Here is a 288,358-nt window from a genome sequence, read left to right as displayed (position 1 = left end):
AGTATTTGGGGGCTGTGTTTGGGTGGTGAAGTGATATTTCCAGTTGAGGTACCGGGTGAAAGAGAGGAGATCTTTAACCAGGGCAGTGTGGTTGAATTTAGGTGTGGGGCTAAAGGTTAAGCCTTTTGATAGAACAGATGTCTCTTGAGGAGAGAGGGATCTGGATGAGAGGTTTAGAACTGAATTGGAGTTGGTGATATGTGGCATTTGACTGTGGTTATAGTTGAGATTTGATCTGTGTGGGGTATGTGCTGGGATGGGGAGATTGAGTAGGGTGGCTAGGCTAGGTTTGTTGGCTATGAGGGGGGTTTGTTGACGGTTCTGTTGTGGTTGGTGTTTGTGAGGGATAGGGAGAGGGACCCCACTTCTTAGGTGTTGCACTAGCACTGTGGATAGTTTTTTCAGGTGATGTGTGGGACTCAAGTTCGCGGTTGGCTTCTAGGATGATGTTCCTGAGTGTGTTCTCCAAGCAAGGGTTTGAGAGGTGGAGGACTTTGAAGAGAGATAGGAGCTGTTGGGAGTGGTGGTTACGTGAAGTAGTGTAGAGATTCAGGACAAGTTGGGTAAGGGCTAAGGATTGAAGGTTCTGGAAGTCCAGGAGAGATTGGTGGAAGGAGGAATTGCACCCAGAGATGGGAACTTTTAAGGTAAGTCCTTTAGGGGTAATTCCAAAGGTTAAGCAGGAACGGAGGAACAGTATGTGGGATTGCAGTTTGGCTACGGTAAATGCATGTTTCCGGAATGAATGTAAATAATGTGGTATAGGATTAGGGTACATAGTGGGTAACTGGTGGGTAGGGAAATTAAATAACTAAAGTTAGAATAGTAATCATAAGAAGGAATAAAACACGGAAGGAAGGGCAAGAAAGAAAGAAATTGTGTTGGTAACGTTAAATACCAAAGAAAGATCACCAAATAAGAAAAATACAGAAAAAGTTGATCAGACCAAGCAAGTATGTCCAGATCAGGGCAAAAAGAACACACGCTGCTCAAAAACAGAGATAGCGAGTAGCGAAAAAAAGATCGCGCGTGACGCAAAAAAGATCGCGCGTGCCGCAAAAAAGATCGTGCGTGCGCAAAAAGGTTCGCGCGTGCCGCAAAAAGGTTCGCGGGTGGCGCAGAAATGTTCCAAAAAATGTTTCCTGTGGCAGAGAAAGATAGGCAATGGCACAAAAATATCACCAGCAACACGAAATCGACGGAATTGGATGATACTGATAGGTGTGGAAGAGATTGTTGGCAGTGATTGTTGGCTGGAAAACAGCGAATAACGAACGTTAAAACTATGGAATGTTAAATAAATAAATCAATAAATAGAAAAAGAGAAGTGGACTATAAACCGAACAAGACAATAGGAGGCAAATGAAACTAGCACAGTTGGTGACGAAGAAGAGAAAGTGTTTAGATGACAGATGTAAGTGATAGCTAACAAAAGGGACAAAACAATGAAGAATGTGGACCATATAGGTGATCTAACTAATTAATGGAAAATCTCATATAAAGATGTGAAACAATTACTAACAAAGAGATAGAGTGGCTGTCCAGTACTTACCTCAGCTCAGTACAGCCGATAGAAACACAAAAAACAACCGAAAATTTAAGTTCCTAGCTTTCGGAATAAATGTTCCTTCGTCAGGAAGGAGAGAGGGGAAAGAAAGGGAAGAAGGGAAAGTGGATTTAGTTACTCACAACCCAGGTTATGAAGCAACAGGGAAAGGAAAACAGGGAAGGTAGCAAGGATGGAGGCATGGTTGTCAGAGGGAAGCCAAAGATATTCTACTGCAGGTACTGTGCCAGCTTCAAACCAAAGAGGATGCATACAGAAGTAAAGAGGTGTATAGTATAAAGATGTAGGATGGAAAGATGCATGCATGGCTAAAGAGGAAAGGGAAAGAGGAGAAGACTGAAAAGTAAATGGGAGTGAGGTTGTTTAACGTAGGTTCAGTCCAGGGGGATGGCGGGATGAAAGGATGTGCTGGAGTGCAAGTTCCCATCTCCGCAGTTCAGAGGGACTGGTGTTGGGTGGGAGAAGCCAAATGGCACATACAGTGTAGCAGGTTCCTAGGTCCCTAGAATTATGCTGGAGGGCATGCTCCGCTACTGGGTATAGGACATCTCCTAGGCGGACAGTTCGTCTGTGTCCGTTCATGCGCTCAGCCAGTTTAGTTGTTGTCATACCAATGTAAAAGGCTGTGCAGTGCAGGCATGTCAGCTGATAAATGACATGTGTAGTCTCACACGTGGCCCTGCCTTGAATTATGTATGTTTTCCTAGTAGCGGGGCTGGAGTAGGTGGTTGTGGGGGGATGCATGGGGCAGGTTTTGCAGTGGGGTCGGTTACAGGGGTAGGAACCGCTGGGTAGAGAAGATAGTCTGGGAATATTGCAGGGTTTAACAAGGATGTTGCGGAGGTTAGGGGGACGACGAAAGGCAACTCTGGGTGGTGTGGGGAGAATTTTGTCAAGGGATGATCTCATTTCAGGGGTTGACTTGAGAAAGTCATATCCCTGGCGGAGTTATTTATTGATGTATTCGAGGCCAGGATAATATTGGGTGACAAGGGGGATGCTTCTGTGTGGTCTGAGGGTAGAAATATTGTTGTTGGACGGGGAGGAATGTATTGCTCGGGAGATCTGTTTGTGGACAAGGTCTGCAGGATAGTTGCGGGAGAGGAAAGCACTAGTGTAATTGTTGAGGGATTCGTCACTGGAGCAGATACGTTTGCCACGAATACCTAGGCTGTAGGGAAGGGAGCGTTTGATGTGGAATGGATGGCAGCTATCAAAGTGAAGGTACTGTTGTTTGTTGGTGGGTTTGATATGGACAGAGGTGTGGATGTGAGCTTCAACAAGATGAAGGTCAACATCCAGGAACGTGGCTTTGGTTTTGGAGAAGGACCAGGTGAAATTCAGATTCGAAAAGGAGTTGAGCTTATGGAGGAAATTAAGGAGTGTTTCTTCACCATGAGTCCAGACCACAAAGATGTCATCTATAAACCTATACCAGGCCAGGGGAAGCAGCTGTTGGGTCTTCAGGAAAGCCTCCTCCATGCGGCCCATGAAGAGGTTGGCATAGGATGGAGCCATCTTGGTTCCCATGGCAGTTCCCCTGATTTGTTTGTAGGTCTGGCCTTCAAAAGTGAAGTAATTATGGGTGAGGATGAAGTTGGTAAGTGTGATAAGGAACGAGGTTTTTGGAAGATCTTCGGGTGGGCGTTGGGAGAGGTAGTGCTCAAGGGCAGAGAGACCATGGGTGTGTGGGATGTTTGTGTAAAGGGATGTAGCATCTATGGTGACAAGAAAGGTTGCAGGTGGGATTGGAGTGGGAATGGATTTGAGGCGTTCTAGGAAGTGGTTTGTGTCCTTGATGTAGGATGGGAGTCTGTAGGTGATAGGTTGGAGGTGTTGGGCTACCAGAGCTGAGATACGTTCTGTTGGGGCTTTGAAGCCTGCTACAATGGGACGGCCAGGATGGTTCTCTTTGTGGATTTTGGGTAATAGGTAGAAGGTAGGGATACGTGGCTCAGGTGGAGTGAGTAAGTCTATGGAAGCCATTGTGAGGCCTTGTTAGGGACCTTGGATTTTTAGGATTTTCTTGCAGCTCAGTCTGAATGGAGGGAATGGGATCCTGGGTAACAGCTTTGTAGGTTGAGGTGTCGGAGAGTTGACGCACTCCTTCTGCCACATACTCCACACGGTCAAGTACCACAGTTGTGGAGCCTTTATCCGCCGGAAGGATTACAATAGAGCGGTCTGTTTTCAGCTGCTTAATGGCACGGGATTCAGCTGGGGTGATGTTGGGGGTTGTCGGGATGTTCTTCAAGAAGGACTGGGAGGCAACACTGGATGTGAGGAATTCCTAAAATGTCTGCAAGGGATGGTTTTGGGGGACGGGAGGAGGATCCCTTTGAGAAGGTGGTCGGAACTGTTCTAAACAAGGTTCAACACTGGGTCTAGTATTTGGGGGCTGTGTTTGGGTGGTGAAGTGATATTTCCAGTTGAGGTTCCGGGTGAAAGAGAGGAGATCTTTAACCAGGGCAGTGTGGTTGAATTTAGGTGTGGGGCTAAAGGTTAAGCCTTTTGATAGAACAGATGTCTCTTGAGGAGAGAGGGATCTGGATGAGAGGTTTAGAACTGAATTGGAGTTGGTGATATGTGGCATTTGACTGTGGTTATAGTTGAGATTTGATCTGTGTGGGGTATGTGCTGGGATGGGGAGATTGAGTAGGGTGGCTAGGCTAGGTTTGTTGGCTATGAGGGGGGTTTGTTGACGGTTCTGTTGTGGTTGGTGTTTGTGAGGGATAGGGAGAGGGACCCCACTTCTTAGGTGTTGCACTAGCACTGTGGATAGTTTTTTCAGGTGATGTGTGGGACTCAAGTTCGCGGTTGGCTTCTAGGATGATGTTCCTGAGTGTGTTCTCCAAGCAAGGGTTTGAGAGGTGGAGGACTTTGAAGAGAGATAGGAGCTGTTGGGAGTGGTGGTTACGTGAAGTAGTGTAGAGATTCAGGACAAGTTGGGTAAGGGCTAAGGATTGAAGGTTCTGGAAGTCCAGGAGAGATTGGTGGAAGGAGGAATTGCACCCAGAGATGGGAACTTTTAAGGTAAGTCCTTTAGGGGTAATTCCAAAGGTTAAGCAGGAACGGAGGAACAGTATGTGGGATTGCAGTTTGGCTACGGTAAATGCATGTTTCCGGAATGAATGTAAATAATGTGGTATAGGATTAGGGTACATAGTGGGTAACTGGTGGGTAGGGAAATTAAATAACTAAAGTTAGAATAGTAATCATAAGAAGGAATAAAACACGGAAGGAAGGGCAAGAAAGAAAGAAATTGTGTTGGTAACGTTAAATACCAAAGAAAGATCACCAAATAAGAAAAATACAGAAAAAGTTGATCAGACCAAGCAAGTATGTCCAGATCAGGGCAAAAAGAACACACGCTGCTCAAAAACAGAGATAGCGAGTAGCGAAAAAAAGATCGCGCGTGACGCAAAAAAGATCGCGCGTGCCGCAAAAAAGATCGTGCGTGCGCAAAAAGGTTCGCGCGTGCCGCAAAAAGGTTCGCGGGTGGCGCAGAAATGTTCCAAAAAATGTTTCCTGTGGCAGAGAAAGATAGGCAATGGCACAAAAATATCACCAGCAACACGAAATCGACGGAATTGGATGATACTGATAGGTGTGGAAGAGATTGTTGGCAGTGATTGTTGGCTGGAAAACAGCGAATAACGAACGTTAAAACTATGGAATGTTAAATAAATAAATCAATAAATAGAAAAAGAGAAGTGGACTATAAACCGAACAAGACAATAGGAGGCAAATGAAACTAGCACAGTTGGTGACGAAGAAGAGAAAGTGTTTAGATGACAGATGTAAGTGATAGCTAACAAAAGGGACAAAACAATGAAGAATGTGGACCATATAGGTGATCTAACTAATTAATGGAAAATCTCATATAAAGATGTGAAACAATTACTAACAAAGAGATAGAGTGGCTGTCCAGTACTTACCTCAGCTCAGTACAGCCGATAGAAACACAAAAAACAACCGAAAATTTAAGTTCCTAGCTTTCGGAATAAATATTCCTTCGTCAGGAAGGAGAGAGGGGAAAGAAAGGGAAGAAGGGAAAGTGGATTTAGTTACTCACAACCCAGGTTATGAAGCAACAGGGAAAGGAAAACAGGGAAGGTAGCAAGGATGGAGGCATGGTTGTCAGAGGGAAGCCAAAGATATTCTACTGCAGGTACTGTGCCAGCTTCAAACCAAAGAGGATGCATACAGAAGTAAAGAGGTGTATAGTATAAAGATGTAGGATGGAAAGATGCATGCATGGCTAAAGAGGAAAGGGAAAGAGGAGAAGACTGAAAAGTAAATGGGAGTGAGGTTGTTTAACGTAGGTTCAGTCCAGGGGGATGGCGGGATGAAAGGATGTGCTGGAGTGCAAGTTCCCATCTCCGCAGTTCAGAGGGACTGGTGTTGGGTGGGAGAAGCCAAATGGCACATACAGTGTAGCAGGTTCCTAGGTCCCTAGAATTATGCTGGAGGGCATGCTCCGCTACTGGGTATAGGACATCTCCTAGGCGGACAGTTCGTCTGTGTCCGTTCATGCGCTCAGCCAGTTTAGTTGTTGTCATACCAATGTAAAAGGCTGTGCAGTGCAGGCATGTCAGCTGATAAATGACATGTGTAGTCTCACACGTGGCCCTGCCTTGAATTATGTATGTTTTCCTAGTAGCGGGGCTGGAGTAGGTGGTTGTGGGGGGATGCATGGGGCAGGTTTTGCAGTGGGGTCGGTTACAGGGGTAGGAACCGCTGGGTAGAGAAGATAGTCTGGGAATATTGCAGGGTTTAACAAGGATGTTGCGGAGGTTAGGGGGACGACGAAAGGCAACTCTGGGTGGTGTGGGGAGAATTTTGTCAAGGGATGATCTCATTTCAGGGGTTGACTTGAGAAAGTCATATCCCTGGCGGAGTTATTTATTGATGTATTCGAGGCCAGGATAATATTGGGTGACAAGGGGGATGCTTCTGTGTGGTCTGAGGGTAGAAATATTGTTGTTGGACGGGGAGGAATGTATTGCTCGGGAGATCTGTTTGTGGACAAGGTCTGCAGGATAGTTGCGGGAGAGGAAAGCACTAGTGTAATTGTTGAGGGATTCGTCACTGGAGCAGATACGTTTGCCACGAATACCTAGGCTGTAGGGAAGGGAGCGTTTGATGTGGAATGGATGGCAGCTATCAAAGTGAAGGTACTGTTGTTTGTTGGTGGGTTTGATATGGACAGAGGTGTGGATGTGAGCTTCAACAAGATGAAGGTCAACATCCAGGAACGTGGCTTTGGTTTTGGAGAAGGACCAGGTGAAATTCAGATTCGAAAAGGAGTTGAGCTTATGGAGGAAATTAAGGAGTGTTTCTTCACCATGAGTCCAGACCACAAAGATGTCATCTATAAACCTATACCAGGCCAGGGGAAGCAGCTGTTGGGTCTTCAGGAAAGCCTCCTCCATGCGGCCCATGAAGAGGTTGGCATAGGATGGAGCCATCTTGGTTCCCATGGCAGTTCCCCTGATTTGTTTGTAGGTCTGGCCTTCAAAAGTGAAGTAATTATGGGTGAGGATGAAGTTGGTAAGTGTGATAAGGAACGAGGTTTTTGGAAGATCTTCGGGTGGGCGTTGGGAGAGGTAGTGCTCAAGGGCAGAGAGACCATGGGTGTGTGGGATGTTTGTGTAAAGGGATGTAGCATCTATGGTGACAAGAAAGGTTGCAGGTGGGATTGGAGTGGGAATGGATTTGAGGCGTTCTAGGAAGTGGTTTGTGTCCTTGATGTAGGATGGGAGTCTGTAGGTGATAGGTTGGAGGTGTTGGGCTACCAGAGCTGAGATACGTTCTGTTGGGGCTTTGAAGCCTGCTACAATGGGACGGCCAGGATGGTTCTCTTTGTGGATTTTGGGTAATAGGTAGAAGGTAGGGATACGTGGCTCAGGTGGAGTGAGTAAGTCTATGGAAGCCATTGTGAGGCCTTGTTAGGGACCTTGGATTTTTAGGATTTTCTTGCAGCTCAGTCTGAATGGAGGGAATGGGATCCTGGGTAACAGCTTTGTAGGTTGAGGTGTCGGAGAGTTGACGCACTCCTTCTGCCACATACTCCACACGGTCAAGTACCACAGTTGTGGAGCCTTTATCCGCCGGAAGGATTACAATAGAGCGGTCTGTTTTCAGCTGCTTAATGGCACGGGATTCAGCTGGGGTGATGTTGGGGGTTGTCGGGATGTTCTTCAAGAAGGACTGGGAGGCAACACTGGATGTGAGGAATTCCTGAAATGTCTGCAAGGGATGGTTTTGGGGGAGGGGAGGAGGATCCCTTTGAGAAGGCGGTCGGAACTGTTGTGAGTAACTAAATCCACTTTCCCTTCTTCCTTTTCTTTCCCCTCTCTCCTCCCTGACGAAGGAACATTTATTCCTAAAGCTAGGATCTTAAATTTTCGGAAGTATCAGTTTAATAAGTCATGGCTGCAAAATATTAACACAAATTCTTTACAGACAAATGAAAAAAAAAAAAATCTAATAGAAGCTGACCTCAGGGAAGGTCAGTTTGAATTTGGTAGAAATGTTGGAACACATGATGCAATACTGACCATATGAATTATCTCAGAAGATAGATTATGTAAAGGCCCACCTACATTTCTAGCATTTGTAGGCCTACAGACATCTTTTGGCAATGTCAACTGGAATACACTCTTTCAAATTCTGAAGGTGGCAGGGGTAAAATACAGAGAGCAAAAGGCTATTTACAATTTGTACAGAAACCAGATGGCAGTTAGAAGAGTTGAGGGGCATGCAAGGAAAGCAGTGATTGGGAAGGGAGTGAGACATGGTTGTAGCCTGCCATGGAGGAGAAATAAAAATTTTGAGGTTCATTGATGACATTGTAATTCTGTCAGAGACAAGAAAGGACCTGGAAGAGCAATTGAATGGAATGGACAGTGTCTTGAAAGAAGGACATGAGATGAACATCAGCAAAAGCAAAACGAGAGTAATGGAATGTAGTTGATGTTAAGAGAATTTTCCGTTAGTTCTTGGTAGAACAACATTATAATAATTGAAAAGTACCAGTTTCCTTTTGTTCTACAATATTACTTTTATTGTTAACTGGTTTTTGGCTTACAAGTCCATCTTCAGCAATTTAGTGAGTATTGTCTCCAAAGAAGTTACAATGTTTGCAAACAATATTGGAAGAGAAGTAACACGTCTAGACTGAAGTTCAATGGTTCAAATGGCTCTGAGCACTATGGGACGCAACTGCTGTGGTCATCAGTCCCCTAGAACTTAGAACTACTTAAACCTAACTAACCTAAGGACATCACACACATCCATGCCCGAGGCAGGATTCGAACCTGCGACTGTAGCAGTCGCACGGTTCCGGACTGCGCGCCTAGAACCGCGAGACCACCGCGGCCGGCTAGACTGAAGTAGAAACATACAGTCACTAACATCTTTGACAGTGTCAGGAAGTCGTTTCTGAAAGTATTTATATGGAGTGTAGCCAAGTATGGAAGTTAAAAATGGATGATAAGTAGTTTGGACAAGAAGACAATAATAGCTTTCGAACAACAGAATGCTGAAGATTAGATGGGTAGATCACATAACTAATGAGGAGGTATTGAATAGAATTGAGGAGATGAGAAATTTGTGGCACAACTTGACTAGAAGAAGGGATCGATTGGTAGGACATGTTCTGAGGCATCAAGGGAACTCCAATTTAGTATTGGAGAGCAGCATGGAGGGTAAAAATCGTGGAGGGAGACCAACAGATGAATACACTAAGCAGATTCAGAAGGATGTAGGTTGCAGTAAGTACGTGGAGGTGAAGAAACTTGCATAGGATAGAGTAGCATGGAGAGCTGCATCAAACCAGTCCCTGGACTGAAGACCACAGCAACAACATTAAAAATTTTGTAGAAATGCTCATTGTAGGTAGAAAGACAAGAGGACTGCAGGTAAGCAAAGCAAAGTGGTAAAATTTCAAGTACTTATAAATTTTAGTATGGAAGACAAAACCTTTGAGCGAGGATGCTTAGTGATCCCTGGCCTGGGAGGAAATATAATTCTCAGTATGGATTGGGAAGTGAAAGTTGGGGCTTGTTTTGGATGGAATTTTGAAGAATCCTTTATTTAGGAACCTAAAAGTACTTCTTATGTGAGAACTAATTTCTGTATTCAAAACTGTGGGAATAGTCGAAACTATTTGCAAAACACTGTGAGCCAACATGAATACCAGGTGTTGGATGATGATATAAATTTTGATGAGACTGCAGATCAGGTTTTTAAGAGTGTAGTAGATTCTAAATGACAAACAAAAGGAACAAATTAAGAATTTGTTATTGGAGTTTAGAAATATGGTCAGTGAGACACCAGGGAAAGTAAAAGGCTATCAGTGCATGGTATAATTTAAAGATCAATTTTTGTTTCTCAAGTCAATAATATAATCTTTTCTGAAAGGAAGGTTGTTGAGAAAGAAATTCAGAAAATGGAAAAGTGTGGGGTAATTGAGAGAAGGAGGAGTGCTTACAATAATCCTTTGCATAGTGGTAAGTAAGAGAAATGATGGAGACAGAATTGTTTTGGTCTCTAGACATCTTAATAAATTTCTTATTAGAGAGAATGTTTGCCCTGAGAACATGGCTGAGCTGTTACACAAATTTGATTATGTAAAATACTTGAGTAGTTTGGACTTGACCTCTGGATTTCACCAGATCCCACTTCAAATTAGTCCTAGAAAGTATACAACATATTTAAATGGAGGTACGTGTTTTAAGTACTGTGTGGTGCCATTTGGACTAAATTCATAAGTGCTCTGGATTCTATCTTGGGAAGTGAAGTGAGTGCAAAATTAATTGTATATATTGATGACATTTTGGTCACTGAAAAGCATTGCGAACAACTTTTGGACCTTTTAAGATATGTATTTTGAAAATTGGAATCAGGAGGTATGAATTTGAAAATAGGTAGCTGTAAATTTGATGTGGAAGAGTAAACTTTTTAGAACATGTTATAAGTGAGAAAGAAATTGCACATGATAAAGAGAAATTTGTTGCTATTGCTAAAAAAAAGCTTAAAATCAGTTTTTGGTTTAACTGGATTTTATAGAAACTTTTGTGGCGGCAAACGTTGAGTGCATCATCTCAGTGATAGGAAACACAATATGAACACCAATTTCAGTGATATAAATCAAGATATGGATACCAAAATTGATAATTTGCCACACAATCTGAACATTGTCACACAAGACCTAAATATAATGAAATACGAACAAAAACATGTATTCAAATATTTGCAAGAGATGGACTCTCATAAATTCGATGTCTTAGCTCAAAATTTTTGTACTGAAATCGATAAAAAATTCAATGATATGAAAAATAGTAAAGCATGAAATACTTTCTGAAGTTAAAAGTAACATTACGGGGTTAACACAAAAGGTAGATTCTCTCAACAAACTTTGTGGTCCAATAGAGTGACAGATAAAGAAAATCATAGATGCAAACACAAATATTGAAGCCACACAAAACCAGTTGTGTTTGATAGTAAGATAGGTAACCACTGTTGTTAACAAACTAAATAAAGATGATGAATATGTACCTGTAGCTGTAGAAGAGCTTACTTTAAGGGTAGCAACATTAGAAGTTGACTCAGTATGTGCTAAGAAGGAGAGAGAGAGAGCATTAATGAAAATCTAAGTGATATCATTAGTCAAAGTGAAGCAGGTAGGAGAGTATCATTGCAGAGAAGTTAGTAACAGATTGTAACTTATACACTGATGTAGTAGAAAAAGCTATTCAGAAGAAAGAAAGTGAATTAGTGAACAGGGTAAATATTAACCTACAAGCTATGGAAAATAGGATCACAATGACTGGCAGAAAATCTGTTAAACCTTGACTGCAGCTTAGAGCTGGACAATACATGCAATCCCATCATCTCCACGATTTGCTCAAATCAAAGTCAACAGAGTGCATCGACAGCCATGGCAAACAGCAACACAGAGAGCATCTGAGTTCCGCTATTCCAACAGTGAGGGTGCTGCCAGTGTGCAGTGTGGTTCATCTATCAAGTTTTCAACGCATGCGCACATTAGTTACAGTACACTATATATTGCGGAATGGAGGACATTTTCACCAGTCTGCTATGGCTCATCTGAAGATGACTGGCAGGTGCCCAATTGAAATATTGTGCAAAGTATTGAACAACGACTGGCTGCAAGCCCAAAATTTGTTTGAACAGTCAATTCACTGGGAAAATTTTAAAGTTCACATATTTAACATTGATACACAGTTAATTTTAGATACAGGTTCAACTACTAATGTCAAATACATTTTTCTGTGAATTGAAGTAGAGGCAAATTTCCAAGATTTCCTGTCCAGAATTGTAAGGTGCAAACTGCTGCAGGCAGTAAGTCAAAATTGGTTGTATATCAGGCACTTATTCCATTAAAAATTGAACATTTACAATGAAGTGCAATTTTGTTATAACTGACAAATTTATATTTAATTGTCTTATTGGCAAGGACACATTTAGAACATACAAAACACAGATTGACATAGGTAGTGGAAAATGCACCTTTTTACGTAAAGGATGGGAGAAGCAAACACTGAGGTTAGTTATGAAATGGTAGAGCAGAAACTAAGTGAGGCACAGATACTAAATGATATGCAATGACAAGAACTTTCTAACTTGTTACTTAAGTATGAAAATGTTTTCAGTAAGGAGCCAGGAGTGACCAAAAACTATGAATATCAATTTGAAGTCCATCCACAGGAAACATTTTGTGTAATGTCATATCCTATTCCATGAGCAAAACGAGAAGGAGTAAGGGAAGAGATCAGTCATACGATTAAATGGGAAATTATACAACCTTCATTCTCACCCTATTGTAGTCCTATATTTCCAGTAAGTAAACCAAACAGGTCTGTAAGATTGCTTCTCGATGTGGCAGGTATCAATAAGATTTTAGTACCAGTAAGCATAAGACCAGACAACTTGGACAAACAGCTTCTAAAGTTTTACATTACAAAATATTTCAGTATACTCAATCTCAGGGAGTCCTACTGGCAAATAAAGGTCCACAAAGAAAGTAAAACATATATAGCATTTGTTTGTAGTGGCAAAAGTTAAGAATTCCATGTTCAAGCTACTGTACTGTAGTGCAGGCATGTCTATATCTGTACTGGACGAGGTTTTAGGACCAGAATTGGTTAGCTAAGTCACTGTTTATGTAGATGACATGCTAATATACACACCCACTTGCTTGGAACATGTCAGGTTGTTTGAACAGGCACTTCAACAATTTACAGATTACGGAACAACAGCACATTTAAAAATTTGTAGTTTTGGTAGGGAGCAGGTCAAATTTTTAACGATGAGTTGTGTCAGAACAATGTGTAGTATCTGATCCAAAAAATCTTGATGCCATACACAGTTGTCCAGCTCCAAGGAACAAAAACACCTAAAAGCTTTTTTAGCACTAGCATCCTTTTTTCATAAATTCATACCACAGCAATGAATGAACAGTGCTCCATTACTCAGCTTGTTACAAAAAATAGACCTCGGTTATGGGATGATAAATGTCAAGAGGACTTTAATAAAATTAAGCAGGCATTAGTCAACGCAAACATTCTCAGCCACCCTGACATAGGATTTTTGTCTATGCACAGATGCCTCATCTCTGGGGCTGGGGATATGTTTCTTCCAGATGAAGGTAAAGAAGTACCCAAGGACATCAGTTCTGCTAGTCACACATTGTCAGAGGCAGAAAGATCTAACTCTGTGTCTGAACTGGAAAGTTTACCTGTAATATGGGCATTTAAAAAGTGTGCATATCTTCCATGGGGTAAGAATACAAAAGTTTACTGTGACCATCAGTCACTGTCATTTCTTTTAACATGTAAACTATTGCACCATAGATTAGCTAGGTCATGTTTATACTTTCAAAAATTCAATTTTGAGATCATTTATATTAGAGAAAGTGAGATTCATTGTTTTGGTTACCACAAGGTTTAGAGGAATTTGGTGAATCAACAGAGCAAGATGCCGAAATCATAATGTTATTAATGCAAGGTACAACACAACAGTTTGATTACCATAAGTTTTGTAAGCAAATAAAAATTATAAAACAACAAGATCGCAGATGGAGTAAAGTCATGCAAAATCTTAAGCAAGATGAAAGTGGAATGGTAAGTACATGGTATGAGGAGTACCGGGGCGTTTAGTTCCATAGTAAACATGAAACATTTGATCGATGGTTTTTTGTGTATTCCTGAAGATTATATTGATGAATTTATAAGACACACACATGAAGTATGGGGACATTACGGAGTAGGCAAATGTACAGAAAAAATTGCAACACTTTGTTATTTTCCAAATATGAGAAGGTGAGTCCTACAGATATTAATAAAAGTGTGCAATATGCTAAAAATCATAACAGTCCAATGTGTCAAAATATACTGAGCTACGGCCAATAGTCACAAAAAAAACCTCTAGATATAGTATCCCTGTGCATAGCTGGTCCTTATCCAAAAAGTAAAGGAGGACTAAGATACATAGTAGCACTATATGATATTTTCTTGAAACATGTCAAAATGTACGCCATTAAAAATGTGACATCCATAAAGATCAGAAAAAGAATTGAGAGATAATATTTGAGGAGAGTAGGTAAACCAAAGGTACTACTAATTGATAATGATTCATATTTCATTGGGGAAAAGTGGAAACAATTTATAACCCCACAGGGAATAAAACATGTATTAGTAAGCTTTTTTCACACAGAAGCAAGCCCAATAGAATGAGTCTTTACAAAACTTAACCAGTTTATTAGGACATACACACATCACAAACACACCTGATGGGTAGAATACATAACTCCTTTCATGCAAGTTGTCAATAACCTTCCACATTCTTCAACAGGTTTCATACTTAATGAATTGACATTCCAGAGAAAACAATTGAATTAGTGGGAGTCAGCCATATCGAAGGTATCCACTTCAGAAATGACACTACAAGACAAGGTGAACCAGGCCATAGTTACACTAGAACATGAGGTTGAGTATAGAAAGAAAATTTACAATAAGAAATTGACATGTGTTACACTATTTTTTAAGGAAAACATGTCCTGTTATGGATGCACCCTAAATCAACAAAATTTGGCAAACTGGATAGCAACTGGCAGTTACTCTATTCGGGACCATGTGTAATTTCCAAAATAACATACCCTGGGACATACAGCTTAATCTATGAGAAAACATGGAGAGACAAGTGTCTCCACCCACACAAAGATATAAAAGCTTTTATAGAATGATGAGGCTATGTAGCATTTTTTATTTCTCTCAGAGGACAATTGTACATAGTGTACATAACTCTAAGTGTAATTTTTCTTCTAGAGTGTGTTTTAAGGTAAAGTAATGTGTATGGGCATAAGTATTCTTTTGATTTGTACATGTAAGCATACATCTACAGCAATGAGAAGTAATACACCAGCATTAACCTGTGCACATGCATGACAGACCAGCAAAAGGTGCAACCAAATATGAATGTGATGTATTGAAGTACCTAACTTAAATACAAAGTAAATGGAGGTACTAAGCAATTGCATCTACTGTCTAAGAATTAAGGAACCTATTGATATATTGTTAAAGTGCCAAAATTGGCAAGGAAGGGAAAACAGTAGGCACTCGTTGATGTGAAGAAGTCAAAACATGTTTTAATAGCATGGTTATTTAATGCATTAAGAAAGAATGGCAGGCCTAGAGAAGTCACGGAAACTGAATGTGCAACTGCCCAAGACGGCAGGAGAGGAGAGTGTCTGATTGAGTCAGAAGCTGCCAGCAGAAGAGAGTTGATGGTGTGTCCACCCCCAGTGATTGGTCACGGTTCCACCTCCAAATGACCACCTCTAACCCCACCTATTAGACAGACAAGTTGTAGATGCGCAGTTCAGTAGCGCTACCTCATCAGCAACATGTGAGTTTAACTGCTGATGGTTCACCACAAGAGTTTTAAAGTGGTTCTGTCCCATTTTGTGCAACATCACTTATATGCTGCAACTATCTGACAGGCATAAGGCACTGATGAACATCAAGTGAAAAATAAAATCAAATGTTTATAGTATTAAATCCATTCAGTAACAGCCCCAACTGTACACCCTTCTCCCCCCCCCCCCCCCCCCCGCCTTTCAGGAGTGAAGCATTGGGGCAGTGAGGGGAGGGGAGGAATGGGGGGAGAGGGGGAGGGAGGCAAAAATTGACAGTTACTATGGGGCTCCTGCAAAGGATGGCCTTACATAATTTTGATGATACATTTTTTATTTTTTTTAAATTTGCATTGACAGAATGACAATAATTTGGTAATGAGGTCTTGTGTGACAAAATTTGGATGATGGTGGATGGTGTGGCAGTGGTGTGAGGCACTGCAAATGGCAGCACAATCAGCTGTTGATGCTGGCAGTGGTGTAGGTCGCTGGCTGCGGGGGGCAGTGGCATGCTGAGGCATACTCCTACTTCCACGGGAGTGTATGAGTGGGGGGTTCCAGAAGGGGTGATGCACAGATCACATGGGGAGAAGAGGATTAGCATTTTTGCATCACTCCACATGCACGCAGTGATTCGCTTTGTTGCTTGTATCTAAGGTAGGGCCATGCCTTTACATTTTGGAGGTATTTTATTTATTTACTATTTCTTTTCTATCGACACGGCTCTCAGACCATGGCTGTTTTCTACTGGGCTACTACAGTATGGGGCAACAAGGAACATTCCTGCTCCTATTACAAAACTTAAGCATGATATTCCACAGGAGGTTGAAGTTCAGGAACAGCAGGAAGGGGTGACCAAAGATGCACAAAAAGTCCTTTTCTAAAGGCTGCCCATAGCAATAAACCGAATAGGATAATTACTAAGGGGGTATGTACAGAACGTGGAATAACTATAGGACTGAGACACTGGTGGTGGTCCCAATCTGTGATACGCACAGTGGCACACTCTAGTGTAATCTGCCCTGTCTCTTTGTTTAACAGGTCAGTTAAAGATCAGACCAGCTGTGAATGTCAGTGATTGAGAAGAGAAGGGCAATTACCAGGTAATGGTAGTACCATCGATTGCTCTGTCAAATACCACAGGAGAGGGGGGAGCCACAAGTCAATAACCTGATCAGCTGGGCGTTCTTCAGGCAGTAACCACACTGTGTAAGGCACAAGGCCCTGGAGGAGGGTGGTACAAAGTAATGGTTGAGGTTGGAATGAACAGACGAGTGACTCAGAGCAGTTGTAGTAACCCAGTGCAATGCATGGGCGTGGGAGAAACTGTGCTCTATGTCCATAGCGGCAATTTCATCTCATGGGGGTTAACTACTACAAAATTCCCAAAATCCATGAAGTAACAGGGTGAGCTACAATAAAAAGGTGGGCGCAAACTACTTAGACATCGTGCAATAAAAACTTTTATTCATTAGCGTGGAAGTCTCTTGCAAACTATATTTCCAACAAGATAATGCATTACTGCATCTGGGTAATGATGTCACATCATGGGTGCTAATCATAAATAATCTAGTGCTTATTTGAGTGGTTGCTCCAATCTTATTATGTCATGCATGTATTTTTTTGAATAAACAAACGGGTGTCTCTCACTTCTTAAACAAGTGGCGGAGCACTTTATCCAAATGGTAGCAGTGCTGATTTCTGTGCCCGCTCATAACATGTTCACTTCACCACTAAATTACTTCATAAAAAGTAGGATGAACAATAACAAAACTTGTGTTCATCTGGGTGAACTTTTAAATGTGCAAAACACACATGGGATGTGAACTACAATTCTACACTTACTTGGGTGAAACTTCTTTGGTTTTATCCTACCACAAAATCTATTTTGCTTACTGCTCTAAGTGAGAGGGTAGTGCACTTTTTCTCAACCTCAGGAGTGTATTCAACTCTTCTCTATTGAGTATCTTAGATAACTCAGGTGCTTCCTTTCTTCTAAACATACCAGTCCAGCTTTGGGCACAAACATGGTGCATAATAAGATTCAGGAATCACTAACTCACCAAATTGTGTATCACGACTGAAGGGGAATCTTACATAATGAGAGTGTTGCTATAGTGCAGCATATCTAGAATCCAGGCTTGTGGTAGGCCTCTACATACTGGGGTTGTAACTATAAAATGCAAGTACAAATTGTACAAAACAAATGGCATACATTATAAAAGTACACTCATGTAGGGTATAGCAAGGGCTTTGCTGCACAGCAAAAATGATTGCGAAATGTGTAAATAACACAAAATCATAAGAGGAGAAAAATACAAGTTATTGGGTAACAATTATTAAACAGTTAACAACTGGCAATCCACAGTGGGTCGTACATCACTCAACACCACTAATCATACAAAATGTGCATGATACTGAGCCTTCTGGTATATCTCTGGGTGGAGAAGAAGAGGTTAGGCGCCATTTACTGGTGGAGTGTACTTGTTTTAGTGTTCTGGTGGTGTATCATGTTTCAGTGACGAGACGAACATACCTGTAATTATTTTTTTTTATTGTCAGCTGTGGTCGAGGCTCCAAGTCTGGTTCTCTTGGGTCATGTACTCTCTCATAATACCTGTAAAGCTATCAAGAGTATCAAGGGGACAATTCAATTGTCAATTTTCATAAATCTTCTGTTTGAGGTGTGGGGTATAGTGAATAGGTGCATAATAATTAATTTGTGGTATTAATACTTGAATTTGTCTCTTTGGGCATTCTCTCATTGGTGGAGATGCAGGTATGGTAAGAGTTTTTAGGGTGCCACCAAAACTGGGTGGTAAAACAATTTATCAAACTCAGTACATGGTGTAGTAGATAGCATTATGAAACTGGTAAGAGACATAGGCAGACATGCTGTGAAGGAAGCAGGTTTCAGGTTAGCACTGAGATAGCGGGACAGCTGTGCAAAGCTTGTAGCACTGAGATAGCAGTGGGGCAGCACATGCAGCACACCAAGCGTGTCCTGAGTGAGCGAATCCTTGGAGCATTTGAATCAGCTGTCTGTAAAAATGTACTTCAGGTAAATTAATAATATTAGAGTGGGATTGGTGACTGTTGCAATAGTATTCTAAATTTTTTCCCAACAATATGATATATATGGGTTTGTTGGATAAAATTACTACAACTCAAGTATAAAGAATTTCTTTGTCTTTCTTTTTTTTATCTTCTTTGGTACAAAAATGAATAGGCTGTGATGGGCATCTAATGGTAAAAGCATTTAAAAATTTCTTAAGATCTGTCAGACTAGACAGAAGGTGGTATGGTGGTATTGTGCTTAGGAGAAGACTCAGAAATGCAGAGTACCACCAAACTAAATGGCGGTGCATGGGAAGACATCCCATAATGGCACACTTTATTATTGCGATGCTTTTCCGCTTTGCGTTCCATCAGCTGGAGGTCACTTGCTTCCACACTCCCCTCAGAGTTATAGTCTGATCAGCAGGCAGGTTAAGGGTTTAGGCATGCAAGTAAATTTATGGGTGGGTTTTCAAGTTGTTGAAGTTACCTGGGTATGAGATTAAAGGGTGGAAGAAATCACATTTGAAATAGGTATTACATAAGAAGATGGTACCACTCTGTATTAACTTTCTATTCATTGGCTGATAGTGAAGATACACTCCTGGAAATGGAAAAAAGAACACTTTGACACCGGTGTGTCAGACCCACCATACTTGCTCCAGACACTGCGAGAGGGCTGTACAAGCAATGATCACACACACGGCACAGCGGACACACCAGGAACCGCGGTGTTGGCCGTCGAATGGCGCTAGCTGTGCAGCATTTGTGCACCGCTGCCGTCAGTGTCAGCCAGTTTGCCATGGCATACGGAGCTCCATCACAGTCTTTAACACTGGTAGCATGCCGCGACAGCGTGGACGTGAACCGTATGTGCAGGAGGCCGGGTGGACGAACCGCCGAATTGCTCAACACGTGGGGCATGAGGTCTCCACAGTACATCGATGTTGTCGCCAGTGGTCGGCGGAAGGTGCACGTGCCTGTCGACCTGGGACAGGACTGCAGCGACGCACGGATGCATGCCAAGACCGTAGGATCCTACGCAGTGCCGTAGGGGACCGCACCGCCACTTCCCAGCAAATTAGGGACACTGTGGCTCCTGGGGTATCGGCGAGGACCATTCGCAACCATCTCCATGAAGCTGGGCTACGGTCCCGCACACCATTAGGCCGTCTTCCGCTCACGCCCCAACATGGTGCAGCCCGCCTCCAATGGTGTCGCGACAGGCGTGAATGGAGGGACGAATGGAGACGTGTAGTCTTCAGCGATGAGAGTCGCTTCTGCCTTGGTGCCAATGATGGTCGTATGCGTGTTTGGCGCCGTACAGGTGAGTGCCACAATCAGGACTGCCAACACCCGGCATCATGGTGTGGGGAGCGATCTCCTACACTGGCCGTACACCTCTGGTGATCGTCGAGGGGACACTGAATAGTCCACGGTACATCCAAACCGTCATCGAACCCATCGTTCTACCATTCCTAGACCGGCAAGGGAACTTGCTGTTCCAACAGGACAATGCATGTCCGCATGTATCCCATGCCACCCAACGTGCTCTAGAAGGTGTAAGTCAACTACCCTGGCCAGCAAGATCTCTGGATCTGTCCCCCATTGAGCATGTTTGGGACTGGATGAAGCGTCGTCTCACGCGATCTGCACGTCCAGCACGAACGCTGGTCCAACTGAGGCACCAGGTGGAAATGGCATGGCAAGCCGTTCCACAGGACTACATCCAGCATCTCTACGATCGTCTCCATGGGAGAATAGCAGTCTGCTTTGCTGCGAAATGTGGATAGACACTGTACTAGTGCCGACATTGTGCATGCTCTGTTGCCTGTGTCTATGTGCCTGTGGTTCTGTCAGTGTGATCATGTGATGTATCTAACCCCAGGAATGTGTCAATAAAGTTTCCCCTTGCTGGGACAATGAATTCAGGGTGTTCTTATTTCAATTTACAGGAGTGTAGTACTTTCTAATCTGTGTAAGGCTCCTTTAACAGTGGCAGGCAGGTGCAAGGTCGGTGCATGGAGAGTGGAGGGGGAGAGTGGGATGGGGGAATCAGGCAGCAACAGAAGGGGTGGATAGTGGGCTGATGCAGGGGAGGGAGGTAGCAGTAGCGTCTGGTGTTTGAAGTGACTCCGCCCCTCATATTATGGCCGCTGCACGTGCGATTCCTTTTTGACAGGTCCACCTGATTCTGACAGGTGGAGTGCATGTGTACCTCCAAGTGACTAAACTTATCTTCTGAGTTAACCTGAATAAGAATGTGTATCCAAGAGGGACAGTAGAGGAAGTTTAGAGTATCCCTGCTGTGAGTGCAGGCCATGCGGCCGTGGTACAGGAATAATCATTAAGTCACCTAACATTTTGTTTGGTATCAAGACTACATGTTATGTATCTCTGGCAAATCTCTCAGTTAGTACAGTGTGTCAGATGTTAAAGTGTCATTAATTATCACTCTGGGTGTTTAAAAGGGAAAGTAACTTAATGAATTGTGGTGCCATTTCAGGGAGAAAGTCTTTGGAAAGAAAAGGTAGAGACTTAATGCAATCATTACTTCATACAATATCCTAATACTGATCCATAGCTTCTCCACATGATACTCTTACTTAGAATTAAATGTACTGGTATTGAAAATAGTGCTGTTTTCTGACCACTAGACATGTCATAACAAATAACATAATAAAATAATAAAAATACTGGTTAAAACTAGGGATTACTTAGGCTAGGCCAGCATTGCAGAACAGGCTGGATGGGTAAAGCTCTGATAAACTCTTTCAGAGAGGGAGGCTAGGGCGACATCTTCATTTGCAAAGGGGAGTAATAATTTGTTGCTTCTGCCTTGTTACCTTTTTTTTTTTTTTTTTTTTGTTCCTATGACTGGGAATCTCCTAAGTAAGAAGAAGTACCTGGATGTTTAGTCCCTGGATCTAAGGGCATATGGGTGTTTGGATCACAGAGCACATCTGGGATGAGCTGAGGGAGGGGGAATTGGGAAATTTTCCTTTTCCACCACTTCACGTGCGGGGAGGGGGGTGGCGTGGGGAGGGGTGGGGGAGCAGAATCTGCTGGAGATCCGGCACTTGTATCAGGGGGTAGTGGGAGAGGTATAGATCCTGAATAGAGTTTTAGTCTATCAAAATGGACAACCACCTTATGGCCAGGCAGTTGTAATTTTGCATTAACATAGGGAAGTCAGCCAAATGATTGAATATGGTCTGTCAGAGAGAGGGGTGAGTTTCTTCACTCTTCCTTTCTTTATAGTAGGTTTCTTTAGCAAAACCAAACCACCAGGTTTTCGGGGGGGGGGGGGGGGGGGGGGGGGGAGGATAGCATTTTTATTACTTCTTCCCACCTATTTCCTGGTTGCTTAGTGGTTGTTTTCTTGCGCCTTCTTCCAAATGGCCTTGAAGTGGTGAGCTAGCCCCTTAAGATCTATGTGATTGATTCCTGGAGGTAATTTATCGATCTAAAAGGGAGATTCCATAGAGTGTAGAGCAGCCAAACACCATCTCATAAGGGGTATGTTCAGTGGCTTTGTGGAAGTGGTTGTTGTAAGCACTTACCATGTACAGAATGTACCTTTGCCAGTCACAGTGGGCTGAGTTGAGTTAATAGGAAAGCATTTGTTATATAGTGCGGTGGATACGCTCAGTACCACCATTTGCCTGGGGTGAAAAGGGGTGGTGCTCCATCTTCTTATTCTCGGCAATTTGCAAACTTGGACAAATAAGATGGACATAAAATTGTTTCCTTGATTTGTTATAATGGCTTCAGGGCTTCCAAAAGGAAGGACAAGATGATCCACAAAAGCTCATGCTACTGTTTCACCTGACATGTCAGCAATGGGTACCAAAATAAGGTATCAAGAAATGTAATAGATAAAGAATAATATAACAGTACAGCCTCCCCCAAGGTTCATATGAAATATCTGATACCACATTTCTTTATATGCATCCAGATAGTTATCAGATAATTTAGTGCTTCCTAAGACCTTGTATGTGTGTCTTTATATATATCATTCTGTCGAATTTGCTAAAACACTTGATATTCATTGTGAAAGCATATAGAATATTCTTGAAGGACGTGTGTTATTGTCATTAATACAATTATGTACATATGATAAATTAAACGTCTAATCAAGACTTTGAAGTAATAAACATTCAGTAACAGATAATAAGAGACTGTGGAAATGTTGGCAAAAATAAATAATGCCTCTAATTACCATAATTGCAGTTGAGTAGCGAATAAACACAGAAAACCACATTATCTTGAGAAACAGCTTAATAGTTATTACCAGGTTATGTATATTTATGCCCTCCTATCTAATTAATATTCTTTGTAATTAGATTTCTAATTAACTCTTCAATTGTTTACATTGCACAACTTCCTGATTTCCAGTATTTGAGGCCTTGTTTGTAAACTATATATATGTAATCAGATAAAGCAGGAGTTCTGTACTACCACTGAATGTTAGTAATCAAATCCAAACTTTAATTAATTACATAACTAAAATAATACAACAGACTTATTGTAATTAAAGTTCAGATTGAGTTTCTTATAGAAAAAGAGAGAAATTAAAGTAAAAGATGTGTCATTCTATATTGTATTTGATACCTTATTCAGCTGTAACATTAGTTTCTTTATGTTTTTTAAATTTTAATTGTAACATAGGAATTGTACAAAATTAATAATTGGCTACTTCAATATTTATTGTTAAAATTCTATATAAAGTGATGCAGTGATGCTGTGAGAGGTCAGTTTGGAAGTTATTTTTGGAAGTCAAAGAGATGAGTTAAGTCTGTGTGTTTTTTTTACATGATGAGTGTGCAGCCTGGTTGTCAATTAATATAAATAAATGTTTTGAAGCATGAAAATTTCGTATTCATTCATCAATGGACCAGGCAGAAGGAACTTAAGTTAAGTAACATTCAACATGAATCATTGTAAATGGTGGAGTTGAGCTGGGACTAGAACTATGTTTAACAAGTGTCTGTTTCAGATGAACATAAGATGAATGCCAAGAAAAATTTGTTTGGAAAAACTTATGTTACGGGCACATGGAACGAATAGATGTTGCCACATGGAAGGAGTTGGTGTGTATAAAATGGACCACATTCTCAGAAATCACCATCAACCATCAGGTGAGTAAAAGTTCTTTTTGTAGTTAAATAGTTTTGTGACAGTGACAAACAGTTTTGTGGGAAGTTTTGGTAATTTGTAATTTACTGTGGCTGATAATGACAAGGTAAAAATGAGTGAGGAAAAACTTGTAGGCAGTGAACCAATGGAAAACACTTTGGACCTAAGATCAAGTGTCAGTGAACTATCATCCAGCAGCAATCCAAGTGTAGATCGAAGTTTTGGGGTGGAGAGAGTTCCAGTCAATATATCGCCACAAGTACTCCAATTACACAGGGAAAAGGAGGCAGAAATAATGTGTTAATGTTATTAATGCAGCATATGAAAGGAGCAAAGGACCAGATGGGTGAGATTAGGCAAGATATTGGTCAACAAGGTCTACAGTTAGGTCAGCAATTAAGTGAAAAAAATGGCGGAATGAATTAATACTGTTACTGAAAATACTAATCAGATAAGAGAAATCCAAGAGGGTTTGGCAGGCATAAGAATTACTGTTGAGACAGAGCAGGGTGAACTCATTACTCATGTAGCAGCAGCAGAACAATGGGTTGATGTATTAGAAACTAATTTCCCACAGGAGTTATCCAAAAACGAGGAGAAATTCGAGAAACTACAGAAACATGTAGAAGTAGAAAATTCTAAACTTAAAGTAGAGGTTGTTCAGACAAGGAGAATCATATTTGAAAAGTAGAAACTTACAAAACGAACTCTGAATTAAAACTTACAGATATTACCAATTGAATAAGAAATGTAGAATTGAAGTGTGATGAAAAAATACATTTGTGTAAAAATAATGTTGTAGATTTAAGTACAAAATTTGTAGAATTACTAGTAGGTGTAGCCCAAAGAAATTTTGTTAGCAATATTAATTGTGTATGCGGTAGCATTCCTTTAAACTACTTCCCAGAAGAGGGTAATTGCATCCTGTTAATTTTTTACATCATTGTCAAGATAATTTTAGTAATGATATGACAGACAATGTTAAAATTAGATTTGTTAAGCATTCTTTGAATGGAAAGCAATTTCACTGGACAATCAGAATGTTAATTCTACCATGTCATATGATGAATTTGAAAGAAAGTTCTTAAATAAGTTTGGTCAGAATTTGAGTATGCTAGGATTATAAGTGAGTTCTTGGATGGTCAAATGTATAGCAAAGATGATGGTAGCTTGAAGTGTTTTTGTGAAAACCAATTGAGGAAATTAATACACTAAGGCAATCCTTTTGACAAACTAATACAAAGAGATGCCTTAAAAAGGAGATTACCAAAAAGTGTACATTGGGAGTTGATTTATGGAGCAGACAGTTCTTGAGGTATGTAAATAAGTTGGATAGAGCCTTTGAAAGAAAGGAGTGGTTAAGTAATGGTAGATTTGGCAATCAACCATCGAGGGGCAGGAGGGGGGAAGGGGAGGGGGGGAAGGGGAGGGGGGGGGGGGAGTGGAATCACAGCAGGAATCAAGAATCAAGGTAGCAGTGACAATGAATGGAAAAAGATGACATTATACAGGGAGAGACCTTGGGAGAAAAATAGCATACAATTAGATAACCGCCGGCCGCCGTGGTCTCACGGTTAAGGCGCTCAGTCCAGAACCGCGTGACTGCTACGGTCACAGGTTCAAATCCTGCCTTGGGCATGGATGTGTGTGATGACCTTAGGTTAATTAGATTTACGTAGTTCTAAGTTCTAGGGGACTGATAACCATAGATGTTAAGTCCCATAGTGCTCAGAGCCATTTGAACCAATTAGATAACCACCAATCAAGACCAGGCAATTTACACCAATTTACACTGATGGATGCCTCATTGGGAGCATGTCAGTCTAGGGCAAGAAATAAGTACTGAAATCAGGCTAAACACTACCAGCCTAGAGACACCGAAAATAATTACATAAGACAGAGTAATCGAAGATATTGGAGTGGAAACAACAGAATTAATGTAAGAAGAGCACATCAGATTAGCAAATTACAGTTTGACAGTAAATTCTGGAAAAGTATGAATGAAAGTGTTGAAGACAGAAGTAATAGCATCTGTAAGAATATTGAAGAGGTTCCGTTAGAGGAGTTAACTATCTCAGATCTATATAATCAGTGTGGTGAAGATGCTTGCAAAGAAAATGTTGTTTTTAATAGTGATCTTTATGAGTTTGGATTAAGTAAATTATTGGGAGAATGTGGCGATACCTGTAAGACACCGCTAGCACACGCCTCTCGCGGTGTGCGTTTAACCCCATTTAAATGACGCGCCAAGCGCGCGCCCAGCAGCTGTACGATTAATTAAATAATCGGCGTGCTAATCACAGTTGAAATCTCTGGTCCAGAGGGATGTGAAGAGGCTGTGGTCCAGAGAGAGAGTAGAGTCAGTCGAGTCTTGTTCAGTCTTAAGAGTCAGTCGAGCTAGAAAGTGTCTTGTGAAACGATCATTCTGTGGATAATATTAGTGTGATGATTTCTTTTATATGTGTTGTGTTGTCTTCTTCGATGAGTAAAAAAAAAAAAAAAAAAAAAAAAATATAGGTAAAATAAATTTTTGTGATGTCCATCAATAAGTTCATTCCAGTAAAAATAGAACCACTTCCCTTCACCTTTATTCACCCTTTTTTCTTTCTTTCCTTTCAACAAAAATAAAAAAAAAACAAAAAATTACCACCACCCTTTTTTTTTTTTTTTTAATTCCGGACATCACACTGGTGACCGTGACAGGACGCCAATCTTCGGATTTTACTGGAATGAACTTAACAAGGGCAAATTAAAGTAAAATCATATGTGTAGTAATATTTATTGTCTTGTACATTGGCTAAAAAACTGTAATTTTCTCTTTCATGCCCAATATGAAAACGAGAGCTAACGTTGTTTCAAGATTAACAAGATTTCTGCAAGCTTCAACGCAGCGCGGTGAGTAGTGCAAAAGCATTTGTTCTGCTATGCCATTGTCCAGCGTGCGCCTCCCGCCTATGCTAACTTTTATTCCCATTTCCCATGCCTTTCCCTAAACAAGAATCATACCCTTGGTCAATGGAATTTCTATTATTGTAACATTGAAATTCAACAGTAAGATATGCAGAAGTCATTGTTATGAGTCAATCCTGTTTGTTACGTCATATCACCACTTTCAGATTAGCTACGCGAATACGGTTACAACCACAATAATAATTCAGACATTTTTGGAAATTCTATCAAGTAATAGTTATTACCGTCTAACTATTTAAATTTTATTTATCTTTTGTACTTTGCAAGCCATCGCCATTCTGGGTGTACTATTTGTATATTTCACGTTTGTTAATTATTGGCAAAAATGGAACAACAGCAACAGCAAACTGATAACGGTGATGCTACTGTATCATCAGCATCCCCTTTCCTAGGCTTTTCCAGCCCAGAATCTATGGAATTTACTGCAGGTGTATCACATCAAATAATACTAAGTAACGAAAGTAATTCATCAGGTGACACACCCACTAATCCTGACCCTATGGAGAACGATAGTAGACGTGTCCAACTAGGGATTTCCCACTCCGATCCTAATTTGCACAACTCTAGTGAAAGGAACAATGATCCAAACATTGATCCGAATCAGTACGGAATTTTAATACAACTTCTTACGCGAAGTATGGATAGCATCCTTAATGAAAGGTTTGATAAACTAGACACTAGATTTGATAAACAGGAGCAGAGTACAAAAGAATTAAACAGCAAAATCGATCAATTGTCTTCTGAGGTAACATCTACTCTGGAAAAACAGGCTAACCAAATCTCAGAACTTAATTCAAAAACGACACAGTTGACCGAAAGTTTCAACGAATTGTCATGTCGTGTAAACACTCACGAAAATTCCTTTGTTAAATATCAAACAGTGACAAATTCCGAAATGCAGTCATGCAAAACCAAGTTGGATCAGGTCACGAACGCTCAGGCTCAGGTCAATGATCTACTTCAGAATTTCGTGCAAAATCAAACCACCTCACAAAATAAAATTTCGATGGATATCGAAGGTATTACTCTACAAGTTAGCGTAGTATGCTTACAACAATTAGAAATGAAAGAAAAAATTTCCCATTTGGAGGAAAAAACTGAATCGCTTTCTTTAGAGTGTAACGCAAACATTGCACAAAAATTAGTGCACAAATGTGGTATTTGCAACAAGCTCATTGAGCAAAGGGTAGAAACCGCTACAAAAGAAATTTTACACCAGGCCATGTCACAGGTGCAAACCGAGACCAACACTTTAAAAAACCAAATTTCTCAGTTATTAACTCCCGATTCTAACGTAGTTACTGTTCCGCCTACAACCCCACTCACAACGAGTTCACCGCCTAATTTCACTGTGCAGTTTGTTCCACAGTCTAACAGCGAATCACTTGCGGGCGAAAAACATCAAACAGAGCCGCTCTCAATGATCGCACAAAACAGTAATTCTCAACCACCCTTGTGCCATGAAGTTTCACCTGGGAATAATAGTTCAGGCCCTATACTGCCTGCCGGTATTGTTGACGGTAACATGATTAAACATGCCTATTTTCCAATGTTCAGTTCCGATGATACCCAAGTAGTGCACCCGATTGTTTTTATTAGTCTTCTGATGGAATGTTTCCGCACAACTGGTCAGATGCGGAAAAGATTTTTTTTTGTAAGTAATCTGTTGTGGGGGCGAGCATCCAGATGGGGAGCTGAAATAAAAAGGCAAAATTTAACTTTCAAGCAATTTGAAGAGGCTTTTCTGCAGGAATTCTGGTCAGAACATGAGCAAAAACAACTTCGACGTGAAGTTCACAATCCCGAACCATACAACCCTCGTAAAGAAACTTTGCGTCAATATTTTGAAAGATACCTGGACAAAACACTTTATTGGTCAAAACCGGCCGATCTTGCCGATGTGGTTAACACCTTAAAAAGTCATTTACCCCTGCATTACCGGACACAATTAATTGGTGTTCCGGAAACTAACATCAAGAAATTTCTAGATTATTTGAATGAAGTAGACCTTGTGTTTAGAGGAGATTCAGGGAACACCCCAAATATTTATAATGCTAATTCCAACTCTCGCCAAAACAATAGCCATAATTTCAATCAAAATAACAACAGCGGTAACATGTGGAATGCAAACCCGCTTCCTCAAAATCAGGGGCAAAAATCACAACAGCCCAACTTCACACAATATTCGCAGCAATCTTGCGATTCCCGATTCCAAAATTCCAACAATTACAACAGTTTTGGTAATGGTCAACTTTACCAAAAAAGTAGTAGTAATGGCAACAGACGCAATGGTAGTTTGAACAACAATCAGTACTCCAGAGGCAACAACAACCGTAACCGAAACAACAACAATCAAAACAGACGTCAGGATGGAAGATACAACCCTGGTTATTTTGAGAGAAATTCGCCATATCAGCAGAATAATTCAAATTGTCAAAATTCTAGGGTCAGTTATCCACCCCCGCAGTGGGGAAACCCGAACTATACACCACACAACTACAATTATATGTTTCCGAATGCACGACACTTTGTACCAACAAACAATGCTAATAATCAGGACTGCGGTAATCAAATTCCACCGAATACCAAACATGTCCATGAACAAAGGATAAATATTATTGAGGTAAGTGATGACCAAAATGCGTCGCCTAATAACGCGGCGGAAAACATGAGCAGACCGGCGTAAGCGCCCAACCCCCGGTCGAGAACGTGAGCACGGGCGCAAATAATCTTGCAAATTGTTTTTAGAGATTCCAAGACGGACACACTATGGAACATGACCTTCTTGCCGAGAATAATAAGTCTAGTAATAACGACAAAGTAAAGGTAACGGTTCAGGCAACTGCTGTTTTATCGTTAGAGAAATCCATTGTAGAAGTGTTATTCGACACTGGAGCGTCAGCAAGCGTGATTTCTAGTTCCCTGTACTTGGATCTAGATAAAGGTCTACACTTCCGACGTTTCCAGTGCAGAACTGCCGAATCATCGATGCCACTGGAAACAAATCAAAAAATGTCAAATTACAAGCTCTTCTAACTTTTGTTGCAATTATTTGGTCTATGCGAAAATTTCAATATTTTCTCTGGGGAAAACATACACGCATCTATACAGACCACCAAGCTTTATCATTTTTACTGTCTTGCAAATTACTTCATTCCCGGCTCACTCGTTGGTGTTTGTCGTTACAAGAATACGATTTCGAAATTATTTACATCTCCGGCGAAACCAATATTGTTGCGGACGCTCTTTCTCGTCTTCCGCACGATGCGAAAAATCTTTCAGATTTGCATGAGCAAACTTCCGACTGTCAGGTCATGTTAATGTATGACGAATCCTACAACCGCTACTATCACCGAATCTGCAGGGATTTTGCACAGTTACAAGATGCCGATCCTAGGTGATCTACAGTAAAAACAAAATTATGTCAGAATTCAAATTCTAATCTTCAAAATTACTACAAGATCAACAATGGTGTACTGTTTCATCGTTCCCATCTCGTGTCAGAGCGTTGGTTGGTACGTTTACCGGAAGCTTATGTTGACGACTTCACTTTGTTCACCCACAAAACCTGGGGACATTATGGCATTAATAAATGTGCCGCCAAGATCCTACGCTTCTGCTATTTTCCTAACATGCGACGTAGAGTCCTGCAGGTCATTCGCAAATGTATCATTTGCCAGAAGGCTAAATATTTGCACAAACATGCATCAATTGAATTGCATCCCATTTTTCCAAAGCAACCGCTTGATTTGATTTCCGTAGACATTGGCGGACCCTATCCACAATCCCGCGGTGGTGCTAAATACATTTTGGCTATATTGGACGTTTTTACTAAGTATGTGAAATTGTACGCCTTGCGCACAGCCACTGTTGCGGCTATCATTCGACGCTTTTCGGCCGACTACCTAGCCCGCGTCGGAAAACCTGTCGCTGTCCTAACGGACAATGCATCGTACTTTACGAGTGCAAAGTAGAAATCATTTCTGCAAGATTCCGATATTAAACATGTTCTTACTTCCCGATTTCACCCACAGGGTAACCCCGTTGAGCGAATTTTTAAAGAATTTAATCAATTTATGCGCATCCATTCTTCTACAAAACATTCCAAATGGATAGAATACCTCGCTCCATTCGAGTACATTGTGAACAATTTGCCACATAGTTCAACCGGATTCTCACCTGCCAAGTTATTGTCAGACGAACCAGAAAAAAACTCATGGTCAAGTCCCCTGCCTAAGTTGTCTTCGAACGATATTTCTTTGCAGGAAAAGGTAAGGCAAGCTGCCATTACCCTGGCACACACTGCGGAGCTCCGGAAGAAAAAATTTGATAAACGGGTCAGACCGACACGTGTGTTCGAAATTGATGATTTGGTATTGCTCACAACCCATCCCAAATCTACGAGGCTAAAACGTTTGCTTAAGAAATGGCAATTAGTTTACTCAGGTCCATACCGGATCGTCGATATTCCTCACTCTGGATGTTATTTATTAGCATACCCTACAACACAGAAAGTTAAAGGACTTTATGCCCACCACCACTTAAAGCAGTATGTAAAGTAAGAGAAAGAGAAAGGATGTGCTAGTTACAGCTAAAATGTTAGTGTTATTTGTTAGTCAATGCAAAGAATCATAACGCATTAAACTATAGCAAATCTACGTTAAACATTACATGCAATCCAAGAACTATTTAATCTACGTTATATTTACTATGCTACGAATAATTTGACTACTAGCCAAGGACAACGAAGTTAGCGACCAAACTTACTCCTTAAACAGGCATTTTCTAGAACAGGAAACTATGTACAAGAAAAAAGATTTTATTATTTTAATAACTGTGATGAATTTGAGAGCCACCAGAATGCTATACTATACGCCAGCATGAGTGAATGATTGTGCTGAAATGAGTGTGAAAGAATGAATGTGAATTTTAGTTTATAAGGTAGTTTTTATGATGATGATGAGGATTTCGTTGTGTGTGAGCCAATGATGCCACCACGTAGTATTATTTGATGATTTGCGATTTATATTGAAGCTGTTCTATGAGAAGAAAGGTGAATATTAATTATATGAAGCTGTATGAATGAAAACGATACGTGTGTATGAATACTGATAGATGTTAATGAGAAATGATTCGCCGTGTAGGCAATAAAAAAGGAGAAAGAAAAACTTATTTGGTATGTGCCCTATTTAAAAAACCGTTATCTCACGCTTGGCATAAAGAGTTTGTGTGCTCTCCATCGTAACAAACGTAAATTTTGTACATAGGTCATTGTGGAGGAAAAATTTTTATCAGCCACAGCGAAATAAATAATCTGCTTACGTAGCGAATAAAAATTGCTGTCGTTATAGAATCTCATTCTTTACACAGGCTAATTGTGTAGTACCATGCATGCAGGCTACCTTCGTAAGATTCGTATTCTACATTTACGAAGGTCGTGTTTAATGGTTACGAACTTATGAACTCACTAACATTAACACTATTTAAAAAAAATGTTTTTATCCGGTGAAGTAATTTTGGTGAAATCTAGCACTCATTACTTGATACTGTGAGGACATGGACATATGTATTTGTGTAAGTGGGATAGTATATAAGTTATGCAATTTTATGTCGTTCTGTCTGGACCAGAGTTAAGAAAATGCGACTCTCATAAAACAATTGCTAGGATACGAAGTCTCCCGCTCTCTGCTCATGTTCTCGACCAGGAAACAAAAACTACACGACTACCGGTACGACGTACAATTCACGATTACAAGAAAACATACTTTAGTGTATGAGATTTTTCTTTCTCTTTCAGCAAAGTGGATAAGTTTTTGAAGATTTGTGTGTGAAGCAGTACGACGCAGCTGTCTTCGTGGACACAGCGATTTTCTTGTCTTTATGGAAACTAAAGCGCATTCATTTTCCTTTACCTACAGGAAATTCATATATTTATTTTACTACGTGATACTCACTAAAGTACACCTCTTATGGAAGGATCCTATAGTCATTTATTAGTACGTTTACTGACCGAATTTTTTTCAGGAATATAAACTACCGTGTCATTAAGCGCGTATTTACCTAAACATGACTGATTCAACGAGTGAATTAAACCATATACGGTACTCACATTGATTCTTGCAAAAATTTTTGACTGATTTACAGGAAGTGATTGACAATGATCATTGAATTTCTTTTTGCTTAAACAGCAATTCGGATCAACTTTAAAGGATGAAACTGAATACAACATGAATTGGCTTAAAGTCAGTGACACTTGCGCAATGGCAAAGTTTATGATGCATACGTTACGCAAACAGATACACTATTCGTCCGTCGCACACATGTGTGAAAACACTACTGTATTGATGAAGATTTTGTAAATATGAATATAACCCAATCCTTCTATCTTGATCCTACTCCCACCTCCTTGCCCACTGCTGGACGATGGATAGTGGGGTAGTGAGGTTTTTGCACTATTCTTTTGTATATTTTGTCCATTCATAATTTGCAGCACTTAGGGTCTCTCGTCGAGTTTTGCAGAATTCTTGATGGCACATGCCATAGATTTCAATATTCTGTAAAGAAGGAGATAGTACTCCGTTAGTGCACATGCACAGCAAGAAATAGATGGCACAACCTGAATTTCGTGTACATAAATATGTCATGTCATGTCTAATTGTAAAATTTTGTAAATGTAAACAACTAGCAATCTCAATATAAATCTGAATTTTGTAAAGTTTCACAGGACACGACTAGCAAAACATGTCTAATTGTAAGTTTTTGAAGATGTAAACAACTAGTATTCTCTATATAAATATGAATTTTGGGAGAGTTTCACAGGTCACGACTAGCAAAGTATTTCAATGGCTATGTAGCAACTTAGCTACGAAGAAGTTCATTTGTATTATGTATATTGAATTTCATGTCTATAGTAGGTAATCATTTTATGTATATGTACATGTCCATTTTTTCTATGTAATTTTAAACTTGCCTATTCAAAACTTAAATGTCCTCTTGTGAAGGCTACACACAAAACAGTCTTACTATGTGCACCTAATATAAAAGGAGAAAAGATGCAAAGTGTAATTTTGCTCAAAAGTGAAGTGTCTGTGAAAATGTATTCTCAGAAGGAACAGGACGTCGAACCTCCCTTCTGAACAGTGTAAAAAAAAAAAAAAACAAATAGTGTTGATAAAGAGAAATCAACCAGTCAAGAGTAAAAATATGATAGAAAAGTGTTTTCCGTACAAAGTGATAAGTTTAATCTCAAATTCTACGATAAAGTGCAGTGATGCGTATCACAGTGATCCCTACCTTGGAAAGTGCTTGGAAGTCTGCGTTGTACGGTCTTCGGATGCGGCTACCAGTACTGTCGCGTCCGTCGTAAGGGGTGGCGCCGCCAGACGTGTCACCGCCTATTATACCTCAACAGCGGACCCGAGCGCGAGGCTGTACGCAGTGCCGCGGTGCGTGGTGGATGGACCACTTTATCAAAATTACTGCACTCGTGCACGCACAGCCACTCTTAAACACCAACAATACTGACATGAACTTTGTTGTCATCGACAACTTAAAACCAAATTGTATGACCTTTTGTGTTCTTTTGTCGTAAGCAGATTCATTACCTATTGTCCTGATGTGCAAACTGTAAAGTAAACAAAGTTGTGGTGCTGTGACTTTTACTGTGCTTCGCACGACGCACCACACTGAACTGAGGCAAAGCATAGTGCTCACTGGTCGACACAATAAGAACTGTGAATGCAGGGTAGCAGCTATTGTTTTAATAACAGGACTGCCAATGGTGCAGGCATCTCTCTAAAAAAAATGAATCATCCATTGATCAATTTCAAAGTGGCTATTTTGTAATGTGCAACAATTTATGTATATTTACTTAAACTTTGTACTTTAGGCTATAATTCTTTATATATGTATGTACTTGTCATATGTTTGAAAATGTTGTATAATGCTGGTGCAAACACTGCACAACCTTGTTCGTCAACTCAAATCTGGTACTGCCGCGAAGTTTGAAAAACTTACGCACCAGTATAGGGGGCCGTGTGGCGATACCTGTAAGACACCGCTAGCCCACGCCTCTCGCGATGTGCGTTTAACGCCATTTAAATGACGCGCCAAGCGCGCGCCCAGAGGCTGTACGATTAATTAAATAATCGGCGTGCTAATCGAGTTGAAATCTCTGGTCCAGAGGGACGTGAAGAGGCTGTGGTCCAGAGAGAGAGTAGAGTCAGTCGAGTCTTGTTCAGTCTTAAGAGTCAGTCGAGCTAGAAAGTGTCTTGTGAAACGATCATTCTGTGGAATATTATTAGCGTGATGATTTCTTTTATATGTGTTGTGTTGTCTTCTTCGATGAGTAAAAAAATATAGGTAAAATAAATTTTTGTGATGTCCATCAATACGTTCATTCCAGTAAAAATAGAACCACTTCCCTTCACCTTTATTCACCCTTTTTTCTTTCTTTCCTTTCAACAAAAAAAAAAAAAAAAAAAAAAAAAAAAAAAAAAAAAAAAACAAGAAATTACCACCACCCCTTTTTTTTTTAATTCCGGACATCACAAGAAGAATCTATCCCTGTTAAGCACTTAAGCGATGATACTTTTACTGGTGTGCTTGTCAACAATTCTGATGATCATTGTAAAGTTATTGTGAAAGTGTCTAGTATTGGAGATGATAGCATGTGTGACAATGTTGATAGTGGAAGTGACAGTAGTAATGATAAATGGGAGGAATAATTACATGGTATGGTGTATAAGGGGGTTAAAGAAGATTTAATTAATGATGAAGATGATGTCAGTAGCATTTGTGAAGAAAATGATAACTACATTTTACCAATGGAAACTGGGAAAGTATCATCAGATAAGGAATATCTGGACAGCCATTATGATTTAGATGCAATGTTATAAACTTTATGGGATACTTACAAATATTACAGTGACAGTGACAGAGTAATAAGGGTCATCAAGATTATTTGTGAAGAATTGGAATCCAACTGGGAAGGTAGAACCAGTCAGCATGCTTAAAGTAAGATCAGTTCTGGGAAAAGTAGACAGTGTGTAAAAGAGGGGCGTGGCATCAAGCAGTCATCTGATGTAACTCTAAGTAAAACACAGACAAGTAAGAGATATTGTGCAGACAAAAATGGTATAAATGATATGGACTTTACAGAAACTGAGTATGATTTTTGGCATTAAGATTAGAAAAGCAGGAAGAAAAAAGTTTTAGGTTGCCTGTACATAGAAAAGATGCAAATTACGAAGGAGTTTGCCTCTTAGACATGGGTAGTCCTGTTTGTGCCATTTCTCAAAAATTTAGAGACCAGATAAGACACAGTGCTGACTTAAAAGAATATCCTGTTGTTGGAATCAAAATTAAGGGAGCAACTGGTAGGCACTGCAAAGTTGTAAACAGCCAAGCCTTAATATCTATCACCATTAATGATGTGCAGTATAACCAAGGACGTTTTTTAGTGCCTGACCTCAATGAAAATATTTAGTTTGGAATGAATTGGATGCAAGGAGTAAGTGCAGATTTCGACAGGTATAACAAAAAGTTACAGTTTACCAACCCAAAGACAGATGTAAAGCATGTGACTGAACTAATCATCCAAAATTGCCTGAAGAACAATTTTCAAATTAGAAAATTGATTTGTGTAAATGAAAAAATCGACATGGTAGATCTTTCTTCAAAATTCATTAACCTATATCTGAGAAAGCAACAATTATGAATATCATTTTGAAAATTAGAAGAGACTGTTTCACAAAGGTAGGGAAACTGAAGAGCCTACTTTCTGACAATGGAGCACAATTTACTTAAACTTTGGAAAACATTTTTTGAAGATGAGGACATAAACCATATTCTGATATCTGCTTATAACCTGTCAAGCAATTTGGCCGAACATTACATGAGAGAAATAGGGAGATTATTTAGAACTTATATCAACAAAAATCATGTAAGTTATATAGAGTATGTAGACATCTTTGAAGGTATACTGAACATCTTACACCATTTGTCTACTCAGTTCTGCCCATATGAAATAATGTATCATATGAAACCACTGAATGTGATCAATGAATTAATTGAATTCCCAGCATGAATCCACATGAAAGGGAAGAATTAGTCAGGAAAGTAATGGAACAACAAGGGAAATTGAGGAAAAACAAACATGAAAAGAAGTTGAACCCTTCAATGATCCAAGGAACACAATTCTACATTAATTTCCACCAGGTTCAGCTGACGGGACGTGTAGCCAATTGGTCTTTACTCAACATCAATAATTTGACTCCGAATATCCCCCATTGCAAAATTGGAGGCGTCACATGAGAGAATGAATGGTTTTTGAAAATTGGGGTAGATCAATAAAGTGAAACTAGTCAGAACATCTCTCACATTCTGCCCAGTAGCTTCACACTCGGGGGTCCATTGAGAGGGTACATCTTTTTTCAACAGGTGGGTAAAGGGTTTGACTTCTGTGGCATAGTCCTTTACAAAATGTCTGTAGTAATTGCTGAGTCCCAGAAAGCTTTGCATTCTTTTACATTTTTAGGGGAAGGGAATGTTCTAACTGCTTCAGTTAGGCAGGGATTTGGCTTTACTCCATGAGCACCAATAATATGCTCTAGATACTGTACTTGACTCTCGACAAAGGTACATTTTTCTATTTTCAAACTTAAATTGCTGCTTCTTAGTCTAAACAAAACACTTCTTAACCTTGTAAATGCTATTCCATGGTTATGGGAAAGACAATGATATCACTAGATAATCTAGGCACATTGTAGGTTTCAGTCCTCATAACGGTAAGTTCGCGAAGCGTTGGAAAGTGGCTGTCATGTTGCACAACCCAAATGGCATTCTCAAAAATTTAAATAGATCAGAGGGAACTACAAATGCTGTTTTAGGCCTGTCCTGTGGTGAAACTGGTATTTGATAGTACCCACAATTCATATCAAGGGTAGTGAAGTACACTCCTGTAAATGGAAAAAAGAACACATTGACACTGGTGTGTCAGACCCACCATACTTGCTCCGGACACTGCGAGAGGGCTGTACAAGCAATGATCACACGCACTGCACAGCGGACACACCAGGAACCGCAGTGTTGGCCGTTGAATGGCGCTAGCTGTGCAGCATTTGTGCACTGCCGCCGTCAGTGTCAGCCAGTTTGCCATGGCATCTGGAGCTCCATCGCAGTCTTTAACACTGGTAGCATGCCGTGACAGCGTGGACGTGAACCGTATGTGCAGTTGACGGACTTTGAGCGAGGGCGTATAGTGGGCATGAGGGAGGCCGGGTCGACGTACAGCTGAATTGCTCAACACGTGGGGCGTGAGGTCTCCACAGTACATCGATGTTGTCGCCAGTGGTCAGTGGAAGGTGCACGTGCCTGTTGACCTGGGACCGGACCGCAGCGGCGCACGGATGCACGCCAAGACTGTAGGATCTTACGCAGTGCCGTAGGGGACCGCACCGCCACTTCCCAGCAAATTAGGGACACTGTTGCTCCTGGGGTATCGGCGAGGACCATTCGCAACCGTCTCCATGAAGCTGGGCTACGGTCCCGCACACCATTAGGCCGTCTTCCGCTCACGCCCCAACATGGTGCAGTCCGCCTCCAATGGTGTCGCGACAGGCGTGAATGGAGGGACGAATGGAGACGTGTAGTCTTCAGCGATGAGAGTCGCTTCTGCCTTGGTGCCAATGATGGTCGTATGTGTGTTTGGCGCCGTGCAGGTGAGTGCCACAATCAGGACTGCATACGACCGAGGCACACAGGGCCAACACCCGGCATCATGGTGTGGGGAGCGATCTCCTACACTGGCCGTACACCTCTGGTGATCGTCGAGGGGACACTGAATAGTCCACGGTACATCCAAACCGTCATCGAACCCATCGTTCTACCATTCCTAGACCGGCAAGGGAACTTGCTGTTCCAACAGGACAATGCACGTCCGCATGTATCCCGTGCCACCCAACGTGCTCTAGAAGGTGTAAGTCAACTACCCTGGCCAGCAAGATCTCCAGATCTGTCCCCCATTGAGCATGTTTGGGACTGGATGAAGCGTCGTCTCACGCGGTCTGCACGTCCAGCACGAACGCTGGTCCAACTGAGGCGCCAGGTGGAAATGGCATGGCAAGCCATTCCACAGGACTACATCCAGCATCTCTACGATCGTCTCCATGGGAGAATAGCAGCCTGCATTGCTGTGAAAGGTGGATAGACACTGTACTAGTGCCGACATAGTGCATGCTCTGTTGCCTGTGTCTATGTGCCTATGGTTCTGTCAGTGTGATCATGTGATGTATCTGACCCCAGGAATGTGTCAATAAAGTTTCCCCTTGCTGGGACAATGAATTCACGGTGTTCTTATTTCAATTTCCAGGAGTGTATTTAGAATTTTCTAACCCGTCCAGTGTTTTGTCGATATGTTGGAAAGGGTAAGTATCAGGACTGTTTACCTTATTTATTGCTCTCATATTGATGCAAAGACAGTAGGTATTCTCTCCATTGACTATGACTGGGGGTGGTGGAGGGTATTACTATTTATTATCTCTGCCTATGGCTGCTGTTGGATAGTTTCCTCCACAACAGGCTGAAGGTGCTGTGGTATTCTATGTGGTATCTGCGCATTGGGCCTTGTGTCTCTGGTTGGAACTTCATTGTGAACAAGATTAGTAGCTGGCAATTAACACCTTTGCTCAAATAACCAGAAGTGTTCCCCCAAGATGGATTATAATTTGTTTTGATCAGCCACTGGTAGATGAGCTGGCTTACCCTTAAATTTGTTCTGAGCACAGGAGCAATATGAAATATGCTGCATTCCAGAAGCTGTTGTTTTTGGTTAGGTTGTACCTTCTCTTGTACAGGATTTTTCCTCAATCTCATGGCCACTAGCTATAAAAGTGCCACTATGAATTTCTACATCTTTCATTCTGAAATTGTCCAAACAAACAGGAACATAAAATTTTTTCCCTGCACTTCTGCTGTCATTTGACCACATTTAACATGTACATGTAATCTGTCAATGACATCGTTTTGATGCAGAAGGTACACGAATATGGCTGTTTTTGACAGTTTGTGGGATTCGCCCCAAGGCAAAGAATGTGTCCCGTGCCACTGCTGATTCTAACAGAGGTTAGAATAATGCCCACGTTTTCAAACCTGTGGTAGCAGCAGAGCAACGTGGGGGCCACTGCAATGGTGGGTTTCCTCACTGAGGTGGACGGTTTGCATTCTGTTATCTACTACACTCTGATAGTGGTGGAGGAAATCAGTCCCCAGGATGTTGTCAAATGTCGCCTTTGTTTTTGAATTATGTCCATGTCAAAAGTGTAGTGGCTGGCTCCAATTTTCAATTTAATGATTATTTCATCGCTCAGAACATTAATGTGGTGACAGGGTGGTTTTAACACTCATCTACCACCATGTTCTACAAATAACACGCTTATTTGTGCACCCCAAATGGGAAAGAAACAAATGTCTTGCAATCTTAACTGGTTTCAGACAGAGTAATGCTTTGTAGTGTGATGTGCACTTGATTTTAAAATTTTTGTGCTAATTATTGTAATGTTATGAGAACTATGTAATGTATCTATTTATGAGGTAATGACTATCAATTTTAATGTGGAACATCTTTTTATACTTAGTTAGATGTAAAAAGAGAGTGTAATAAAGTCGGGTATTTTGTCTAATTTTTTCGTATACTGTGGCAGAGGGAACCAGCTTGAAAGGGAACTGATAACAGAGCATTTCCTTACTAACTGACACTTGGACCTGTTGAAGGTATGGACTACTTGATGAGAAAATGTGTAGAAGCCCATTGTAAAACAGCGAAAGTGCTTGTGAAAAATACTGAACACTGAGCAAGTGAAACTGTTTGTCTAAAAAGTGAACTGCTATGTGTAGTGTAATTTAACTTATTGTAATCTGTGATGATTTATTATCTATCCAAAAACTTTAGCAAAGCCATCCCTTAATTAAATCATAAATAATTAACAGTTTCATCACAAGTATTATTTACATAACTATATCTGTTCATTTTATCATTTAAACAAATAATTCAGCCTAACCCTTGTGGTAGAAGAAACTGTTAAAAAGAACCAATTAGTTTAAAGAGTTAAGTTTTAATTGTAATTTTTGTAAATTAAACATCAAACAAAGTGTAGTTTCAGAGCGTATTATTGTGCTGATATATAAAAGCCCAGTTTTTCTCATGAGATAGTCAGTCCAGCGCCAAGTTTCAGACGTGGAACCCACATTGGTTAGATCAACAACAGTGCATCAACTTAACTGTGAAATAAGTGTTACACCAATAAGCCATGTGTTAAAACAATGACAGTGTCTGTTGAATTTATCTGAAAGACTGAAATGTGTAGTTAGGTTTTTACTGCTTGTAGACGTTCAACAGTAAACTATTGTAACAGTGTGTGTATGTTTGCCTGAGAGCTATTAATGAGGCTTATCGAAAGTTAAACAATAGTTAACTGGCCTCATAACTGTGTATTGTTGGGAGGCAGGAGGGGAGGTTGTGAACAGTGAAAGTAAAGAGCTGTGAAATACAGCTGTGCACCTGTCGGCTACATCATTTGAAGTAGTCAATGTTGAAATACATCTGCCATTTTTCAGCCAGTTTCACAATGCAGTACATCAACACTGAGGACAATCAACAATGAAATAAAGCAGTCAACCATCACATGCTGTGGTCATTGTTATTAAAATAGGTTGTTTCCATTCCCTATAGTAACACAATATTTAGAAAGCAATTGAAAGTTTACCAACATTCTTTTTTTTTAAATTAGCGTCACTGCTATGATACATTGATATTCCAATTTTTTTGGTTATTAGTAGAATTATGGTTATTAGTAGAAAAGTATTAGTAGAAAATAGTAAACAGCTACAACCTGGGACAAACAAATACCAAAAATTCAATTTTCCAGAACTAAAATCAAGTATCAGTTTTAATTGGTCTGTCTTCCCCATCTGCACACTGGACTCACATGCTGGAGGCTGATGGTTCAAATCCCCATCCAGCTATACAGATTCAGCTTTTCCGTTATTTCTCTAAATCAATCCAGATAAATGGCAAGATGGTTCTTTTGAAAAGTGTATGGCCAATTACCATCCCAAAACTTTTTTAATCTGAGTTTGTGCTTCATGTTTAATGAACATGCTGTGAGTGGGACAATAAACTCTAATCTTCCTTCTTTCCTGTCATACTCTGACAAGATCATAGGATCATTTGGGAGGCTATGATGAACACGTGGATGACAATAGCTGTAAGCTAGGCAAATGTTACTCACAGAGTTTCTCCATTCGGAATGGATTACTGGAAGCTAAACTGAGATCTCAAGTTACCATACATAATTTACCAATGCTACCATACAAGAGACAACACACATATACACTATCTCAATTGACTGCCTATGAAACTTCCTGAAGCATAAAAACAAAAATCATCAACCTTTATCAACTCACTACATCACACAATGTTCACTTAACCCATTCATTAGTCACAGTAAGAACATGAAGCAGAAGAGTACAGAAGGAACACACCCATGGAAAATTTTCAATCCTTCAGCTCTATATGGAATAGTACTGCATATGATTCATACAAGACATAACACTCAGGTACAATTAACATTAGAGTGACTGCAACAATTAAGATAAGGATCAGTACTGAACAGGCACAAAATATAAAGTCATTGATAAATAAATCAACTGTTTATCAATTATGCACAAGGAAATGATAGGATGCTCATTATTGATGGTAGAACTGCAAGAGAGGAGTGCTAGTGGACAGAGAAACAAGGAAGGCTTGATGCCTCAATGTAATGGATGAACAGGCACAAAATATAAAGTCATTGATAAATAAATCAACTGTTTACTAATTATGCACAAGGAAATGTTTGGAAGCTCGTTATTAATGGTAGAACCACAAGAGAGGAGTGCCAGTGGACAGAGCAACAAAGGAGGCTTGATGCCTGAGTGTTATGGATGTAAAGAATGGATGTAAAGATGAGATAGCAAGACCATTGCTGCTGGGAGGATTCAGTATAAGCTGCTATCCTTTCAAAGAAAAAGAAAGAAAAGATAGCCTTAGTACCACATCAGATGTTAAGAAATAGGCAAGCTTACTGGTGGCACCTATACAATAACCCTTGGTTGGGGGGGGGGGGGGGGGGGGGGGGAAGGGCATAGGCCTGCAGGTTTGGAGTATTTTTAATATTGCAGAAGATGGAAGATGACTTGTAAGTAGCCATAAAGAGAATGAAAAATACTGGTACAGCCAAATATTAATCGATATATGGGGATATCAATTTGTATCTTGGATATTGTACAACAGACAGAATTGTCAAGAAAGTGTAGCCTTAACAAGTGTGGCAAGAAGTTTGTTGTTCATCATCTAGGAAGATGTCAAGAAACATAGTGGGACAAAATTCCTTAAAACTGCAATGTTCATAGATATATCATAAACAAATATGAATGTCCATAATATGACAATATGAATACAAAGTTGCAGCACAAGATCCCTAACCCTGACATCATCACCAGCAGCATAGGCATAAATATTATTTTCATACTTCTTCAGTGCAACACATACTTCATGTCATGTCTGCAGCATCAGCATATTCATATTCAGTTCGTAACCAAGTAGTCCATAATCAAATCCTTCCGCTTCTCACCCAAAGAATTCTCAGCATTCCCCAATAAACATCCACTTGTTTGTAATCAATCTTCCTGCCAAAATGTGATTGGGAATAATATGTAAAGTTCTCAAAATACATAATACGAAAGTGTAACAATACCAGAGAAGGAAAGTTGATACTCACCATATAGTGAAGATGCTGAGTCGCAATAGGCACAATATAAAGATTCACACACTCATAGCTTTTGCCCATTAAGGCCTTTGTCAGCAGTAACATACATACACACATGCACACACACTCACACAAACACAACTTGCACACACGTCTGCAGTCTCAGAGAGCTGAGACTAACACTATCAGTGTTAAAAATAGTCCCTAAAATTATTGCGCAGCCACTAACTACAAATGTTAACCAGTCACTTAAAGAAGGTTATTTTCCAGACACACTGAAGTATACAGTAGTTAAGCCTCTATTTAAAAAAAGGCACAAAGGAACATGTAGGAAACTATCACCCAGTCTCTTGTCTTCTGTAACTATCAAAAATATTTGAAAAAGTAGTCACCATAATAGCTCAAAATTTCTTAGAAAAATTTAAAATAACCTCAAAAAATCAGTATGAATTTGAGAAAGACAAATTCACAGTATTTTCTATAAATCATTTTGTTGATAAAAATAGTTTATCTCTATACAACTCACTGCATACCACAGGAATTTTTTGTGATCTATCAAAGACATTTGATAGTGAGAATTACTCCTTGCTACTCTGTAAGATGAAAAGTGTGGAATTAATGGCATGGTATTAGAACGATTTAAGTCCTATCTAACCAACCAAAGACAAAGAGTGGTTATATCATCAGAAAGAGGAACTTATACTTCAAAATGGAAAACCATTGCTATCTGTGGTGGCCATGTGGTTCTAGGCTCTGTAGTCCGGATGTCCTTAGTTTAGTTAGGTTTAAGTAGTTCTAAGTTCTAGGGGACTGATGACCTCAGATGTTAAGTCCCATAGTCCTCAGAGACATTTGAACCATTTTTTGGAAAACCATTCCACATGGAGTACACCAAGGTTCTGTCTTAGGTCCCATTCTGTTTCTACATCTACATCTACATTTATACTCCGCAAGCCACTCAACAGTGTGTGGTGGAGGGCACTTTACGTGCCACTGTCATTACCTCCCTTTTCTGTTCCAGTCGCATATGGTTCGCAGTAAGAACGACTGTCTGAAAGCCTCCGTGCGTGTTCGAATCTCTCTAATTTTACATTCGTGATCTCCTCGGGAGGTATAAGTAGGGGGAAGCAATATATTTGATACCTGATGCAGAAACGCACCCTCTCGAAACCTGGCAAGCAAGCTACACGTCAATGCAGAGCGCCTCTCTTGCAGAGTCTGCCTCTTGAGTTTGCTAAACACCTCCGTATCGCTATCACGGTTACCAAATAACCCTGTGACGAAATGCGCTGCTCTTCTTTGGATCTTCTCTATCTCCTCTGTCAATCCGATGTGGTATGTATCCCACACTGATGAGCAATACTCAAGTATAGGGCGAAAGAGTGTTTTGTAAGCCACCTCCTTTGTTGATGGACTACATTTTCTAAGGACTCTCCCAATGGATCTCAACCTGGTACCCACCTTACCAACAATTAATTTTATATGATCATTCCACACGCATACTCTCAGATATTATACAGAAGTAACTGCTACCAGTGTTTGTTCTGCTATCATATAATCATACAATAAATGATCCTTCTTTCTATGTATTCGCAATACATTACATTTGTCTATGTTAACGGTCAGTTGCCACTCCCTGCACCAAGTGCCTAACCGCTGCAGATCTTCCTGCATTTTGCTACAATTTTCTAATGCTGTAACTTCTCTGTATACTACAGCATCATCGACAAAAAGCCGCATGGAACTTCCGACACTATCTACTAGGTCATTTATATATTTGTGAAAAGCAATGGTCCTATAACACTCCCCTGTGGCACGCCAGAGGTTACTTTAACATCTGTAGACGTCTCTCCATTGATAACAACATGCTGTGTTCTGTTTGCTAAAAACTCACAGCCACACAGCTGGTCTGATATTCCGTAGGCTCTTACTTTATTTATCAGGCGACACTGCGGAACTGTATCGAACGCCTTCCGGGAGTCAAGGAAAATAGCATCTACCTGGGAGCCTGTATCTAATATTTACTGGGTCTCATGAGCAAATAAAGTGAGTTGGGTCTCTCACGATAGCTGTTTCAGGAATTCATGTTGATTCCTACAGAGTAGATTCTGGGTTTCCAAAAACGACATGAAACTTGAACAAAAAACATGTTCCAAAATGATCAACATCAGAGATATAGGTCTATAGTTTTGCGCATCTGTTCGACGACCCTTCTTGAAGACTGGGACTACCTGTGCTCTTTTCCAATCATTTGGAACCTTCCATTCCTCTAAAGACTTGCAGTATACGGCTGTCAGAAGGGGGCAAGTTCTTTTGCGTACTCTGTGTAGAATCAAACTGGTATTCCGTCAGGTCCAGTGGACTTTCCTCTGTTGAGTGATTCCAGTTGCTTTTCTATTCCTTGGACACTTATTTCGATGTCAGCCATTTCTTCGTTTGTGTGAGGATTTAGAGAAGGAACTGCAGTGCGGTCTTCCTCTGTGAAACAGCTTTGGAAAAATATGTTTAGTATTTCAGCTTTACGCGTGTCATCCTCTGTTTCAATGCCATCTTCATGTCTGGATATGCTGTTTCGAGCCACTTACTGATTTAACGTAAGACCAGAACTTCCTAGGATTTTCTGTCATGTTGGTACTGTGATGTCCGGAATTAAAAAAAAAAAACAAAAAAAAAGGTGATGGTAATTTTTGTTTTTTGTTTTTGTTATGTTGAAAGGAAAGAAAGAAAAAAGGGTGAATAAAGGTGAAGGGAATTGGTTCTATTTTTACTGGAATGAACGTATTGATGGACATCACAAAAATTTATTTTACCTATATTTTTTTTTACTCATCGAAGAAGACAACACAACACATATAAAAGAAATCATCACGCTAATAATATTCCACAGAATGATCGTTTCACAAGACACTTTCTAGCTCGACTGACTCTTAAGACTGAACAAGACTCGACTGTCTCTACTCTCTCTCTGGACCACAGCCTCTTCACGTCCCTCTGGACCAGAGATTTCAACTCGATTAGCACGCCGATTATTTAATTAATCGTACAGCCGCTGGGCGCGCGCTTGGCGCGTCATTTAAATGGGGTTAAACGCACACCGCGCGAGAGGCGTGGGCTAGCGGTGTCTTACAGGTATCGCCACACGGCCCCCTATACTGGTGCGTAAGTTTTTCAAACTTCGCGGCAGTACCAGATTTGAGTTGACGAACAAGGTTGTGCAGTGTTTGCACCAGCATTATACAACATTTTCAAACATATGACAAGTACATACATATATAAAGAATTATAGCCTAAAGTACAAAGTTTAAGTAAATATACATAAATTGTTGCACATTACAAAATAGCCACTTTGAAATTGATCAATGGATGATTCATTTTTTTTAGAGAGATGCCTGCACCGTTGGCAGTCCTGTTATTAAAACAATAGCTGCTACCCTGTATTCACAAAGTTTAAGTAAATATACATAAATTGTTGCACATTACAAAATAGCCACTTTGAAATTGATCAATGGATGATTCATTTTTTTTAGAGAGATGCCTGCACCATTGGCAGTCCTGTTATTAAAACAATAGCTGCTACCCTGCATTCACAGTTCTTATTGTGTCGACCAGTGAGCACTATGCTTTGCCTCAGTTCAGTGTGGTGCGTCGTGCGAAGCACAGTAAAAGTCACAGCACCACAACTTTGTTTACTTTACAGTTTGCACATCAGGACAATAGGTAATGAATCTGCTTACGACAAAAGAACACAAAAGGTCATACAATTTGGTTTTAAGTTGTCGATGACAACAAAGTTCATGTCAGTATTGTTGGTGTTTAAGAGTGGCTGTGCGTGCACGAGTGCAGTAATTTTGATAAAGTGGTCCATCCACCACGCACCGCGGCACTGCGTACAGCCTCGCGCTCGGGTCCGCTGTTGAGGTATAATAGGCGGTGACACGTCTGGCGGCGCCACCCCTTACGACGGACGCGACAGCACTGGTAGCCGCATCCGAAGACCGTACAACGCAGACTTCCAAGCACTTTCCAAGGTAGGGATCACTGTGATACGCATCACTGCACTTTATCGTAGAATTTGAGATTAAACTTATCACTTTGTACGGAAAACACTTTTCTATCATATTTTTACTCTTGACTGGTTGATTTCTCTTTATCAACACTATTTGATTTTTTTTTTTTTTTTTTTTTACACTGTTCAGAAGGGAGGTTCGACGTCCTGTTCCTTCTGAGAATACATTTTCACAGACACTTCACTTTTGAGCAAAATTACACTTTGCATCTTTTCTCCTTTTATATTAGGTGCACATAGTAAGACTGTTTTGTGTGTAGCCTTCACAAGAGGACATTTAAGTTTTGAATAGGCAAGTTTAAAATTACACAGAAAAAATGGACATGTACATATACATAAAATGATTATCTACTATAGACATGAAATTCAATATACATAATACAAATGAACTTCTTCGTAGCTAAGTTGCTACATAGCCATTGAAATACTTTGCTAGTCGTGACCTGTGAAACTCTCCCAAAATTCATATTTATATAGAGAATACTAGTTGTTTACATCTTCAAAAACTTACAATTAGACATGTTTTGCTAGTCGTGTCCTGTGAAACTTTACAAAATTCAGATTTATATTGAGATTGCTAGTTGTTTACATTTACAAAATTTTACAATTAGACATGACATGACATATTTATGTACACGAAATTCAGGTTGTGCCATCTATTTCTTGCTGTGCATGTGCACTAACGGAGTACTATCTCCTTCTTTACAGAATATTGAAATCTATGGCATGTGCCATCAAGAATTCTGCAAAACTCGACGAGAGACCCTAAGTGCTGCAAATTATGAATGGACAAAATATACAAAAGAATAGTGCAAAAACCTCACTACCCCACTATCCATCGTCCAGCAGTGGGCAAGGAGGTGGGAGTAGGATCAAGATAGAAGGATTGGGTTATATTCATATTTACAAAATCTTCATCAATACAGTAGTGTTTTCACACATGTGTGCGACGGACGAATAGTGTATCTGTTTGCGTAACGTATGCATCATAAACTTTGCCATTGCGCAAGTGTCACTGACTTTAAGCCAATTCATGTTGTATTCAGTTTCATCCTTTAAAGTTGATCCGAATTGCTGTTTAAGCAAAAAGAAATTCAATGATCATTGTCAATCACTTCCTGTAAATCAGTCAAAAATTTTTGCAAGAATCAATGTGAGTACCGTATATGGTTTAATTCACTCGTTGAATCAGTCATGTTTAGGTAAATACGCGCTTAATGACACGGTAGTTTATATTCCTGAAAAAAATTCGGTCAGTAAACGTACTAATAAATGACTATAGGATCCTTCCATAAGAGGTGTACTTTAGTGAGTATCACGTAGTAAAATAAATATATGAATTTCCTGTAGGTAAAGGAAAATGAATGCGCTTTAGTTTCCATAAAGACAAGAAAATCGCTGTGTCCACGAAGACAGCTGCGTCGTACTGCTTCACACACAAATCTTCAAAAACTTATCCACTTTGCTGAAAGAGAAAGAAAAATCTCATACACTAAAGTATGTTTTCTTGTAATCGTGAATTGTACGTCGTACCGGTAGTCGTGTAGTTTTTGTTTCCTGGTCGAGAACATGAGCAGAGAGCGGGAGACTTCGTATCCTAGCAATTGTTTTATGAGAGTCGCATTTTCTTAACTCTGGTCCAGACAGAACGACATAAAATTGCATAACTTATATACTATCCCACTTACACAAATACATATGTCCATGTCCTCACAGTATCAAGTAATGAGTGCTAGATTTCACCAAAATTACTTCACCGGATAAAAACATTTTTTTTAAATAGTGTTAATGTTAGTGAGTTCATAAGTTCGTAACCATTAAACACGACCTTCGTAAATGTAGAATACGAATCTTACGAAGGTAGCCTGCATGCATGGTACTACACAATTAGCCTGTGTAAAGAATGAGATTCTATAACGACAGCAATTTTTATTCGCTACGTAAGCAGATTATTTATTTCGCTGTGGCTGACAAAAATTTTTCCTCCACAATGACCTATGTACAAAATTTACGTTTGTTACGATGGAGAGCACACAAACTCTTTATGCCAAGCGTGAGATAACGGTTTTTTAAATAGGGCACATACCAAATAAGTTTTTCTTTCTCCTTTTTTATTGCCTACACGGCGAATCATTTCTCATTAACATCTATCAGTATTCATACACACGTATCGTTTTCATTCATACAGCTTCATATAATTAATATTCACCTTTCTTCTCATAGAACAGCTTCAATATAAATCGCAAATCATCAAATAATACTACGTGGTGGCATCATTGGCTCACACACAACGAAATCCTCATCATCATCATAAAAACTACCTTATAAACTAAAATTCACATTCATTCTTTCACACTCATTTCAGCACAATCATTCACTCATGCTGGCGTATAGTATAGCATTCTGGTGGCTCTCAAATTCATCACAGTTATTAAAATAATAAAATCTTTTTTCTTGTACATAGTTTCCTGTTCTAGAAAATGCCTGTTTAAGGAGTAAGTTTGGTCGCTAACTTCGTTGTCCTTGGCTAGTAGTCAAATTATTCGTAGCATAGTAAATATAACGTAGATTAAATAGTTCTTGGATTGCATGTAATGTTTAACGTAGATTTGCTATAGTTTAATGCGTTATGATTCTTTGCATTGACTAACAAATAACACTAACATTTTAGCTGTAACTAGCACATCCTTTCTCTTTCTCTTACTTTACATACTGCTTTAAGTGGTGGTGGGCATAAAGTCCTTTAACTTTCTGTGTTGTAGGGTATGCTAATAAATAACATCCAGAGTGAGGAATATCGACGATCCGGTATGGACCTGAGTAAACTAATTGCCATTTCTTAAGCAAACGTTTTAGCCTCGTAGATTTGGGATGGGTTGTGAGCAATACCAAATCATCAATTTCGAACACACGTGTCGGTCTGACCCGTTTATCAAATTTTTTCTTCCGGAGCTGCGCAGTGTGTGCCAGGGTAATGGCAGCTTGCCTTACCTTTTCCTGCAAAGAAATATCGTTCGAAGACAACTTAGGCAGGGGACTTGACCATGAGTTTTTTTCTGGTTCGTCTGACAATAACTCGGCAGGTGAGAATCCGGTTGAACTATGTGGCAAATTGTTCACAATGTACTCGAACGGAGCGAGGTATTCTATCCATTTGGAATGTTTTGTAGAAGAATGGATGCGCATAAATTGATTAAATTCTTTAAAAATTCGCTCAACGGGGTTACCCTGTGGGTGAAATCGGGAAGTAAGAACATGTTTAATATCGGAATCTTGCAGAAATGATTTCCACTTTGCACTCGTAAAGTACGATGCATTGTCCGTTAGGACAGCGACAGGTTTTCCGACGCGGGCTAGGTAGTCGGCCGAAAAGCGTCGAATGATAGCCGCAACAGTGGCTGTGCGCAAGGTGTACAATTTCACATACTTAGTAAAAACGTCCAATATAGCCAAAATGTATTTAGCACCACCGCGGGATTGTGGATAGGGTCCGCCAATGTCTACGGAAATCAAATCAAGCGGTTGTTTTGGAAGAATGGGATGCAATTCAATTGATGCATGTTTGTTCAAATATTTTGCCTTCTGGCAAATGATACATTTGCGAATGACCTGCAGGACTCTACGTCGCATGTTAGGAAAATAGCAGAAGCGTAGGATCTTGGCGTCACATTTATTAATGCCATAATGTCCCCAGGTTTTGTGGGTGAACAAAATGAAGTCGTCAACATAAGCTTCCGGTAAACATACCAAACTACGCTCTGACACGAGATGGGAACGATGAAACAGTACACCATTGTTGATCTTGTAGTAATTTTGAAGATTAGAATTTGAATTCTGACATAATTTTGTTTTTACTGTAGACCACCTAGGATCGGCATCTTGTAACTGTGCAAAATCCCTGCAGATTCGGTGATAGTAGCGGTTGTAGGATTCGTCATGCATTAACATGACCTGAAAGTCGGAAGTTTGCTCATGCAAATCTGAAAGATTTTTCGCATCGTGCGGAAGACGAGAAAGAGCGTCCGCAACAATATTGGTTTCGCCGGAGATGTAACTAATTTCGAAATCGTATTCTTGTAACGACAAACACCAACGAGTGAGCCGGGAATGAAGTAATTTGCAAGACAGTAAAAATGATAAAGCTTGGTGGTCTGTATAGATGCGTGTATGTTTTCCCCAGAGAAAATATTGAAATTTTCGCATAGACCAAATAATTGCAAGGGTCTCGCGTTCCGTAACTGAATACCATCTATCGCATTCAGTTAAGGTGCGACTGGCAAAACTGATAGGTTTTACTATTGTTCGATCATGTTCAACAGACAGTTGAAACAAAAAGGCCCCAAGTCCATAAGATGACGCATCGGTCGATAGGCAGAAGTCTTTTGACATGTCCGGATGACAGAGGAGTGGCGCGTGGATTAATGATTGTTTAATTTTTTCAAAATCGGCTTGACATTCTGTAGTCCATCGCCAAAGGGAATTTTTCTTTAGAAGATTTAGAAGATGTGGGCTGTTAAGAGCTTGCTGTGTCACGAACTTTCTGAAAAATGACGAAAGACCCAAAAATGCTTTAAGTTGTTTTTTGGTTCGGGGTGCAGGAAAGTTGCGAATTGCTTCAGTCTTTTTAGAGTCCGGCCTGATGCCTTCCGGCGTGACGATGTGGCCAAGGAACTTAATCTGTTGTCGGGCGAACCTTGATTTTTCCAAATTGATTGTCACGCCTGCATCGGCGAATTTAATCAAAATTTGTCTTAGAAGATCGACATGTTCTTCCCAGGTGGCAGTCGCCACAACTAAATCATCCACATAGAGAGTGATTTGTGAAAGTAAATCTGGCCCGAGGACGTCGTCAAGCGCCTCGATAAAGATTCCTGCACTTATTCGTAACCCGAATGGCAAAACACGGAATTGGTATGATCGTCCTTCGCACAAAAATGCGGTATATTTACGTGATTCAGGATGTAGAAGAACCTGGTAGTAGGACGATCGTAGGTCGATATTAGTCAGAAATTTGGCGTTGTGAAATTTCAGGAGTTGTTCGTCCAGATTTACAGGGCGAGTATTTACCGGTATAATAATTTTGTTGATTTCGCGTGCATCGAGAACAAGACGCACGCTTCCATCGGGTTTCGAAACTGACAACAAAGGGTTGCAATACGGCGAGTGCGAATTTTCTATGATTTTCCAACGTAGCATTCTGTTAATTTCCTGCATAACCGCTGGTTTTTTAGACCACGGTATATTGTAGTGTGTACGACAAAATGTTAGGTGGGGTTTGACATCCATCTTGTACACATACCCACGTATGATACCAGGTTTATCTTGAAAGACTACTGAAAATTGTTGAAGAAGGTGAAACAGATTCTGTTTTTTCAAATCAGTTAGACGGTAGGCTTCAGCACACTTTTCCCACAGAGTTTTACTATCAGCATTGTAAGAAGAATTGCAATTGTTTGTCATAGAAAAATTAGTGATGGGCACAGATTGTACTTTCAAGTGACGTACGTCCCGATAAGAATTGTTGTTATTAATTATTTTAGATAAAGGTATCAAAATTCTTTGCTTTTCAACCGTCAATTGACAGATACCATTCCCTAAGTCAATCACTGCTCGATACTGATTTAAGAAATCGATGCCGAAAAGACATGGAACTGTTAAATTATCCACAACAAGGAAATGATAACGAACATGCACGTTGGAAACAACAAAAGTTAGAAGAGCTTGTAATTTGACATTTTTTGATTTGTTTCCAGTGGCACCGATGATTCGGCAGTTCTGCACTGGAAACGTCGGAAGTTTAGAACCTTTATCTAGATCCAAGTACAGGGAACTAGAAATCACGCTTGCTGACGCTCCAGTGTCGAATAACACTTCTACAATGGATTTCTCTAACGATAAAACAGCAGTTGCCTGAACCGTTACCTTTACTTTGTCGTTATTACTAGACTTATTATTCTCGGCAAGAAGGTCATGTTCCATAGTGTGTCCGTCTTGGAATCTCAAAAAACAATTTGCAAGATTATTTGCGCCCGTGCTCACGTTCTCGACCGGGGGTTGGGCGCTTACGCCGGTCTGCTCATGTTTTCCGCCGCGTTATTAGGCGACGCATTTTGGTCATCACTTACCTCAATAATATTTATCCTTTGTTCATGGACATGTTTGGTATTCGGTGGAATTTGATTACCGCAGTCCTGATTATTAGCATTGTTTGTTGGTACAAAGTGTCGTGCATTCGGAAACATATAATTGTAGTTGTGTGGTGTATAGTTCGGGTTTCCCCACTGCGGGGGTGGATAACTGACTCTAGAATTTTGACAATTTGAATTATTCTGCTGATATAGCGAATTTCTCTCAAAATAACCAGGGTTGTATCTTCCATCCTGACGTCTGTTTTGATTGTTGTTGTTTCGGTTACGGTTGTTGTTGCCTCTGGAGTACTGATTGTTGTTGAAACTACCATTGCGTCTGTTGCCATTACTATTACTTTTCTGGTAAAGTTGACCATTACCAAAACTGTTGTAATTGTTGGAATTTTGGAATCGGGAATCGCAAGATTGCTGCGAATATTGTGTGAAGTTGGGCTGTTGTGATTTTTGCCCCTGATTTTGAGGAAGCGGGTTTGCATTCCACATGTTACCGCTGTTGTTATTTTGATTGAAATTATGGCTATTGTTTTGGCGAGAGTTGGAATTAGCATTATAAATATTTGGGGTGTTCCCTGAATCTCCTCTAAATTTTGATTTATAAGATGTTCAGCGACCTGTGTAAGGTAGGAATTAAATTGATTTGCAATTTTTGTAGGTGCAGTTATCACATTTAACTTCTCCATTAGGCAGTTAACTGCTGCAGTTTCCATCCTTACAATATTCTGTATGAATTTCATTGGTGGAATTTTTTAATTTGTGTGTCATATGCCAATATTTTTGCTTGTTTGACAACATTTTTGAAGATCTTTTAGAGGTAATAAGTGTCAGACTCTAGTGATGTGACCTATTTGGACAATCTGTGTAGTAATCTTTTTTCTGTTTGAGGATACCAGAATCCCAGATGTGATCCATTTATGTTTTGTTTTTCTTTTGTATATTTTTCCCTGTGTTGGAGGGAAGTATAATTCAAAATAAGAAGAAAAATTAATGATAAAGTTATTATATTCTGAATCTGCGTGTTTGCAGTTATAAATCTCTTTCCAGTTTTCTTTGCTAAAGTGATCGAGAAAGTGATTTATATTTTCATTACTGTATTGTCTATTGGTGGTAGTAAGACAGAGTTTAAACTGCACGTCAGTTTCTGTACTCAGAGAGAGTCTTTGTGCTGTGTGATCCCCAAAGCTTGTGTTTATTGTTTCTATTTATAGTTCATTTCTGCATTTACATATGTCTGATCAATAGTGGTAGATGAAGTCTTTGTGTTTCTACAGTAGATATCATGTTAAATACTTGCAAGAGATTCATTACTTTGGTGCCCTTTGCAAAGTCAATATTAAAATGACCACACAGATTAACTCCTCTGTTTCTTTGTGTTAGCCTGTTAAGTGAAAATTCCAAACTTTTTAGGAAAGTATTTATGTTACCAGTTGGAGCTCTATATAAACAATAATGGCTAGTTTAGTGTCCACTAGCTCAACTCCTGATAGCTCTACATCTTTTTCCTGAAAACTAGTAACTAACACATGGTTACTTCATGAACAAGGCTTCAACAAAAATTCTATTATGGTGTTTTCTGTAGCCTCTCAAATGTTGACAACACTTTCAACACTTCTCCTGTAACACTTGGTACTGACATACTTATGGGGTGTTTTAAATGAGATAACAAAATAGAGAGATGTGATGGGAATATGATCCTAGCATCTTTTAAAAGGAAAAAGTAAGTGCATTAGTTGAATATGAGGTTACTTTAGAATACACACTACAAACAAACTATATAATTATGAGAACATTCAATTTTTCACAATGTAATGTAATTGGATAGATAAAATATCTAGTCCTCAAGTGGCCCAGAATGAGCACATAACTGAACATTACAACTAGGCAAGCTTTTGGAGTCGATGGTTCCTTCTTCAAGAAGAAGATCAGGAAGAAGGGTTGAAAGGGAAGGAAGAGGGCTGAAGGGAAAGGACTAAAGAGGTCTAGAAAAAGGTGTAGATTTCAGAAAAGTAACCAAGAACCACAAGTCAGGCGAGACTTACCAGATGGTATGAGAAGGATATTTGCCTTAAATTAAGACTAATTTTGAACGTGATTCTTGCAATATATATTAATGACATAAACTCAGTCACTTGAAAATGCCATAAAAGGCTGAAACCTGGCTCATAATTAAATAAACAACAATACAATCGAATGACAGTGTCTTTATATAAAATTTATTGTAAGACTAATGCTCAGCAACATCAAAAACTGTTCAATAAAATAAAATTTGTTCATATGTAAATAATTTTTGTGCAGCATTTCAGCTTTAAATAGAAAGAACATTTTCCTAGTGGTGGAGATTATTTTAGAAGTCAAGTAATCCTTTCTTTGAATCAAAAACTGAAAATTAAGGTGTCACAAAACTTCCTGATATTATACCATTACCAATTGCGTACACTAAAAAAATTAAAAACATGTGAACAGATTTTTTTTTTCAAATAGTTTTTAAACATTACATATTCGAAAATAAGCAATGAGTATATACACTGGGCTTTACATTAACTAACAACCTCAATATTATTCTAACATTTCAGCAGCTGTGCTCTAAATGGCCAATGTTTTGTAAGTATCCAGTTGATTCACACACAAATTGCTTTTTTAAATCAAATACTATACAGATCTGAAACTAATTAACTACCTTACTTACTGAGATAGGTCTAATATTTCTCTTCCATTGTATTTTTCATTATCTTGTGACTGAATAAAATGGAGAAATTTGATGCATAAATTTCTCAGAATTGCACCCACACCTTTAGCAAGATAGTGATCTTTTGCCGAAATGCCAACTGCAGATATTTTTCTGACAGCTGATGAAAGTTGTGAAACAACTCTTAAGTTGAATGCTGGAACCTGCAACAAATATTTGCAATATTTAATTAAGTTATGGTCAAGGTTAGGTTTCAGATGCACTTGTGAACATTTTCTGTGTGAAAATGTTAACACGTTTTTCTATTTTGAAAATTCAGAATGGAATAACACCAACATTAGGAAAAGGAAATATTGTTTCTCACTGTACAGAGAAGACACTGAGTCTCAGAGAGAGGCACAATGGGAAGACTGCTACACATTTAAATTCTCACTCAAAGGGCCTTCTTCTGAATTAGTAAAAACACGAACATTTACGCAAGCGCAACTAACAAACACATGACCACTGTCTATGGCTAATGTGGCCAGACTGCAGACAGAAACCATGCCTGATGGGAGCAGCAGTCAGGTGTGGCTGGTGGGACTAAGGAGGAGGCATGGTGCAGGCAGGGGCATTGATAGCAGAGTATGAGTGGGGGGAAATGTAGTTCTGCTTGTGAAAGAGTGCAGGGACGTGATGGGGACAGGGTAGGGCTTCTAGGTGTAGTAGCTCTGCAGTCTCAAATACATAAACCCCATCATTCTCACTGAGACTCTCCCCTCCAGAAACTAGAGCAGCATGCTCAATACCACCTCATAAAACCCTCCAACCTTTCCACCTTCTACCTTATACTCCTAACAAGATAAAAACTATATGGAACATAGTAAAAAGTGTAACAGGAAAAACTAATCAGGAAAACGAGGAAATTATGATAATGTAAATAATGAATTGATTAGAGATACATATAAAATTTCAACAACTTTTCCATTTCAGTAGCAGACACCTTAGGTTTGCATAGTTCCTCAGAATACAGCTCAAAATATTTAAAAAATGCACTTCCACAGAAATTTGAGAAAATTCAACTATATCCTACCTCACTGAAACAGATTTCTAATATTACTAGCTCTCTTAAAAACAAATGTTCCAGTGGTTGTGGTGAAATCAACACTGTCATAACTAAATGTTGCTCCTCAGAACTTTGTGACACACTGAATTACTTATGTAATGATCCCTCCACAGCGGTACTTTTCCAGATAGGCTTAAATGTGCTATTATCAAACCATTACACAAAAAAGGAAACAAATCATAATTGGAAAACTTCCATCCCATTTTATTATTGGCAATATTTACAAAAGTGTTTGAAAGGGTTATATGCAATAAACTTTATAGACAATACAGAAAAATATTCTCATTCACAATAAGTTTGGATTTTGGAAGGGATTGTCAACTGATAAAGCTATGTCCGCTTTTACAGATGATACATAAGAATCAAATCAAATCAAATCAAATCAATAAATCAAAAGTTATTCTGTGATCTGGCTAAAGCTGTTGATTGCATTAAGCATGATATTCTTATACAAAAGTTAAAATATTATGGGATAACAGGAGTAGCAGGTTCATGGTTCTCATCCTATCTTTTTAATAGAAAACATTGTGTATTTGTATCAGGCTTACCACATAAGAATAGTCTTTCAGAATGTGAAACCATCAGACAAGGAGTGCCCCAGGACTCTATTTTAGGTCTCTCGTTGTTACTATTATATATTAATGACCTTCCATATGCAAATTTTGTCTTATTTGCAGATGATACAAGTATTGGTATAAAAAACAGTACCCGTGATCTCACTGAGCAATCAGCTAATGAAATATTTGTAAGTATCAATGTGTGGTTCACAGCAAATGATTGTCACAGAACTTCTGATGGCTGCTACATTTCTAGTTTTGCAAAACGTTGGAACATTACAGTTATGGGCTAACTGTAGGGAACTGATGCAATTTCATGTCATGAAAAAGAGTCAATTGGTGACTAGTGGTCTGGGTTGTTAATTGGAATGCAGCAAAGGGAATGAACAAAGTTTAATTCTAAAGTATATTGAGGCTGAAAGTGAAAATGGAAAATATATGATTCTTCTTTGTGACCAGATATTCAAAGGAAGTAATTTTGTGAAATAAAACTGAGCCAATTTGTGAGCTTTGAGTATTTATTGATAATTGTGGAGTGTTATGTGAATGTTAGTATGTGTGCAGTAATGATTCCTTCTGTGGAATAATGTTGTGTTCTGTCTATTGGGCATGTTGTACTTATTCCTACAATGTGATTGTCAATGATTGTTGTCCTGTTCTTTGCAAAAATTTCTACTATGATTGGTCCTCTGTTTACTCTCACAATGGTTGGTTGGTGGTGTTACATAGGAAATTTTACACAGTTTGACTGAACAGCAAGAATCATTAACCATGGTGTTGCATCACCAATCACCAGGGCTGGACAACCTTTCATAAATATGGCCAACAATATATCAAGTCCTATGTCAACTCACACCTTTTCAGGATCTGTCTTCTTTAATGTTTGAGCAAAAGTGTGAAATTCTTTCAAAATACTACTGTAAGTGCACCTTTGTAATTGCATCATAGGTTGAGTTTTAGCATTGTAGGAATTAACTGCATCAGTCCTATCGAGCATGGGGCTGAACTCCATGGGTTAAGTCATTGTTGTCATCTTGTGTCTGATGTGCGTAAAGAGTCATGTGTTGATCAGATGGTCAGAGATGCAATCATTCATTAGTTCTAGATCGTGAGGTATTATATTGTGCCCTCCGGTGTGAAAATCCATCCCTCTCTGAGCTTCTAGATATTGTATGGTCATTTGAGGTGTCAAGAGCTGCATGTTACCAAAATGAGTCATCATGTATCATGTAAGGTATCATCAATGCAAACCTCTCCTCCACACTGAGCTTCAGATAGTTCGCAGGGGGAAGACATGGATTTAGTGGTTCACACACCATATTGTGTATTAAACCAAAGACCTAGAAATGATGGAGAGGTTTCATCCTGCCATAGCCCTCAGTGGCTCACAACCCCACAACAGGCCATAACAGTCCACACACCCCACCATACCTTACACTGAACCCAGGGTTATTGTGCAGCTTGGCACCCTGTGGAATCATCCCCCACTACCCCCAACAATGTCTCATTCCAGACGATTGTAACCCCAAATATTTGTGTGGTAGAGTAATGATGGTGTAAGTATAAGTGGAGACAGTGTTTGCCCAGAAATTGTCGTTATGGTGTAACTGAGGCAGAATAAAATGAAACAGCCCACATTTACGGAGGTAGATGAAAACCACCTTAAAAATCATACACAAGCTGGCCGGCACACTAGAACTCGACACTAATCTGCTGGTCAAATTCATGGCAGGGACCGGCATGCCTTCATGATCAAAAAGTAATTCATTAGACTGCAGATATTCAGGCGGTCAGGTCCACACATGCTCACAGCATTAAGGTGGCTGGCATTTCTCCCAGCAGCAGCTGCACCAATAGAGTAAACAAGCCAGTTAACAGTAATGTATGTGTTCCATACTCCCATCCTACCCTTATTGTTTCATTAACCATGACTGCCCATACTGCCCAAAATGCTGAGCTACTTGTCATAATTGCAACAAATTGCTTCTGTTTGTAAAGGAAAATTTCAGCACAATGATTCTGATGCAGATATGCATGTAAGTAATATATTGGCTACTTCTGTTGCACCAAACAAGCTTTCCATTGATTATATGGTTTTTTGTAACGTTCTACCATTAAGAGTGGATACAGGAGCTGTGATATCCTTATTACACTCACAAACTTATATGGACTTGGGCTACACTCCACTTCTTCTTGTGTCATGAAAGTTAGTAATTTACAATAAACAGAAAATTCCTATCCACCACCAATTCTCTGACCCAGTAACTACGAGTCAGTAGTCTGGTCACTTATATTTCATGTTGTAGGTAACTCACATATGGAGAATCTTTTTGCACTAGATACTTTGAAGTTGTTTGGTTTTACCATTATAGATGAAGTGAATTTAATGTCTGAACAAGCACTGTATACATAATTACACACATTTTGTTCTGAGTTTTCACCTCTGTTCTCTCCTAGATTGGGCTGTGCCAAAAAATTTCAAGTACACATTACCATGAAACCTTCTGCTCAGCGTCATTTTTCTTCTTGTCCTGTCCAGTTCCAGTGTCACTCAGGGAACAAGTCAAAGATGAATGAGATTGCCTCGTGGAATCTGGCATTGTTTGACCTATCACATCATGTGAATAGTCTACCCACTTAATTATAGTAAGGAAAGCATCAGGCTGCTTACACCTCTGTGGTGATTTTAGAGCTTCTGTGAATGCACAATTTATAGTGGATACATACGCAATACCACAGCTGCACAAACCCTTTGCAAAGTTGTTGCATAGACAATATTTCTCAAAAACTGAGTTGTTGGATGCCTATTTACAACTCCCTTTAGATACAGAGTCACAGCATATGTTAGTTGTCAATAGCCCTTTTGGCCTGTACCAATATCTGTGGTTGCCTTTTGGAGTTGTCAGCACAACCTCTATTTTTCAATGAGTTTTGGAACAACTTACAATGTCTGTATTGGGTAGTGCAAATTATTTGGATGGCACTGTTGTTTCTGGTGCCTCCACTGAGGAACATTTACAAAATCTCTGTACTCTTTCTTCTTGTCCTGCAAGTGCCCAGGTTGGTTAGTAATTTAGAAAAATGTCAATGTTTTCAATCTATTATCAATGTGTTTTTGCTATAGTATCACTTCCATGCCCTATGTAAGTCAGAGAATTTCAGGTTTTTCTTGCAAGAGTCACCTACTACCATAAATTTGTGCCTGGGGCAGCAACGTCATGCAGCTGTTACATGTGTTGCTGCTCAAAGGGACTCAGTTTCATTGGTTGCTGACTTTTGAAACCATGTTTTCTACCCTTAATATCATGCCCAGCTTAGTGATGTACCAACCAGACCTGCACTTCATCCTTGAGACAGATTCTTCACAGTACAGTTTTGGGCAGTATTGGTTCATCGATATCCTGATGGTTTTAAATGGCATGTTGCTTATGCTTAAAAACAGCTGACTCCTGCTCAGGCAAGGTACTTTCAGATAGAAAAAGAGACTTTGGCCACTGTATATGTTGTGAACAATTTCCAAGTCTTTCGCTGTGGTACCAAATTCCACCTGGTCACTGATCACAAACTGCTGGTTTCCTTATTGAGTTCTTCTGTTTCATTACCAGATAAATCAGCACATCACATTCACTGTTGGGCTCTTTCCCTTTCATGTCACTGCTACAAGATTAATTTCTGTCCCACAAATCAACAAAAAAATGCTGATGCTTTGACCCACCTTCCACCCAGTCCAGAACCAAGACCTGATCAGGAGGCATTAATTTGTTTCCACATTGATGTATCCACACAGCAGAGAGCTAATGATTTTCCTGTAACTAGCACATGGATTGCAAAGGCTGTAGCTTTGAATCTCATTTTGTGGAAGGTCATAATATTCACTCAACATGGTTGACTGGATTCACCACCTTCTCATGCATCAGACCCCATCAGTAATTAATACATCTTTCAACACTGATTCTCTGTTGTGGTATCATTGGCAAACAGAGTAAATTTGCTGTTTGTCTCAGAACAGAGAGAAAGATCATTAATAAAGATGAGGAAAAGCAGTGGGCCCAAAACAGAGCCTTGAGGCACACCACACGTTATTGTGCCCCATTCAGACGAGGGAGGTTCTCCAGAAGAGCCATTTAGCATTACAGTCTGCTTCCGATCCTGTAGATATGATTGTAGCCACAAGCCAACAGTACCACCTAAACCATAGTATTCTGCCTTTTTCAAAAGAATTTGGTGATTTACACAGTCAAAGGCTTTCATAAGATCACAAAAAATACCCACTGGAGACACTTTTTTGTTAATGGCTTCCAAAACTTGGTTTCTGAAAGAGAATATTGCCTGTTCAGTACATAGTCCAGCACGAAAACCAAACTGATTTTTGCTTAAGATACTGTGGAAGTTGAGATGGTCTACAATCCTCCTGTGCATGAGTTTTTCTAGAATTTTCAAGAAGGTAGTTAATAGGGATATTGGGCGATAGTTTGTAACAATGCTTTTATCACCTTTTTTAAAGAGAGGAATCACTACAGCCAACTTTATTCTGTCAGGGACAATCCCAACTTGTAGGGATGCATTGTATATGTTGCATAAGATGGGACTAACAAATTTATAACAGTGTTTAAGTATTTTACTAGAAATATTGTCCACACCAGCAGAATTTTTATTTTTTGATGATTTAATTACTTTTATGACTTTGCTTACAGTAACTGGAGGTAAGGATAACTGTGTAATGCTGTTGCTAATAGCTTTCTGTAGGAGGGACAATGATTCTTCCATAGAACCATTACAGCCTGTCTTCTCTGCTGCTCTCAAAAAGTGGTTATTAAATATTTCTGCAACCAACTCAGGTTTCTTTATGATACTGTCCCTTGTTTTAATCTCTACCTGAGACATGTTCCCTGTTGTCCTGCCACTGAGACATGTTCCCTGTTGTCCTGCCAGTTTCCCTCTTTATTACATTCCATATAGTTTTAATTTTATTTTCTGAGCTTTCAATTTCTGATTTTATGCACATACTTTTAGATTTATTTATAACCTTCTTGAGAATGCTACTGTAAAGTTCGTAGTGTTGTTGTTCCTTTGGATCATTACAAGTCCTGAGAGAACTGTATAACATCTTCTTTGGTCTACAAGATGTTACTATCCCGGTAGTGGTCCAAGACTTCTTGGCATTGCCTATATGAGTATTTCCAACTACTTTTTTTGGGAAAGATGGACTCAAATACAGACATGAATTCATTCAAAAATGAATTGTGCTTTTTGTTTACATCTGTTTCCCTATAAACTGGGCTCCAATCCATCTCTTTTAGGCTGTCATTCAATTTTTTAAGGCCCTGTTCATTTATTATCCTAAAAGATTTCCTAGAATGATCAGAACTGTTGCACACACTGATGTAATTGAGCCTAAGCAATCGACCACCACGATCAGAAAGGTCAAGGATTGGATGTACAGTGATCTCATTGCATTTAGACTTGTCCATAAATATATTATCTATCAGACTTTCACTGTTAACAGTAACCCTAGTTGAGAAATCTACTATTGCCATCAGATTATAAGACTCAATTAAATGTACTAAATCAGCTTTACTATTGCTCTCATTTAGGAAATCAACATTTAAGTCACCAGTAATCATGAAGTTCTTGGACTTTGATACAGTATGGATAATAAAGAATCTAAGTGCTTAAGAAATACATTCAAATTCCCTGAGGGAGATCTATACAGTGCTAACACTACAGCTGTGAAGTCATTTACAGTAATCTCAACACCACATACTTCAATTTGTTTCTCTATACAATGGCTCTTTAAATCTAATGCATTGTAAGATATGTTGTTTGTTACATAAATTACCACTCCACCTTTTTCCATGATAGTTCTAGAATAATGTGCTCCATGACAGTAACCACTTAGCTGTAACCTTTCAATATCTTTCACATGATCTTCACTAAAACATAATACATCAGTATCTTTTATTCCTTGTGGTTCCTCTAACAGAACAGTAATGTCATTTACTTTATTACCAAGTCCTCCCACATTTTGGTGAAAAATCGTAATTTCTTTGGGATTAGAGAGAGATATAAACTTTTGCCTAACAAATTATCTGTAGCTTCAGACACAGTACGTTCATTACTAACAATTTCCTGAAACATTTGAGTTTGAAACTGAATCTGACTTGATGGCTGGAGCCATTTAAGTGTGATTGGTTCCAACTTTGGGGTACATTTGTGGACTTCTTCCAATATTTTTGTTTTTAAGGGGGTACCTAATGCTTTTTTTTTCCTGATCTGTTCAGGTGCATACCGTGTCTTGTATATAATTCCCGTCCAAAACTGCTTATATATACAACACAAGTATTGTTAAAATGCTTACACAACTTTGCTAACTTAGAGTTCATTTGTGAGATATCCTCATTTACGCAGGACTGTGGGATTAAGTCATGTCTCTTTGGAATGTTCACAAAAAATACCTTAGACTGACGAAGCACCGATATTTTCTTCCTGAGCGACTGTATGACATCATTCCCTTCATTGCAGGCAATGTTGTTTGAGCCACCTATTAATATCACACACTCGTTTTTTTTTTTTTTTTTTTACTTTTTCAGGATCACACCCCGCTACAACTTCTTGAAGATTAGCACCTGGCTTCACAATTCCACAAACATTGGCATCTATCCTTGGTGGCTGAACCAGCACTTCCTCTATTGCTTCCAACACCATCATCAGGGATTCTGTCACCCATTGCTGAACAACTGGCAGGTGCCCAAGGTTGACATGGAAACAGCCCTGCTGTGGCCATTATTGTAAAATGGTTTGACACAGGAAGGTGGGCACAGAATGTGTCCATGTTCAATGCACTTCAGACTATGCTCCCATTGCAGCATGCCACCTTAGCCAGAGCCCAGTGGGCAAGGAGGGCAGCATGGACGTCTCAAAAATCTGAGATCTCCCAAAGAGAGAAGGAATGCAGTGATGCATGTGTGTATTTTCAAGGAGCACGCTAGGCTTGAGGCTAATCAAGCTATGTTCAGTCTCAGTTCTCTATGTGTGTTGCTACCATTATTTGTGTATGTAATTGGTTCCTGCTGAATGTTACTTAAATACTGTGTTCAAATGGTTAATGCTTCTGTGGAATAAAGTTGTGTCCAGTGTACCAGCTCTGTTGTACTTATACCTAATTATACAAATGTGACAAACAAATTTCTTAAACAACCATGTACAAATACTGATTATCAAGTGAAGAAAGTAAATAATTGATTTATTCACCATGTGAGATAGTAGAAAGCAGCTGACATATATATAGCTAAATGAGCTGACCATAAACTGGCTACAAATAAAAAAGTAAACTGTGCTTAATTTTGAGAGAGTGTTTTCATTTTCAAGAAAATCATTACATTTAGTTCCCTACATGAAGAGGAAGCAGTGAGCTGGTTTTTACAGGCAAATTGTTCAGGAAGGTAGGAAAGGCAGTTACAAGTGAAAGCACAGAATGTGGTTTGCATCATTAGCCTCAAGATAGACTGTAGCTCTCGGGTTTGGAGCCAGGTTGAATACTTAAACTATAGGCTTCATTAATTTTGTCACAAACTTACGTATAAATTTTTTGACCTGTACTGTCAGCCCAATAATGGTAGAGCCCTGCTTATATGTATGGAGTTTACGTGAAGGTTTTTTAGTATAAGGGTACCCATCTGTCCAATGAATGAGTTGTTAGATGTAGCACAAACAAGAGTGTTGTCCAGGTCACTTGCAGTGTGGAAACTCTGCTTCAAGATGCAGCAAAATGAAATGCATCGCATGTTAGATGGTAATTAAATTGCTCTGGAAGGGGACTGCACTCTAGTCAGGAATAAAATTAATTTTTCACAGCAATACTAAGAGCCACTTCACAAGTTGAAATATGGAGAAATGGGGAAGGAAATGCATGTTTGTGTCCTTCTGTTAGTCTGTTAACACTCTAACCACAGATGATTCTCTAATCTTTAAGTACAAAATTATGGGACATTTTTATATGATAATTAGAATAGTTGTACTGACAAAATCATAGGAACAAACAAGAACCCCCAAAACGTAGTTCAGAGTTGACTTTAAATTGACATTTAACATAAATAATCCAGGAAACATGAAATCAAATTCAACATTATAAAATCAGAATAAACTAATTGTTAAATTTTCTGTGTGCTGTATATGTTAAAGCTAGGTTGGATACTCAAGCTTGGGTATATGGTTACAAAACTGCTGCCACAAGAAGGTGTAGGTGAAAGTATGTGAGTGAGAATGGAGAATGTGTAAAACATAACTCCCAAACTTTTGTAAGGGAAAATAGTGACCATAAATGTTCCAGAGTCACAGATCAATATTTGAAAAGAAGATTGTGACTTCTGACATTCAAACAGAGGAGGAATTATGTCCAACACAATAACTGCATTCCCTCTGAAACTGTATAGAAAGAGCTGAGTGCACCCAAACAGTCTGCCTGCAGCTGGAGGAATAACTGTTAGGAGGGACATTGCCCAAAATTTATCAATGACTACAGTTTTGTTTATATGCTTGTGGATTGCTTAATCCATGCACTATATGATCATTCTCCCACCCCCACCAACTGTGATGAGTTAAAACTGGGCTTCCCTGCTAACCTGGCTACTATTTCTCTAAAACACTCCATCACCTGCCTAACACTGCAGCTCCAAATAATGAATACCTAAATGTACTCAATAACCTCCATTGTTGTATTATCATCACAAGCTTTCCATAAGTCCTATTAATTCATGCCATCCATTCTTTGATGCTGTCTTGTGTCCTGCATCTCTCTCTCTCTCTCTCTCTCTCTCTCTCTCTCTCTCTCTCTCTCTCTCTCTCTCTCTCTCTGTTTTTGTCCAATCATATATATTCTGTTTTCTTACTCTTCTTTCTTAAGGACCTGTGTTAAACAGCTCTCACGTGTATGCTTGTGAAGTACTTTTAAGTTACACTTTAAAACCAGTCACTGCCTCTGTGATAGCAGCACATGTTTGCCACCAACCCAATCAGACAGAGCAACTCTGTCCAGATTTACATTATGTAATTAATAAATTGTTCAATGTTATATGATAATACAATTGCTCATCTCCCACATATCATTGCCTTTATCACTTTCCTGGTATACCAAATACAAAATACCAGGCAATATTATCCAATATGCAAGACACACATTTTGGTATTGCTGTGGCCTCCAGTCCAAAGAAAGGTCTGATACAGCTCTTCATGCAGTATGATCTGTTCAAGGGGCTTAATATTGGTGTAACTGTTGCAGTCTGCATATATTTGAATTTGCTTATTGTAGTTGCGAGCGAGGTTCTTTACAAGAAACATCTAGTGTTTGTTTCCCACATTAACATATGTATGTATTGTGTTTGTATGGTACAATAAAAGTGGTCATTCACAGTATAAAATCCACACAAGCGTTTTCATTTATGTAGTGAAATTACTCCTATATAAGTGGTCACACTGTAACTAAGCGGTCTGACACCAGGCAAGTTTCTTTAGATATTTACCGCGACGTCTCGTGTCGACATGTCGTCTGCACAGAACCTCTTCTGCGACATCAACAGCATCATCCAGAATATCAAAAGGAGCTCAATACAATGCAGCAAAACCCTCAGTTTACAGTACCATGGATTCCTACATCTCAAACCGAGTTCATCCACAATGTTACGTTTCCAACAGTGCCACATGTGCCGGCGGGTCCCATGCTGCCGTCACAGGACATTGCCTCACACAAGCAGCCTTCAGGACACGCCGATATCAGACCAAATGTGCTTGTGTTTTCATCACCTGCATTGGTGCCACTTTCTGTTCGCCGATTATCATGGCCCACCCGCATCGCTGTTACAAATTCGAGCCCCACCTTTCATTTCCGAATGACTGGAAATTTGGTTCACTATTATGGAGAACATTTTCGTGCAGCAACAAATAGTCGATGATTTTGAACAGTTCACACAAGTGATATGCAACCTGGACCAATGTGCGTTGTCAGTGATATTGTATATAATTATGCAACCCCCACCACAACAAGCCAACGCCACCACCAAGACAGCTTTAATTTCGCGTTGTACAAAACCTGTGGACCAGCAGATAACACAGCTCCTGTACCATGAGAAACATGGTGACAGGTCATCTTCGGGCTTTTACCGGCATTTACGTGCTATGGTGGACCGTTCCGTGTTCTCAGACACATTACTTGTGCATATATGGCAACACCAGTTACCTCCACAAGTGTGCTTAAGCTTAATTGCTTACAAGGGCCGGCCCTTAAGTGAGTTGCATTAAGTGGCCAATAGAGTGCACTCCCTGCTCAACTTACGTGCCATTGTGGCCGTCGCTGCAACCACCTCGGCCAATGACACCAGCCAAACATGGCTGGAGCCGATTGATGCAGCACCTCCAGCTTGTGCTGCCACGACCGCATGACGAACCTGACACACACACACGCATCGTCACCAGCTGACGAGTCCACTGCACAATGCAAACAATGGCATCGGTTATTGCTGTTTCCACCAGTGTTTTGGTGCGCAAGCTAAGAAGTGTAAGGCACCATGTTTGCACCCAAATGCATCCCACAGCCTGCTTTAGATGCTGCCAACCGTGACAACAAGCAACTGTGCCTAAACTCATGGACGCGTGGAAGGAGAACACCCCCATTTCAGCACGAGCCTACGTTATGCGGATTTTCTCCCACAGCTGTAAGTTATGCAGCTTCACAAAAGACTTTTCATTCCTGATCGCTCTACAGGATGGATGTTCTTGGTTGACACTGGCCCAGATGTCAGCAATCTGCCTGTCAATTTCTTCCCTTCAGACAAACGTGCTGAAGAGACCACTTTGAAAGCAGTCAATGATTCAGTCATCCACACATATGGACAGAAAACACTGGCAGTGGACATTGGGCAACCAGAAAAATGCAACTGGACCTTTGTTATGGCTGATATCGACCAACCTATAATAGGTGCTGATTTCCTGGCAAAACATTGTCTGTGGATATATGCAACTCACAACTCATCCATTCTGCCAATGGATGGGTTATTCCGGGACCTCTCATGCATGCCAAAGGGCAGATAACCTCATTGCACCCACCTGGGAGGATACCATAGCAATGAAGGAATCTGACCTGCAGATGGCTCGAATGACATCAAAACATTTGATGACACAACAACAGGCTCCTGCTGTTTCAACCACAAAGGCAATACCCAAGCCACAACATGTAACAAGAAAGAGCAGGGTGAAGCATGAGACGATGCACCACATCCGTACAACTCCAGGCCCTCCAGTCTCCTTACGTGTCCACAGGCTTGCACCTGATTTTCAACAAGATGCTACAGGAAGGAACTACACAGCCATCCAACAGTTGGTGGTCCTCTCCTATGCACCTCGCCCATAAAAAGAATGTGTCATGGCACCCATGTGGTGATTATCGAGCTTTGAATGCCTGAACTGTTCCAGACCGATACCCTGTCCCACATATATAGGATTTGACCCATTTACTGGTCGAGGCAACCATATTCAGTGCTTTGGATTGCCGTAATGCTTATAATCAGATCCCAATGGCAGATCAGGATATACCGAAGACTGGAGTGACAACACCATTCGGGCTGTTTGAATTTTTGGTGATGCCATTCGGGATGGAAAATGCTGCCCAAACAAGGCAACGGTTCCCAGACACCATGCTAAGAGGGCTGTCATATTGTTTCCCCAATGTAGATGATATTCTGGTGTTTTCGAGGAATGTTTCTGACCATCAGGTGAAAGCAGACTTAGTGCCGATGGAATAACACTTAACAAGGGCAAGTACATGTTTGGGGAACCCGTGGTAACCTTCCATCTACATCTACATCTACATCTACATGACTACTCTGCAATTCACATTTAAGTGCTTGGCAGAGGGTTCATCGAACCACAATCATACTATCTCTCTAGTATTCCACTCCCGAACATCGAGCGGGAAAAACGAACACCTAAACCCTTCTGTTCGAACTCTGATTTCTCTTATTTTATTTTGATGATCATTCCTACCTATGTAGGTTGGGCTCAACAAAATATTTTCGCATTCGGAAGAGAAAGTTGGTGACTGAAATTTTGTAGAAATGTCTCGTCGCGACGAACAACGTCTATGCTGTAATGACTTCCATCCCAACTCGTGTATCATATCTGTCACACTCTCTCCCCTATAACGTGATAATACAAAACGAGCTGCCCTTTTTTGCACCCATTCGATGTCCTCCGTCAATCCCACCTGGTAAGGATCCCACACCGCGCAGCAATATTCTAACAGAGGACGAATGAGTGTAGTGTAAGCTGTCTCTTTAGTGGACTTGTTGCATCTTCTAAGTGTCCTGCCAATGAAACGCAACCTTTGGCTTGCTTCCCGACAATATTATCTATGTGGTCCTTCCAACTGAAGTTGTTCGTAATTTTAACACCCAGGTACTTAGTTGAATTGACAGCCTTGAGAATTGTACTATTTATCGAGTAATCAAATTCCAACGGATTTCTTTTGGAACTCATGTGGATCATCTCACACTTTTCGTTATTTAGCGTCAACTGCCACCTGACACACCATACAGCAATCTTTTCTAAATCGCTTTGTAACTGATACTGGTCTTCGGATGACCTTACTAGACGGTAAATTACAGCATCATCTGCTAACAATCTAAGAGAACTGCTCAGATTGTCACCCAGGTCATTTATATAAATCAGGAACAGCAGAGGTCCCAGGACGCTTCCCTGGGGAACACCTGATATCACTTCAGTTTTACTTGATGATTTGCCATCTATTACTATGAACTGCGACCTTCCTGACAGGAAATCACGAATCCAGTCGCACAACTGAGATGATACCCCATAGCTCCGCAGCTTGATTAGAAGTTGCTTGTGAGGAATGGTGTCAAAAGCTTTCCGGAAATCTAGAAATACGGAATCAACTTGAGATCCCCTGTCGATAGCGGCCATTACTTCGTGCGAATAAAGAGCTAGCTGCGTTGCACAAGAGCGATGTTTTCTGAAGCCATGCTGATTACGTGTCAATAGATTGTTCCCTTCGAGGTGATTCATAATGTTTGAATACAGTATATGCTCCAAAACCCTACTGCAAACCGACGTCAATGATATAGGTCTGTAGTTAAATGGATTACTCCTACTACCCTTCTTGAACACTGGTGCGACCTGCGCAATTTTCCAATCTGTAGGTACAGATCTATCGGTGAGCGAGCGGTTGTATATGAGTGCTAAGTAGGGAGCTATAGTAACAGCGTAATCTGAAAGGAACCTAATCGGTATACAATCTGGACCTGAAGACTTGCCCGTATCAAGCGCTTTGAGTTGCTTCACAACCCCTAAGGTATCTACTTCTAAGAAACTCATGCTAACAGATGTTCATGTTTCAAATTCTGGAATATTCCGTTCGTCTTCCCTGGTGAAGGAATTTTGGAAAACTGCGATCAATAACTCCGCTTTAGCGGCACAGTCGTCGATAACAGTACCATCGGCACTGCGCAGCGAAGGTATTGACTGCGTCTTGCCACTTGTGTACTTTACATACGACCAGAATTTCTTCGGATTTTGTACCAAATTTCGAGAAAATGTTTCGTTGTGGAACCTATTAAAGGCATCTTACATCGAAGTACGTGCCAAATTTCATGCGTCTGTAAATTTTAGCCCATCTTCGAGATTTCGCGTTCTTCTGAACTTTGCATGGTTTTTCCGTTGCCTCTGCAACAGCGTTCGGACATTTTTTGTGTACCACGGGGGATCCGTTCCATCTCTTACCAATTTATGAGGTATGAATATCTCAATTGCTGTTGCTACTATATCTTTGAATTTGAGCCACATCTCATCTACATTCGCATAGTCAGTTCGGAAGGAATGGAAATTATCTATTAGGAAGGTTTCTAGTGACACTTTATCCGCTTTTTTAAATAAAATTATTTTGCGTTTGTTTCTGATGGATTTGGAAGAAATGGTATTGAGCTCAGCTACAACGACCTTGTGATCACTAATCCCTGTATCAGTCATGATGCTTTCTATCAGCTCTGGATTGTTTGTTGCTAAGAGGTCAAGTGTGTTTTCGCAACCATTTACAATTCGCGTGGGTTCGTGGACTAACTGCTCGAAATAATTTTTTGAGAAAGCATTTAGGACAATTTCGGAATACGTTTTCTGCCTACCACCAGTTTTGAACAAGTATTTTTGCCATCATACCGAGGGTAGGTTGAAGTCCCCACCAACTATAACCGTATGAGCGGGGTATTTATTTGTTACAAGACTCAAACTTTCTCTGAACTGTTCCGCAACTGTATCATCGGAGTCTGGGGGTCGGTAGAAGGAGCCAATTATTGACTTAATTCGGCTCCACCCATACCAATTCGCACAGAGTATCTACTTCGACTTCACTACAAGATAAACCGCTACTAACAGACACAAACACTCCACCACCAATTCTGCCTAATCTATCTTTCCTGAACACTGTCTGAGGCTTCGTAAAAATTTCTGCAGAACTTATTTCAGGCTTTAGCCAGCTTTCTGTACCTATAACGATATCAGCTTCTGTGCTTTCTATTAGTGCTGAAGCTCAGGGACTTTTCCAGCACAACTACAACAATTCACAACTATAATTCCGACTGTTCCTTGATCCAAGCACGTCCTGTAATTGCCATGCACCCTTTGACATTGCAGCCCACCCTGTACTTTCCCGAGGCCTTCTAACCTAAAAAACCACCCAGTCCATGCCACACAGCCTCCGCTAGCCGTGTAGCCGCCAGCTGAGTGTAGTGAACTCCTGACCTATTCAGCGGAACCCGAAACCCCACCACCCTATGGCGCAAGTCAAGGAATCTGCAGCCAACAAGGTCGCAAAACCATCTGAGCCTCTGATTAAGACCCTCCACCCGGCTCTGCACCAAAGGTCCGCAGTCGGTTTTGTCAACGATGCTGCAGATGGTGAGCTCTGCCTTCATCTCGTAAGCAAGACCGGCAGCCTTCACCAAATCAGATAGCTGCTGGAATCCAGAGAGAATTCCTCAGATCCAAAGCAACACACGTCATTAGTGCTGACATGTGCCACCACCTGCAGCTGGCTGTACCCTGTGCTCTTCATTGCATCCGGAAGGACCCTTTCCACATCAGGAATGACTCCCCCCAGAATGCACACGGAGTGCACAGTGGATTTCTTCCCCTCCTTAGCCGCCGTATCCCTAAGGGGCCCCATTACGCGCCTAACATTGGAGCTCCCAACTACCAGTAAGCCCACCCTCTGCGATTGCCCGGACCTTGAAGGCTGAAAATGATCCTCTGAAACAGGGCAGGCAGCTGCATCTGGCTCAGCCAGAGACAGTGCCTGAAACCGGTTTGTCAGATGCACCGGGGAGGCTTTCTGATCAGCCTCCGGGGACGCCTTTCGCTGCCTGCCATGCCTTGGGTTATAAAGAGTCAGCTCAGGGCATTTTCCCACTGCCAGAGAAGCTGGAGTTGTTGCAGACCCTATCACAGCCTCAAAACTACAGTGATCTCTGATGATTCCTAGGGATGATATATTTCTATTATTGCCACCTCCCTGGAACAGCAGCAATCCAGATGCCACTGGACAATGCCTTATCCAGACACAACAAAATTGGCAAGCTCCCACTCCCATGGACACCCGAGATGGACTCTGCTTTCAAGGCACTGCAAAACAGCCTTGACAACGCAGTGGGGCTTGCACACCCTGCACCAGGAGCTCAGCTAGCCCTAGCAGTGGATGCAAGCCAAGTTGCAAATGTTGCAGCACTGCACCAGAGAGTGAAGGGTCATTGGCAGCCACTAAGTTTTTTTCATAAAAACTACAGATTAGTAAAACTCATTGGAGTGCATATGTCAGAGAACTCCTCGCAATGTATGAAAGTGTCAGGCATTTCCGCCCTTTCATTGAGGGAAGGCAATTCACCATATACACCGACCATAAACCTCTCATGGCAGCTTTCTACAAAATCAGCGATTCAAGTTTCCTCCGCCAGACCCACCATATAGAGTTTTCGACAGACGTGAGTCACATCCATGGTGCCACCAACATTGTGGCAGATTGTTTCTCATGTATTAATGGGATAAGTCCAATGTTGGATTATTCTGAACTGGCAAGGGCACAGGCTTCAGATGCACAGCTGCAGTCCTTGTTGGTGGACCCATCCACTGGCCTATGTTTACAACCTGTGGACGCCCCCTGTAGCCCATTTAAGGTTAGACCATGCCCATACATCACCCCCCCCAGTTTCGACGAAAGGTATTTGACAGCATTCACAATCTGGCAACCCGAGAACCAATGAGTCAGTGAAGTTAGTGATGGACCATTTTGTGTGGCCTTCAATCAAGAAAGATACATGGGAGTGGGCCCGCAGCTGCTATCAGTGTCAATGTAGCAAAGTGGGACGCCATGTTCACGCTCCAGTAGGACAATTCCCAACTACAACGGCACGTTTTGGGTATGTACACATTGACTTGGATGGACCCCTCTCCCCTTCAGAAGGTTACAAGTACTTGTTTATGACAGTGGATCCTTGCACACAGTGGGCAGAGGCTACACCAATCAGGGACATTTCTGCAGAGACTACTGCACAGACATTCTTAGAAACTTGGGTGGTTTCTTCTGGGTGCCCATTTTTCGTTACCACTGACCAAGGACGCCAGTTCGAGTCGACACTATTCCAACAACTGTCGAAACTCTGCGGCTTCCAACGAAACCAGACAACTAGCTACCACATGGTCAGAAACGGTTTGGTGGAAATGTGGCACTGGAATTCAAAGTGTGCCCTAATGTGCCATGAGGACTCATGGACTCGAGTGTCGCCATTAGTTTTGCTGGGGTTATGAACGACATTAAAAACAGACATCAGTTATTCCTCGGCAGAGTTGGTATATGAAGAAGCACTCTGTGTTCCAGCAGAATTCCTTGCACCAGTTTCTCTCCCTGATGACACACAACTACCCCACCTCTTGCAACAAATGAGGAAGCAGGCAGAGATCCTACGTGCAGCCCTGACGTCTCAGCACGGCACACATCCAGTATTCATACACAAGTCGCTCGATACTTGTTCCCACATCATGCTCCACACAGACCTGGTATGTCATTCATTACAGCTACTGTACACTGGGCCATACAAAGTGCTAGGACAGGACACACACACAATGGATATTCTCCTACAGGGAAAGTCGACCAAGGTTTCCATTGAACGGGTAAAACGCGCTTGGACAATGACAGCACAGACTGCAGTCTCACAGAAAGCTTCAGACACTACTCGCAATGAACCCACACCTTCTGCAGAGCCAGACAGCTTCAACCGACCCGAGCTCCACAACAGGGTACGTAATGCAGCAGCACCCACACCCGCACTATCCGCACCCGGGCAGGCCGAGAGGTGAAGTTTAAGTACCCCACTATACTGGGTGCTATGCACATCGGGGGGGGGGACTGTGTGGGAGTGACAAGTCCATCGTCGACAGGACACTGAAACATTCTCTTTGTGACTGAGGCTCTTTGGAGGAAACAACCTGTGTTCATTTCCCATATTAACATATGTATGTATTGTGCGGTACAATAAAAGTGGTCATTCACAGTATAAAATCCACACAAGTGTTTTCCTTTATGTAGTGAAATTACTCCTACATAGTTAACCCTTGGTCTCCCTTTATTGTTTAATTCCCCCACCTCCGATTTCTCTCCATTACCCAATTTCAAACTTCATTATGTCAGAGACCATATGTCACATGATCTATTGACTGTCAAAGAGTTAAACAAGTGGACAACCCCCCTTAGTTTGTTCCATTCCTTATGAAGTGAACTATGTTTGACATTGATGTTTTTTAAAAAGATAATGAAAAAAGAAGTGTCCTTTGTTATGTTAAAAAAGGAAGCTTAGTTTTGGTGTTTTAATGTGTATGTATGTTAAAATAGAAAAAATTTGCCAATACTGGTGGAGTATTTTTGTGTCATAGGTTTAGAAAATGCTAACTGAAGCTAAACAGTGTTCATGAATTTTCATGCTAAAGGAAATGTGTCGTTTTAACAACAGTAAGACAATTTGTGAATTATACAGAGATGACTGAGAACAGAAAACCATTGAGAAATTAAACTGTGTGAATCATGTAAATGATTCTAATCAATTTTGACATGTGGACTGTAACTGAGCCTTGTGAGATAGAACTGGCGAAGGTGCATCAGTTGCTGATAACAAGGCATCTACGAGTGGTGTTCAAAACAAAAGGTCTAAATCAATACTGTAGGTATAATCAAACTCTTTATTCAATAGTATTCACCAGAGGCCTGTGCAAATGATCCTCTTTCGTGATAAAAAGGATTACCTGTTCCCAAAATTCCTGCAGCTGTTACAGGAGGCATTCCCCCATTGTGTCTTACATTTCACAGCCCAAGCCACAGGATGGCACACATGAGCTGTAGAGCGGATGCTTAGTCTGCTCCCACTTGAACTTGTCCATTACACTTTGGGCTGTTTGCTCTTGTTGGATTTGTGTAGGGTATGGAATGTATAACAGTACACATCACTATTAATGGTTATTCCATGCTCTAGGAATTCAATATGAAAATCAGACCTGGGGCATCAAAAAATATGGTGATTATCACATTCCCTGTTGAGAGCACAATTTTAAATTTTTTAGGAGGAGGTGACACACTTTCTTCCATTTCATGTTGTTCTGCTTTGTCTCTAGCTTGAAGTGGTGGCACCAGCTCTCATCACTAGTGATGATCCACTCTGGGAAGGAAAGGTCTGAGGTCTTCATGACACTGGAACAGGTGTTGCAATGCTAGCCCTATATGCAGTTCCTTAAGTGGTTCACTGAGCTTCTTTGGAGCCCACAGTGTACACACTCTCTGGTAACCCAAACTGTTGTGCACAGTTGTCCACACTTTTTCAACACTGGTCCCAAAAACCACAGTCAACATTTGTATTTTGACATCATTATCACCTCTCTCTCAGTTGTTCAGCTTGTTGATGAGTTCAGTTGTGATTAATTTGTTTGCTTGGCCTGGTCTCAGGTCATCATCTGAACACTTTCTCACTGTCTTATCAGATATATAATCTCCCCTAGTATGCGGCTACAGTTCAGTGTTGAATATTGGCTGCTTTGATCCCGTTTACACTTCACTCTTCCTAACTCATAGACTTTTGTAATTTGAATGCAGTGATGCCCTATCATGTAAAGTAGATTGAACACACAACTGTTTATTTCTCTCCTGTTTCACATGTCTGCATGTGTGCACAACCATGCCAGACAATGTATTAGCATCCCTAGACATCTACTACATTATCCCAAAGATGCACATGTAAATTTCAACCTGTTTGGTTGCTGCAATGTTCCATACCTTTTCATTTAAAGATTCCTTATACATCTGGTCTTTGTAGAGGACTAGCAAAAACTGTACTTTACATCTGTGATGACCAGCAAATCCATACATAAAAAGCAGCTAATCCAAAAAACAGTATGGGAAGACCCTAAAAAATTATACACCACAAAAGATAGCAAATGTCTCACTGTACAAGTGAGATGGAAATTATGTTTGCTAAAAATGGAGAACTATGAATCTACGAGAAATAATTTGGGACTAATAAACAAAATTGTACATGATCAAATGAGCATCAGTGACAAAATTGAAGCTGAAGATCTAGCAAAGTCTATTCTATTTGACTTTCGATAGGAGCAGAATGCAGCAGTTACATATTTGTGCTATTTATCAGGTAATGATTATAAATGTGCTTCAATTAAAAGGTGTCTGCCTGCTGAAGATGTCATATGTCATGAATTTAGTGAAGATAAACATTGTGCAGTCATGAAAGCTACAGTGGAAAAATGCTCCTATTGGACCACAAAAAAGGTGAATATGTACATGGTTAAAAGACTCTGAATGAAAAGCACAGTACCAGCTACCTCAGTCTACCTTACATGGTGTGAAATTCTTATAAAAAATTCTTAAACCTATTTAGGGTGTACTCATCCATCTGCTTTTTATCTGCCGCTGCCACAAGCACTCTCTTCCATCAAGTCCACTGTAATTTGGGTTTTACACCAAGAATGACCAATAAAAACATTGCATTTCAGAAACTTTATTCTATAGCCTTCAAAATTATTATGTGGGAATTTAAGGAGATGGGACATGGATAAACTAAAAGGACCAGAGGTTGTACAGCGTTTCAGGGAGAGCATAAGGGAGCAATTGACAGGAATGGGGAAAATAAATACAGTAGAAGAAGAATGGGTAGCTTTGAGGGATGAAGTAGTGAAGGCAGCAGAGGATCAACTAGGTAAAAAGATGAGGGCTGGTAGAAATCCTTGGGTAACAGAAGAAATATTGAATTTAATTGATGAAAGGAGAAAATATAAAAATGCAGTAAATGAAGCAGGCAAAAGGGAATACAGACGTCTCAAAAATGAGATCGACAGGAAGTGCAAAATGGCTAAGCAGGGATGGCTAGAGGACAAATGTAAGGATGTAGAGGCTTATCTCACTAGGGGTAAGATAGATACTGCCTACAGTAAAATTAAAGAGACCTTTGGAGATAAGAGAACCACTTGTATGAACATCAAGAGCTCAGATGGAAACACAGTTCTAAGCAAAGAAGGGAAAGCAGAAAGGTGGAAGGAGTATATAGAGGGTCTATACAAGGACGATGTACTTGAGGACAATATTATGGAAATGGGAAATGGAAGAGGATGTAGATGAGGATGAAATGGGAGATACGACACTGCATTTAGAGTTTGACATAGCACTGAAAGACCTAAGTCGAAACAAGGCCCCCGGAGTAGACAACATTCAATTGGAACTACTGATGGCCTTGGAACAGCCAGTCCTGACAAAACTCTATCATCTGGTGAGCAAGATGTATGAGACACGCGAAATACCCTCAGACTTCAAGAAGAATATAATAATTCCAATCCCAAAGAAAGCAGGTGTTGACAGATGTGAAAATTACCAAACTATCAGTTTAATAAGTCACAGCTGCAAAATACTAACGCGAACTCTTTACAGATGAAAGGAAAAACTGGTAGAAGCCGACCTCGGGAAGATCAATTTGGATTCTTTAGAAATGTTGAAACACGTGAGGCGATACTGATCCTACGACTTATCTTAGAAGCTAGATTAGGGAAGGGCTAACCTATGTTTCTAGGATTTGTAGACTTAGAGAAAGCTTTTGACAATGTTGACTGGAATACTTTCTTTCAAATTCTGAAGGTGTCATGGGTAAAATACAGGAAGCGAAAGGCTATTTACAATTTCTACAGAAACCAGATGACAGTTATTAGAGTCGAGGGACATGAAACGGAAGCAGTGGTTGGGAAGGGAGTGAGGCAGGGTTGTAGTCTCTTCCCGATGTTATTCAATCTGTATATTGAGCAAGCAGTAAAGGAAACAAAAGAAAAATTTGGAGTAGGTATTAAAATCCATGGAGAAGAAATAAAAACTTTGAGGTTCGCCGATGACATTGTAATTCTGTCAGAGACAGCAAATTACTTTTGAGAGCAGTTGAACAGAATGGATAGTGTCTTGGAAGGAGGATATAAGATGAACATCAACAAAAGCAAAACGAAGATAATGGAATGTAGATGAAGTAAGTTGGGTGATGCTGAGGGCATTAGATTAGGAAATGAGACACTTGAAGTAGCAAAGGAGTTTTGCTATTTGGAGAGCAAAATAACTGATGATGGTCGAAATAGAGAGGATATAAAATGTAGACTGGTAATGGCAAGGAAAGTGTTTCTGAGGAAGATAAATATGTTAATATCGAGTATAGATTTAAGTGTGAGGAAGTCATTTCTGAAAGTATTTGTATGGAGTGTAGCCATGTATGGAAGTGAAACATGGACGATAAATAGTTTAGACAAGAAGAGAATAGAAGCTTTCAAAATGTGGTGCTACAGAAGAATGCTGAAGATTAGATGGGTAGATCACGTAACTAATGAGGAAGTATTGAATAGGATTGGGGAGAAAAGAAGTTTGTGGTACAACTTGACCAGAAGAAGGGCTCGGTTGGTAGGACATGTTCTGAGGCATCAAGGGATCACCAATTTAGTATTGGAGGGCAGCACAGAGGGTAATAATCGTAAAGTGACACCAAGAGATGACTACACTAAGCAGATTCAGAAGGATGTGGGTTGCAGTGGGTACTGGGAGATGAAGAAGCTTGCACAGGATAGAGTAGCATGGAGAGCTGCATCAAACCAGTCTCAGGACTGAAGACCACAACATTAACAACAATTATTATGTTACTCTGACGAAACTCAAAAATACTGGCATGCTTGCAACACTGACAAACATCTCACTTAAGCATTTACATGCTTCTTGCACAACATCTCATAAGACACTGCCAATCAATGCCAACATGGCTACCCCTTTATAGATAAATACGAACAATCCTCGGTATTGTTATAAAGGGTTTTTTAATAAAATTACAATTAAAACTGTTGCCTCAAAATTAATGACATATTTCAATAGTTCCACTGGCTCTAATAGAGCAATTACATGTATCAATGTTCAAGCATTTAACATTTTGGGAGTGTGTAAATACTCAAATATGAAATATTAGCAATACTTTTACTATTTTATAAGATTCAAAAGATGCATGGACTGTAAAATACTCCTACCAATATATAGGCTTCCAAGTCTCCCATTGAAGGTGACAAAATAGGTTTTTTATTTATTATTGTCAAAACACCTAAAGAAATGACTATGATTACATGCCACTTATAACATTTTCGCTAATTACATTTTAATTTTCCAAAAAATTTTGTTTCTTTTAGTTGGTTTTTCATTTAAATACCACAGACTTTAATTTAGATACTGTTTTGACACAAAACCATCTCAGTTTCAAAGAAATGACTTTGACCAATATACTCAATCAATTGTTTCAGATTTCACGTAATTACATTAGTCCTAAATATTCCTACCAATTACAATACATAAATACTTCAATAAAATTATAATTTAGTAACCAGTTTCATTGTAACAATTTATAAGTATAAGCTTGTTTATACTGCTGCCTTTTGTTTACATAAGTGATTACAGGTTGCTTCAAATTGGATCAAAAAATATGTGTTTTAAATGAGTTTCTACAGACTTGTAATAATGGATGTAGAATGTTACTTAACTTACATTACCTCTGCCTGGTCCATTGATGAATGAATGTGAAATTTTCATGCTTCACAAAATTTATTCACATTTATTGACATCCGAAATGCACACTCATCATGGAAGCAAAACATGGGCAGACTTCGCTGATCTCTTTGAATTCCAAAAGTAACATGAAAAACTGATCCATTGCAGCATTGCTGCATTGCTTTATATAGAATTTTCACAACAGCTTCCAAAATAAAGCATTATTAATTATGTACAATTTTTATGTTGGAATTAAAATATACAAAATATAAAGGAACTGATGTTACAGCCGATTAAGGTTTAAAATACAATATTGCTTGACAATCTTTTATAATAATATCTTTAATTTTCCATAAGAAATTCATTTTGAACTTTAATTACAATAATGTCTCTTGTATTATTTTAGATACATAATTAATTATAGTATGGATTTGGTTAGTAACATTTAACGGTAATACAGTGCTCATACTTTATATGATTATATATATAAAATTCACATATATGGCATCAAATTCTGTAAATTGGAAAACCGTGAGATGTAAGCAATTGGAGAGTTAATTAGAAATGTAATTACAAAGAATATTAATTGCAGAGGAAGACATGCTATCATCTCCAATACTAGGCACTTCTACAACATCTTTACTGTGATCATCAGAATTGTTGATAAGTACATCAGTACTTAACTGCATTACAGTGATAGATTCTCCCTCCATTAATTTACTAAAACCAAACTCATGAAGATTACCATCAGAGCCAACATTTTCGTTGCAGACTTATAGTCCACACTGATTATACAGACTTGAGATAGTTTACTACTCTAATAGAACGTCTTCAACATTCTTACAGATGCTATTGCTGCTATCTTCAACACTCATTGATACTTTTCTAGAATTTACTGTAAAACTGTAATTTGCTAATCTGATGTGCTCTTCTCACATTAGGTCTGTGATTTCCACTCCAATATCTTTGATTACTCTGTCTTATGTAATTATTTTTGATGTTTCTTGTCCGGTGGTGTTTAGCCTGATTTTGGTACTTATTCCTTGCCCCAAACTGATGGGCTTCCAATGAAGCATCCATCAGTTTAAATTGCCTGGTCTTTATTGGTGATTATCTATTTGCCTGTTATTTTTCTCCCAGAGTCCCTCCCTGTTGTCATGTCCTCTATTTTCATTCCCATTCCTATAGTTGAACTATCTATTATCACTTCTGTTGTAACCACTATTATTATTCTGATTTTCATTGTCACTCCTACCTTGATTCCTGCTCTGATTCCACCCCCCCTTGATTGTTGATTGCCAAATATGCCATTACTTAACCTCTCCTCTCTCTCAAAGTCTCTATCAAACTTATCTACATACCTCAAGAACTCATCTACGGAGTCATCTGGTTCGTAAATCAACTCCCACTGTACTCTTTTTGGTAATCTCCTTTTTAAGGCATCTATTTGTGTTAGTTCATCAAAGATTTGTCTAAGTTTAATAATCTCCTAGATTGGTTTTCACAAAAACAATTCAAGTTACCATCTCCTTCCTTATAAAGTAGACAATTCAAAAACTCACTCTTAATCCTAGTTTGCTCAGATTCTGACCAAAAGTTATTTAATAACTTTCTTTAAAATTCATCATATGACTGGTACAATTAACATTCTGATTTGCCCATGAGATTGCTTCTCAATCCAAAAATCTCTTAACAAATTTAATTTTAACATTGTCTGTCATGTCATTACTAAAATTATCTTGACAATGCTGTAAACAATCAACACGATGAAATTTACCATCTCCTGGAAAGCATTTCAAAGGTATGCCACCCTATACTCAATTAATATTGCTAACAAAATTTCTTTAGCCTACACCTATTAGTAATTCTACAACTTTCATATGTAAATCTACAACATTATTTTTACACAAATCTGTTTTTTCATACACTTCAATTCTACATTACTTATTCAATTGAAAGTATCTGTAAGTTTTAATTCAGAGTACGTTTTGTAAGTTTCTACATTTTCTTCTACGATTCTCCTTGTCTGAACGACCTCTACTTTAAGTTTAGAATTTTCTACATCTAGATGCTTATCTAGTTTTTTGAATCTCTCCTTGTCTTTTGACAACTCTTGTGTGAAATTAATTTCTAATATTTCTAACCTTCCATCTATTGCTACTACATGATTTTTGATTTAACCCTGCCCTGTCTCAACAGTAATTTTTAGTGCTGCCAAACAATGTGCTGGATTTCCCTTATCTTACTAGTATCCTGCCTAATCTGTCCCATCTGTTCCTTCACTTCTTTCATATGCTGCATTAATAAAATTAACAAATCATCTCCACTTAAACTTCCCTGTGCATTTGGAGTAATCGTGGTGACCGTTTCACTGGTGCCCTCTCCACCAAATCTTCAATTTACACTTTGATTACTATTGGATGATAGTTCACTGATACTTGCTGCTAGGTCCAAAGTGTTTTCTACATATTCACTACTAACTCCTTTATTCTCACTCCTTTTTTAAATAGTCTTTATCAGCCATACTAAATTATAAAATATAAAACTTCCCACACAAATGTTTGTTACTTTCACAAAAACACTAATTAAGAAAATTAAGTGTTACTCGTTTGATAGTTGACACTGCTGTCCAAAAATTTGGTCCTTTTCATCCAAACCAAATTCGTTCTGTCCATCCATAACATAAATTTTTTCTAGACAATTTATGCTTGGCATTCATCTTAAATGCATCTGAAACAGTTGCTTGTTAAACATATTTCCACATTTCAAACAATGATCCCAGCTCAACTCCACCAAATGTAACGATTCATGTTGAATGTTAAACTTTCTTCTGCCTGGTCCATTGATGAATGAATGCCAAATGTTCATGCTTCACAAAATTTATTCACATTAATTGACATTAGACTGCACAGTCATCATGTAAACAAAACACTGACAGACTCCACTGATCTCTTTGACTTCCAAAAGTAACAACAAAAACTGACCCCTTGCAGCATTGCTGCATTGCTTCATACAGAATTTTAAAAACAGCTTCGAAAATAAAGCATTATTAATTTTGTACAATTTTGATGTTACAATTAAAATTTACAAAACATAAAGAAACTGATGTTACAGCCAAATGATGTATAAAGTACAACAATGAATGACAATCTTTTATGTTAATATCTTTAATTTTTCATAAGAAAATCATTCTGAACTTTAATTACAATAATACCTCTAGCATTATTTTAGTTACATAATTAATTACAGTTTAATTTGGTTAGTAACATTTAGTCGTAGTACAGAGCTACTGCTTTATCCAATTACATATATAAAATGCACAAATAAGGCCTCCAATTCTGGAAATTGGAAAATTGTGAGATGCAGGCAATTGGAGAATTAATTGGAAATTTAACTACAAAGAATATTAATTTGTGAGGAAGACAAAAAAATTAATAACAAATGAAAATACATCACTTGGTAATAACTTTTAAGCTGTTTCTGAAGATAGTGAGGACTTCTGTTAATGGATTTTTAGATTACAATTTTGTTAATTAGAAGCATTTATTTTTGATGCTAACATCTCTGCAGTCTCTAGTTATTTGTTGCTAAGGATTTATTACTTCAATTTCTTGATTAGTTACTTAATTTAGTGGTTGTACATAATTTTTATCAATGACAACAACCCACCGATAATTATGAAAACACAAATCTTTTCAGAACATTCCACATGCCTTCACAATGAATATCAAGTTTTTTTTATCAAATAGGACAGAATGATACATATAAAGACATACATACAAGGCCTTAGGAAGCATTGAATTGTTCGTTAACTATCCAGATACACATAAAAAAGACGTGGTATCGGACATTTAATATGAGTCCTGGTGGGTAGCTGTATCATTATAGACTCTTATTGCTCATTAGTGCCTTTAAAAATTTGCCCAACAATTTCAGCATGCAAACATATTCAAGCTCTTTTCAACGTGGAAGTCACTTTTCACTCCGACAGACTCCCTTAACTGTATTATGCTCACTCTCTCACACTGCTATTTTCAGCTTCACCCTTCCAACAGCACTATCACAGCCTACTATCGTCCAGTTCTTATTACTTTTCCATCCATTTCCCACTATTACTGGCTCCATCTCTGTCAGTATAAAAAAATCGGAACGTGTTGCAATGCCAAATTTTTGGGAAAATTTTAAAGGTAGTGGGATGGTAGAATCAGGCAGCTGGCACGCTTTTTTCAGAGTCCTTTAAACACAAGCAAATTTGCCTTTTTTGTGCACTGATAGGAGCATTTTTCTGTTGGCTCCTCCCTTCTTTTCCTTGTTACAGCAGGTCATGTCACTCATATAAATGAACTTTATGGGCCAGTTAAATGTCGACAGTTTACTTATGTGAAACTGAAATAATGCAAAACTAGTTTTATTTCTCAAACTGGATTTTATTTGTACAAAAATTTTGCGTCTATTATACATCACTTTATAAGCTGTATGAACTATGTTCCAATAATAGTTCATGTACTAGCACTAAACTGTAATGCAAGTTTCTCTTAATGTGATCAGAAAGTTTTATCGCTCACAGAATGAACTTTTGCTCACTCTCTGCTCATGTACTTACCCACTCTACAGAATTCTTCCTCTATTAGAAACTTCATTAGGGTTGTAGCAAATGTCTATTCAGTCGTGATGTGTTGTAATTATCATGGTAATTAATACAAGAGCATTTAGGTGGTTTTTTGAAAATCTGAAGGCTGTGTGAAATGCACTGCAATTGTTTTCTGTTCTTTTTGTTATGGAAATGAGCAGTCTCACTGAGCTCCAGTTTCGTGAAACCCCATAATGCTCTCACAACAGTTCTGAATATACACACTGATGGAAATGTCAAAGTATTGAGGTCTTTGAAACAATTTCTACAAGACTCTTTTTGCTTCTTTTTTTTAGAACACTCTGAAGGGCTTTCTTCTGCAGTGTGAGTATTCTTTTCATTCCTGTAATAGTTGTCTTCCATATTGCATCTGTGGTTCAAAAAGTCCATGATAGGTTGGTTGGTTGATTTGGGGGAGGAGACCAAACAGCATGGTTTTCTGCCCCATCAGATTAGGGGTGGATGTAGAAGGAAGTTGGCCATACCCTTTCATAGGACTCATATCAGCATTTGTGTGAAGTGATTTAGGAAAATCACATAAAACCAAAATCAGTATGCTTGGACACAGGTTTCAACTGTCATCCTCATGAATGCAAGTTCAGTGTGCTAACCACTGCACCACCTTGCTCACTGTCACTTCACAAGGTGTCTGTATGAGAATACTGAGCCAGTTGTTTCATTACAAATATCACTGAGATAAGCTTTCAGAAACAGCATTTATCTTCTCTTTCAAATTTAGCTCACTGTCTATTATTATACCTAAAAACTTAGTTGAAGCTGCTTCTTAATGTGTTAATAGTTATATATTGCCTCCTGTTACTCAGGTGCATTGTTGCGCAATCTGCTGCATGTCCATGATAAATTGCGCCAAGCACCTTGGATAAGTCAAACCCCAGATACTACCATCCTATTGTCCAAGGCATATACATTAAATTCTGTTAATGATTCAGTTTTTTGTTTCCATTGATTTCATTTCTGATATGCATGCTGTGCTACAGTTATTACAGTATGCTTTTTGAGGTAAGCAGTTAGTCAGTTTAGCAAGAACATTTGTAATATTTTAGAGAAGCCTCATATTATAGATACTGTTCTGTGGTTGTTGGGATGATCATTCTTTCCCTCTTCGTGCACAGGTACTACTTTAATTAATTGAAGCTGATCCGGAAATACTCCTTTGAATGAGTAGTTGACAATATAGAATAATGATATAATTACTTCTGCTATCACCAGCTTGATCAGGTAGTTTGACACTTCATCATGTCAAGCAGACTCTTCAGATTTTAGTTTCAGGAACATTGAGTTGATTAGCTTGTCTGTCAGTGTGGCCTGGTGATTTCATTGGTTACTATATCCATGTCATAATTTTCACACTGTATTTAAGTAGTTATTGTTCAAGATGTTGACAATTTCTGCTTTACGTCTTATGTTTTTTTACTTACTGCCATACTTTCTGCTTCAGTTGTTTTCTGTATGTATCTTTTATTGCCCCTTTCAGAATTAATTATATACCAGGCTGTTTTCACTTTATTTGTTGCTTTTGAAATAATCTCATTAATTATAATGGCTTTTTCTTGTCCTGCCAACTGTCTATACATTTGCTGGTGCTGTTTGTAAGGTTACAATACTTTTCATGTGTTTTATTACTCTTAAGGTAATCCTTGGATCTGTTATACCTCTATGATTCACTGTTTGTTTTGGAAAATTTTTCTTTTATCTCTTGGTTTTTGGAAAAGCTGTAATAAACTAATGTGTTAAGGTTTCTTGGAAAATACCGTATTTTCCACATGTCCTCTGGGATTGAATTGTATCTGTCCACTGTTCTTTTCTCAATATTACTTTAAATATATTGATGTTTTGTTGGCTTCAAAGCCTAACATCATCTTACATTTTTATCTTCTGTTTGTAAATTAGGATTTTTGTATACTACACACAGCTGTCCAAAAGATCTTGAAGTCCTGTTTGTAGAACCTTTGTTTCAGATCTATTTATATCTACATTAGTGATAATATTATCAATAGCCTGACTCAGTTTTGAACATCACTCTTGTTAGTTCCATTAAAGTGTGCTTATGTTGCATTTTAATAGCAACTCCTCAAAGATTTTCCTTTCTATTCTTCTCTCTTCCCATGTCAATAGTAAAATCACCATGTATTACACAATCTTTCATTAAAAAAATTATTATTATTATTATTATTAATAATAGTATAACAGGAAATTTGTTTTTTAGGAAAGTATTTATTTTGACACTTGGTGGGTGGTACACACAGAATACTCTCAACCCATTGTACACAATAACTGTAATTTCAGAATCCTTTTCCTTCCTTTTGGTTAAATTTTTGTATGTATTATGCATATTACTACAACACTTCTTAGCTATTTTGACAAATATTGCTACTGTTCCATCCTTATGTTCCTATACTGAGAAATAGTTTGCAACAACTTACTCTTTTATGGTGAAAGTTCATATTTGATTGCCTTTCAATCAGTGTTCACTTACATTGTGTCTGAGCATGTTTCATTTGTAAATACTTCTAGTTTCAATTTTTTATTGATCATACATTGTTTACTTCCATGCAGAAGTCTGAGCTTAATCTCTTTATCCTTGATATTAAAATTTTGTCACAGTTCTGAGTTGATCAACACTGAAAGTAACCAATTAAGCCATTGTCACAAATTTTAAAATGCAATGCCTTAAATATAATAGAATAGCAGCCACGATGAATAAGTTTTCTAGAAAGTACTCAGAGAAGAGAGAAGATGCCACAGGAAGTGTAATGGTTTGGGCATTGGTAGGAAATGTTATGAGGGCTAATGAGGTATCATATGAACTCACATGGAGAAGCTGCATGGTGTGACAGTGCATTGTCAGTGAGCATATATGGTCAGACACAAGGACTCACAGTGTGGCGGCTGGAAGTACCAGTGTGGAAGGGGCAGTGAGGCTTACCATGCAATATAAAGGTGAAGGTGGTGCTATCTGAAAGTGAGTTCACTTCAGATAGCTGTCCAGGCAGGATATCTGTGGAAGTCAAACCTGGGGACTGTACTTTTAGTAATTCTGTAAGTCCTTCAAATTGTTCAGTTAGCTATCTCCAAGTTAGCTGACTGGATGTAGCCTCAATAGAACATTAAAGAATATAGTAATATTGTGGTTGCTAGGAGATAATTTACAAATGAGTTCTTGAACTAGCTGTTGTACATTGTGGCATACATAAGAAATATTCTTACAAATAGCCACAGCAATGAAAGGACACCATATGCATTGCGAGTAGGAAGAAAGCATAGAACACATTTAATTTTGGTAGAATGCAAAAGTTTTGTTCACAGACGCAAACAAAGAAATTGTTCTAAATTACCCACAAGGACAGGAAAAAGGCATTATTTTTGGTTACTCTCTACATGACCTTGGATACAGGACCTGGATGCCCAGAACAAGATGATTTGTTAAATCTAGGTTCTGTATATTCAAAATATTCTTGAATGGCATGTGCTCAATTGAAAACAGAGAACAGGCAAAATTTATTGAATATTACAGTGAGTGATTGTCACTGTTTCCAGCTACTGACGATGAAATATGAAGTAAAAGAGAATATTTAAGAGGTGAAGAGGAATTTTATGGTTTCTTATATTAGGAGAAACATTTGGAAGAAATGCCTTTATTAACTGAAAGTGATCAGGAACTTGTGGCTCATTCTGAAACTTCTTCAAAACAATACAGGCAAAGAAACTTTTTGGCAGATTAAAACTGTCTGCCAGACCAAGACTCAAATTTGGGATCATTGCCTTTCATGGGATAGTGCTCTGCCATCTGAGCTACCCAAGCATGACTCAAGCCCCATCCTCACAGCTTTACTTCTGCCAGGCTGTGGCTAAGCAATGTCTCAGCATTCCTTTCTTTCAGGAGTGCTAGTTCTGCAAGGTTTGCAGGAGAACTTCTGTAAAGTTTGGAACGTAGGAGACAAGATACTGGAAGAAGTAAAGCTGTGAGGACAGGGCGTGAGTTGTGCTTGGGTAGCTCAGATGGTAGAGCACTTCCCCGGGAATGGCAAAGGTCCCAAGCTCGAGTCTCGGTCTGGCACACAGTTTTAATCTGGCAGGTAGTCTCACAGTAAGGATATAATAAAAGAATAAATGGGTTTGAGTAAATGTTATCAAAGACACTTCGTACAAAAGGGAATGCTTATAATGATGAGTCACAAACAAACATTGCATGACGAAGTAACAATAATGATCCATTACTGTATCATGAAGCAGTTAATTCTGAAGAGGTAGCTGAATGGAGAACTGCAATGCACGAGAACATTAATTTTTTGAAGAATCATGATACTAGGAAATTGATTGAGCTACCATTCTGTGTAATTCCAGCAAAGAACAGATGGTTATTTAAAAAGAAGTTTGTTTAGTTACAGAGAGCTTTAGTAAAATGGCTGAATTGGAAGGTGTAGACTATGGCTACATCTATGATCATATTTAATTTTTTTTTTAAATCATATGTTGAAAATATTGACATATTGATCAATGTGATATGAAGCCTTCATGTCTCAGTAGCAGATATATGCTACAGATAGAAGATTTCATCTTGAAGGGCCAAGGAAGTTTGGTTTGCAAGCTAAACAATTTGATATGTGAAATGAAACAAAGTGGCAGATACTGGAATGTTTAGGTAAATAACCCATTAGTAAAACTGGGATTTATTAGAAGTAATATAAATCCTCACCACATTGGTAGGAATATTTTCTGACCCACGTATGTTTTGCATTTTATAAAAATAGTAGAAGTATTTTAATATTTCATATTTGAGTATTCAGACAATCCTAAAATGTTAAATGGTTAAAAATTGATATATGAATCTGCTCTATTAGATCCAGTGCAACTGTTGAAATATGTATTTAATTTTAACGCAACTGTTTCAACTGTAATTTTATTAAAAAATGTTTATAACAATACCAAGAACTGTTCAGATTTATATATAAAGTGGCATCTGTTTTGGCACGAGGGAGCAGTGTCTTAGAGGATATTTTGCAAGAAGCATATACACCAGTGTTGTAAGCAAATGGGTGACTACACCCTACAATATTATAAGCTTTGTTAATAATAATTCCACAGCATGATTTTGAAGTTCATTTTCACTATACTGATCAAAGCCAAATGAAAAAAAGAAAAGAAAGAAAAACATTGGTTTTAACATACAGCACATAGCCAGCTCCAACAAACTTTGCACAAAGGCTTCACACAGAACTCTTATGCTCACTAGCTAGTCACATTAAGTAATTCAACAACACTTACATGTGTGGTGTCGATAACGTCACATCAACCATGTAAAGCATGATCTTTGAACTCTAACTTCTCTGATGAGCCACTACGTTAATTTGCCAGTCAGCCTTTGTAGCTTGTACAGTGTGCATGTGTATCATTCTTTGTGCTGAAATATATGTATCTGTAGACAGTTATGGGAACAGTTTGTTCTGTATACAGTTTTCTGTATTCCCATTTCCCGTATTGGTGACCCGAAAGTTTCTATGTCTTTGCGACTTTTGTGCTGGCTGAGTGGAATCAACAGGTTTTACATTGCATGACATCGCTGCCTCATCCAACGTGTTATATGAGGATGTGGAGGCTCAGCTACCACTACCAGGCCACTCCAATTACCTGCCAATGGATGTTTTGCTGCTAATGGACAGTGATTCATGATCTCCAAGGAAGTTAACCTCAGACTTTGCAGGTCTACAATGGCTGTGTGTTACATTTTTACCTTAGACAATGGATTCAGGTTTTGTGTCACCAGACTGCACATTCCAACATGTGAAACATGAAGTGGACAATTTCCAAAATCATGTAAAGCTCAGTCACTTGTGTAGTATTCAAAGGGACCCAAATTCGCCATGTGATTTGATCCTCTACACACTGCAACGTCGGTTACAGTAGTGCAATGTGTGGCCCTGCCATTCATGCAAACAACACATGTGGTCAACTGCTATCGAGCTATGCCAGTTTTGTCTTCCTCACAATTTAATAACAGATTTTTTATACGTCAAGTCCTCCAGACTCAATCACCAGATCTGTTGCCCAGGTTCTCTTCCACCCGACGGCGCTTTGCCATCCAGGAACTTTGTACCACGACAACATGACCGCCAGCAGGTTTCACCAGTGATTTATGGTCCTATCACATGGGTTGCGTTTCTGATATGCACAGAAAACTCTCACTGTTACCACTCCAATTATCACCCCCCCCCCCTTCCTCCCCCCCCCCCCCACCTGCTCCTCCCCTCACTCACGGGGGCCACAATTCTGACCCTACAGCCACTCACTTCTTCCGCAGTACGTCTGCGCCTGCCACACCGAGCTACCACGTCATTTCCGAGGTGGACAATTTAAGAACTGTGCCTTTAATCTCGAGTCCAGTTTATGGGCCTACCACAAGTGCCACTCAACCATCCTTTCCCATGGTACCGACCGTGCAGTGCTATGTGTTTCAAACAGTGCTTCTAATGACAAAAGTGTGCATGATGCGAACACGCCCACTGAGCAGGTGGCTGCCCGCATATTGGTAAACATTCCCCCTCTCTCGCATGTCAACCACATCATTTGGCAGCCATCGCCATTCCCCGAGCGATGCCAAAGCCTCTCTCACCTGCACTGGTTACTGAAGGCAAAGCTATCAACAAAATGTCATTACACATCCTGATTCACTCTGTGATGCGCACGCAGCCAACCTCTCCAAACAAGCGTATGCCACACTCACATAATAGGCATGTGACTTCCATGCTGACTTTTCCCACTTGCGCTAATGGCTACGCCTCATCGCACCCCATCCCAAAACTTCAGATCAGGACATTATTCTGAATCATGTGCTGTTCTCAGTCTCTTCCATCACTGACATAACAACACACAAGATAATTACCACTGCTAGCCCTCCTATTAGGCACAAGGTTAGACTCCTCAACCTCATTGCGTGCAGCCCAGCAGCAAATTAACAAACTTCTGGAGGCATGCATTCTACTACCATCAGACAGCAATTGGTCTTCACCGATTCACCTCGTCACCAAACACGACGGTTCTTTTCAAACATGTGGTGATTACAGACGCTTAAACTCTCATACCATCATGGACGATTACCCCATGCTGAACATAAACTATTTCACCCATATGTTATCAGATTCCAAAATTTTCTGTGTGATAGACTGTAAACATGTCTATCACCAGATTCCCATAGTGCTGGAAGAGATTCCAAAGACTGCTATCATCACGTCGCTCAGTTTGTTCCAATACAACTTCATGCCATTAGGCTTAAAGACTGTGGCATAAATGTGGCAACGTCTCATTGACTCAATCTTACCACAGTTCTAGTTCTGTTTTGCATACCTGGATGACATACTCATTTTCAGCAAGTTGACTGAGGACAACGAAGATCATTTATCCCGGGTCCTCTAGACCTTGAACTCCAACAGTGTCGAGGTCAACAAGCATAAATTCCAATTGCACCAGTCTTCTGTGACATTTTTGGGTTACACTGTATCTGCAGACAGAATACACCTTCCCGAATCCAGCGTGCAGGCTATCACGTCATTGCCACCCCGGGCTACATACAAAGAACTCTGACATTTCCTGGGTACTATAAATTACTACCACCGGCATCTACCTTCTGCCACCACCATGCAGGCCTTGCTGACAGACTCACTGTCCAGCAAACAGACTTCGGGTCTTAAGCCAGTTCGATGAACTGTGCCCATGCTAGAGGCCTTCAGGGCACTAAAGACAGTGTTACCTCATGCCATCATACTTGCCCATCCTGATCTGTCTCCTGAGTTTTTCATCATTATGGACACCAGCAACATCGCGGTTGGGGCAGTACTACAGCAGCACAAAGGTGACGTGGTTTCACCCCCTCATTTCTTCTCTAAAAAACTGTCTAGAGCACAGAAGAAATATTCCACTTGTGTTTGAGAACTTCTGGTGGTCTATGAAGCCATCAAACACTTTCACCCTGACACCGAGGGCCGTTCTTTCTTCAGCCTTACCGACCACAAACCACTGGTGCACGCCTTCTGTAACCCTCCCGAGAACCCACACCCTCGCCATTTCTGGCATTTCAACCTTGTCTCTCAATTTACTATGGATGTACACTACATCAAAAGCACGGAAAGCATCCCCAACAATTTCTTTTCATGGATCAATACTGTATCATGCATCGCTGATTTATCTGATCTCACCATTCTCCAGGTCCCTGACAAGGAATTTCAAGCTCTCCTCACAGATCCTCAGACATTGCTAGTGTTTTTCAAAGCCAAATTCCATGGCATTTCAGAAGAAGTGTGGTGCGACTCTTCTACTGGCACTCTGCAGCCGTTGCTCCCTCCCACGTTGCGCCGACAAGCCTTCAATTTCTTGTACAACCTCGCCCACCCTGGCATCCACGCCACCACACGCCTCTTCACTGAGAGGTTTGTTTGGAGAAATGTTAAGCAGGACTGACAACCCAGGGCACACAGATGCATTTCCTGCCAATGCAACAAAATCGAATGCCACAACTCTCCCCACCTTGGCAAGTTTTCGTCATGTACATATCAACTTCATCGACCCTCTGCCTCCATCAGAGGGCCACAGATATATCCTCCCCATAATCGGCTGCATGTCTCATTGGGTGGAAGCTGTTCCTTTACCCAACATCACAGCAGAAACTGTGGGCAAGGGATTCGTCTCATCATGGATTGCTAGCTTCTGTTGCCTGTCCACCATCACCACCTACCAGAGTGGACAGCTCAAGTCTGCACCTATCACGATACAATAAAAAAAGTCATACAACAGCTTACCACCAATAAAGCAATGGTTTAGTGTACAATGGCAATGCATCCTTAATACAGCACTCAGATGCCATGACTGCCTCTGAACTGAAGCGCTTCCTTGAGTGTTACTTGGTCTCCGTTTGACCTTTAAATCTGGCTTACAGGGAACCATCTCTGAATTTGTTTTCAGTGAGAACCTGGTTCTACTTGGAGAACTTAACATGCGTCAAACACCCAAGGATTTCCCCATCTCCACAGACGTTATTAGTAGAATGTGCACCCACTTTAGACATGCACGGCTACACCCGCCTGTCAATCATTCCTCGCCGGACATTTATGTGCCAGCTGCACTCAACACATGCTCCGATGTTATGCTCAGGGATGAATCCATTAGACAACCCCTGCAACCCTCATACCTCAGCCCCTTTGAAGTACTCTGCAGGAGAGAGGCGACGTTTGATATTCTGGTTAAAGATCACTCGCAGACTATTTTGCTACACAGGCTCAAGCCTGCTTTTGTGGACTCCAATGCCCTCTGCCATTCAGACCATGTGGATGAATTTTCCATTGCCGAGCCTGATAAAGGGTTAGGTCATCCCATGGTAGGGTCTTCTCCTTCTGATGATTTGTCACCGCAGTTTGTGGGCTTCCCAAGCATGTCTCCATCAACCCCAAGCACAGGTTTTGATGACATTTCATCTACTGCAGAGACTTGCTCCCTGACTTTCAACTTGCACTGCAATGTACCACCTAACAGCATTGATGATGTGTTGATTGTCACTTTTAATGACAGTGTGCGCATGCTCCTTACAGCTTTTGGGCAAAGTCCTTCTTCAGAAGTAGAACTTCCACACATTCACACAACAACAACTTGCAAACACACAGCCATTGTCTCCAGGCACAAACACCCGATGAGTTGGGCCTCAGCACCTGGGGACCATGGCCATCTGTGAGTTGTTTTGTGAATGGGTGAGAATTCTACTTCTGAAAAAGGTCTTTGCCTGAAAGCTGAAAATCCTCTATATGTTGAGAAGCAATATAGCCCTTCCATGTTGTTGAACCTTGTTATTGTCAGTATTACATTAATTAATTTATTATGAAAATTTATGTTTTGTAACAGGATTTTTACCTCGTTAATAGTACAAATTGAAACAAATCATCTGTTTTTATTATAATTCTAATTGAGTTCACATGTAATTAAATAAAATATTTCGTGAACAATGATTTATTTTACATTTTAATAACAAATTAATTCTCTAAAAATTTTGTTATAAACATATTTTAGGTGTTTGTGTATGTTGCGGATTCTGATGTATACAAATCGTCACAGGTCAATAAGTATTTATGCAAAATATCCACGGGTGTACTGCCGGTCTATAGTGTCCAACGGGCACAATATTTCGGCAATCAAACATGTCGCCATCATCACCTGATGATGGCGACATGTTTGATGGTGCCACACATGTCAGAAGTGAAATGTAAAAACAGGGAGTATATTGATCAACTACTTGACAAATTCGGACTTCAAAATGCTAACCAAATTGTCTGGGTAAGAACTGTGATGATGAAGTTAAAAATCTGCAATATGATGTGCTTATATGTGGCCTCCTTTGTATCTTACAGAGGACCTTACCTGGCATAGCTTTCTTGGTGGCAGGGTTGTCACAGTACTGTCCTAAATTTAACATGAATAACTGGAATTCTGCAAAAAGCTTACTAAGGCATGTGAAGGAAACAGTACATTACAAACTCACATATTACCCCACTGGCCCATCACATGAAGCACTAGCCGATGTGGATGGACTACTTGTAGAGCTGATCACAAAAGTAATACCAGATGTTTGGTAATACTGGACACATCTCCAGTTATAATGCCTCATGTTTCACTGTGTATGGTAGTTGATGGCATACACAACTAAATGGAATACCCAGCACATAGAAACAATTGGCTTACTCAATAGACAGAAACAAATGAAATACACACAACTAAATGGAATACCCAGCACATAGAAACAATTGGCTTACTCAATAGACAGAAACAAATGAAATACACACAACTAAATGGAATACCCAGCACATAGAAACAATTGGCTTACTCAATAGACAGAAACAAATGAAATACTCAATACACAGACGTTCGTCAAAATCACAAAAATTTTGGTCTTTGAGTAAGTAAATAGCAAAGTATTACTTTATTGTTGGGTTCAAATTAATGATGATGTAAATAAAATAGAAAGAAACTTCCACATGGGAAAAATATATTAAAAACAAAGATTCAAAGACTTACCAAGCGGGTAAGCGCCGGTAGATAGGCACAATAAATAAAACGCACAAACATACACACAGAATTTCGAGCTTTCACAACTGGTGGCTGCTTCGTCAGGAAAGAGGGAAGGAAAAGGAAAGATGAAAGGATGTGGGTTTTAAGGGAGAGGGTAAGGAGTCATTCCAATCCCGGGAGCGGAAAGACTTACCTTAGGGGGGAAAAAGGATAGGTATATACTCGTGCGCACACACACACACACACACACACACACACACACACACACACACACACACATATCCATCCATACATACACAGACACAAGCAGACAAGGTAAGAAAATTTAAAAAGGCAAATGGAGAGGTTAATGTTGGATATAGTGGGAATTAGTGACGTTTGGTGGCAGGAGGAACAAGACTTCTGATCAGGTGGATACAGGATTGTAAATACAAAATCAAATAGGTGTAATGCAGGAGTAGGTTTAATAATGAATAAAAAATAGCAGTGTGCATCACTTACTACAAAGAGCATAGTGAAGACATTATTGTAGCCAAGATAGACACAAAGCCCACACCTACCACAGTGGTGGAAGTTTATTTGCCAACTAGCTCCACAGATGACAAAGAGATTGTAGAAATGTATGATGAGATAAAAGAAATTATTCAGAAAGTGAAGGGAGACAAAAATTTAATTGTCATGAAGGACTGGAACCAGATAGTAATAAAAGACAAAAAAAGTAGTAGGTGACTACGGGATGGGGGCAAGGAATGGAAGAGGAAGCTGCCTGGTAGACTTTTGAACAGAGCATAACTTAAACATAGCTAACAATTGTTTTAAGAATCATGAAAGAAGGCTGTATAAGTGGATGAGGCCTGGAGACACTGGAAGGATTCAGCTAGATTATATAATGGTAAGAAAGGGATTTAGGAACCAGGTTTTAAATTATAAACATTTCCAGTGGCAGATGTGGACTCTGATCACAGTCTATTGGTTATTGACAGTAGATTAAAAATGAAGAAACTGCAAAAAGGTGGGAATTTAAGCAGATGGGACATGGATAAAGTAAAAGACACAGGTCGTAAAGAGTTTCAGGGTGTGCATTAGGGAATAATTGAGAGGAACAGGGGAAATAAATACAGCAGAAGAAGAATGGCTAGCTTTGAGAGATGAAATAACGTAGGCTGCAGAGGAGCAAGTGGGTAAAAAAAAGAAATGATGGGCTAGTAAAAATCGTTGTTTAACAGAAGAGATATTGCATATAACTGATGAAAGTAGAAAATATAAAAATGCAGCAAATGAAGTAGGCAAATAGGAATACAAATGTCTCAAAAAAAGAGACTGACAGGATGTGCAAACTGGCTAAGCAGGCATGGCTAGAGGACAAATGTAAGGATGTAGACGCATGTATCACTAGTGGTAAGACAGATGCTGCCTACAGGAAAATTAAAGAGACCTTTGAAGAAAAGAGAACCACTTGTATGCATATCAAGAGCTCAGATGGAAAACCAGTTCCAAGCAAAGAAGGAAAAGCAGAAAGATATAGTATATAGAGGGTTTATGCAAGGGCAATGTACTTGAGGGCAATATTGTGGAAATGGAAGAGGATGTAGGTGAAGATGAAATGGAAGATACGAAACTGCAAGAAAAATTTGCAGAGCACTGAAAGACCAAAGTTGAAACAACGCCCTGGGAGTAGACAACATTCCATTAGAACTGCTGATAGCCTTGGGGAGAGACAGCCCTGACAAAACTTACAATCTGCTGACGAACGTGTATCAGACAGGCAAAATACCCTCAGACTTCAAGAAAAATATGATATCCAATTCCAAAGAAAGCAGGTGTTGACTGATATTATAATTACCAAACTATCAGTTTAATAAGCCATGGCTGTAAAATACTGAAACAAAATCTTTACAGGCGAATGGAAAAAGTTGTAGAAGCTGATCTTGGGGATGGTCAGTTTGGATTCCATATAAATGTTGGAACATGTGATGCAATACTGACCCTATGACTTATCTTAGAAGATAAACTAATGAGAGACAAACCTATGTCAGAGCATTTGTAGAATTAGAGGAAGCTTTTGACAATGTTGACTGGAATACTCCCTTTCAAATTCTGGAGGTTGCAGGGAGCAAAAGTCTGTTTATGATTTGTACAGAAACCAGATGGCAATTATAAGAGTCAAGGGGCATGAAAGGGAAGCAGTCGTTGAGAAGAGAGTGAATGTGAATTGTGGTTTATTAGTCTCATAATGTACATAATCCAAATCATTTGATTCAGGTACAGGAGCCACGTCAAAATTTTGGTAAAGTTTTACCATATACATACAACACCTGGCTTTAGCAAGTGGTACCATATCAAAAATACAATATAAAAATACACATACAATAAAAAAACTAATAATTAATTACAACAACTGATTTTAACAAATGATATCATAATAATAATAGACTTTTGTTACACATACAATAAAAGGCTTAGAATTAATTACCCCTTGCTCAAATTATAATGTCATCCTCTATGAATTCTTCTACTGAATAGTAGCATTTATCCCACAGAATCTGCTCTAGTCTTATTTTTAGACTCTCTGGCTTCATATTAAATATATTTTTGCTCATTAGCTTGTTATATATTGTCATCCCCATATACTGTGGAGTTCGTGCATATAATTTCAAATGTTGTGTGGGTAACATAAAATTATTTTTATTTCTTGTGTTGTATGTGTGGTTAAAATGATTTTCCTCTAATCATTTTTGTCTGCTGTGTACAAAGATTATAATTTCATAAATGTATATGGAGGGAACTGCTAGGATTTGCAGGTTCCGAAATAATGGGCGACAAGATTCTGTTTGTCATGCACTACACATGTATCTTATAAGTTTCTTTTGCAGTTTCTGTATTCGAGATACACTACTTGAATTTCCCCAGAAAATGATACCATATGTAATGACAGATACAAAATAACTATGATATGCTATTTTTTCTGTACTAATGTCAGTAGAGTTTTCTAGTATTTGCATTTTAAATGCAAAGCTGCTTAGTGCATTTGATAGGAACTCAATATGTGTATTCCAGTTTAAGTTGTTGTCCACATTTAGTTCTAGGAATTTGACTGTGTTAACGTCTCCCATAGAATGATTGTGATAATGTATTTTAAGATCCACACATTTCAAATGTTTTGTTTTGAAATGTACCATATTGGTTTTTGCAATGTTCAGTTTCATGCCATTTAACTGGAACCAGTTTCTAGAGTGCCCATTGTGCTCACAATGGAGCTCTGTATTTTTTCTGCATAATCTTCAATTAAAACGAAGTGTCATCTGCAAACAGAACTGACAGGGAATTTGTGTTTATGGGCAAGTCAGTTACATAGAATACGAACAGGATTGGCCCCAAAATGGAGCCTTGAGGCACACCTTGTGATACTGTACTCCATTTAGAATAATAATTCACTGCATTTGATGTGACACTTACCCTTAGCTTTCTGTTGTGCAAGTATGATGTGCGCCATTTCAGAGCTTTGTCCTTAATCCCATATTTGTTTAATTTGTAGATAAGCAAGTCATGGTTCACCAAGTCAAATGCTTTGGAAATATCTCAGAAAATACCTGTGACTTTACTCCTCTGATCCAATGATTTGCATATCTTCTCAATAAAGTTATTTGCTGCATCCAGTGTGTTTTTTCCTTGTTGGAAACAAATTGGTAACTTAAAATAATATCATTCTTATGATAAAATTTCTCTAACACTTTTGACAGGATTGGGAGAATAGAAATAGAGCGGTAGTTTCCCATATCTTCCCTCTACCCTTTCTTGAACAGAGGTCTCACTTCGGCATATTTTAACACATCAGAAAAGCACCCCTGTTCAAAAGATGGGATGATTATTTTAGCTAGTGGGGGTGCTATTATGTCATATACTGCTTTAATCACTTTACTTAGTGTCCAATCCCACCCAGCAAAATTTTTATTTTTTAATGACAATATAACATTTTTCACATCCTTTATTGTGACTTTTTTTAAATCTGTGAGATACTCAGCTTCTTGATCGAATCCAAAGGGATGTACTTTACTCTGATATCCTGCTACATCAACTTATGACTTTTCTACATTTATGAAGAATTCATTTAAACACTCTGATATTTGAGCTGGGTTTATAACAACATTATCATCTACATTAATCTTAGTTATTCCATTACTACTGACTTTAACACTTAACTCTGATTTGACAACAGACCTCACTGCCTTTGTCTTACTATTATGTTGTAAAATAAACTTATTGTTTGCCATTTGTTTTGCTGCCTTTACAACTTTTTTGAATATGGCTTCATAATGTTTCACATTCACAGCAAAATGTCTGTTTTTGCTATATTTCAGTTCATTGTGTAGTTGCCTCTCTCTAGCACTAGAAATTTTTATACCCTGAGTTATCCATTTAATCTTCAAAGTCATTTTTTTTACATTTGGCTTTAATTGGAAGAGTTCCATTAAATATTTCAAGAAAGCTTCCAAGAAATTTGTTAAAGGTAGTACTACTTGAGATACAGCTGTCATAAGGCCATTCAACCTCTCTTAACTTATTGCTAAATATAGTTAGGTTTTTTTCATTGAAGTTCCTTTTCATGTGGCTTTTGTTATACGTCTTTATAGAGTTTTGGTAGTTCAACGAATAATGCACAGTGGTCAGAGATTCCTAAATTTAAGCAAAATTTATTAACATCTCCAAATAAATAATTTGTGAAAATATTATTAATATAGGTCGCTGACTGTGCATTTATTCTAGTGGGTTGCATGAAGTTTGCTTTGAAGCCAAAGTTTTTTATTAAGTCATTGAATTTGGATGCATCATTGCTGTCAGCTGTGATATTAATATTGCATCAGCAGCTATTTTAATATTTTTCCTTTTTTCTCTATTAAGATTTTCCAGAAGGCACTTACATTTGAGCAGGAAAGCTTCAATTGTAGTTTTGTCTGGTACTCTGTAAATAGAAACTACTAAGACATTTAGGTCCCTTAACTTGATACACCCCCCCTCAGCGATACAGATAGCCATACCGTAGGTGCAACCACAACGGAGGGGTATCTGTTGAGAGGCCAGACAGACATGTAGTTCCTGAAGAGGGCTAGCAGCCTTTTCAGTAGTTGCAAGGGCAACAGTCTGGATGATTGACTGATCTGGCCTTGTAAGAATAACCAAAACGGCCTTGCTGTGCTGGTACTGCGAACGGCTGAAAGCAATGGGAAACTACGGCTGTATTTTTTCCGACGGCATGCAGCTTTACTGTATGATTAAATGATGATGGCGTCCTCTAGGGTAAAATATTCTGGAGGCAAAATAGTCCCCCATTCCGATCTCTGGACGGGGACTACTCAAGAGGATGTCGTTATCAGGAGAAAGAAAATTGGTGTTCTACGGATTGGAGTGTGGAATGTCAGATCCCTTAATCAGGCAGGTAGTTTAGAAAATTTAAAAAGGGAAATGGATAGGTTAAAGTTAGATATAGCGGGAATTAGTGAAGTTCGGTGGCAGGAGGAACAAGACTTCTGGTCAGGTGACTACAGGGTTATAAACACAAAATCAAATAGGGGTAATGCAGGAGTAGGTTTAATAATCAATAAAAAAATAGGAGTGCAGGTAAGCTACTACAAACAGCATAGTGAACGCATTATTGTGGCCAAGATAGATACAAAGGACACACCTACTACAGTAGTACAAGTTTATATGCCAACTAGCTCTGCAGATGACGAAGAAATTGAATGAATGTATGATGAAATAAAAGAAATTATTCAGATACTGAAGGGAGACGAATATTGAATAGTCATGGGTGACTGGAATTCGAGTGTAGGAAAAGGGAGAGAAGGTAACGTAGTAGGTGAATATGGATTGGGGCTAAGAAATGAAACAGGAAGCCACCTGGTATAATTTTGCACAGAGCACAACTTAATCATAGCTAACACTTGGTTTAAGAATCATGAAGGAAGGTTGTATACATGGAAGAACCCTGGAGATACTAAAAGGTATCAGATAGATTATATAATGGTAAGACAGAGATTTAGGAACCAGGTTTTAAATTGTAAGACATTTCCAGGGGCAGATGTGGACTCTGACCATAATCTATTGGTTATGAACTGTAGATTAAAACTGAAGAAACTGCAAAAAGGTGGGAATTTAAGGAGATGGGACCTGGATAAGCTGACTAAACCAGAGGTTGTACAGAGTTTCAGGGAGAGCATAAGGGAACAATTGACAGAAATGGGGGATAGAAATACAGTAGAAGAAGAATGGGTAGCTTTGAGGGATGAAGTAGTGAAGGCAGCAGAGGATCAAGTAGGTAAAAAGACAAGGGCTAGTAGAAATCCTTGGGTAACGGAAGAAATATTGAATTTAATTGATGAAAGGAGAAAATATAAAAATGCAGTAAATGAAGCAGGCAAAAAGGAATACAAACGTCTCAAAAATGAGATTGACAGGAAGTGCAAAATGGCTAAGCAGGGATGGGTAGAGGACAAATGTAAGGATGTAGAGACTTATCTCACTAGGGGTAAGATAGATACTGCCTACAGGAAAATTAGAGAGACCTTTGGAGAAAAGAGAACCACTTGTATGAATATCAAGAGCTCAGATGGAAACCCAGTTCTAAGCAAAGAAAGGAAAGCAGAAAGGTGGAAGGAGTATATAGAGGGTCTATACAAGGGCAATGTACTTGAGGACAATATAATGGAAATGGAAGAGGATGTAGATGAAGATGAAATAGGAGATACAATACTGCGTGAAGAGTTTGATAGAACACTGAAAGACCTGAGTCGAAACAAAGCCCCCGGAGTAGACAACATTCCATTGGAACTACTGACGGCCTTGGGAGAGCCAGTCCTGACAAAACTCTACCATCTGGTGAGCAAGATGTATGAAACATGCGAAATACCCTCAGACTTCAAGAAGAATATAATTATTCCAATCCCAAAGAAAGCAGGTGTTGACAGATGTGAAAATTACTGAACAATCACTTTAATAAGCCACAGCTGCAAAATACTAAACCGAACTCTTTACAAACAAATGGAAAAACTATTAGAAGCCGACCTCGTGGAAGTTCAGTTTGGATTCCGTAGAAATACTGGAACACGTGAAGCGATACTGACCATACAACTTATCTTAGAAGAAAGATTAAGGAAAGGCAAACCTATGTTCCTAGCATTTGTAGACTTAGAGAAAGCTTTTGACAATGTTGAATGGAATACTCTCTTTCAACTTCTAAGGGTAGTGGGGGTAAAATACAGGGAGCGAAAGGCTATTTACAATTTGCACAGAAACCAGATGGCAGTTTTTAGAGTCGAGGGACATGAAACGTAAGCAGTGGTTGGGAAGGGAGTGAGACAGGGTTGTAGCCTCTCTCCGATCTTATTCACTTTCGATTGGTAGGACAGTTTCTGAGGCATTAAGGGATCACCAATTTAGTATTGGAGGGCAGCGTATAGGGTAAAAATCGTAAAGGGAGACGAAGAAATGAATACACTAAGCAGATTCAGAAGGATGTAGTTTGCAGTAGGTACTGGGAGATGATGAGGCTTCCACAGGATAGAGTAGCATGGAGAGCTGCATCAAACCAGTCTCAGGACTGAAGACAACAACAACAACAACTCGATACAACAGCTTTGAAATATACATTCTTCATTCAAATGATTAAAATCATTCCTTACTTCATTTTTCATTCCAGAATGAGTAAGTATGCAAGAACCTCCACGTGATTTCTCTGATGTACAAAAACTGTTAGCTAATTTGAAATTTTTGATTTTATTAAGAATTTTAATGTTACCACATGTAAGCCAATGCTCATTGAGACAGATAACTTTAATATTTTTAAATTCTGAAAAAATAATTTGTAAGTGACCAAGTTTAAGATTTTTGTTTGAAAAGTCGGCACTGAGACCGTTTATATTCAAGTACATTATTCATGGACACTCTTTCTTATTTATGGGTTCAGGCATAGGCCAACTCTTTCTTGAGTACTGTTTTGGTCTCGCCATTTTTGTTAGCAAACACTGTTTCCCATCCCCATCATTACTTAAAAGTTTCCCTTAATATTTAGAATTTTACATGTATCAGCAAACATTTTACTGAGAATTCTGGATCCTAGCCGATTTAAATGAAGACCATCCTTACCCAAGCATTTATTGTTTAAGATCTTGTTTGGATTTATAAACACAGCTCCTAGATTGTTACAGATTTCATTTACATCACGGTTTATTCTGTCTATGTATTGATCACTGACGGATCATCTGTATACAATACCACTCACTACAATTCTAGATGTTTTGTAGAAAATACTGGCTGATTGAATTAAGTTTTTTGTTTCACTTACAAGTTCCTCTTCAGTGTTGCTTCTAAGAGAATTTGTACCTACGTGAAGACTCCTTTATAATTCTTCCGAGAAGCCTCTGCTGGACCATTCTTTGACCTATGTATGTTGCTGAAGTGTTTTTTGGCTGGTGAGTCTTAATCCCTGGGTGAACATCTACTTTGCATTTTGGCACTACCACATTTTTGAGCAGAGAATCTCCAATAACAAGGAAGTCATTTGTTTCATTTTGTTTTTCGTCACTCAGGTGCTTCAAATTCTTTTTACTGTATGTTACACTTGTCCACTTATATTTGTTTTCGGTTTTTGAGACTTTCTCATGGGTATCTTCCATAGGTGCAGGTTTAAGTGAACAGATGTATCATTCCACCTGTTTTTGATATTTTCATCTATCGCCTCAACTGTTTTGCAAAAACAAGGTTGTAACCTTTCCCTGATGTTCTTCAATCTATATATTGAGCAAGCAGTAAAGGAAACAAAATAGAAATTTGCAGTAGGAATTAAAATCTGTGGAGAAGAAATAAAAGCTTTTAGGTTCGCTGATGACATTGTAATTCTACCGCGGCAACAAAGGACCTGGAAGATAAGTTGAATTGAAAGGACACTGTCTTGAAAGGAGGATGTAAGATGAACATCAACAAAGGCAAAATTATGATAATGAAATGTAATCTAATTGAATCGGGTGATGCTGAGGGACTTAACTTAGAAATTAGACACTTAAAGCAGTAGATGAGTTTTACTATTCGGGGAGCAAAATAACTGATGATAATAATAATAATAATAATAATAATTTTACTGTCATTCAGCTGGTTACAGCAATAGACAAAGTCAAGAGCTTATATTTCTACATAAACTACTATATCGATGTAAATTGGTTAAACATAAAATAGGTACACATTAGAATACGGTATTTTCATCTTTAAAAAATTGATCAATGGTGTAAAACGGATTGTTCACTAGTAGCTTGTATAATTTAGCTTTAAAGACATTTACAGGCAGTTCTTTAAAGTCAGCACTTAGTCTATTAAACATCCTTAGTCCGATAACTAGGTAGGAGTTCTGCAATTTTGATAATCTACGATATGGTACGTCTACAGATGTTCTTTTTCTAGTATTATGGCTATGAATATCATTTCTCAACACAAAATTAGAGACATTGTTTCTAATGTACAATAAAACATTGTAGATGAATAAGTTTATTACTGTAAGACACTGCAATTTAATAAACAGAGGTTTACAATGTTCTGTTTTATCAGAATCCGTTATTATTCTGATCACTTTCTTCTGTAAAAGTAAAATGTCATTTACATGACAGCTACTACCCCACAGTAAGATTCCATAAGAGATGATGCTTTGGAAGAAGGCAAAATATGCTGATCTCACATAGTCATTAGGGACATGTCTTTTTAAATTTCTAATTAGATAAATGACTCTTGAAAGCTTAGCCAATATATTTTTAATGTGTGGTGCCCATGTTAATTTATTGTCAATAGTAACACCTAAAAATTTAACAGTTTCTAATTCTTGGTAATTGGGAATCTCTTTGAGGCTAAAGTAAAGTGTCTGGGTTTTGTTTTCATTTAGTAGGAAGCCGTTAGCTTTGAACCATAATGAGGACTGAGCAAGGGTATTTTCAGTCAGTGTTTTTTGTGTATCTAGATCAGAGCTTTTATGTAGAAAAGTTGTGTCATCAGCATACAATATTGTTTGAGAATTTATGAATAAGGGCAGGTCATTAATCATTAGTATAAACAGTAAAGGTCCAAGCACCGACCCTTGAGGCACTCCGTACCTAACATTAACCAAATTTGATTTCTCCCTACCAATGCACACAACTTGTTGACGGTTCTCTAGAAAAGACCTGAACATATTTATACTGTTGTCATCAAAACCATAGTAAACTAGCTTTTTCAGCACAGTGTCATGGTCTACAGTCAAAGGCTCTGCTCAGGTCACAAAATGTAGCCTGGGCATAGTCCCTAGCCTCGAACACATCTAGGACTAATTTTACGAGGGAGTCCATTGCATCCGTTGTGGATTTACCTTTTCTAAATCCAAACTGTTTATCACTAATTATATTTAGTTTACCCAAGTAGACACTAACTTGCTCATACATAATTGTTTCTAAAATTTTTGAAAAAACTGGGGTTATGGATATAGGTCTGTAACTAGCGGGACAGTTCTTTTCCCCTTTTTTATATATGGGCACAACTCTAGAAATTTTTAGTATGTCAGGGAACTTACTTTCAATTAGGCATTTGTTAACACAAAAGGTTAAAGGATAAATCACACAATCAATAACATCTTTCAACAAATTAACTGACATATCATAGTAATCAACACTAACTGTAGGTTTGAAATTTTTTACAATTTTTAGGATATTATTTGGGCTCACTTCCATGAAAGTGAAGGTGCTCGGGGGAAGCTTTTCAAAACAGCTGTCCATAATGCTAAGTGCATTTTTAGGGGGTTTGTTTATTGAACTACTAATTTCTTCAATGGACTGGATGCAATATTTATTGAATTCTTCTGGGGTAATGGCGATTTCCTCTTTGTATTTAGTGTGTGCAATGGAGTTTATTACACTCCACGCCTTTTTGCATTTATTGTTAGATTTTTCAATGTTTACTATGTTATGCAGTTTCTTTGCTTCATTTATTGCCTTCCTATACTTGTATTTAGCTTTAGCATAGAGTTCTTTATGCAGTTCTGATTTACTGGATTTGTACAGACTAGAATACAGCATGACAGTATTTTTCAGTTGCCCTAACTGTGGCGTATACCATTCCTTCGTTTTCCTTTTCTTGTAATTACTACTAATATTCACTGTACATTTTTTCAGAGGGATGTTATTTTCAAATATATTTAAGAATACGGAGAAAAACTTGGTGAAAACAATATCACCTGAACAGTGTTGAAACCTATTAAAATGTGTGTCCCAACTGAAATAAGTGAGGGCATGTCTAAACCTATCCACCCTCTCTTTGCTCACTGGTCTAGTAATCACAATTTTAGATTCTCGTTTAGTGCAGTCTGAGGTTACATTATTAAGACTAAGATATACTGCATCATGGTCTGAGAAAGGGTAACCAATTACATCAGTGGACATACAAGTTCTCTTAATATTTGTAAATATATTGTCTAGACAGGATGAGCCTCTGGTGGGTTTGCAGTTAACATAGTACAGGTTAAATTGTCGAAGCACATTTTGGAGCCCTGTCACAGTTTTTCTGTCCCGCAGGACATCAAAACTTGAGTTGATATCCCCTCCAATGACAATATTGTATTTTTTCCATTCTGGTATACATATGTACATTAAGAGTTCCTCAAGTTTCTCCAGAAAGATATGTGGATCACCACTAGGTGGCCTGTACACTACTACTACCATTAGCTTAAGGCTCTCAATTACTAGACCTGATATTTCAAAATGCATTTCATCACAAAGGGTATTGAGATCCATCCTGCCACAGTTTGGTGCAAGAGGTGTTTTTGTATATATTGCTACCCCACCACGTAAGTGCTGTTTTCTACAATAGTAACTTAGTAGTGTGTAATCCTCCAATACTTTGTACCCAAGCTCATCCTCTTTGCACCAATGTTCACTTAAACAGAGAACATCTACCACGTTTTCATTTGAAAATTCGTTGACTACTACGTTTTTATCTGTCATACCCTGAATATTGAGGTAGCATATTTTGAACCCTACTTTAGGCATTTCTTCTTTTGTCTATTCTCTTAGTTGACATGACCTAGTGTTACCGCATGAAAGTTGACCAGGTTGTGTCCTTCCATTACTAGAACACCCAGCCTGGTATATGCACACAAGTTTTTTGTCATCTCAGTTGAAACATAATCCAAACACATTACTGGTCTTTTTCCCTTCTCTAGCTTATCCAATACTATTCCGAGAATTGTATCACTTAAAACACATTTACCTAGCTTATTGAAATGTTGCCCATGCTTGGTATGCCATTCTCTGCTACAACTAATGGTGTTAATTAAGGAAACATTCTTAAAGTGCTTACAGATAGCTTTGTACTCCTTGTTGGTCTGCTCCACTTCCTTATTCACGCACGACCACTGGGGCAAATCGTGTCGATGAGGAACATTAACAACAATCACGTTGGTGTGGGTTAACACTTCGAGAGTCTTCTTCAGTGTCGAAGTAGCTATCTTCCTTTCATTTCTGCTGACGTCGTTTGCTCCGGCCATTACCACTACAAAGTCTCTGCCCGCGAGGGCTGTGCTTTCTTTCTTGATTGATGTTGCAACGTCTCGTAGACCAGCTCCTGACTTAACAGTACCTTGTATTTCAAACTCGTTAATCACACGAGGGCCGCGTTCCGTTAACATAGCTGCTAATCCTCTGGCGTAACTGTCTGAATAAATCTTAATTTTACATTTTTTCTTGTACCTTGCTTCGCTGTTCGCTAAGTTTTGAGTGTCCTGCACCACATTATCAGATGAGTATGCTGATACAGTTTCTATGTCATCTGTGTTTTGAAGCGAATTATATTTGTTATTTAATGGTAACAGAATGTCCTGCCTATGTTTATTGTTAATATGTTTGTAAGAGCTCCTCTTCGATTTTACAGTAACCCATTTACTGCTAGGCCTGTTGAGAGCCGTTTTAGTCGTAGCTTCACTTTCTGGCAATCGTTCCATGGGTTTGGAGATATTAAGACATAGCCGATGATCACTCTCTTCCAATTTAAGCTTGAGTCTTCTGTTTTCATCACTCAGAATTTTTGTTTCCTCTCGTAGCTCAGCAATAATTAACAACAGATCATTTTCGGAAGATGAAGCACCGATTTTCACATGTTCGAAGTAGAAAAGATATAAAATGTAGACTGGCAATGGCAAGGAAAGCGTTTCTGAAGAAGAGAAATTGTTAACATCGAGTATAGATTTAAGTGTCAGGAAGTCGTTTCTGAAAGTATTTGTATGGAGTGTAGCCATCTATGGAAGTGAAACATGGACTTTTGGCCACAGCCTTCAGCAGGAAAAGAAGAACACACACAATTCATACACACAAGAAAACACACATCATGTGCACATGACTAGCAACTTCAGCAGCATTTTGTTCCAATTGATCCTGAATGAGGGGACCCTCCAGGATGTAGAACTCAGAAAACAAGAATTCACAATAAATATTCACAAATAAAAACAAATATTTAAATGTACATTCGACAGATCCCAAGTGAAATGGTCCTCATGTATGTGGAACAAGTCAAAAACTTTAAACATATCTTCATTTGTATGGTAAGAGCAAACTTTCCACAAAACTTGTAAATGTTTAATACACTAATGTGAATATGATAAGCCTTAGGCTGTTATAATCCAGTATCATAAAACAGAAAAATCATTTTTAGATGATATCTATATCTACATCTACATCAACATCTAAATACATAGTCCCCAAGCCAAAATTCAGTGCACGGTTGAGGGTATCTTGTACTACTACTAGTTATTTCCTTTCCTGTTCCATTTGCTAATAGAGTGAGGGAAGAATGACTATGTATATGCCTTTGTACAAGCCCTAATTTCCCTTACCTTCATGCTCCTTATGTAAAATGAATGTTGGCATCAGTATAATTATTCTGCAATCTGCTGCAAATGCTGATTCTATAAATTCTCTCAAAAGTGTTCCTTGAAAAGAATGTTGCCTTCCGTCCAGGCATTCCCATTTGAGTTCCCAAAGAATCACTGTAATACATGTATGTTGTTCAGACCTACTGGTAACAATGGTAACAAATCCAGCAGCCTCCCTCCAAATTGGTTCAACGTCTTCCCGCAGCCTGACGTTGTGGAGATCTCAAATAGTTTAGGAGTACTCAGAAATGGAACATGCTCATTTCGTTTCATATTGCTCTGCAGTGTTATACCTGGATATTTAACAAACATAACAGTGTCAAGTAGCACATCACCTAATGCAATATTCAGACATTATGGAATTGTTTTTCCTACTCATCTGCATTAACTTACCTCTTTCTATGTATATACCTCGCTCCTGCTTCTTTACTATTATTGAATTACTGCATTCAATTCATACAGAAGCCAGATTCTTTGTAATACTTGACTTATTTGATATCATTATTAACATATACACAACAGTAGGCGCTAATAAAAAATTTTGCTACTCCTGAAATGGACTTTATTAGTAGTTAAATGTTTTATGGCTGGTGGAAAGTTATTGAGAATGTGTGTTCCTGACTAATGGATGTTTCATGGCCAAAGGAAATGACTTGAACCTGCATAAGGATTATTGTTATTTCTGTTACTCACTTCATGAACAGAGCTGTTGGTTTTAACAACAGATATATTTTTCCATTGAAGTTTCATTAAAGAATAGATATATTGCAAAACAACTAGTTGGTATCCTTAGTCCTCTAAACAGGCTTCTGCAGGACAGTATTGAATTCACAACACAAATATTTCTTATTACATTATTCTGGACCAGGAAAAGTTTAGTTTGGCTTGATGAAATACCCCAAAAAATAATCTGCTACGACACTATGGCATTAAAGTAAGCATAGCATAGAATTTTTATTTTTATATAATCTATGTCTGAAAACATTTACAATGCAAATGGGATTAGTTTTAGTCACTTTAGCTGTTATATTTTGTACCTTTTCATTCTATTCAAGGAACTCAAAATGTATGGTTAGGATTGTAACAGATCAGTATATCAATACAAAAGTGTTAGGGATGCTCAAGAAAATGGCTGTAGTATGTGCTCAAATTTCTCCTGAGAATAAATTTAGTTGTAGATGAATCCAATGAATCCTACATAGAATCTTCACTGAATCTTCACTGACTGGAGTGCAGACTATGATGGTGTCCATTATTACAGCCACCAGACACTGAAGAACATACTAAATTACCAGTCAAAAATATCATGTAAAAATTAAATTCATTATGAAACCAGATTATCATAAATGAATTAGGAACCTATGACAGAGGTATAGCTAGTATGGAAACTGTTTCAAAAACTTAATTTGACTTGCCCCGTTAAATAAATAATTGTCTTATGGATGTATTTATGGAAATTTAGATATATACTGATGTCTTCAATAGCCAGTTTGATACAAAACATCTACTGATAACAGAAAGCTTAAACATATTCAGTTCTAAAAAACATCACACTGTAAGAAATTTATTATTTCTAATAGTACAGGAATATGGATAAAATAGGTTTGACAACAGAACAGAGGGCCATCTTACAGAAAGATAATTTATGAACATTAGGACTTGTAGGAAGGTACCTAATAATAGCACTTTTGGCACAAAAGTAATCTATGTCTTTAAATTATTACTAAGTACATAAATCCACTGATTCAGCTTATTCACATAAAAAAAGTTACGTGTTGCACCCTGAGAAAATTTCGTGATGCCCACTCCTTTGTAAGTGTGTAGTATGAGGATTCTTTGTATTTTGTGTGACTGGGAATTAATATAATGTTCACTATTAATTAGTTGCTTGGTTCTATAATCTTTATCTTTTGGGTTGAAGCATGATGTTTTATTCTGATTATTTGACTTTCTACAAAATTATCTACACATTCATTCATTGTCTTATGTTCTCCCAATCAGAGAAGCCTGCTTTCAGTGGTATGAAAAATGTGGAGATAAGCATAAACAAAGAGAGGCAGCTGCCTGAAATTAAATTTATACATATTTTACTAATAAACTATATGTCAACAGACTGTTGTATTCTATTCACAGGTAAAATTTAATTGATTAAAATTAACAGAAGAATCACTACCTTTTTAAAAAGCTAACTGTTTCTTCATTAATGTGCTACTACTTATTATCTACAAGTGGTTTTAAAATTTGTTCATACTTGACTATAAACAGGTTTTCTATTCATTACCAATATTCTTCAAAATCTGATCATATCTCTGAATACACATGGCATTGGTAAGAAAACATTTCAGTATGAATTACGTAAATTTCATGTAAATTATTACCAGATTTAATGACCATATGAGCTTAATGTGGGATTCTTCCTTTATTTTCTTATTTTCTGGGGAGTCCTTCAGGCTGGCCAATATGTCACACAACATAAGAACTGTCTGTACCATCCCTGTAAATATTGAAACAATAATTGGTGAAGACATGTGACTTATAATTTTAAATGTCAGAAACATCTTTAGTCACCTTTAAAAAATATTACCAGATATGTATCCTGTGGTGGTTAAATTTGGTACACTATTTGGTTCTGAATCATCTTCAAGGAGCTGGAATAATCGTGTCACAAGCTTATCTTCTTCCATTGTCTCAGCAAGTGGTTCCACCTGCAATGGAGTGATGAATGATGGAATTAGCATCAAATGTCGATAGTGTAAACCTATGAATTTATGGGTTTAGCGTTGTAGGGTTGCCGAATCCAATGATGCATGCTACACCACGTGTAATAAACACTATTTTTATTTCTCGTAAGCACACATATACAGTTGTTTACATTCTGAATTCTCGGTACACATCCGTACACTTTCACGCGCGACCATAGACTGGGACAAAGAGCTTGCCAAAAACAAAGATATTACACGCGACTTGGTCGATAGTCGCCACATTAGCACACACCCCCCCCCCCCCCCCCCCCCCCTAGAGTGTGGAGCACAAACATAAATATTGGGGCATACATGTAAAGGGAACACCCAGGGGGGAGGGAGAGGGTGTTTAATCAGAAACCATACCTTACATTACATTACATTAGTAATTGAAGTCTTCGAGCCAGCGAGGGGGGCGGATGGTCCTGCCTGACCGGGTGAATCCTCGTACAGCAGTTGAGGGATCTGGGGAGGGGATGGTGGGTTGTGAGGGGCCAGGATAGCTGATCTGAATGCCTGTGGCGGTACGTAGGACTTTGACCGTTGATGGGTCAGTACCAACAGGCAAGGGGACAGACTGGAGGAGATGAATGTGAGTTAAGTTGTCACTGGGGAAGCTGGCTTGTTCGTAGAAGATGTACACATTATCCGGCTGCATAACAAAAAACACATTAGAGCTGCAAATAAAATCTGTGTTGACATTCACTACCACTTCCTTATACGGGTTGACAGAATCTCCACACGAGTCGTCATCGGTGATATCACACGCTCTGAGGCTGGTCCCTGATACATCACTGAATCCTAACAGGGGAGAGACGAGGGGCTGCCTGTAGGATGGTAAGTCATCACACGCATCACTCTGCATAGGAATGTCACACGCACCTGTAGCACTGTCACACGACTGGGAGTGGGGAACGTCACACGTGTGGGAATGGGCGTCGCTCATCCATGGACTGTCGGTAGATGCCTTATGCGAGGTGGGTGCAGCAGGGGATGGGGTCTGACTGGGTGGGGTATCGGGCAGTTCTCCCAGAGACCATGCAGGTTTGAGGCGGCAGACGGATACCGTTTGAGGCGTGCTGTTAATGAGCACTTCGAATGTGTTGGTACGCCGTGATATGACTCTGTGCGGGCCCGTATATGGAGGTCTGAGTGCCGGCCGGATGGTGTCATCACGCACCGTGACATGAGTGCACGACGCCAAGTCCTTATGCAGAAATACGGTAGGGGGTGTGTGTGGTCGAGGAGGCGGCACGCGGATGTTAGCAATTAGCTCCTTGACCTGCCCGACGAATGTCGAGTCGCAGATTTGATCTGGAGGAAGTGAAGGCTCGACTAACTCTGCTGGGAGTGTGAGGGGTTCTCCATACAGTACCTCTGCCAGGGATGCGCCAAGGTCCTCTTTGTACGCGGCCCGAACGCCTAACATTACCCACGGTAAGGCATCGGCCCACTCACCTCCGTGGCACATCAGGGAAGCTTTAAGCGTTCGGTGCCTGCGTTCCACAAGCCCACTGCTCTGGGGGTGGTATGCTGTAGTCCTAAATCGTTTCACCCCACACAGTTCACAAAGCTGTCGGAAGAGGGCAGACTCGAACTGGCAGCCCTGGTCGGTGGTGACAGAGACTGGGCAGCCGAAGCGCGAGATCCACATTAACAGCAGGGCTCGGGCCACTGCATCGGCTGTGATAGTAGTGAGAGGAATTACCTCTACCCAGTGGGTAAACCTGTCAATTGCAGACAGTATGTAACGGAAGGGGCCTGAGGGGGGTAAGGGCCCGACGATATCGATGTGTATGTGCTGGAATCTTCTTTTTGCCACATCGAACGTACCCATGGGGGGCTGTGCATGACGTCCTACTTTTGCGCGCTGACAAGCCACACGTGCTCGTGCCCAACTGCGACACTGTTTTATCACCCCGGGCCAAACAAAACGTTCAGATACCAGACGTGCGGAGGCGTGAATGCCAGGGTGTGCCAAGTCGTGGATACTATTAAATATGTCCCGGCGGAGAGGTGCAGGAATCACCGGGCGTATGCGTCCTGTTGAAATGTCGCACCAGATGGGTGATGAAAACCCAGGAAGTGTCCGTAACTCTAGTTTGAGTCCTGTTTTGATATCGGAACGCAATGCTGCAAGTTCAGTATCCTCTGTCTGCAATTTAGGAAGCTCACTGAGGTCCAGTTGTGAAGATAAAACCGACACACGAGACAGAAAATCAGCGACGACATTGTCTGTGCCTCTGACGTAACGTATGTCATTCATAAACTGACATATAAGGTCCATATGCCTAAAACGTCTCGGGGATGAGTCCTTACCTGGGTTACGGAAAGCGTAAACCAATGGCTCGTGGTCGGTAAATACCACGAGATGGCAACCTTCGATATCGTCTTGGAAATATTTGATAGCAGCGTAAATAGCAAACAGTTCCCGGTCGAAGGTCGACCATTTACTTGGGAAGCAGTCAGTTTGTGGGAGAAAAATCTGAGCGGCTGTACAACAGAACCCACGAATTGCTGAAGTACTGCCCTCACTGCTGTACCACTTGCGTCTGTAGTAAGCGAGATGGGAGCATCAGGAATGGGGTGAGCAAGCGTAACAGCTGTCTGTAAGGCTGACTTTAGATTATCAAATGTGCGACGCATATCTGGAGTCTACGTGACCGCCCGAGACCCTGATGTGTTTTTTCCTGCGAGGGCATCCGTCAGTGGGGCTTGTATGTCGGCGGCGTGGGGAATATGTTTACGGTAGTAATTTACCGTTCCAAGGAAGCGGCGGAGGCCCTGAAAATCTTTGGGCAAAGGCACCGTACTAATGGCCTCCACCCATTCAGTTAGGGGGCGGATGCCGTCGCCAGAAACTCTGTGGCCCAGAAAAGTGACACTGGTGCGGCGGAGTTGTGACTTAGTATTGTTCACTGCGATACCGTTTGCTTTTAATAGTTGGAACACTGTGTTTAAATGTTGTTCATGTTCCTCGAGGGAGGAAGAAAAAATTAACAAGTCGTCCAGGTACGCATATCCAAAGTCCAGTTTTCCAACCAGCGAGTCGATGAACCGTTGCCATGTCTGTGCAGCATTTTTAAGGCCGAATGGCATAAACAAATACTCGAACAACCCGAACGGGGTGATGATAGCGGTCTTTTCAACTTCCTCAGGTGCCATTGGCAGTTGGTGGTACGCCTTATGACAATCGACTACACTGAAAATTTGTGCCCCATGCAGCTGGGAAGCAAAGTCTCGAATATTTGGGACGGGATAATTATCTAAAATTGTTCTGGCGTTAAGCGCCCGATAGTCACCGCAGAGGCGGAAAGTGTCATCTTTCTTGGGCACCAAATGAATGGGTGACGACCAACAACTAGAAGAAGGGCGGATAGTCTTATTATCTAAAAGTTCCTGAACAATAGCTTTAGCGTGTTTAAGTTTTTCCGGATTTAAACGCCTAGCCTTTGCACGTACAGGTGGGCCTTCTGTGGTATTTATTCTGTGGACAGTACCGTTATTGATCGTGAACACCGATGGGGATGCTGGACCAGCACCCGTTGCACTGTGACTAACCTGTAATGCACACGTGTGTGTGTCCAAGGCCCCCAGTTCAGCAGCAGTGGCGGTGATCCACTGGTAGTCCTTGCCGAAGAGCTTGGTGGGGTACCTGGTAGCGTCGCGGGTACAGCTTCCGTTCGGCAGTAGAAATGTCACGTGGCGTCGGCTGCAGGTGCGAGGAAGTGGTGCGGGGGTTAGGGGCGTGGCCGTGTGCGACAGCTGGGCGGTCTGCTTACGCGCGTCCGTGAGCTTGGCTTGCACGGCGGCGATGCGTAAGCGGAGGGCCCCATTGCTGTCCCGAAGTTCGTCATTGTGTGATCTAAGAGAAAGCACTGCAACAGCAGTTTCCGCTAGCTCACACAGCAGAATGGCGCTGTCAGATGAGAGGGGTAAGATATCTGAACCGGTGGTACGGTCTCCCGAGTTAAAGGTTAGCGTACCTCGTTGTAGGTTGGGTGACAGTGCGTGGGCTAAGAGAAAATCTACCCCAAGCACGGGTTCATCCACATCCGCAATAACGAAAGTCCACTGTAAGGGCATATTAATGTCCTGCAGTTTAAGGCTTAAATTCGTTATTCCATGAGAGCGGATCAGGGAATTATTGGCGGCTCGAAGCGGGGGGCAAGGCTGAAGCTCGAATTTAATACCTGCGGACAAAGGTATCACACTAATCTCGGCCCCCGTGTCGACTAGAAATGAAACGCAAGACACTGCATCTTTCACGTACAAGCGTCCTGGCGCGTGAGGAGAAGAAGTATTTAGTGATAGGCGTCCGTGCGGTGCAACGCGGCCTGTAGCGCCTGAATTGGGTCGCGTTATTAGTTTGGGAACACGCATGGAGAACGACATTTCTTAGGCGCCTCGCCAAAGCGGGAGTGGAAATAACACCAAGCAGGGTGGCGCGTGGCGCCACCCGTCGCGCTGGTTGAGGTCGAAGCGGCAGTGGACGGGGACTTGTTTGTAGTTCCCTCCGATGGCGGCGCTGCAGTAGTGCTGGTAGGAGAGGAGTTACTGCGGCGGTCGCCAGGCGGCGTTGGCTCCGCGCGCATGCGTGGAGCGAGTCGTGTGCACTCTGTACTGCAGGATGGGAACTGCCGCGCACGTGTGCCAACCCCTGAGGCCTGAGGGCACCCTGGGGGGTATGGGGGGGGGGGGGGGGGGGCAGAATGTTGTAAACCTGGTCTGCGATCTTCAGTTTGGCATCTAGTGGGGCCGAAGTTACATGTAGAAGGTGAAGTTGAACTTGCGGGGGAAGTTTCAGCAACCAGATGGTCCAAAGTGTAATGTTCGGCATGTGATGCGTGTCAATCATAGCGCGGAGATGACGCCAGAGTTGCGACGGGGACCTGGATCCCAGCGATTCCTGACTGATGAGGCGGATAGCTTCCTCTGTCGATGTGGATAGTCGCTCGAGGATGGTGCGTCGGGCGAACGCATATTTGTCCGTAGCGGGGGGCGAAGCCACAATGTCGCACATCAGATCCAGTTCGTCATTGAGGTGACACAGTAAGCATAGGAACTTCGAATTGTCGTCGGCGACGCCGTGTAGCTGCAGGACGTGGTCGACCAAGGCAAACCATGTGCGTGGGTGATCCTTGCGAAGGGGTGGTAGCTTCGGCCAACGGGTGGGAAAGTCTTGACATAAATGTTTATCAGAAACTGTCTCTCCCTGTCCATAGTTCTGCAACGTAATTGTCTCGGGTGCAGTAGCGGTGCACCAGCTTCCGCCACTGTCAGTGGCACGGGGCACGGTAGGTGCGGCTGGCTCGACCTTGGTCGAGAAATCAACGAATCGAGCGGTCGACGGAGTAACGCCCACGTAGAATGGACCGGCGCGGTAGAATCGACCGTAGTCGACCGATGTGCAGCGAACGACGGAATACAGTTTCCGGGCCCCTCCCCTACAGGTGCATTAAAATAGTTAAAATCACCTAATGTTTGTGGAACACACGCGGCAGGAACGGCGTGTGCCGTCGGAAACACTCGTAAAGCGGACGCTGGTGGTGTAGGGGGGGTTGGTGCAAAATCCGGAGTTCCGGCAGAAATATGAACTCTCCTGTCTTGAGCGTCCGGCTCGATTTGTACAGTCACTGATTCGGGTGGAAAATTCACACTTGCACTTGGGAAACCTGTAAACATAGTCACTGGGGTTTGAGCACATTGTGACGGCTGTTGAGCACTCGGAATACGTGGAAAGTTCGTATTGGACGTAATATGTTCATATTCAAAGTTTTGTGCGCGGAAAACGTTCTGATGGTACGGAACACTGTCACACGACGGCTGACTCATGTACGGTAACGGAAAGTTATTGTTCGTACCTGATGGCGGCACACGTGGCTGTGGAATTGTATAAACACTGTCCTGTTGAGTACAGCTAGTCGATGTGTTCGGAAACTGCGTAGAACTATTGCGGACAACCGGTGGATAATTGTAAAACCATGCCGAAGTGTCCGTTGGAACACTAAGTTGGCACGTGTTTGGTGTAGCAAGCGGCAAGCGATCCATTGTGTACTGCTCGACGGTATAAGATTTCGTTGTAGCACTTGCGAACAAAATTCAGGGTCACCAGTATGGGTTTAGCGTTGTAGGGTTGCCGAATCCAATGATGCACGCTACACCACGTGTAATAAACACTATTTTTATTTCTCGTAAGCACACATATACAGTTGTTTACATTCTGAATTCTCGGTACACGTCCGTACACGTTCACGCGCGACCACAGACTGGGACAAAGAGCTTGCCAAAAACAAAGATATTACACGCGACTTGGTCGATAGTCGCCACAAATTATTTCATTTTTCCCAGTGGTGGAAACAAATTCTATCATGAGCTTTGTTTATCACCAAAAGAGCAACTCAGAAAATTCCTTTAGATGGAAAGGAATAATGTTTAACATTTTCAGTTTATTTACTGCATTATAATAACATGTAACAACTACTCAAAGAGTTTTCAGTATTACAGTGCTCCTTACAACACCACAATAAATGTGCTTAAAAACGTATTGAACAGCAGATGGGAATATATTTCCATTTATTAAATTTATGGTCAGTTTCTTTTCTTTTTATACCTTATCTGACTCTACTGTGCTTTCCTCATTGTATTCCAGACAATTTTACTAATTAAATACACTCCTGGAAATGGAAAAAAGAACACATTGACACCGGTGTGTCAGACCCACCATACTTGCTCCGGACACTGCGAGAGGGCTGTACAAGCAATGATCACACTCACGGCACAGCGGACACACCAGGAACCGCGGTGTTGGGCGTCGAATGGCGCTAGCTGCGCAGCATTTGTGCACCGACGCCATCAGTGTCAGCCAGTTTGCCGTGGCACACGGAGCTCCATTGCAGTCTTTAACACTGGTAGCATGCCGCGACAACGTGGACGTGAACCGTATGTGCAGTTGACGGACTTTGAGCGAGGGCGTATAGTGGGCATGCGGGAGGCCGGGTGGACGTACCGCCGAATTGCTCAACACATGGGGCGTGAGGTCTCCACAGTACATCGATGTTGTCGCCAGTGGTCGGTGGAAGGTGCACGTGCCCGTCGACCTGAGACCGGACCGCAGCGACGCACGGATGCACGTCAAGACCGTAGGATCCTATGCAGTGCCGTAGAGGACCGCACCGCCACTTTCCAGCAAATTAGGGACACTGTGGCTCCTGGGGTATCGGCAAGGACCATTCGCAACCGTCTCCATGAAGCTGGGCTATGGTCCCGCACACCGTTAGGCCATCTTCCGCTTACGCCCCAACATCGTGCAGCCTGCCTCCAGTGGTGTCGCGCGACAAGCGTGAATGGAGGGACGAATGGAGACGTGTCATCTTCAGCGATGAGAGTCGCTTCTGCCTTGGTGCCAATGATGGTCGTATGTGTTTTTGACGCCGTACAGGTGAGCGCCACAATCAGGACTGCATACGACCGAGGCACACAGGGCCAGCACCCGGCATCATGGTGTGGGGAGCGATCTCCTACACTGGCCGTACACCTCTGGTGATCGTCGAGGGGACACTGAATAGTGCACGGTACATCCAAACCGTCATCGAACCCATCGTTCTACCATTCCTAGACCGGCAAGGGAACTTGCTGTTCCAACAGGACAATGCACGTCCGCATGTATCCCGTGCCACCCAACGTGCTCTAGAATGTGTAAGTCAACTACCCTGGCCAGGAAGATCTCCGGATCTGTCCCCCATTGAGCATGTTTGGGACTGGATGAAGCGTCGTCTCACGCGTTCTGCACGTCCAGCACGAACGCTGGTCCAACTGAGGCGCCAGGAGGAAATGGCATGGCAAGCCATTCCACAGGACTACATCCAGCATCTCTACAATCGTCTCCATGGGAGAATAGCATCCTGCATTGCTGCGAAAGGTGGATATACACTGTACTAATGCCGACATTGTGCATGCTGTGTTGCCTGTGTCTATGTGCCTGTGGTTCTGTCAGTGTGATCATGTGATGTATCTGACCCCAGGAATGTGTCAATAAAGTTTCCCCTTCCTGGGACAACGTTCTTATTTCAATTTCCAGGAGTGTATATAACTTATTTCAAATAAATATTATCTTCTCTAAACATTCCTTTCTTGTTGCAGATATTGGGTGCTGTAATTTTCTGGCTCTTTGTGTGTGTAGCTATGCTGGTAAACAGCAATATCTCTGTTAGTGAGAGAGTCTTGAATGGAAAACAAATAAGTTAGATCAAAGTAAGACATTTTTCAAAAGCTTAGAGATGTTTTCAATAATATGGAAATGCCTTTCATCCACAACAATATCTACACAGACTGTATATTTGTTGTTAGCTTTATAATCTGCCAACACAGATATAATACTGTTTTATTTCTCTGCAGTTATGAGATTATAAATATTCTATTTACAGACTAATTATTTTTGAAATGACTTTCTGTTCAGTATTCATTTTATTTTATCTACTTTCTTTGGTAACATCCTTCAATGCCTCACTGCCTCTAAAAATTTTTTTGATGCTTTAAAACCTCAAAATCTAATAACGCATGTGAGGGAATAAGGAATAGTTGCAGGTAAACAACTAGAATTCTCTCAGATACAGATTTATTCACACTTACCTTCCACACAGATACAAGTTTGGAGGCTAACTACCATTAATGTCCAACATCCTGCCCAAAGCCCTCTCCTCAAAGATAGCACACTTACGCACTGAACAAATATCGATATTTATGGCACTCTACGCCACGTAGGACCCCCGACCACTGCACAGTATGGAATTACGTCCCTGTGAATGGGGGGGTGAGAAGTTAGGAAGGTAACGTACAGTTCTTCTGTGTCAGGCGGAAGCGGTCGACTGATAGGAGACCCGGGTGGGTGAAACGCGGTACGTCAACGGCGAAGTCAGCAAGAGACGCCGGCGGCTGAAAACAATGTCCCGTCCTGGAGTGGAGGTGTAGCACTTCATCAGCAGGCAGGCGGAGAATCACCTTGCCAGAAGGCCTAACAAAGGCACGCAAATTGCCACACGCAGCACTTCTGCTCAATTTAAAGTGGTGCACCACACAAGATTCTGCACTTCCTCCCTCAACATTGTCACACGCAAGTACCACACACACACTAGCACCATCTACGACAACAGACAATTTATGTATGTCATCAGGGTGTACATGTGTTGCGAATTCTTGGGTGGCACATGTACGAGCAATGGTAGGGAGGCAGGGATGTGTGGGAAAGCCATGGTAGGGGGAAGCATCTGCTAAGAGGGGGGTGGCAGGTGCACTGGACTGCCCAGGAGACAACCTCGGGCGATCAGCTGACAGACGAGGGAGCGTGACCGAAGGCAACGAGGAGCCTGTGTGGATTGAACGGCGTGACAAAGAGCTGTCACACAAAGATGGTAACACAATGGTAGAATCCGAGTGGTTAGCAGTTCGACTGTGAGGACTGTGAGGAGTGAAGCCCCGAAAAGATTGGCCACTCGAATTAGATGAATGCAGAGAAGAAGCAGTGCTCAGCAGAGAAGCATGCTGTGGAGAATCAATAGCTGAATGCATGGTATGGGAAGATGGATGGCTGCTCGAAGCAGTAGTGGGAGAAATAGGGGCCGAATCAGGGAGGTTCACCTGAGGCTCAATGAAAGCTGGTTTCACTCGGTTGAGTGACACCGTGGTTACAGAGTCTTTTATGAGGAGATCCATGTTATTCTCAGAGGCACTGCCCTTCGTGCATGGTACATACACGCGTGGAGGTGTATGAGCAGCAGCAGGTGGCGGTTGAATTTTGCTGCAGTGCAGGTGCACCCACTCGAGAAGTGAAGGGAGTTCAGAGGGCCATGGAAGTGGGGTGGGAGTGACTAATTCTCCATTCAAAACCAGAGATTGACCATACACAAACTCGGCTACGGAACCCTTGAGGTCTTCCTTGAAAGTTGTACGAAGGCCAAGAAGCACGAAGGGCAGTGCCTCTGTCCATAGTGAGTCATGGCAATGCAGGGCAGACTTTAAGGTGCGATGCCATTGCTCGGCAAGCCTATTGCTTTGGGGTGGTATGCAGAAGTATGAATTTTGACAATACCACACATTTTACATAAGTCAGAGAAAACTGAAGACTCCCTGGGCAGTCGTGAGGTAAACAGGTGAGCCAAATCTAGAGATCCACGAATCTAAGAATGCTCGACTTACTGTCTCAGAGGTAATGTTCAGAATAGGCACAGCATCAGCCCACCGAGTCATCCTGTCAATAGTTGTAAACAAGTAATGGAAACCCTCGGAGGGGGGCAAAGGGCCTACGAGGTCAACATGAACATTGTGAAACTGGCCTGGCGGTTGGGCAAAACAGCCAAGGGTTGGGAAAGTGTGCCTGGAAACTTTGTTCTGTTGATACAACATGCATGCCCTGGCCCAAGACTGACAGTCGCGGCATATGTCTCTCCAGACAAACCGTTCAGCTTTTACACCGGGGTTCACTAATGTGTGTAATTTGTCATAGACCTGGCATTGAAGGGGCTTAGGAATGAATGGCCGCAATGTACCAGTCAATTCATCACACCACACTAAGTCAGATATGCCAGGGAAAGTAGAGGGTACCAGTTGGAGAGAGGAACTGTGTTCCAAAATTAACTACATGGTATCGGGGTCTGCCGATTGCAACCGAGGTAGGTCCGTTAAGTCAATTAAAGTTGTGACAACACCAACACGCGAAAGAAAATCAGCAACCACATTGTCCACTCCTTGGATGTAGCGGATGTCATTTTTAAATTGCAAGATGTAATCGATGTGATGAAAGCATTGTGGGGGCGGATCAGCCGCAGGATTTTTTGTGGCAGGAACCAATGGCTTGTGATCAGTGAGCACATAGAAATCTCCTCCCTCAACATCAGTTCTGAAGTGTCTTATGGCCTCATAAACTGAAAGGAATTCTCTGTCTAATTCTGAGTATTTCTTCTGCACATTGTTTAGCTTTTTTGAGAAAAACTACAGGGGGTCGTAACATTGTTGTATGTCTGAATCGGTACTGCGCCAATAGCATTGTCACTAGTGTCAGTAGTGATAAACATTGTGGCGTCCACACATGGGTGCGCAATATCTGGTGTCCATGGGACCTGGCGGGTGCTAGAAGTTTGTGGCCAGCGAGAGCATCTGTGAGAGGAGCCTGCACCGCAGAAGTGGCTGGCAAATGTTTTTGGTATTAATTAACTGTTCTGATGAACCTGCGTAATTCCCTATAGGTCTGAGGGCATAGGATCTCGAGAACAGGCTTGATCTTGTCCGGCGGTGGTGTCAGACTATTCGATGACACAACATAACTTAGGAATGTGATGGATGACTGGATGACTGGTGCAACTGAGTCTTTTTATTGTTCAGTTTAATACCAGAGGTTGCTAAAATATCTGCATGCCTTGAACACGCTCCTCACTCTGTTATAAAGTAGAAGCAAAAACCAATATGTCGTCCATGTATACGAAACAGAAGTCTAGATGGGATAAAATTTGTTTGATGAAACACTGCCACGTTTGGGGGGCGTTTTTCAACCCAAATGGCATAAATTTGTATTGGAACAGCCTGAACGGAGTGGTTATGGCAGTCTTTTCAATATCCTCTGGAGCCATAGGAACCTGATGAAATGCTTGCTTACAGTCCAAAACAGAGAAGTACTTTGCACCTGCGAGTGGATGATTGATGTGTACAATGTGTGGGACCAGATATTTATCAATGATGGTGCGGGCATTTAAACGCCTATAGTCTCCAACCATACACCAAGTACCATCTTTCTTTTGGTCAAACAGGATAGGACTAGCACAGCAACAGGAAGAAGGTTCAATTATTCCCTTTTCTAATAGATCATCTAATTGTTCTTTTGTAATTTTCATAAATTCTGGCTTGAGGTGGCGTGGGTGTTGCGATATGTGCGGCCCATTGGTTAGACGTAACTGATGAACTGCACCATTAGTGACTGCTGCAATACATCGTGCGGCACAACAGTCAGATGTCCGTGAAGTGCAGCAGGCAGTGGCAGACGGGCAAAGCTGTGGCGCTGAGGGCACGGAAGTACAGGTGTGCCAATCGCTCGTAGGCTGAATAAAGGCTGCACGCATGTTAATATGGGTGAGGTTGGTACGCTGGTTCTTGGTAGCGGGCCTTGCTGCTACGAGTGCTCTAGGCACGAGTGGGCATAGTCAAACAGCAGCTGGCCGTAGTTCATTTGCCATGAGCTTGGGAAGTTAATTGTACATTCAGAACCAAGGAGCATGAGCACTCGGGCATACACTATCATTACAAAATGGGGTGCTCACATAGTTTACAGAGTTCACAACATTGTCGTTAATGTGAGCAGGCACGGGAACACCAGACTGGCACAGACTGACCTTGTCTCTAGCTGACGAGTCATCTCCTTGTAGTGCCGCGAGGTGTTGTTGTGTGGAGGCCAACTCGTGGTGTATGTTGCGGAGATGCAGCAGCATTTCCGTATGTTCCATCTGCAACTTCAAAGACTTGGTGCACTCCACTAGCCACTTGTTTGTCCAAGATTGCAGCTCCAAGGATAGGTTTACACACTTCTTAGCACAGCACACATGTTTGGTGCTAGCCGAACTGTCACTCAGCTGAGTGAAAGGAATATGTCTGTTAAGGGAGGGGAGGGGGTAAAACACAGTATTTTGCACAAAATCTAGTGACAACTGATAATGCTTGAGGAAATCAATTCCGAGAATAGGTTCTTCAGTTGTTGACACTAGAAACGTGCGCCCCAGCTTGCACTTGGGCGAAAGCTTCACTGTATACAAAGTGGAACCCGAACACTCTATGGTAGACAAGTTCACTGCATGAAGTACTCTTTTGTGTGGTTGCACTTTATTGGCTGCAAGGTGAACCGGCAGTAAAGAGACGTCTGCGCCAGTTTCTACCAGAAAACATACACCTGATCATAAATCGTGAACATAGACTCGACCACACTTACTGTTGTTGTCCGAAATGGAGTGCAACATGGGATGGTGCCCATTGTTTACATTGCAGGAGGTGGCACCATAGCCTACCTGCAGTTGGAGTTTGGGTAAGAACACGGTGACTGGCATTTGCGAACTTGCTCCCCAAATCTTGCATGGAAGAAACAGTAAGGTTGGGTGGGACTGTGCTCCTGTGGGTAGTTGCTAGGTGATGGAGTATGTGCCCCAGAGTCTTCCACAGAGGCCGATGCACTGTCGTTGCGGGAGTTGAAAGTGCAGGCAGGGCGGCTAGTTTAACAAATTTGTTATTAGCAGCACCAGACAAGGGCGTGGCGTCAGAAAGTGTCTTAGTGCAGTCACGTCCAGAATGCAGTGCACGGAGCTCACGTTGCCTGATGGCTCTGTCGGCGGTGCGTAAATGTTCATTTACTGGCCTATCTTCATACACAGAGATTGCAGTCTGGACAGACAAAGGCAGTTTTTCAGTCCAGATTTCTGCGAACGTGTCATCAGGCATAACTTGCTCATCGACGAGAAGACAGATGCACCACCATAGCTTGGACGGAGACCTATCACCAAGACGCTCTTTGTAGATGAGCTGTCACACATTTTCTCTCCTGTTTTTAGAGACACGCTCCAGTATCATCTGTTTCGCCACAGCATACTTCCCTGCTGGGGGGCGGGGGTGCTTTGACCAAATCGCAAATTAAATCGACGTGGTCGTGAAGATGATTCATGAGGCAGGCAAAGCATGCATCGTCGTCCAAAGCACAGACATTGAATGTTTGCTCAACCAGGTTAAACCAGAACTCCGGGTGAGAGGGTTTGAAGTCTGGTAGTTTCGGCAGATTCGGCACTGCAGTCATTGCAGAGGTGCGTCTATTACTTCGGATGGAAGTAGATCATGCAGAAGATAGGGAGTCCGAATTATTGGTGTCCTGTAATGCGGGAATCCCGAAATTCACTTGACGCCGGGGAGGGCTGAGAAACGATGGACACTCAAATGGTGGGAGGATCGTAGTTTAAATGTGCATTCTTAAGTACGCCGGTGAATGTCCGTTATGCACACAGTATTCACTCGACCGTGAGTGGTGGGGCTGGTTGTAGATGTCAGAGTAATTACTGTGCAGCACAGAATTGTTGACTTGATTAGAAGCAACACAAGGATCCCACACATGTCCATCAGGATGCACACTCGGTGTGATATTTGCTGTTTGGTGAGCATTGAACACCTGTTGACTAGCCGGCATGGAAGGATACACACGTGGTGGGAACTGATTCGAGTTTGAATTTACTACTGGATTTTCCAAAGTAGCAAAACCATGCTCGACGCCATGAACTGTATTGAATTGTGTGTTCAATACAGGAGTAGGAATGTTCCAACCAACAATCTGTAAAGAACACATGGGAAGGTCTAGGCTAACAAACCAGAGTCCATGATCGTTTGCGGTTGGAAGAAACTGGCGGCACTCAATGAATTTCACTGCATGTTTTGGCTGAAGGATTCTGAAGATTCTTGCAGCATATCCACTACAATGGCAGGAGTGCCGGAGAGATGTTGCTGAAATCCGGGCGGCGGTGAGTGATGAAAGGCCATTGTCTGGAGCTGAACAAATGCCCTCGCAATCGCGGAGAAACCTGACGGGGTAGGCACGTGAATAACCTTCGGGCGGTAACTTGGACACATATTACACAATAAACGGGGTCACCATGAGGGAATAAGGAATAGTTGTAGGTAAACAACTAGAATTCTCTCATATACAGATTTATTCACACTTAGCTTCTACACAGATACAAGTCCGGAGGCTAACTGCCATTAGCGTCCAACATCCTGCCCAAAACCCTCTCCTCAAAGATAGCATACTTATGCACTGAACAAATATCGATATTTATGGTGCTCTAAGCCACACGTATAAGAGTATACACCCAAGCAGTTTCTTTAATGCACAATGAGTTTCAAATGTGTAAACAGTATACTTAAACACAGTATCTTCCATTTTTGACTGCTGAATTAACGTAAAACCTTGTGTCTTTCATTCAAAATTTCCAAATTTTCTTTAAATTTCACGTTAAATTATAAAGATGGGTAACAAAATAGCAAAGTTGTATCATTATATTGGCTAGAAGGATTGAGCTTTTGATTTGAGTGAATACGTTTTCATTATAAATGTAAAGTTTAATCTGTTATTTTCAGAAAATGATTGTATATGAAATGTAGGTAATACTGGAAAATGTACATTAAGGGTAATGCTAATTTCATCTCTGACATATCTCAGAATCTGTTCTATTTTATCTTTGCTGCCCAAATTTTCATTTGCTAATGCTTAGTAAACCTTGGTAACTAATTAATGTAACTGAAATAAATGCTCACAGAGTTTCCAGAATACAAAATCTATACATCATGAACGTTAATTCTAATCAGTCATTTTCATGATGTTATTTATTGCATCAAGATTTTAATTTAATGTTGTTGCATGCATCAGTGTCTTGAAACAATGCTACTGGATTTGTTATTCTGGTTTTACTAAAGTCAAAACCTTGTCTGTGATTAGTGCCTTTATACTCCATACTATTTTATGTGTTCTTGCATATCATGAACATCATATTTCATTTCAGACATATGATTGTGTATTTTCTCTATTTTTACTTGCAGGTTTTTTTCTAGAAATGTTCATCATTATCATCCAAATATTGTGGCAATTTGCTTGGCGACTGAACATATCAGTTCTGAATTACTTATATGTCATGTTGCTATTGAGTTAATGAGAGCTCATTTTTCTCTGAGATTTGACAAACAACATTTTAACACTCAATGTTATGATTATTTAATAGCGAGTGTGTGATAATATGATGGATCAATTGGGATGTACATGTAGGGCTGGTTTAAAGCCCAAGTGACATGTGCCACTGCTTGGGACACCAAGGTGAAGCAGCGAGCAAGGGGCACCTCAACAGTAATATTTATTTACAGGACAGTACAATTTGTAACAGCCACTTGGGGCACTGATAGGGACATCAACATGAGAGGGGTATCAAAGGTGCCAAACTGCAACATCTGCATATCGTAAGCAGCAGTGAAAACCAATATGGGTGAAACTGTAGAATGGAAAAGAGGGGAAGAGAGGCACCTAATGATAGTTGCTTGTATGGCAAAACATTCTTCAGCTAGCCCTGATTATAAATATTAACTGAAAGAAAACATTGCAGGAACAAAAATTCTGGACCACACTAGGAATGTACAAAAAGACTATCAAAAGTTAGATAAAGAACAACCAACTCTTTCACATAGCATATATTTAACTTTTTTGATTAATCATTTTGTCCTACACAGCCCACACCCAAATTGTGGAGCACCCAGGATACAGGAGTATTTGACACTAACTTGTTATTCGCTGTCATGCAGATGGTTGATTCTGGCACCAATGCAGACCTTGGTATGGTTGAAAGCATGGCTGTTGGTGGGTGGCTGGACATTGACTTTGTAGTTGAGATCACATTAGATTAGATTAATACTTGTTCCATAGATCATGAATATGATACTTCGTAATGATGTGGAACATGTCAGATTAATAAAAGGTGTCTAAACAAGATATTACATTAGACAAAATATTACATGACACTCAATAATTCTTTTTTTGTGGAGGTTGGGAAATTACACACTTACTATATCCAAAAATTCATCTAATGAGAAGGAGTTGCTATTAAGAAATTCTTTTAATTTCCGTTTCCATTTAAATGCTATATGGCTATCTGTCAGACTTTTGATGCTATTAGGTAAGTGACCAAAGACTTTTGTGACAGCATAATTTACCCCTTCTGAGCCAAAGTTAGATTTAACGTTGAGTAATGAAGATCATCCTTTCTCCTAGTGTAGCCATGTACGCTGCTATTACTTTTGAATTTGTTCGGATTGTTAATAACAAATTTAATAAGTGAATATATATATTGTGAGACTACAGTGAAGATTTCTAGGTCTTTAAATAAGTGTCTGCAGGATTATCTTGGATGAGCTCCAGCAATTATACTGATTACACGCTTTTGTGCAATCAACACTCTTTTACTCAATGATGAGTTACTCCAGAATATGATGCCATACGAAAGCAGAGAATGAAAATAGGTGTGGTAAGCTAATTTACTCAGGTGTATATCGCCAAAATTTGCAATGACTCTAATAGCATATGTACCTGAACTCAAATGTTTCAGCAGATCCTCAGTGGGTTTCTTCCAGTTCAACCCCTCATTAATGCATACACCTAGAAATTTTGAATATTATACCTTAGCTACCGATTTCTGATTGAAGCCTATGTTTATTAATGGGGTCATTCCATTTACTGTGTGGAACCATATACACTGTTTTTTGTCAAAGTTTAATAAGAGCCCATTTGCAGAGAATCACTTAATGATATTCTGAAAAATATTGTTTACAATTTCACCAGTTAATTCTTGTCTGTTGGGTGTGATAGCTACACTTGTATCATCAGCAAAAAGTACCAATTTTGAATCTTCGTGAGTATAGAATGGCAAGTCATTAATATATATTAAGAACATCAGAGGATCCAAGACCGAACCTTGCAGCATCCCATTCTTGATTGTTCCCCAGTCTGAGAAATCATCAGTTTTTTGCATATTATGTGAACTGTTTATTTCAACATTCTGCACTCTTCCAGTTTGGTATGATTTAAACCATTTGAGCACTGTTTGATTCATACCACAGTACTTGAGCTTATCTAGAAGAATTCCATGATTCACACAATCAAAAGCCTTTGATAGATCACAAAAAATCCCAACAGATGACTTCTCGTTACTCAGAGCATTTAATATTTCATTAGTGAAAGTATATATAGCATTTTCCATTGAAAAACCCTTCTGGAAACCAAACTGACATTTTTTTTAAAAACTTTATTTTTACAAAGGTGTGAAGCTACTCTACAATACATTACTTTTTCAAGAATTTTGGATAAGGCAGTCAGAAGAGAGATTGGGCGGTAGTTGTTGACTTCAGACGTATCCCCTTTTTTATGCAGTGGTATAACAATGGCATACTTCAGTCTATCTGGGAAAATACCCTGCTTCAGAGAGCTATTACATATGTGGCTAAGAATCCCACTTATTTCTTGGGATCAAGTTTTTATTATCGTGCTGGAAATGCCATCAATCCCATATGAGCTTTTATTCTTGAGAGAGCTTATTATCTTCCTAATTTCAGATTGAGAGGTGGGTGGTATTTCAATTGAATGAAACGATGTGGGCAAGGCCTCTTCCATTAACTGCCTTGCTTCTTCTGATGAACATTTAGCTCCTATTTTCTCTACAACATTTAAAAAATGATCATTCAAAATGTTTTCGACTTCCGGCTTGTTGTTTACCAAGTTTCCGTTCACATTGATGGTGATGCCATCATCCTGTACTCTTAGTTGTCCTGTCTCCCTTGTAATAATATTCCAAATTTTTTTGATTTTGTTATCAGAGGTATTAATCTCAGACATGATGCACTTGCTTCTGGACTTTTTAATAACTTTTCTTAATTTAGCACAGTAGTTTATATAATATTTGGCTGTTTCTGGGTCATTATTCTTTCTTGTTGTTAGATACAGTTCCTTTTTGTGGTTACAAGACATTTTTATTCCTTTAGTAAGCCAAGGTTTTTTGCATAGTTTCTTATAATTAGATTTAACTACTTTCTTGGGAAAACAGTTTTCAAATTCTCTTACAAGTGTATCATGAAATAAGTTATATTTTTAATTAGCATTGTCTTCCTTGTACACCTCATTCCAGTCTGACTGCTGAAGATTTTATGTGAAATTTCAAATTGTTGAGTCATTAACTGAATGCACAACTTTGGAGGGTAGTTTTCAATTACTGAATGGAACTATGTCATATAGTATACTAGCTGAGCATCATGATCAGAAAGAAAATTCTCAACAGGACAAGAATTTATGATTTTAAACCTATCTTGGTCAATAAAAGTGTTATCTATCAATGTGCAGCTGTCCTTTACTACCCACGTAGGAAAATTAAAGACATTTGTCAAATTGAAAGAACTCAGCAAGACTTCCAGGTCATTCTTCCTATTACACTCCTTCAATGAATCAACATTGAAGTCCCCACAATTAATAATTTGCTTTCCCTTATCTGACAGATAGCACAACAAGGCATCCAAGTTTTCCAGGAATAAATGAAAGCTTCCTGAAGGGGACCTATATACTGTTACAATTATAAAAGAGCCCTCCTTCAGTTTAAGTTGACAGGCACATGCTTCTATATGTTGCTCTAGACAAAACTTCTTTGTAGCTAAGCTTTCTACACAGTGATAACTATTGACATATTTGTCAACTCCTACTCCCACCTTATTCTTGCTACCCATATGTGCAGCTAGTTTATAATCACTGATATTTACCTTTTCCATATCAGACACAATGTGACGCTCAGACAGGCATAGTATATCTATTACTTTCTTTGATTCAATGTCATCCAAACAAACAAGGAGCTCATCTACTTTATTCTTCAATCGCGGAATATTTTGGTGCAAAATGGTAACATTATTTTTTACTTTACTTTTCAGAGAATCTACTTTTTTTCTTTAGTCCACTTTTATTTCGGTTAAATATGGTAAAATTATTATTTACTTCCCTGTTGTGAGAATTTTGTGAGTTTTGGGCCTCTATAGCACCTGCCTGCCTGAACTTCTCATGGGACACTGATATTAGCCTAGAAAATAGGTACATCCATGAGTACTAGTGTCCCTTCTTATAGATTTCGCTAACAACACTGCCAGTGTGGGTGGTCAGGGCATTACATAATTCTGGTTGTTGATGTGTCACCAAAAGTTGGCAATGGTATGCCCCAATCTGGTTTAACTCTGTTGATAGATGCTATGCTGCATTTGCTATTTTGCAAAATGTGTAAGATGTGGTCTCACTGCAACACTTGTAAAGGTCCTGTGTAGGGGGGCTGAAAAGGGGCTCTAACTAAATAAAAATGGAGCATGGCATGAGAGGAATCCGTCAACACTTGTGTGCAAAAACTGGATATCTGTAATGGCACAAAGCAGATGACCATCAGATCTTTGTGACATTTGCCTGAATTTTCTGTACCAAAAATGGTAATTCTGCCAGTTGTGGTGTGAGGTAATCTGCTGGAATACTCAGTGGCTTCTCATATACCATTTCAGCCAATAATGCATCAATGTCAGCTTTATAATCCATCCATAGTTCTAAAAGTACTAAAGGATATTTCTCTGGCCACTTCTCTTGGAGACACATGAGAGCAGAATTTCAAGTTCTGTGCCATGTTTCAATGATTCCATTGCTTGTAAGATGATAACATGCTGTATGATCATGTTAGAAACTGCACATTTAAACAATCTGTTGGAAAAATTGGACTCAAATTGCCAGCCATGGCCTGTTGTTATGTAGAGAGGTCAGCCGAATTGTGCTAACAAGTTTGTGACAAATGTTTCTGCAATCATCTCAGTGGATATGTCTGTGACTCTCATGGCTTCTGCTCATCTTGTTCATCTGTCAACTGCTGTGAATAAGTATTTGTAATCTTGTGAAGGTAATAGGAAGTCAATAAGTCGATGTGTATGTGACCAAAACTATCAGAATTAAAGAGAAAAGTCTGATAAGTACATGAAATTGGCATACACTTGGCAATGAAGGCACACTTAATCCACATGTATTAATAATTTATAAATGCAATTTGTCCATGGATATCACAGGTTATGAACACTTTTGTGAAACTGCAGTGAAAATTTATTTATTTATTTATTCTACATAATTACAGCCTTTTATCTCAAAAGACAAAACAGGCCATACAAATCACATTTCCTTGAACAATAGTAAAGTCATCTATTAATTACTCGTTTCTGCTACAGGTACTGGATCCACCTTGTACTACCCTAGTCAACAGCCATTGTCTGCTGAATTTCTTGGGCATCAGGAAGCATTTCAGCAGCATTTCCACTGTAGCAAGCAATACCACCCACCACTGTTATGTCTTAAAGTTCACACTTCCATGATCACTTGCATCAATTCAATGTCAGTTCTTGGGAAATTATTTCACTTAGTGGTCGCTGACCTTTGTTATCTTCTCTCCATCAGCAGAGTATGTTGTCTATCCTGGATGTCAGCATGCTGAATTATTGTTGAGTGTTTTGTGAAGTTTACTTGCCGCACCTTCATAGAGCATGAAGTCTCACATTATGTGTCCTGGTGTGCCCACACTGCTGCAGGTGCAACTTTAATTTATCTGTCTTTTGAATTTGTATAGATAAATTGCAGATGATCCATGTGTAGTCAGGTAATGTATCAAACCACTCAATGGGTTAATAAATCTCATATTCAATCTCTCCCTCATGTTAGGAAGAAATTCGTATTTTATCCTGCCTGTGCCGGAAGTGTTCCATTCATTTTGCCACAGTTGTAATACGCAAACTTTTATTATCTTTTTCCAATTGGCCTCAGTTCAAAGCACCCTTCACACTTCCATTTCATTGTTTTTATTTAACCAGTAAAAGGCTCCCCTTTTCCTAATTTTCAAGCACAGTGGACATGTTCCTAGAATTACTAACAAAGTATCATTCAGGGTAGTGCAGTATGTGTCTGTTAATCTTAGTAGCTCTCCTCATTTCATTCTTCTCACTAATGAGGATGGCTTCATTAGCTGCAATCTATGTGCCCAAATGCTCACACCATACTTATGCAGTATGTGCCTGTTAATCTTAGTAGCTCTCCTCATTTCATTCTTCTCACTAATAAGGATGGCTTCATTAGCTGCAATCTATGTGCCCAAATGCTCACACCATACTTATGACTCATGTTAATATAGAACATCATCTGCAAATGCTACCAGTCCACGTATGTTACTGCTGTCATGCAACTTCTGTAGAATGGGCTCGAGGGCTGCATCCCAAAACTCTGGACCACACACTGAACCCTGTAGACAGCCTTTTGTTATTGTCTTCCATATTTTCTTTCCTGGGCATATTAAAGAAGCACATCATCCATGGCAATAAACATATAGGGCTTTGGCTTATGTTGCCAGACAATGCATATTAGACCCACGGAAGGATCTTCCAGTAGCAGTTGTAGTTATTGTTTGATTACTTTGGCCATGGCAAGAATGTTGCAGTACTAAATGTCTACCAGACTGGAAACCCAAGAAAAGTATTCAGTCAATATGTTTTCTCTGAATTTAGTATGGCAAATGTCTGTGGTAAATTTTCTGATCAAGTCAATGTGTCAGAATTCTTTATGGGAACACATCACTAACATTTTGAAGGGTTTGGATGATTAAATGTGGCCTTATCTACGGCTTAGCTCCAATTTGACAGTGATAATGCCTCACACTCCTGTATATCACAGACAACTCTCTATCATAAACACTCCATTTCCTTTGCTCTGGCTCTAAGTTTATTGTAAAAGGTTAACAGCAGCCAATGATTGCTCACTTTTGGTGCAGAGTAGCTCCAATTGCATTTTGTCTATCGTCTACAACAAATACCAGTGGAATAAATAGTACATGGTGGGCAAGCTGCACTGTCTCCATGAGGCTCACCTGTAGGTCATGGAAGGTCTTGTCCATTTTTGGAATCCACTTGTGTACATATTCACAGTTTGATGTGGTGAGTGGAAAGTGCATTCATTAGAGTTGCTTAAATGGAAGCTGCTTCCAGAAGATAGTGGTGATGAAAATTCATCATGTTCATAAAGACATCTGAGCTGCTGGTAATCTGCTGGCTTTAGAAGATCAAGTAAAACAGAGAACTTATCTAGTAATAGGTAGGTACCTTCAGCTGAGAGTCTAAGGCCAAGGAACATTACTTCACTTTTGCCACTGATGCATTTGTACTTGTTTGACACAATGCTGTGGCTACACAATCTCCATCATTCATCATTAACATTCATATATCTGAATGTCAGATGAGGGCACCAGAATATCATCCAAACATATCAAACAAAATTGTAGTCACCAAGTGAGGCAGTATAGCGGTTAGCACACTGGACTCACATTCACGAGGTCGATGGTTCAAACACATATCCAGCCATACTGATTTAGGTTTTCTGTGATTTCCCTAAATTGCTTCAGGCTAATGCCAGGATGGTTCATTTGAAAGGGCATAGCCTACTCCCATCCCCATCCTTCCCTACTCCGCTGGGACCAATGACCTTGCTGTTTGGTTCCCTGCCTGAAATCAACCAACCAACCAAAATGCTAGTCCCTGTAAAACTTCATCAAAGAACTGTTACCAAGTTTGGTTGCATTTTTAAGTCTCAACGATATGAATAAGAAGTCAAAAAAGTGAAAAGTGTAATCACTACTGATTTTGGTACATCACAATGAACTACCAGAAATTGATTAAAAGCCTTGGCGCAGTCCAGAACAGTGAAAACAGTTTCACCTGCAAAATTGCATGTGAATTCTTGGATAATGCATTTCGGTTACCCATCTGTGACAGTTCTAGAATTCAATGTGCTATAATCACTGGTGGGTCTCCACAAGCCTTCTTTCATATGGACCAGGTGTATGAGAGATACCCACAGACTGTCAGAATGACATACAGGGTGCCTCAGAAGGAATGGTGAATATTCAGGTATATTATAGGTTCATTTGAAGCTAAGAAGCCGAATAAACATGGGCCCTAAAATGCATACCTTAAGTGTTATGAGCACTTCTTCATCTAGCATACTGTGAAACAAATCTCTTCAACTCCAAGCTCTTTGCTTTCTATTTTTTTAGAAGTGTTAGTAAGTACCAGCCAACTGCCTTGCCACAGTGATAGCACCGGTTATTGTTAGATCACTGAAGTAAAGCACTGCTGGATGTGGCTACACTTGGATAGGTGAATATCCGGTCTGCTGAACACAGTTTTCAGATGGGGTACACTCAGCTTTTGTGAGGCAAAATTGAGGAATTATTTGATCAAAACATAGTGGCTCCAGTCATGAAAACTGACAATGGTCAGGAAAGCAGTGTGCTCACCACATCCCACCTCACATCCGCATCCAGTGACACCTATCGGCAGAGGATGACGTGGCTGTACATCAGTACTGTTGGGCATTCTGAGGCGTGTTCAGGTGGAGTATAGTTTATTTTTAGATCATAAGTACCAAAACAAGAAAAAAAAATTTCCAGAAAGCAAGTGCTGTAACATGCATACTTTAAAAACTACAAGCAATTATTCATCTTCACTACTGTGAAACAAAACTCTTCCACTGAACAAATGTTCATAGCTCTTAAGGTATACATTTTAGAGACTATATTTACTAGACAATTTCTTTGTTTTGTTATTGTCCATATTACATCACTATTTATAATTTTTGTGATCTGTTGTACCCTTGTACCAAAAGACCATCATTGCAGTTTGGATAGTCATACAGCTTGTGACATTCACCTGCTGTATTTCTTCATTAATAGTCCTCAGTGTCAATGTACAGCACTGTTACGCTGGCTGAAAAATGGGGTGTGGAAGCTCAGCACTGTGCACTTCCCAGGTCTTCTTTACTTTCACAGTTGACAAACCCCCCCCCCCCCCCCCCCCCCACACACACACACACGCACACACATTTGACACAATTATATGGCCAGTTCACTACTGAAAAATATTGAAAAGCCTCATTAATACATTGCAGGCAACATCAGCATACTGCTATAATAGTTTGCTGTTCAACATCTGTGAGCAATAAAAACCTAACCACACAGTTCACAGTTCTTGCAGAATAATAAGGTATGTGTGACACTATTTCTCAAATGAACTGAACAGACATTATCATTAGTTGTTCTAACACACAGCCTATCTGTGTTACACTTATTCCACTGCTAATCTGATGCATTGTTTTAATTTAACCAACACATAATTCATGTCTGAAAATTGGCTGTGGACTGACTGTCTCAGGTCCAAAATCACAGTAATAGGAACTGAAGCTGCAGACTGTTTGATGTTTAAGTTACAAAAATTACAATTAAAACACAACTCATTCAAGTAAGTAAATACATCAAAAAATGCATTCTTTTTAACAGTTCATTCCACCACAAAGGCTAAGCGGAATTATTTGTTTATATGACGAAATTAGGAAAAGTAGTTATACAAAAAATACTTTTGACAAACTCAGTAATTATTTTGGAATTAATTAAGAGCTAGATTAGCTGAAATGTTTTTGAATAGAGCCAAATAAATACTTTAAGAATCCTAGTAGTTCTTCAGCTTGCTTTGTTACATTACCCCTTCATTGGATTGACCAGTTAGATACTGAAAACTGCTAACTGGGCAATTCAATGACCACAAGTGACCCCAGAAAGTGGGTTTAACAATCTACACACAAAAGAATATTACATAAGAAATCTCCTTATCAAAAACTACAGTACATATGTATTTCAAATTTGTGCTTATATGGACTGGACAAATGAAAATCCCCATACAAAATATTTACATATAGTGTATTGTACAATGCCAATATTTACATATAGAGTTACCAAGCGGGAAAGTGCCAGCAGACAGGCACAATGAACAAAACACACAAACAGAATTACTAGCTTTCGCAACTGATGGTTGCTTCTTCAGGAAGGAAAACCCACATCCTTTCGTCTTTCCCTCTCCTTCCTGAAGAAGCAACCATCGGTTGCGAAAGCTAGTAATTCTGTTTGTGTGTTTGTGTGTTTTGTTCATTGTGCCTGTCTGCCGGCACTTTCCTGCTTGGTAAGTCTTGGAATCTTTGTTTTTAATATATTTTTCCCATGTGGAAGTTTCTTTCTATTTTATTTACATATAGTGTATTGTACAATTCCACAAATTATATTTGTAATACAATTAGGCACATTCATCATAAGTGATGTCCTTTTTGGATTAAAAAAGATTACATTCTAAGATACATATCACTTTATACAGGTTCTGTCTAGCTTCAAAGAATAAATGACCATGGGCTGCAAAAAGTTAAATTGAATTGTAGCTGGTAAATCAAAAGCAGTGTAGTCAGTTGTGAAATCTGAATTATCTATTAGAGCATCTAATCCTGAAATTTGTATAATGAAGCTTGAGGATAAGCTTGTTGTGAATCCAGATAGAATTCCAGAATTATTCTATGAATTCTTCATTAGTGAAGTGAAATCAGATTCAGTGTTGCAGATTATGACAACAAAGTATGTCCCTTCGGACTTGATCAAATGTCAGAATGCTTCACAAAATATTTTAAGTGGTCAGTAACAGAAGTGGAAAACATTATGTTAACACTGAAAAACTAAAATTATTCAGTTTGGGATGAGGTACCCACAAATGTTTTGAAATTTGTGTGTAAAATAATAAGACCACCTCTTCCCCCCTACATTTAATAATAAACCAATCTTTTGAACATGGGTGTTTCCAAGAGGTGCTAAAATATGCAGAAGTAAAACTGCTGTTCAAAAAAAAGGGCCAAGAGAGGACTTGGAAAACTATCATCCCACATACCTTCTCACAGCACTGTCAAAGGTATTTGGAAAAGCTGCTTTCATCCAGATTCAAAATTTTATTGAAAAATACAAGATTATTTTTAAAACTCAATTTTTCTTCCAATGTGGAAAAAGCACTACAGATGTGATAAAAGAAGTTTGTTGATAAAATCATTAGACAATAAGAATAAAGTCACAGGGATCTTTTGTAATCCCACAAAAGCTTTTGACTCAGTAAACCATGCACTTCTTATCCACAAACTTGACAAGTATTGAATTAAGTGTAGTGTTTTACAGTGGCTTCCTTTATACCTGTGCAATAGGAAACAAAGAGTGATTGTCCCCACAAATGCAGCAAATTACATTTCCAAATGGAAGAATGTGTCCCTCAAGATTCTATTCTAGGACCTATTTTGATTCTATTCTCCATTATTGACGTATCAATTAATGTAAATGCTCCATAGGTCTTATTTGCAGATGACATGGCTGTATTAATTGCAGAAGAGGAGCCAGAAACTATTCCCATCAGTATCATCAATACAATGGACCACTTAGAAGCTTGGTTTCACCTCAATGGATTAACTCTAAACATGCATTGAATCCATGTGGTCTAGTTCAGAACAAAACAGTCAACATCATGAGAAATTAAAATGAATCACAAAAATCAAAATCTAGAAGAAGGGGATTCTGGGAGATTTTTAGGACTAAACCTAGATAAACATTTAAATTGGAATAAACATGTTGAATATCAATTAAATAAACTGTGTAGCTTTGCACTTACAATAAAAATGTTAGGTAATGCTACTGACATGGACACAAGGAGAATTGCATATCATAGCTACTTCCAGTCAGTTATAAGGTATGGGTTTGTTTTTCGGGCTCATTCAAGCAACTTATTGCACATGCTGAAGTCACAGAAAACTGTTAGAAACCTGTGTGCTATACATCCAAAAAAAACATGTTGGCCATTATTTAAGAATCTGTAATTATTAACAATACCCTCCCTACCTATGATATAATTATTTTACACAATAATTTAGAGGTATGCCATGAGAACTGCTTTGATCACACTTTCAATACCAGAAATAAATAAAAAAAATTATGCAGCCTGCTCATCATTTAAAATTATATGCTTGCACTCCCTAGTATATGGGAATGAAAATTTACAACAAACTAAAAGCCAAGAACATTCTGGATATGAATCTAGATTCACTGGAAAGAAAACTGCACAACACTTTACTTCAGTGATGCTACTACTCAGTTAAAGAATTCATGAGCAATGAATTGTATATTTGAGTATGATGTAGTTTAGCAATTGTCTTATTATGTAAATATGTGAAGGTATCTTTTTACAATAAGTTACATTAATATTTAAATCATTTTATTAACCATAGCTTTATACCAATGAAATTATATAAACCATATTTAGACATATCTCCAGTACTCTAATAAAATTGTTAGCTTATGCATGTTATGAGACAAATAAAGCACAATTCACAAAGTATAAAACTAAACTCAAATTAATATGACATCCTTTTTTCAGTTCAGCATTATTCTATGGTAATTATGAAATATGTTTCTCTGCACTGACTTTAAAGTGTCCTATTTAAAAAACTCCAAAGCAAAAGTAAGTGGACGGGTACTGAAACATTGGAAGTGCCTGCTCCATATGAATCTTTCCATATAATAGTATTTTTTGTGTGATTTTGTAAGATCTCTGTAGTCAATAAGTTTGAGAGGTCTTTGAATGACTTGATCACATAAAGGGTAGTAATCACGTCAAGTCATTGCTCTAGTACAAACTCATTCTCCTTGTACTTATATCACACAAAGTGATAATATACATCAATAAGCTTACGTCTTTGATGAACCTCCGGGTTTGTAATAAGTTTCACTGCACTTAAATTGTGAATGTTCAAAGTTGTTTCTATTTTGCTGAACAAAGAAAAGTCATTGAGCAAACTTTTCACTCAAACAATTTCTCCCACTGTATGACTACCTGCAAAGTATTCAGCCTCAGTTATAGAAAGTGCTACCACTCTCTGCTTTGTTGAGGCCCAAGTAATAGTGGATACACTGAGTTTTAATAACATACTAATTGTGGATCTCCTAGTTTCCACATCACCAGCATAGTCTGCATCACAGTAGGCATGAAGGTGATTCTCCTCCTTTGAAGGAAAATAAAGTCCATAGTACATAGTGCCTCTAGCATATTTCAGGATCCTTTTCGCAGCACTCCAATATATTTTCATTTGTTTCTCGAGATGCTGACCGGCAATGTTGACTGCAAAAATGATGTCTGAGGCATGTTCCTATCGACAAATACATCAGACTACCCACAGCTTGCCTATATGTAACATTGGACATGTCCTTCTCCCCCCTATGCAGGTCAGCACACAACTGATGATGATGGTCTCTAGGTACAGTTACAGGGTTAGCATCCTTCATCCTGAAGCAGCATAAAACCTTCATGGCATAAGCCTCTTCATGCAGAAAAATAGAGGCATCTGCTGATTGTTCTACCTGTGAGCCAAAGTACGTATCCAATTTTCTGAATGTGATGTCAAATTCTGTTTGTAGTTCATTAAGCAAAAAGTTAATGGTAGAAGGATCTTCAGCAGCTATCAGATAATCATCCACATCTACTGCCAAGATTGATAGATTATTTGTGACCTAATTGCTGAATACACATGGATCTGCATTTGTTGGATGAAGTCCAGACTTCCATAAAACTGTTGTGAAATGTTGGTTCCAGCACATGGAAGCTTGTTTAAGGCCATACAAGCTTTGATTTAGTTTACACACAAGGTCAGTCCCATCTTTGAAACCTTTCGGTTGAATCATATAAATGTTCTCTGCTAAATTTTCACAAAGAAAAGAAATTCAGACATCAAATTGTTCAAGACACATTTTTCTGGATGCTGCAATGGATAATACTATACAAGTCAGTCAAATCTAGTCACTGGACTGTAAGTTTCCAGGTAATCTAAACCTGCAACTTGCTAGAAACCTCTAGCCAAAAGTGTAGCCTTGAAATATGGACCATCATCACTGTTAGAATACTTTATTTTGTACACCCAATGGTTATCAATGACTTGGTGATGTGCAGGTAGATCCACTAATGTCCAGGTTTGGTTAGCTTCCAAAGAATTAATTTCATCATTCATAGCATCTTCCCTCTTTTCTGCATCATCACACATAAATGCTTTGTCAGATGTTTCTGGTTCATCAATATCTAAAATGGATAGATGTTCTTGTATCTTGCTGGTAATCTTAATGATCTGCGATCTCTTAGTCGATATTTCCTATCAGACCGAACAGCTTCATCAGCTACTGCTTCCCATTCACTGATACCATTGGAATGTGCATTGTTGTCTCTTACTTCACATGCTTTTGTAGAATACCACACACAGTAAAAGTTTTAAGGTTGGTTTCTACGGATGATAAACTATTTCCAGGTAAGAATAAGTTCACTGCTCTTGGTCTTGATGTTTCATGTTTGCTGCAGTTATCCTTAAACAGTTTCCCAGTAAAACTAACTTCTCTGTGGACTTTTACTTGTCACACATCTGGAAACCACACACAATAACCTTTTGTGTTTTGGTCATAGCCAACAAAACAACCCCTTTTTAGCCTTTGCATCCCATTTTTGCCTCTTCTCATTAGAAATATGGACATAAACTTCTTCACCAGAAGTTCTGAGGATTTTTAAGCTTGGTTTCTTTCCTAGCCACAGCTCACATGGCACAACTCCCCTTTATTTAATTTTTCCACTCCAGTTGAGTGTGAATACTGCATAATTCACAGCTTCTGCCCACTTTTCAGTTGGCAGTCCACCTGATGCATACAAGTCCTGGCTAACTTGACAACAGTTCTGTTTTCCCTTTCAGTGACTCCATTCTGTTGTGGACTGTATGGCACTGTTTCCTGATGCAAGATGTCATTCTGATTAATCAGATTGGCAACCACTTCATTACAAAATTGTAATCCATTATCTGTTCTTAATGTCTTTATGCCTCAGCACAAAAGTTTCTCACTCACTTTAAAGAAATTTTCCAGACATTCAGCTGTGTCAGATTTATTCGTGACATGGTACGTCATTCTCCAGTTACTATAGTCATCTTTCAACATCAAGAAATATTTTGTACCACACAGAGAGTCTTCTTGCACTTTAACACACAAATCTGCATGTATAATCTCACCTATTTGTTTTCATTTTGTATCAAAGGATGGAAATGGCAGATTGTACATTATAGCAACAATGCAGTCTACACACTGAAACTTCTGATCTTGGAAATTTATGTTAGCACTTGATAAAACTTTCTTAACTTGCACGATATTCTCATGTGATATCCTCCTGTGCTGCAGAAAAAGGGGTTCACACACAGCAACATTTGCACAATACTCAGTATTTGTCACAACCTTAAATTTCATTTGAAACAGCTTGTTATATCTCTCTCCCACTGCTACAACACTTTCGTTCTTTAAAAATTTACAAATTATGATGTCAGATCGATGTGTCATACCTTTATCAATTGCAGCACCCAAAGAGAACAGATTGTAGGTCAACTCTGGACAATAGTGGCAAGTGTCTTACTTTCGAAAATGGTTGTGTTTTTTACCACTATTTTATGAGAGGTGTTGTTTGCTGCATATTCTGTGATTGCACCTTGATCTCTTACCTTTATTCTATTTTCATAAATGCCAAGTCTGGAGATCAGTTTACTAAGTGTTCGTTCACTTGCCTGCACAGATTCCCTGCACAGATTCCCATGCCACTGGTAAAGTCATCAAAATTTTTGTAACAACCATTTGCTCTAGTATTTGCTCACCAAGAATCTTCAAGTGATGTGCAAGATCTTCAATTCTAGCAAGATGAGTCACTATGTCATCTGCTGGTTTTTGTTACAGTAGCATGTACACACTGGTTCCAGATTTTTGTTCATACATAGACACGAGCTTGTCCCACATTTCTTTCGATGTGTTGCAGTTCATAATATGCAGCATTGTTTTTTCTTTAACTGACGTGATGATAATTCGTTGAACTGTTGTGTCACACTTCATCGAGATTGCAACCAACTTGCTGTATGCAGCATCATCAAATGTTTCTTCAGGCAAATTATATGAACCATCAACAACAGACCAAATGTTGTGCGGTTTCAACAATATGCACACTTGAAACTTCCAGGCAATCCAATTTTTGACACCTCTGAGGTTGTTTATGTGGAAGCACTCACTTTCCATCTTGCGGTTAAGCTATTTTTCTCTTTGCTTGTGGCCAGAAAACTAACCTCACACGGCACGATCATATTTAAATTATTATTTCATGTCCGATATTAAACTTTTACAAAATATTATCTCTCTTGCGCTCCTGAGCTCATAACCTGTTGAAACGACTTATTTCTGAGATAACAAATAATATATTGAACATGTAGAAGTTGGATATTTATTTGATGCACAGTTAAACACAACACACTGGGGAGAATGGATACGTACAATAACAATACAGAGATACTGGACTGCATAGAAAATGCACACAGCAAAATGTTGTGAGAACCAAAGAAAATGAATCACTGAGACTCTAACATAAATATAACAAATAAATTTGTCCTTCTTTCACACATTTTCAACAAAAAGAATGAAACAGTATTTATAAGGGAATAAGCAGAGTATGTTTACTTTATCCTTGAAGAGCCTTTTTCGCCTTGTGTAACTAATAACATCATGAAGTAAATAAAATAGAAAGAAACTTCCACATGGGAAAAATATATTAAAAACAAAGATTCCAAGACTTACCAAGCGGGAAAGCGCCGGCAGACAGGCACATGAACAAAACGCACAAACACACACACAGAATTGCTAGCTTTCGCAACCGATGGTTGCTTCTTCAGGAAGGAGAGGGAAAGACGAAAGGATGTAGGTTTTAAGGGAGAGGGTAAGGAGTCATTCCAATCCCGGGAGCAGAAAGACTTCCCTTAGGGGAAAAAAAGGACAGATGTACACTCGCGCACACACACACACACACACACACACATATCCATCCGCACATACACAGACACAAGCAGACATATCACATCATGAACAATTTTGGGGCTAAAATGCCACCCTTGAATGTGTGAGTGTGAAAGGAGGGTACCATTTTACTTAATTCTCACTCCTATGATGCTGAGTGAGAATTGAATGTAAAGTTTTTATAGTTCTATCCATAAATGGACAGGGATAATAGTGAATTCTAATCATACCATAGGAACAAGTTAATAGTTATGGCCTCCACCAATCACAAGATTGAAGACAAGTGGAAACTAGAAAAATTTAATCAGAGGTACTCATCTCTGATATGCTCGGGGGTTATTGTTTCAGGAAGTCACAAGAATTCAATGTTGCTGATTTACTAATTTTTAATAAAAAGTAGGAGTATATCACTTTTTTTGTTTCATATTGTTACCAATTAGTAGATACTTTGACGGTAGATACATTTTATCATCTGACATCCTCCTAAAGTGTCTCAAACAAACAACTTCTCAAAGACAATGTTGAAGACTGACTGTCTGACTCTCTCTCTCTGACTGACCTTTTACTACCACATCTTTACTAACTTTGCTTGCATGGCTCTTCCACCATTTCCTTTTATATAAAACTAAGCACTTGAATACATTGTTAGATATTAGATTTAAAAAATATCAATTAAAAGTCATTAGATGATTTCAGTTACTTACATCAAAAAATGGGCCACATATTGTCCTACATGTTCTGATATGCAATTTGGAAGAGTTTACTTAATTTCATATGCAATTTTATTGAGTTTTAGACTACAACAATTTAAATTGTCTTTTAGTTAATTATAGACAAATTACTTTGAATAAGCTATTATTACTGGTGTTTTGGATAGCTCTCAAATAGAGCTATCATTTTAACCCTCGGTCAGGCAGAATTCTGGGACTCCTGAGTTAGGGCACAATGAGCCTGACAGGCACAGATTTTGAAATCACTTATTATCTCAGATTCTCAACTTTAGTACCCTAAACATAATCAGTTACTTTCATGGGAATGTGTAGAGACAGAACATATGAAAGCAGATGAAAAAAAAATTATTAACCACAAAAGTAACAAAGCTGAAAGGACTGAAATTTTGAAACCACCACCAAACAGTTACAGTATTTAGTGCATAATTTTTTTATAAATAGTAAATTTAAGAAAAAGAAACTTAAATTGTAAGCCATTTTTTGATGCAGCTGTCTTTCACACTCACTTAGAATTACCAAAATGAACACATTGGCGCACAGAAAAGCAAAGCTGGCAGACCATATTAGCGTTGAAGAGGCAAATTGTGTTATGGCAGTTTTTACATTCATAGTTTGACATCCTTCTGCAACCTGTTTCTGTAGTGCAGGTGGTGCATCTATGTCTTTTTTGACGTGGGAAACGTTGTGATTCCTCTCTATCTTCAGTGGGGATATATCTTTTGAGCCAACTTTGCAGGCTGGAGGGGATTTCAATCTTTTTCACACTTCTTCTGTTTACTCTCCAAGAACAAGTTGATGTGCCAGTGATTTTAGGTGCACTCTTCTACGCATTTTCTCCAGTTGATTTCCAAGATAAATTACATGTGAGTTGATACCACCCACATTCAGCATTGTGAAAAAATTGTCATTGGCCAACATTTTGTGTTTCGGCTGACACTGTAAGTAGCACACATCTGATCTACAGTATCAGCACCACCTTTTGCTCAATTGTAGAAAGTAACAATCTGTGGTTTATTTTTCTCTCCTCATTCGGTATCAATAGCAGCGTCATTGTGCAACGAAGATACAAGAATCACATTTTTGTTCTCGTGTGGTATGTAGGAAACAAAAACCTTCCCATCATTAAAGCCAAACATGCTGCTGTATAATTCCTTCCCTTTTACTACAACAAATTCTGATGGCAATTGCCTTTTATTTTTTCTGGCAGTTCTAACAAATCACAGCTTTTTTGTTTTCAAATAGTTGATGAGTTAAAAATCAGAAAACCAGTTATCTGCCATAATATTGTGACCAGATCCAAATAAAGTCTTAGCCATTCTCTTGACAGCTTCACTTGGCTTGTTGCTGACACAGAAGGGACCCAATGGCTGTAATCCAATGTAGATCTCCATGTTGACTATATACATCATTTTAGCATCAACAAGAGCAAAATGTTTTATTCCATTTTTATTTGGTTTTGATGGTATGTACTGCTGAAAAACACATCTTCCACAAAAACCTGGAAGCATTTCATCTATTGTGACATTTTCACCAGGGGAATAGCTCTTTTGACAATTTTCCACAAACTTTTCAAAAACTTCATGAATCAGTGCTAGCTGGTCAAATTCTTTCCGTGGATTTCTGGTCATGCGGTCATCAAAACGAAGGCAACATATCAGACTCTTAAATCGTTTCAGATTCATCACAAGGCTGAATTTTTCAATGCCATTGCCTTCAGTCCCCAAAACGTCCTCCATACTTTGATGGTTCCCTCAGGATCCTCCTACTAGGTACAATAAGCCAATAAAGGCCCTTTGTTTGATTACATCTGTGGACCTGATGTCCCTCTCTCTGGAGAAATGATCTTTGATAGTGTCTATGTATTGGTTTGTGTATCTAACAATCATATCAAGGATGTCATCAGTGAATATATTATTCCAACATTCAACTGCAGTTTTAGCATTCTTAGCATTTCCTATGACTCCAGGAAGGTGAGTATTGATGTTGTGAGACTCCTTGTGCCTTCTTTTCCCAGGTGGCTTTTTGGCCCACATGGTCTTATTATCTCTTCCTAAATATAAGCTATTTGTTTTGTTGTCCTTTCTTTCTTCACCTTCATTAGTCTCATCACCATCCTGCTCTGTTACAGAATCATCTTCAAATTCATCCACCTTTTCTTCAGAATCAATGTCACTTTCATCCCCAAGATCCTAAATCAGCATGGGGTCTTTCTCTTCTGCATACATCAGCAAATACTGTATTTCCTCATGATGATGTAGGTTAGACAGATCATAGTAATTCCAAGCCATATTTGTGGAAAATCTGGGGCGTAAAAGAGAAAACACCAGGATAATTACCTGTTTAGGCGCATTGTGCCTGAAAGGCCGAGCTCAAAATAGTATATATTTGTGTAAGTAATTCACAAAATTCACGTTACTCATTCATCAAATGAATGAAATAAGCACTCTGATGACAAATAACAAAAAATACGCACCTTCATAAGTGAGACGTGATCAGGCGCAATGAGCTTGAGAGGCCACGGACATCACTTCTCCTCTCCACGAGGGTCATGTGAACACTAATGGAGTGAGTTGTAAACAGCACCTGAAGATAGGAAGCTACTAGTGGCAAGGAAATCCCACACCACGTACTTGGCGAAAGAGGGAGAAAAACACGTCAGCTGTGCCTGTCAGCCTGATTGTGCCCGACAGAGGGTTAAATAACCATAACAAATTAACATAATGGTTTTCAGAGATAGGGAAGAAGTGAAGTTTCAAGACTATGTGGTGCAACATAGCTGCACAGTTTGTATAACAAAACTTCAAAGCTGGATTATTAACAAACAGTTTACTTCCTTTAGTTGCTAATGTAAATTGGGTAATATATTAATGTGAAATTTAATCTGAAATTGTAAACTTATTTGTACACTTATTTTAAAGGGCAGTTTACAACTGGAACTGTGTACACTTATAACAGTATAAAATTCAGAAAGTTAACAATTTGGGGTAGAATGTCCTCTTCAGTGAATGCTGACATGAAGAAGGAATTTAAGATAGGAATGGAAAATAGACCCATTTTAAAAAAAACCCATAGAGGTTTTACTAACCAATGGTGAGTTAAATGCTCTTCTACAATCCAGAACGTGGAATGTAGATAATTTGGAAAAAGAATTACAACCCAGTACTCAAGGGTAAACTAACAAATACAGGTGTAAATGCCAAAAATAGTGAGATACAGTTGGTGTGAAACACCAAAAACATTAAATGGTTAAATTATGTAAGAAAAAACATGGGTCATATGTTTAGTACCTGAAATATACAAAATTATAAATGTATAGTGTTAATAATGTGTAGTAGGAGTAATCCACTAAATTACAGGCCCCTATCGTTAACATTGATATGTAGCAGCATTTTAGAACATATATTGTGTTAGAACATTATGAATTACCTCAAAGAAAATAGTCTATTGACACACAGTCAACATGGGTTTAGAAAACATCATGCCTGTGAAACACAACTAGCTCTTTATTCACATGAACTACTGAGTGCTATTGACAAGGGATTTCAGATTGATTCCGTATTCCTGGATTTCCGGAAGGCTTTTGACATACAAGCAGCTCATAGTAAATTTATGTGCTTATGGAATATCATCTCAGTTGTGTAACTGGATTTGCAATTTCCTGACAGAGAGGTCACAGTGCATAGTAATTGATGGAAAGTCATTTGCAAATGATGCTGTTGTTTATCAACTAATAAAGTCATTAGAAGATCAAAACATACCACAAAACAATTTAGAAAAAATATATGAATGGTTTGAAAAGTGGCAGTTGACCCTAAACAACGAAAAGTGTGAGATCATCCACATGAGTATGAAAAGGATCTCATTAAACTTTGGTTACATGATATATCAGTCTAATCTAAACGCCATAAATTCTACTAAATACCTAGGTATTACAATTACAAACAACTTAAGTTGGAGAGAACACACAGAAAATGTTGTGGGGAAGGCTAACCAAAGGCTGCGGTTTATTGGCAGGACACTTAGAAAATGTGACAGACCTACAAAGGAGACTCCCTACACTATGCTTGTCATCCTCTTTTAGAATACTGCTGTGCAATGTGGGATCCTTACCAAGTAGGACTGATGGAGTACATCAAAAAAGTTCAAAGAAAGGCAGCACATTTTGTATTATCGCGAAATATGGGAGAGAGTGTCACAAAAATGATACAGGATTTGGGCTGGAAATCATTAAAAGAAAAGCATTTTTCTTTGTAATGGAATCTTCTCACGAACTTCCAGTCATCAACTTTCTCCTCTAAATGTGAAAATACTTTGTTGACATTGAGCTACATAGGCCAGAATGATCACCATGATAAAATGAAGGAAATCAGAGCTCGTACGGAAAGATACAGGTGTTCTTTCTTTCCGCGTACTATACAAGATTGGAATACTAGAGAACTGTGAAGGTGGTTCGATGAACCCTCTGCCAGGCACTTAAAAGTGATTTGCAGAGTATCCATGTAGATGTAGATGTGGAGAACACTTTAGGGACAAACAATTTAAAATATTAAAATTTACATTAGTATGTGGTTTCAATTACAACAAACCATACTAAAAGCATATTTGAATAACTCCCACAGTGTGAACCAAAACAAAGCCCAAAATGTGTAACCCAAGATTCTTTTCTAAGAAATGTAAGATACATTTTAACATTCATCTAGAAATTTCATTTTTCTACGTAAGTTACTTCTTCTGGTGGGATCTCCACTCTCTGCAATCAATGTGGCACTTTAGGAAAGTCTAAACAGAAAAATTCCCATGAGACAAAACACTTTGCTCAGCCTGACACCTAACTAAAATCACAGGTGTGACTCTAATCCAACAATATATGTAAGAGTAAGATCAAAACTCATATGTAATGGCTAGACGCTACAGTCTGGAATGGCACGACCGCTACGGTCGCAGGTTCAAATCCTGCTTCGTTCATGGCTGTTTGTGATGTCCTTAGGTTGGTTAGATTTAACTAGTTCTAAGTTCTAGGGGACTGATGATCTCAGAAGGTAAGTCCCATAGTGCTCAGGGCCATTTGAACACACACACACACACACACACACACACACACACACACACACACACACACACACACACACACACACAGAGAGAGAGAGAGAGAGAGAGAGAGAGAGAGAGAGAGAGAGAGAGAGAGATACACAGAGTGATTATAATTAAAGTTAAACTTGGAGAAGGGAGAAAACATAAAAATAGTGTGAAAAATTCATCAATAGATTGTGCTCTATGTATCACAATATGTAAATGAAAATATCTGTTATGTGAACTACCCATTGAATTTGGTATAAACACATTGGGTAAATGGCTTTTCCTCCTTTTGCATCTGCGATGATTGCCATGACTGTCTCAATGCAGGATCACGCTCTGCTTGTGAAGCTGTATTACAAGAATGATGACTGCGCACACATTGTTCAGCAGAAGTTCCAGACACTGAAGGGTTTGAAAAAGGGCGCTGGTTTGAAGACTGCCATGGCTCTGGAGAAAATGATTTGGAAATTCAAAAAAGGTGGGTTCCTCAGGCGTGCAACCTGGTAGAGGGAGAAAGTGAATTTATTCGATGTCAGTGTAAGCAGTGGCCACAGCAATGCAGGAAAAGAGGTATGGTGGTGTGCCAATGTTAAATGCATGGAGAATTGTCCAAGTACTGGTCATACCCATGAGCATAAATTTCCACAAATCATCCCTCTTTGCTCTCCATACAGAACTACCCATGTGCACGAGTTGCTTCCAGTTGACCTGCCAGCAAGAGAGACTTTTGCTTTAGAATTTCTTGCTCACATGGAAGTGGACAAGATTGGCCATGAAAGATTTTGTGGACAAACAAAGCCCAATTCCATCTGACATGATACATGCAGAACTGTCAAATATGGGCAACAGAAAATCCAGAAGCTAATCAACCAGTACCATTTCATCCTGGAAAGGTCACTGTGTGGTGCTGATTTATGGCATCATTTATCATAGGGCCATATTTTTTCGAACAGACGAGTGCTGCCAGTCCTGTTACATGAGTGCTGCCAGTCCTGTTACATGTACCATCACTGGTAAGCACAATGAGTGTCTTTTGCACAACCACATCATTCCAGCTCTACAACAGCATGGATCAGGGGATGGGATCATTTTTATGCAAGATGGCACACGTTGGCACATTGAAAATCCAACTAAGCAGCTGCTGAATCTTCATTCAGAAATGCCATAATTATCAGCCATTGTTTTCCTAAAGCCTGGACATCCCAATCACCTGATCTTAACCAGTGTGACTTCTTGTTGTGGGGCTGTCTGAAAGATGTTGTGTTCAGTGTTCCAACTGCAAAGTTAGCTGCATTGAAGGCATGCATTGCACAATATATCCTGAACGTGACCCTGGAAATACTTCTATCAGTCATGGAACATGCTGTTTCTCGATTTCAACTTGTTGATGAAAATGGTGGACAGCTTATTGAACATGTTTTGTGGCAGTCACATGGAAATTAATAATCTGATCTGATTCTGATTGATGCTTTTTATGCAGTTTTTGGCCTCAGGATGATTAAAAACTGATGTGATTGATGCTTTTTGTGCAGTTTTTGGCCTCAATTGAATTAAAAACTGATTTGAATGATGCTTTTTATGTGGTTTTTGGCCTCAGGACAATTAAAATCTCTTTCTCGCCATGCAATTTGATATGACCTTGCCATGGTATCTGGGCTTACGTAACTAACATTATGAGTCCTGCACAACCATCCACACTGAGTAGTACAGTTTCCTTAACATCAAACGTACGCCTTGGGCATTGTTGTATGATTCATTTGTCATTTGTAGTCGACCACTATTAAATTATGATGCTTACAGCACCATCTATTGCTTCATTTTGTAACTATTTATTTTGCTTCTACCATACATTTTACCCCTCCTCTGATAATATTCCATTGAATTTGATGTCATTCTGACCAGTAGTTTGAAAGTTTATCTTTAAGTATAATCACCCTGTACATATGTTTTGTAGAAGGGCTGTTTTTCATATGAATAAACTTAACTCAAAATTTACCATGTAGTACTTAGAATCCAACATGTTCATAATTAATCAGTTACTTAGTTAAACAAGAAAATCATCAAAGACCATATTCACAAAATAAATGCAACTTGTTTAGCACTTAGTTCAATTTAGTCATGAAAAATCAGATACGTGTCACAAGTAGAGAAATTGCAGATTTTCTTTCTGGACCATTCCTGAAATCTCAGGTTGAAGATGACATATGACACAGATAATATCAAGGATTTCAGTGACAAAAATATATGCATAAGGAAAAGAGGTAAATCCTTTGGGTGATCATTATCTTTATTCATCTTTATTTGCCATTGACCATAAACATAACAGAATAGGCTTTATGCCTTATTTATAGTACTGATATGTTTAGTTCTATATATAACCTCAAATGTCAACCATACACTCTAAATTTTAACATATGTTTTGCATATTTTATTGCATGCTCAATGATAGATGTTTAAACTTAACTACATACACAATTATAAACATTTATACTGAGTTACCTACACGACTGCAAACATTTAGCTATACATTTTAAATTTTAAGATATGTTCAAATTTCTTTCATCAAAAAATTCTGTTACATTATAAAATGGATTTTCAGCCAGCCAGCTGTATGGTTTTCTGTGAAATAGTGTAGAAGGCATGGACCATGCTAAAGGCGGTAATTCGTCACAGATTATTTGAGAGACCACTGTGGTTGAGCCAGCTGTTTTTACTAGTCTGTGTCTCAGAATATCAACTTTAATTTTTATTCTGGTGTTATGTTGGTGTATATCTCCTCTTATATGTCAGTCTTTGATATTTGTTATAATGTATAGACATACTGATGAGACATACATACACAGATTTACAAGTGCAAGTGTGATGAATTCTCTAAACAGATGTTGCAGTGGTTCTGTTGGTACAGCCCTATACATTTCTCTTGTGACCTTTATTTCCCAGTATATCCGCTATATGTGTGGAGTGGCCCCATACTAGCAACCCATAAGAAATCTGGTGAGTTCCAATTATTGTTGTGTCATCTGCACAGCAAGTCACAGATTGAAGAATGTGATGTGTCAAATCATTGATGGCCATTATGAAAAACAACAGTCCAAGTACTGATGCCCTTCGTATCAATGACACTACCATATTCATTAAAGAGTGTCTATTTCTTACTGAAATGTATTGTTTTCTGTGTCTTAAGTATGAAGCAATTATATTTAGTGCTGTAGTTTATACTCCATAAAATTCAAGCTTCTCAATCAACATTTCATTTGGGATACAATAAAAGGCTTTATTTACATCACATAAAACTAGTGAGGCTTTATCCCTATTTTCAATAGCAGTGATTATGTGGTGATGACCAACCCACAGGGCAGGTACATGTCTAGATAATGTAATATGTAACTGTAATCTAAACAAAACAGAATTCAACACAATAAAGCTTGGTATTTCATATCACAAGAGACTACGGTAAAAACAAACTCTTAACAGAAAAGCAACTGAAACTTCCACAGACTGTAGAAAAATTATTAGACTAATTAATAAATCAAAGCTAAACAAGTTGATAAGTAAACTGAATTTAATAAAATATATACCGACACAAGCAGACATATGTAAAGGCAAAGAGTTTGGGCAGAGATGTTAGCCAAGGCGGAACTACAGAGGCAAAAATGTTGTTGGATGACAGGTGAGGTATGAGCGGCGGCAACTTGAAACTACCGGAGGTTGAGTGAGGCCTGGTGGGTAATGGGAAGAGAGGATATATTGAAGGGCAAGTTCCCATCTCTGGAGTTCTGCTAGGTTGGTGTTAGTGGGAAGTATCCAGATAACCCGGATGGTGTAACACTGTGCCAAGATGTGCTGGCCGTGCACCAAGGAATGTTTAGCCACAGGGTGATCCTCATTACCAACAAACACTGTCTGCCTGTGTCTGTCATGTGAATGGATAGTTTGTTGCTGGTCATTTCAACATAGAAAGCTTCACAGTGGGTGCTTTCTCACGTGGCTCTGCCTTTGATCGTGTACACCTTCTGGATTACAGGACTGGAGTAGGTGGTGGTGGGAGGGTGCATGAGACAGGTTTTACACAATGGGCGGTTACAAGGTTAGGAGCCAGAGAGTAGTGAAGGTGGTTTGTGGATTTCATATCGATGAACCAAGAGGTTACGAAGGTTAGGTGGATGGTGGAAAGACACTCTTTGTGGAGTTGGGAGGATTTCATGAAGCATGGATCTCATTTCAGGGCAGGATTTGTAGAAGTCGTATACCTGACCAGGTGAATCTGATGGAACCAAAGGAGTTGAGGTTGGAGAGGAAATTCTGGAGTTCTTGTCCACTGTGAGTCCAGATCATCTGTACCAAACTTTAGGTTGGCAGGCCTGGGTAACCAAGAAGGCTTCCTCTAAGCGACCCATAAATAGGTTGGCGTACGAGGGGGCCATCCTGGTGCCCATGGCTGTTCCCTTTCATTGTTGGTATGTCTAGCCTTCGAAAGTGAAGAAGTTGTGAATCAGGACGAAGCTGGCTAAGGTAATGAGGAAAGAGGTTTTAGGTAGGGTGGCAGATGATCAGCGTGAAAGGAAGTGCTCCATCGCAGCGAGGCCCTGAAGGTGTACACGATCAAAGGCAGAGCCATGTGTGAAAGCACCCACATGATTTACCAACTGACCTGCCTACACTGTGAAGCTTTCTATGTGGAAATGACCAACAACAAACTGTCCATTCATATGAACAGACACAGGCAGACAGTGTTTGTTGGTAATGAGGATCACTCTGTGGCTAAACATGCCTTGGTACATGGCCAGCACATCTTGGTACAGTGTTACATCGTCTGGGTTATCTAGATACTTTCCACTAACACCAACATATCAGAACTCCAGAGATGGAAACTTGCCCTTCAATATATCCTCTCTTCCCATTACCCACCAGGCCTCAACCTCCGCTAATTTCAAGTTGCCGACACTCATACCTCACCTGTCTTTCAACAACATCCTTGCCTCTGTACTTCCACCTCGACTGACATCTCTGCCCAAACTCTTTGCCTTTACATATGTCTGCTTGTGTCGGTATATGTGCGGATGGACATGTATGTGTGTGCGAGTGTATACCTGTCCCTTTTTCCTGATAAGAGACTTTCCACTCCCGGGATTGGAATGACTCCTTATCCTCTCCCTTAAAACCCACATCCTTTTGTCTTTCCCTCTCCTTCCCTCTTTCCTGGTGGAGCAACCATCGGTTGCAAAAGCTTGAATTGTGTGTGTGTGTGTGTGTGTGTGTGTGTGTGTGTGTGTGTGGGTGGGTGGGTGGGTTTGTTAGTGTCTCTATCAACACACCAACACTTTCGTTTGGTAAGTTATATCATCTTTGTTTTTAGATATAATAATACAATTTTGTTACACATACAATAAAAGACTAACAATTAATTACCCCTTGCTCAAAATACCATGTCATCCTCCACGAATCCTTCTACTGAATAGTAGCATTTATCCCACAAAATCTGCTGTAGCCTTATTTTTAGACTTTCTGGCTTCATATTAAATATATTTTTGCCCATTAGCTTGTTATATATTGTCATCCCCATATACTGTGCAGTTCGTGCATATAATTTCAAATGGTGTGTGGGTAACATAAAATTATTTTTATTTCATGTGTTGTATGTGTTGTTAAAATGATTTTCCTCAAATAATTTTTGTCTGCTGTGTACAAAGATTATAATTTCATAAATGTATATGGAGGGAACTATTAGGATTTGCAGGTTCCGAAATAATGGGTGACAAGGTTCTGTTTGTTGTGCACTACACAATTATCTTATAATTTTCTTTTGCAGTTTCAGTATTCGAGATACACTACTTGAATTTACCCAGAAAATTATATCATACCTAATGACAGATACGAAATAACTATGATATGCTATTTTTTTGTGTACTCATGTCTGTAGAGTTTGCTAGTATTTGCATTGCAAAAGCAAAGCTGCTTAGTTTATTTGATAGGAACTCAATATGTGTACTCCTGTTTAAGTTGTTGTCTACATTTAGTCCTGAGTTATGGAATACTATTATAGAGCAATGCTGTAGGTGCACAATTAGTGTTTAAATGGAAAAAAGCCATAAGGTACACAGCAATACTTACCTCATGCAAATCATGTTGAGATTGGTTTAAAGATTAGATTACATTTTTTATTGGTCCAGTTTTATCATATGGCACAAACTGTACAATCAATATTGGACAGGTCAAAGATAAGTTACAATAATATATAGTATTATCAAGATAGTAGCCAAATTAAAAATAGGTACCTATTACAATTAATTTTGTTATTTTTCAGAAATTCTCTGACAGAATAGAAAGAGTGCTTTATTAGAAATGCCTTTAGTTTAGCTTTAAATATTGGATGAGTAGCATTTTTTATTTCCTCTGCTATCTTATTGTGTAGTATTACACCAATGTTAATTATGCTCCTCTGATAGGTGGTAGTTCTGTGATATTTTTGATGTATATTTGATTTCTGTCTGGTACTATAGTTGTGTACATTTTCGTTCTGTAGCAGTTTGCCTGTTTTCAGGAGGTAGTCCTTAGTGAACAACATAGTTTCATAAATGAATAAACTTGGAACATTTAGAACACCAAGCTCAGTAAAATGGGATTTACAGGACTCTATCTTTTTAAGGCCACAAATTATCCTTAGTGATCTTTTTTTCATTCTAAAAACCTTTACACTGTGAGTTGAGTATCTCCAGAAAATGATCCTATAATGGACCAGTGAATGAAGAGTGCACAGTATGCCTGCAGTACTGTTGTTTTGCTTGTTGTATCATTTAAAATTCTTAGGCCATAGCACACAGATGATAGTTTTCTAGACATAGAACTTTCTGCTGTGCCCTTCAAAGTTTCTGGACTGGATACAGTGAGCAATATGCTGGTGTCATCAGCAAACAGGATAGTTTTTGTGAAACTCACATATTCAACAAAGTCATCCACATAAATCAAGATGAGTAGTAGACTGAAGATTGAGCTCTGTGGTACACCATATTTTATTGTTAATTCACTAGAAAGAATGGAGTTGTTTCTTGTTTTTATTTTGTTGAATTCATACTGAACTGATACTTTTTGCCTGCAGTTTTTAGGTATGAACACAATCAGCTATGTGCTACACCTCATACTCCTCGTCTTTCTAATTGTTTGAGCAGAATGTGTAATACCACTCATGGACCATAGACCTTGCCGTTGGTGGGGAGGCTTCTGTGCCTCAGCAATACAGATAGCTGTACCGTAGGTACAACCACAACGGAGGGGTATCTGTTGAGAGGCCAGACAAACGTGTGGTTCCTGAAGAGGGGCAGCAGCCTTTTCAGTAGTTGCAAGGGCAACAGTCTGGATGATTAACTGATCTGGCCTTGTAACAATAACCAAAACGGCCTTGCTGTGCTGGTACTGTGCACAGCCGAAAGCAAGGGGAAACTATGGCCGTAATTTTTCCCAAGGGCATGCAGCTTTACTGTATGATTAAATGATGATGCGTCCTCTTCGGTAAAATATTCCGGAGGTAAAATAGTCCCCAATTTGGATTTCCAGGCAGAGCCTACTCAAGAGGATGTCGTTATCAGGAGAAAGAAAACTGGCGTTCTACGGATCGGAGCGTGGAATGTCAGATCCCTTAATTGGACAGGTAGGTTAGAAAATTTAAAAAGGGAAATGGACAATTTAATGTTAGATATAGTGGGAATTAATGAAGTTTGGTGGCAGGAGGAACAAGACCTCTGGTCAGGTGACTACAGGGTTATAAACACAAAATCAAATAGGGTAAATGCAGGAGTAGGTTTAATAATGAATAGGAAAATAGGAATGCAGGCAAGCTACTACAAACAGCATAGTGAATGCATTATTGTGGCCAAGATAGATACGAAGCCCACACCTACTACAGTAGTTTATATACCAACTACCTCTTCAGATGACGAAGAAATTGAAGAAATGTATGATGAAATAATAGAAATTATTCAGATAGTGAAGGGAGATGAAAATTTAATAGTCATGGGTGACTGGAATTCGAGTGTATGAAAAGGGAGAGAAGGAAATGTAGTAGGTATATACGGATTGGTGGTAAGAAATGTAAGAGGAAGCCGCCTGGTAGAATTTTGCACATAGCTAACACTTGGTTTAAGAATCAAGAAAGAAGGTTGTATACATGGAAGAACCCTGGAGATACTAAAAGGTATCAGATAGATTATATAATGGTAAGACAGAGATTTAGGAACCAGGTTTTAAATTGTAAGACATTTCCAGGGGCAGATGTGGAGTCTGACCATAATCTAATAGTTATGAACTGTAGATTAAAACTGAAGAAACTGCAAAAAGGTGGGACTTTAAGGAGATGGGACCTGGATAAACTGAAAGAACCAGAGGTTGTACAGGGTTTCAGGGAGAGCATAAGGGAACAATTGTCAGGAATGGGGGAAATAAATACAGTAGAAGAAGAATGGGTAGCTCTGAGGGATGAAGTAGTGAAGGCAGCAGAGGATCAAGTAGGTAAAAGATGAGGGCTAGTAGAAATCTTTGGGTAACAGAAGAAATATTGAATTTAATTGATGAAAGGAGAAAATATAAAAATGCAGTAAATGAAGCAGGCAAAAGGAATACAAACGTCTCAAAAATGAGATCGACGGGAAGTGCAAAATGGCTAAGCAGGGATGGCTAGAGGACAAATGTAAGGATGTAGAGCCTTATCTCACTAGCGGTAAGATAGATACTGCCTATAGGAAAATTAAAGAGACCTTTGTGATAAGAGAACCACTTGTATGAACATCAAGAGCTCAGATGGAAACCCAGTTCTAAGCAAAGAAGGGAAAGCTGAAAGGTGGAAGGAGTATATAGAGGGTCTATACAAGGGCAATGTACTTGAGGACAATATTATGGAATTGGAAGAGGATGTAGATGAAGATGAAATGGGAGATACAATACTGGGTGAAGAATTTTGACAGAGCACTGAAAGACCTGAGTCGAAACAAGGCCCCCGGAGTAGACAACATTCCATTGAAACTACTGACGGCCTTGGGAGAGCCAGTCCTGACGAAACTCTACAATCTGGTGAGCAAGATGTATGAGACAGGCGAAATACCCTCAGACTTCAAGAAGAATATAATAATTCCAATCCCAAAGAAAGCAGGTGTTGACAGATGTGAAAATTACTGAACTATCAGTTTAATAAGCCACAGCTGCAAAATACTAACGCGAATTCTTTACAGATGAATGGAAAAACTAATAGAAGCCAACCTCGGGGAAAATCAGTTTGGATTCCATAGAAATACTGTAACAAGTGAGCCAGTACTTTCCTTACAACTCATCTTAGAATAAAGATTAAGGAAAGGCAAATCTAAGTTTCTAGCATTTGTAGACTTAGAGGAAGCTTTTGACAATATAGACTGGAATAGTCTCTTTCAAATTCTGAAGGTGGCAGGGGTAAAATACAGGGAGCGAAAGGCTATTTACAATTTGTACAGAAACCAGATGGCAGTTATAAGAGTCGAGGGACATGAAACGGAAGCAGTGGTTGGGAAGGGAGTGAGACATGGTTGTAGCCTCTCCCCGATGTTATTCAATCTGTATATTGAGCAAGCGGTAAAGGAAACAAAAGAAAAATTCGGAGTAGGTATTAAAATCCATGGAGAAGAAATAAAAACTTTGAGGTTCGCCGATGACACTGTAATTCTGTCAGAGACAGCAAGGGACTTGGAAGAGCAGTTGAATGGAATGGTTAGTGTCTTGAGAGGAGTATATAAAATGAACATCAACAAAAGCAAAACGAGAATAATGGAATGTAGTCGAATTAAGTCGGGTGATGCTCAGGCAATTAGATTAGGAAATGAGACACTTAAAGTAGTAAAAGAGTTTTGCTATTTGGGGAGGAAAATAACTGATGATGTTCGAAATAGAGAGGATATAAAATGTAGACTGGCAATGGCAAGGAAAGCATTTCTGAAGAAGAGAAATTTGTTAACATTGATGTTAGATTTAAGTGTCAGGAAGTCTTTTCTGAAAGTATTTGTATGGAGTGTAGCCATGTATGGAAGTGAAACATGTACGATAAATAGTTTGGACAAGAAGAGAATAGCAGCTTTCGAAATGTGGTGCTACAGAAACATGTTGAAGATTAGATAGGTAGATCGCATTACTAATGAGGAAGTATTGAATAGGATTAGGGAGAAGAAAAGTTTGTATCACAACTTGACCAGAAGAAAGGATCGGTTGGTAGGACATGTTCTGAGGCATCAAGAGATCACCAATTTAGTATTGGAGGGCAGCATGGAGGGTAATAATCGTAGAGCAAGACCAAGAGATGAATACACTAAGCAGATTCAGAAGGATGTAGGTTGCAGTAGGTACTGGGAGATGAAGAGCCTTGGACAGGACAGATTAGCAAGGAGATCTGCATCAAACCAGTCTCAGGACTGAAGACCACAACAACAACAACAACAACAATGTGTAATATTAGTATCTGTTTCAATAGTTTAAATAAACTTACATTCGATAATCTAACCATGCAGGCTCATAAATGCATTACATGTCGTTATCAGGAGAAAAATTTCTTAGGTCGTCACTGAGCAGCGATCACCTGATATTTCAAAGAATAATTTACACGCCATGGCACAAAGCACAAATTGTTCATAAATTGTATCAGTAGAGATATTTTCTTTTTATTATTTTTTGACGGATGTAGAACTTTAATCCTCTTCTATTAACAGTCCTGACACATTTTTTAAAGACAGCAGACCAGTATATGGTATGGTCTGCAATCATTACTTAATTATTATAAAATATTACTATTGTGCAGTGTTATGTAAGAATTTATGTGTGCAGCTAAGATGAAATGTCGAAAATGTTAAAGGACTTTATTTAAAGAAACAAACAACAAGATATAAAATTGAAATGTATGGAGCCTATTGTTAGCAATACTGACTAAGGTAATTAAATTGGTTACTGTCCTCTCAAATGCTGTATTGCTTAAAGTATTTCTATGCTATCCATCTCCAGTTAATGGCAACAGAAATAATGGTGTTTTTTATAGTTTTCATACATCTACCAGGGACTGACTGCATGTCTGCAAACGTCGTAGTTAAGGAGCATTGCTTTTTGCCTTGTTTGTGATTTAAATCCAATTTCTTTTAATGTGTGGGGTAGTATAGCAAAGAAAATTTCCAGCTCTGTCTGATCCTTTAGGTTTCTCTGTTCGTAGTTGCTATGTCTCATATCCAATTGTGATCAAACATGATCATGACACAAATAAATTAAATGGCAATGTCAACTTTGTGAATGCTATGCCTTCTGTAAATGATTTCAGGTGACATATAAACTATCACGTACAGTACTTAAGTTTTTGAAAAGTCTTTGCTCTTCCTGCCAAGAAGTTATGCAAAACTCACAACAGATTTCTGAATCTTCACAATAGAATAATAATTTAATCAATATATATATATATATATATATATATATATATATATATATATATATATATATATATATATATATATATATATATTAAAAACAAAGATACCAATACTTACCAAGCGGGAAAGCGCCGGCAGACAGGCACATGAACAAAACACACAAACACACACACAGAATTACGAGCTTTCGCAACTGGCAGTTGCTTCGTCAGGAAAGAGGGAAGAAGAGGGAAAAATGAAAGGATGTGGGTTTTAAGGGAGAGGGTAAGGAGTCATTCCAATTCCGGGAGCGGAAAGACTTCCCTTAGGGGAAAAAAAGGACAGGTGTACACTCACACACACACACACATATCCATCCGCACATACACAGACACAAGCACAAGCTGTGCTTAATATATTTTTCCCATGTGGAAGTTTCTTTCTGTTTTATTTACATCGTTTTATATATATATATATATATATATATATATATATATATATATATCAAGTGGGAAAGCGCCGGTAGACAGGCACAATAAAATAACACACAAACACACACACATAATTGTGTTATTTTATTGTGCCTGTCTACCGGCGCTTTCCCGCTTGGTAAGTCTTGGAATCTTTGTTTTTAATATATGATGTCTGCTTGAGTCTGTGTATGTATGGACGGATATGTGTGTGTGTGTGTGTGTGTGTGTGTGTGTGTGTGTGTGTGTGTTGTGTGTGTGTGCGCGAGTATATACCTATCCTTTTTTCCCCCTAAGGTTAGTCTTTCCGCTCCCGGGATTGGAATTATTCCTTATCCTCTCCCTTAAAACCTACATCCTTTCATCTTTCCTTATCCTTCCCTCTTTCCTGATGGAGCAGCCGCTGGTTGCGAAAGCTCAAAATTCTGTGTGTGTGTTTGTGTGTTTTATTTATTGTGCCTATCTACCGGCACTTTCCCGCTTGGTAAGTCTTGGAATCTTTGTAAATAAAATAGAAAGAAACTTCCACATGGGAAAAATATATTAAAAACAAAGATTCCAAGACTTACCAAGCGGGAAAGTGCCGGCAGACAGGCACAATGAACAAAACACACACACACACACCTTACCCTCTCCCTTAAAACCCACATCCTTTCGTCTTTCCCTCTCCATCCTGAAGAAGCAACCATCGGTTGCGAAAGCTAGTAATTCTGTGTGTGTGTGTTTTGTTCATTGTGCCTGTCTGCTGGCGCTTTTCCGCTTGGTAAGTCTTGGAATCTTTGATGATCCAGGATGTCAAAGGCTTTTGATAGATCTAGAAAAATACCTCCAGCTAATTTATGTTGATCAAGGGATTTTAAAATGCAGTCTAAGAATTCGAAAATTGCTGTCTGTGTACATTCAGACTTTCTAAAATCCTGTTGTTGTACCTTAAGAGGTGGGTATTTATTTATGAAACTTAAAAGCCTGTCATAGAAGAGTGCTTTTAGAATTTTTGAGAAGGAACTTAACTGTGACATGGCTTGGTAGTTTGATATTTTTTCAGAAGAACCATTTTTTTAGCAATGGTGCAAGTTTCACTATTTTAAAAATATCTGAAAATACACCAGTTTTTAAATTTTTGCCAAGGGGTTTGCTACGTGCTGAGCACATGCTTTTAATATGAATCAGCTACTTCATCAAGACCACTTGCATTTTGTTGCTTAATGATTTCATTTTGCTTATAATTTCATCGGGGTTTGTTTCATAAACATACGTAGAAGCAGTCGAGATCACTGACATGCTGCAGAAACTTGGGACTGGTCCTTGACAGGCCAATGCAGAAAGTGATCAAGTAACTTTTTCTGTTGTCACACTAGGACAAAACAGAAAACGATTAAGTAAAAAGTCACATAAGAGAATACACTACTGAACACACAGAAGAGTGATGGAGTCAATCACAGAAACAAAACTAGTAACTTTGTATCCTCACCATAAGACTTCAGCAGAGTGACAGAGTCCCATTAGATACTTCATAGAGTCATACCACAAAGCCCAACCACATAAAAATCCATAGAATGATAAATATGGTTCATTATCTGCTTCTCAAAGCATCATCCAGTAAGTGTAAGGTGTAAGACATTCTGTATAAAAGTGTATCAGGTGAGTAATGATGGTAAATATAAGCATCATAATAGTCATCGAAGAGCAGTGTATTCATGTATGTAAAAAGTATAAAGGCATATTAGTGAAAAAGAATAATAAGAATGTGTATGTATGTGAAAAAAGAAGGTTGTATACATGGAAGAATCCTGGAGATACTAAAAGTTATCAGATAGATTATATAATGGTAAGACAGAGATTTAGGAACCAGGTTTTAAATTGTAGGACATTTCCAGGGGCAGATGTCATCTCTGACCACAATCTATTGGTTATGAACTGTAGATTAAAGTTGAGGAAATTGCAAAAAGGTGGGAATTTAAGGAGATGGGACCTCGATAAACTGAAAGAACCAGAGGTTGTACAGAGTTTCAGGGAGAACATAAGGGAACAATTGACAGGAAAGGGGGAAAGAAATACAGTAGAAGACGAATGGGTAGCTCTGAGGGATGAAATAGTGCAGGCAGCAGAGGATCAAGTAGGGAAAAAGACGAGGGCTAGTAGAAATCCTTGGGTAACAGAAGAAATATCGAATTTAATTGATGAAAGGAGAAAATATAAAAATGCAGTAAATGAAGCAGGCAAAAGGGCATACAAACGTCTCAAAAATGAGATCGACAGGAAGTGCAAAATGGCTAAGCAGGCATGGCTAGAGGACAAATCTAAGGATGTAGTAGTAGTAGTAGTAGTAGTAGTAGTAGTAGTTTATTCATCCAGAGACAAAGTACATTGCATGGATTTCGTCAAAAAAATACATAGTATATATATATATATACACATATAGGGTGAACAATACTATACAAAATACAGATGTGCATAGTAGACTACATAACATCAGACCACATTGAAATAGCATGTACAACTTTGATTTTTTACATTGATGTATGAGAAAGACTTTTTACATAGAATACACAGTTGATATTTAGATATAACACATATAATTATAGCTCTTTTGTATATATTATTTATTTAGATCATAGCAACAGTCAGATAAAGATTACTATTGGCACAGAGTACATAAATATAATTGTTTAGTATGAAGCTATTCCAGGTATTCTTTTACACTATAATAGCAGTTGGTCATTAAAAATTTGAATACTGCTTCTTTAAATGAAGACAATGAAGACAATGAGGACAAATGTAAGGATGTAGAGGCTTATCTCACTAGGGGTAAGATAGATACAGCCTACAGGAAAATTAAAGAGACCTTGGGGAAAAGAGAGGCACTTGTATGAAAATCAAGAACTCAGATGGAAACCCAGTTCTAAGCAAAGAGGGGAAAGCAGAAAGGTGGAAGAAGTATATAGAGGGTATATACAAGGGAGATGTACTTGAGAACAATATTATGGAAATAGAAGAGGATGTGGATGAAGATGAAAAGGGAGATACGATACTGCGTGAAGAGTTTGACAGAGCACTGAAAGACCTAAGTCAAAACAAGGCCCCGGGAGTAGACAACATTACATCGGAAGTACTGACAGCCTTGGGAGAGCCAGTCCTGACAAAACTCTACCATCTGGTGAGCAAGATGTATGAGACAGGCGAAATACCCTCAGACTTCAAGAAGAATATAACAATTCCAATCCCAAAGGAAGCAGGTGTTGGCAGATGTGAAAATTACCGAACTATCAGTTTAATAAGTCACATACGAATGGAAAAACTGGTAGAAGCTGACCTCGATGAAGATCAGTTTGGATTCTATAGAAATACTGGAACATGTGAGGCAATACTGACCTTACGACTTATATTAGAAGAAAGATTAAGGAAAGGCAAACCTACGTTTCTAGCATTTGTGGACTTAGAGAAAGCTTTTGACAATGTTGATTGGAATACTCTCTTTCAAATTCTAAAGGTGGCCGGGGTAAAATACAGGGAGCGAAAAGCTATTTACAATTTGTACAGAAACCACATGGCAGTTACAAGAGTCGAGGGACATGAAAGGGAAGCAGTGGTTGGGAAGGGAGTGAGACAGGGCTGTAGCCTCTCCCCGATGTTATTCAATCTGTATATTGAGCAAGCAGTAAAGGAAACAAAAGAAAAATTCGGAGTAGGTATTAAAATCCATGGAGAAGAAATAAAAATTTTTTAGATTCGCCGATGACATTGTAATTATGTCAGAGACAGCAAAGGACTTGGAAGAGCAGTTGAATGGAACGGACAGTGTCTTGAAAGGAGGATATAAAATGAACATCAACAAAAGTAAAACAAGGATAATGGAATGTAGTAGAATTGAATCGGGTGTTGCTGAGGGAATTAGATTAGTAAATGAGAAACTTAAAGTAGTAAAGGAGTTTTGCTATTTAGGAGGTAAAATAACTGATGATGGTTGAAGTAGGATAGCTTTTCTGAAGAAGAGAAATTTGTTAACATCGACTATAGATTTAAGTGTCAGGAAGTCATTTCTGAAAGTATTTGTATGGAGTGTAGCCATTTATGGAAGTGAAACATGGTCAATAAATAATCTGGACAAGAAGAGAATAGAAGCTTTCAAAATGTGGTGCTACAGAAATATGTTGAAGGTTAAGTGGGTAGATCACATAACTAATGAGGAGGTATTGTATAGGATTGGTGAGAAGAGGAGTTTGTGGCGCAACTTGACTAGAAGATGGGATCAGTTGGTAGGACATGTCCTGAGGCATCAAGGGATCACCAATTTCACTCTGGAGGGCAGCGTGGAGGGTAAAAATCGGAGAGGGAGACCAATAGATTAATACACTAAGCAGATTCAGAAGGATGCAGGTTGCAGTAGGTACTGGGAGATGAAGGAGCTTGCACAGGATAGATTAACATGGAGAGCTGCATCAAATCAGTCTCAGGACTGAAGACCACAACAACAACGACATGTATGTGAAAAGCATAAAGGCATATTAGTGGACAAGCATAATAGGAATGCATCAGTCATCAGTATTATCAAAGCACAGGATCATAAGTTTCTCTCAGGACTATTATAATCATGGGTATATTCTCAGTGATTGTGTAACAAGTATAAGTTAAGCTCAGTTACACAATCCTCCACAGTTCTACTCTTTGGTAAATAAGTCGGTATGTATTAGGATGTGGTACCTCAGAAATTTCAAAAGGTCCAATGTTTTTACTAAAAAAACTTCTTAATATGTTTATTTCTCTAGACTTCTCATAACTCTTGTTTAATACCAGGTCACCAATTTTGTACTGTGTTACCTTCAAACCTTCATCACCCATTAACCTTTTTTCTTTATAATAGGCTCCCAGAGCATACAGGGAACATAACTAATTTATAGAAAAGGTTTGCAGGCTTCTTATTGTAATGAATTTCATATGATGAAAACCCAGAAGTGGTGTGTTGTAAATGGTTGAGGATACCCTCAAACTGTTTTATGTAAGAACACCAATTAGTGTCATCTTTCGTATAATAAGTCCTCCTATAAAGGTGTCTGAACTCTCTCATGTATCTCTCTGTTGGATTGCAAGAAGATGAAAAGACTGAAATGCATTATGTTTGATTTTATTATCTGTAACAAACTGCTTCCAAACATTGGGCACAAGTTGACTGCCATTATCAGATAAGATTGCTTTCGGTTTACCCACATTGCTGAAGTAATCATTGACAAAACATTGAATTATGTTGTAGCTAATGGCTTTTTTCAGAGGATACAACTTAATTAATTTAGGGAATAAAATTACAACTACTAACACAAAAGAGTACCCATCTCTTGAATGAGGAAGTTGACGATAGTAGTCAACTCCAAAAAGCTCAGACTTACCTTTAGGAATAATGCTGTGAAGGAATGCTTTATGACATTGGTTTGTCACCTTTATGCCTTGATATCTATCATAAGTTGCAATATAAGACTTTACTCATCTAGAGATATTACTAAAATAAACACTTTCCTGAAACTTCTGGGAGCACTTCACACTGACCCAATGTTCAAAACTTTCATGTAGAAACCTAATAAAGAAATCAATGTGTTGTTTAGGTCATCATAATTCCCACTGATCAGAATAGATCTATGTCTTCTAAACAAAATTCCCATAGTATTGTGCAACTTTTTCACACCTCTTTTTTCCTAGTAGTCTCTTTACTAACTTAAGGTGTCCATTCTGATTTTGATGTCTGCTCAGCTGTCCACATATCCTAAGTATTTCTTTTTCACCTTTCACACCTTTGATAAACATGATTCTGAAATTCTTATCATACTGTATTCTAACATTTTCCTGCTCATTCCTTATTGGCATCTGCTTACCCTTGATATGTAAAATAGTATAACCAAACCGTTGTAAGAATAAGGCCCAATGTGTTATCTAGTTATGATAAAGTTTATATTCTTGCAAGTAGCACAAAGTTTTGTGATCAGTAAAAACAAAGACCTTATGTTCAGTTAAATAATTTCTAAACCTTTCGAATCCCCACACTATGGCAAGTGCATTTAAAGCTTGAGTCCTAATATGAAGGGCTTATTTCAATAGTGGTACAAGTGCATTTTTGTTCATTTTGAGATACAGAGTCCTAAAGTTAAATGAGTGCTGCAAGATCTGCATTTGAGATACCAGAAATATTGAAGCATATAGCTGCTTGCTAGAGATGAACCTTTCTTTCTATTTGTTTGGATCATTAATTTCAGAACCATTATAGCCAGAAAAGTGGAGGTAATGGACTTGTACCACTGTTCAAATAAGCCCTTCAATATAATTGCAATAAAAGATGCATAGACCAAGAAATGAGCTTAAATCCATCTTATTTCTAAGTTTGGGAAATTTAGAAATAGCTTTTTTCCTGGATCAGATAACATTCCTCCTTCGCAAATAGTGTGTCCTATAAAGTTCAAAGTTCTTACACCAAACTTACATTTAACTAACTTAAGTTTCATACCTCCCTTCCTGAACATATTAGCTACCTCTTTTATTATACTGACATGCTTATTCCAAGTGTAACTTGTTATGAGTATGTCATCAATATACAGGGTGATTATAATTAAAGTTAAACTTTCAAAACGCTCTAGAAATAACACCACTGGTCAGAATGACGTCAAATTTGAACGGAATATTATCGGAGAAGGGAGAAAACATATGGTAGAAGAAAAAAAAATAGTGTGAAAATTGAACAATAGATGGTGCTGTATGTGTCAGAAGATGTCAATGAAAACACCTGTCATGCGCACCACCCATTGAAGTTGGTATAAACATGCTGGGTATGCGCCTATCCCTCCTTTCACATCTGTAACATTTGCCATGACTGTCTCAATGCAGAATACAACTCTGCTTGTAGAGCTGTATCACAAGAATGATGACTGTGCATACATTGCTATGCAAAAGTTCTAGACACTGAAGGGTTTGAAAAACTGCGTTGCTCCAATGACTGACGTGGGTCTGGAGAAAATGATTTGGAAATTAAAACAGACGTGTTTGTTTGGTGTGCAACCTGGTAGAGGGAGGAAACGAACTGACCTAACATGAGTGGAAGCAATGACCACAGCAATGCAGGAGGAGAGGAGTGGCGGTGTGCAAATGTGTAGTGCAAGGAGAATTGCCCAAACAATGGACATACCTTTGAGCACAGTGTGTAAAATTGTAGAAAACATTCTTCTTTGCTATCCACTCAAAATGACCCTTGTGCAAGAGCTGCTTCCTGTTGACCTGCCAGTAAGAGACACCATTGCTTTAGAATTTCTTGCTCACATGGAAGTGGACAATAATGGCCATGGAAGATTTTGTGGACAGATGAAGCCCACTTCTGACAGGATATGTCAATACAAGGCATTGTCGAATAAGGGCAAGAAAAATCCACCAGTATCATTCTATCCCACAAAGGTCACTGTGTGGTGTGGGTTTAGAGAATCATTTATCATAGGGCCATATTTTTTCAAAGAGACAGGTGCTTTTGGTTGTGTTACCTGTACTGTCAGTGGTAAGAGCTATGTGTGTCTTTAATGCAACCACATCGTCCCAGTTCTCCAAGAGCATGGATGTGTGGATGGTATCATTTTATACAAGATGGCACACCACCTTACATTGCAAATCCAATGAAGCAGCTGCTGAAGCGCCATTTCTGAAGCACTAGAATTATCAGCCATCATTTCCTTACAGCTTGGCCATCCCGATCAGTTGAACTTAACCTGTGTGACTTCTGGTTGTGACACTATTAGAAAGATGTTGTGTTCAGTGTTCTGACTGCAAACTTAGTTTCATTGAAGGTACATATTTTGCAACACATTCTGAATGTGACCTTGGAAACACTTTTATCAGTTGTGGAACATGCTGTTTCTCGATTTTAACTTGTTGCAGAAAACATTGGACAGCATACTGAATAAGTTTTGCACCAGTCACACGGAAATTAATGATTCAATGTGATTTTGATTAATGCTTTTTATGCAGTTTTTGGCCAGAGGGCAATTAAAAACCAATTTTTTCCATCCCATGTGATATGACCTACCAGCACTACACCTGTACATCCATCCACACTGAGTAGTACAGTTTAACATCAAATGTACACCATAACCATTATTGTATGTTTCATTTGTCATTTTTAGTTGACCACTATTAAATTAGGATGCTTACAGAGCCATCTATTGCAACAATTTGTAACTATTTATTTTTCTCCTTCCATACATTTTCCCACATCTCTGATAATATTCTATTGCAGATTGATGTCATTCTGACCAGTAGTGTTACTTCTACGATGGTTTGAAAGTTTGACTTTAACCTTATATATTACAAGTTTTGAATATATTTCACTACCCAACACAGGATGTAAGGCTGTAATAAACTCTCCTACAGATATATTTAAACCAAAACATATTACACAATACTGACAGCTTTTACCGGAGAATTAGAAAACAGTATATTTCCTAGATTCTGATTTTAATGTTATCTGATGAAAACCTGAGGTCAGATATAGGCACGAAAAATACTTGGCTCCAGAAAATGTACAGAGTACTTCTACCATTGACTGATGGTGATCAGTTTCTCTTTCCAAAATCTTATTTAGATTATGGGAATCAAGCACAAGCCTGAACCCACCATCCTTTTTTGTTAAAACAAACAAAAGGTTGTTGTATTGGATAGTACTCCTTTGAATAATCCTCCAGTTTTGTATCATCTGTAACTCTCTCTCTACAACCTGTCTTTTAGAAAGAGGAACATAATATGGTTTTATAAAGAAAGGCTGGTGCTCTTTGAGCCCTAGCCTACATGGACAGTTCTTAACTCTACCTGAGCTTACAGCACATCAGTATTTCTTCCAATCCTGACTTCTCAACTCCAGTAAGCTTATCTGCTTCTTTTATCTTGTCGGCAAAATGTTCATCATAATCCCTATTTACTTGACAACTGATCATCTATATTGCCTCTTTCTAGATCAATGTCAAAACCATATATTTTATTAGGAAATGTGTCACCTGCTTTTAAGTGTAACCTAGTATAAGTAGAAAAATGTGTATTGACATTAAAAAATTTACCCTAAATTTTACCCAGTCAAATGTTACCTCGTTTTACAATATCCAACCCAAGCCTAGCTACATCTCCTCATTTGGATCATTGACTACCAAGCATCCTTGCTCAAAAAATGCATTGTCAACATGAAATGTTATTATAGTTTGGTTTTTACAACTTTACTAAACTTACTTGTAGCACCTTTAATCCTAGATCCAGTTATAGGAAATTCAGTGTATTGAGAACTCTGCTTAAGTCTATCCCTCAATTTTTCAGAAATAATAGAAACTGATTACCTGTATCAATCAAACTATAACTGTGCCAATCACCAACTGTGATTTTGATGTATGGACTACCAAATAAATCCTGTTGTTTGTTAAATTAGTTTCTCTAAACAAATCATCTTCTGTACCTTCAAAATATAAATCTTTCTGCTAATGGTTCTCATTATCATTAGATAGCTGTACAGGGCAATGTCATGAATAACGTGTAGTGCTTCATTGCACTTAGAAATTGGCCTTGAGTAGGTGTATGCATTAGTGTTTCAAGTAAAATCTGGCTGAGAATAATAAATAATCTGACTCTCTGAACTGAAATCTGACTCATTCTTATCAGCATCTCTCTAATGTTTCTTAATCCTTCAATTTACCTCATAGTGATGTGTTCTAATGACCTGGCATTCACACAAAATGTCAATAATGTCATTTCCCAGTCTTGATCAATTACTTCAACATAAACCATACCACCCAGCTCTCCTAAATTACGTGTATCAGCTTCAGCTTCAACTTCTAAATCATCAGTGCTGAGACCACTCACCTGGGTGTCACACACTTCCACGGCTACTGACTTGGTATAAGCCTCCCCCTCCTCATCACAATTAGCTACAAAAGTCTGCTGCTAAGAGTACATTAAAATACCAACAGCAAAATAATTATTATGAATAACCTCAGAACATTCAGAGTTGAACAATTTTACTTGAAAACCTACTACAGTGAATAAGGAACCTAAGTACTTTTCTTACCTCCATACAACTGTTTGATTGCAACATCCCAAAACTCATTTTTAAAGTTAGTTGTTTTAACAGGATAGTCACATACATTCTCATCATCACACTCCTGTTGATCTGAATTTGTTATTGCCTGGTCATGATAATTATTTACCTCCTCCACTTGACAGGCACCAGGTAAAGGTATTAAGAGTTCTCCTGTTTCTGGTTACAGTGCTTTCTGCTCCAAGTATTGCCATTACCATTATTGTTATTATTGTTACAGTTAATATAAGTATTATGATTCCTCCTGTTACCATTCAATCTATTTTGCTGGTTCTTTCTGTTGCAATGTGAGCTATTAACCATGCGCTATTCCTCAAATGCTTTGTCAAGCTTATCAAAATTTTTAAAAAAATTCTCTAATGAACCATTGGGACCACAAACAAGGCCCCTATGAGCTCTCATTGGTAGACATCTCAAGGCATCAATATGAATAAGATCATCAAAAGGTTTGACCAGGTGAGTAAACTTACGTAACTGTTTCTCACAAAATTCTTGCATCGAAATATTACCTCATGTGCACACACTACCATTCAGAAATGCTGTTTTGATGCCCACCTATTTACTTTTGGACAAAAATTTCTTCAAAAACACTTGTTCAAACTCATTAAATGTTATGTGTGGCTTTTGTATTGCTTAGCCCATGATCATGTTTCACCATGAAGGAGTCCATCCCGATAGCTGAGCGCTCGGCATAATGGATTGCCATCCTATGAGCCTGGGTTCAATTCCCAGCTGGGTTGGGGTTTTCTCCACTCAGGAACTGCATGTTGTGTTGTCTTCATCATCATTTCATCCCTGTCGAGTGAGAATGTCACCCAATGTGGCGTCGAATGTAATAAGACCTGCACTAAGGCAGCCAGACCTGCCCCATAAGGTGCCTCCCAGCCCATGACACCAAATGCTCATTTCCATTTACCATGAAGGAAATGTTTGGCTTGTGTAATTTTCACAGAATCAGGAAAGTTCAGAGGAAAACTATCTTTGCACTGATATAGGAAGACCACTGGGCTTATTTTAAAATCCCCAGACAAGTATTTAAGAGATAAATTGTTACAAAATGGTACAAAATTTCCATCAATTTTCAGATATGACACATTTGTTTTAACATCGCTTAGTTGGATGTTAATGTGCTCTAAATTTTCAGATAAAGACTCAATTTTATCGTTAACACTGACAGTATGGCCATGAATTTGATCATTGCTTAGTTTTAATTTCTGTTCAATGAATTCATTTTCCTACTCTATATATGCAAGCATGATTTGAATTTAGAGATCCTTCTACCTAACTCAACATGAATATCATTCTCAACATTTTCCACATACAACGTTATGTGATAAACCTTATCGTTTACTGTTTGAACTTCAAGGGAATCGACTCATGTAATTGATTAAGTTTTGGAAGGGGGTTTACTACTTGTTTCTGTAATGCCTGAGTTTCTCTCTCAATTGTCTTAACAGTGTCATTCAAATTAACAGTAATCTTTTTTAGGTCACTGCTTTGACTTGTAAGTTCATTCTTTAAAATCATTATTCTGACTTGTATGCTTGTGTTCCAAGAGTTGAGACTGATTCATAAACTTATGATGCAAGAGTTGAGATAATCTTTCTAATAAACCTGAGGTCAGTTTACTTGGGGAAAAATCTTAAGAAATGTTATGCCTTGGATAACTGTTGCAGGTTCAGCGTCAACAACTGAGGACATTGAAACCTCTTCAGTTGTATCAAGATTTTCCATGCTTGCTTTATTTGAAGATAATATTGGGTAAAACGAATGAAAATGAACCAACCTAGCCAGATTACCATCACATGCAACTTCAAGATAATCATAGCTATCAAAAGTCACACAACAAAAGAAAGTTGGAAAAACAATAGTGTAAGGAAAAGTAATTAAAATTAAAAAAAAATTGTAGTTATCTCAAAAATGGTCCATTGATGAGTTGCCACACAACATTTTCTGTCTCATTCCAACAATCGAATAATCGATTGTCACATGTCACAATTAGACTATGAAATGTAGGGAAATAGCAGAGATGCTGAGTTGCAGACAGGCACAAGAAAAATTCTCAGAATTATAGCTTTCAGCCTTTAAGGTCTTTGTCAACAGCAGAGATACATACGCACACAACACTCTCTCTCTCTCTCACACACTCTCTCTCTCTCTCTCTCACACACACACACACACACACACACACACACACACACACACACACACACACACACACACACACTCATGCAACGCTTAAGTTGCCTGAGACTGAAGTCATGTGTGTAAGTAGTGTTTTTATAATTCTATCTATAAATGGGCAGTGGTAATAGTGAATTCTCAGTCATACCAATGGAACAAATTAAGAGTTTGGGCCTCCACCATTCACAAGTATGAAGACATGAAGATTAGTGAAAACTAGAAAATTTCAATCCCAATTAATGAAAGTACTCACAATAACTTAGCTGCGCCATAGAAAAACATATTCAACTTTGATATCATAGGAGGTTATTGCTTTAGAAATCCCAGAGTTCAACATTGCTGATTTACTAATTATTAAATAAAACATAAAGTATGTCACTTTTTCTTTTTTTTTCTTTTTTTGTATTATGGTCAATTAGCATATACATTGATGGTAGTTATATTTTATCCTCTGACTACCTCCAAAAGAGTCTTGCTCAAATAACTTCAGAAAGCCAATAATGCAGACTGACTGTCTCTTACTACAACATCTTTACCAACTCTGCTTGTGTGGCTCATGCTGCAATTCCTTTTATATAAAACTCAACAATTGAATACATTGTTAGACATGAGAGTTACAAAATAACAGTTACAAGTCATTAGATGATTTAACTTCCGTACGTCAAAAAATTGGGCCACATATGCCCTACATGTACTGATTTGCAATTTGTAAGAATTTTCTTAATTTTATATACAATTTCAATGAGTTTCAGAATACAACACTTCAAATTATGATTTAGTTAATTATAAACAAATTACTTTAAATAAAATATTGTTATTGGTGTTTTGGATAGCTCTCAAGTAGAGCTGCCATTTTAAATAATCATAATGAATAAACCTCACGGCTTTTCAGAGACATGTGAGAAGAAAATTTTCAAGAATATGTGGTGCAACATGGCTGCACAGTTTGTATCACAAAATTTCAAATTTGGGTTATTAACAAATGGCATACACACTGTAAAGAGAAACTCCTCTCTAGCATTACTTTTCCTCAACAGATGAAGTCAATACCATAAATAATTTTCGAATTCTAAGAAGGTCAATATTGTCTCAGCTGTTTTTCTAAAAAATGTTGTATGATTTTGTTCATGATGTGTCATATTTTGAGCTAAACTCTATAAAAAGAAATTACTTCACTTTCTTTGTTACAATCAATATGCACTAGCTCAGAATGTACAGGTGAAATTATTTTTTTTAGAAACTTTTGAAGTTACAACATATTTGGCACACTTAAAATTTTTGCTATTAATTACACACTTTGGTGCTATTTAATATGTTAATTTCTGGATTCATTTATATAATAGCAATATATATTAATAGAATATCATTTGTCAAGAAAAATTGTAAACCATTTCAAATATTGTTATCACCGCAGTGTGAAGTAGTAATTGGCATTCCTCTGATGTGATTGGAAGTGTTTTTGTATTTTGAAAGGACAATTTAATTTTGGATTTGTTAATATGACAATTCAGGGTGATCCACCGATCATGACCAGGCCAAATATCTCATGAAATAAGCATCAAACGAAAAAACGACAAAGAACAAAACTTTTCTAGCTTGAAGGGGGAAACCAAATTGTGCTATGGTTGGCCCACTAGATAGTGCTGCCATAAGTCAAATGGATATCAACTGCATTTTTTTAAAAATATGAGTCCCCCTTTTTTATTACATATTCGTGTGGTACATTAAGAAATATGAATGTTTCACTTTGTGATGGATGGTGCTGTAATAGTCACAAACCTATGGCTCACAATTTTAGATGAACAGTTGGTAACAGGTAGGTTTTTTAAATTAAAATATAGAACGTAGGTAAGTTTGAATATTTTATTTCATTGTTCCAATGTGATACATGTACCTTTGTGAACTTATCATTTCTGAGAATACATGCTGTTACAGCATGATTACCTGTAAATACCACATTAATTCAATAAATGCTCAAAATGATGTCCTTCGACCTCAATGCGTTTGGCAATATGTGTAATGACATTATTCTCAATATTGAGTAGTTCACCGTCAATAATGTTCGCACATGCATTGACAATGTACTGATGAATGTAGTTAGGCATTGTCAGTGGATCACGATAGCAAATATTCTTCAGCTTTCCCCACAGAAAGAAATCCAGGGACATCAGATCAGGTGATGGTGCTTCGACGACCAACCCACCTGTCATGAAAAAGCTATTCAATACTGCCTCAACCACACATGAGCGAAGTGCTGGACATCCATCATGTTGGAAGTATATCCCCATTCTGACATGCAAGGAAACATCTTGTAGTAACATTGGTAGAACGTTACATAGGAAATCAGCATACATTGCACAATTTAGATTCCCATCAATAAAATAGGGGCCAATTATCCTTCCTTCCATAATGCCGCACCATACATTAACCTGCCAAGGTTGCTGATGTTCCACTTGTCACAGCCATCGTGGATTTTCCGTTGGCTACAGTGCATATTATGGCGGTTTACATTACCGCTGTTGGTGAATGACACTTCATCGCTTCATAGAACTGTACACAAAGTACAAAGTCATTGTCAAGCAATTCCTGGTGCATAGAAATATCATACAGGTGCATTTGATGTTGATGTAGCATTCTCAACACCAATGTTTTTGACATTCCCGATTCTCATGCAATTTGTCTACTACTGATTAACCATGACAGCAGCTAAAACATCTACTTGGGCATCATCATTTGATGCAGGCCATGGTTGATGTTTCACATGTGGCTGAACACTTCCTGTTTCCTTAAATAATGTAATTATCCAGTGAACTTTCCTGACACTTGGATGATGTTGTCCAGGATACCGAGCAGCATACACACCACATGCCCATTGTGTTTTTGGTCACAATAGCCATACAACACAATATTGACCTTTTCCACAATTGGAAAACGATCCATTTTAACATGGGTATTGTATCATGAAGCAAATATCATCCACACTGGCAGAATGTCACATGATACCACATACTTACACGTTTGTGACTATTACAGCACCGTATATCACAAAGCAAAAAAAGTGGTACAACAAAAACATTCATATTTCTTTATGTAATACATGAATATGTAATAAAAAATGGGGGTTCCTATTTTTAAAAAAATGCTGCTGATATCCATTTGACCTACAGCAACGCCATCTTGCGGGCCAACCACTGCGCCATCTGGTTTCCCCTTCAAGCAAGACAAGTTTTGTTCTTTGTAGTTTGTTCGTTTCATGCTTACTTCATGAGGTATTTGGCCCAGTCACTATCAATGGGCCACCATGTATAACGGTAAGACGAGATTCAGGAACCAGGTTTTAAATTGTAAGACATTTCCAGGGGCAGATGTGGACACTGAATACAATCTCCTGGTTATGAACTGAAGAAACTGCAAAAAGGTAAGAATTTAAGGAGATGGTGCTCGGTAAACTGACAGAACCAGAGGTTATACAGAGTTTCAGGGAGAGCATTAGGGAATGACTGACAAGAATGAGGCAAAGAAATACAGTAGAAGAAGAATGGGTAGCTTTGAGAGATGAAATAGTGAAGGTAGCAGAGTATCAAGTAGGTTAAAAGTTGAGGGCTAGTAGAAATCCTTTGGTAACAGAAGAGATATTGTATTTAATTGACTATAAAAATGTAGTAAATGAAGCAGGCAAAAAGGAATGCAAACGTCTCAAAAATGAGATCGACAGGAAGTGCAAAATGGCTAAGCAGGGACAGCTAGAGGACAAATGTCAGGATGTAGAGGTTTATCTCACTAGGGGTAAGATAGACACTGCCTACACATAAATTAGAGAGAACTTTGGAGAAAAAAGAACCACTTGCATGAATATCAAGAGCTCAGTTGGAAACCCAGATCTAAGCAAAGAAGGGAAAGCAGAAAGGGGGAAGGAGTAGAAGTAGTAGTAATAGTAGTAGAGGGGTTTTGGGCGCACGACAGCAAGGTCTTCAGCGCCCGTTCAGTAATATAGTGAGACGGGTGTCAAGAAAAATCTCTGAACAGGAATATAAAACGAAACAGAAAACATGGATAACAATCGCTGAAAAACATGTGCTCACCCACACCAAAGCGTGGTATGAAGCAGAGCATCAGCAGTAAAACATGGACAACACAGGAAGAAAATGTTAGAGGGAGCTAAAACAATGTAGCAGATGGAAGTGGCTGGCTGATCGCAAGGAAAAAAGGGGAGGAGTCAGCCACTCTGCAATACACTAAAACCTCCATCCTAAAAGTTTAGGCCAGAGTCCAGACACATCACAAAACTTAAAAACCCTAGACACGCACGTCTCGTCATTAGCTAAAACAGAAGGTAGATCCCCATGTGCTACTGCCCATGCATCACGGTATAAAATGAAGTCTGTTAAAATGTGCCGCTCAGAGATGTGGAAGGAGTATATAGAGGGTCTATACAAGGGCAATGTTCTTGAGAACAATGTTATAGAACTGGAAGAGAATATAGATGAAGATAAAATAGGAGATATGATACTGCGTAAAGAGTTTGACAGAGCAATGAAAGACCTAAGTCGAAACAAGGGCCCGGGAGTAGACAACATTACATTAGATCTACTGACTGCCTTGGGGGATCCAGGCCTAATAAAACATCACCATCTAGTGAGCAAGATGTATGAGACAGGTGAAATACCCTCAGACTTCAAGAAGAATATAATAATTCCAATCCCAAAGAAAGCAGGTGTTGACAGATGTGAAAATTACCAAACTATCAGTTTAATAAGCCATGGCTGCAAAATCCTAACATGAATTCTTTGCAGATGAATAAAAAAAACCAATAGAAGCTGACCTCAGTGAAGATCAGTTTGGATTCCATAGAAATGTTGGAACATAAGGCAATACTTACCCTATGACTTATCTTAGAAAATAAATTAAGGAAAGGAAAACCTATATTTATAGCATTTGTAGACTTAGAGAAAGCTTTTGACAATGTTTTCTGGAATACTATTTTTGAAATTGTGAAGGTGGCAGGGGTAAAATTCAGGCAGCAAAAGGCTATTTACAATTTTTACAGAAACCAGATGGCATTTACAATTGTTGAGAGGGCATGAAAAGGGAGCAGTGGTTGGGAAAGGAGTCAGACAGGATTGTAGCCTAACACTGATTGATCTGCATATTGAGCAAGCAGTAAAGGAAACAAAAGAAAAATTTGGGGTAGGAATGAAAATCCATGGAGAAGAAATAAAAACTTTGAGGTTCGCCAATGACTTGTAATTCTGTCAGAGACAGGAAAGGACCTGGAAGAGCAGCTGAATGGAATGGACAGTGTCTTGAAAGGAGGATATAAGATGAACATCTACAAATCAAAATGAGGAGAATGGAATGAAGTCAAATTAATGCTGTGGGAATTAGATTAGGATATGAGAGGCTTAAAGTAGTAAATGAGTTTTGCTACTTATGGAGCAAAATAACTTATGTTGGTCGAAGTAGAGACGATATAAAATGTAGACTGGCAAATGCAAGAAAAGTGTTTCTGAAGAAGAGAAATTTGTTAACATCAAGTATAGATTTAAGTGTCAGGAAGTCATTTCTGAAAGTATTTGTATGGAGTGTAGCCATGTACGGAAGTGAAATGTGGATGATAAATAGTTTAGACAAGAAGAAAATAGAAGCTTTCGAAATGTGGAGCTACAGAAGAATGCTGAACATTAGATGGGTATATAACACAACTAGTGGAGAGGTATTAAATAGAATTGGAGAGAAGAGAAATCTGTGGCACAACTTGACTAGAAGAAGGGATCGGTTGGTAGCGCATGTCCTGAGGCATCAAGGGATCACCAATTTAGCTCTGGAGGGCAGCGTGGAGGGTAAAAATCGTAGAGGGAGACCAATAGATTAATACACTAAGCAGATTCAGAAGGATGTGGGTTGCAGTAGGTACTGGGATATGGAGAACCTTGCACAGGATAGAGGATCATGGAGAGCTGCATCAAACAAATCTATGGAATGAAGACCACAACAATAACAACTTCTACAAATCCATATTCTATCTTTTTGGCATCATTTTGTACACCATTTTGCAAACTTTATAGAAGGTCACAAAATATTGTAAACACTTTTTTTTTTCAAATTTTGTGAGGGGGACTTTGTGAAGGGACACCCTTTTCTAGGATTACTTTTCCTGGACAGAAGTATCCAATACCACAACTAATTTTCAAATTTTGTACTGGTCAGTATTATCTCAGCTGTTTTTCTAAAAAAAATTCTGTAAGATTTTGTGCATGCTGTGTTATATTTCATGCCCCCACTAGAGCTTTGTTGAGTGTTAAGATTTCAGTTGTTTCTCAACAAAACTGACTCTAACACTTACTTCATTCATCTTTTCAGTGGTATGAGAATTAAATTGAGGCAGTTCTCCTGGGTTTTCCTTTGAAAAGGGACACTTGAAAATGGAGTAAAATGTTTCAGTCTTTGCTTTGCTAACCTCAACTTCAGTTCCTGTCTTATTCACCAGAGACTGGACACTAGCTTTGGTGCAACTACAGCCTTTACATACGACCAGACTTTCTTTGGGTTTTGCGAAATATCATTTGACAGTATCATGCTATGGAAGTCACTGAAGGCATCATGGATTGCTCTCTTGAGATCTAAACATGTTTCATTTAGCATCTCTCTACCTATAGTCCTATGCTTTGTTTTCTGCCTATTGTACCCAAATGTCAGTTTCTTTAAAAGTTTCTGTACAGTGACTGCATACCATGTAGGTTTCCTCTATTATGAACTTTTATTATGCAGGGTACATATCCATCCTGTGTATGGTGAGCTGTTCTTTTCAACTTGAGCCATAATTGCTCTACATGCTCCTTCCTGTGCTAAAAATTCCAAGTTCCTCATTGAGATATGACATTAGCAACTTTTTTATCTAGTTTTTTGAGGATATATATCTTTCTACTTATTTTAGGTGTCCTGTGTGGCATCAAGAAAATTTACATGAAAAACATTCGATGATATTGCGAGTCTTTATAAATGATTTAAACTGATACTGAGGCAATACATATCTAAAGCCTTAAAGAAAAGTATGATAATAAATTTCATTTAGAATTGGAAGGTTATCAGGGATATATGTAAATTTAAAGTAAATCTCTGAAATAAATTAACAAAACAAAAAATTTTTAGAAAATTATGGACGACTGTTTGTCCAACATGTTTGACAGGTAAATTAATTTTCTTAATGTGATATACAACAAATTTGCAAAATAGATAATATACAAAATTACAGCTCCACTCTAATATCATATAAATTTCTCATATTTCAAGAAAAGTCAGAAGTTAATGAAAAATAGAAAAAGCAATAAAACCCAAAAAGCTAAACATAATTGTGTAATCAGAATACGAAATATCTTTTCAGTTACTTAATTTTGCAAGCATAAAAAACTGTAAAACACAAGGTGTTTGAAAAAAAACTCCCAAGTTTTAAGTACAAATTTAATAAAAAAAATAAATGAAAAATTACATCAAGGAGTATACCTCATGAAAGAGAATTCCTTCACATTTTCTTTAATGTTAGTAGACGACAACATGGAACTCATTTGTTGCTCTGCACACGTTGAGACAATATTCCACTTCTCGCTATGTATTCACCAACATTTCATGTGTAACTGTTGCAGTTGCCAGGACAGTTCTTTCTCATAAATGACTGATGTCTCTGATCTTTTCAGTGTACACAACATTTTTCATGTGTGGTTAAGTATGGGCTTCATGGTGGACAAGGTATTGGGCCAGGCCTGTCTACCCATCTTCCTGGAAAGAGCTGCATGCACATGGTTACTGTAATGAGGCGTGACACCACCTTGTTGGTAAAACACAACCCCTTTTCTGCCTCAATATCATCGACATGCAAAAAGACATAGTCTGTCAACATGACACAGTAAACATCCCCATTTGTTGCTGAGTTGCTCGGCACTGCACTTCATGCATGCCTGGACTGATCTGATGGAACAGAGGAAAAATCAGCAGTGGTGCCATCTCAAGGTCAAGCAGACCAACCAACTGCAGGGGAGACAATCAAACACCACAAACTAGAATAGTGTATGTTACTTTGTACAGATGCTAGTACACATTAAAACTAGGCAGTTCTTTTTCAAACACTCTGTATTTTGATTCTTTATTTAATGGGAGTGGGTGATAAAATTCCTCACTATGTATAATAGTTGAATCATACTAACTTTAGTTTTTAACTTGTATTCCGTTGACATGCCATAATAATCTGACACTCGAACAGTCAAATCAGTGTAAAATCCATCTTCTTTCTTTCCTTCCATTAGCTTTAATTTCATATCTGGAGTAGTAGAGTACTGAATAAGAACACCTGGTAGACAAATAATGAAGGAAACATAAACGAACAGTAAGTCCTGGTTGAGAAACATGAATTATTTAGGAATAATGGGGATGACTCATCAAAAGGCATTGTCAATAGCTATACAAACAAAAGGGACAGAGATTGGCTAGCTTTTGGAATACACTTCCTTTTTCAAGCTCGTAGGAAAAGCATGCACTCAAACGCACACACACATGCACACAGTCAGTCACATGCAGATGCCTGTCTCCCTACATTGTGAAAGTCAACTATCACCACTTTCTGGCCCACTGTGAAAGTACTGGGTGAGGTAGGGGTGTGTGGTGGTGTGGGATGAGGAATGGAGAAAGCGAGGAGGCAGAGAGGGGGCTGGAAGAAAGTGATATGTGGGAGCACCGGGAGGCATCTGTGGCAGATGACAGACAGCTGGGCCTAACGTTTAATAGACTAGGGCATGAGATAACAGCATGCAAGTAGCTGATGTGGAGACACATACTGGGTGATGGTATTGGGGCAGGGGATAGTGTTCACACACAAACACACACACACACACACACAGACACACACACACACACACACACACACACACACACACACACACACACTATTGTAGAATAGTTCGAGTCTCGGTCCGACACACCGTTTTAATCTTCCAGGAAGTTTCATATCAGCGCACACTCCACTGCAGAGTGAAAATCTCATTCTGGAAACATTCCCTAGGCTGTGGATAAGCCATATCTCTGCAATATCCTTTCTTTCAGGAGTGCTAGTTCTGCTTGGTTCGCAGGAGAGCTTCTGTTAAGTTTGGAAGGTAGGAGATAAGGTACTGGCAGAAGTAAAGCTGAGAGGACAGGGTGTGAGTTGTGGTTGGGTAGCTCAGTTTGTAGAGCACTTGTCCGCAAAAGGCAAAGGTCGCAGGGGAGGGAGTGCCATAGGGACAGACTAGGATGTTGTGGAGGTTGGGAGGGCAGCGGGACACCACATTGGAAAGGGTTGGGAGTATCTTGGATAAGATGTCTCTCATTTCAGGCCATGATCATAGATAATTAAAGCACTGATGAAGGATATGGTTCAGTTGTTCCAGTCTGGGTTGATATTGGGTGACAGGGGGAGCAATTCTTTGTAGTTTGTTCTTGGGATCCTGCCCTCAAATGAGAGACATCCTACTCAAGCCACTCCCAACGCTTCCCAAAGTGGTGTTCCTCCACCCACCCAACATCCACAGCATCGTGGTCCATCTTATTGCCACTTCCTGCCCCAGTCCCATACCACAAGGAACATAGCCCATTGGAACACCGAGATGCATGACCTACCCAATCCACCCACTCACCATCACCTATGCCATTTTCATCACAGGCTTATGCTACACTTCTAGGGGATGTACCATCCATGAAAGCAGCAATGTTATACACCAGCTCACCTGCAGCTACTACAAAGGATTTTTACATTGGTATGACAACCCATCAGCCTTCACCTAGAACGAATGGCCACCACCAAACTGTAGCCATAACAAGGTGAACCACCGAGTGCAATAACATGCAGCAGAACACAACATGTGAGATTTCAATAGCTGTTTCACAACTGGTGCCATCTGGATTCTCCCCACCACCACCACTTTCCCTGAACTGTGCAGATGGAAGCTATCCTTACAGCACATACATGTGAGATTTCAATAGCTGCTTCACAACTGGTGCCATCTGGATTCTCCCCACCACCACCACCTTCCCTGAACTGTGCAGATGGAAGCTATTCTTACAGCACATCCTTTGCCCTTGTAACCTTCCTGGCATAAATCATGGCTGCCCCCCCCCCCCCCTCCTCGACCCTCTACCCAATACTGTGTGTGTGTGTGTGTGTGTGTGTGTGTGTGTGTTTGTGTGTGTGTGCATCTTTCTGACAAGCTACAAAAAGGAAGTGTATTCCAAAAGCTAACAATCTCTGCACCTTTTGTTTCAGTGCCTATAGAAGGTAACATAACTATACTTGAAAAATTTTACAAAGTGGGCTCTGTGAGTTCTGTAAAAATCTAATAAATGTAGCTTATAGTTTTTGGAAATGTTGTACAAAGTGAACATGAAACTGAGTCAAATCCAAAAATATATCCTTAAAAAATATTCAGGAAAGTGTAAATAGATGGTGCACTTCCAAAATGATAAATGAAATCATTGCAAACAGAGTGAGAGTGAACAGAAAAATTCCATGTGCCGGTATGGGACCAGTCTCAGCAAAAGAAAAAGAAACATCCTCAAAAGCAGCAGAATCGCCAGTGGCGGAACCAACTGCTAAAGCAACATATTCAGCGGTAACTATTGCCCGTCCTACACGCAACAGAAAACAAACTCAGCGTTTTTTATGGTTTGTAACACGAGAGATGAGGATTCAAAGTTGCATCAAGCATCTCTCTCGTGTGTTCAATATGATTTTTCCACACCCCAAGCAATACTATCAACTAATGTACTGAAAGAAGCCACTCCTAGCAAACATCACGCAAATGCAGAGGTGAGAAAAAATCAAACTTTGTCTTTATTCCACCAAAATATATGTAGCCTCAAGAATAAAATAGACCAGTTGTTAATAAATTTAAAAGACGAGTGTGAAAGTGAGCCTGATATACTGTGTTTCTCAGAACATCACGTTATGAGTGGGATCCACATTATACAGATTGAGAACTTTAGTTTAGCTACTCATTACTGTAGATCTGTTATGGAAAAAGGTGGTGTTGCAATATTTATAAAAAATAATATAGTGTATAAACCCCTAGATTTAAGCAAATACTGTGATGAACAACATTTTGAGGTGTGTGGCATTAAGTTAACAGCAGACAGCCCAACTGTTATTTTTCTGGCTGTTTACAGGGCGCCTGCTGGAAATCTAAATGTACTTCTGAGACAAAGTGAATCACTTCTGGCCCACCTAATTAGGAAAACTAAATCTATCATTGTTATGGGTGACTTCAATGTGGACCTTTTAACAGAAAATAGAAACAAGACAGATTTTGGACATTTAATGTACTGTTACAATTTAGTATCATTGGTGGACACTCCAACTAGAGTAACTGCCAGCTCTAGCACTGTAATAGATAATGTATTTGTAGATAAGGATATTTGCAATAATTTAACCATGAAAAATATTATAAATGGTCTCTCTGATCATGAAGGGCAATTCCTCACTCTAAACCAAATGAATGTACAAAGAAAAGAAAATTTCATTTGGAAAACATTTAGGATTATAAACAGACTCACCACTGAAACCTTTAATGAACAATTACAGCTTGTGGACTAGTCTCCTGTATATGCTACAGTTGATGTTAATTCAAAATTTAATATATTTATCAATGAAGTTACAAGCCTTTTTAAAGAAGTGTTTCCTAAAAAACCTGTTCAAATCTGGAATCAAGCCTTGGATTACTAAAGGCATCAAAATCTCTTGTAAAATAAGAAGAGAAATATATGCTAAAGCCACGAGTTCATATAATAACAGTAGGATTACACACTATAAAATCTACAATAAAGTTCTGAATAAGACTATTCAGGCAGCAAACAACCTGTGCTTGAAGGCAGAAATTGACAACTCGAGCAATAAAGTAAAAACTATCTGGAAATTTGTAAAGAAGGAAACGGGGAAAAATGCAGTTTAAGGTGAAAATATCCAAATCAAAAATGAGGGTAATCTTGTTAGCGATCCAAAACCAGTTGCAGACAAATTCAACAACAATTTTTTAACAGTAACAGAAAAAATAGGTTTACAAGGGTCCATGAATTAGCCATCAATCTTTTGAAAGCTAGAGTACCTGGTTCAGTACAACACATGAAGGTAAAAACAGTCACTGTTCAAGAAATTGAAAGAGTTATTAAAACCCTGAAAAGTAAAAACTCTGCTGGAATTGACAACATTTCTAACAAATTATTAAAATACTGCTCCAGCCATGTAAGTAAAGTCCTTTGCCACATTTTTGATGCATCACTTAAACAAAGAATAGTCCCTGAGAGGCTTAAGTATGCAGTTGTAAAACCGCTGTATAAGAAAGGGGATAAGATGGATACTGCTAACTATAGGCCAATATCACTACTGACAAGCTTTTCAAATGTTTTAGAGAAACTAATGCATGCTAGGATAGTTAAGCATCTCAGTGAACACAATAGTTTCAGCAAAAGTCAATTTGGATTTCAGAAAGGTTTGTCAACTGAAGATGCAATATTTGCATTTACTGGCAAACTCTTGGAATCTATCAACAAACAACTGAAAATGATTGGCGTATTTTGTGACCTAACAAAAGCATTTGACTGTGTAAATCACCAAATTCTTTTACAAAAAGCTGCACATCTCGGTATAAGTGGTGCAGTAGGGCAATGGCTCAACTCATATCTGTCAAACAGGAAACAAAAAGTTGTAGTAGATAGTCAAGATGGTGTCCCAGTATCTTCAGAATGGGGTACCATCACATGTGGAGTGCCACAGGGCTCAGTTCTAGGGCCCCCTTCTTTTTATTATATTTATAAATGATCTTCCTCTCTCTACGGAACATTGTAGATTCACCATTTTCACGGATGACACTACACTACTTATTGATAATTCAGTAGATAAGCTTGAGGTAACAGCAAATAAGGTTTTAAATGAAACGGTGAACTGGTTCAACATTAATGGTCTTATTTTAAATTACTGTAAAACAAACTACATTCAGTTCCACAAAACATCCAAAGATGAGGAAATATTTGTAAAGGTATAGGTGAGCAGACAATAACCGGGGTAGATTCCTCAAAATACCTAGGCTTGCATATTGATAGCAAACTGAATTGGTCAAACCACATCATGGATCTGTCCAAAAGACTAAGTTCAGCATCATACACATTGCGCATTGTTTCGTCTTATAGAAATATGGAAACCATGAAGTCAGCGTATTATGTTTACTTTCATGCAATTATGGCATTTGGAATTATATTTTGGGGAAATCAGCCACTGGCTAAAAAAGTACTGTGTGTACAAAAAAGAGCCATAAGGATCATGGGTGGAGTCCATCCTAGAGCCACATGCAGGAATCTTTTTAAGAAGCTTGAAATACTTACATCCACTGCACAATATATATTCTCATTGATGTGCTTCATAAGAAAAGAAAAATCCAGATTTAAGCTGAATAGTGCATATCACAGTCACAATACTAGAAGGAAACATGATATCCACTATGAACAGCCAAATCTAAGTATAGTGCAGAAGGGAGTCCATTTCAGCGGCTGTAAGATTTTTAATGCCCTCCCTTCAAGAATTAAGTGTTTAGTAGATGATGGTCTCTTGTTTTAAAAACCTTAAGGCAGTTTCTATTGCAAGGACCATTTTATACATTAGAAGAGTTCCTGAACTACAGTGTTTAACATCTCTTGTATTGTAAATTGCAAATGTATGCCCAAATTTGTATTTGTAATACTGAATATTTTGATTGTAAACATATATTTTGCAATATTTATTTAAATGTAACACTTGTTATTTTGTTATCTTTATCTCTCTCTAAAATGTATTTTTGTAGTGGGACCTAAGGAACTGTTCACTGTTTTTTGTTGTGTAATCTCTATCTATATCTAAAATGTATTTTTTTTGTAGTGGGACCTAAGTTACTGTTTACTGTTTTTGTTTTGTTTTATGTATTACCATAAATTCTGGCCAAAAGCTTGTAAAATTGACACGTTCCATATCCTGTGATAGTGTCACAACATGGATCACCGGAACAAGAGATAAATAAATAAACACAACAAAAGAAATTATTATTGTCCCCATCTGGACTTCTGTGGACATTTTTTGACATGTTTGATTCATGCTTACATTTTGCTAGTACAAATGGCTGGATTTCTCCAAAAATTGTCTTTAATTGCTCCTGGTACGGTGTTGCTGAATTTGCATTTTTGAGCTTATATGTAGGCTATTTGTGGTGGTATTGTGCAACGGCCTAGCTGCAGTCACTTTCAGTGTGCCTTCACTGTTAATACTGGAGGCTGATGCCCTTTATAGAACATGACATCAGACATCAATTAGCCTGAAGCTTTCCTATTTCTTGCTGAATTTATTAATATACTTTTATGAAGAAATGGGCAAGTTAATTAATTTCCACAGACAGAACTCTTGTCACACAAATTATATGCAATGGCTCTTTTGACTCTATGCCTCTTCATGTGTAGCAGATTTTCCTTTCCATCGCAGCCTGCAATTTCACTTACATTCTATCACACTGGTATAAACGGATGATTGAAATATCTGGTAAACTTTGATTCTATGAACTTCTGATGCTATAGAAGACTGTAGTGTATTATATGCATATATAAGACATGTTCCTCATGTAGGTTTTATGGTGAGGTACAGCTTATTGACCTCCTGAAACATTTAATCGGTTTCTGTGACAACATTCATTTTACAGTGTAAAATGAAAAAGCATAATGGCAGTTTCCCATTCCTTAATGAGCTATGTTTTAGGAAGAGTGAAAACTTAGGTGACATTAAATATTGCAAACATATATAGAGGTGAACTGGTATTTATATCTAATCTCAAATCATCATCTTAGCTGAAAGAGAAGCATAATTAATAGACCCATACCATTTACGACAAGAATATCTGAACCATGACTCATCTTTGGGATTTCATTCTGAAAAGCAATAGATATTCAATTAAGGACTTGGAGAGGTTGGGGAAGTCTAATATCTGGTGAGGTAACATCTAAAATGAGAAATTCCAGAAATGTTTTATGTGTCATACTCCTCTAGGTGAAGACCAAAAGCATCAAAAACATGGCAAGAGAATATACTGACTGACAATAAGATAATCAAAAAGTGTTCAGATCAGCCAAGGAGAGTTAAGACTCACTCAGGATTATAATGAATACCACTGGCTTCTAGAAAATTGTGTATCAGGATGATAAGTTAATTTTAAGATCATTGGGAACATAAAATATTTATGTTTAACATAATGATACTCTGAGACATGTGGAGAAATGAGACATGGCTGAATGAGATAAGTGGAGAAATGAGGCACGACTGAATGTACTGAGTGATGTAGAACATTGAATAACAGTCCGTGCAATTCAAGAATTTTTGATGTACAGGTTCAGCATACGTTTTCATTCCGAAAAGGCTCTGGAATCTTCAGACACAGGAATAACTTCCACAAAACAGTGTTTGCAGACAGAGAGTAGGAAGTCATGTCTTTAAGTATAGAGGTCCTTGGACAAACCTGCTTTGTGTACAGTGTGATGTTACAAGGTTTCTGGGAGAGCACTATAATGAAATACTGAATAATAGATAGCTATGGGAGTAGGTGATGCACTTTTCATTTCTTACAATCACAAGGGTCTGTTTAAGGCCCAATGACACAAACCACCAGCCTGGATGTAAAGCTGAGAGGGGTGCCAGAGACACCACAACTGAAGAGCGTATCACGATTAGTAGCAGCTGCTTGAGGCTTCAAGTAGGGAGGATCACCACGATGCTCGAGTGCAATATTTGTATACAGTGCATATCTCAATTATTAGAGGAAACTGGAATGGGCAAAGGTGTGGAAAGTACAAAGTGTTGGACTGTGGTCAGGGAGGTAAGTGATGGCTGTAACAGGGGCATAGAGGGGGGGGGGGGGGGGGGTGTTATGAGCAAGAGGAGTGCCGAGTGCCAAATCATAATTATTTGGAAAGTTATTCTCAAACCTTCTCTGATCATCACACATATTAATGATTGATATATATATAGTTTACAACAATTTCATGATTTGCAGAATAAAAGTACATCCTTCCACTTTATATTTAAAATTATGGTTGTATGCAAATCGAAACTTCATGCACATATATATCAGTTCAGTGAGTTTTATAGTTTCAGATACAGAAAACAGAAATTCATTTACATAATTTCATAACATAATGAAACACACATGTTTAAAACACAGAAACGTTTATCATTCAGAATATAAACATTTTGAACTATCGTGAAATGATTATAAAACATCCTTATGCATGGGTTAACAACACTTCATCAATGGAATCTTAATATTGCTTCCATCATCCTTTTGACATAAAATATGATGAGTTTCAATATAAGGCAAATCAATATACAATACAATATTTTTTTTGGATATTGTCTTTGGCAATGGAGAACCAGCTTAAATACTTAAAATTTCATGAATATCTGAGTCTTCATTAGAGTCCTATAAATATTCTGATGATTATGTGGCAAAGGTTTGTGACTATTATTTAATATATGTGGGACATGCCAGACCAGATTTGTAGGCAGTATTTTAGCAATTTTCAACCAGTTTTGATACAAGTTTGACACTGTGATTCACAATGTGACAATATACTTTTATATGACCTGAAGAATATGTTCATTGCACAGTATTTTAGCAATTTTCAACCAGTTTCTATACAATTTTGACATTGTCTTTCATAATGTGACAATACAAATTTATGTGATACAAAATGGTATTACATTGTCTGGCTGAAAACTTACTACCATCTTTTCCTACAAGCAAATCAAAGAACATCATGATAAGCCTAAAAGAACAATGTAAATAGTTTTCTTTTGGTTCCATGTATTCAATTTGTCATGAAATTAAGTGTTAGACTAATTGCATTTAATTGATGACACTTTCCAGTATCTGTTCATTGAAATGTAAGCCAGAATATGGGAATTCTTCCTGGTATAATGTGAAATTGTGACTGGAATACTAATCATTTATCACATTTCTCAGGAAATTTGAAATTGAGAGAAAGAAACAAAATTTAATTGTTTCATGAAACCAAAATTCTTGGGGCAGTGATAATTGTGACAAATTACATGAATGTAAAAGGTGAATCATGAATTGGGTTGTATTTTTTTAAAGCTCACATGAAAACAAGAAGGTAAACACTGAATCATTCTACTGTTTTTTTTTGTAATTTGTATTGAGTGACGTGAAAATTGTAAAATACAGGATATTTCTAAAAGGACTTTACAACTTTGAAAATTCATATAAATTAATTCATAGAACCACCAGATGTGACTATAGTATCAATTTGTAAGAAAATACATCAATTTTCTCGTGTAGTTTGCTAGCACCAGACAACATCTTAAGGAGTGCTAGCGGCAGTTGCGTTAAAGATGGTTGCCTTCATTGGACCCGAGCATACTAGTTGTGTGTTTTGGTTTGAAAAATCAAAGCCAGCAACAACAGTTCAGTGTAATTTCCATACCAAGCACACTAAAGATCCTTCTAGGAGGCCTACAATTTATGAGTGGCATAAATGTTTTGTAGAAACAGGGTGCACGATAAGACACGGTAAATCATTGGGTTATCGAAGCACATCTGATGACATAATTGAGTGAAAGAGACAACATTTTGTCAACAACCCTATGAAGTCAATCCAGTGTGCATGTTGTGAACTGCAAATCCCACTTATGACTGTTTGGCATTTGTTGAGAAACCATTTGCATTTAAAGTGTAGAGATTGACAATCATACAAGCAATAAATTATACTGGTAAAACTGCTCACAAGAACTTATGTGTGGATATATTAAATCAATTACATGAGGACAAACATTTCTTAGAAAAAAATCATCTTTTCTGATGAGTCAACGTTTTGGCAAGGTTAACACACATAATTATAGGATTTGGGGCAGTGAAAATACACATAGAACATTGCTTTGCATTTGCAATGCAAATATTATCAGCTGAACTGATATGGACACATACATAAGCCACTTTGAATCCATTATTAAGTATGGTATTGTTTTTTGGGATAACTTGACAACAAACATAGTGCAGATAAAAAAAAAAAAAGAATTCGATATATGTGCGCTGCAAATCACAAAGAATCACATCAACCATTACTTAGAAAACTTAAAATATTAATTCCACCATCTTTATATATATATATATATATATATATATATATATATATATATATATGAGAAGTAAAAGTGAACAAGTTGATCCTGATGAATTTAAGTCCACTTAAAAGAAATCTGCATGACGTATTGACACTGAAGTGGATTAATTCATGCAGGACAAACTGGAAATTTGAGCTGGATACAATGTGTTACACATTCCAAGAAATATCCTTATAGTGTTATTATTGATTGTAGTGGTGTTATTTATTAATGTAAAAATTGTTGTAACTGTATTATAAGCTTCTGACATGTCTCCCACATGCAAACGTAATGGATTGCAAATGTATGTCAATAGATGAGTAACCCATGATTCACATGTTTTTGATAGCCCTAAACCGAATGTTTTTGTTCATTGAGCAAGAACAAGGAGAACAGCCCCTTTTTTCCGTGAGAGAACCATCAAGGGTCCCACATTCCCCAAACCTGACAGCATTTGTTTTTTTTTTTTTTGGGGGGGGGGGAGGGGGGGGGCTTCAACAGGAATATCGTGTAACTAACTCCTGTGCTGGCTTCACTGTCTGAACTGAGAGCAAAAATTTACGCTGTCACTGACCAAGTTAGACCTGCATGGTACATCAAGTTTGGGAAGAAACGTACTTCTTATGCGATGTGTGTAGGATACTCAGTGGAAGCCACAAAGAACATCTTTAGTTTAAGGTATGAAAAACTTGATGTGTTTCCCTACAAAATAACACTAAACCCAGCTCCATATCTTCTTTCAATAAATTTATCGGTGTTTTTAAATTTGTAAAATCCTTTTTGAAACACTGATGGCTGGAACATAATAAGATTGTTTACCTCAGTTGCTTCAAATTGTACTCATCATTACAACAGTATGTGATCATAAAATTAGCGAGAACTAATCAGTTGATTTGAGAGGATTGCCACCATGTGTCAGAAAGCCCGGATTTCATTCATTCTAGTAACTTGCTTAATTTGTGTGAAAACTAACTATCTTAAATAATACCATTATTATGAAAAGTATAGCAGCTACTCACCACACAGTGGAGATGCCAAGTCAGAGATAGGCACTATATGAAAGCAAGCTTTCGACCAATGAGCCCTTTATCAACAATAGACAACACAAACACGCATGCACACACACACACACACACACACACACACACACACACACACACACACACACACACACTAAAACGACTTACACAGACATAACCACAGTCTCTGGCAGCTGAAATCTACTTCAATAATATTCACAAAATTTAAATTGAAAACAACTCAAATTTACTTTCAACATTTAAGTCATTATACTTGTTAATTTCCAGAATTTGACAGCATACTTTCTTTCCTACAACTTTTCTGAACTAAATAACACTTTTCACATTTCAATTACACCCACAATTAAGAATCTGCACAAATTAGAAAAAATCTGAACATGGAAACTTTACATGGCAGTAGCAAATTCATTGTAGTGGCGTTAAAAATGCTAGTCAAAAAGCACTGTGAACGTTTATACTTTGTAATCTGGGATCTTTTACTTACAGCATAATTTTTGGGACTTATTAAGTTATCTGCACTAGTAAACTTTGACACTGCAGTTTCATAAACAATAACTTCTTCATACTTTCCTGGTAAAGTGTTGACATGTTGAATAATCAGGTCTCCTGCTGGTTGTTCGCACTGTTCATACCCTAACTCACTGTCTCCTTTAGGTGCTCCCTAAGACTAGGTTTCAGTGATCTTCTGAGGAAGACTTCGAGTCATGTTGTCAAAACATTGTATGAGAACAACACAAACAATTCAACATCTCAATTTGTTATTATCAAACTTACAAAATATGCCCCCCCCCCCCCATAAATCATGAAATAATTATTATGAGTACGCCAGTAATCACACTAACATCTCCACATCACTTGGTATTTAAATAACTTGTCATTTAGCTTTGTGAATATCTTTGGTAAGGATCAATATATGAAAAAGTTCCATTCCTGCTGTAATTTTTTGTATCAACAACATGGATATCTATTTATTTCCATTAGTGGTCAGAAAGTTTACTGTGGTCAGTAATTGTGGAATGAAAAACTGATATTTCAATATTTGACCATTTAAATTCGTATTTGAAAGTGCACTTTAAACATTTTGCCACTGTCATATACTTCATAAGTTATTGAAACTGTCTTCCTGTGGTTAACTTCCTATGCAGGATCTAAAACCAGTTATCATGTTGGCATAATTGATAATAAAAGTGGAAACAAGTAAAATTAACAAAATACCTTGAGAAGTAGCCACAGAATAAATTTCAGGAGTACAACAGACATCTGATAATAAACTTCGAGTGCAACTGCAAAATCAGAGGTAAGATAAATCTCACTTATGGCCCCTATTGTGAGGGAGTGTTTCCGTTTTGCCACCATCAAAAGATATAATTAGCTTAAGGTCATTCAAATGTGACAAAGCAGAGATCTAATTATTTAAAGTTGCATGGAGGTTAATAAAGACTTGAAACTTCAAGAATGAGTAGAAAATAGTCACAGTGGCATTGGAGGGCTGTATGATAAACTGTTTGGGATAAAAGGGAACAGTGCACCAAATACTAATAGAAGAGTCAAAGTTAATTTTGATGTTGTGCAGACAACACAGGAAGTACATGAACAGCACCAAAATTAAGACAGCCAGTGACAGGTAACAGATGATGAAACATAGCAAGATTGAAACTAAGCCATCTGCTATATTTTCTGCTCCCAGGAATAACTAATTTTTTCCCCTTTCTTGTTCTGTAGCTTCAATAGCTGAGCAACTAATGCATAATAAATACAAGAATCTGTTGAATTGTTATTTCTGCCAAATCACAATTAAATTCATAGTTCACTTCATTTTATTTATTGTTCTGTTTACAATTATATAATTGGTTTTACTAGAAACCTGAGTGACTAAAACTTAAGTTACAACAATCTTAGATAATCAAACAATCATTTTCTTCTAATCAGTAGCATAGGAGGTACTGTTATCACTCAGTTGAGAAGAGACAATCTCAACTTCACCAGAACATTCTTTAAATTATCTAAAATAAATTAATTTACAAAATTACTGCCATGAAAGATTCAGACCCTCAATATTTCAACTGTCTATTTTAATATTTCAAAAGATTCTGGATTTTGAAATGATAATTTAATTGCTATATTTTTCTGAATCAGACAACACATCTCACTACTTAATTCAGTCTCTAATTCAGAATTTGAATAATTCTGAATCATAAAAGATTTATTTCAGAATGGATATCATACTCATAAACAGGGGATTTCAGAAGACAGATGAAGAATAATATTCTACATACTTTAATGATTTTTCATAAACCAGATAATAGTGAAGCCTTAGAGTCCACTCAGAATAATATAATCTGTCCAAGCTGAATTTATTCTACATACTTTAATGATTTTTCATACCCCAGATAATAGTGAAGCCTTAGAGTCTGCTCAGAATAATAAAATCTGTCCAAGCCAAATTTCAAAGCATTAAGTAGTTTCAGAAATCACATTATATTCATATACCTGTCTTTAAATAGTCATAGGTCGCCAAAACCACCAGTCTGTTCTTAGCTATCATGATACCAACATCTCCATGTTCGTTAAAGTGAAAGTTTGTGATTGGAAAGTAAACACTAAACATCTATGCAGTTTATAGTCTGTGAGTAGCCAGCACACTGGTAACATCACTCTGTCAAACTGTCTTAAGTCCATGGTTGGCACTAGCATGAGTAAGATCTATGTACAAAAACTGTCATAACAGTATTCATACTCAAGACAAATGTCTCAATTTATATAGTGTCTGTAATCATGAAATATCTTTTCTCCTTAACATTGTAAACATTTAACTACCAAGCACTAAAATTCCACTACCACTCTTTATTGGCCAGTATTATTAATCAATTCTTGTGCACTATTACTTTCACTGCACATTATGCCAATGTGAAATTCATTCATAGACTGTATCTGTGATTGATGGTTGAGTCATTTTTCTTCCAGGTATGTTTATGAAGGAAGAGATGCACATCTCTGTATCAGTTTAAATCAATATCTGTAAAACTGGAACTGCCATGACAGTGTTACAGTGCAAACAGAGTAGCAGGAGCCTCTTTTAAAATTCATCTGCTCTGTAGTTTACATCATTTGGCACTGTCCTTCTTAGTATCAGTTTCCAGAATATATTTTCAGTACACCAAGATCCAAAATGAAAATTTAAAGGTGAACGTGTTTGTTAGTAAGTCTACAGGCAAAATGGGTGATCAGAACTTCACAATGATTGAGAAATAACATAAGATAATAATGGAATTTTGATTATGAAAGAAAGATTTGTGAGTTTAAAAAGGGACCTTAGAAGGGACATGAAAAATGAAGTTGTCTATTTTAGAGTAGATACAAAAATTTTGAAGTTAAAATTCAAAAGCAGAGAAAAATCATTGACATCTCAAGAGCTGTTGTAGAATGTGACTATTAGCTTAGATTGAGTGCAATCTGCTTAGAGGAGAAAATAAATAGTGTAAAAGAGAACTTGAGATCAAAATTAGTATCTTTTGGTAATGAAAAGTAAACAAGGCAAAAGAGCAATGAAAACCATTGTAATAAGATGACAGATTTGTTTGTATCCGATTCTTGTTAAGCTAATACAGAAGTAGACCATGAATTTTGTTTGAAATACAGTAATATAGTAATGAACTGATTCCTTAAGTGTGTTGACAATCCAAGGTGTAATAATTTACTAAACAGTCCGAGTTCATTGGGAGATGCTGAGCTATCAAAAAGTGGCTACAAACCAAGAAATACCAGGAGGAGTAAACTTTGTGTGTTCCACTAAAACATCAATGGTCTCAGAAACAAACTGAAGCTTCTAAATCTTGAGATTATTGATGCTGAATCCGTAAATCATGCAAAAGTAATATCTCTTACAGAACACCATGTGACATGTGGAACTGAAATGCTCCAAATTGATGGATACTCATTAGCAGCCAGCTATTGCAGACCCATAAAGGAGACAGGAGAGACTGAAATCTATGTTAAAATTTATGTAAATTATAAATCCCTAGACATAAGTACTTACAGAGAAGAGTCTCACCTTGAAATCTGTGGAACCAAAATTACTAAAAATAATAAGTTAGTTAAATTTCTGGCAGTTTACAGGGTCCTTGCAGGGAAAATTTGCATCTTTCAAAACCATATGGAACAATGTTTGAAACAAATATATTCAAAACACAAAGATTTAATTATGATGGGTGATTTTAATATTAACTTCTTAACTACAAGTAACAGCAGAAAAGAACTAGAACACCTGATGGAATCACTTAACCTAATTTCAGTAGTTAACTTTCCCACTAGAGTAACTAGTACTTGTTAGAGCCTAATTGATAATATATTCCTGGACAAATACAGAAGCAGCAGTATTATTGTAAGTCAATTCTCAATGGTGTGTCAGCTCATTATGGTCATCTACTTACAGTAAATGATATCAAACTGCGTGAGAAACCTAAACACTCCTTTAAAACTGTCAGGCCAGTCTATAATGATAACTTAGAAACCTTCAACCCTCTCTTACAGCCGATCGACTGGACCCCTGTATTTATGGAGAGGAATATTAATAGAAAAGTTAATCTGTTCTCTAATGAGTTTCTGTCATTATTTGAAACTGTATTTCCAAATATAGTCCTGAGAAACAATCCTCAGGCCACAAAATGGAAATCCTGGATTAAAAAGGGACCAGAATTTCCTGTAGAGCAGAAAGGAATTTGAATAAGTTCTTAAGGCTATCTAATGATTCGATCAAAAAGGAGGACTATATATTGTACTGTACTATTTTAAAAAGAGTGATAAAAAAGCCAGAACCATGTACATAGCATCCGAAATCGATAACTCAAACAACAAGTCAAAAACCATCTTACAAAGTTATAAAATGGGAGAGTGGTAAAAAAGTACAATACATGACTGACATGTTGCAGAAAAAATTGACTGTGAAGGCTCAGTGGATGATGTGAAAGCCCTTCTGCATAAAGCTAGCGAAGCTAGCATTTGCCAGATGCAGATAACCCCCTAACAATTAGCAAAATCAATAAGACAATCAGGGAGATGAAGTCAAAAACTCAAGCACTTTCATAGCTATATAAATGCTGTCTTGTGTCACATTTTTAATGAATCCCTAAAACAAGGTATAGTTCCACTAAAACATGCCTGTGTGAAACCACTTGATATAACAAACTACCACACAATATCCCTGCCAACAAGTTTTTCAAAGATCCTCGAGAAACTGGTATACAGGAGAATTGATAATCACCTGAACAGCCATAACATTATCAGTCAACGCCAATTTGGTTTCTGGCAGGGCGTATCAATTGATGATGCTATTTTCTCTTTCATTTATCAAATTCTCAAATCTCTTAACAGAAAATAGGTGCCAATTGGAATCCTATGTTACCTATCGAAAGCTTTTTACTGTGTCAAGCATGAAATTCTGCTAAATAAAGCAGACTACTACGGGTTAAGTAAAATGATGGAAACATGGATTAAATGCTACCTTACTGATAGGAAACAAAGGGTAATAATTAATGACAGTAGTGGAATCCCAGCTTTATCCAAGTGGGGCACAGGCAACACTGCAGTGCCTCAAGGATTGGTACTGGGACCCTTAATGTTTCTTACATTTATAAATGACCCACACTGCAACATGTCAGTGAGCAAGTTCTCCCTATTTGCTGATGATACTTCTCTTCTAATTGAAAAAGCAACAGGGAACAACTGGGAAACATCTGTGAACAACGCATTTGATGACATACTGAAATGGTTTAACAGTAATGGACTCTCTCTAAATATCAAATAAACTCATAATGTACAGTTTCACATGGCACTTAAAGAATCAGTGGATATAATTATAGAATGTAATGGCCAACAAAGAAAGCAAGATGACTCAGCTAAGTTCCTGGGTGTGTACATACTCTGTAAGCTAAATTGGTTCAACTACATCCCAGATCTAGAAAAAGGACTATGTTCTGCAACGTTTACCTTATGCGTAATTGTATCAACCACACATAAGGAGGCTATAAGAGCTGCTTATTTCAGATATTTTAATGCACTTTTGGCTTGTGGAATCATCTTTTGGGGCAACCTGCATTTGGTAAAAAAAGTTTTTATTGCTCAGAAGAGAGCTATATGTATCATGAATGGTGCATCCAAGACACTCATGCGGAAATCTGTTTAGGGAACTACAGGTATTTACAATGACACCTCAGTACATATACTCCCTTGTATGTTTCATTAATAAAAACCCCTTTCTCTTCAAAACCAACAGTGAATATCATTGTCACAACACAAAATCATAACAGGACTTTCATAGTAACCAGCCAAACTATATCCTTGTACATAAAGGAGTAAATTATACAGGCATCAAAATTTACAATCAACTACCTAGTGTCATCAAAAGTCTTCCTCCCAACACCGTAGTTCAAGACAAACTGAAGAAATACCTAATAAAAAAGTCATTCTATTTAATTAGTGAATTTTCATGCAATTTGGGTGCATAGATCCTGATAAATCAGTGCCCAGAACAAACTCCTCTGGCCATAATAATGGCCTTGATATGCCTGGGCATTGAGTGAAACAGAGCTTGGATGGTGTGTGCGGGTACAGCTGCCCATGTAGCTTCAACACCATACTACAGTTCAAGAGTAGTGACTGGCGTATTGTGATGAGCAAGTTGCTCGGCCATCATTGACCAGACATTTTCAGTTGGTTAGAGATTTGGAGAATGTGCAGGTAAGGGCAGCAGTTGAACATTTTCTGTATCCAGAAAGGCCTGTACAGGACCTTCAACATGCAATCGTGCATTATCCTGCTGAAATGTAGGCTTTCACACGGATCGAATGAAGGGTAGAGCCACGGGTCGTAACACAACTGAAATGTAATGTCCACTGTTCAAAGTGCCGTCAATTCGAACAAGACGTGACCGAGACGTGTAGCCAATGGCACCCCATACCATCGCGCCAGGGGATACACCAGTATGGTGATGATGAGTACACGCTTCCAAAGTGCGTTCACCACAATGTCGCCAGACATGGATGTGACCACCATGATGCTGTAAACAGAACCTGGATTCAACCGAAAAAATGATGTTTTGCAATTCTTGCAGCCAGGTTTGTCACTGAGTACACCATCACAGGCGCTCCTGTCTGTGATGCAGCATCAAGGGTAACTGCAGCCATGGTCTCCGAGCTTTCTACATGGGCATGACTACCACCAAATTATCAATTAGGACAAATCGCAACAGGCAGAGGGTATCTACTCATAACTTACAGTATCCTATTGGTGAGCATGCTCTCCAACATGACATTCATGACCCTGGTGCCTGTTTCACCAAATGCACCATCTGGATTCTTCCCCCAGACACCAATCTCTCAGAACTCCACAGGTGGGAACTAGCCCTACAACATGTCCTTGGTTTTTGCCCCCCACCTGGCCTTAATTTATGTCAAATTCTTCTGTCCCAGCATCTCTTCCCTGTAACTACTCTTTGCTTCAGTCTCTTTTAGCTTTCTATATCTTTCTTTGTCTTTTCCATCTATTTTTCTCCACCCCCTTTCCACCTCTGTTACGTATAATGCACATAGATTTTCACTCTTATTAACTCATGCATGATGTTTATGAAGTAATTTCTGTCTGCATACGACCCTGTCTTCCACCTTTATGCTCTCAGGTTTCCAAATCTCATACAATGCAGTCCCCAACAATCAGTCTTTCCTTCTCATCCAGTACAGTAAGTCTCCCCTGATCCACAGTTCCGGATAGCTTTCCCAAAATCTAACCATTTTCCTAGACCAGTTCTGTTCCTTCACCTTTCTTCCTTACCCTTCAACTCTTTAGACTGAAGAAGGAGCCACTGGCTCCAGAAGCTTGACAATTACTACCCTCTCTTATGTGTGTGTTATGTTGCCGCTTAGTAAGTAGATTTTTTATCTATCCAATTAAATAATTTTCACACATTGATGTGCATGAAATGTAGATATGATACTAAAATTTTATTTACAATTAAGTGCAGAACGATATCTCATTTAATTCTCAAGTTACTGGTTTTTATTTCTGGTGGGCGGTCACATGAGATGAGCTCATTTCCATTTCTGCACATCAGGAATCATGTGGTGACACCAATCATCATTTTTCATAAATGGTTCAAGGTACGGAAACAAGGTTCTTCTTGAAACAAAAGCATTCAGAATGTCATGTGTGTTGTAGATAAATATTTGAAACTCATTTATTCACTTAGATATGTAAGTGACTCATCTCCAGCAGTGGGAGGTCTGTGGACAGGATGCAGAAATGTGTGAACAGAGCTTTAGGAAAATCTAGGAGCCACACTTAAACATGTTCTCAGCATCTGGAGAGTGGTGGAGCTTGATGAGTTAACTCTTTGCACAGCAGTTAAAGGGTTAATGATAAGGTAAATGGATGCAGTTAATTAAAATAGATAGATAAAGTTGAAATGAAATATACACAAAAAGGTAGGACAAGTTATCTCATCCATAGCAGTTAAAAGTGTTAATGGTGAAGTAAATGACATGCAATTAATTAAAATGGATATAAATAATGTTGAAAGGAAATATATACCAAAAATTAAGACAATGTGTAAACAGGTAATGACTGGAAGGTTGGTCATGTAAATATAACTGTTGGTAAATGCCCACTACTAAAACTATTTAAAATTTTTGAAACTGACATTGCAGTAACTAATACACAGAAATTAATTTTCAGTGGAATTGTGTATGTAAAATGTGGATCATCAAAGATTTTGTTAGGTAGAGTGCTATACTTTCAATTGTTTGAATACTGAAAGTAGGAATTCACCCAATGTACTAATACCAAATGGAAGAGTAGGGGATCAGAACAATTGTGAATCCATGAGTAGTTAGAGGTTCCATGAACTTTGGTGAACCCACTAGTGCCTTCGCTAGCTGGATGATTCTATATTTCATTTCTTGAACCACTCACTTAACCAACCTATCCATAGTATTTAGAGAAATGTGATCATCTTCTACTACTCGTGTGTGTGTGTGTGTGTGTGTGTGTGTGTGTGTGTGTGTGTGTGTGTGTGGGCAAAGAAATGAATTGATGTGTAGTGAAGTATCAAAAAAATGTCATTTCCATGAACTCATGAAAACATCTTTGAAGTTATGAGTCAATCATACCAAGAAATATGCATAATGTACATATTTATATGCACAGTATCCAAATTGAGAAACATGATACCACACAGTTTCTGTACATTGGGTGCAGCTGTCCATGTGTCCACATCACAATGTAGTAAACATTTCTATAGCAACACCATTTCACAGCTGTATAGATGGCAATTATTTTTGACTATGGCCATTTCAACTTTGGGGATGAAGATGGTCAAAAGCAATGCCAGATATCAGAGACTTCCTTAAGTTGACTCAACTGTAGGAGTACCTTAGTAGTACAGAATGAATGTATTAAGACCTTAAGCATGATGCTACATTTTTTTGTATCTCTGTGTTTATGACAACATATCACATGAACAATAAAAAGTAGGTGGTTCTTACCCCCACAACAATTCTTGCCTCACAGCAAGGGATAAATGTACCAAGTTTAGTTGAAATTGGTCCAGTGGTTTAGGAGGATATATTGAAAATACACGCACAGACATTTTTATAATGTGTGTGTGTGTGTGTGTGTGTGTGTGTGTGTGTGTGTCTTGGTGTGTGCGTGTGAGAGAGAGAGAGAGAGAGAGAGAGAGAGAGAGAGAGAGAGAGAGACAGAGAGACAGAGAGACAGAGAGAGAGAGAGAGAGAGAGAGAGAGAGAGAGAGAGAGTGTCAAGATGTAACACCTAAGGCAGGCCATATGAACAACTCAGCCACTCTTAGTGAGAGAAGAAATTTTTCAAACAAAAGGCACTTAGTGCTTAGCTTGAAGGGCAACACAGTGTGGTATTCATCATTTAATTTTAATATAGATACTTATTTTAATACATCATTGGCATGTTATATCTTTTATGTTTTAATACTAAGTTTGGAGATGCATACAATGCATTAGATTGTACAGTAATTATCTTATGTCAGACATGGTATTGATCTTTTATATGTGGATTTGTGAACAGATACAATGTGACTAGGGTGAAATGTACAGTAAGTAATTTAATGACATCAGATAATATTGTTACAACATGTGTTTAAAATGGTGATCATTAAAAATTACACATGCTGTAACGTTACTGAACGTGAACAGCACTACATGTTGAATTTCATCCAGCTGATACCAGAACAATTTCTTGTAATACAATATTTTATCTCTTTGTCAGTGGTTGGAATTTCATTGTAAACTTGTTTAAGATTACTCCACAAGTGAAAGTTCAGAGGTGACAGGTCTGGAAAATATGCAAGCCATTCTGTGTTGACAGGCTGAATAATCTGTTGTTCAGAATCTCCATAATTCTTTACACAGAATTGGCAGGATATCCACCTGTTGGTACCACATGACATGTTTTACATCCAGTGATATGTCTAATGATATTAGTGGTACTACTTCTGTTAAAAATCATAATAGCTTGTACTATTTAAGTGTCCATCAATAAAATAAGGAGCAATAATTTGATTATTTAGAAGACTGCACCACACATTGACTGACCAAAGTCTCTGTTTTCCCAGTTCTCTGAGGCACTGTGGGTTTTTAGAGGACCAGGAGTGCATGCTGCAAAAATTAACATGTCCATAGTTGGCAAATGACACTTAATTAGTAAATAATACATTGGCCAAAAATATGTTATCTGTTTGTAGTTTCCAAAGGCCCCATTTGAAGAACTGTGCCCTTCATCAGAACTCATTGTCAAGAAGCTCCTAATGAAGTAATATGTGGTATTGTGAAGTTTGTTGGGATGTAGAATTTGCAGGACACTACATGGACTGATTCTCTCCTTGCGTTCGAGCTGTCTTATAATATCGTAAGGATTGTGTGACTCACCTTCTAAGTTGTCAACAGCATGTTGCACACTGGTTGCTGTTTTAAGCTGTTCACATTGTTTATTATCATAGTTCCCTACTTCTTAGCATACAACTGCAGTGCTGTTATCATATTTTGGTAACATTTGCAATAAATAAAAATCATAGCAACTTTCCAAGCTTTTGCATGGAACATTGTGAAGATCTGATAGCTAGATGTCATCTACTCACTACAAAAGCAAGTCATAGACTTGTCATCTTCATCTTCATGAAGCCGATAAACATTCAAACCCTGCAGAGAGTGGAATGTTATTTACTTTTGACAGCCTTCATGCAAAAGATAAACACACGGAACCCTCAGTGAGTGGAATGTTGTTCACATTCTTTGCAACATGTACATTAAAGCATATACATAGTGTATTTGTTATTTGTTGTTGATACCCCTGATTAATGAATGATCATACATAACCAAACCTAACAAAACTTACCACATTGTGTATTATTAAAAGATTAATAATATAACACGCCAATCCATTTAATGGTACAATGATAATTATTATATTTCCGGTATCCTTCCTCTGACAAAAAACTGATGAGCACCACTCTACATACACATTCAAGAAAAACAGCTTCTGTTTGAAAGATTTTCTTCTATCACAAAAAGTGGGTGGATTATTTGGGTGACCTGTCTTGGTTCACCCAGCAAATCTGAAAAAGTAGTCAACCATTAAGGTAGCAGCAAAAGGAATAAGCTTGCCATCTTTTTCCTCAGTTAAACATGTAAGTAAAAATAGTCTGTCATCATAAGGCAGCAGCTTTCATAAGAATATGTCACAATATAGCAATGGAAATTGAATGTTTGCCTTGTGGGTGCCCTTCAGTCAGGATAGGAAGAGACTAATAATTTTTGAAGTAATTTAATGTCCTCATATAATCAACTTAAAGATAAGGAATAAGCTTTCGTCTGCTAAGCAATAAAGAGTAAAGTTTTGTTAAATGAAATTTGTTTGTTGCTGTAAGGTGTCTGTGGGTTTTTCAGACAAAGACGACTGTTGCCAAATTTAATTGAGCAGAGGTGCAGAACCTCTGCACTTTGGACAGCAATTCATACTGAACAATGAGAGAGAGAGAGGAAGGTTTTTGCTCTGTGTAATCAGAAATAAATGTTTAATCTGTACATCGACATATGGTTGTTATAGGTGTCTTCCTATCATCTACATAGAAGAGGACACCTACACTGATGAACCCAACTGCAGCAGACACTGAGTTACTCCTAAAATGCTGTCTTGCTTTGCCTTAATGCACATTAACAACAGTCATGAAATTCACTTCATTCACTGTTTCTCACAGCTCTGTTGCTCTGCACACATTGACACCAACTATGGTTCAATGTTCTCGTTGCTTTCATCATCAATTTGGAATACAGAACAAGAAGATCGCAAGAATGTCACCACACAAACACAGAGACTGCACTTGACAATGGCTACCATGGAGCCTTTTATTGGTGACGTTACGCACTGACCCCAAGCCAACCAAGTTTGAGGACAATTCGTGTTCAGTTTTCATGCAATGGATATCGTGTCAACACTGTCTTCCATGACTACAGTGCCATGAATGCCTACATTAGATGCAATCACTTTACATGCACAGCCATTCTGCAACACTGATGCCATGTTCCAAGCTCCACCCATACCGTGAATGATGGCTTCAGCACTGGTGGTGCTTTACCATTCAGCTCAGGTGATACATTCATTATCAGGCTTCACATGGTAGTGTAGAGCTGCGCTTTATCTTAACGTCCCACCTTTCTGGACTGATCAAGTGACATTATGGTTTGCCTTATCTGACTGTGTATTCATTTCATTAGGTGATGTAAACGTTAACTCAATGTTTGTAATACTGATCTGCCATCTCATGGAGCATGTAGAATTAGTCAGTGATGCAATAAGGACAATGCAGCAAAAACAGTATTGCCACAATTGGTTGCTCTCTCCCCTGGGCAGTAAATGTGACAGGTTCTCTAGAATGAGCAGCTCATCAAGGGATCTCCTTTGCAATTTTGGCACTGTTTATAGTCACTATTGGAGCTCACAGTAATGCCAGAACTGACTCTCTGGTCATTATGGTCCATCAAACTTCTGTGTCAGATACAGCTCATAATAGCTGCGCATGAAACAGAACAGTTAGATAAAAACTTGCCCTATCAGACAGATTGCAGATTGCACCACAGCACCTGAAAATGCTGCACCAGCTGATCTTGCCTCCCCATGGTACAACAATGCTGCTATCATGTGTAGTATGCTGCCTGCAACTGCCAGCATTTCTACTTGTCCTCAACTGACAACACAACAATGGATGCATTTACGCAAGCTACATCACCAAGATACATGTCCTCTGAAAAAATGACATTCCCTGAAGGATGCCTGTATATCTGTAACCATTCCACACACATATAAACATGTGATCTGCATTAACTTCCACTGAATCTTACTATGTCACAAACAGGGGTGAAATTGAAGCTATAAAACTCCATGGTGATGCACACATGAAAATAAAATGTCTCACAGATAGCAGAAACCTTTCAAATGTAGATTAAAGAAGTTTCCCCTTAATGACTCCTTCTGTACCAATGATGAATTCTTGGGTAGAAGTATAATTTTTTACTACAGTAAATGAATAAATAAATAATGTGATGTTAATGGACAGCATTTAGCGACATAAATATTTTTTACATTTTTTTTTTAGTTGTACATACATGTTCTATGTTTGATCTTTTGACACATTCGACGTTATAAAGTTTATTGTGTATCTGATCTCTGGGACAAGTAATTCATTAACTACAGTGTAATGAATGGCCATCTGAAAATTGCCTTGTATAACTTTTTAAATAAATTCTTCTAATGTTTTTATCCTTGTTCATTTTCTCTAGAATTTGCTCTCAGACTTTACAAGTGAAGAGCTGGAACACTAAATAAGAACTTTTGGAAGACTGTCTTAGCTCAAATCAATGGTATAGAAAATAAGATTAATCTTATCTTAAAGGACAAAGTAACATTGACCACCCCAAATTCTCATACTTTTCTAAGTGTGGTAGTAAGGAATGTCGACCATAATTCTGCTGTAAAGTATTACCTACTCTAGTTCTGCAGCAGTTACATCAAGCACCACAACTGCATTTATCACAAAGTACCTGGACCCACATACAAAAACAGCAAAACTTTTTGTTTCACCAGAAGGATAAGGAGGCACTAAAAGATGTGTGGACAGTCAGGGCACTTAATCCCAGTATTCTTAATGAAATATCAATAAAATGTAATGCGTTAAGTTATAGAAAACTTATTTATGAAACTTACATTAACTTTAATATGCTTTGTTATTAAATATCAAGAGTTTTACTAAGCATTTACCTTGTCTAGTTTCCTGAACTTTTATTTCTTGATATATATCATAATACATTGTAAGTCTCTCATCCTCATCATTAAAACCACTGCATCTTAAATGAAAGTCTGTTGTCCCACTTACACCATTTTCTGGTGACAATGAACATACACCCTGAGCTGGTGGAGAATTCATAGTCATGCGCATTGTGACTGATACTTTATTTCCACCTGTAACAAAGAGAAAATATTATATTACTCTTTCAGCAACTATAAACGTGTTCATTCATTGATTCACCACATTCTGTAAATTCTGTCATGAAGTGCACTTCAGGGTATGGAAAAAATTAAATTATTTTTGCTCTTCAGGACTCTGCAGCTGTATTAAACTCATAATATGTAGATAGAGTGACAAATGGAAAGTAAATTAGTTTTATTTGACGAACTAGTTTCGTCTTACAGATCACCTTCAAGTCAAAAATCATTACCACTGTGTACATATGTTCACATGATGATATCCAAAAATGTTGTGATAAATGTTTTTAGAAAATATAATGTGAATGTATGTATGGCATGGTAATGTTTTTACATCCGGAGATGGTGTGAAGTACTAAGGCTGGTTGTAAAAGAAGAGCAGTTCACAATGCAGCTTTCAGTCTGTCTGTACATTATGAGTTTCAAGGGAAATTTTACATTAAACATATAACATGTCAGCCTCAGTTGCAAATAGAAACCAATCTTTACCAGTCATAAATCTACATTACTTAGCTGAAGAGAAACAGCAGCCCCCATTGTGCAGACAAGTTTGGTAGGCCGTGAGAGCTGCACCAGAACTTATCGCAGCGAGCAGCTACATACCGTGCACCTCTGATGGTCAAGCGCATGCGCATGTGGAAATATAGATGCATAACAGGAGCTACCTTTACGTTAGGAATTGGATTAATATAACCAACTGTTGATGGTGTAACATGTAATTGAACTTACTTCTGAGGAGTATGAGAACTCTATGAACGGATTTGGAGGCCGTATGAAAGATTAGCTATTACTTAGCAAAATTATACCTCAGTTTTGAATACTTTACTATTTGACTAAAGAAAGTGGAGTGAGGCATCAGTGACTGAAAAGCAAATGTAACATCAGGGATGGTGAAGCAAAGGTTGAAAACCTAAACAAAAGCTCTTATTTCTCATTTGTAGCTGGTCATTAAGTAGGTTTTCATTATCAAGTAACAGGTGTTTAAAGACTTGGATAATTTTTTTCTAAAGGAATTTATGCACTTTGTTAGAGGACTTGCATAGAGTATGGGGGTGATTATGATGAAAAGTGATACAACTTTGTACCACTTCTGCACAATAAATAATATTTAAAAAAATATTTAAGGTTTTCATTTGACTCACCCTCTTAGCATTAGGAGGTAAACATGTAGTCACATATGTTTAAGAATCAAAACTGCCAAAAAGACATTCTGAAAGATATATTGCCATGAAGATGCTTCTAAAAGATATTCAGTCATTAACTTCTCATAAAATTGCTAAAATATCTTAAAATATGTGGAATGAACACTTTCATGACCTTTACTGCACTGCTCCACATAAATATTACATAGGCTAGTATTGAGTAAAAACATATAGAGTAGGAATCCCTTGCTAATATGATTAGCAAAGTTTGTTACCCATTGCCATCAGTACCTATGAATTTCATCAGTGGAATGTCAGCTTGTGTGTGTGTGTGTGTTTTTCTGCATGCATCCATTGATTTGTATATCTTGTATCTCTAAGTCAACATAATTGTTTGGAGATGCAGAATATGCATATTGGTGAGACTCAGGGTTAAGTTGTTTTTGAAAGACAACATTTTCTGCCTCAACTGTTATTAAATTATTTCTTCACCATGATCATGGTTTCAGGCTTTTGTGCCATTTTCAACTAACAGCGTACTGATACGTGAGTCAATGCATCTTTACTTTTCAGAGGACACTGTCCTCATGTCTGACCCATTTGAATATTACAGTTGTATAACAAGATAGAAGTCTTCCATCTTTTATGTAAAAAACTTAAGCACTTAACTTTTTAATATAAATCAAAAAGACTCCCATATTATTGTATGCATGAAATATTTACACATAGTAGAGATGAGGACAGTGTTCATTTTAAGAAGTGATGCATTGACACACTTCATTGTGAGCTGTCACTTTAAAATGACACATTAGGATGAAATCATAATTCTGGTGAATAAAGCATTTAATAACTGTCCACATGTAAAAGGTCATCCTTTTAAAAATATTGCACGTCTATGGACACATATAAACAGAAAATAATTTACTGAATGAGATTTTCACTCTGCAGCGGAGTGTGTGCTGATATGAAACTTCCTGGCAGATTAAAACTGTGTACCGGACTGAGACTCGAATTCGGGACCTTTGCCTTTCGCGGGCAAGTGCTCTACCAACTGAGCTACCCAAGCATGACTCATGCCCCGTCCTCACAGCTTTACTTCTGCCAGTACCTCGTCTCCTACCTTCCAAACTTTACAGAAGTTCTCCTGCGAAACTTGCAGAACTACCACTCCTGAAAGAAAGGATATTGCAGAGACATGGCTCAGCCACAGCCTGGGGGATGTTTCCAGAATGAGATTTTCACTCTGCAGTGGAGTGTGCGCTGATATGAAACTTCCTGGTAGATTAAAACTGTGTGCCAGACCGAGACTTGAACTCAGGACCTTTGCCTTTCGCAGGCAATGCTCTACCAAATAAAAATAGAAAGGTAAGCTTATGGCTGCTCTTCCATCGATAACCATAACAAAGAGCAAGGAGGCTCTTCAGTCCAGAATAAGAGCACCTGTAGCACCTGTGATGAGATTAACCCTGGGTTAGTCAGTTCACCCTGAATAATAATTGTGTATTCACAGGCTTTTATCTGTGAGGTGAATGTTTGGGTCGGTTACACTAAACAACACCACCGTAACAGTGGTTCATTTATTCACCTAACCACATCAAAGGTTCACAAAGAACTGACATGGCGGAACAGCCCATAGACTATGCTCAGCGTCCAAAGACAGTGCTCGGAGTACAGAGACAAACGTATATCGATGCTGGTGTCGACTTCATCGATGCCACAAAGCCCCCCCCCCCCACCCCCACACCCAGTGGTATGGAGTACTCTTGAGAGGCCGGGAGGGATGGGGGGGGGGGGTTGACCAAAGAGTAGGCAGGGGTGGTCTGCGGGAGCCGGACCACGGTCAGCTTGACAGCGTTGTCAGGGAGCTGCGTGGGTAGATGTCATGAAGGAAGGTTCGCCCACCAAACCTGGGAGTCATTGTAGCATGCCAGGCACTGTACTGGGCATGCTGTTGGTGCAGCGACATGTAGGCCGGCAGTTTGAGGTTGGAACGGAGCAACGACGACGACGATGGCTCCGGTGGGCATGGCGAACACACAAAGCATGTATAATTGTGCAGTATTATTGAGATGTTAAGGATTATGTCCAATGTCCGGGGGGCAGGTACAAACACATCAAGCGAGGGCATGTTCAAGATGGGGGGGGCATGAGAAACCTTGACAGGGCAAGGCAGGCGATGGTGGAGAGGTCGAAGGGACCAGCAAAGGGCCTGTCGGCGATGGCATGATTGTAGGTAAGCTCGATGTGGAGAGCATGTGGTCACCCAACGGAGTGTGTGAGATTGGAGTATGGGGGGAGGTCGGAGGAGAGCTCAACAACTGGAGCTGGAAGTCACTTAATGGAGTGTGTGAGACTGGTGTAGTGCACAAAGTCAGAGGAGAGCTTGACGATTGGAGCTGGAAGTAACTTGATTGAGTGTGTAAGTCCGACGTGGAGGGAGTGGTCGGAGTGTCATGAGTCATGACAGTGAGTGGCATGGTCGTGGCTTGAAGGGGGGTAGAAGAAGACTCAACAGGAGCACGCTTAAGTCTGTTGAGAGAGACTGTGACAGCTGAATCTCTCATCTGGATGTCAGGTGTTGGCTGAGTGATGGAGAACTCGGTACGGGCTGGTATATGGAGGTTGGAGGGGATCATGGACAGTGTTATCTCGGAGCATTATGTACCCACAATTGTCCAGAGATTTTGGGATGTGAACCTTAGGGCGGGAATGGCTGGTGGGCAGAGGGATGTGGTAGTTGATGAAGTGGCGTCTGACATGGTCCACAAAGGAAGGTAAGTCAGACTGAGGGAGAGAAGCGCAAGGGCTCACACGTTCACCAGGGAGAACAATGTACTGGCCGTATACGAACTCAGCTATTATGCCTTTGAGGTCTTCCTTATAGATCACACGAGTGGAAAGTAGCATAAGGGGAATGGTCTCTGTCCATAGAGAGTTGTGGCATCGAAGAGCCGTCTTGAGAGTGTGGTGCTTGCGTTCGACCAGCCCGTTACTTTGTGGATGATATGCTGTGGTATGGATGCACCGGATGCTGCAAATGTTACAAATCCCATTGAACAGGGCCAACTTAAATTGCCTGCCTTGGTCAGTCGTGATGATAGCAGGACATCTGAAACGCGATACCCATGACTCGACAAAAGCTTGAGCAAAAGTTTTTGCCGTAATATTGGGGAGGGAGGCAGCCTCGACCTAGCAAGTTGTTCGGTCGATAGATGAGAGAACATAAAGAGAGATGTTAAAGGGGGAGAGAGAGCCAACAATGTCAATAGGAATATCCTGGAAACGCCCAGGAGGGATCGAAAAGGAGCCAAGCGAGGGGTGAAGTGTGCTTGTGTACTTTGCAGTGTTGGCACACGATGTAGGAGCGTGCCCTTTGCTGGCAGTCCTTGTTGACATTTCTCCATGCAAAGTGCTCCACTATGAGGCAGGTGGATGCACGAAAACCAGGGTGGGCTAAATTATTCAATGTGTTGAAGACAGCTCGATGGAGCGTGGTTGGGATGAGGGGGCGTAACGTGCCCGTACTGTTGTCACACCAAATCTCACCAGAGATGCCAGGGAATGTGGTGTGGATGAAATGTAGTGAAGCAGTAGAGTCTGAAATCAGGTTTTGTGTTTCCTTTTCAGGGGGTTGGAAGTTAGACAGTTCAGAGAGGTCTAACAGCGAATGGACAGCATTGACTCTTGAAAGGAAGTCCACAACTATATTATCAGCATCCTTTATGTGTCTGACATTGGTGGTGAACTAAGATATAAAGTCCATGTATCTGAAGTAGTGAGGAGGCGGGTCAGCTGGTGGGTTTGTAATGGCCACAGACAGGGGTTTGTGGTCCTTTAAAACACAGAAAGGGTGCCCCTCAACATCTGTCTTAAAATGTTTAATTGCTTCATAGACCACAAGCAACTCCCTGTCAAATGCAGAATATTTCTGTTGTGCATTGGTGAGCTTGTGCAAGAATAACTGCAGAGGCGAAATTTGGCTGTCGCTTGTCTGGCTAAGGACCACACTCATAGCAGTATCGCTCGTGTCTGTGGTGATGAAAAGCTGTGCATTGGGATGAGGATGCATGATGATGCACGAATTGGCAAGAAGGTTTTTGATGCCAGTGAAAGAGTCAGTCATAGCAGGGGTCCATGGAATGGGCCGAGATCCAGAAGTGTTGGTGTCTGCCAAGGCATCCATCAATGGAGCCTGATTCTCTGCAGCCTGAGGTAGATGTCAACGATAATAATTAACCATCCTCAGAAAGTGCTGGAGCTCTTTGAATGACGAAGGTTTGGGTTGGTTTAGTATTGTTTGTACTTTCTCAGGGTGCAGCAAAATGCCGTTGGCAGGGACCCCAAAATCAAGAAAAGTGACAGCGGGTTGATGTAGTTGCAATTTATCCTGGTTGGTCTCGATGCCTGCTGCCGCGAGAGTGTTCATAACAGTTGCACATGTCGAATGTTGTCCTCGAGGGAGGAGCTGACACAAGAATGTCATCAAGATACACAAAGCAGAATTTTAGGTTGAATAGCACTTTGTTGATGAAGCGTTGACAGGTCTGGGTTGATTTTTTCAGACCAAATGGCATGAATCGAAACTGCAATAACACAATCGTGGTGGTGCTTGCAAGCTTCTCAATGTCTTCAGGTGCCACTGGGATCAGGTGGTAGGTCCATTTGCAATCAATGACAGAGAACGTGGTCACACCTGCGCACACCTGCAAGGGCACTGGTAAAGTCGGCAATGTTGGGTATGTGGTAGGTGTCCATAATTGTTCATGCATTTAGTCAATGGTAGTCTCCGCACATGACCCGTCTTTCTTGGGTGCCATATGTATGGTCATAGACCAGCTACTCGAAGAGGGTTCAATGACGCTGGTGATTAGTAGTTCAGAAATCTGATTTTTAAGATCGGAGAGGCACTCGGGACAAAGTCGACGTGGTTTACTGGAGATCGGGAGACCTGGCGTGAGGTGAAGTTTGTGAACCATGCCATTGGTGATGACGGAAATCTTGCCAGCAGCATGGGAGGTGGTTTGTTTACAATAGGTGGTGGGCAATGTAGGCGAGGCGTGGTCATGGTGTTTGGAGCCACTCAGCAGATCCGACAGGAGCCAAGGCAGCAAAGTGTCCCAGGAGTCAATGCAACAAGATGGTCACCAGCCCAAAGCAGTGGCACCATGGTCAGGTGAGCTCGGTAGAGCTCGTGAGCCATTAGTGAGTCCATTGTCCGAGGGTGCGGCCTGTGGCAGCACGGTCGTGGGCGAAGCGTTTGGCATGAGTGCATTGTTTGTGTTGTCAGTGGTGGTCACACAGTGCCACGCAGGAGCCAAAGTTGCATAGTTTGAGGTGCTGTCCACGAGGGTTGGGGTAGAAGCCGTCAGTTCGGGAGCACGTGACACTCGTTGCACATGTGCACTTTTGTCTGGCGAAGTGTCAAACGCTGCAATGTTAGGGGGGTGTGGCCCTGTGAAATTATCAGTACACATTATGGCAGACTTGATAGCACAGGTGTGAGGTATAGCAGGAGGTAAGCACATGGAAACTTGATTGCTGGGACTGCAAGCAGATTCGGTGCACTTACTGACATTGCTATGTCCTTACTGTAGTGTCTGTAATTCCTTTGCTGCATCGGACAGCTGGAGCAGAGTTTTGTTGAGCCAGAGGGAGAGCTCAAAGTTCTCCTTGTGTAGGCGAGTGACGTTCTCAAGCTCGACAATGCACTTGTGCGTTCTTTCTTGTAACGTCGTTGACAGAGACGAGCATGTACGTATGAGATGAGGCCGGACCGATGTGTCATGGGGGGTTTGCTCGACGAAGCACAGGGGAAGTGACTCTTGGACGGGTGATGAAACACGGTGTTTTGCACTAGGTCCAGTGAAAGTTTGTGGTGTTGCAAGAAGTTAATGCCTAGTATAGGTTCATCAATTGTGCTCACTAAAAAGTCCACTCAAGTTTGCACTTTGCGGAGAGTGAGACGATGTGGGAAGTTGAATCCAAGCATTGTAGTTTAGTTGAATTTGCCGCTTGCCGTGAAATATGATGAAGGTGGATGTTCAATGACCCTAAGGACTTAGGCAGCAGCAAAACATTGGCACCTGTGTCCACTAGGAAAAAGTATCCCGAGGACATGTCTTTAATATAAAGTCGTCCGCAATTATCCGGTCGTTCCTGGACAGAATGGAGCACTGGGGGTTGCCTGTCATGTTGTGCACAGGAAGTGGCACCTGGACCGACCTGCAATTGGCGTTTGGGAAGTAGCAGGGTAGGGTGGTCTGCAGTTCCATGCTGCCTCATCAAACCATGTGTGGAAGTAACACTATGGGTAGTGCTTTTGCATTTCCTGTGCAAAGTTTGTTTCCAGTGGTGGTGGCCGAGGTTCAGTGGCCGCAGCAGGTTCGGTTGCAGGAGGGGGCGTGACCGTGGGTGGAGCTGGTGATGTCCCAGTTGCTTGTTTACTGCTTCCCGGGTCGAGCGGAACAGTCAGTACAGTGCGGCCCCAGCCGCGTCTGGCCGCAGGACAATGAGCCTGAGCCTGAGACTTGTCAGGCAGGCAGTGGCTGGCGAAAGAGAGCAGTGATACATCCTGTAGCTTGTCAGCAATTGTCATTCTTTGCTCGACAGGTTCGAGAGACTTCTGAGCCAGAGCAAAGCAAATGTGAGGAGATAGTTTATCTGACCAGATGGCGAGGAGAGCTGTGTCAGAGAGTAGATCTTCGCTGACCAGTGCACATAACCATCTCCAGAGCTGGGAAGGTTTGTCACTGCCTAGTTACTCAACGTGGAGCACTTGCTGTATTGCTGCCTGAGTTGAGCGTTCAAGCCAATGTAGAACTGTCTTTTCGGCCAGAGTGTACCGGTTAGCTGAGGTCAGCAATCAAGTCCTCGTGATCGTGCAGGTGGGTGATGAGGTACAGAAACCTGGTTGACTCGTCGAGTTTGTAATGGTCAAACACTTCATCCACAATTCTGAACCAGGTTGTTGCTCTGTCAGGATTAAACGGCGGCAGCGTTGGTAAGCATTGTAAAATGTTTGGAAGAACAGGTTGAGTTGAGTTCATCAGGACACTGCCTGAAACGAGCTGTTCTTGCTGTAGTATTCCAGGAGATTGCGCCTCCAGGGGATGTGGCAACAATGGCTCTTCGGGTAGCAGCGTGAAGGTGACGTTTAGTGCTTGAGTGCGATCTGCCGCGATGTGGAAAGCTGATGCAGGTGAGACACCATAATGTGTTGATTGTGGTTGTGGAGGTTCAACATGATGTGGGTGTGCGTGGATTGACATGTCGTGGAAGACCAACACGTATGAGGCATCGAGATGTGCCGAGATAGGTAGCGGAACCTCGACTGGAGCCAGCGCGGGGGTGACAGGTGAGAAAAAGTTTGAGAGCGCGTGGTGGTCTGCGGAAAGCTCAATGTATGATCAGAGCTGGGGCCACTTGTGTTGCATGGAGGCTGCAGAGGTGCAGGCTGTCCAGAAGCAGAGTGTGGGGAATGAATTCAAATGTGGGATGGAATGTGTGAATGTTCACTGTTCATAATCACTCCACTCAAAATGGTGTGCGGATAAAGTGACTGTCATGGCACAAAACGCTGACGCTTAGCAGTGGGACGGAGATGGAGGTCAGTCACAGATAACAAGTTATTGTTCCTATTGCAGGCTGAGGTATCGAAGTAGGAAGGCATGTGTTGAAGCTGAACAGAGGCAGGCGCAGGCATGGTCGGGTGCTGAAGAGGTTGGCCTGTAAATGAAGCGTTTTGGCCAGCAGGAATCCATGTGGTACTGCATGGATTGCGGCATGGCACATTGTTGTCCCAGTGGTGGTAGGTTGTTCAACGAAACATTCGCAGAAATCGGCATTGGTCCCACACTGCACGGAGATCCGTAAGAGGTAACTGCACCATCGATGAGGGAGGGTACATGTGGTGGGAACAAAGGCATTTGGAGTTGCCGAGTGAGATTAGCCGAGTGGTCTAAGGCACTTCAGTCATGGACTGTGCAGCTGATTCCGGCGGAGGTTTGAGTCCTCCTTCGGGCATGGGTGTGTGTATTTGTCCTTAGAATAATTTAGGTTAAGTAGTGTGTAAGCTTAGGCAGTGATGACCTTAGCAGTTAAGTCCCATAAGATTTTACACACACTTGGTTTTTTTTTTTTTTTTGATAGCCATAGTCATGATTTAGGTTAAGTAGTGTGTAAGCTTAGGCAGTGATGACCTTAGCAGTTAAGTCCCATAAGATTTTACACACACTAGATTTTTTTTTTTTTTTTTTTTTTTTTTGGATAGCCATAGTCATGTACACTCCTGTTGCAGGCTCAAAAATGTCCGGTGAAATCGGTGTAATAGTCGAGTGAGAGGCATCGTGTTGCAGTCCTGGTGGGTGTACATCACCCACAACACAATGCATGTCGATCACAAAATCCGGTGTTAGGCACTGGGCCGAAGTCATTGTTCAAATGCTGTGTCAATGTAACACACATGAAAATAACCGACGCAGAGGTTGCGGACACAGTAAACCACTGAAAACGGAAGATGTTACAAATTGGGGTCACCAGTGAGGTGAATGTTTGGGTTGGTTACACCAAACAACACCAATTTAACAGTAGTTTGTTTATTTCCTAAACACATCAAAGGCTCACAAAGAACTGACATGGTGGAATGGCCCAAAGACTATGCTCAGCATCCAAAGACAAAGCCTAGAGTCCAGAGACAAAAGTATATTGATGATGGTGTCGATCTCATTGGTGCCACATCAGTATTGTGGTCCTGAAAACAAAATGTGTTATCTACACAAGTTGGCTTTGTTATTCCACTGTGAGTACTCCAACCTGGATTCACAACACTTACAAGTCTGTCCTCCTAGGTGTTTTAGTAAAGATGTAAACCTGTTTTAATATCACCAAGACAGACACACTGGGATGGTGTTCAGTTTTCTTGGGCATGCCAAATCAGGGACACTCCAGTCACACCTGCTTGTAATATCATGTAGATATGCAAGAAGATTCTGATTTTCTTCTGCACCACAACTCAATCCAGGGAGACCACTTGCTGTCACTTTCTGACCTCACACATCTCCACATCTATGTCTTACCTTCTTTGGAGGATTCATTCAACTGGGATCTCATTATCATTTTGCCCAGACTAACCGGTGACATGGTTTGCAATCATCAATTGCATCTTGCAGAACCATGGCATTTTAGACTGACACTCCAAGTTTGGTGCTCTTTCAAGCCACATAGAGGAAAATGTCAACATCATCAGTCATATCAGACCGACACCCCCAGTTGATGGCAAATTTGATATGGCTAAGGCACTGCTGCATCACCATTAAGGCAAGACACCAGAACAACTACGTAAACTCATTAAGATTCAGATTCAGATTGTTTATTGGTCATTCACCATAGTTACATGCAATAGACTTCATCAGTTCACTTAACCTATTAATTTTACAAAATAAATTTTTACATATATAAGTTGATATTGGGCATTTCTAAAAGTTCTCCTAGTGAATAGAATGTATTAGTTAACAAGAGGTTATGTACATTTTCTTTGAATAATTTGTCATGCTTGATTGATGCATTTTTAGGCAATTTGTTATATATTTTAATTGCCATATACTTATGACTAACAATAGTTTTAGCTAATCTATTTTGTGGCAACAGCAAAGAAGTACAGGTTCTTTTATAGTAGTCACGCCTTTGATTTGTTACACTTAAATTAGGTAGTTCAGCAAGTATGTAGTTAAGGCTGTCAAGATTATATTAATTAATAACTGTTAAAATTCTATATTTAATGAACAATGGTTTACAATAAGTTCTCTTATCTACATTAGCCATTACACTGATTGCTTTCTTCTGGATTATCATAATTTCATTTATTTTTCTGCTGTTTACCCAGGGTATTAACCCATACCTTACAACACATTGAAAAAAGGCAAAGTATGCTGTCCTAACATACACAAATGTCACACAACACATCAGTCTCTTCAACAAATATATAGCTCTTGACAACCTAACCACTATGTGATCAACTGTTAGACTGTTATCAGTATGATACCTAAAAACTTTACCTTTTGTTTTTCTATTTTTGTAGTCTCTGGTAGACTGAACCACATATTCTGGGTCTTTTCCTCATTTAATAGTAAAACATTTGCATTAAACCATGTTTTTGTTGTTGTCTTCATCCTGAGACTGGTTTGATGCAGCTCTCCATGCTACTCTTTCCTGTGCTACCTTCTTCATCTCCCAGTACCTACTGCAACCTACATCCTTCTGAATCAGCTTAGTGTATTCATCTCTTGGTCTCCCTCTACGATTTTTACCCTCCACGCTGCCCTCCAATGTTAAATTTGTGATCCCTTGATGCCTCACGACATGTCCTACCAACCGATCCCTTCTTCTAGTCAAGTTGTGCCACAAACTTCTCTTCTCTCCAATCCTATTCAATACCTCCTCATTAGTTATGTGATCTATCCACCTTATCTTCAGCATTCTTCTGCAGCACCACATTTCGAAAGCTTCTATTCTCCTCTTGTCCAAACTAGTTATAGTCCATGTTTCACTTCCATACATGGCTACACTCCATACAAATACTTTCAGAAACGACTTCCTGATACATAAATCTATATTCGATGTTAACTACTTTCTCTTCTTCAGAAACGTTTTCCTTTGCATTAACAGTCTACATTTTATATCCTCTCTACTTCGATCATCATCAGTTATTTTACTTTCTAAATAGCAAAACTCCTTTACTACTTTAAGTGTCTCATTTCCTAATCTAATTCCCTCAGCACCACCCGATTTAATTTGACTGCATTCCATTATCCTCCTTTTGCTTTTGTTGATGTTCATCTTATATTCTCCTTTCAAGACACTGTCCATTCCGTTCAACTGCTCTTCAAAGTCCTTTGCTGTCTCTGACAGAATTACAATGTCATCGGCAAACCTCAAAGTTTTTACTTCTTCTCCATGAATTTTAATACCTACTCCAAATTTTTCTTTTGTTTCCTTTACTGCTTGCTCAATATACAGATTGAATAACATCGGGGAGAGGCTACAACCCTGTCTCACTCCTTTCCCAACCACTACTTCCCTTTCATGCCCCTCGACACTAATAACTGCCATCTGGTTTCTGTACAAATTGTAAATAGCTTTTCACTCCATGTATTTTACCCCTGCCACCTTCAGAATTTGAAAGAGACTATTCCAGTCAACATTGTCAAAAGCTTTCTCTAAGTCTACAAATGCTAGAAACGTAGGTTTGCCTTTCCTTAATCTTTCTTCTAAGGTAAGTCGTAGGGTCAGTATTGCCTCACGGGTTCCAACATTTCTACGGAATCCAAACTGATCCTCCCTGAGGTCCGAATCTACCAGTTTTTCCATTAGTCTGTAAAGAATTTGCGTTAGTATTTTGCAGCTGTGACTTATTAAACTGATAGTTTGGTAATTTTCACATCTGTCAGCATCTGCTTTCTTTGGGATTGGAATTATTATATTCTTCTTGAAATCTGAGGGTATTTCGCCTGTCACATACATCTTGCTCACCAGCTGGTAGAGTTTTGTCATGACTGGCTCTCCTAAGGCCGTCAGTAGTTCTAATGGAATGTTGTCTACTCCCGGGGCCTTGTTTTGACTCTGGTCTTTCAGTGCTCTGTCAAACTCTTCATGCAGTGTCGTACCTTCCATTTCATTTTCATCTACATCCTCTTCCATTTCCATAATATTGTCCTCAAGTACATCACTGTTGTATAAACTCTCTATATACTCCTTCCACCTTTCTGCCTTCCCTTCTTTGCTTAGAACTGTGTTGCCCTCTGAGTTCTTGATATTCATACACGTGGTTCTCTTCTCTCCAAAGGTCTCTTTAATTTTCCTGTAGGCAGTATCTATCTTACCCCTAGTGAGATAAGCTTCTACATCCTTACATTTGTCCTCTAGCCATCCCTGCTTAGCCATTTTGCACTTCCTGTCGATCTCATTTTTGAGACGTTTGTATTCCTTTTGCCTGCTTCATTTACTGCATTTTTATATTTTCTCCTTTCATCAATTAAATTCAATATTTCTTCTGTTACCCAAGGATTTCTAGCATCTCTCATCTTTTTACCTACTTTATCCTCTGCTGCCTTCACTACTTCATCCCTCAGAGCTACCCATTCTTCTTCTACTGTGTTTCTTTCCCCCATTCCTGTCAATTGTTCCCTTATGGTCTCCTTGAAACTCTGTACAACTTCTGGTTCTTTCAGCTTATCCAGATCCCATGTCCTTAAATTCCCACCTTTTTGCAGTTTCTTCAGTTTTAATCTACAGGTCATAACCTATAGATTGTGGTCAGAGTCCACATCTGCCCCTGGAAATGTCTTACAATTTAAAACCTGATTCCTAAGTCTCTGTCTTACCATTATATAATCTATCTGATACCTTTTAGTATCTCCAGGATTCTTCCATGTATACAACCATCTTTTATGATTCTTGAACCAAGTGTTAGCTATGATTAAGTTATGCTCTGCGCAAAATTCTACCAGGCGGCTTCCTCTTTCATTTCTTAGCCCCAAACCATATTCAACCACTATGTTTCCTTCTCTCCCTTTTCCTACTGACGAATTCCAGTCACCCATGACTATTAAATTTTCGTCTCCCTTCACTACCTGAATAATTTCTTTTATCTCATCATACATGTCATCAATTTCTTCATCATCTGCAGAGCTAGTTGGCATATAAACTTGTACTACTGTAGTAGGCATGGGCTTTGTGCCTATCTTGGTCACAATAATGACTTCACTTTGCTGTTTGTAGTAGCTTACCCGCACTCCTATTTTTTTATTCATTATTAAACCTACTCCTGCATTACCCCTATTTGATTTTGTATTTATAACCCTGTATTCACCTGACCCGAAGTCTTGTTCCTCCTGTCACCGAACTTCACTAATTCCCACTATATCTAACTTTAACCTATCCATTTTGCTTTTTAAATTTTCTAGCCTACCTGCCTGATTAAGGGATCTGACATTCCACGCTCCAATCCGTAGAATGCCAGTTTTCTTTTTCCTGATAACGACGTCCTCCTGAGTAGTCCCCGCTCGGAAATCCGAATGGGGGACTATTTTACCTCCGGAATATTTTACCCAAGAGGACGCAATCATCATTTAATCATATAGTAAAGCTGCATGTCCTCGGGAAAGTTACGGCTGTAGCTTCCCCTTTCTTTCAGCCGTTCACAGTACCAGCACAGCAAGGCAGTTTTGGTTAATGTTACAAGGCCAGATCAGTCAATCATCCAGACTGTTGCCCCTGCAACTACTGAAAAGGCTGCTGCCCCTCTTCAGGAACCACATGTTTGTCTGCCCTCTCAACAGATACCCCTCCATTGTGGTTGCACCTACGGTACGGCCATCTGTATCGCTGAGGCACACAAGCCTCCCCACCAACGGCAAGGTCCATGGTTCATGGGGGGATTAAACCATGATGTTGCATTTTCTTTTGCCAATGTCATATCACTTACAAGGTCATTTTATTTTGCCAATTTCATATCACTTACAAGGTTATCAAGTATATGGTTTACAGATAGAAAAGTTGTATCATCTGCATACATATATGTCTTTACATCTATATTTCCTGGTAAGTCATTTATGTGTACAGGGAAAAGAAGTGGTCCCAATTTAGATTCCTGTGGCATTCCATGTAGAACCTCGAGTGTGTTTGACAGATGACTTCCGGAATTAACCACCTGTTTCCTTTTACTGAGGTACGATTTGGTGAGTTTTAAACTTTTATCACATATTCCATAGTACTCAAGTTTAGAGAGCAAAAGTAAGTGGTCAACACAGTCAAAAGCTTTGCTCAGATCACATAAGTTTACCTGTATGTGAGCATGGTCCTCGAATGCTGCTAAAATGTCTCTGACTAAGAGCTCCATCGCATGTATAGCTTACCTTCCTATTCTGTAACCAAATTGAGATGCACTTAACATACCATTTAGTTCTAGGTACTCATACATTCACTGATATATTATGCCTTCAAAGACTTTTCCTAGTACTGGAATTAGCGTAATTGGTCTGTAGTTTGCAGTATCTGATCTGATACCCTTCTTAAAGACTGGAGTTACCTTGGATAGTTTGAGAGCATCAGGAAAAACCCCTTCTATGAGACACAGGTTTATAGAGTATGTTAATGTTGCTTCAATGTAATGTATGATTTCTTTCAATAGATAGTTTGACATATTAAAAATATCTGTAGTGTATGAATTTTTCATTTATTTGACTACTTTGAGAACTTCATGTTGGCGTAACTCTTTAAAGTGTTTCAATGATGTGATTTAGGTTTGCACTTTTAAGATAATCTATAAATGTTAAGCCCCTGTCCACACGCAACAATTTGTCTGTGCAGACATTGGGGCAGATGTCTGTACATGTAAAAGATCACTGCAAATGTGCTGTGTTCACACGACACAAACCCCAATCTACGACTCTCCTGCCATCTGTTGGTGTAGAAAAGAAATATCAGTGGCAAGCGACTACGCTCCCATTAACTTCAAAAATTTAATTCAGTTATTTTGAAATATAGAAATGGAGGCAGTTCTGTTGTGGTCTGTGTTCGCAACTTGTGTTGCAAGAAACATTCAGACCAACCACAGGAAACATAGAAAGTGGTCAAAATGGTGTAGACAGTGGCTGCTAAAGCAAAAGCAGTTTTCTGATGTAAATTTACTGCGAAAGTTGCAGGGCGAACCTAAAACATGGACAAGTATATTCATGTTTCTTTTTATAACAGCAGTTAATTTTCTATTATGTTTGCACACAAATATATTCTTTTGAATAAACTTTTGATAAATTTATGTGAAATATATATTTCAATGAATTCACTTACAAACTCTCGAGAACACTGACGAGTATCAGCCATTTTAATGCCCTGTGTGCACTAATACCAACACTAGACTGAACAAACAGCTGATTCACGCCAGATTTGCGGCGATCTCCTGTCCACACGCTCCAACTTATCTGCGCAGATGTGGTTTGAACCCACAGATTTGAGAGGTTTTGCTCAAACCTCCAACCGCAGACATTTGCACAGACAGATGGTTGTGTGTGGACGGGCCTTTACATTGGGTTTACTGATCAACTTTTTGATATCATCTGCACACCTTACAAAATATTTATTGAATGTATCTGCTGGTACTGAGAGTGTCTTGTCAAAGTTTCTCACTTCACCTTCAACAGTATTAATTACTGACCAGGCTGTTTTCCATTGGTTTTGACTATTTTTATGAGATTTGTGTTGTATCTTTGTTTCACCAATTGTAACTCTTTCTTATACAGTTTCTTAGTGGTTTTTTTGAGATCCTTAATTTCATTGCCAGCCGGCGTGGTCGAGCGGTTCTAGGCGCTACAGCCTGGAGCCGCGCGACCGCTACGGTCGTAGGTTCGAATGGTCCCTCGGGCATGGATGTGTGTGGTGTCCTTAGATTAGTTAGGTTTAAGTAGTTGTAAATTCTAGGGGACTGATGACCACAGCAGTTAAGTCCATAGTGCTCAGAGCCATTTGATGTATTTGAACCTTAATTTCATTAGTTGTTTACTTTGGCAAGGTGCTTCAACAACAGTAGCTTATTTTTTAGATTCTCCAGTTCTTTGGTGTACCAATATTTACCCTTTTTTGTTTTGTGATATTTCCTTTGAACAAGGTGGAATTGTAAAGTACCTGTTAAGTAATTGTGGAATGTTTCATAAACTGGGCACTGGAATCACAGTTTTGAAATAATTTGTCCCAGTTTGTTATTCTCAGCTGGTGTGTTAGTTTTATGAGATTGTGTTTTGTTAGTATTAAGGTATTGGATTTCGTTAACTTTTGTGCAGCCTTGGTCTCATTCCCTTTGTTAAATTGTCTTAACTCTATTGTTAACATGGAGTGGTCGAGAAAACAAAATCCTTTACCTTGGTGGAGTACATATCACGAGCACAGTTGATAAAAGCATTATCAAAGCATGCTTTTGTCTTGCAGGTTCTGAATTTACATGATGGAAGTTGTGTTGCTTTAGCATATTCAGTAACTTATTTAGCCTACATTGGGTTTGTTACATTTTAAATCAAAGCTTGAATTAAAGCCTCCCCCAATTACAGTTACAAACTGTTTCCACTTCATTATGTAGCAGATAACACTGTCTAAATTATCTAAAAATGCTTTAACATCTGAGTCAGGGGAATGGTAGATACAACAGACTTAATCAGTTCACTTAACCTATTAATTTCACAAAATAAATTTTTGCATATTTAAGTTGATATTGGGCATTTCTAAAAATTATTCTAATGAATAGAATGCATTAGTTAACAAGAAGTTATGTACATTTTCTTTAAATTATTTGTCAGGCTTGATTGACACATTTTCAGACAATTTGTTATACATTTTGTCATATACTTATGACTATTGTTAATTTTAGCTAATCTAATAAGTTTCATTATATCACATATGATCCCGGTAATTTCAAAGTGTTTCTCTACTCATGCCGAGCTAAGATCTAGTGGTCTACACTCTATTTCATTTGAAACATAGATAGCAGTACCACTATTATGACACTGAGGTCTGCAAAAACTGTTTCCATGGTTATATCCTCCTGGTACATAATCTTGTATTTGTTCTGGTTTAAGCCAATGTTCTGATAGACATAAGAAAGAATGCTTATGCTGTGGCAATGACTCTTCCAGAATTTCAACTTGGCTTTTGAGACCCTGAATGTTTAAAAATAGGATGTTTTTGTGAATTATCTGTGAGTTAGCAGATTGGTTTTTCACATTTTTATTTTCTTCTTGGCTTGAAACCATAAAAAAACTATCACTGAATGACACAGATGTGTTTTTCCTTTGGCTCCTCCTTAAGCATTGCTGTGTTGCTGCTCCAGTTGCTTTTGGTTCTGCTACTGCTGCTGTTGCTTCTGCTGATAATGATGGTGCTGCTGCTGTTTCACTTATTTCTGGTGTTTCTTGTTCCATAACTGCTGTGCGTTTCTGTCATGACTCATTGACATAGCAGCACTGAATTTTGCTCCTGGGTTTTATTGTACAGTTAAAATTAAAATTCTGACTGCTTGTATGCCGAAATTCTGTGGCTATATTTCGCCCTTGGCTGTTGGCATACAGTTCAATTTTACTGGTACTTGCTGCTGTTCCAAAATTACCTGTTTTCTGCCTACCATTGCAGTTAGCAAAGTATTGTTTGGCATAATTTATTATGTCTTTTTTGTTAAGACACGTCGATATTGTATCAGTAGAACAGCTTAACCGTGGAACATTTTCGTGAGCACTAATAAAAAGTTGAAAAATTCATGGAAATCTTCATGTCATACTTTGAAGCTGCATTTCCATTAAAAAAACAAAAATCTCAACCTAAATTCAAAAAGAACAAATGGATTACAACAGGTATTAGAATCTCTTGTGCAGAGAAAGAAGATTATACAATATAGCAAAGACACAGTACATGCCTCATGAATTTCGTTTGTACCAGAAGAATTACAAGAGGATCCTCAAAAATGTTGTAAGGAAAGCTAAAACAATGGCAAATGACAAACACATTGAAAATTCAAAAAACAAATCTAAAGCTATAAGGGAAGTTGCAAAAAACCGAACAACAAGTGAAACTAAACAATATAAAAATATGAACTTAAGTTATCAAGGACAAATGATTTCTTCCCCAACAAAAGTTGCAGGGACCTTCAACAAATATTTTGCAAATTTTAAGTAAACAGTTGGTAAGTGGACTGGCAGAACACAACAAAATATCCCCTTCATCAATCAATAGTGTGAGAAATGTATCAACATCTTTGTTCCTTTCACCCACAAATACTGAAGAAATTTTATCAGTTATAAAAACCTTGAAAACAGGGTACTCTTGTGAAATTGATGGAATACCAGATGCAATTAGTAAAAAATACTGTATTGCCTTAGCTGAACCCTTGACACACTTGTGCAACTGGTCACTGGCATCAGGAACCTCCCCGTCATGCTTAAAAACAGCAAAACTGAAACCACTATTCAAAAAAGGAAATCCAGAATGTGTTTCAAATTATAGACCAACAGCCCTAAGGCCTGTAGTTTCAAAAATTTTAGAATTTTTTTTATAAGAGATTGTCAGATTTCCTAAATAAAAATAAAATTCTCTAACCCTCGCAGCATGGCTTCAGTAAAGGCTATTCAACTGAAAGTGCAATATTTGAATTTCTTAATTAAATCTATATTGAACTGGATGAAAGTGAGTTTGTGACAGGCATATGTCTTGATTTATCTAAAGCTTTTGACGTCATTGACCATAATAACCTACTGCAGAAGCTTGACCATTTAGGAATTAGAGGAATATCCAATTAGTGGGTCAGGACATACCTATGTGGTCACCAACAGGTGGTTGAAGTGCAATATACTGACCATAACAAAATCAGCTACTACTATTCAGGATATGAAAATGTGGAATATGGTGATGCTCAAGGATCAGTATTAGGACCCATTCTGTTTCTCCTCTATGTCAATGATCTTATGTACAACAAGTATCGCCAAACTACCCTCCAATTTGCAGACAATACAAGCTTCCTTATTACTGGTAAAACAGAAGAAAAACTAAAAGACTCTGCTATCCAAAAATGAACAGTGTACAACAGTGGTTCAGCTATAACAAGCTAATTATAAACAAAGAAAAGACAGTAGCACTGAACTTCTATAATGTAAAAGGAAGACACCACCCAAGCCTACAAATAGAACTTAGGAACAGAGTTCTTGAAATTGTTGACAGCACAAAATTTCTGGGACTCTGGCTCCAGAACAACACAAAATGGGAGGTACACATTGAATATTTGCAAAGAAAACTGAGCAAAACCTGCTACATGATAAGGATCTTAAAAACTTGGTTGCAGCAAAGCCATCCTGTTAAATGTATACTACTCCTATGTGCATTCTGTAATTAAATATAGCATAATCTTCTGGGGCAATCCAACAACAAATATTAAACTTTTCAGGATGCAAAAGAGAATATTGAGAATTATTGAAGGGGTAAACAATACGAAATCATGCAGACCTATATTAAAAAAACTGTCAGTTCTTCCTCTTCCTTGCATTTTTCTCTATGAAACACCAGTTATTGTCAAACAATATATTGATACACACCCAGATATCTTACTAAAAATGGAGATATACATACACACAATACAAGGCAAAAATCTGAACTTCATATGAAACAGGTGAGAACATCATTGTGCCAAAAAGGCACACTACATACTGGGATAAAGATTTTCAGTAATCTACCTAACCATATTAAATCAGCAGGCAAACTCTATAGTTTTAAGGCTGAAGTAAAGGCATATTTAATTGATCATTGCTTTTACAGTCTGACAGAATACATAAAAGCCAAACAACAAAAATTAAGATTATGAATATTCTAGTTTGTATGTGCCTGTAATGTTTGTTGTATGTATGAATCTTTGCTAAATTACTTCAATAACTAGTCATTAGGATTTCAGTACAAATTGTTTTATCTAGTATATACCTAACCACCTCCAATATCCTTGTATATACTCTATACATGTAGGATTTGAAGGACTAAATAAATAAATAAATATGATCTTTTACTTAACTGCTGCTGAAATATTCCATGTTTTACCTCATTCACAAAGTCGTTTGGTTTTCCTCATGGTACACTCGAACTGTTAACTACACTGTCACAATCCATAGTTGAAAGAGCTTCAAAGTAATTTTTGTTCACTACATTTATGTTTCTTTCACCATTTTTTGTATCTTGTATTATCTGTTTGCGTTTTTTGTACCTTCATGGCGCGATTTTGTCATGTTCCTTTCACTTTTTTCTTCTTTAAGTTTCTTGATATCCATCTTCAAGGAACTGATAAATTGTAAACTAGACGCACATTCACTGAGCTTTGTAATTTCATCCTTACAACAGCAACAATTTTTCTTTCTCACAGCATAATTCACACTTTTTCTCGGAGACACACGTAGAATTTTTACACTAGCCGCCATCTTGCCAATCTCAGTTAGGTAAACAAATCAAAAAACCATTTAGGTGTGAGAGTAGAACAACTATATAAAGCCCTTTACAGTGAACAAACCAATAAATCTTCTCAGCTTCAGAGGCCCCTCTGCACATTAATTGATTCCTGCCAGACAATGTAATATGGTCTATGTGGCTCATCAAGCTACTGCCACTGGCATGATAGCCATGATTTCACATTAGGATGAAAAAATGGAGTGCAAATTAATTTTCATTAACAGGCTATAGCAGTGTTGCAACACTGGCAACATACGGATTTCCTGGACAACAATGACAACCAGCAGCACAGTCAAGGTTCTTGCCATGGCCTGTGGCTACAGGCTGCTGACCCGAATTGAACACTCACTGGCACTCCCAAGGATGTCAATGCCACTAGCCACCATGAGAGCAGTGACATCCAGCCATTCAAAACAAACACACCCGCAGACATCAACAATGTTCCACACTCAAACAAGCTGGATCAGCCTTGGTAGTATTGGTTCCATGCATGCAACAGCAACTGCTCTCTCCCATGCAATCACCCAATCTTGAAACATGAGTTGCAATAGGTACTTTAGATTGCAGTACTCATCACAGTCACCTATAGTTACAACATGTGGACCAAACTAGTTTCGTCTCATTTCCATGCCACAATGGCAGACTCTACGTACTGGATTGCTTGGCCATTTGTAAACTGTTTCTCATTGAGACTTGTTCAGAAGTGAGTGTCACCCATATGAGGACCAGCCCATTCTTCACCCAGCAGAGTGATTTATAGAACTGGCACTTGAATGGTTGATATGAGTCTCCATGCAACATTCCCACTGCAGTTTTCATTTGTAGATATCAGAGAACCTGTGTTTATGGCAGACTTTCTTCACCACTTCCATCTATATCCTGACCTAGCACATGGGACCCTCACACACCACAGCAGAGGAGAATTCATTACCAGCTTCACTGGGGCTCATCACAATATGAACCATGGCTGCTGACAGATACAGACTTGCAGACATCAAATCCTCATTGCTTGAGATAACCTCTGTGACTCCTCCACAACTGCCAGGTAATGGAACCAAAGTTACAATAGTTTATGCACAGTTATGACAAAGTCAGAAAGGAAATGCTCAGCCTATATGAAGAGAATTACTAATTGCATGCTAAAACTCTTTCAATTGCAGATGAGCTTAACACTATATGTTCTTATGTACAACTCATCACAAATGGGTAGTCACATTATTACAGCTTCCCCATCATGAATGAGGGATTAAGCACCGAGACTTCAACAGCAGGCACACACATTAGGTTAGACTGACCTGAGTTGTCAGAGATAGTGGTCATGTATGTATGTGTGTGTGTGTGTGTGTGTGTGTGTGTGTGTGTGTGTGTGTGTGTGAAGTGCACCTATTTGTGTGAATGCTTGTGTGTTTTTATTTTCTAATGTTTGGCTGAAAGCTTGACATGTAACAGTATTTTCAATGAACCAATATTATAAAAAGGAAAGTTGCTATTCACCATATAGCAGAGATGCTGAGTCACAGATAGACATAACAAAAAGCTTTTGTCCATTAAGGCCTCCATCAACAATAGACAGACACACACACACACACACACACGAGCGTGACTGCAGCCTCAGGCAACTGAAACCACACTGCAAACAGCAACATCAGTGCATGATGTGACTGGCTACTGCTGGGTGTTTGACAGGAGGAGGCTGGGGCGGGGATGGGGTGGGATGTATGGTGGAAGTGGCGGACAGCAAAATGCTGCAGGTTAGATGGAGGGCAGTGCAAAGGTGGGGGAGGGGGAGGAGTATAGGGAAAGGAGAGAAGTAAAATGATTGTGTGTGATGGTGGAATGATGACTGAGTAGTGTTCGAATGGGATCTGGAAAGGGATTGGACAGGTGAGGACAGTGAGTAACGAAGTTTGAGGCCAGGAGGTGTGACATTCACCTGCTTTATTTCTTCATTAACAGTCCTTGGTGTTGACATATTGCATCATTATTGTGGCTGAAAAATGTACTTTTACTGTTCGCAACCCCCCAGTACAACATTACACAGTTATATGACCAGTTTACCATTGATACATGTTAAGCCTCATTAATACATTGCAAGCAAACATCAGAATACTGCTACAATAGTTTGCTGATGAACATATATGAGCAGCAAATAGCTAACCACACAGTTCGGAGTTCTTCAAGAATAATAAGGTATGTAACACTATTTCTCAAATAAACTGAACAGACACTGTCCCTGTTTTAACACACAGCCTATTTGTGTTACACTAATTCAACTGTTCAGTTAATGCATTATTGTTATTCTAACTGATACAGATATCCTGTGTGAAAACCAGTCATGGACTGACTGTCTCAGGAACAAAAGTCAATCCTTTACATATCCTCACAATATTAGGCACTGAAACTATACATTGTTTGATGTTTAAGTTACATAAATTACAATTCAAACATAATTCACTCGATTAACTGAATCTATCAAAAAATCCCTTCTTTTTAACAGTTTCTTCTACCACAATGGTTAGGCCAAATAATTTGTTTAAATAATGAAATTAACAGGTATAGTTACACAAACAACACTTTTGACAAACCTGTAATTATTTTGGAATTAAGAAGGGTAGGACTGGCTTTGTTAATATGTTTTCAAATAGAGCCACATAAATACTTTAAGAATCCTAATAGTTCTTCTTTCAAATGTTTATGATTAATACAGAATTTATATTTGTTTATAAGTCAACCACAGAACATAAGCCTTCAAACAATTACTGATTTCACCCTATAACAAAGGTATTAACTAGGAATGGTGCAAATAAATTAGGAAATTGATTACATACATAAAACTAATCATAAAATTAGATCTGGTAATATATTTCTTAAGACTGAGGGCCAACCTTTCTCTTTTAAGGAAATACAGATTATATTCATGTATGTTAATGGTAATTAGTGAAAAATGAAAAAAAATTAAGGAGGCAGATGGCAAAACAAGAGATGAAGTAAAGAGATCCCAGCTTGCTTCATCACAGAGGGTTACAGGAATGAAGGATATGTTACATGGAGAGTTCCCACCTGTGTAATGCAGAAAAACTGGTGTTGGTGGGAAGGTTCCATATGGCACAGGCTGCGAAGCACTCGTTGAAATAAAGGATGTCATCCTTTATTTCTGTGACTGCTTCACAGCCTGTTCCATATGGATCCTTCCCACCAACACCAGTTTTTCTTAACTGCACAGGTGAGATATCTCCCTGCAATACATCCTTTGTTCCTGTAATCCTCCTGGAATCAAACTTCATTAGTCACTGCCTTATACATACAGTCCCTCCCCTGTTCCCATTCCAGCACCACAGAGCCATCATTTCACACTCAGTCCTTTTACTTCTCTCCTTTTCCAGTACCCCCCCCCCCCCCCCCCTAGCCCTCCCTCTCCTCAGTCCACCATCTAACCTGCACCTCTTTGCTAACTGCCATCTCCACCATACATCCCTCCCCCTTCCCACCCCAGCCTCCTCTTTACCCCTACCCAGTCACCACTACCATCATGCTCTGCTGCTGCTGCTGCTGCTGTGTGTGTGTGTGTGTGTGTGTGTGTGTGTGTGTGTGTGTGTGTGTGTGTGTGTGTTTGTGTGTGTTTTATGTGTTGTGTGTGTCTACAGTCTATATATGTTGTTGATGAAGGCCTTAATGATCAAAAGCTTTATTTACTTGTAACAGTCTTTTTGTTGTGCCTATCTGTGACTCAGCCTCTCCACTGTATGGTGAGTAGCAACTTTCCTTTATATAATATTGTTACATTCCATCCTGGATTTTTCATTGTTTGATTAGTATTTCCATTATGCCTGTCTGCAACTCAGTGTGTCATCTTTATGGTGAGTAGCAATCTATCCTGTCCGTAATGGTTGATATTCCACCATGGACTTTCCATTGTTTAGGTGTGAGGTTATTTCCAACAATTTATAAAATAATACTAGATTTTTAGTATATAACAACCGAATAATAGGCCACAGTATATGTATCAAAGCTTAATCAAAAATCTGAAATATTCTCAAAAAATTAAAGAAGTTCAAAGCTAAAGTGTAGTTATACATTCTGCATATTTGAAGTGTAGAGTCGAAAATAACTGTTTTGTATTATGATCTCTCAGCTTATATAATGTTCTGTGATGGACTACTGTCTGCTATGTAATTTTTCTCTTTGCATTCTGTCTTTTTTTACTATACAGGGTGGTCCACTGATAGTGACCAGACCAAAATCTCACAAAACACAAAATAAGCATCAAATGAAAAGATAAGAAGAACAAATCTGTTGATGGGGGAAAACAGATGGCGCTATGGATGGCACTGCCATTGGTTAAATTGATAGAAACTGCATTTCTAATAGGCACCCCCATTTTTTATTACACATTCATATAGTACATAAATAAATATGAATGACTGATTTGGAACATTTGTTTAGTTTTTTGATGGATGGCACTGTAATATTATAACACTTATAATATGCCTCACCCATTTAGATCAACAGCTGGTAACAATGTGGTTTTTCAAATTAAAACACAAAAAAACAGTCACATTTGGAGTTTATTTCTGTTGTTCCAATGTGATACATTTACTTTTCTGACCTTATCATAAATTATGCAAATACATGCTGTTACTTCATGAGAAACCATAATAACCTCATTAACATAATAAATGCTCAAAATGATGCCTTTCAACTTCAATGCATTTGGCAATATATGTAACGAAATTCCTCTCAAAAGTGAGTAGATCACCTTCAGTAATTGTCACACATGCATTGAAAATGTGCTGACAAATGTTTTCAGGCATTGTCAGTGGATCCTGATAACAAATATCTTTCAATTTTCCCCACATAAAGAAGTTCAGAGATGTAAAGGTGAACGTGCAGTACACGGTATGGTGCTTCTATGAACAATCCACCTGTCATTAAAAATTCACCATGTTGAAAGTACATTGCCATTCTGTCATGAAGTGAAACATCTTGTAGTAGAATCTATAAAACATTAATTAAAAAGTTGGCATACATTGCACCATTTAGATTGTCACTGATAAAATTCTGGTAAGGGCCAATGAGATGTTCTCCCATAATTCCACACCACACATTAATTCACCAGGGTCGCTTATGTTCCACTTGTTGCAGCCATCATGGATTTTCTGTTGCCCAATAGTGCATATTATGCTGGTTTACATTACCACTGTTTGTGAATGATGCTTTGTCACAAAACAGAACTCTTGAAAAAATCTTGTGATCATCTCATAATTTATTTTGTACCCAGTGGCAAAAATTGACATTTTTGAAATTCACGATTCCCATTTAATCTGTCTGCTACTTATGTGCAGATTTGCCTCAACTGTAGTTAAAACATTTATTTGCGAATCTTCATTTGTTACAGTTCTTGGCTGACTCTTCTTCTTTGGCTAAACACTTCAGGTTTCTCGGAGGGCTTCCACTTTACAGTATAGTTGTCGAGCCTTACGGTGAATGGTCATCTTGAGAAGGGCCATATTTGTCTCCTCAAGCAGAGTGACAATCCTAGTGAGCATAGGGGCATGAAGACTGCAATGGAGAACTTTATTCTGTAGGCACTGGAGCATCTGGGACTTATTAATTGTGCCCAACAGTTTTTCTGGATTTTCAATTCAAGTAAGAGTGGAGGTAAATCATCATCAGGTCTAGATCCAGACGGGTGCTGTTGTTGAGGACCCTTGCAAAATTTGTCCCAACCAGTAGTCGTGACAGTAGAACAGTCATCAAAGGACAACGCAACATCAGTAAGGTAATGGTCAGAAGTTAGGTCATGTATTGTTTCCAAGGAAAACTGTACGGTAATGTTTTTAAAAATGGCCACGTCCGAAAAGTTGGAATGGACTGTTATGTGAGTAGGACTGTGAGAGCCATAGATGGATGTTTCCAAGATATCTTCCAGCTCAAGGAGGAGGAGACCTTTGGGATTGGTGAAATGAGAATGCCATGCTAGGTGTTTGGCTTTGAGATCAGCCCCAATGATAAGCCTGTCAGCTTGTGGAGGTCTGCCTCAAGGAGGGGTTGGTTAGGGCTCAAATAAGCTGCAGCAAAAGTGATGGCCCCAGGGCAGGTGGAGACAGTGACAGCTATGGCCTCTATGCAGTCCAGTGGCTGAAGAGCCTCTTGGTTGTGGACCAATGCCCTGTGGCTGTCCCCACCACAGCAATTGAGTGGGTCAGTCTGATATCAGACCATGTTGCATAGGTAAAACTTGTCACTCTGCTTAAGGTGTGTTCACCCATTCAATACCACTGGAATTAACGATGCAGATGATGAGATCCCTAGGGGGACGGTGGTCATGTGGTGGGTGATCTGCCATTATATTAAGATCTAACTGAGCCTTCAACCAGGGCAATGACCTTTCTGAGCCCATCCTCTGACACACAGATTTTTTTAGCTGTGTCATGAATAACTGCCCTGATATGGGGTTTTGAGAAAAAGGGGATGACCTGTAGGATTTCTTGCATGTCATCCCAAAAGGATGTGTCGGCTTCCACAGCTGGGGGTACTTCCTGGGTGGGTTGCTGGACCCTGCAATGAGTAGGCACAGGAGTTTGCATAGGTGGGGGAGGTAAAACTCTGACAATTTGAGCAACTTTAACGGATGGTCGTGAGGATGCTGCAGCTGGTCTTTTCGTTGGTGATCATTAGTGTCCGCCACAGGAGGCAGACGAGGAGCAGGAGGCCAAGCCACATCAGCAAATGCAGGCATATTGGACTGAACTGAAGGGGGCTCCTCTGTTGCAACCTCAGGTTGGCCCTCAATGAGGGAAAATGGGCGAGATCCCGCAGAGTTGCATGGGACAAGCTGAGTGCACCCCAAAAAATGGCAACAGCGCATGCTGGCTGGATGGTCACCCGTCCAAGTGCTGGCCACGCCCGACAGTGCTTAACTTCGGTGATCTCACAGGACCTGGTGCATCCACTGCGGCAAGACCGTTGCCAATGGATTTGGTAGATCCTTTCAATATCATCCCTTCTAGAGAGGGAGATCACATGTGTGGGCAATGGAATTAACCTCCAGGTCTCATGGATTAACACCAACACCAGCATGCTGCTTGATAGGCAGCACACTACCGCGCAGGGTGTTGGATGAGTCACCTACCTATAGCGTCAAGGACCAGGCATTATCCATAAGAAACTCTGGCTGTAACAGTATCTACAACAAGGCTGAAAAAGATGCACACCAAAAATAATGCCTAAGAAGGCAGTAACAAATCACGACATATGAAACGACAGTGCAACACTATAGAGAATACACATGAACGTAACAAAAGATCTACCCACGCAATTGCAAAGACATGCACAGTTAGCACTATGGTACTCTGATCCCTTCTTAGACAAGTATATTATCATACCTAATTTAAGTAATGAATTGCATTGTCCTATCAGGTGCTTTGCTACATTTGTGAGAATAAACAGCACCATCCACCACAAAGCAAAACAAATGTTCCAAATAAAATATTCACGTTTATTTATGTCCTATATGAATATGTAATAAAAAATGGGTGAACTTTTTTTTAAAAAAAATGCAGTTTCTATCTATGTGACATATGGCAGCTCCGCCTAGTGGGCCATCCATAGCACCATCTCTTTTCCCCCGTCTTGCTCGAACAGATTTGTTCTTCTTATTTTTTTCATTTGATGCTAATTTCTTGAGGTATTTGGCTTGGTCACTATCAATGGACTGTATGTATACTTAATGAACAGTGTATGTTGAAAACATCACTCTGAAGTATTGTTGACTATTTATTTCTCCTTATAATTAAATAAATACTAAAGATAATATATATGTTGTGTCTACTCCCAGGATTGGAATGACTCCTTACCCTCTCCCTTAAAACCCACATCCTTTCGTCTTTCCATCTCCTTCCCTCTTTCCTGATGAAGCAACCATTGGTTGCGAAAGCTTGAACTTTGTGTGTATGATTGTGTTTGTTTGTGTGTCTATCGACCTACCAGCACTTTCGTACGGTAAGTCACACACACACTCACACCAAACGAAACTGCTGGCATGTTGATAGACACACAAACAAACACAAACATACACACAAAATTCAAGCTTTCGCAAACAATGGTTGCTTCATCGGGAAGAGGAAGGAGAGGGAAAGATGAAAGCATGTGGGTTTTAAGGGAGAGGGTAAGGATACATTCCAATCCAGGGAGTGGAAAGACTTACTTTAGGGGAAAAAAAGGACAGGCATACACTCGCACGCACACACACACACACACACACACACACACACACACACACACACACACACACACACACACACACACACACACATATCCAACCGCACACACACAGACACAAGCAGGCATTTGTAAAGGCAAAGAGTTTGGTAGTGAGATGTTGCAGCTAGGCCCAAACTCTGTTCCATTACAAATGTTTGGTTGTGTCTGTGTGTGTGTGTGTGTGTGTGTGTGTGTGTGTGTGTGAGTGTATACCTGTCCTCTTTTCCCCCTAAGGTAAGTCTTTCCGCTCCCGGGGTTGGAATGGCTCCTTACCCTCTCCCTTAAAACCCACATCCTTTCGTCTTTCCCTCTCCTTCCCTCTTCACGAAGAAGCAACCGTTAATTGAAAAAATTTGAATTTTGTGTTTGTTTGTGTGTCTATCAACATGCCAGTGCTTTCTTTTGGTAAGTTACATCATGATAAGACCTTCAGTGTTCAGATTAAAATTTAAGTTCTCATTTTAGAAAAAGTTTCATAATCTTGCTGTAGTAATAACTGTAAGAATTTCAAGTAGATATTTATGTTTTGTGTTAGGGTGGGTGTGAAAGACAGTACCTGTGTGAGTGTATGTGGGACATTTGCCAATATTAAATTTTCAGTTTGTAATTCTCTATAGGAACTTGCAAGTGTTCCAGCTTTGTATCTAGGGAATGAATCCACAGTGCTTCCCCTACTGGTGCATGACGGGTGTCCAAGCATGTTTGAATATGTAAGAGACAGTCAGAATGTTCACAACTATATAGTTAAATTCCAGACGTAAAGTGCAGTTTAAAGTTTATTTCATTTTATTTGTTTAACAAGAGTGTTCTGAGTTGCTTATTTTAATTATGTCATTGAGCTGAGAGCAGTGATTGGCTCTTGCTATATTTTGGCGTGAGTCGTGCCCTGAAAGTCAGTTCTGTACAGCCAATAAGAAGTGAGACAGTTTGCCACCTCACCCATGAGATAGAGGTGCCTCTAGAGGCAGAGAGAAGAAGGAAGTCATAGACTAGCTTTCGAAGGAGGCAGTCATGCTGAAAGTGTCCGAATCCATTATGTGTAAAATGAAGTGATATTGTGACTTCCGCATTTCGGTACAGTGATAAAGGTAGCTGTTGTTTACCATTAACTATTTGTGGAATTTTAAGGGTTGAGAGATATTTTGTTCTGGAGAAAATCACGTGCATAAACTTTGAACTAAAAGGGTGGTGGTAATAAATAATTTTTTTTTTATGAGTATTTATGGCGAGCAAAAACTTTATTTAAAGACAACCACTGAATGTTGAGTGCAAAAGTAAACAGCAGTTTATTGACAGTGTTATTCTCACAAATGATTTCGGAATTGGGTGGGAAAATTTCCTGCTGTTTAAGTGTGATGAGGACTGTGAACAGGAACTTTAATGATTTGAACACATGTGGGCTGATGATTTTGCTTAATATCAATAAAAAATCCCAATGCAAATTTAAAAAGTACTTTGAACTTAGAAATTTGACAGGAACCCATTTCTGATTTATTCTTTAGAGTTCACAAGACTCTTTTCAGCTTTTTGTACATATAGAGGCCTCTGACGTTTAGTTATGAAATCTCAGTTTCTTCAACACTGCTTTTCTGAGATCTCTTACATAGCTGCAATCTGGAGTTAGGTGTGCAGATCTGCTGCAATCTGGAGTTAGGTGTGCAGATCTGCAGCAGTATTGTGGTAGGTGGACAATTTATGTTGCAGAATTGCCGTCGATGTGTTAATTGCGTTAAGTTGCAATTGGTGCTGGATCGGCCAGGGAAACCATTAGTAAAGTTGACGGATGTAGGCGGCTTTCTAGAAAATCAGTAATGTTGCAATAATCAGACTGTGAAAAAGTGCTTGTGAGTAAATAGGAACTGTGAAAGGACAAATATTATAAGTGAACTATTGCTACGTGGATAGAAAGAAAGTGATAGCCCATGAACTGTGATTGCATTTCTTGTGCTTGGCGGACGAATTTGCAGTTATATCTCGCCAACTGGAGTAGCGGATAGTGGCGACTTCATGTAGACCACAAGTTATGAGAGATTACGTGACACCTGCAACAAAAGCTGTTGGCAGCGCTGTCCAGAGTGGTGGCCCATAAACTTGTACGACAGCTCTGCGCATGGTGGTTGGACCCACAGTTACAGCTAGTTGTGTCGGAGACATCAGAAGCACAAAGTTAAGCAGTGTGCTCTTTAAAACTTTGTATGTGAGTGTGCAGAAATTGAATAAAATGGCTGAAAGTAAGCAGAGAAGTGTAAAGGACAAGCTTAAGGTAGATTTGTGGAAGGAAATAGGGGAAGAAGTTAATGATTCTATGAGCTTTAGCTTGGATGTATCACAACCAAATTTTAGTAGTAATTTGTTGGATTCGTTATATGGTAATTATTGATTGGAGAGGAACAGAATATATTGGGCCCCAGTGTTTCAGACCTACCTGTTTGGTAGCTAATATTGATCAGGAAATTGTTTCATCAATGATGGGGCGAAAGACAGTGTAACAGGAATGTTAATGAATCTGTTGACAAAAATGAGTGGATTAGATTCTAATATGACAAAAATGGGTACGTTATTAAGTGATTAAAATAAGTATAATGCGGTCTGATATTGATACAAAAATGAGTGGGATAGATTCAAAATTGAATAATTTGGGTGTTGAAATAGAATCTAAACTGGATTAAAAAAAATTGCAGATCTAAGAGAATTTTGGAAGCATGACATGGCAGTGCTTAACAATAATTCAGTAACAGTGTGAATGAGCAACTGTATGAGCATGACTGTCAAATAACAAACGTAGAACAGTGTGTTACAAACACTAGTTATAGCATTATTTCTAGTGGAATAATAGAATCCACTGAGATTGCTTATGTCACACATCATCATTTTCTCAAGTTTGATCCAAATAAAAGTGTACATTCACATGAATTTTGGAATGACTTTGAGGATATCTTACCCAAAGGTTGGACTGATAAGCAGAAAATCGGGTTTATTACTTCTAACTTAATGGGGGAGGCAAGAATTTGAGGAAACTTGGCATCAGATAAATATAAGTTACAGGAATTTAAGCAAGTTTTCTTTGAAGAGTGCTGGGGAAAGCGTAAACAAATGGATGTGCTAAATAAGTTTTGATCTGAGGAAAAATGCAACCCCATGAAAGAAGGGATAAAAAGATTTGTATACATGTGGGTAACTACACTATCCTATCTTAGTACTAAGGTAGAAACTTAACAAATAGTTATGGGGGTAGAAAATAAGCTACCTTGGTATTGGAAGAATAAGATTATATCTGCACTTAGAGATAATGTAGATAAATTTGTACAATATCTTGAACATGTAGAATCTGTACTAAAAGAGGACAACAGTGCGAAGAAAGAGTATCGACATCCTCTTAGGCACAATGAAAATTGAGCTCAGGCAAACACAAACATAATGAGTTAACAGAGAGGAAGCAGATACCGAGGTCAATCATGAGGGAGAGGCCGGACATATGATAATTGGGTCAGTGACTGAGGACAGTATGGCGACTGTAGACAGCTGCCAGGAGATGACACAACCAGCTGGCAGAGGACGTCAGTTAGCCGTGATGTACCTCAACAGGAAAACTGCTAAGACCCTACAAGATGGCTGGCGCTCATAGACAACAACATTATCAGTTGAACCCGCTGCTGAAACCATTTTTAAGAATGGCACCAGTACAACCACCTAGTATTAATGTAGTCACTAAGAAAGTAGGGGAGATTAACTGGGAGCAGCAAGAGGCAAGAGAATTAACAGATGTTGAGTTAAGGGAGCACAGTAGTAGTAACACATGTAGTAAGAACACATTTATAGAGCAGATAAGTACTAATAACACGGTTTTGAATCAGGAGCTGGAGTTAAACCTGCACAGCGAAACAGAGTATGAACTGAATCTTCAGGTTTTGGCGGCACAAAGACTGTTCCATTAAGTTTTGGGTGTGCAGCCTTCTTCTTCTAATATTTTGGCTGTATAACGTTCAGCCATCTTCAGAGTGAGCCGCAAGACTGCCGCTCCAGTGCTCGCTTCATCCCTTTATACTGTTGTAACGCGCGACTGCGCATGCGGCCACAGACGCAAATGCCCAAGAGATGTTGGTCGGCGGCAGAGATGTGCATACTGTGCGAGTTGTATCTATGACTCTGCAGTTGATCTTTGTTGGCATATCGATATATCTTTGTGAGCTGCACTGTGACAACGTCTTTGCGAGTTTATTACAGCAAGTGCCGGATTCCAGGATTTATCAAGATTGAAACCACTGTCTTTATTAATTAAGTTCATCGTCAAGCGAATTTCAATTGCCTCCTTCACCATCGAGTCTCAAAAGGATGATGTAGTTGCCAAAATTTCGATGTTGTCATACAACATACTGTGACCATTATCAATACACTGCTCTGCCACTGCCGACTTGTTAGGTTGTAAAAGTCGTGTGTGTCTCTGGTGTTCTGTACATCTTTCTTGGACCATACGAGTTGTTTCTCCAATGAAAGAAAAGCAACATTGACATGGAATTTTGTAAACTCCAGATTTTCGGAGCAGCAAATCATCTTTGACGGAGCCCACGAGTGCAGCTGTCTTAGGTGGAGGACAAAAACTCACTTTTACTTTGTGTCTGCCGAGAATGCATCCTATTTTTGATGAGAGTCTACCCACATATGGCAGAAAGGCCATCGATTTAAAGGTTTCTTCATCTTCTTCTGCTGTCTTTGTGGCTTCTTTCAGTTTCATTTTCAGTGCCCTCCGTAATTGTTGTGGAGAGTACCCATTGTCTTCAAACACTCTTGTAAGTGTGAAAGTTCATCTTGCAGACTGCTTTCGTCAGAAATAATATGCGCTCTGTGAGTCAAAGTTCAGAGAACACTCACTGATTGGGCAGGATGGTGGCAGCTACTTGCACATAAATATAGATCCGTGTGTGTCGGCTTCCTATACATTTCATGTCCCAAAGAGCCATCCTCTCTGCACTGAACCAAAACATCCAAGAATGGAAGGCATCCCTCCTTTTCAATTTCCATTGTGAACTTTATTTGATGGTGGAGGGAATTCAGGTGTCTTAAGAAGTCTTGCAAGTTGTCTTCACCATGGGGCCAAACTACAAAGGTATCATCATCATATCTCCAGAATACCGTGGGTTTCAGGTCAGCAGATTCAAGTGACTTGTCCTCGAAGTCCTCCATAAATAAATTGGCCACCAGAGGGGGTAAGGGACTACGCATGGCAACTCCCTCCGTCTGTTCAAAAAATTCATTGTTAAATAAGAAATATATGGAGGTCAGAACATGTTTAAATAAAGCTGAAATCTCTTTGTCAAAATTTCTTTCAGTAAGTTGTAGAGATTCTGGAAGGGGAACCTTTGTAAATAAAGCCACCACTGCAGCGAGAATCTGTTATTCAATGCCCTGTTATTAATATGACAGGTAGAGATTTGGACGATGCTATGATGATGGTTTTGAGTAAGGGACTGAATTTTGCACCCACGCCACAGGTTCTGCCATTGCCTTCATTTATCAGCGCCATTGAAGAAGCTATTCAACCACTTCCCTCTGATTCAGCAAAGGAAATAAGGCGTGAAATATGCTGTGCAAATATGAAGGCTCGCCCACAGAGGAGCAATATATCTGTGGCAGAGAGGGCTGATCTACACAAGCTTCGCCTGGATACTCAGACGGTGGTACTCCCAGCAGATAAAGGTAATGTTACTGTTTTATTGTCTTGGACGAAAACCATGATAAAATGTACAATTTATGGAGTGAAAGTATGTACCGTAAGATCAACAGGAATCCCACTAATCAAGGGGCGAAGAAAACTGTTTCGCTTCTGAATGGTTCTCCCTTTCCACCATAAGTTGTTAGGAGATTGAAACCAAGTGGTCCGGAGCCTCCTAGACTTTATGGTCTACCAAAGGTCCTCAAGAAAGATGTTCCTCTAAGCCTCACAGTGAGGAACATAGGCTCTCCGACCTATGATGTTGCCAAACATCTGGCATCTTTGTTGAGGCCTCTTGTGAGAAAATGTACTCACCACATAAGAAACTCGGCTGACTTCATTAGTAAACTGAAATCATTGAAAATGAACCCGTCTGATATATTAGTTAGTTTTGATGTGGTGACTTTATTTACAAACGTTCCCCTCCCAGAACCTCTACAACTTATTGAAAGAAATTTTGACAAAGAGATTTCAGCTCTATTTAAACATGTTCTGACTTCCAATTTATTTATGGCCAATTTATTTATAGAGGACTTCGAGGAGAAGGCACTTGAATCTGCTGACTTGAAACCCACGGTATTCTGGAGATATGATGATGATTCCTTTGTAGTTTTGCCCCATGGTGAAGACAACGTGCAAGACTTCTTAAGACACCTGAACTCCCTCCACCATCAAATAAAGTTCACAATGGATATGGAAAAGGAGGGATGCCTTCCATTCTTGGATGTTTTGGTTCAGTGCAGAGAGGATGGCACTTTGGGACATGAAGTGTATAGGAAGCCGACACACACGGATCTGTATTTATGTGCAAGTAGCTGCCACCATCCTGCCCAATCAATGAGTGTTCTCTGAACTTTGAGTCACAGAGCGCATATTATTTCTGACGAAAGCAGTCTGCAAGATGAACTTTCACACTTACAAAGAGTGTTTGAAGACAATGGGTACTCTCCACAACAATTACGGAGGGCACTGAAAATGAAACCGAAAGAAGCCACAAAGACAGCAGAAGAAGATGAAGAAACCTTTAAATTGATGGCCTTTCTGCCATATGTGGGTAGACTCTCATCAAAAATAGGATGCATTCTCGGCAGACACAAAGTAAAAGTGAGTTTTCGTCCTCCACCTAAGACAGCTGCACTCGTGGGCTCTGTCAAAGATGATTTGCTGCTCCGAAAATCTGGAGTTTACAAAATTCCATGTCAATGTTGCCTTTCTTACATTGGACAAACAACTTGTACGGTCCAAGAAAGATGTACAGAACACCAGAAACACACACGACTTTTACAACCTAACAAGTCGGCAGTGGCAGAGCAGTGTATTGATAATGGTCACAGTATGTTGTATGACAACATCGAAATTTTGGCAACTACATCATCCTTTTGGGACTCGATAGTAAAGGAGGCAATTGAAATTCGCTTGACGATGAACTTAATTAATAAAGACAGTGGTTTCAATCTTGATAAATCCTGGAATCCGGCACTTGCTGTAGTAAACTCGCAAAGACGTTGTCACAGTGCAGCTCAGAAAGATATATGGATATGCCAACAAAGACCAACTGCAGAGTCATAAATACAACTCGCGCAGTATGCACGTCTCTGCCGTCGACCAACATCTCTGGCGCATTTGCATTTGTGGCCGCATGCGCATTCGCGCAGTACAACAGTATAAAGGGATGAAGCAAGCACTGGAGCGGCAGTCTTGCGGCTCACTCTGAAAATGTCTGAACGTTATACAGCTTAAATATTAGAAGAAGAAGAAGATTTATGGTGGCTGCATACTCAAAACGTAATGGAACAGAGGATGAACTGTCTGACAGTTGTGGAATAAATAATGGAGCAGGGGTCAAAGGCCCGCTTATTTGAAGAAATTGAGAGTAGTGAAGAGGAGGAGGAAAAGGAAGAAGAGGAAGGAATATATAATGCTGTTGACACCTGGTGTAATGTTGCAGAAACAGAGGTAAATACAGAAAGGGAAACACTAGAAAGACGTTTCAATTTAGCGATAGTGGATAGACTGGTAGGAGCTGCCACTATTAGTAATTATATTAAGCATGTAAACATAAATATGATATCCACACAGAACATAGGTTTTGACAGAAGGGAAACAGTGCAGGATTTACTAGACGTGGTAGAACCTGCAAATAAAAGAGAGTACGTAGGACTGTCTATAATAGAAATAAGTGTTTTTTGATGAAAATGTAAAGTGCTTGATTTATACGGGATCAGGTGTGTGTGGTGTGTCTTAAGATTTTGTTAATAAACTCCCAGCAATTAAGCAAGTAGTAGAATGTCAGTAAGTGAACTAAATATAATTGTAGCAACGGGAAAAACCAAAAAGGTGGTGAAGCAAGTATTATTTCTACCCATAGTGGTAAAGGGGGTAGCAATTAGGCAAATTACTTAGTAATTAGTGGACTAAGTGTTGATATGCTGGTGGGTGCCGATTTTCTTAGTGAACATGAAGGATGGGTAAATTTCGGGACCAATGATGTAATGGTAAGAATTAATGGTAACTTTATCACTATACCATTCATACGTAAGGGACCAAATGATGATGAAGAACTAAATGACTTGCCAATCCATATTTGCAGGACAACAAAACTAATGGAAGGCTATAATGAGTATGGTGGAAGTGAAGAAGTGGATCCGTCTGAGCTGGATAGTGTCAGAACTAGGATCAATGATAAATTGCTAGAATTAAGTGACCAAGATGAGGGAGAAAGAAATGACCTAAGACAAATTTTGACTAAGCTTATAGGAGTATTTTCTTATCATCCAGGTCTAGTTAAAGATAATGAGTGTTTTTTGACAGTAAAAAAAGTTGCCCATTTTTTCAAAAAATGATCTGCAGTTCCAGAATTGTACAAGGAAGCAGTATGTGACCTGATTCAGAATATGATAGAGTGTGGGATCATTGAAAGAGCAATAAGTGTTTATAACAACCCACTGGTTATAGTACCAAGAAGGATGGCTTGATCAGATTAGTATTAGATGGTGGTGGTTAGTGTTTAACGTCCCGTTGACAACGAGGTCAGTTGAGACAGAGCGCAAGCTCGGGTTAGGGACAGATTGGGAAGGAAATCGGCAATGCCCTGTCAAAGGAACCATCCTGGCATTTGCCTGAAACAATTTAGGGAAATCTCAGAAAACCTAAATCAGGATGGCCAAATACGGGATTGAACCGTCGTCCTCCCGAATGCGAGTCCAGTGTGCTAACCGCTGCGCCACCTCGCTCAATGAGATTAGTATTAGATGCTAGAGCCTTGAATAAGATAGTATTATCTGAGAGTGACAGACCTGAAAATATAGAACTATTACAGAAGTTTAAAGGGGCAACATTTTTCACATCCATGGATGTAACCTGTGGTTACTGGAATCTTCCTTTAACCAAGGAATCAAGAAAGTATACAGTATTTCTATTTGAAGGTAGACGTTATCAATATAAGGTGGTGTCATTTGGCCTAAATATAAGTGTATGTGCATTTGTAACAGCTATGTCTCAGGTCTTAGGGGACCATTGTTAAGAAGAGTAACTGTGTATGTAGATGACATTTTAATATTGACTCCTACTTGGGAGGAACATTGTTTATTACTAGATGAGGCACTGAAATCAATTAAAATGGGGGAATTGAAATTAAATTAGATAAGACATAATTTGTCAATAAGGAGATCAAATTCTTGGAGCATGTAGTAAGTGGAGAAGGTATCATGCGTCATCCAGAGAAAATTAAAGCTATCCGAGACTATGCTGCACCAGCAACATACAAAGCACTAAAGGGGATGTTTGGTCTGTTGATTTGTGTCTGCTCAATTATTTAATGCACCTTGCTTAAGAGAACTGTTAAAGAAAAATGTAGTATATAAGTGGACTATTGAATGTCAGAAGGCTTTCAAAGGTCTAATAGAAGCCTTAGTTAATAATCAGGTTTTAAACCATCCAGATTTTTCAAAACCATTCTGTCTTGGACCTGATGCCTGTGGATATGAATTGGGAGTTGAACTGTTTCAGATTGAGAAAGAAGGAGAAGAAGAAGTACACAAAACCACTGCTTTTGCAAGTAGGTCCCTTCAACAAGCAGAAAAGAACTACAGTATATCCGAATTAGAAGTTTTAGCTATAATTTTTGGCTAAAAAAAATTGAGAAGTACCTTTTAGGACATGAGATTTTAATTTTCACTGACCATAGTGCACTCACCAATCTAGATACCTGTCAGCTTAAGCATGGTAGGTTAAGGAGATGATCCCTGTATCTACAACAGTTTAAGTATAAGATGATCTATATTAAGGGCTCGAAGAACATTGTGGTGGATGCCTTATCAAGAAGTGTAAAAGACAACGGACAGGGAGTGAATTCCATCTGTAATAGAGAATGTAATGAAGCGTTGTTGGCAGTTATGCAGTTGCAGGATGAAGGCTGACGTATTTGTAAGACTCTGCAAAGGGAGCAAAAACCAAAACAAAAATATCAAACTAGTAAAAAGTAGAATAGGTCATCCTGATTTTCACTACTATCTGTTTACTATAAGGTGCACAAAGATGTCTTATTTAGGCATAGAAAAAATCTGGAGGATAACTGGAAAATGTTTTTCCTGGAACAGCATGTAGATGCATTAATTGGCTATATACACTTTAAGTACAGACACTACGGAGCTCGTAAGTGTATAGCTAGGTTGAGTGAAGTGGTGATATTTAACAACATGTGGAGAAGGGTTCAAAAGTGGTTAGAGTCATGTGATTGGTGTCAATAAGCCATTGCCAACAATAAAATTATACAAGGTCAGATGTATTCTGTAGAACAACAGAAACGATTGGAGTTGGTAGCAGTGGATTTATTCTGCCTGCTACCAGTGTCATGAGGTGGCTGTGAGTATGTTTTTGTATTGGTAGATGGTTTTTCCAAGTATATTAGATTTTACCCTATCAAGAAAGCTAATTCTAAAGTAATAGTAAGCAAATTGGAAAAGGATTACTTTATAAATATAGGAACGCCTAAAGCTATCTTATCTGACAATGCGCCACAATTTATTTCTAAGAGGTTTGAGGAGTGCCTAAAACAATGTGTGGTGATGATATTAAGATCTCAGCATATTTTCCTCAAGGTAATACATGTAAGAGGATCATGAAGGAACTAAACCGATCATGTTGCACTTACTGCCACAAGAAACATTCTGTGTGGGCCAACTACACAGAGTATTTTGAATAGGTCATTAACCATCGTAAACATTAAGCCACCAGATTTGCACTTGTAGAACTAATGTGTGGAATTAGGCCAAATAATATCTTGTTTGATCTCATAGAATTCCCTAATCTTACTTATTTAGCTATGGAAGAAAAGAAGAAAGTAGCACGTGCTACTATAAGAAAGAAGGAACTGGAAAGAAAGAGGAGACATGATGCTGGAGCTACTCCTACTACCTTCCGAATAGGTGATCTAGTTTTAATAAAGACCAAGGAGAAGTAAAAAAAGCTTACCTCAGAAACCAAAAAGTTTACTGACAAGTATGTGGGTCCATTTAGGATAATAGAGAAACCTCACCCTAATGCTTACCGACTGGAATTTGTAAAGTCTCATAAGTTGCTAGGCTTAAGAAATATTATTGATCTAAAGAGATAGGTACAAAAAAGCGAGATGGCCAGGAGTAACTAAAAACCTCAGAGGGCTTTGCACCCTTTGCAAGGCTAAGTGTTTGACGAACACTAGGACTCGAGTTAATGATAATGCTACTTAATTTTCATTTCATGTTGTCATTATTGCTTTTCATCATTCAGTATTTTTGGCTGTAATTTTTCCTTCTTCACTATAGTAATATTAAGTAAGAGAGCTAAGGACTGTGGAAACATCAGAAGGGTGTTACTGTAAGAAGAAACGAAAAATATTTACAGAACATCAAGGCTGGCTGTAAGACAATGGTAATATTGTACAGGAAGAGATGAATTATATCAGTATATTTAGACATGGAGGTACTGGGTACCCTCAGAAGGGGCTATATTTTGTGTAGGTAAGTATATAAAAAAACAGAAAGGCTGACTGTAAGACAGTGGTAATGAATAAACAAATGAGTGAGTCTCAAGGTGTTGCCTGCTAATTGTAGTAAACAAAGAAATGTAATGTGGTTAAACAAAAGGGATCAAAGTTTAGAAACAGATGGAAGTACAGACAAGAGGCATAAGAAAGGACCTGAAGTAACCACAAATAGATTTGTACATAATTAACCATCACTAATCTGAGTGAATGTGGTATGGATATGACAATGTAATAAATACTAAATGTGACTGGAGTAACCTGATGTTGTAGTTGTGAGACATTGAAGCTGAGCAGTAAAAGAGCTAGTTTGTGAAACCTGATGTAGATGTTCTTGTAACAGAGCAGCAAAAGGCTGGCTTGAGAAACCCTAAGTGGATTTTGGTAAATAATAAAATGTATGTGAATCTGATATGCTGAAGTGCCACAGAAGTTGGCAGAACTATTTTCAAGATTAGTGGTTTTAAGGAATGTTTTGTATATAAGTGTTTTCAGCTTTTGTTTTTCTTGTATATATAGAGTACTGATGATGACTCTTACGAGCGTCACGGAAGTTGTCAAGACTAAAGCTGTCGAGAAGGTGTTGAAGCCACAGTGGCTGCAATGATTCACAGTGGATTCATTAATAATTTCTATTTCTATGTATACTATATTTAAGTAGGTGTATTTGTCAGGTTTACAGGAATACAGGAGAGGGCCTAGAGAAAATATGTTTAGTTAATAATATTATGTTTTTTTTTTTTTTTTTTTTTTAGGTAACATGTAATGCAGTATTGGAGAGCCACAAACATTGGCTGGAATTTGATGTTTATTTGTGTAATGATTTTCAGAAGTAATTTGTATATAAAATTGTAACAGAAACTTGTTTGATTGATTGTAGTAAGATTTTGAGAAAAAGATTAATAGTCAATGTGCCACTTTGGTACTGCTTGATGGAAAGTTAGTTCACTTTTTGCTAAAAGATTATCAGTAAATGTAAAAGATGAAAAAAAATTACGCTGCAACATGAGAAAGTAGATTTATACAGAAAAAGTCATTGAAAGAAAAATTAAAGGAATTTTGAGATGTATATTCATGTTAGGTTAAGAAGTAGCAATTAAGGATGGAATCTGAAGCCAGCTGAATTTTTCATTTGCGCTGACATGATACAGAGATAGCACAAAACTCATAGAGCCCTCGAAAGCAGGACTGAATTGGACAAGGAGTGCTAGCAAAGTGAAAGGTTTAAGTGTTCATAGGTAGATGCTCCCCAAAGTGATGGTGTTGTTAGCTTGCATGTGATGTACAAAGAGTAAAATGTTGTTACGCAGATGCTCGCCATAGCGATATGTAAAGAAGAATAAGCAATATTAAAATATGAAGATGGTAGGTGTTATTTATTTTCAGAAATCTGTAAAATTTTGTGAAGATTGTATTCGTTTTTCTTTACATCAAACAATGTTCTAATCAGTATGTTTAGAATTGATTGATTGTAGGTCATCAGCCCTAGATAAAAATGATTGATGTATATACATAATTGAGATGTCATATATTAATACTTAGGGAAGTTTAATTGAATTTGAGCTTAAAAGTATGGGATTAGTTAGGGTAAAGGCTTTATAGAAAAATTTGCAAGAAACAAAACCATTTTAAGAGGTTAAAAATTTTTACTTCCTCAGGAGGTATGAGGCATCACAGCTAGGGCAAGATCACTAATTTCTCTATTAAAGCTTTCTTGTATGAATTTATGTAGGATCCAGTGTAAGAAGTCAGAATCTTATTTGATCTGCAACGGGCAAGCTGTGTCCTGCAGACATGCGTCATGACCATATGGCATGACTGCAGCATGTGAAAGTTGCGGAGAGGTGCTTCTATAGTAGTTACACTCTCTGGAACTATAAAAATTAATATCTGATCTACAAATAGCCTGAGGAACTTCATATTAGGTACATAACCTCCTGTTGATAAAGGAACAATTTGTAAAAATCTGAAGTCAATAACTGTCATAATTTGGAAGTTACAGAAAATAAAAATAAAAAATGTCAGTAAAAATGTAATTATCTGACACTTAAAAAACTAAATCAATATGTTAATAGTTCACCAACTGTGACTATTTGTAAAGATATGATAACACCTTCAGTGTTTAGATTCAAATTTAAGTTCTCATTTTAGAAAATCTATTGTAATTTTGCTGTAGAAGTAACTGCAAGAATTTCAAGTAGATATTTATGTTTTGTGTTAGGGTGAGTATGAAAGACAGTACTTGTGTGATTGTATGTGGGTCATTTGCCAATATTAAATTTTCAGTTTGTAATTCTCTATAGGAAGTTGCAAGTGTTCCAGCTTTGTATCATGGGAATGAATCCACCAGTGGTTCCCCCACTAGTGGATGACGGATGTCCAAGCATGTTTGAATATGTAAGAGACAGTCAGAACATTCCCGACTATATAGTTAAATTCCAGACGTAAAGTACAGCTTAAAGTTTATTTCATTTTATTTGTTTAACAAGAGAGTTTTGAGTTGCTTATTTTAATGATGTCATTGAGCTGAGAGCAGTGGTTGGTTCTTGATAGATTGTGGTGCAAACCAGACCCTGAAAGTCAGTTCTGATTGGCCGTAATTCTGTACAGCTAATAAGAAGTGAGACAGTTTGCCAACTAACCCATGAGCTAGAGGTGCTTATAGAGGCAGAGAGAAGAAGGAAGTGGTGGACTAGCTTTTGAAGGAGCCAGTCATGCTGAAAGGGTCGAACGCATTATGTGTAAAATGAAGTGATATCGTGACTTCTGCATTTCGGTACAGAGATAGAGGTAGCTGGTGTTTACCATTAACTATTTGTGAAATTTTAAGAGTTGACAAATATTTTGTTCTGGAAAAAACTGCATATGTAAACGTTGAACAGTAAAGGTGGCAGTACTAAGTAAATTTTGTTACTGATTATTCATGGCGAGCAAAAACTTTATTTAAAGACAACCACTGAATGCCAAGTGCAAAAGTAAATAGCAGTTTATGGACTGTGTTACTCTTGTAAATGATTTCAGGATTGCATACAAAAAGGTCTGGCTGTTTGAGAGTGACGAGGACTGTGAACTGGAACTTTAATGATTTGAGTACTAACAAAGAGATAGAGGGGCTGGCCAATACTTAGCTCAGTCCAGCCGATAAATACCCGAAAAACAGAACTGAAAATTTATGTTCCAAGCTTTTGGGTCAAATGTTCCTTCATCAGGGAGGAGAGAGGGGGAAGAAAGGGAAGAAGGGAAAGTGGATTCAGTTACTCACAACCCAGGTTATGAAGCAACAGGGAAAGGAAAACAGGGAGGGTAGCAAGGATGGATGCATGGTTGTCAGAGGGAAGCCAAAGATATTCTACTGTAAATACTGTGCCAGCTTCAAACCAAAGAGGATGCATACAGAAGTAAAGAGGTATATAGCATAAAGATAAACACAACTATGTAGGATGAAAAGATGCGTGAATGGCTAAAGAGGAAAGGGAAAGAGGAGAAGACTGAAGAGTAAATGGGAGTGAGGTTGTTTAACATAGGTTCAGTCCAGAGGGATGGTTGGAGTGCAAGTTCCCATCTCCGCAGTTCAGAGGGACTGGTGTTGGGTGGGAGAAGGCGAATGGCACATACGGTATGGTTCCTAGGTCCCTAGAATTATGCTGGAGGGCATACTCCGCTACTGGGTATTGGACATTTCCTAGGCGGACAGTTCGTCTGTGTCCGTTCATGCACTCAGCCAGTTTAGTTGTTGTCATACCAATGTAAAAAGGCTGTGGACAGAGGTGTGGATGTGAGCTTCAACATGATGAAGGTCAACATCCAGGAAGGTGGCTTGGGTTTTGGAGAAGGACCAGGTGAAATTCAGATTCGAATTCAGATTAATTTCCTCCATAACGTCAATTCCTTTTCAGATTAATTTCCTCCATAATGTCAACTCTTTTTCGAATCTGAATTTCACATGGTCTTTCTCCAATACCCAAGCCACCTTCCTGAATGTTGACCTTCATCTTCTTGAAGCTCACATCCACACCTCTGCCCATATCAAAACCACTAACAAATAACAGTACCTTTACTTTAATAGTTGCCATCCATTCCACATCAAATGCTCCTTCCCTACAGCCTAGGTATTTGCTGCAAAACATATCTGTTCCAGTGACGAATCCCTCAACAATTACACCAATAACCTGACCAGTGCTTTCCTCTCCTTCAACTATCCTGCAGACCTTGTCCACAAACAGATCTCCAAAGCAATACATTCCTCCCAATCCAACAACAATGTTCCTACCCCCAGACCACACAGAAGCATCCCCCTTGTCACCCAATATTATCCTGGCCTCGAATACATCAGCAAATTACTCTGCCAGGGATATGACTTTCTCAAGTCAACCCCTGAAATGAGATCATCCTTTGACAAAATTCTCCCCACACCGCCCAGAGTTGCCTTTTGTCACCCCCCTAACATCTGTGACATCCTTGTTAAACCCTACAATATTCCCAGACTACCTTCTCTACCCAGCGGTTCCTACCCCCGTAACCGACGCCACTGCAAAACCTGCCCCATGCATCCCCCCACAACCACCTACTCCAGCCCCGCTACTGGTAAAAGATACACAATTCAAGGCGGGGCCACATGTGAAACTACACATGTCATTTATCAGCTGACATGCCTGCACTGCACAGTGTTTTACATTGGTATGACAACAACTAAACTGGCTGAGTGCATGAACGGACACAGACGAACTGTCCACCTACGGGATGTCTAATACCCAGTAGCGGAGCATGGCCTCCAGCATAATTCTAGGGACCTAGGAACCTGCTACACCGTATGTGCCATTTGGCTTCTCCCACCCAACACCAGTCCCTCTGAACTTCGGAGATGGGAACTTGCACTCCAACCATCCCTCTGGACTGAACCTATGTTAAACAACCTCACTCCCATTTACTCTTCAGTCTTCTCCTCTTTCCCTTTCCTCTTTAGCCATTCACGCATCTTTTCATCTTACATAGTTGTGTTTATCTTTATACTATACACCTCTTCTGTATGCATCCTCTTTGGTTTGAAGCTGGCACAGTACTTACAGTAGAATATCTTTGGCTTCCCTCTGACAACCATGCATCCATCCTTGCTACCCTCCCTGTTTTCCTTTCCCTGTTGCTTCATAACCTGGGTTGTGAGTAACTGAATCCACTTTCCCTTCTTCCCTTTCTTTCCCCTCTCTCCTCCCTGATGAAGGAACATTTGTTCCGAAAGCTTGGAACGTAAATTTTCAGTTCTGTGTTTTGTGTATCTATCAGCTGTACTGAGCTGAAGTAAGTACTGGCCAGCCCCTCTATCTCTTTGTTAGTATTTGTTTCACATCTTTATATGAGATTTTCCATTAATCACTTTAATGATTTGAACACATGTGGGATGATGATTTTGTTTAATAGCAATAAAAAAATCCTAATGCAAGTTTAAAAGGACCTTTGAACTTAGAAATTTGACAGGAATCCATTTCTGATTTATTCTTTAGAGTTTGCAAGACTACTTTCAGCTTTTTGTGCAATGCCTCTGACATTTAGTTATGAAATCTCAGTTTCTTCAACACTGCTTCTCTGAGATCTCTTAAGTAGCTGCAATCTGGAGTTAGGTGTGCAGATCTGCGGCAGTATCAAGGTAGTTGGACAATTTATGTTGCAGAACCGCCATCGATAGTCAAAAGAGTACATTATGTCGCAGTAGGACTAGAATAGTCTGTGCAGGCTGGGTGAATTGGTCAAGTCTTGCACCTTGGACTTATATAAGGATGTTTTAAAAACTGTCTTCAGAAGAAACAACTACTCCGAGATAGAATTAAATAGGGCACCACACATTAAAAGATCTGGAGTTTCTAATAAAAAAGAACCAATTAAAATTGTTTTCTTCCTGTTTACAAAAAAGTCACAGATTTCTTAAGCAGTGTTCTCAGAAGACACAGTATTGACCCAATTTTTAAATCAACAAGAAAGGGACCCAAATATTTTAACACTGCCAAGGACCTATGCCCATCACTTGCTACAGTAGGAGTATGCAGAATGCCCTTGCACATGCATTCCAGGGTGCACAGGAATTTCAAAAAGAAGCATTAACACCACATTAAGGATCACAATAACAATTACCATCCGGGCAACACAGGTATATCAACATTTGGAGATCATAATCTCAGACTAAAGAATGGCCAATTTTGTTCTATGATAATGTGGTTTTATCAGAATCTAACCAATAATATGCTAGGATCCACAGAAAGAGCATAAAAATTCAGAATCTCAAAAACAACTTTAACAGAGAATAAGAAGGACTGAAATTAAGAAATAAATTAAACAGTTAACGCTAAATACAACAAATTAGGCCACTTTTCTGAACTACAAGCTTCATAACACAGATCAGAAAGATTCAGTGACCTTAGGCAGTAATCTGCTGATGTAATGAGCTGACAGTTGCATGCTTATAATAAACATTTTGGTTGCTGAACTTTTTTGTGATTAACTGCCTTCTAAGTCATTATCCCCCCCATGAACCATGGACCTTGCCGTTGGTGGGGAGGCTTGCGTGCCTCAGCGATACAGATGGCCGTACCGTAGGTGCAACCACAACGGAGGGGTATCTGTTGAGAGGCCAGACAAACGTGTGGTTCCTGAAGAGGGGCAGCAGCCTTTTCAGTAGTTGCAGGGGCAACAGTCTGGATGATTGACTGATCTGGCCTTGCAACATTAACCAAAACGGCGTTGCTGTGCTGGTACTGCGAACGGCTGAAAGCAAGGGGAAACTACAGCCGTAATTTTTCCCGAGGACATGCAGCTTTACTGTATGATTAAATGATGATGGCATCCTCTTGGGTAAAATATTCCGGAGGTAAAATAGTCCCCCATTCGGATCTCCGGGCGGGGACTACTCAAGAGGATGTTGTTATCAGGAGAAAGAAAACTGGCGTTCTACGGATCGGAGCGTGGAATGTCAGATCCCTTAATCGGGCAGGTAGGTTAGAAAATTTAAAAAGGGAAATGAATAGGTTAAAGTTAGATATAGTGGGAATTAGTGAAGTTCGGTGGCAGGAGGAACAAGACTTCTGGTCAGGTGATTACAGGGTTATAAACACAAAATCAAATAGGGGTAATGCAGGAGTAGGTTTAATAATGAATAGGAAAATAGGAATGCGGGTAAGCTACTACAAACAGCATAGTGAACGCATTATTGTGGCCAAGATAGATACGAAGCCCACACCTACTACAGTAGTACAAGTTTATATGCCAACTAGCTCTGCAGATGACGAAGAAATTGAAGAAATGTACGATGAAATAAAAGAAATTATTCAGATAGTGAAGGGAGACGAAAATTTAATAGTAATGGGTGACTGGAATTCGAGTGTAGGAAAAGGGAGAGAAGGAAACATAGTAGGTGAATATGAATTGGGGCTAAGAAATGAAAGAGGAAGCCGCCTAGTAGAATTTTGTACAGAGCACAACTTAGTCATAGGTAACACTTGGTTTAAGAATCATGAAAGAAGGTTGTATACGTGGAAGAACCCTGGAGATACTAAAAGGTATCAGATAGATTATATAATGGTAAGACAGAGATTTAGAAACCAGGTTTTAAATTGTAAGACATTTCCAGGGGCAGATGTGGACTCTGACCACAATCTATTGGTTATGACCTGTAGATTAAAACTGAAGAAACTGCAAAAATTTGGGAAATTAAGGAGATGGGACCTGGATAAACTGAAAGAACCAGAGGTTGTACAGAGTTTCAGGGAGAGCATAAGGGAACAATTGACAGGAATAGGGGAAAGAAATACAGTAGAAGAAGAATGGGTAGCTCTGAGGGATGAAGTAGTGAAGGCAGCAGAGGATAAAGTAGGTAAAAAGACGAGGGCTGCTAGAAATCCTTGGGTAACAGAAGAAATATTGAATTTAATTGATGAAAGGAGAAAATATAAAAATGCAGTAAATGAAGCAGGCAAAAAGGAATACAAACGTCTCAAAAATGAGATCGAGAGGAAGTGCAAAATGGCTAAACAGGGATGGCTAGAGGATAAATGTAGGGATGTAGAGACTTATCTCACTAGGGGTAAGATAGATACTGCCTACAGGAAAATTAAAGAGACCTTTGGAGAGAAGAGAACCACGTGTATGAATATCAAGAGCTCAGATGGCAACCCAGTTCTAAGCAAAGAAGGGAAGGCAGAAAGGTGGAAGGAGTATATAGAAGGTTTATACAAGGGTGATGTACTTGAGGACAATATTATGGAAATGGAAGAGGATGTAGATGAAGACGAAATGGGTGATACGATATTGCGTGAAGAGTTTGACAGAGCACTGAAAGACCTGAGTCGGAACAAGGCCCCCGGAGTAGACAACATTCCATTAGAACTACTGACGGCCTTGGGAGAGCCAGTCATGACAAAACTCTACCAGCTGGTGAGCAAGATGTATGAGACAGGCCAAATACCCTCAGACTTCAAGAAGAATATAATAATTCCAATCCCAAAGAAAGCTGGTGCTGACAGATGTGAAAATTACCGAACTGTCAGTTTAATAAGTCACAGCTGCAAAATACTAACGCGAATTCTTTACAGACGAATGGAAAAACTGATAGATGCGGACCTCGGGGAGGATCAGTTTGGATTCCGTCGAAATGTTGGAACACGTGAGGCAATACTGACCTTACGACTTATCTTAGAAGAAAGATTAAGAAAAGGCAAACCTACGTTTCTAGCATTTGTAGACTTAGAGAAAGCTTTTGACAATGTTGACTGGAATACTCTCTTTCAAATTCTAAAGGTGGCAGGGGTGAAATACAGGGAGCGAAAGGCTATTTATAATTTGTACAGAAACCAGATGGCAGTAATAAGAGTCGAGGGGCATGAAAGGGAAGCAGTGGTTGGGAAAGGAGTGAGACAGGGTTGTAGCCTCTCCCCGATGTTATTCAATCTGTATATTGAGCAAGCAGTAAAGGAAACAAAAGAAAAATTTGGAGTAGGTATTAAAATTCATGGAGACGAAGTAAAAACTTTGAGGTTCGCCGATGACATTGTAATTCTGTCACAGACGGCAAAGGACTTGGAAGAGCAGTTGAACGGAATGGACAGTGTCTTGAAAGGAGGATATAAGATGAACATCAACAAAAGCAAAACGAGGATAATGGAATGTAGTCCAATTAAATCGGGTGATGCTGAGGGAATTAGATTGGGAAATGAGACACTTAAAGTAGTAAAGGAGTTTTGCTATTTAGGAAGTAAAATAACTGATGATGGTCGAAGTAGAGAGGATATAAAATGTAGACTGGCAATGGCAAGGAAAGCGTTTCTGAAGAAGAGAAGTTTGTTAACATCGAATATAGATTTATGTACCAGGAAGTCGTTTCTGAAAGTATTTGTTTGGAGTGTAGCCATGTATGGAAGTGAAACATGGACGATAACTAGTTTGGACAAGAAGAGAATAGAAGCTTTCGAAATGTGGTGCTACAGAAGAATACTGAAGATAAGGTGGATAGATCACGTAACTAATGAGGAGGTATTGAATAGGATTGGGGAGAAGAGAAGTTTGTGGCACAACTTGACTAGAAGAAGGGATCGGTTGGTAGGACATGTTTTGAGGCATCAAGGGATCACAAATTTAGCATTGGAGGGCAGTGTGGAGGGTAAAAACGTAGAGGGAGACCGAGAGATGAGTACACTAAGCAGATTCAGAAGGATGTAGGTTGCAGTAGGTACTGGGAGATGAAGAAGCTTGCACAGGATAGAGTAGCATGGAGAGCTGCATCAAACCAGTCTCAGGACTGAAGACCACAACAACAACAAGTCATTATAGCCTCTGAAGATGTCTCTAGCATTGGAAGTGATACATTAGACAGAGAAATATCCCTTGGACCCTAGCATAACACCCTTTAAACAAAAATCATCAGTTAAGGTGTTTCATTCAAGAAACTCATAGTTCTCTGTTAAAGATTATGTAGTGTGGCTCTGTGTTGACAGAGCCTCTTCATTGAAATTAGTTCTTTCTTCTCATTGATAAGAGATTCTGTTGAAATTAGCATTAGGCCTATAAAAAATACTTTGAAAATGTGAAGTAATTGTGTTACATTGCAAAACCAGCTATTTGCTATTTGAAAACATGATATGTTTATTGCAGTAAAATATTGTTCATAATATTTATTTTCTAGGAATAATTTGAGTTTCATTTTAAAGATTAGACACATAACTCTTTTGGAAATTTATTGAACCAAATTTGACCACTGATGTATGGGCTGTGACCTGTTATTTTTAACTTTGTTCTTTGTCTAAAGCAACCATTTTTATTTCTAGTATTGTGGTCATGCATGTCATCTGAATTCTAAGTTGAAAACATATGACCTTATAGTTTGTATTAGAAATTAGAAATATTTTAGTTGTATACCTACTTCTGTAACACTAGATTTCCTTTGTGTGCTTGTATTATCATCTCTCTAATTTATATCAACTTTTTGTTTTTTTTTTATATTTTAAGAACATCTTCATAATTATGTAAACAGCACTGACATTTACAGTGGTCATCATTTTTGTTGACTCTATGCAGAAAATTAAAAAAATAAATCTCTTCTAGCATTACTAAGTCAAATTAAACCAAGTCACAGCTTACATTAATAATAATAATAATAATGTATTTTAATTTCATACTTTAAACAAAATTATCCCAAACTAAGCAACCAAGTGCTCTCCATTTCTCTTTGTAACGTTATGATGAAAATAATGTGCACATATTAGATATACTTTACCCTTAACAATGAAATCACATCTTTTGCCAGGTTGCAAGATATTCTCCTTAAGTCCAAGTTTTGGATTCTTTTTACCAAATAGAGTGTCTGTCTCCCAGTTTATATTTACTGGAATGCCACCACAGACAACATCCCACTCATAAAAATTATCATCAATATCTGCACAATAATTGATGCAGTTAACTTCAATAATTATAGGTTCTCTTGTATTTGGCTTAAAACTATGTCCACAGTTCTTTAAGCACCTGTTATGGGAAAACAATTTTTACTTTTTAGTTTGTAGATCGCAAAAAGTTAAGACAGGCAAAAATAATGTACAGCTGTCTGTCACAGACGCATCAAATTTTCATTTTGTCATTAATATGGTATTACTTTCAAAACAAAATTATTTACTCTTTTTTAGGCAGTATGCAATCAAACCTTAATTATGGGATGTGTAGAAATTAAACAAAATGTGAGTAAATTATTGTGGAAAAGTAAATTATTATAACACTTAAAAAGTGTACAGTATAGCACAAAACCCAAAATATATACTATTATTTTTGTGTGTTGTTTGAGACTCCCAAGGAACTAGTTGTAGAAATGGTTCCTGGACAAGATGTTGCATATTATTTCGATATTCCAACAATGTTTCATCAGCATGGTTGACCAACAACATTGTACCATCACAGTGAACACACTGCTGAGCTGTGAGTAAAGCCTCCTGTTTATGCTGATGTAAAAAAATGTGCAGATGTGAAGACACCAGATTTGGTGACCTACAACAAAAATTTGTTGGTTGGTAAAGGGAAAGACAGCTGTGCCACCTGGGGATAATCAACCAAGAGCTTTGGTGTACATGAAAAGGCTGTTGTTCCTATTGTGCTCTGCCATCAGCCACCCGAGCACCCAGTTTTGGGAGCTATAGATGGTATATCAGTATGTTGTTAATCTACAGAGGGCACTTCATCAGCCAACGGTAGCATACAACTTGAATGACAGACTTCGTGGTAGTGGTGAGGCTCTTGGTTCATTGTCCAACAGGTGTCATAGCTGTCTTACCTGCAACAAATCAGAATATCTCCACAATTGGCCATATAATTTGGTTACTTCATGTCTGTGCATTTTCTACTGAGACTAGCATAAAAAAGCAGCAGATGACAGTCAGCTGTACCTAAGAAATATTACAGGAATTTCAGAATTACATATGACATTATGGACAAAAATCATTTAAAATTTTGTATTTCATTATAAAGGTGGGGGAAAGTGCTGAACCTTGGAAGTTTTTCAGACTTTCACCCTGTAATAGAAGATCAGTATGTTTTTTAATTCCATTTTAAATTGTGGCATCCTCAGTTTCTAAGTTGCAGTTGTTTTAAGAAATTACAAAACTACTCTGGAAAAGTAAGATTTTCCAAATGGGAAAAAATGTTCCACAGTACAACATGATTGTGTATCTGGGAAAAAATACAGTATTTAATAGTATATCTAATAAATTATTTACATACCAATAATCAGTAAGTGAAATCAAATTAAGCAAAACTATTATCAAATACCAGTTATAAGTTAAATACATTGTGAAATAGAAGATATTGGAAACAAAAAAAAATTATTTTCAGGAGATGTAAAATATTCAAATGAGAAAAAAACTCAGGTCATCTGTAGCAATCATAGTTCCATGGTAATAGACCTTCTTCCATTTCAAGGTACAAGATGGTGCATGACCAATGAAGTATGGCTTATCTGTCCACACATTATATAACTAGCTTTAAAAATATGTTGAACTTTACTTGCCATTGAACTCCTCAACTGAAATGAAATGATACAAGAGTGGTTGGGGAGAGAAATAATGTGAACTATTCAGAACTGAAGTAATTAATGTTTAACTGCACCAGAATTTATGAGGGTTGTTTGAAAAGTTTTTGGAACAGAGTAGAAAAAAAGTGCTTACATCACTGAAACATTATTTATTTTTCAATGTAGTCTCCTTGTAAATTAATGCACTTGGTCCAATGATGTTCCCAAGTCTTTATCCAATCTTGAAAATGAATATCCTCCAGGCCTGAAAAATAGTTGTCAACTCCGGCTATCAACTCTTCGTTTGAAGTGAATCTCTGTTCACAAATAAAACTTTTCAGATTTGGGAAAGTATGGGAGACTGATAGAGCCATATCAGATGAATAAGGTGGGTAGGTCAACAATTCATACCTTAGTTTATGTAATTTTGCCATGACGGCTGCACATGTGTGTGGGTGCAAATTGTCTTGATGGAAGATGACTTTCTCCCTTGCTAAACCTGTCCTTTTTTCGCATATCATTCATTGTAAATTGTCCAGGACATTAGTATAGTGTTTGCCCAGTGCGGAGATAATTTACAAAAAGAATACCCTTTGTATCCCAGAACACAGATGCCATGACCTTTCCCACTGTAGGAATTGCCTTTGCTTTCTTTGTTGGGGAGAATCAGCATGTTTCCACTGCTTTGACTGTTGTTTTGTCTCTGGGGTGTAGTAGTGCACCCAAGATTCATCTGTGGTCACAAAATGGTGCAAAATGTTTGTCTGTTTCTCCTAAAGTGGGTCAAACACTGTTCCAATTTGTCTATTTTCATGCGTTTTTGATCCAGCATCTAGAGTTGTAGTACCCATCGTGCAGATAATTTTTTCACTTCTAATTCTTCAGTTAAAATGTGATATACCCTTGCAGATGACATCTGAAAAGAGTGACTAATTTCATGCACTTTCAGTCGGTGATCCTCCATGACCATTTTGTGCACTTTTGCAATGATTACTAGAGTAGTGACACATCTTGGCGAACCAGTGTGCTTATCATAATTTAAGCTCTCCCAACAAAATTTAAGTTCATTTGTACACTTAGCAACAGTTAAATATGAAGGAGCAGAGTTCCCAGTGTACACTCCTGGAAATTGAAATAAGAACACCGTGAATTCATTGTCCCAGGAAGGGAAAAATTTATTGACACATTCCTGGGGTCAGATACATCACATGATCACACTGACAGAACCACAGGCACATAGACACATGCAACAGACCATGCACAATGTCGGCACTAGTACAGTGTATATCCACCTTTCGCAGCAATGCAGGCTGCTATTCTCCCATGGAGACGATCATAGAGATGCTCGATGTAGTCCTGTGGAACGGCTTGCCATGCCATTTCCACCTGGCGCCTCAGTTGGACCAGCGTTCGTGCTGGACGTGCAGACTGCGTGAGACGACACTTCATCCAGTCCCAAACATGCTCAATGGGGGACAGATCCGGAGATCTTGCTGGCCAGGGTAGTTGACTTACACCTTCTAGAGCACGTTGGGTGGCACGGGATACATGCGGACGTGCATTGTCCTGTTGGAACAGCAAGTTCCCTTGCCGGTCTAGGAATGGTAGAAGATGGGTTCGATGACGGTTTGGATGTACCGTGCACTATTCAGTGACCCCTCGACGATCACCAGAGGTGTACGGCCAGTGTAGGAGATCGCTCCCCACACCATGATGCCGGGTGTTGGCCCTGTGTGACTCGGTCGTATGCAGTCCTGATTGTGGCGCTCACCTGCACGGCGCCAAACACGCATACGACCATCATTGGCACCAAGGCAGAAGCGACTCTCATCGCTGAAGACGACACATCTCCATTCGTCCCTCCATTCACGCCTGTCGCGACACCACTGGAGGCGGGCTACACGATGTTGGGGCGTGAGCGGAAGACGGCCTAACGGTGTGCGGGACCGTAGCCCAGCTTCATGGAGACGGTTGCCAATGGTCCTCGCCGACACCCCAGGAGCAACAGTGTCCCTAATTTGCTGGGACATGGCGGTGCGGTCCCCTACGGCAGTGCGTAGGATCCTACGGTCTTGGCGTGCATCCGTGCGTCTCTGCGGTCCGGTCCCAGGTCGACGGGCACGTGCACCTTCCGCCGACCACTGGCGACAACATCGATGTACTGTGGAGACCTCACGCCCCATGTGTTGAGCAATTCGATGGTACATCCATCCAGCCTCCCTCATGCCCACTATACGCCCTCGCTCAAAGTCCGTCAACTGCACATACGGTTCACGTCCACGCTGTCGCGGAATGCTACCAGTGTTAAAGACTGCGATGGAGCTCCGTATGCCACGGCAAACTGGCTGACACTGACGGCGTTGGTGCACAAATGCTGCGCAGCTAGCGCCATTCGACGGCCAACACCGCGGTTCCTGGTGTGTCCGCTGTGCCGTGCGTGTGATCATTGCTTGTACAGCCCTCTCGCAGTGTCCGGAGCAAGTATGGTGGGTCTGACACACCGGTCTCAATGTGTTCTTTTTTCCATTTCCAGGAGTGTATTCTGAAAATCAGCATGAATGTCCTTTGCTTTCATACCTTTCTTTACAAAATACTTGAATCACTGCACGAATCTAGATTTTTCCATCTTCAAAAATCATTATGCAGGAACAACAACAGAGCCATGTCACTGCCACAGCTCTCTTCCAAGAGCAATGATGTGACTTGTTTACAGGAAACAGTCCAATGAATATCATGTGAACAATTCGTGCTGACCTCTCATGGTGTTCTGAGAACTTTTCAAACCACCCCCACGTATGCCCAGAAATCTAGCATAGATATTGATTCATGCATGTTAAGATTTGTTGTGACAGTTCTGGAACATTAATTCAATGTTAATTCCATTGGTTTGCAGCTCAATATTAACCCTGTCTCCCCAATGACGTACAACAATGCTAGCATAGCAGCAATGGCTGTTCTTTCTACATGTTGATTTCGTTCCAAGAAGATTCATTTAAAAATGCAAGTCCTCATCACATTGGGAGGTGGAGAATATGATGTAGCAAGGTATGAGAATGAAAACTTGCGACTTCTGCATATTGTAACTTTTAATCAACACCATACTGTGAGAATTCAGTTACATATATTATTATCACACCAGCTCAAAAGACTAACAGACATTGAGATTGGTAAACAAAAACAACTGAGGTACATAAAATAACTGATAGTTCACCATTCAACTTCCTGTTAACTTACTGAAATAATCATACCTCCATATGATATCTTTACTGCATGGGCACAACACAAATACTTGTTTATAAGTGTAGACCATTTAAAGAAGCTACACAACTGCTGCCCCCACACCACCACCCACTGTATACTGGTGTGAACCATGTCACTGGACAACAGTACACAGCTGTGCTGTGTTAGACTATTTGCACCTTTTTTCGTACTTTAAACTCAGCCTGTCATGGTACTGAGACATTTATTAGTGCCAAAGTATACGTCGTTTACATCTGGAAAGTGTCTTACATTCACTATGTGATCAAAAGTATCTGGACACCCTGAAAAACATACATTTTTCATATTAGGTGCATTTGGCTGCTACCTACTGCCATGCACTCCTAATCAGCAGCCCCATTTATTCATTAGATGTAAGAGAGCAGAATGAGGCACTCCACAGAACTCACGGACTTCGAATGTGGTCAGGTGATTGGGTGTCACTTGTGTCATACGTCTGTAAGTAGTATTTCCTCATTCCTAAACATCCCTAGGTCTTCTGTTTCTAATGTGATAGTGAAGTGGGAATGTGAAGGGACACGTACAAAACAAAAGAGTACAGGCCGACCTCATCTGTTGACTGACAGAGACCGTTGACAGTTGAAGAGGGTTGTAATGTGTAAAGGCAGATATCTATCCTGACCATCACACAGGAATTCCATACTGCATCAGGATCCGTGCAAGTACTATGACAATTAGGCAGGAGGTGAGAAAACATGGCTGAGAGGCTGCTCATGAGCCACATGTTGCGCCGGTGTGAGGTGATCTATATAAGTTCTAAAAGAAATCCGTAGGAATTTGATTACTCGATAAATAGTACAATTCTCAAGGCTGTCAATTCAACTACGTACATGGGCGTTAAAATTATGAACAACTTCAGTTGGAAAGACCACATAGATAATATTTTGGGGAAGGTGAGCCAAAGGTTGCGTTTCATTGGCAGGACACTTAGAAGATGCAACAAGTCCACTAAAGAGACAGCTTACACTACACTCGTTCGTCCTCTGTTAGAATATTGCTGCGTGGTGTGGGATCCTTACCAGGTGGGATTGACGGAGGATATCGAAAGGGTGCAAAAAAGGGCAGCTCATTTTGTATTATCACGTAATAGGGGAGAGAGTGTATCAGATATGATACGCGAGTTGGGATGGAAGTCATTAAAGCAAAGACGTTTTTCGTCGTGGTGAGATCTATTTACAAAATTTCGGTCACAAACTTTCTCTTGTGAATGCAAAAATATTTTGTTGAACCCAACCTACATAGGTAGGAATGATAATCAAAATAAAATAAGAAAAATCAGAGCTCAAACAGAAAAGTTTAGATGTTCGTTTTTCCCGAGCGCTGTTCGGGAGGGGAATGGTACAGAGAGAATATGATTGTGGTTCGATGAACCCTCTGCCAAGCACTTAAATGTGAATTGCAGAGTAGTCATGTAGATGTAAATGTCATGTAGATGTAGATGTAATATGGCACCTAGTGGAAGTTGTATGTTTTGAAGACTCAATGTTTTAGATAACCAAAATGAAGAAAAGTGTTCAATGTGTGTAACTTTTAACGTCTACAGCATAGGAAAATGTGTTGTGTGTGATCTAGTCTCGGAATTAAGTGAAAAGAAACGCAAAAAATGCAAAAACAATATACACTGTGAATCACCACCATCATTTCCCAAGGAAATGTACGAAACAATGTTAACAAAACAGTGCTACTGCAAGAAAAAGTGTCCTACTAAAGGAGTTATGTGCATTAAAAGTACAGTGTACCACTATAGCTGTGTGAATGTGGAATGCAAACAAAATTTTTGATTTGCTCAGAATATGGTGATGACAATTTAGGCGTAAAACTTTGCAAGACAGGTGACAAATATGAAATTATATCTGTGTTAATTTAAGAAATACATTATTTAAAGGATATTTGTGAATTATTATTAGAACAGAAAAGACAAAACACACCTAAAGAACAAATTGAGTACCTCAACGAGCAAAATACTACAATTAACAAATGCAGTCCTAAACAAATCAGAGAACTTGTTGAGAAAAAAACAGTAAATAATGTAAGCAAAATTATAGTGTTGACAGACAGTCATGGGCTAATTCAAGAAATACATCATTTAAAGCATCATTGTGAATTATTGTTAGAACAGAAAAGACAAAACACACCTGAAGAACAAAGTGAGTGCCTCAATGAGCAAAATACTACAATTAACAAATGCAGTCCTAAACAAATCAGAGAACTTAGTGTGAAAAAAACAGTAAATTATGTCAGCAAAATTATAGTGTTTTAGACTGTCACCGGAGTGATTTAGCAGATATTCTTAATCAGTGTAAACAGCTAAAAGCAACCAGTTTTATTAAGTCAAATGCCCCACTATCTGAATTATGGAAGGTAGCACAATCTGCTGAGTGTGCAAATGCAAAGCTTAATCAAAATGATTTTGTTGTTCTGTTAGGGTGGTTGAACAATTTAAATAAAAGTGAAACTAAGGAGGCCACACAGAATCTGAAAAGATACCTGAGCCACCTTACCCATACAAATGTAATAGTTTGCAGTTAACCGCACAGGCACAACCTACCTCAATGGTCCTGTGTTACTAGTGAAATCAGAGTGGCAAATAAACAATATATGAGCATTTGCAAATGTTCCATGAATGTGCAAATTATTGACATAAACAATATTGGTCACAGATTTTATACAGAACATGATTTACATCTAAACAAGTTGGGGAAGCATATAGTAGACAATCAAATAGCTAACACTGTTTCAGAAAAACAGAATAAAAAATCTGAGAAGAAAGTGCCACTTAACTATTACTACCCACCCAACCAGTATAGTGCTACACCAACTGTGGAAACACCATCAGATCAGAATTTAATAGCAGCTGAAGCACCATCTTCAACAATGATGGCAGCAACACCTTCAAAAAAAATAGCAGCAAGGTCAGCTGCAGCTTCTCTAGCAACAGCAATAGCATAAGTTCAACCAGCAGATCAAACAGAAATGCCAACAGCAACAACTGTAGAACCAATATCAGTGGCAATAGCTGCAGCAAAAGCATCAACAGCAATATTAGAATGTACATCAGCAGAATCAATATCAATGACAGTGTCTACAATAAGAAGCAGTGAAAAAGAAAATTTGACCACCTTGCAAACCACTCCCACTCATCTGAGTGGTTTTTTAGTTGGAAGCAGAATAGGAAGGAAAACCAGAAGCAAAACAAACAGAAGGAGTTGCCTAAGGTAATTGATGCATCAGGAATGAGGAAGATGTGTTAAACTCACAGACAGTCAGTGCCAACTGTCAATGAAAACTGTCTACTCTTTTTGCATATTAATATTCAGTCGATGAAAAATAAGCTCTTGGAAATGCAATATTGCTGGAAAAACTGAATTGTGCTGTGCTTTTGGTGAATGAACCTTGGGTGTCTCATACAGAAATAGATTTGAGTGTGCCTAATGGTTTTGAACTAGCTACAGGGTACTACAGAACTAACATGAAGCATGGTGGTGTAGTCATATATATCTGTAAGAGACTGAAATTAATAAATTGAGCTATAGGTATGAGTAGTTTTTGTACTGAAACATATTTTGAAGCAGCAGCATATTGTTTCCAAGTATTTGTATATTAGTTGTAACTCTGTATCGTACCCCTAATAAAAATTATTTGAAGAAACCTGCCCTAAACAGTATCAAAGAACCCACAAGAATAACACCTACCAAAAAACCAAAAGAATTAAAGAATGGTACACTCCACAGTTAAACAGTTTAAGAACAGTTATGCTCATGTATCATGACAGGTCTCACCATAGCAAAGCAGATAAAAATAAGTAGAAACTAGCCAGAAAACACTATAAGTCTGAAATCAAGACAGCAGAATGCAAAGCCATGACACACTCATACTCAATTCCACAAATAAATGCAAAGCTGCATGGAAAGTCATTAAAACAGAAATAAACTGCCAAAAGAAAGAAAACAGTATACAAATTCCTCCACATATATTAAATGCACATTTTGCCAATCCTGTCTCTGACATTAAGATAGAGGAAGATGTGAGAAAGGCAGAAGCACTGCTACCTACAACACACAGAAAGCTGAGTGATAAATTTGAACAGTCATTAGCAACTCCTAGATGGGTCAGTGAATCAATAGCTTAGCTCAGTAACTCCAGAACCGAAGACTACTATGCTTTATCTAAATATTTTATAAAAAATATAAGGGAAGACATAATAATCCCCTTAAATAAGATACTGAATGAAGGTGTTTACCCAGATTGTTTAAAAATTTCTGTTATCATACCTGTGTATAAGAAAGGTGACAATGATTTACCTGATAATTACCGACCCCTCTTGCTAGTTCCCATAATTTCAAAAATAATAGAGTACTGTATCCATCAGCAAATAGGCCTGTATTTTGAATTAAATAAACTGCTATGTTCCACACAGTGTGGGTTCAGAACTGGTCTCTCAACTGTGAAGGCAGCAGAGAGCATTGTAACTAAAGTATTTGACTCCTTTGAGAATAAATCCATAATTAGTGGAGACTATTGGAGCTTAAGAAAGCATTCCATACTGTATCCCTCAATAGTACTATAAGAAAGCTACAGTGTTACGGAATAGGGGGAGTGCTCTCCAACTATTACAATCTTACTTACGCAATAGAAAACAAACAGTGACCCTAAATGAAAAAATATCCAGTTTCTTGCCAGTTACCAAAGGAGTACCAAAGGGCTACATACTTGGACCTTTTATTTTTTTAGTCTACATAAATGATTTGCTTTCCTCATTAACTTGTGACATAGCATTGTATGCAGACAATACAATGCTTATTACTCAGGGAAACGACATGGATGAATTACACAATAATGTAACAACAGCAATGGACAGGTGCACAAGCTGGATTCAGGCAGATTCATTACAGTTAAATAATAGTATGACAGAAGATATTGTATTTAATTTGAAAGCCCCCAAAACATGAAAAAAATCTGTAAAACTACTAGGATTCCATATCGACCAAAAACTTAGCTGGGAAACTCACACAGACATGTTATGCTAAAACCTCTCACATGTAATCTTCTTGTTACATAAACTGAGAGACTCTGTTAGTAGAACACTCCTACTATTTGAATGCTCTGCCTTCTTCCACTCTCACCTCACTTATGGGATTACGCTATGGGGAAACAGCCCAATTTCAAAGACTGTGTTAAAAAAAAACCTGATAAATGCCAAACAAAATTTATATAACTCTGACCCTAGGATGGCACTGCAGTCACATAACACAAGAAATGGAGACACAATTGACATCCCATTTGACAGACTATCAAAGATTCACTGCAGTTATAAGTATCTAACACCCACATTTTTAAGAAATTGCCCAAAAGTGCACATTCTATGCCCATGGATAAATTTAAAGTAAAAGTAGCAAAATGGACGAAAAGTAAAATTTTTTATATGATTCAAGAATTTCAAAAGAGTGCAATAAATGATATTGAACTTTGATGGTACATTCTGTGAAAGGAGTATATATTACAAAATTAGAAATATAATATTATGCAGGCAATTTGTCTTGTCAAACATATGTATATATAGATGTATACAATGTATCTGTAACTTTTATTATATAACACCAATTACATGCAAAATGTTTAAATACGAATATGTTTCCTTAGTAGTCAACTCATATTATAAAGTTTTCTCTAAGAGCAGACTGCTTTGCATCTAAGCTATGATAATCATATGGCGGTAGCCCATCAGCTCATAATGTGCTGTGCACATGAGCAGAGGTTGTCAAACTTAAAGTTAGCTACTGCATGTGCACATTTCTTTTCTCACTCCAATTTGCTACTTACATGTGCTGCATCTCAGTCACATATCTACTGTATGTTTAAACAGTGCAGTGAAAAATTAAATAATTTCTCATGCTTCATGAGGGTAATGCTTTCTGAACTTCTCTGACCTGTAAGCATACAATAAAAATCTTACATAACTAACCCTTACATCTTAATGAGGAAACACACATGAAATGTACTGTAATAACTCTTGCTTGGTGCTCTTCTCAATCACATGGACTTGATCTGACCTCTTACCCTTCTTCACGTGATAGCACCAGACCTAAATTCAAACCTTTTATACCTCTGGCATACACTTACTACTACTAATGTATCACACTTTCAGTATTCATATATTCAATTTCTATCAGTTTAAAGTTATGTTTGTGCACAAATTCATGTAAATTGTGTGGGTAAGACACCTTCCCTTGCCACTGTTTAAGTGTACTAACTTTTAGGCTTCTGAGTGAGGGATTTTTTATATAACAAATGGCCATGTATGCACTATTTAAAAGCTACTGTGGTATAAATTTTCTGAAGAGAGATATTAATCCAAGATAGCCTTCAACTTTTTCTTATTTTGAAGTACAGGGCAGTGTCTGATAGCATCAAGCTTCTTAGTTTGTGGAAGTATGAATTGAGTTGATATTATGTGTCCAATGAATTTAACCCTTCCCTTACTGAAATGTGACTTCATTAGGTAGGCTGTGGCTCCATGTTCTGAAAACCTATACAACACTTGAGGCAAGAGCCTCAAATGTTCTGACAATGTGATGGTAGTAATCAGTAAATCATTAACATACACAGTGACTCTACTTAACAACTCAGGTCCTAAGATTCAATCTAAAGCACAAATAAATACAGCTGCACTGACATTTAAACCAAAAGGGAGAACAGAGAACTCATACTTCTGCCCCCACATGCAAAGGGAGTGTTTGGCTGTATTTATGTAGTACAATTTGCCAATATGAGTGTCATTGGATCTATTGTGATGAGGTACTTAATGTTATGGATTTTTAAAAGTTTTTACTTCCAGATTGACAGGCCACTTCCTGACAGGCATAATAATTTTATGTATTTGTCATGTGTTAAGACACTACCATCTGATTTGCAAATTGTTAAAATGGGGCTACATTATGGAGTAAGTATGGTTGTATTATTTTCCAGTTTAGCATTCTATTGATCTCTTTTGCTCACAACCTCCTTCTTGGCCTATGGAATGGGGTAAGGTGAAAAGCAATTTTTGTGTAGGTATACCTTCATTTTGTGCCTGTAACCTTTTATTATACAAGCTCATTATTCAAAAACATGAGCACAACATATTAAAACTCCTCCAGTTCTTATTTTTGTTTTTCCATAAGACATGCGGACTCCCTTTCCTTGGCATTCATGATCTTAGGGCCTAATTCCTCTTCCTGTGATTGCTCAAGTCCCTGTGTGTTTATAAACATGGTGGTAGGAGAGAAGAACTGTATTTGGACATCAGCGGTGTGTTTTGGTTTGCTTTGTCTGGCATTTGACTTGACTAGGTCTATTGAATATTGTTGGTCATTCACAATGAAATGACCACTATCAATTTGTGCTTGGTACGTCCTAAAGGTGTCCATGCCGGTAATGCCATTTACTATTAGCCTGTCAACCACAAGAAAAATGCAGTGTAAAGAAAAGCTCTCAATCTGAATAGGAATCCATGTCTGCTGTTTTATGCCGTAAGACTGATCTTCATCAGTTGTTTGTACTTTACAGTTTTCGATTGAAGCATCAGTATGTGTCCTCTTTGTTCAGCACCAAAACCAAGTATTTGTGCATTGATTACTGCCTTTATTGTGTCTTCATTTCCATCTACATACCTGGTAAAATCTTTTTTGACACAAGGCATCTTCCATTTCACCAAAATCTTTTTTGACACAAGGCATCTTCCATTTCACCACAGTTTCCAAATCTAAGAAGACAGATATTAACTAGTTCCATGCCCCCACAACTATTACTGGTCATCAAATGGGGGCCTAACAATACTGGTTTGAGTTTTCCAAATTAGCCTGAGCAGTGATCTCCTCATTAGGGATAACCTCAAGTATGTGCACATAATGCATCTGGTCTTGCCACTTAGTAATTCGTGCAGCTCTCAATCCAAAATTCTGTTGTCTCTGGACAGTATTTGAAATGTCATTTTGATTATACGGATTACAGTCACACAGCAGTGAATTGTTTCATCACCCAGTTGCTTTCTACCCTTGCCAGTTGTTGTTAGGGTCACTGCCTCCAATTGGCGGCACATTGTACTCTTCCTTACTATAACCTCTATAGCCATTAAATCCTGACTGATCAAAATTCTGTCCATTGTTATTTTTATGTCCTCACTTGAATTTTTGTCTCTTTCTTTTTGGTACTGCTGTGAGGGAAATATGCCTGCCAGCGATGTTGGTTGCTATTGCCATTCCTGCTCCACTGTTAATTAGTTCCTGTAGGGTCTGCCTGCATGCTGTCACTTCAAGGTTGTGCAGGTCTCTCTTCACAGATAAGATCAATGGAATTGAGAAAAGAGAGGAAATTCTCTATATTGTGCTCATGAGTGGTGATTAATTTCTCATGTATGTTAGCACGTAGTTGGCTATCCAAACTTTTTGGGACTTCTATGTCTGATATCAGATTTGTCTAGAAATGACTTTTATTTAGATACTTCTCAAAGCATCTTCTGAGGCCTTTGTGTTCACTGCTGAATTGCACTAGGTTAAAAACTTTGTGCCTCAATCTCTCTTGTACTGTGATGGTCCAGAATTTGTTGATGAATGTCCTTTCAAACTGTTTCTCTTCCATGTCAGTGGCCCACAGCAAGACATCACCCTTTGTATAACTTACACAAAGTGTGTATTCTGTGCTTCAGTCAAATTCCTCAGCAAAATGTTCCAAAAGGCTCTTAATGACATGACTGGGTTTATTCACTTACCTCCTGAAGAAAAAATTAGAACTGCCTGTGTTGTGATAAGCCTTCATCCATGAGCAAAGTAGGAAGGCAAGCAGCACTGTCTGTTGCTGGCATAGCATTGTTTTGATGTATCAGATAGTATCCTGAATACCTTTACATGACAGGCACAGAAGTTGGCAGTGTCTGTTGCATGTCATAGTTGTTACCTATTTCACTTGACAGGTTAGAGTTCAAATGTGGATAGTTGTTGAAGTTATCTAGCCTCTCTTAGTGTATCATTTATTGCTCCTACCTGATGAACTGAGTATTTAAACCTAGTTGCAATGACAGGTTTTGCACCTGTTCAGGTAGACCATGTATGCTGTTTGCAACCAGTCAGTGGTACCTGTATGTATATTTATATTCTGGCATAATTTTGACTGCTCCAGCTGCATTTTGAGCTTCAGATACCTTCTTCACCTCTTCTACAAAATGTTCTTGTGTCTCACCTATTGGTGACACTTTTTGGCTTAAATTATTTATATCTTGTGATAAAACAGTGAGCAATTGTGTTTTCAGGTCTTTCCTCTTACAAGTTTATTCTACAATTCATTTGAAAGATCAGCATGTATATCTTTTGCCAAGTAATTGAACTGTTGTATTATGTTAGTTTTGAAAGTGTCAAGAGTTTGCATTTGCTGTTCATATAATTTCTTTTGTCTATCTGTCTTGTTTCCTAAAATGATTAAATTTTTCATTGCTGCTTTATTTAACTGTTTGATTTTGCTTATTAAGCTTATTAAATCTTTCATTTTGTTGTTCTGAAAACTCATTTAATTTTTGATCAATTCTTTGTCTGAGTGTTTGTTTTTAATCATCCTTAAACTCTATTTTTAAATCATAGAAGCTTTGTTTAAATAACTATTGTAACATTTACATCATAATTGGAGTTTACAGTGTGCACAATGCACCCTATCAAATCACTAGTCATAAGTGTGGTAGAAAAAGAATGATTTAATAAGTCCACACTGTTGCAGTTACACTTTAACCAGGGGAAAAAATACTCCCTGAAGAAAATTGTGACCCTCTCTCATCTACTGTCATCATCATCATTTTGAGTGGTAATGTTACTAGCAACTGTTTCCTTGTTAATTGAAAAATGTAATAAGTACTCATCACTGCATCCAACATTTTCAGTTTTGATTTAATTTGCCACCATGTCCATTTTGGCAATTTCTTGCACCTGGCTATCCAGCAATGGACTGGTAACAATGTGCCTATTGTGTGTACTCACTGTTTGATAACTTTACAAAATGACAAAGTAAGTGAACACTTTCAAAAATCAAATATTCTGCTTGTAATAGTGAGGATACCACCACGAAATCTACTCATTGGTGCCTTGCTAAAACATATCAAAATATACTGTCATTGGAAAGTGAACCCTCTGCCAGGCATTTTATTGTCAATAGCAGAGTAATCAAGTAGATGTAGATGTAGATCAAAACTCACTGTCGATTAACTCAATTGTATGCGCACATTATTTCCTAAAATTAATTTTCTGTCCAAATGCTTCAATTTGGGAACTGGATTAGGAAAGGCATTATGATCACTATTGGCAGAAATGCTGCTAAGTGCAGTCACGCATACAATGGGTCATGAATTGTATCATCTTCTTGTTGGCTATCTCACTCCATCCAGAATTAATTCTCCAGCTGATTATGATTAATCTGTTGCACATCACGTAATTTCCATCCTCATTGTGATAATATAATATCCCATTCATGATACAGAAGAAGACAGCACTTAGTACAATAGAAAATTTACAAATCTATATAATTATTTTTAATTAACTCTCTCCTAAAGCTGACATCCTAGTACAGGTGACCAGATATAGAGACTGGGGGGACATATAATGTGAATTTTTCAGAGCTGAAGTAATCATTGTTTAGCTGCACCAGAATTTATATGCCCAGAAAGCATGTGCAAGTATAGATGTGTGAGTGTTAAGAAACATTGCGGCAATTCTGGAACATTAAATTTAATGTTAATTCCTTTGAATTTTGGGTGCAGCTTTATACTTACCTTGTTTCCCCAATGATGTACAACAGTTCTAATGTGACTGAGGCAGCTATTCTTTTTTCATACTGACTTTCGTTCCAACAAATGGTCCATTTCAAAATGCAAGTTCACATCACATCGGGAGGGGGAGAATATGATGTAACTAGATGTGAGAATAAAACCTTCTGACTTCCAAATATTATAACTTTTAATTAACACCCATACTGGGACTGCACAATTATGTATGTCTACATCACATCACCTCAAAAGACCAGCAGACATGGAGATTAGTGAAGAAAAACAAATAAGGTACGTAAAATAACTCACAGTTTACCCTTCAACTTTCTGTTAGATTACTGAGATAATCATACCTCCTATATGATATCTTAATATTTATTTTCATTTGTAGGCCATTTAAAGAACCTACGCTGATCATATGGCATTACTAGCAAGGAGACCCTATCTACAGCTGTTCAGTCACCTGGTGCAGGTCTTTTTATTTTAGGTCACTTCAACAACTTGTGCACTGATGATGATAACACAAAACACTGTCCCCAAGAGGATAAAACCTCTGACCCACTGGAAATCAAACTGAGGCATTCCAAATCACAAGCTCCCACACTGATCACTCAGATACAACATGTGTCCATCCCCTGCTTTAATTACTCTTTTCTTAAGGTAAATACTTATAAAACATACATTTTCACTTTCAGCTGAACACTGTATTTCCCATAGATGTACAGCTATAAGAATGACAGCATAAATGATCTCAGTTTTGTTCAATTCATGGGACAGCATAACAAAGAAGCTAAAAACTTGAATTAGGAAGTACTTTAAGTTGTTTGCCAAGTATTCTGTGACATCCTGCCTATAAAGTATTAAGAACTATCTTTTAAGTCAAGCATATAGGAATATACTAAAGCCCCCTAATATCATCATAATAACAAGGTTTGACCAATGGATTGTTGCTCACCTCAGTCGCTTTTTTGGTGTCTGTAATTTTCATTATGTGTTCATCTAGTGCAGACAATATCACAATTTCATCTAATTTAAAAATCTGTTCATTTGGCATCTTTATTTGCATATATAAGATGACTTCCCAAGTTTCCTTTGTGTGCAACTACCTAGCACATTGACCTGCAGATTGGTGTAAGTAAACTCTAATTGTATTCTCCTGTTGCCACTTGGTGAGTAGATTTCTTATCTATCTAATTTCATTACATTGGTCTGATTTCAAATTTTAGGTTTCAATATTTTACTGTTTGGCCCATTACCCCATAAACTTTCAGTGAAAGTATCAATGCTTGTGTGTACTGTGATGTATTTTGTATTTTCAAACATTTGCAAATTCTACACAAAATTTGTACTCTATCATCAGCTACAAAAAAATTTTAGCTCCTTAGAAGGATGTGGAAACAGTATTGTCATTCAAAAACAACTACTTAGTAAATTTTTGTGTATTTACATGGTAAAAGGTATATTTTTGAAAATTTCTGGGAACATTAATGATGTTTATAATGTATTTAATAATATATTCAAATCTTCACTTATGTACTCTTTAAACTTTGGAAGTACTATCTTAACAGGAAATCACCTTCCCCATAACTTATGTGATTAGTGCAAAATCTCCAATTTTTTAGGCTCTCTGAGTTATTTATTCTAAGGTATTGTTACTTATATTGTAACTCTGATGTATTCAACTGCTGCATTGTAATATTGTATGTGAACTTACTAAAACTGTTATATCATGTATTACTTATTTTCTCAATTATACAGTAATACATATGGGCAACATTTGCCTTACATTAATGCTGTTCCCTAAAGTGTCTGTTAAGTAAGCATAAATGAGACAAAAATTTGGAATGCAAACTTGCCTTCAAATAAATTGTTAATTTTATCTCAGATTATTTACACAATGCATTATTTTGGGTCTTGTAGCTTCAGACCTTAAAGGGATCTTGCAATCCAGAAGCGGGCTGCTAGATTTGTTACTGGTATGTTTGATCATCACGCAAGTGTTACAGAAATACTTCAGGAACTCAGGTGGGAGTATTTAGAGGAAAGGAGGCGTTCTTTTTGTGAATCGCTACTGAGGAAATTTAGAGAACCAGCATTTGAGGCTGACTGCAGTGCAATTTTACTGCCACCAACTTACATTTTGCGGAAAGACCACAAAGATAAGATAAGAGAGATTAGGGCTCATACAGAGGCATATAGGCAGTCATTTTTCTCTCATTTTGTTTGGGAGTAGAACAGGGAGAGAAGATGCTAGTTGTGGTATGAGGTAAAGTCCGCCAAGCATCGTATGGTCGATTTCGGAGTATGTACATAGATGTAGATGTGGATGTGGGTCCTTCTAACTTAATTAATACTGAAATTAAAACACCCTTGACGACTAATTAGATTAACTGTTTATATAAACGTTCATCTAGTCAGAATGCCCCACTGTGTAAGTGGTTCTTGGGTACAGCATGAACTGGTTGTTGTTCATAAGCTCCTGGAAACTGTTCTGCTACCAATCAATTGGAACCTTCTTCAAATGACTACGTTGGGTGAAATGGTGATATTTATGCACCAAAGATACTTCTAAAGGTCTTCAAGTACTATCCTCACCACAGGATACGTTTTCCTCTGCAGGAAATACAGTCTCTTTCATCACTCATTCACTTAACAATGACAGGTGTGTCAGTGGTAGGTCTAGAGGTCCTGTACAAGGGAAGCAGGGACCAGGGAGAACTTAGGGTATAATCTCACCCCCTAATCAACAAGTTTGAGGTTCTCTCTTCCACTGAAACTGAAACTGAGCTAGTGAGATGCTCTTCACCTGTAGGGGAGTCTGGCGTAACCAGCGTCATGGGGGACCAGTTGCAAAAAGGTAAGAGTATATTAACAATTAGCAGTTCAAACATACAGCAAATAATTGAAACCTTCAGACATTTTGGCAAAAGATGGTAAGGACCATCTTATGCATTGTGTGTGTATTCTTGGAGGTCTGATTCATCAGGCATAGGAGGCTATTCTGGCATCCAATGAGGAGGCAGGATGCAACTAATTACAGATTTTTGTACACAATTTAATAAATTGTGTATGTTGGCTGGGTCCAAGATCATACTTCAGTCATTCCACTGACTGGCATAGAGTGTAGAGAAAACCAGCCTTGGTTACAGACATGCACTGAGCCTCAAAATATGTAATGTTTTTCAGAGAACTGATGAGTGGCTTCTGATTTTGAGCCAAATTGAAGTATTGAACGAGAGGTCTGACGGTTCTGTGACAAACCAATCTGTGGCTTTCACGATTTGTACCAATGGGCTGCAAAATATGGCTTTCTCTTAAATTGGACAAAGGTGCACTACACATCAGAAGCTATTAACCAGATGGCTGACTTTTAGTGCAGTAACCAAAATTGGTTTTAGCTTAGATGATTTTTTATCCAGTCTAGATAATAATAGCTACAGGAGACACTGAAGTACATGTGTAGGGCCTCACCACTGATAACATAAAATATTATATTAAAAAAAAAACTCTTTAGGAGCAATGTAAGTTTAGCCCTCCCACAAAGTGGGATACCTTTGACATTCTAGCTTACACCATTCCGTATGAATAATTCTGTAGTGTGTATGCATTTCTGTTGCATGTCTACTGTTGATTGTAAAGTGATTGTTACCATATTTACCAGCTTTCTACTTCATCCTGCAACCATTCCTCACTGGAATCACTACTGTCGTGACACCACAATGTGCAACTACTTTTACAGAACAAGAGTACTTTGTCATATTGTGTTCACTTCAAAAATGAACCTGTTTAATGATCATTATCCTTTCAAAGTATCTGGACAAACCAGTGACTTTCAATATAGCTCACATAACACTTTATCCATATGAATCAACCTGTCTATGATTTGTTTGAGACATGAAAGTGAGGTTCTGCCATGTCTTCCATTGATAATAACAATGGTGAATGTGTGCATGAACAATGTGTAATGCCTTTCAACCTCCTCTGTGATTTTAATGGAGAGGCTCATTTCCCTCACTCAAACAAAACAAAATTCCACCAATTCATATACAAATGACAACACCTTGTGTGATTCCCAGTCCATATGCACCAGGACTAATCAATCATAATCTCTTTGTAACTCCACAGTAGCATCAAGCCCACTGGGCCACTCAAGAAGGATTTCCATTGATCACTTACACTGCACATGATTCAAGGGAACTCGCATGCTATCACCATCATACCATATGTTCCAGCACATCAGTGTCAGGATATGTGTGGAGTAAATACCCAGTGTGAACAAGGTAACAGTCACTGCAATATTTTCGGATGACACACATGAACATACTGTACATATTGCATGTCATGAGCCATTATCAATACAATCAATGCGTCACCCACATGTGGCTCCCATGATCCACACACAATGTGTGTGGCTTATAAGCAGAGCTGTCAATGAAATACTGCAAGCATGCATAGTCAGGCTATTGGACAGCCCAAAAGTTTTGCTTATAAACCTAGTTCTTTTAGTCTTTGGGTCATTTTCCCATAATCTTTCACTTAAGTTGATCAGGCTTTTGTGTATTGTAATATATTGTGTATTCTAAAACACATGCAAGTTCAGCACAAAATTTATTATACATCATCAGCTATAAATGACTAAACAGTACCTGACTGTTACCCAGTGTCCCATTTCTAAGACTTGACACATCTTAGAAGGTGCTTCTGTTTTCAGCTTACCTGCAGATTCACATTTCTACCAAAGACATAACCTAAATGGCAATAATAACGTTATTCTGGCTCTAAGAATCCTTTCTCATCCCTTAAAGAAAAGCAGTTATCAATCTTAAGACTGTTTTGAATAACACAATGCTTTACTATGCATTGTCCTGTTGGAGTTGGTATGCCATTGCTTTGGTCTGAACTTTTATCTGACCTACCCTGCAGTTACTTGGGGACCTGCAGCAAAATGTGGATTCAGCACCACATTGCAGCTTGGCATTTTTCACATCAACAAACGTTACCAGAAGTGAAAGAAGTGATAAATGGCAAATAAAAAACCTACAGCTGACCAGGCATCAAATCAAGACATCTGGTTTTGCAGTCTGGCAGTTTACCACAGAACCACCAAGCCTTACTGTTCGAACAATGCAAATTTGGTAATACTTCATCAATAAAATTCTCTTCCAATTTCCATTCTGTTTCTCATAGGTAGTTGTCACATTAGCTTTTTCAGCTTCTTCAGAAGAACATAAAGGTCACTTTACACTTACTAATGAGACCCTCGAACATTTTGGCACAGTAATGAATGACCATTCAAAAATGCAAAGCAACATTTCTAGTACACTCCATCAGTTAAACTGTGTATGACCCATGGTCCAACACACAGAGTAGCACTGAAATTATCTGAGTTATAGTGATTTTACAGCACAATTAATTTCTATACGCATCATGTGCTACAAGCAACAGCCATACAGTCCCCATTGACAGATTCTTTGGTTGGAAATACATGTCAAACAGGCTCTCACTTGGGCACCTAAAATGAACAGACCTTTGACCAAATTAAGCTCAGATTGGTGCATGCTACAATATTAGCCAATTTTATCTTGATGGTTTACCTTGATGGTTCCTTTGTCAACTACTTCTCACATGAATGAAACAGGAATCAGCACAGTTCATTAGTAGACAGTTGCAGGTGAGCAACTCTATTAAATTTCTTCTCACAGAAGCTAACTAGAGTTTCAATGTTAAGTTGTCAGATAATGATCGAGAACTGTTTGCTGGGTGTGAGACAGTGTGGCACTTCAAAAATGACGTCAAGGGAAGACAACTGACAATTTACATGGACCACAAAACACTAGGAAATATTGGAAAAGACTGTTCTCATGACAATCTCAATTACATCACAATTTCCACAAAATTTACACCACCTCCAATAGAGTGCACAATTTATTACCCCTAAAGGATGCAGACAATGTTATGGCCGGTTACCTGTCTCGAGCCAATGAACTGTCAGTTAACATCAACAGCCTCACCATGGCTCAAAAACATGTTCTAGGAATTTCCATTCTTTTAAAATATACAGCTGCCAACACGAGTAACATTGAAGTACATATATTTGGAGTAGTGAAGTAACTTAAATCACTTAATAAAAGCAAGTCTTCTGGTCCAGACTGTGTATCAATTAGGTTCCTTTCAGAGTATGCTGATGCCTTAGCTCTATACTTAACAATCATATACAACCATTCACTTGACGAAAGATCTGTACCCAAAGACTGGAAAGTACCACAGGTCACACCAATATTCAAGAAAGGTAGTAGGAGTAATCAACTAAACTACAGACAGGCCCATATCCTTAACATTGATATGCAGCAGGATTTTGGAACATATATTGTGTTGGAACATTATGAATTACCTCAAAGAAAATGGTGTATTGACACACAGTCAACATGGGTTTCAAAAACATCATTCCTGTGAAACACAACTTGCTCTTTATTCACATGAAGTGTTGAATGCTATTGACAAGGGATTTCAGATCGATTCAATATTTCTGGATTTCCAGAAGGCTTTTGATACTGTACCACACAAGTGGCTTGTAGTGAAATTGTATGCTTACAGAATATCAACTGAGTTATGTCACTGGATTTGTGATTTCCTGTGAGAGAGGTCACAGTTCATAGTAACTGATGGAAAGTCATCAAGTAAAAGAGAAGTGATTTCAGGCATTCCCCAAGGTAGTGTTATAGGCCCTCTGCTGTTACTTATCTATATAAATGACTTGGGAGACAATCTCAGCAGGAGTCTCGGTTGTTTGCAGATGATGCTGTCGTTTATCGACTAATAAAGTTATCATAAGATCAAAACAAACTGCAAAATGATTTAGAAGAAATATCTGAATGGTGCAAAAAGTGGTAGTTGACCCTAAATAATGAAAAGTGTGAGGTCATCCACATGAGTGCTTAAAAGAACTCCTTAAACGTTGGTTACACGATAAATCAGTCTAATCTAAAACCCATAAGTTCATCTAATTCATAGGTATTACAATTATGAATTACTTAAATTGGAAGGAAAACATAGAAGATGTTGTGAGGAAGGCTAACCAAAGACTTTGTTTTATTGGCAGGGCACTTAGAAAATGTTACAGACCTATTAAGGAGACTGCCTACACTAAGCTTGTCCGTTCTCTTCGAAGAATACTGCTGCATGGTGTGGGTTCCTTAACAGATAGGACTAACAGAGTACATTGAAAAAGTTCAAAGAAAGGCAGCACATTTTGCATTATCATGGAATATGGGAGAGAGTGTCACAGAAAAGATACAGGATTTGGGTTGGACATCATTAAAAGAAAGACATTTTTCGTTGCGACGAAATCTTCTCACCGAATACCAATCACCAACTTTCTCCTCTGAATGAGAAAATATTTTGTTGACACCAATCTACATAGGGAAGAATGATCACCATGATAAAATAAGGGAAATCGGACCTCATACAGAAAGGTATAGGTGTTAATTCTTTCCGCGCACTATACGAGATTGGAATAATAGAGAATTGTGAAGGTGGTTTGATGAACCCTCAGCCAGGCACTTAAATGTGATTTGCAGAGTATCTTTGTCGATGTAGATATGACTGATTTGAAATTTGACTTCAAAGTAATACCACCCCTGGTTCCTCAAGCAAGTCTGGTGTGGTGTGTCGTAACACTGCCGCTGCCCGCTAGTGCCACTGAATATTAGGAGTCCTATCTTCAATAGCTTGCACTAACTGTCACACCCAGGATTACACCCTACTATTTCCATTTGTATGAAATTATTTGTCTGGCCTGATCTGAATAGAGACTGCAAATTGTGGAATCAAATTAGCTAGCAATATGCTTAAATCTGGTTACAACATTACACATTGATCTGGCCAGCTCCCTTCCAGAGTTGGAAGGTTACTGGTATATTCTTTCCATGACTGATCACGTCATTTGCTATGTTGAGTTGACACCTTTGCCGGACATAATGGTTGTTGTTGTTGTGGTCTTCAGTCCTCAGACTGGTTTGATGCAACTCTCCATGCTAATCTATCCTGTGCAAGCCCCTTCGTCTCCCAGTACCTACTGCAACCTTCTCAATCTACTTAGTGCATTCATCTATTGGTCTCCCTCTAAGATTTTTACCCTCCACACTACCCTCCAATGCTAAATTGATGATCCCTTGATGCCTCAGGACATGTCCTACCAACCGATCCCTTCTTCTAGTCAAGTTGTGCCACAAACTTCTTTTCTCCCCAATCCCATTCAATACCTCCTCATTACTTACATGATCTACCCACCTAATCTTTGACATTCTTCTGTAGCACCACATTTCAAAAGCTTCTATTCTCTTCTTGTCCAAACTATTTATTGTCCATTTTTCACTTCCATACATGGCTACACTCCATACAAATACTTTCACAAACGACTTACTGACACTTAAATCTATACCCGATGTTAACAAATTTCTCTTCTTCAGAAACACTTTCCTTGCCATTGCCAGTCTACGTTTTATATCCTCTCTACTTCAACCATCATCAGTTATTTTGCTCCCCAAATAGCAAAACTCCTTTACTACTTTAAGTGTCTCATTTCCTAACCTAATTCCCTCAGCATCACCTGACTTAAATCGACTACATTCCATTATCCTTGTTTTGCTTTTGTTGATGTTCATCTTATACCCTCCTTTCAAGACACTGTCCATTCCTTTCCACTGCTCTTTCTTTTGTTTCCTTTACTGCTTGCTCAATATACAGATTGAATAACATCAGGGGTAAATATATAAATAATAACTGTATGGAGAGGGAATTTTCACAGTTATGGGCATCACATTTAGGCAGTGCAACATTCATCATTGCTGAATATGGAAGAAAATTTGTGTCTGTACTGTTATCTGAGGTATGTAACACTTTGTAGTACTTAGCACAAGTGTGCCATAGCCTGTTGTTGTTGTGGTCTTCAGTCCTGAGACTGGTTTGATGCAGCTCTCCATGCTACTCTATCTGCTACATCTCCCAATATATGCTGCAGCCTACAGCCTCCTGAATCTGCTTAGTGTTTCATCTCTTCGTCTCCCTCTACGATTTTTACCCTCCACATTGCCCTCCAATACTAAATTGGTGATCCCCTGATGCCTCAAAACATGTCCCAGAAAACAATCATTTCTTCTATAAGTCGTGCCATAAACTCCTCTTCTCCCCAATTCTATTCAATACCTTCTCATTAGTTATGTGATCTACCCATCTAATCTTCAGCATTCTTCTGTAGGACCACATTTTGAAAGCTTATATTCTCTTCTTGTCTAAACTATTTATTGTTCATGTTTCACTTCCATACATGGCCACACTCCATACAAATACCTTCAAAAATGACTTCCTGACACTTAAATCTATACTCGATGTTAACAAATTTTTCTTCTTCAGAAATGCTTTCCTTGCCATTTCCAGTTGACATTTTATATCCTGTCTACTTTGACCATCATCAGTTATTTTGCTCCCAAATAGCAAAACTTCTTTACTACTTTATGTGCCTCATTTCCTAATCTAATTCCCTCAGCATCACCCGACTTAATTCAACTACATTCCATTACCCTCACTTTGCTTTTGTTTATGTTCAACTTATAGCCTCCTTTCAAGACACTGTCCATTCTGTTCAACTTCTCTTCCAAGTCCTTTGCTGTCTCTGACAGAATTACAATGTCATCAGGGAACCTTAAAGTTTTTACTTCATCTCCATTGATTTTAATATCTACTCCAAATTTTTCTTTTGTTACCTTTACTGCTTGCTCAATATACAGATTGAATAACATCGGGGAGAGGCTACAACCCTGTCTCACTCCTTTCCCAACTACTGCTTATCTTTCACATCAATTGACTCTTATAACCGCCATCTGGTTTTTGTACAAACTGTCTTTCGTTCCCTGTATTTTACCCTTGCCACCTTCAGAATCTGAATGAGAATATTCCAGTCAATATTATCAAAAGCTTTCTCTAAGTCTACAAATGCTAGAAATGTAGGTTTGCCTTTCCTTAATCTATTTTCTAATATAAGTTGTAGGGTCAGTATTGCCTCATGTGTGCCAATATTTCCACAGAATCAGAACTGATCTTCCCCAGGGTCATCTTTTACCAGTATTTCCATTCATCTGTAAAGATTTGCGTTAGTATTTTGCAGCTGTGACTTATTAAACTGATAGTTTGGTAATTTTCACATCTGTCAACACCTGCTTTCTTTCAGATTGGAATAATTATATTCTCTTTGAAGTCTGAGGATATTTCGCCTGTCTCATACATCATGACTGGCTCTCCCAAGGCTGTCATTAGTTCTAATGGAATGTTGTCTCCTTTGGGGCCTTGTTTTGACTTAGGTCTTTCAGTACTCTGTCAAACTCTTCATGCAGATTCATATCTCCCATTTTGTCTTCATCTACATCCTCTTCCAAGCTCATCGCCCTTGTATAGACCCTCTATATACTCCTCCACCTTTCTGCTTTCCCTTCTTTGCTTAGAACTGGGTATCCATCTGAGCTCTTGATATTCATGCAAGTGGTTCTCTTTTCTCCAAAGGTCTCTTTAATTTACGTGTAGGTTGTATACTACCCCTACTGATACGCGACTCTACATCCTGACATTTGTCCTCTAGCCATTACTGCATAGCCATTTTACACTTCCTGTCAATCTCATTTTTGAGACTTTTGTATTCCTTTTTGCCTGCTTCTTTTACTGCATTTTTATATTTTCTCCTGTTATCAATTAAATTCACTATTTCTTCTGTTATCCAAGGATTTCTACTAGACCTCGTCTTTTTACCTACTTTATCCTCTGCTGCCTTCACTACTTCATCCCTGAAAGCTACCCATTCTTCTTCTACTGTATTTCTTTCCCCCATTCCTGTCAATTGTTCACTTATGCTCTCCCTGAAACTCTGTACAACCTGTG

Source organism: Schistocerca gregaria, chromosome 1 (genome assembly GCF_023897955.1).
Source record: "Schistocerca gregaria isolate iqSchGreg1 chromosome 1, iqSchGreg1.2, whole genome shotgun sequence".
Taxonomy (NCBI): Eukaryota; Metazoa; Arthropoda; class Insecta; order Orthoptera; family Acrididae; genus Schistocerca; species Schistocerca gregaria.
The sequence above is the reverse complement of the archived record's forward strand: the minus strand, read 5'-3'. Positions refer to the sequence as shown.